Below are 223,684 nucleotides of genomic sequence, written 5' to 3' on the forward strand. Positions count from 1 at the left end.
ATCGATCAAGGTAGGGCTGCTCGGAGCTGCGGTCTTAGTTCACAAAGGTGCCGCCATCATGATGAGTGACACAGGGCTAAGCAGTGCCTAGGGGTAAAGTGGGTAATAAGGATGGTGGTGACAATGGCGTAGACATTGAATGCAACCAAATGCTAACATTTACGACACAAGATGTACTTCTGTTGTTCAGTTGTTTCAGTTGTATCTGACTCTTCATGGCCCCATTTAGGGTTCTTTTGGCAGATACTGGAGCCATTTGCCATCTTCTCCAGCTCATTTTGCAGATGAGGAAACTGAGGCAAAGACTGACTTGGCCAGGGTCACACAGCTGAATTTGAACTCAGGAAGTCTTTCTGACTTCAGGCCTGGAGTTCTATGCACTATGGCGCCACCTAGCTGCCCCTAGGATATATACATTTTATAACTTTTTTAAAAAGCAAGAACAATGGTGGTATGTTGTAGAGTGTAGGTGATGAAGGCAGCTAAGTGCTAAAACATGACACAAGTCATATACTGGAGAACTTAACAAATGCTAGTGCTGAAAAGAATCTTCAAGGTCACCTCATAACTTACAGAGAAAAAGGGGGCATAGAAGGGCCAATGAATGACATGGGTGGTAAGGAAAATGAACTCAGAAACCCTGACGTACAGAAACAAATTCAATATTCTGAAATGTGGTGGGATAGGACTAAATTATAGTATCTTTTGCTGAAAAGACACAAAGCAGATTTAAAAGGGGACTGGATGGGGCTGGAGTAACATCACTAATCAAAAGGGTATGTTAGGGGCAGTTAGGTGGCACAGTAGATAGAGCACCAAACTTAAGAGCGAGTTCAAATCCAGCTTTAGACATCTACCAGCTTTGTGACCCTGGGCAAGTCACTTAACCCCAACTGCAGAAAGAAAGGGGAAGGAGAGGAAAAAGTAAAGAAAAATAGATGTTTCTGTGAATAAATCTAGGAGCCCAAGATAGGAAACATGGTGGAGAACCATGGATTAACGAGGATTAACGAGAGGGGGGAAAAGGAACAATATGGTGATGATATATACTACAGACCAACTGGATCAACTGGGATAGGGGTGAGGGAAGAAATTAAATTGGAAAGAAGATACAAAAGTGCACAATATACAGAAGCAAATGAGCACAGTAACCTTGTTTTCGATAAACCCAAAGATCTCAGCTACTGGGGCATGAACTCATTATTCAACAAAAAATATGAGGAAAACTGGAAAGTAGTATGGAGGAACTACATATAGACTAACATCTCATACTGTATACTAAGGTAAACTCAAAATGATCCAGACATAAAAGGCGGAGGATGGAAAACATGACCAGTCAGATCTATGGATAGAGGAAGAGTTCATGGCCAAACAAGATAGGGGGAAAGTAGATAAATTTACAAGAACCATTCTCCAACTGATAAACTGTCAAAGGTTATGAATGGGTGGTTTTTCAAAGGAATAGATCAAAATTATCAATGGCTACATAAAAAATATTCTATTTCTCACAGAGAAATGGAGATTAAAAGAACTCTAAGATATCTCTTCACACTCATCGGATTGACTAAGATGATAAAAAAGGAAGATGACAAATGCTGCGAGGGATGCAGGAAAACAGGTGCACTAATGCACTTGCGCTGTGAGCTAGTCAGGCATTTGGAACTATGCCAGAAAAGGTTATTAAACTGAACACACTCTGACCCAGCAATTCCTCTACTAGGTCTGTGCCCCAAAGAGATAAAAGAAAATGGGAAAGGATGCACGTGTACAAGAGCATTTGTAACAGCTTTTTATGTTATCAACAACTAGAAACTGAGGGGATGCTCAACAACTGGGGATGGTTGAGTGAGCTGTGGTATATGAATGCAATCAAATACTATTGTGCTGGTAAAAAATGAAAAAGATAGTTTAAAAAAAACTTGTATGAAATGATGCAAAATGAAGTGAGCAGAGAAACAACTCCTTAGAAACAAAGGTGTAATAAACTTTGAAGACTCTTAAGATTCCGATTATTCCAATGACCAGCAATTCCCAAGGCCTCCTAATGGAATATGCTATCAGCCAGCAGACTGAGCTGATGGACTCGAGCACAGACAAGTGCATTTTCTTCTTCGGGGACATACAGTTAATTCAGGAATTTATCTTGCATGTCTATACATATTTATAATGGTTTTTTTTTCTCTTGTCTTCTCAATATGTGGGGGACTGAGGAGGAAGAAGACAGTCAGAACTGAAAATAAAATTTAATAAAAGAAAATGGATACGAATGAGGAAGGGAAGCACTGTATTATAATGACTGCAGATTTCAACTACCTGGATCTCTGTGGAGTTCTCTTCAGATGCAGAGCAGTGTGTGACACAATTGGGACCATTTCATCCTTCAGAAGGTGGCAGGCACAATTCTGGGAGATAACTGCTGTTCTGCACCTTATTCTAACAAGGCAGGGTTTGTTTCTAAAATAGAAATGACAAGAACTCTGAGGGCCAATGACCACTTGGTCACTGAACTTGTGAAAAGGGGCGAGAGGGTGCAACCTCTAAGTGCACGTCACTCTGACAGGCATTTTAGGTGGTACATCAAATTTCAAAGAGTTGAGGGAAAGGACAGGTAGGATCTGATGGTACGATTGATTGCAAGGGGGAATCAGCTCAAGAATGGAAGCTCTCAAGCATGAGATTCTTGACTACAATAAATGGTTCCAGTAAGGATGAATAATTGTTAACATTAATATAGCCCTTCCTCTGTATGAGGCATTATGCTAAGTACTTTAAAGGACTATTTAATCCTTAAAACACCGGGATGAGGTACTATTTTTCCCATTTTATAGATGAGGAAACTGAGGCAAACAAGTTAAGTGACCTGCCTTGCATCACAAAACTACTAAGTTGTCTGAAGTAAAATCTGAACTCAGGTCTTCCTCACTCTAGGCCCAGTGCTCTAGCCACTGCACACAACAACCAACCCCATAAACAAAACAAAAAGATGCTTGAAGTTACTGATAGGGACATGTGGGGAACTCAATTTGCCACCAAAACTGCCTACACATAGAATATTAAAAAAGGCAGATACGACAGCTGAGTCACTGTCAGTGATTATAAGATCCTGGGGAACAAAAAGTACTATGGCAAGACATCTTAATTTTCAAAGGGTAAAATCAGCAAACCTAATTTTTACTCCTGCTAATGTTCTGGAGCATATTAAGATGGTTTCTCAGGGAAGCACTGATTACTAAGAACCAACATGGCTTCAGAAATGGGTCATGTCCCCACTGCATGGGTTTGTTCTGCCTAACTATGCCTCTTGGTGAGCGGGTTTGGGAAGGAGGGACTAGTGAGGGTGATATAAAAAAGAAAAGAGGAAATAAAAGAGGGCCATTGCAACATTTTAAAAATGTGCAGAGAACAGGAAAAGGTCAGATAAGCAGAACAACTTTGGAACTGTTGAGTTTATTACATAACTTTGAAAAGAAATGAAACCTTATGGAAGGGAGATTTATAGCTTGATAGGCATTCTTCTTTTTCTGTGCCTGTATGTAGGTGGAAACAGTCGTGTGATGAATTTGGGCAAATGAAGACAAATAATTTTTTCAGAGCAGGCTTTAGACTGGAAGGGCAGTTAGGCAACACAGTGCAGAGAGCACCAGACCTGGAGTCAGGAAAACTCATCTTCCTGAGTTCAAATCTGGCTTCAGACACTTACGAGCTGTGTGAACCTGGGCAAGTCACTTAATCCTATTTGCTTCATTTCCTCATAGGTAAAATACTGGAGAAGAAAGTGGTGAACCACTCCAGTGTCTTTGCCAAGAAAACTCCAAACTGGATCATAGTCAGGTATAACTGAACATCAACTAGTTTAGTAGACCGGGGAACTATACAGTAGGTATAGCCTACTTAGATTTCAGCAAAGTATTTGATAAAGGCACTCATGCTGTCTTCATGGACAAGATGGAAAGGCAGAAGTTAAATGACAGTATTTATACTTAGGTAAACTTAGAATGACCTACTCAAACAATAATCGCTAATGGCTGGAAGTGAAAATATTCTAGTGGAAGGTCAGATCTTATGCTGTTCAACATTTTAGGGAACATGATGGATGAGAATCAGCAAAAAAAAGACCTTGATGGGTCAGAAGGAAGGGCCAATTTGAGTGAGATGGAATTCTGGAACAACTGAGTAAACTGAAATTTAATAGTGATGAAAGTAAATTTTTACACTTGGGTTGAAAAAAATCAATTTCACTGCTACAGACTGGGTGAAGACAGAGCAGAACTAGCAGTGTGGCAGACAGGCAGATCTCGGGTCCTCTAAAACAATCATTAGACATGTCCTAAAATGAAGTCGGCTGCTATAGGTGTCAAAGCATTTCTTATTGAAGGTCTTCAAGCAGAGCTGATACAACTACTCCTTGAGAGTCTTAGGTACTTCTTCAGAACATTATAAAAGGGATTCCTGGTCAGATACCGGCCAGCAACCTTTGAAGCTCCTTCCAACTCCTGACAAAGCTGTGACCAAACACCAGTCAGGGTCCAACGTCACTTCCTAATTGTTGTGTATGTATCTTGCTTTCCCAACTAACTTCTTTAAGAGGAGGGACTGTCTCCTCCTGTATTTCCCCATGGTACCTAATACAAGGCTGGTCATACCATATGTAGTCAATGTTCTTTGAAAGAAACTTACCACCCACATATAACTGCACAGAGAAATGGAATGGCAGAACTCTTAAGTCTAGGCTGGAGGCAGGGGAGAGATGAGGAAGTGGAATCCCTTGTTTTTCTCTGTAGAACATGAGCTTGTGGCAGTTGGATGGGGAGGGAGTTGGAGTAAGTCGCCCACATACCAGGTTACCTGGGCATAAGTTTGTGAAATGCCTGCCTGGGGTTGGGGTTGAGTACTTGGAATGACTGTATGACCTTGGTTTCATTAGTATCAAGATCAAACTGACAATGCCACAGGAATACAAAGTGACTCCTAAAAACTGGCCTTACCGGGCACTGAACGTCCGCAGTCTAAACTAGGGCCCTAATCGATATTTTCAGAGACACAAACCCACCTCCTTCCCCCAAGGTTTGAGAAATGGTCTAGAGTTGGGAACCTATGCCTATTAAATATAGGATTCAGATCTGCTGTGACAAACTCAACATTAAAGAGAAGTGTGCTCAGAGTCCAGTTCTGGGGAGATCATGGCCATGTCTGCTGAACAGAACTATTGCTAAGCCTCGGGAGGGTGTCAGAGCCCATACACTCAAACAAGTCAAAGGACAAGGGCTGAACCCCAACCCAACATGTTTCTTAGGAACATCTGTACAAGTTAGTCATCAAGCAATCAGCAATTTTCTTCCCAGATCCCATATACAGAGTAACTAGGGAAAAGGAGTAAAGAGGCTGGTTACTTCCAAGTGACTTCTTATTGGGACTTAATGAGACTATTCCACATTAATCCATTCAATGTAAACAAGGTAGAAATCTATTTAATCAACTTTGAGGACAGAGTTCAAACCTCTGTACAAAAAAAAACACTAAAACTTGTCTTTCAGGGAATGATGCAATGTAAATAAAAATCAACTTGGTAGGAGAAGAGGAAAAGCTTTTCAGTTGGTTGGTGGAGGAGGAGGAATGTTTCCAGGTCCTTCCGAGGGAAGAGGGGGTCGTAACATTGGGGGCATAGGAGTTGGGGGATGTACTCCTGGGTTTGGGGGATGTACCCCTGGGGCTTGGGGGTGAACCCCTGGAGCTTGAGGATGAACCCCTGGAGCCTGAGGATGAACCCCTGGAGCCTGGGGATGAACCCCAGGTGCTTGTGGGTGTACCCCAGGTGCTTGTGGGTGTACCCCAGGAGCTTGTGGGTGAACCCCAGGTGCTTGTGGATGAACCCCAGGTGCTTGTGGGTGTACCCCAGGAGCTTGTGGGTGAACCCCAGGAGCTTGGGGATGAACTCCAGGTGCTTGGGGGTGTACCCCTGGAGCCTGAGGATGAACCCCAGGTGCTTGAGGATGTACTCCTGGAGCCTGAGGATGAACCCCAGGTGCTTGAGGATGTACTCCTGGAGCCTGAGGATGAACCCCAGGTGCTGGAGGGTGAACCCCTGGAGCCTGAGGATGAACCCCAGGTGCTGGAGGATGTACTCCTGGAGCTGGGGGATGCACCCCAGGTGCTGGAGGGTGTACTCCTGGAGCTGGGGGATGCACCCCAGGTGCTGGGGGATGTACCCCTGGAGCTGGGGGATGTACCCCAGGAGCTGGAGGATGCACTCCAGGAGCAGGAGGGTGTACCCCAGGAGCAGGAGGGTGTACCCCAGGAGCTGGAGGATGAACTCCAGGAGCTGGGGGGTGAACCCCGGGAGCTGGAGGGTGAACCCCAGGAGCAGGAGGATGAACTCCAGGTGCAGGAGGGGGCATCTGAGGAGGCCCAGGAGGGCCTGGGGGTGCAGGCCCACTGGGAGGCATGGGTGGCAAAGGCAAGCCACCTGGTGGTGGTGGTGGCAAGGACTCTGGCAAAGGTGGTCGAGGAGGCAAACCATTCATCAGTGGGGGTGGGGGCCGCTTCACTCCAGGAGGCCCAGCCGGGAGGGCTGGAGGAGCAGGAGGCTTCTCCATCTTAAAATGGAACTGGAGAAAAAACTAAAAGAAAAGAGAGATGAAGAAGTCAATCTTCTGAGAGCCCACAGGGACCCCAAGTTGATTCTCCTCCCAGACCAGGGAACTTCAAGAAACTTGGTTTGGGGTTGCTTCCTCCCCTTACCTCCCCTTGCTCTGTGATACCAGGACAGGCTCTGACCTTAACCCACCTGTGACCCAGTCCCTCGGTCTCCTGCCTCAGCTGCACAGGCGAGAGCAGAGAGCTTCCCAACAAGGACCTTAGCTGGTGAACTTCGGGCCAAGTGAGATCTCCAGCTCAAGGTGGGTACAGACAGAGAAGGAAACTTGGGGCTGAGTCGGAATCTTAGCCAGAGAAGCCTCCACTCTCAACAAGTTAACATTTAATCACAGGATAAAAAGCAGCTCTGATTTGGTAATGCCCAGGTACCCCTGGGGTACAATCCACCTATAACCACTCCCCTAGTCTGTGAAGTTACTAGCTCACCAGTGGTTCAGGGACTCCCAAATTAGAAAAGTTCAGAGCTAGAGAAGATCTCAAATAATTATCTAGGTCAATTCCCTCATCTTAAAGGCAAGAAATTACTGATTTACCTGCTTGGTTTCTCGGTTCCAGTGGGTCCAAAACTTCCCCTCCGCCTTGTCAATCTCTCTACTTGGCACCTGAGCAGAAAGGAAGAGATCAGATAGGGATAGCTGGAGCGATAACCTCTTAGATTTCTGCTTCTACCCCTTCCAGGCATGCTGATAGTAAGATGTTAAAAATGGGGAGGAAAGGGGTGAGGCAGAGCAGGGGAAGGGGAGTGGTGATGGTACAGTTTATGAGGGTTCGGTATCTTTTGAGACCATACTAGTGCAATGCACAGATCCAGTAACATCCCCCCAAGGAGCCCAATGTCTGAAGATCTCTGGTTCAGACCATTAATAGACCAGGAGTTGCTTTTGGCTCAAAGATTTCGGATGAAAATACTTAAGAGCCAAAAGCAATCTTAGAGATCTTCTAATGTTATACTGATGGGGAAAGACAACATGTTGATTTGTCCAAAGTCACTTCTGGCCCATACTGGGAAAGAAATTCCATGTGCAGTCTGAAAGTTCTGAAGGCTAAAAATTCATCTTGTGGGTATTGTCTCCAGATCTATGTTTAGATCAGGAGGAACCCAGTTGCTTAGTGCCTGCCCAGATGGGGAAAAGCAACTGCCCCTGCTACTCAACTCCTCCACTCCCACACAAGGCCACTTTTCTTAGGACAAGAATTAGCAGGAAGTATACTAGAATGCCTGGAGAGGCAGGCATGGGGAAGCCCAGAGTGAGGATTTCAAAATTCTCTACACAGGCATGCCTGTCCTAACTGTCACAGTCTGGCCCTGCGTTAGTTTAACTACTACGTCTCCCATTACTCTCCATGGCGGGCAAGATAAGCGTACCTTCTTCTTTCTGGCTTCCACTCACTTGTTCTCCAGACTGGAGATGACCACACCACTCCCCTCTGCCCAGTCAAATCCTACCCATTCTCCAAATTCCAGATCAAGCCATTCCAAGAAGCCTCCCTTCCAGCCTGCCATTGTCTAACTCCTATTACACTTAATGTCTGTAGCACACAATCAGATCTTGGCTACAAACAAGTGTGGCATAGTGGGGAAAGTGTTCAATGTGCAATTAGAGGTGCCAGCAATGGTTCAGCTCCTGGTTCTGCCCTGACTTCCTGGGTATCCCTGTACAAATCACCTTCTGACCCTCATTTTCTTCATCTGTAAGATTAGAAGGTTCCACTAATTGATTACTTTGTGTGTTCATTCTTCGTTGCCGAAGAAGACCATGCCATCAGAGAAATAATGACATAACTTGCACTTGACTTTATTTTGCGTGAGGGAGGGCTATGCAGGTCACCAGCCTCACTTCTCCTCCGAAGCCATCTGAATCTACTGACCAGATATTCATCAGGATGACTAGAGATGACCCAGGATGAGGTAATTACGGTTAAGTGACTTGCCCAAGGTCACACAACTAGTGAGTGTCAAGTGTCTGAGGTGAGATTTGAACTCAAGTCCTCCTGGCTCCTACACTGGTGCTCTATCCACTGCATCACCTAGCTGCCCCAACTGATTATTAAGCATTTATTAAGTGCCAGGTACATGGCAGAAAATGTTCTAGATTTCAGGTTTCAGAGATGAGATCCAGCTATGCTATGTAGCCAGGGCTACAAATACCAAAATGGAATAATCCTTACTTTTAAGAAACTGTCTCAGGAGAGACAGTGTGTGTATACACAAAATGAACACAACATATAGCAGTTAAACACAAGGCAGCTTGCAAAGGAGAGCACAAGCCGCAAGGAGTTGTTATTGTTTGGACTTTTTCAGTCATATCTGACTCTCCCTGACCCCGTTTGGTTTGCCATGTCCTTTTCCAGCTCATTTTACAGATGAGGATCTGAGGCAAACAAGGTGAAGTGATTTGCCCAGGGTCACAGAGCTGGGAAGTGTCTAAATTTGGATTTGAACCCAGGTCTTCTTGACTCCAGGCCCAGTGCTCTATCCACTGCACCACTTACCCATTCAGAGAAGAGGACCAGGAAAGACTGTATGTGAGGTGAGGGACTGAGCTGAGAGAGCATCCTAGACATAAGGGATGCTTGGACCAAGACACAGAGAGGAGTGCTGTGTAAGTGCATGAGGAACAGAGAAAAGGCCATGGCGGAAAGACCACAGTGTGAAAGGGTGAATAATGTATATTGAGGCTAGAAAGATGGGCTGGGGTCAAGTGGTAAAGGGCTTTGCAAACCAAAGAGAGTTCACAGGTGACCCTAAAAGCAGTGGGAGGCACTGCAATTTACTGACCATGGGAGTGATGGAGTCAGACCTCTGCTTAAAAAGAACCATTTCAACAGCTGTATGGAGGCGTGGGAAGGGAGACCAAGCAGAATGTTTCTCTGATCCTGGTAAGAGGGAGGAAAGTCCTGAAGGGGGAGGTAAGGTGGTGGCTGCATGAGCCGAATGCATGAACGCTGCGGAGGTAGGAATGGCAAGATTTGGTAACTGACTGGCTGTGGGGTGAGGAGTTGCAGATCACAGTAAGGTGGTGCTGCTGCAGAAACCAGGAGGCTAAGAAGGGTGGGTATAGAGGAAAGATAAATTGTTCTGTTCAGACACACTAAGTTCAAGAGATGTTTTCACAATATAGTTTGAAATGTCCAGTAAGTACACAGAGATGCTGTAGGACTCTGCAAAGCTCAGCAGAGAGAGACTGGCTACAAAGATCCACATGTCACCTCACTAGAGAAGGCAACCAAACCAGCTGCTGAAGTCACCAACACAGTGCAGAGGAGAGAAGCGGCCTGTTGTGAATAGTGTGCCAGCAAAGAAGATTCAGGAAAAGATGGAGAAGGAGAATCAAGAGTGGTCACGGTGTTACTTTGGAGAGTGGTTGGTTTCAGAGATGAGATTCAACTATGCAAGTGCAACAGTGGGTTGGGTCCGGGGAGGGGCATGGAGGGAGGGCTGAGGAGAGCCTCAGGGGTGGGGGGTGGGATCTGAGGAGTGAGAGAAGAGGAGATGGAGGCAGGGAGCACAGACTGCTTTTCCTAGGGTCACATCAGCAAAAGGAAGGAGAGATAAAGGACAAGCCTGAGGGGATGATGGCTCTAGCCAAGTTTTAAGAATGAATGACAGCGACTCAGGCATGTCTGAAGATAGCAGGGAAGAAACCAGTGATTACAAATGGGTTGAGGGAGGGGACAATGTGGAGGAGAAGGGATCAAGGGCACATCTAGTGGCTGGCCTCGGCCAGAAGAAGGCCCCTCCACAGTGATCTGCCAGCCCTTGCTAAGCACCCACTATCTGAAGGGCAAGGAGTTAAACTCTAGAGATAAAAAGAAGGGCAAAAACAGTTCTTGCCTTCAAGGGACCTGCAGTATAATGCAAGTTAGAAGTGGAGAAGGGGGAAACAACACAGTATGTCAATAAACAGATACAGAGAAGATAGGTACAGAATATATGAAAGGTGATCTTAGGGGGAAAGGTCCTACCAGCAGAGGGGCCGAGGAAAGGCCTCTGGCAGGAGGTATTTGAACTAAGGCTTATGAGGGGGCCAGCGTTCTAGGGATAAGGTCAGTCAGTACAAAGGAAAGAGAGGGACACATAGGAGAGATGCGGTGAAGGTAGAAAGGACAATGCCAACAGATTGGAGGGTGAGAGGGAGACATCTAAGATAACACGGAAGTTATGAAACAGGGTGACTGTGAGGAGGGTGGATCTCTCATCAGAATGGATGAGGATAGAAACGAGGAGGATTGGAGGGAAAGATAATGGGTTCTGCTTTGGGTATGTTGAGTTAAGGATGGTTATGGGATATCTAGTTTAAGATGTATAACAGGCAGATGGGGATGGGGGACTGGAGCTCAGAAGACTTGGGCTGGATGGATAGGTCTGGAATTACCAAAGACTGGAAGAAAATACAAGTGTAAGGGATAATGTCTGGTTTTAAATCTACTGTTCTTCTGCTGTCTTACAGCATTTTCTCTTATATTGCTGGTATCCTCAAGTAGATTACGTTTTTGAGAGCAGGGATAAATACTCTCGCTTATGATCATCAGATTTATAGAGCACCTGCCCCTGCCTTCCATCTACAGCCCCATAACAGTGTTAGGGGGACAGTAGGCTCAATAAACACTGGAGAAGCCATTCTAGAGGAAGGACATAGCGACTTGGTGGGAAGCACAAGGTTGAGAGGGTGAAGGGGAAAGAAGCCCAACCTCTCAGCTCTTTCTTACATTACCTTGAAAGCAATGGTTTCATAGGGCTCAGCTGCCATCAAAAGATACTGCCAGCGTCTGTCCGGGGGCTCAATTCTCTGCTCATACGCAGACATGAACCGGTGGCGGGGCATGATGCTCTCAGCGATCTCAGGATAGTCAATCTACAGTGAAAGGCCAAAGAGCACAACTAAATACTACATGGTTAACGAAGCAGGAGGAAGAGAAGAGGTGAAGACATAAAAGGCATCAACAGCAGCTTCATTTTTCTTGGACAACTTCCTATTAAGGGGGGGTGCCTGGGAAATGAGAACATTCAGTATAACACAGAGATGTGGATCAGGAATGTTCCCTTAGCCTTTTATGAACCCTGATCACATGTGGACCAATCAGAGTTCTTTAAGAAAAGAGACCTATCTTCTGAGAACTCACAACTAGGGAACATGATCATTCACAAAGGGTGGTGGGGTGTGGAGAGGTGATCTCCTTACCTGGAAGAGGAGACTCTGCTGGCCCATCTCTGTGTCCCGCTGCTTGGTCACTGACAGAGACAAAGAAGTAGTTGTTCATTCTAATGAAGCCTAGATCTCGCCTTTTTCACAAAGCCCACCCCAACCTCCCTCTTCTCTGGGTTATACCACTCACAGCATGTTCTATACTATCTTCCTGCACAGACCATAAGAAGCCAGGGCAAGAGCAGCATCTTCTTCTATGTTCTCTACAGTGTCTAGCACTAGACTAATGAAACACACTATAGAAAGTGGAGCGGTTCCTGCTGAATAATGGGGGCATTGCTGCCAGGCAGGATGCCTCTATGTCTCACACTTGTAGAGCCAGATAGCACCAAGCTATATGCATTACTCCAGAAATTCAAACACCTGCTTCTCACAGACTTAGAGTGTCCCCTGTGGAGATTGGCACATTTATGTGCCATTTCACATGCAGGACAAAAAAGAGTAGGTAAGATTGAATACAGGCTACCTGTTTGAATGGGGATGACCATCAAGCACAGGCTGATAAAAGCAGATAAAGCAGATGCTGGATTCTCTGAAAGAAGTTGTCCTCTGATCCATGATGAAGGACCCAGGGTGCAGACTGAATCATAGATTTTTGGGGAACGATCAATGGGGGAATTAATTTTGCTTGCCTATGCATATGTTACAAGGATTTTTCACCCTTAAGTTTTTTTCCCAATGGTAGGGGAAGAAATGGAGGAAAGAAGAATTTTGTTAATTGAAAAATTTTTTAAATTATATTCTAAATACAAAAAAAGTCAAATTTAAACGTGTCCCCTATATGTTAAAAGTAGACAAAACAATAATATTTACTATAAGTATACTTCACTTTGTACTACATATAAAAGACAGCGTAGTGTAGTGGAAAGATCAAAGGCCCTCCAGTCAAGAAGATCCAAATTCAAATCCTGGCTCTGCTCTTTGCTATCTGGGGGACCTTAGACTATTTCACCTTGCTGGGCCTCAGAATCTTCTCTGTAAAATGAGAGCCTTGCACCACGTGGCCTCTGTCGTTCTTTCCAGTTCTAAGCTTATAACCCTCTGATCCTATTCCCGAAAAGCTGCTGAGAAGTGCGACCACTCTAAAAGGCCTAGTAGGGTGATTATACAAACCCTTCATTTACTCAACATTAAGGGTACGTGAAGTGCCAGTGAAGACACAAGACATATAAAACAGGGCATCAAAAGCTTGTGTTGCTACACCAGTCTTCTCCTAACACAAGTCTTTCCATGTCTTCCCTACAATCATTCCTCTTGAGGGAGGTGGAGCCAAGATGGCATAGTGAAGGCAGGGACTCACCTGAGCTCTCCCCCAAGCCCCTTCAAATACCTGTAAAAAGTGGCTCTGAACAAATTCTAGAACAGCAGAACCCACAAAAAAGATGGTGAAACAAATTTCCAGCCCAAGACAACCTGGAAGGTTTACAGGAAAGGTCTGCTGCACCAGGGTGAGAGGAGCACAGTCCAGTGAAAACCATTCTGGCAAAAACCTAGCCCCAGCAAACCTAGAGCAGACCATGGGGCCCTTGAATCACTGGCAGCAGTGGCAGTTTCCTGACCTCTCAGCCCACAGATGCCAAAGACAACTTAGAAGGTTGACAGGAAAGGGCTGTTGTACCTGGGTGAGAGTGGAGCACAGCCCTAGCCCCAGTAAGCCAGGAGCAGGCCTTGGAAGCCATTGTATCAGCACTGGCAGCAGCTGCATCCAGAGCCCTCAACCCACAACTGGTCAGAAGATTACAGGGGTCTTTTTCCTAGCACTGAGACAGGACTGTTGCTGCTTTGCCTGTACTCAGATCTGGATCATAGTCCTAGGTGGCAGTCCCATGGCAGAAAAGAGTGCTTGTGATCACTCACAGACCAGAGCACAGGCCAGGAGAGGAGTAAATACTTCTCCTTTGATTATACCACCTTAAAAAACCCAAAACCTTACAGGCCCCTGGAAGCATCTCTGAAAATAGCTGCACATAACCTCTGCAGCTTGGGATAAAGCCAAGCCCTACTTTAACAAAGAGTTAAAAGTCAAGTCATAGCCCAGGAACATAAGCAACAGAAAAAACTCCAACCATACAAAGTTACTGTGGTGACAAGGAATATCAAAACACACACTCAGAAGAAGACAACAAAGTCAAAGCTCCTACATTTGAAGTCTCTGAGAAAAATATAAACTGGTCTCAGGCCATGGAGAAGCTCAAAAAGGATTTTGAAAATCAAGTAAGAGAAGTAGAGGAAAAATTGGGAAGAGAAATGAGAGTGATACAACAGTCCTTCTTAAACATCTCTCTGGTCATGTTACTCCTCTGCTCAAACACTGTTTGTGGCTCCCTAGTGCCTAACAAGGAAAGCTAAAACTCCTTTACAAAGCATTATTTAAGACCCTCATTACAACTGGATAGTCCAGTCTCAGGTCAACTTCACAGCCCTGTATTCTGCTCCTCAAATGTTGGCACTTTTCCTGCCATTACTTGTGCCATCCTTAGTGCTTGGACTGTCCTCCTTCCCCTACCATCTTGCTGAATTTCTACCCATGATCTGAAGTCCAATTAAAATGCTACCTCTCCCATGAAACTTTCCAAGACTCCTCATAGTAAAAACTCACCACTGTGTACCTCTCTAAAGCCAATGTAATCCTGTGTATTAGAGTTATCTGTGTTTGTCTTATCCCTTCCTCACCACAGTGCTCTGCACAATGGGGGTGTTCGATAACTGTTTGCTGGTGTGAACCTATTTCTAAAAATGACAATAAAATCAATCAAAACATAAGAGCAGTCTCGTGCAAGGAGAATAAGAAATGCTGCCACAAAGTCAAGAGCCCTCAATAAATATGAGCAATTACTCCACGCTTCTTGGCTTTGTGGGCCAGGCTTTAGATCAGGCTTGTTTAAGAGAAGGTGAAAATGACTCCACTGTTAAGAGAGTTTCTGGGTTAACGAAAGAGGTTAAGGGGCTGCTTGTTTGAAGGGCTTCTGGCTTTTGGCTACTGGCTCCATAAAGCAGCCCAGATTATCTATAGGACATCCCCAGGGAACAACTTTCTGAGATAAACAACAATTTAAAAAAGAGAGGGAGAGGAGGATGCAAAAAAGAAACCCCAGATTTCTGTGCTGGATCTAGAGAAAGTTCACTACTTCTACACTGAGTGAAGTCCTTTGGGAAAATGTAGGCAGTAATATCAAATGGCATGCTATTATGGGGGCCTGGGCATCCAGTGCTAGAAGGTAAAAATCCCTGACAAGATAGGCAGAGAAGGGGGAAGCGTATTAAGGCTTGTTACTCCAGTGCCTTTCATTAGCCTGGGATGGTTGGCAAAACACTCATTTTAAAGAAAAAGGAACAGAACACTTTTCCCCTCAGAAGCATTCCTGTTGTCCAAAGGGAACCTTACAAGGCAGGATTAAACATGACCAGGTTAGACACACTGCCAACAATTCCAAACACCTCACAAAGGAGGGGGACACAGTTATCAAGTATGGCAGAAAGGTCCATAGAAACAGATAGGAGATTTTTGGGAGTTGACTGGATTCCTGGTATGAATTCCAAAGATGAACAGTCTTTCTATAGGTACAGGGAGGGTTTCAGGGTCACTGATTACAGTAGCTGAAAAGTTTATTTACAATTCCCAGAGCAGCCGTGGAGGCCACCTGCTGTACTGCTGGAGGGAGTCCCGACTAGTCCCGACTCACATACCTTTGTAGCCCGGGCGGCCAATTTTCACAAATTTCTTCACTTCCACTTTGACTTTCTCTGGGGCTGGCTGGGCTGGGGCCTCCTTGGCTTCTTTTGCTGCTCTCCTAGCCCTAAAGTCAACCACAACAAAGAATTAGTGTCTTGTTGTGTCTCTGAAGTTTTCTTAAGGGGAAATTCCTTCACTGTAGTAAAAAGGACGTTAGGCTAGGCACTAGTAGGCCTGGGTTCTAGTCTGGCTCTGTGACCCCCCCCGCAATTTATCATCCATGGGCATCTCATTTCACTTCACCTAGAAACTAGAATAATCAAATTTGTTTTGCCTCCTACAGTGGGGTATGGTGAGGATGGAATGCAAAGAAAGAACTGAATTGAGAGCTGGAAAGAAGTTCAGATGTTATCTAGCCCCAAATCCTTCACTGGATCAGAAACTGAGGCCCAAAGAGATTCAATAACGTGCTCAAGTAGTACAGCCAGGTTTTCCCATCTAGCTCTCTTCCCACCATACCACCAACACATGGGAAAGAGTCGTGAGAGTTCTGAGAAGTATAAATCTTCATCTCCATAAAGGATAGCAACAACCACTCACTCACATTTACAGAGCAGCAATCCGGACAGGTGGGCATTGTGCGAGAGGCACTGTGCCTCTCCAAGGTCACAGAGCTAATCAGTGGCAAGGTCATGAGTCTTCTTCTCAAATTGTCATGGACGCCTCTGAGACATTCCATTCTCCTTCCTCACCCTCAGAGTCCTAAGTTATGGCAATCAAAATGAAGTCTCCTGACTGTGACCACTCTGAACTCTGGGACCTTCTCCAAGGCTTTGCAAACAGAAGTGATTCAACACTGCCTGCTGCTTCGATTCCTATCAACCAGTCTGTCTGCTTGTGGAGGCATGGACAGTTTGGGTAGAGGGACAAGGACTTTAACAACCTACATGATGGACTCAGCTGGCTTCAAACATCATTTTGACACATACCTTCAAGCAATGGTTCTCAAACTTTCTGTAGTAGCAGCAGAAACATTTGAAACACCCATGGGTGTCTTCCAAGGCTCTATCCTAGGTCCTTATCTCCTCTCCCTCTCTACTATTTCACTTGGTGATCTCAGTTCCTATGAAACCGAGTTAAATTATCAACTCTATGAAGATGATTCTCATATCTATTTACCAAGTCCTAACCTCTATCCTGGCCTTTTGTCCCACATCTCAAACTGCCCCCTGGACATCTTTTCAGATACTTTAAACTCAATGTGTTCAAAACTGAACTCATTATCTTTACTCCCAAGTCCTCCCCTCTTCCTAACTTCCCTGTTACTGGTCAAGGGTCTCATAGTCCTCCATGTCACCCCAGCTCACAATCTAGGTGTCATCTTTAACTCCTACTGCCTCTTGCCCTCATATCCAATATGTTGCCAAGGCCTGTCAATTTAATGCTTATAACACATCCTTATGAAGCCTCCCTGCTCTCTACTGATACTGCTACCACTCTAGAGGCCCTCATCATCCTCTACCTGGCCACAAGCCATCTCCCACACCACATCTACTCAGCTATCAAAATGGTCTTCCTAAAGTGCAGGTGTGACCATGTCATACCCTACTCAACAAACTCCAGTGGCTCCCCAGTAACTCTAGGATAAAATATAAAATCTGTTTGGCATTCAAAGCCCTTCAAAGCCCTTCATACCCTGGCCCTCCTACCTTTCTTGTCTTCTTACACTTTGCTCCTGCCTCCTTATATGGAATTCCATCCAGTGACAACGGCCTTGTTCCTGTCTCCTGCACAAGACCCTCGTGACTCCCTGCATTTCTGCTGGCTCTCTTCCATGCCTAGAATTTTCTACCTCATCACCTGGGCCTCCAGAGCTCTCTGGCCTCCCTCACGTCTCTGTTAAAACCATACCTTTTGTCAAGGTCTTTCTGGTCCCACTGAATGCTAGGGCCTTTCCACTCAGATCACCTCCAATTTACCGAGCATGTATCTTGTTTGGACCTAGTTGTTTGCATGTTGTTCTTCAGAAGAATGTGAGCCCCTGGAAACCCGAGACTGTTTTGTCTTCCTCTGCACTCCCAGCACTTATCACAGTCCCTGGCACATACGAAGCCCTTAATAAATGCTTACTAACTAAAACCTCTTCAAATGATTTTTAAATGCTCATTACTATGACTTTGGTACTGTTGTAGTAAATAACGTAAGGACAATAACTTTAAAAACTTTAAACCCTAGTTTTTTAAAAAAACACAAACCTTTATTTTCAGCTTATTTTTTTTCCAGATTTAGACAAATCATAAGCAACTTAGTGAAAAGGATTTGACTAATATGATCACTAAGCACATGCTAATTCATCCTTTAAGATGATTCATAACAACTTTCATTTCCCTTTTGACTTATATAAATCAGCAGTCTGGCCTGGTTTAGTTTATCTTAGTTTCACTTTTTTAAAAAGCTGTTTTTGAATTTACTGCTTTATTTAGAAATTTCTTTGTAATTTGGCTAGAACCAAAGGACTTTTTAAAAAAATGTCAGCTCCATAACACATCAGGCTCAACCTGATGTAACCATTTAAAAGTAAATCTGATTCTGTTGATTTCCTTTTCCATCCATTCATCTAAGTCAGTCTATGCTTCTCTGAACTCCAGGCACAGTAAAATTTCCTCCTCCATGTCATACAGCCTGCCCAGCTAGTCCATGGGCACCTCCTTTGTTTCCATGTATGTGCCACCATGCCAAGCACTGAACAGCACAAAAAACTGGGAACAAGAGGATGATCAGTTGGGACACAGCTAACCACACTGTGCTGCATGAATGAGGGACAATCATTATGTTGTAAGGAATGATGACTATGATGAACAGAAGAGAAACTCGGGAAAACATAAACTGATGCAAAGTAAAGGAAGCAGAACCAGGAAAACAGGTCCAAGGATGAGCACAATGTAACTGGAAAGAACAAAACTGAAATGCTGTGCAAATCTAATGACCAGGCTTGACCTCAAAGAAGAAATCTAAGATGAACAACCTCTCCACTGCTGCCACCGGCTCCTTAGCACGAGGGACCAGGAAAACTAAAGCCAGCATAAAACCCCAGACAACTTTTTCCATAAGTCAGTTAAGTTTTGCTCAATTTTTTTCTTCCTCTTTTTTTCCTTTTTATTTTAAGAAACTGCTCTCTGGGATGAGGTAAAGGGGGAAGGGATACTGTGAGAACTGTAGGTGATATAAAAATAAGATGTATCAATAAGAATTTATTAAAAAATATTAACCTAAATTGCTTAATGTTGCTTTTGTATTTCTCCAGTATTTTGAAATTTGTCACTCAAGCTACATCTATGGATATTTATTTCACTGCCAATTAACATTTTTGTCTTCTTATGTCTTTATTATCCTCACTTTCTCCAATTATCTATAATGGATGTACAAATTTTTTAATAAAACAAAAAAATGATCACACAAAATTAAGAGTACAAACAGACATCTCATTGTTTATATATGTATTGATTGAGACAAACTGTTTGACATGAGACATTATTGAAGACAAATGATTGTTTTTAGAGTGGGAGTCAGCAAACTACTGCCTAAGGGCAGTTTTTGTATGAAGAATATTTTTTACATTTTTAATTACAATAAAACTTTATTTAAAAACGTAAAAATTATTCTCAGCAGTCCTATAGTTTGTGAGTCCCTGTTCTAGACCAATAAGAAGAAACCTTATTAGTTATATGACCAACTGAGTCTAATTTCCAATGAATTTTCCATTTTTTCATATTGACCACAAGAATAAGATTTTGCTGCTGTGTTTATCTGTAGCTATTTGTCTTTTTCCTAGGACCCCATGAAAGCTTTAATCCAACAAACAATGCCTTAAATAACAGCAGAGTGTGTTTCATAACAGCACGCTGAATACTAAATAACCAGGCTGAAAGAGATATTGCGAAAATCACCCAGTCAGTAAACATTATTAAGTGCTTACACCTTACTAAAGCTCTGGGGATACAAAAAGAGGCAGAAGACAGTCCCTGCCCTCGAGGAGCTAACAGTCTGACAGATGAAGCAATCAGCAAACCAATACGTACTACAAACAACTTATATCCAGTAGAAAAAGGAACTAATTAAAAGAGGGAAGGCACCAGAATTAAGAGGTACTGGGAAAGGCTTCTTGTAAGAGATGGCATTTTAGTTAGGACTAAAAGGAAGACAGGGCAGAAGTACAGTAACCAATAATCCAACATCAGTTCCCTAAGGGTTCTTACTTTAAATACTTACAAATTTGTTTGATGCTTTTTTCCTTGAGTATGAGCTAAGTAGCTTCCCTAGGGGAAAAACATACAAAAGAAATTAGGGTAAGTTAAATTATAAGAAGTTCCACAGAATGAAAACCCAAGAGAATGGGATCTCAGTAATCATGTAACGAACCTGGTATCTTATTGGAGAGCTCTTAAAATGGATTTCTTACAATAGGCTGAAACTTACTACCCTTTTAAATGCCACTCACCAGTCCTACAAAGGTCAGCCCTCCAAGGTCCAGCTGAACAAATTTAACTCCTTTTTCACTTGACAACTTTTCCAACATTGAAAGATTATGCGCACTATCACCCTCCTCCCATTCCCCCACCTCTTCTAGCTAAGGGTCTTTAGTTCCTTTAACTAATATAGTCTATCTGTGGTCTGTTATCCAGTCTTCTTCCTCCTAATCTTGGATGCCCTCCTTTGCTCCACCTGGTCCCTGCCCAGAGCAGGATACAATATCATAGACAGACTCTGGGGAGGACAGGGCTCCACATGACCATCATTCATAGGTATCAATTTGCTATAAATACAGCCTAGAACCACATCAGCTTTTTTAGGTGCCAAAACGCATTACTGAACTTTATGAAAATATCAGCTCACTAAAACTCCACATGAAACTATGAAGTCACACCTCCTATCCTTTACCTGTACAACTGATTTTCTGAAGCAAAGCACAGGACTTTACATTTAACCCTATTACATTCCATTTTATTAGCTTCAATCTATTATTCTAACCTGCTGAGTTTATTTTGGACACCAACTGTGCTGTCTACCAGATTATCTAATTCTAGTAAAGTTTTTTAAGGAAGATGCTTTGAGTTTTCCACTTAGAACTAAATGGGTCTAGCAGGAGGGAGGAACAGTTTTTATTTATGTCACCTCATGCTTTACAGGCTTCTAAGTACCATCAATTAGCTCACAAATGATGGCTAGCTAACTTCAGTAAATCCTGGAAATGTGACCCATACTCTGTGCACTTTGCAGACGAGTTGTAGGACATTTGTTCTTAATTTCTCAAGCTAGAAGGATGAGGAAGATGATGTTCTTACATGGAGCCCTTGAGAAATGTCTGGCCAGGTTTCACCAGGATTCAGAAGCTGCCTTTTCATGACCCTCCAGGAATTCTCATCTACTTCTGATCACAGGAAAAACTCACAAAGGTTAAAGGCAGCACAGGACTCCAGGTACTATTGCCCTCAATTTGTTTTGTCGTTCAGTCGTTTCGGTCGTACCTGACTCTTCATGCCCCACTTGGAGTCTTCTTGGCAAAGACACTGGAATGGTTTGCCATTTCTTTCTCCAGTTCATTTTATAGATGAGGAAACTGAGGCAAATAAGGATAAGTGACTTGCCCAGGGTCACGTGGCTAGCGTCTGAGGCCAGATTTGAACTCTGGAAGATGAATCTTTCTGATTCCAAGTCCAGCAATCTGGCCACTGCACCTCACTGACTCAGATAAGGAAACCCTTAAACTCAAAACACAAAGCAAAAATAACTCACCTCATTGTTGTGAAGTGTTAAGCAGAGTTTGCATTCATAGGAACCCAAATGGTTCTTCATAAAGTATGGATCCTAGAAAAGTAAAAATATAATTCATGTTAATGAAATGAAAACCACAGACACAATAACATGCTTGATATTATCAGAAGGGTCATTTTGGGGCAAATGAAGCAACAGCCTGTGACCAAGAGGCTAGTTTCTCTTGGTCTTACTATTGTCTTTATTCATCATCCTGCCTAAAATAACACAGACAGCCCTTACAAAATGGAATCTATAGGAAAAAGCCATCTTCGACCAGGCACTGAGAACTAAGATTCATTGTGTTATTTCTTTGGATGTGTGAGAGACTCTTAATGGAGTCACTGTACACACGCACACGCACGACACAGTGTGATCCCAAACACTTGTATAATTTGAAGGAGAAGTAGGAAGAAAGAGTTTTTCTTTTTGGCTTTAACAGGAGAATTTTTCTAATTCCTAGAGATCGCCACTTCCCTCTCTTGTCAAAGAGAAAGATGAATGTGGCCAAGGAGGATGAGAATAAGTTAAACCAAAAACTTAAGAGTCAATTCAATTTTGAAACATGGAACTTTGCTAGGTGCTGAGGACACAAAGACACCTCTCTCCAATCCAGTTCCTATTCTGAAGGATCTTACATCTGAGAGACAGGGATAAAGGAAGGGAGCTTTGGTGTACAGTGAAGAGAAGTTCATTTTATTAGGGGAAAGATATTAAACTTTAGGTTTATTAGACTGATCATGATTTTATAGATTGCTATTCTTTGAAAGAGACAGAGGTATTAGGAAACATTTTCATAAAAAAAGATATCAAATAATATAAAAACTGGATATAAAAACATAACACAGTCCCATAGCTTTTGGAACTGAAGGAGAAGTAAGAGATTATCTTGTCCCAACCATGGGAAGACAAGTTATTATTTGCTCCATTTTAAAGAACAGGTCATCAAATCTGAAACAGCAATGTGACTTGCCCACATTCACAAGGCAGGACCCAAGTATCCTGAGGTCTCATGAGAACATAACAGAACATATCAGAGGCAGACACTGAAAGACATAGTAAAATAGAATGAATATGGAGAATAAGCTGTCATGTACTATTATTTAGGTTGCCATGGACTAAAAACAAAGAAAAACCACAATTCAACTCTGATATCCTCTTCTTCAATTTTGTACTGGAATTTTGTTAGAACTTGTATTTCATTATGAAAAGGCTTAAGATGTTGTCTGTCCTCTTCCTAACCTTTACTTCAATTCTTTCATCGCAATTAATAGGGTCACAGAATTTTAGGGGTTGGAAGAAAACTTTAGTGGATAATCTTGTCCAAATCACTCATTTTATGGTTGAAGAAAACTGTAACTTGTCCAAGACAAGTGACAAAGCTGGAACCAAAACTTGAGTCTCCTGACTCCCAGTCCTATATAATATGCTGCTTCTCAAAATGCAGAGTATGGGGAGGGGATGGGGGATGGGGAGAGCCTTACTTTGCTGTTTGTCCATATGACATCAGGGAGGTGATGCTGAGACATGCAAGTGAACTGGATTTAAGTGAGGGAGGGCTGTGCAGTCACCAGCCTCACTCTCTCCTCTGGAGTCATCTGGGTCCAGTGGCAACATAAAGATCAGGACAAATGGAGATGGCCCCAGAGAGAGTTCTAACCCAACTTGAAATAATGTATTAAGCTCTAAAAACCAACACAGCCAGATGGCTTCCTTTAACTAAGAGACAAGTGAATTTTACCTTGTTGATATCGATTGTCTCAAGTGCCAGTTGTCGGAGCCGTTCCCTTCTATCTCGGTTGCTCTCAGAAGATGAAGCCACCCCTCCACTCCCAGTCTTGCCCCCAGGCCGATGCTGAAAATCCATGGTGATGGTGTTTTTATTTCAGTACGCTGAGAAAAGAAATCTGCAAAACAAGATGGGAAGAATAAGAGGAAAATTAATCCAGGGCAAAAGCTTTAAATTTCAGAAATCTTACAAATACTCCCCCATACCGGCTTTGGATTCAACATTTAACTATAACACAGTACTCCAATGGCCAAAGCTGTCAATCACCAGGGAAGAAATGTAACCCTGCTCATGAACAGCTTCTCTAAATCTAGCCTGAGTCAGACATCTTCCATTCTTGATAATATGACTACATCTTCCCCTATGCAAACTCTCTAAAGATCCCCCAACACTGTCCCCTCATTATCAGGTTCAAACTTACTAAGTGCATAGAAAATTTCACCCATATATCCTACCTCCTCTGTGAAGCCTGTCCTCACTCCTCTCTCTAAATTCCTGTAGGACATTTTGTACAAGGTTCTTACCATCTATGCTCACATCTGTACAGCTCATTAATTTTTTAAGTAGCTGAGTCTCCCTTCCCCCATATTCTCTTTATATGCTACCCACCTCACTTTAGAAAGGTCATATTTTGTTATAGTCTAGCCTCCCTCCTACCCAGCCAGCCTTTAAGTTGCTAAATTCAATGCAAATGTTTATTACATGCTTACTCTGTGCTCTGGACATAAAAACGTAACAAGTCATTCCCCAACTGATAAATGGTCAAAGGATATGAACAGGCAATTTTTGGAAGAAGAAATTAAAGATATCTATAATCATATGAAAAAATGCTCTAAATCACTATTGATTAGAGAGATGCAAATCAAAACAACTCTGAGGTACCACATCACACCTATAAGATTGGCAAACATGACAGAACAAGAAAATGATAAATGCTGGAGAGGATGTGGGAGAGTTGGAACACTAATTCACTGTTGGTGGAGCTGCGAGCACATCCAACCATTCTGGAGAGCAATTTGGAACTATGCCCAAAGGGCTACAAAAATGTGCATACCCTTTGACCCAGCAATATCGCTACTAGGACTGTATCCCCAAGAGATCATAAAAATGGGAAAGGGTCCCACATGTGCAAAAATATTTATAGCAGCACTCTTTGTAGTTGCCAAAAACTGGAAGTCAAGGGGATGTCCATCAATTGGGGAATGGCTGAATAAATTATGGTATATGAATGTAATGGAGTACTATTGTGCCATAAGAAATGATAAACAAGAAGACTTCAGAGAGGCCTGGAAGGACTTATATGACCTGATGCTGAGTGAAAGGAGCAGAACCAGGAGAACTTTGTGCACAGCAACGACCACAGTGTGTGAGAGTTTTTTCTGGTAGACTTGGAATTTCGTAATAACGCAAGAACTTCTTTAAAAAAAAAATCCCAATGGTGGTTCTCTAAGGCAAAATGCCTTCCGCACTCAGAGAAAGAAATATGGAAGTCATTCGCGGAATGTAGCAGATCATGTTTGTGTATGTGTATGTTTTTGTGTATCATGTTTTGATTTGTTATATGATTTCTTCCATTTATTTTAGTCCAACTACATAGCATGACTATAGTGAAAATGTACTCAATAGGAAAGTATATGTAGAACCTATACAGAATTGTATGCAGTCGTGGGGAGGGAGGGAGGTAGTGGGGGGTAGGTGTGGGGGGGGAATAAAATCTCAATTGTATGGCAGTGATTGTTAAACATTAAAAAACAAACAAACAAACAAACAAAAAACATAACAAGTCCCTGATCTTCAAGAAGTTGACATTTTTGGTAGGGGATAGAGAATAAATAAATATAAGTATTAAGTAAAATATTTGGTTTAAGACAGGAAAAAGCACTAAAAAGTAGAGATGAAAAAGTAGTGACAAAGGAAAGAAAAAAGGGAAAGCTCCAGAGAAATAAGACACAGTTTCTGAAGAACAGAGTTTTATAAAGTGCATAACAGGTACGGAGAACAGCTGCTGTAAAGGTGACAGAATTTATATCATGTTTTAACGTATGAAAAGAGCTTGACATATATTAATATACAACATGCTTGGGTCAATTATTATTCCTATTTTACAGATGAGGAAACAGAGGCACAGCAGTTTAAGGTGTGAAGGAGGTAGGATTTGGCCTCAGGTCTTCCTGACTCCCAAGTTCTGCAGTCTATCTATGAGCACCACCTAAAATAAATGACTTGCCTGGCTGAAACCAAATTGTGAAGGAGAATAATATGACCTGAGGCTATAAAAGGTAGATTGGAAACAGTTTATGTAGGGGTTCAAATGCCAGGCCGTTTCTAGTTTATCCTGGAGGCAACAGAAAGCCAATGAAGATTTTCTAAGCAAAGGAATGACACAGATTAGAAAGCTGATTTCAGCAGAAGGTTGATGAAAAAGGAGAGGTCTTAGAAAAGCAAGGAGACCAATGAAAAGGTTACTAATACAGTCTAAGTAAAAAGTGAACAGGACTAGCCAAAGAATTAGTTGAGTAAGAGAAAAGGACTGAGAGAAGAAACACTGTGGAGATCATATTAATAATACTTGACAACTGAATGAACAAGGGAAAGGGAATACAGGAAAAAGAAAACTCAAAGATGATTGAGATTGTAAACCTAGAAGAATGGGGGCTACCACAGCAGAAAAAAGGGCATGAAAGAGAAGAGAAACAAATTTAGGAGAAAGATAATTCTATTTTAGAGCCACTGAATTTGAATTAACAATAAGACACTTGGGTGAAAATTCAGCAGGCAGTCAGTGATGTACGCACAAACTATATACATAACTATATAGGAGGGAGGAAGCATGAATAGCTGGGGAATGAGGAAAGGCTTTATGGTGCCTGAGCTGAATCTTGAAGGAAACTAGAAATTCCAAGAATTAAGAGGTGAAGAGAAAATACATTCCAAACATGGGGAAATCCTCGGGAACTGATGAACACATAGAAAGATCTGGAGAGAGAAGTATCCCAGGATAGCATCTTGGGGAACACCCAAGTCTGGGGGGGAGGGGAGAAGAGGAGTTAGATGATGATCAACCAAAGGAAACTGAGAAAGAAGTCACAAAAGCAGGAGAAAAATCTGGATAGGATGATGCAAAAAAAGACTATCCAAGGGAAGGGGATGGTCAACAGCGTCAAAAGCAGTGGAAAGATCAAGCAGGATGAGGACTTAGAAAGGGCTACTGGATTTAGCAGTTGAGATAACTGGTAACCTTGGACAAAGCAGTCTCAGTCAAGTGGTGGAGTCAGAAGTCAGATTAGAATTGGCTGAGAAGTGGGAGGTGAGGAAGTGAAGGCAAGAAGTAGAGATGGTTTTTTTCTAGGAATTTGCTTGTGAATGGGTAAAGAGATAGAGGATGGGAACAGGGTCAAGTGAAGGGGGAGACCTGGGCATGTTTATATACACAATAGGGAAGAAGCCAGTTGATAAGGAGAGATTAAAGATGAGAGGAACATGCTAGCTGACAGACTGATCTGCCGAAGTGCAATTGTGACAACTACCACCTCACCCCCCTACCCTATTGCCACATTCAATCAATTCCAAAGGCTCCCTAATGCTTCCAGGATCAAATATGAAATCCTCTACTTGGCTTATAAACCCTCCATAACCTGGTCCTACTAGTCTTCTCACACCTTAAACTCCCCACATATTCTACAATCCAGTGAGACTGGCCTCCAATAAGACACTCCATCTCTGACTACTAGTGTTTTTCATGGGCTGTCCCTCATGCTTAGAATGCTCTCCCCCCCCCCCATCTCTATGGTTCCCTGGCTTCCTTCAAGTCTTTTTTCCCCCCTAAATTTATTAATTTGTTTTCCGTTTTCAATAATCATTTCTGTAAGTTCCAAATTTTCTCCCCCTCCCTCCCCAAGACAGCATGCAATCTTATACGGACTCTACATATACATTCCTATTAAACATATTTTCACATTAGTCATGTTGCATAGAAGAATTAAAACGAATGGGAGAAACCACGAGAAAGAAAAAAACAAAACATAACAAATGAGAAAATTGTCTGTTTAATTCTGCGTTCCGACTCCATGGTTCTTTCTCTGGATGGGGATGGCATTTTGCATCAAGAGTCCTTTGGAAATTTCCTTCAAGTCTTAACTAAAGTCCCCTTTAAGTCTTTCCCAAACTCCTTACTGCCACTCTGGTCTCCTTCCTCTGTTGATTACCTCTAATTTATCCTGCATATATCTTGTGTGTACAGAATTGTTTGCCAAGTTGTTTCCCCCATTAGACTGTGAGCTCCTCAAAGGCAGAGACTTTCTCTTGTCCTTCCTGGTACCTCCAGCACTTCACCCAGTGCCTGGCACACAGCTCACTGACTAACATTTGCCTTGTTACTTTCCCTGCCAGAATCTAAGCAGCACCGGCCTCTCCTGCCTGGACCTGAACATATGTGCTATCTCCCCCAACGAGAACCTAAGTTCCCCTTTACCACTGCATTCCAATGACTGATTTGTAAGATGCCATAAGTGCAGAGAAGATAGGAACAAGTAAAATGGCAAACCTGAGCAAGGGAAATGATCATCTCCTCCTAGAAGACTAAAGCAAAGAAGAGAGAATAGGGAATGACTTAATGAGACCTTAAAATCTGGAATAGGGAAAGGAGCAGAACCAGGAGAACTTTGTACACAGCAATAACCAGTGTCTGAGGAATTTTTCTGGTAGACTTAGTACTTCATTGCAATGCAAGTTCTTAAAAAATTCCCAATGGACTCTTGAGGCAAAACGCCTTCCACATCCACAGAAAGAACTATGGAATTGGATTGCAGAATGAAGCAGGCCATTCTCTTTTGTATTATGTTTTGCTTAATGGTTTCTCCTGTCCATTTTAATTCTTCTATGCAACATGACTAAGGTGTATTTAATAGGAATGTATGTGTAGAACCTATATAAGATTGTACACCATCTCAGGGAGGGAGCGGGGAGGGAGGGGGAGAAAAAAATCTAAGATACATGGAAGTGATTGTAGAACACTGAAAATAAATAAAATAATTTAATTTTTAAAAATGTGGAATAGGAGTGAAGGATGGTCTCAGGTTCTCAGAAAAGTAGAAAAGGTAAAATCATCCACTGAGAGAGAGATGAAGGGTAGGTGGTGTCTACAGCTAGTGGAAGAAGTTTAGAATAGTGCATGGAGAACAAGCCAGTCAGGGAATAATAAAAGAAACGCTTCAAAACAGTAAAGTCTCATTTGAGATGGTATAAATGTGCTAGCTGCAGAAAGGAAGTTATATCAAGGTAAGGAGAAGTTTGCTGGAGAGAAGAAACGCTCAATTCAATATTTATTAAGAACCTACTATATGCCAGGCACCTTGCTTGCTAAGTGCTGGGGATAAAATAAGTAAGACAATCCCTGCCCTCAAGGAGTTTACTAACAGGGAAGACAAAAACAAAGCCAAGCTAAAGGAGGAGTAGAGTGGAGGGTGGGCAGCAATGAGAACGTGGCAAAGGAGCAAGATGCTCCATAGATAGGGTCCAAAAATAACATGGGGCTAGGTCAATTTGTTTTCTCTCAAACACAGTGGGGAGGAGTTGAACCACCAGAGATAAGCCAGACTGGATATTTGAGTGTCATTAAGTATCTGGTGATCAGGTCATGTAGGGGACTAAATTCACATGCCATGCCAATTCCTCTTTATCCCAACATATCAGGGAATGACATAAACCACAAGATATAGCGCATGTGGAGCACGCATCTGGGTCCTGGACAGGCCTGGGGTCTGAGGCCCTGAAAAGAGGGATAGTGGATTGATGCCTGGGGTCTAAACTGTTTCATTTAATCAGCAAATATTTATTAAGCACTTGTAATGTGCCAAGTACTGTAAAGAGATAAAGAGACTGGACCTGGCCACTGATTTCCCTCATATTCCACTGGACTACTATGGTGACACAACACAAAAAGTTCTCAGAGCCCCACGTAAAGGTTGAACTTGATAAAAGTTTGTTGTTGTTGCCTTAAATCTTAAATGGTGTACACTTTTTCATTACCAAATACAGGGTGTCCCACAAGTCTTAGTAGTGCTGTAAACTATTAAAGCTTTCAGCTGCACTAAGACTTGTGGGACACCCTGTATCTAAGGACTAATACTCCTGTGGTGCTTTAAGGTTCACAAAGAACTTGAATCTATCAAGCAGACAATACATATGTACTAAGCACCTACTATGTGCTAAGCTAGGTGCTGGCAAAACAAAGAAAAAGTAATAGCTCTCACATTTTGACAGGGAAAACATGTACAATCCAAGTATATACAAAATATACACATACATACACACATATGTATGTATATCACTTATATTGAACCTATGATTTCACCAGAGAAAAATCTGCATTCTCTACCAATGCAAGTTGGCACACCATAGTGACAAAGAAGTTAATATGTGGCAGAGAAGTTTGAAGCCAAGTCTCCCTAGTTTTGAAGTTCTCTATTGTGCATGACACACTGCCTCTCCACATTAAAAAAAAATACAAAATGCATATATACAAGATAATTTTTTATAGGGAGGATACTAGCATCTGGGGGCGGGAACTAAAAAAGGTATCACAGAAGGTGACACTTGAACAGATCTCTGAAGGAAACCAAGGACTGGAAAAAGCAGAGATGCAGAAAGGTAAACATTCCAGGAACTAAGAGATGAAATGTTACATATGAAGTCCAAAAAAAAATTTCCAGGGTGGTTAAGACCACAGAGTATGGGAAAAGGACTAACATATTACTCTATCTGGAAAGGTATTTTGAAATCAGGTTACAAAGGCCTTTAAAGGCCAAATGGAAGAGCTTCTATTAGTTTATTGAATAGACATGGTCAGTTCATTGAGGAATGACACAATCGGATATTGGTTCCAGGAGTTCCTTCTAGCTTGATGCTTCTATGATAAAGTCACTTGCCATACTTTATTTTCTCTTCTGCTTTCTCCGAAGTTATCAATGATCAATTGCCAAATCTGGTGGAGAGAGAAGGAATCTAGGGTGGTGAAGGGCCTATAATGACTGGCTGAAGGACATGGGCACATTTAACCTGGAAAAGAGAAAATTTAGGGGGAAACAGGATGACTGCCCTGAAATATCTGAAAGTCTATTAAAAGAAAGAGGAAGCAGATTCATTGTTTGGTCCCAGAGGGCAGACCTGGGAATGGAAATCACAAGAAAGATTCTGGCTCACAATGTATCAGAGCTATCCCAAAGCAGAGTCAGGTACCTTCAAAAGTAGTTCTCTCCTTCCCCCATGTCTTCAGGCCAAAGGATAAGCCCCAAGGCCCCCTCTGACTGAAATTCAGTGTAAAAATCACTTTCCTACAATGATGGCCACGATGCCACCACTCAACGCTAAGCTAAGAGCCCAATATAGCAAATAACAGAGCGTGGTCATCTGACTTGAGCTCAGGGCTTCAAGGATCTGGGAGAATGTGCCAGAGAGAAGTATAATATGGCTGTTAGTGAGTTCTGAGAGGAAAAGATCAGCGTGGGATCCGGGAAGGTTTCATGTGGAAAGTGAGCTTAAGGAACTCAAACTACAGTCTTTAATCTTGTAGATTAAAGAATTGACAATAATTTAATATGCATCTACTATGGATGAGCCAGGCATAGAGTCACATACTGGCAAACAAAGCAAATAATTCACACTCTATAAGGGGAGACAACATGTCACACACAAATATATAAAGACTATAAATAAAATAAAAACAAAGCATCTTTGGTAGGGAGGGCACTAGGCCCAGAGGGAAATTAGGAAAGGTTTCATGGAGAAGGTGGTGGTACCTGAGCAGAATCTCCAAGGAAATAAAGAACTGTAAGAAGTGAGTCAATCAGTCAACAAAGCATTAATTAAGTGCCAAGCACTGTGCTAAATGCTCAGAACAAAAGCAAAAAACTGTCCCTGCTCTCAAGGAGCTTACAATTTAATTGGGAGACAACGTGAAAACAACAAGATATAGAAGATAAATCTCAGAAAACCAACAGAGGAAAGGTATCAAAGGGGATGAGGAAAAGCTTCTTTCAATAAGTGGCACTTTAGCTGAGACCTGAAGGAAGCCAGAAGGTAGAGGAGTAAGAACAATCAAGGAACAGAACAGAGTCAGAAAAAATGCCCAGGGTTGGGACATAGGTTAATAGCAAGACAGTCAGTGTCACTGGAACGTAGGTTACGTGAGAAGATTAAAAAGGCAGAAGGCAACCAGGTCGTGAAGGTTATGAATGCCACACACAGGCTTTTCTATATTAGATCTTGGAGTGGATAGGGAGGGGAAGGACACCTGCACTTTAGGAAAGACTACTTTGGCAGTTTAGTGGAGGATAGATTGGTTTAGGAAGAGACTTGTGATAGCCCAGGTGAGGTGATAAGGGCCTGGACCAGAATGGTAGTAGTGTCTAGGGAGAGAAAGAGACATGTTTACAAAAGTAAAACTGATAGGTCTTGGCAGCAGATTATTGGGGATGGGGGAATCAGGAATGACACCTAAGCCTGGGTGACTGGGAAAGAGCACCGTGTCCTTAAAAGTAATGTACCTGGAAAGTTTAGAAAGAATAAAGGTTTTAGGGGAAAGATAATGAGTTAAGTTTTGGACATACTGAGTTTAAGATATCTAAGGGACATCCAGTTTGAGATGTCTGTTAGGCAGTCAGAGATCCCAGTTTGGAAATTAGAAGATAACTGGCTATCTAGGAACTGATGAAATAGTACAGAGAAACAGAAGAGGGCCCAGCAGAGGCTTACAGGACATCTCAGGGGCATGAGCTAAACAAAAATTCAGTAAAGAAGACTGAGGTAGTCACACAGATAGGAGAACCAGGACAGAGCAGAGTAACAAGAAATCTGGAGAAGAGTATTAAGAAGAAAGTTTATCAAAGGCTACAGAGAAGTCAAGAAGGATGAAGATTGAGAAAAAGCCATTAGATCCTACAGTTAAGAAATAATTAGTAATATAGCTAGCTAGCATTTATATATAGCTTGAAGATTTGCAAAGGTGCTCTACAAGTACCTTATTTTGCAAGAACCTAAAACATTCCCATGGACTCTTGAGGCAAAATGCCTTCCACATGCAGAAAAAGAACTATGGAACAGGATCACAGAATGAAGCAGAATATTTTCTCTTCTGTTATGTTTTGGTTTTTCTCACGGTTTCTCCCATTCATTTTAATTCTTCTATGCAACATGACTAAGGTGAAAACGCATTTCATAAAAATGTATGTGTAAAACCCATATAAGATTGCGCACAGTCTCGGGGAGGGAGTGGAGAGAGAGGGGGAAGAAATCTAAGATTTATGGAAGTGATTGTAGAAAACTGAAACAAAGTAATTTAAAAAAACCAAGTACCTTATTTTATCTTCAAACCAACCCTGGGAGATAGGCAGTTTTATACTCCCCATTAAGGCAGGCAGAGAGATGAATTAACTTGTACACACAGCTATTAAGATTCTGAGGTTAGGTCTGAATCAGGTCTTGCTCATTTCCAGGGTCCAGCGCTCTATCCACTGCGCCTCCTGACTTTCCAGGAGCAGTTTCGGTTGAATGAGGTAGGAGGGAGTGCACTTCAGGTACGAAGATGGCTAATACAAAGGCCTTACACATGAAAAGGAGCAAGGACCACAGCGAGTGAGGCTGGAAGGACCAAGCGAGGGCTGGTGGTGAAGGAGCCGCGCCTGGGGCTGAGGCGGAAGCCCACTTCCCGGTGTTCGGGTCCCAGCCCGCTCCAATCACTTCTCTTTTGGTAAGGACGCGATCAGACTTTCCATTTGAGAAGCCATCAGAAAACCAACTAAGTGAGGGGGAACAAAGGGAAATCCTTGTTCTGTGTGCAAGGTGCTGCAAATACACCCCAGGTAAGAACTACCCTCGGGGAACTCGCTCAGTACTGGAGGACTCCAACACACCAACATGGCACACGCAAGTGGGTCTCCGACAAGGGAGGTCTACTCACACGGAGAAGTCCGTTCACAGTGGGCCTCCCACCGGCCCGGCCCAAGCTCCGGGGCTCACTTGACCCCTTCACCAGGCTGACCCTCCGCACCGCGGTCCAGTCCCGGGGCCCGCCCCGCTCCCCACCCTCCCTCCTCCGCGCGCCCCCGGCCCCGGGCGCGCCCCGCCCCCCACCGCCGGCGCGAGGCCCGACCCACACACGAAGCGACCCAGGCCTCAGGCCTCGCGGCCGCTTTCTTCTCCTCGTCCCCCTCCTCCTTCCCTCGCTCCTGGGGAGAGCTCCTCCTCCTCGTCGCGAGCCCCGTCCTCCCCCGCTTCCCCCCAAAACTCAAGGCGTCCGTTTCCGCCTCCTCACCGACCTCCTCACAGAAACAACAGGCGCCTCCCGGCGCTAGCGCCACGAGCCGCTCCGCCGTTATCTTCTTCGCCAGCTCGTCTTACCGACCCTCCGCGCATGCGCGCCACCGCGCCAGCTTCGATCTGCGCACGCGCGCGGCGGGGAAGCCCTCGCAAACTTTATTGACTTTGCCAGGGGAGACGCACCGAACTCAGCCATCAACAAAACTTTATTGCGCGCCGCGGGGGCGCGCTCTGCGGAAAAACTTTATTGGGGCCGCTGGCGGCGAACACGGACAAAACGGAGCCCTAAGGGCGGGGAGGAAGGGAGGAGCGGAGTGGGGAGCGGCGCGGCTGGGCCTGGCGGGCCGCCGGAGGCCGGAGCCGCAGCCCAAGCAGGTTCCCGACTTGGCCGCGGGGCCTCCCACCTCCCTTCGTCGTCAGGATGCGGTACAACGAGAAGGAGCTCCAGGCGCTGTCCCGGCAGCCGGCGGAGAAGGCGGCGGAGATCGGGATGCGGGTCCCCAAGAAGGGCAGCGGTGAGAGCCGAGGGGAGGCCGGCCTGCCTAACCCCCCCCGTCTATGACCCCCCCCAGGATCTCCCTCAGCCCCCCTCACTGAGCCCTCCGCACTCCCCGGGGTCACCCCTGCGTTCAGAGCCTTCCAGACTACCAGCCTTAGCACTCCCTGAATCCCTCCTGTCCGACCCCCCGCTGAGCCCCCCAGGGACACCCCGCGAGTCACCAGGCTGAGCCACCCTGACAGTCCCCTCCCCAGCTTCAGCCCCACCAATGAGCAAACCTGCCAGCCCCTCCTCCAGCCCCCCCAGTCCTGCCAGGGTCCTGTCCATGGTCACAACCTACGGCGCCCCCACTCTGCACCCCCGTGTACATTCTCCCGAGATCCCACGCCCTGTCCCCAAGCCCACTCCACCTCCATCACCTCCCAGGCTCTTCAGCGGAGTCCTGAGGTTACCTCGCAGCGTGTACACAGCCTGTCCCCTCCATCATCCTGTGTGAGGTTCCCAGGATCATACCCCACTGTGCACAGCTTCTCACACTTCCCCAAAGAACTCCTCCCGAACCCCTCCTTCTCTGCTCCAGTGCTACACCACACAGGTCCTCCCATGAATTTCTGTTCCCTAAGTCCTTGAAGTCCTGGGTTCAAATACTGACTGATGTTTGGGCCCCCGGCCCAAGAGTTACTTAACCGTTTAGTTCCCTCCTCTGTAAAACTAAGGCATCACAGGAGAGAGTCTGAGGTTCCTCCTTGCTCTAAATCATTGATCTTGTTCATCTGACTTGCTCCTCCTTTAAACTATTAGCCCCCACCCCCTTTCCCTTCTGAATCCAGAAAAGTTACCCCAGCTTGTATACAGCGTTCTAAGCTCCCAAGTTCTTGCAAAGAAAAATCCCCACCTTGATCTAACCTTTCTGGTTAAACTACTCATGAAGCTGTAAAAATGGAATATAAACATTTGTGGGGAAAAATAATGGCTCCTGAGCTGGCTTTGCAAACACTACCACCACACCTTAAACAAACAGAAATAATGTCACTACCCTCCTAGGTGGCCCTGTAGACAGAGCACTGCACTCTGAATCAGGTGGCAGGAAGACTCATCTTTATGATGATGTCCAGCCTCGGCACTTACTAGCAGTGTGACCCTGGGCAAGTCACTTACCCCTGTCTGCTTCAGTTTCCTCATCTATAAAATGAGCTGGAGAAGGAAATGGCAAACCAGTCCAGTGTCTTTGCCAGGAAAACCCCAGATGGGGTCATGGAGAGTTGGACATGACTGAAATGACTCGACAGAGGAGCAGCAAGAGCCTTCTAGAGCCACAGTCCTAAACAGGTTTCCTTCTTGGAGGTCTGAACCTCCAAGCTCAGCAATCCCCAGACAGAATCTTCCTGTGTAACCTCTCCTTAGGCTCCTCCAAGCCCTCTGCCCCAGAGCCTCCTTGTCTGGCCTCTATACAAGACTCTCCCACCTCAGCCCTTCCAGAGAGAATCCTCTCTCCCAGTCCTTCCTTGGCCCTGTCTTCCCACCGTCCATCCTACTCCACCCAAGGCGGCCTTCTCAGATGGTCCTGCTCCCAACTCTGCCTGGGAATGGGGCTTCTCTTTCTGGAGGGTATTTTTCCTTGGTCTGGATCTTGTCATTACTGATGAGGCTACAGGGGGAGCTGGGACTCAAGGAACTCCCCCGGGTGACTAAGAAGAATCAAGTCAACCCCTAAAATAGCTGTTTTTGGCCCTGCACAGATACTACAGAGTGGTGCTTCCCTCTTTGGAAAGAGAGGAGGGTGTGGTAGGACAGGAATTTGGATTTTTGGATTTTCTCCATGGCATTCCACCTTGTTTTACTTTCCTGTTCTGCCATCCAATCTCCTTAAACTAGTTCAGACTCTGCCCTCCAAGAGGCTTTGTGTTTTTCCCAAAGTTTAAAGGTTAGGGAAATTCTAGTAAAGGATACTGTCATATTTAGGAGGAACCTGAGGACAGGGTAGAAAGGCTGAGGGGAGAAGCCTGGTCTCACCTGGGCTCTGGGCAGGGGTTCTCTGGGATTTCCCTGCAAGTGCCCAACTTCCACATTGTTTTTTGATCTCTCCCCCCAGTGGTGAAACGGAGGCTCGTGAAACTGGTGGTGAATTTCCTCTTTTATTTCCGGACAGATGAAGCAGAGGTAGGAGGATCCTGGGACACAGTCTGTGATAATATAGAATCTCTTCTAAGGAATTTCCCATCCAATATAGCACCATGGAGTTTCTAAGTAGGGGAGACCTTTGTACCTAGAATATTTTGATCTGGAAGAAATCTTAGCAATACTATAGTCTGATTCACAGTGTCAAATATTCGACCCACCACACTCCCGAGTATGGCCCCCTCCAGATTAAAATATAATTGGGAAATATTGAACAAAATAAATAAAAATACAATAGAACATAGATAATGTTACTATATGGTTTTTTAAGTCAATATTTGACCCAGATAGTTTCTTAGGTATGCTATTTCTACTTGAGTTTGACACCATTGGTTAAACCCCAGGAGGTCTTTGATAGATAAGGAAACGGGCAAGAAAGAGTGACTTTCCCAGTGTCACCCATTGAGACAGAGATTGAGCTGGAACATGATCCCAGGTCAGGGCTTTTCCCACCACTGGCTCTTACCACCCACCCTGGTTATTGTATCACAACACAACCAGGGGAACAGGAAGCTTCAGTCCCCAGACGTTACATGACAGGCTTAAAATGTCACAGCCCAGCCATGGCAGAACAAGGACCATCAGCCAACAGGGATTTATCTGCTCAGTGACAGGTACTTAGGCTACAAGGACAGTGAAGGAGACAGCAGCTTGGATTCTGGTGGGGGAGACAAAAAAGTACGTTTGAAATAGAACATGAATAAATGCAAACATATGTCAGATAGTCAATGCACAGTGGTTTGGAGGGAAGTCCCTGGCAAAGGCTTCATGCAGAAGATGGTGATTGAGCTGCATTTTAAGGAAGACAGGGACTCTCCTGGGGCCAGGATGAGGGAGTACATTCCAAGCATGGGGGGGCTTCCAGTGCAAAGGCATGGAGACTGGAGATACAGAAATGTGGAGAACAGATAGTGATCCATAGTGGCTAAATCACAAGAGTGTGGAAAGGAGAGTCATGTGCAACAAAACTGAAAATATAGAATGGAACCAGGTCGGATAGGGCTTTAGAAGTTGAACAAAGGAGTTTATGTCGAACGATAAGGCCACTAGAAGTGGTGAAATAGGGGAATCACACTGGCATTTGAGGAGAATTACACTGGCAAACAGTGTAGAGGGCACACTGTACTGGGGAGTGGTTGGAGGCACAGAATCCAATTTGGAACTGTTTTAATAATTCTGGAGATAATGACAGCCTAAATGAAGGGGGTAGGTTATGAGTAGAGAGAAGGGGTCAGAAAGGAAAGATGTTGTGAAGATAGAAAGGGCAAACTCTGGTGACTGATTAAATATGTGAGATGAGGAGTGAAGAGTCCAGGAGGCTGCTGGGAGACTGGAAGGTTGATGGTACGTTCCACAGACATAGGGAAGGTTTATGACAGGGGTGGGGAACCTTTGGCCTTAAGGCCACATCTGGCTAATTCCTAAGGGGATTTGTCTGTGAAGTTTGGACTCAGTCAAAAGGTCACCCTCAAGGACCTAGAAGGCCACATGTGGCTATAGGCCAAAAGTTCCCCACCCCTGGTTTAGGGCAAGGAGTTCTTGACATTTTTTGTGTTATGGATCCCTTAGAATAATGTTTTTAAGTGCATAATGTAAAATAACAAGATTGCAAAAGAAATCAGCTATAATAGTAAGTTATCAAAATATTAAAAAAAAAGTTCACAGACTCCAGGTTAAGAATCCCTTGTGTGGGGAAAAGATGATGCGTTCAGTTTTAGACCTGCTGGGGTGAAGCTATCCTGGGCATTAGGCAATTGGTAATATGTGAAGCTTGGGAGACATTGGGGCTGATGTATATAGGTGGGAGCCATCTTCAGAATGATGGTAATTAAACCATCTGATAAAGGAGCTAAACACCCACACACTTGGGGGTGTGATATGGATGACAAGCCAACTAAGGAAACTGAGAAGGAGGGGTCAGACAGGTAGGAGGCAAGTCGGGAGTGTTGGGAATATCCAGGAAGAAGGGGTGGTGAGCAGTGTCACATGCAGTAGACGGGTCAAGAAGGATGAGGACAAAGAAAAGAAAATGAAGGGGTCACGGTCCCAGAGTGAGCATCTATGAACAGATAAACAAGTACATAGTTCTTTCTGACTCCACTGTGCTTCGGATATATATTATTTGCCATAGGCAGCCCCTCGTGGAAAGAGCCCTGGAACAGGCTCATAGCACATATGGGAGCCAGAAGAGATCTGAGAAGTCACCTGTTCCAGACCCCTAATTCTTCTGATGAAGAGAGTGAGCCAGAGAGGTTAAGCCACCAGAGAGTAAAGGTCTGAGGCAGGATCGGGCCAAGGCTACACCTTGGAGGCCAACCCAGCCCTTTTCACTGCCTTGGGACTTGCTCTGAGCCCCCATCCCACACAGGCTTCTTTTCTCAGAAGAAATGAGCTTGCAATGAAGTGTGCCATATTCTTCAGGCCTGTGATTATCTGTGCATCCCTGCATCCAGGGATCCTAATTTCCCCGGTTTAGAGCAGGAAGGGGCCTCAAGAGGGCCCAGCACAGTCAGGTGACTTCCCACAGAGGCTATCTCAGGTGACAGAATCAGGATTTGAACCTGGGGCCTCTCCCTCCAGATGGAGTGTGGCATTGTAGCAGCACTGGTTTGGAGGAAAATGAATCTCCCTTCAGGGATTGTGTCCTGGTCTTGTAGGGAGCCACTAGTGACGTGAGACTCACTCTGCTCAAGCCCTCTTTCCTGTTACCCCAGGCTGCCTCATGACAGGGTCTGAAGGGGGCAGAAAGGAGTCACTGGCAGGTGGGGATGATGAACTCAATTCTATTTATACCATCATGATGGGGGGGCATTTCCTGGAGGTTCTACCCAGAAAATTTCAAACCTGGGGGGACTTTTAAGGATGGGTAAATAGGTGAAGCAAAAGGAAATGATTGGCCCAAGGCCCCAGAGCAAGATGAGGGCAGTTCTGGAGCTTTCTCCCTGATCCGTGGCTTCCTTTGAATTTGCTGCATCCCAGCATTCTTGATGAGTCACAGGGTCCATCCAGCTTCACCTCTCGACTTCCATCCTCCCTTCCTTAGGGAAGTGGCCCCTGGAGGATAGACCTGGTACAGAGAGGCCCAAGTCAGTTAGTAATCTACAAGCCTGCTATGTTCTGGGTGCCAGTTGTCAATGGTGTGGCAAAAAGCACACTGATTTTAGACCTGCAAGTCCTAAGTTTCAATCCTAAGTCTGTTACCTGCCAGCTGATTAACCCTTTACAAAGCTCTGGAGAGTTTCCTCTTCTGAAAAATGAGCAGTTTGGGCTAGATGACCTCCAAGGTCCCCTAGACTTCTGAGAAGCTCCAGGAGGCTGCTGAGTACTGGACCTAAGGCTCTGTTTGCTGGCACCATCCACAGAGCTCAAAATCCAGCCCCTCCCCCTTCTCCTCATGCCTGGCCTGGATGATCCTGAGGGTGCAAGCCATTCTACAGTTAATAACCTCAGGTCTGAAGCTTTTCATTGGCACAGGGTGGGGCAGAGCCAATGCTTGCCCTGGGGGCCCAGGTTGTACTGGGTGACATAAACTGGGCTGGTGGCTGCTTCTGCGGAGGAGCAATTGGTAGTGCTGACAGTAATAAGGTTCATAGAGCAGCCTTTGGCAGACTGCTGTCTCTCCCAGCCTCCATGTCTTCATCTGTCAAATATGGAAACTGTTATGATAAAGTAAAAACCTGGGTTTGCTTCCTGCCTCGGCTTCCCCATCTCTGACCTTCCAGGGTTGTGGAGAACCCTGAAGCACCCAGCAGATGGAAGGCTTCCTTGTTTTCTTTCTGGGTGGCTGGGTCCTAAGCCAAAGGTGCTTAGTTTAGCTTCTTCCTCTTTCCATTGTTCTGTCTTGCCAGCCCATCGGAGCCCTGCTTCTTGAACACTGCCGGATTGCCAAGGAAGAACCAAGTGGCTTCTCTATCAGTGAGTCTGGAAGGAGGGGTGTGGTTAGACCCCAGGGGGAGGGAAAGAGGGGGTCCTGGAACCCCTGATAACTGGAGCCAGGGCCTGAGGGTGTGAGGGCGAGAATAGGGCCAAGGAATGCTCTCTAACCCTGGGGAAGGGCGGTGCAGGGCCCTCTGTTTCCTGTTGGCCATTCTGGGGTCCCCCAGCTGCCTGGCAGGGGAAGAGGAACTGACTTGAGCCCAACCCCTCCCCCAACATTGTCCCAACCTCAGAAACCTCTGCTCAGGCCTTTGTGAAGGGGGATGCGCTGGGGACCCTGGCCCCAGCCCAGCACTTTCTTTTCCAGCCCCTCCTCACATCTAACCCAGGCTGCTTTGCCTGGGTGGCTTGACCTTGTGATAGCAGAGGCTCCAGCCTGGCTCCTCCCAGTCCTCCTGAGAAACAAGTGCCCTTTGTATAAGTGCTCCACTGTACCCAGGGCCCTCCCTCTTCTCAAGGTCAGCCTGAGCTCTCAGCCTTGGCCTGCTGCAACTGGTGCACCCACCTGGGGATCTCCTCTTGCCCCTGTGGCTTAAATCTTCATAGGGACTCTCCTTATCCCTCAGTTCCCATCATCAGGGGGGGCAAGTAGCCTTTCCCTCCACTTAACACCTGTGATAATGCATTTTCTCTGCCACAAGATCTTATCCCTTTCTCAGAAGTGCCCAGTTTGGCCACTCACCATACAATAAAGCTGGCCTGACACAGCAGGCTGGAAGGCCACTGTGGTGTGAAAAGATCAGGTGTGAGGGGCTGGAGGGCAACCACAGAGAGCCAGGGTTCAAAATGGTGACCGAATATATAGCCTTGGGCAAATCATTTCCCCTTCCCTGGTGTCCCCAGATGAGGGGATTGGACCACCTTTGAATCCTCTGATCTGAAGACCATTCCCACAGACAGCTGACATTGTACCTTTGGAACCTTTCCTTTGGGATAAGCATTGCCTTTCTCTAGATCCCCTTCTTACAGTAAAGCTACATTAGAAGGGGAATTTGTGGCATCATTAATCCTGTAAAGTAAGTTTAGGCTTAGAATGTCAGAGTTGGAAGGGCCCTCAGAAGTCTTCTATCTCAACATCTACACAGCTTCTGAATTCTAATCTATAACCTCTCTGGGATACAACCAGCAATGGGGAGCCCATGGCCCTCACCCCCCAGCCAGCCCAATCCACGTGAATCGTTTTGTGCTTAGTCTGAGCCGCCTGTTGTTCTCTGTCCGCTCTCTGATGCCAAATAGCAGGTCTTTTCCCAGGGACAGCCTAGCTGCCCTGCTTGCCCTAAGTCTTCCCTTCCTCACGTAAAACATTCTCAGTTCCTTTCACAGCACTTAAGTCATCCCAGGGCCTTTCTGAACAACTCTGTCCTAGACTGAACACAGTGCCCCTGCCAAGGGCAGAAGCCAGAGTACAAAGAAGACTGCTGGTCCCTCAGTGTGGACATGGGATTGCTGCTTGTGCAGCTTTCTGATCAGTTTTTGAGCAAATCACACTACTGACTCCCAGATCAGATGGTTCACTAACGTACTGGTCTAGTTACTTCTCCACCACCCTTTACTTTGGAAGTTGATTTTTTTAAACTCACAAGGCCCGCAGTCTTTTCTCCCTGTTAAATTTCATCTAGTTGACAATGTCTGTAGCATTACTCTGATCTACTAGTCTAGTAATCCTTTCTCCTCCCCTCCCGTAACTTTATTAATCTTTTATTTTTAACACTTTTTTCTTTCTCAATTTTAATTTTTTTTAAATTTTGAATTCCAAATTCTCTCTTTCTCTCCCACCCTTCCCTGACCCACTGAGAAGGTAAGCAACATGCCATCAGTTGTACATAGGAAATCATAGGAAACGTTTCCATGTTAGCCAAATCATTAAAAAAAGGAAAGCAAGAAAATTATACTTCAGTTTGCACTCAGGTGCTTTGGACTTGTCTTGGATTATTGTATTGATCAGAGTAGCCATATCTTTTATAGCTGATCATTAAAACTTTGCTGTTACTGTGCACAATGATCTCCTTGTTCTTTTTGTAGTAAAACTTTCAAAGATGTTAATGAGGTTGGAGTAGAATGGTTTGTCTTTGATGACCCCTCCATGGTGTCCCCTAGGGATGACCATTTCCCTGTCCCACAAATTATTCTTGTAATAAAGAATTCTGGAATTTTGTCAGAGATCAAAGTCTAGCTCACCATGATGTTTTTTAATTGTTATTTTTTTTAAAGTATCTGCCTCTTCTTTTTTTTTTGAAAATTGGGCTATTTGCCTATCTCCTGGCCTAGAGCACTCCTCCCCTTGTCCATGACTTCTAAGATCAGCAGTAGTTCAGTAAGAAAATGTTCTCGTTCATCTGTGCTGATGACCTGAATTCATTAAGAACATCATCTCCTCATTCATCCCAAGCTTCAGTTCTGTTCATTTTTGTTCTGCTCTTTCCAGTACAAAGAGTCTACTGGGCAGCGGAAATAGGGCAAAAATGGGAGTCAAGTAGCTCTGTCTTATTGCTCTCAAATCTTCCCAGCTATGACAGTCAGGGTGGGGGGATAATAGGCAAGGTCAGGTTTCCTTTAAGGATCCTATTCCTTCTGTAGTCTTGTCTCTATCATAATTTTAAAAGGCTATTTTTGTTTTCCTCTGCATATGTTTACAGGATTGTTTCCTCTTTGTTCCCCTGATGAATACAAGTTCCTTGTTTGATAACATTTGTTGTTAAGCCCTCTTCCCTTCTCTTTTTTTTGACCAGTTGCCATCGGTTCACCAGATTGTGGTATGGGGGGCCCCTTTCGTGCTGAATTCCTTCTGAGAGTCTCAGGCACATCCTCACTTTGAAAACTAGTGTCATCAAGTCAAGGGCATGAATTAGAATGCCCAGCCTGCCACGGTTATCTCCACTTCATGAATCAGTGCTTGAAAGTTAAGAATCAGGTCTAGAATGTTCCTTGCATGGTTTCCTCTCCTCCCTGAAATAGGGGATTGCCACTGAGGCCTCCAAGAGAGAGGCCTTTCCCTATCTCAATGGGTGAAGGCCCCCATCATCACACCTGCCTCTTGGATCTACTCCAGTCTAGCACTCAGGCTGGCCTGGCAGCCCACAGAATCCAGACTTCCTTGTTCAGACACTGGAAAGGGGGCAGGAAGATGAAAGTGGGATGGGACATGTTCTAGAGGTGACTTCCCCTGGCCACCGGCTTCTGCTGGTAGGGCTAGGGGTTACCTCTTGGCTGTCCCTAGCTCAGAGGGCCCTCTCTCTTTTGCCATATAGGTTTCATTGAGGAACCAGACAGGAAGTACTACTTTGAGTGCAGCAGTGAAGAACAATGTCAGGAGTGGATTGATGCCCTGAGGAGAGCGAGGTAGGTTTTGGGAATGGGTAAAGAGGTGTCTGGTGTAGAGTTCCTGGTAGACCTCTAGGCTTTGACTAACTCGGTGGTATAGAATGGGTGCTTCCTGTGATTTCAACAAAATCCAAATTAACCAAGGCCTAGATATTCTGAAGGAGGGGAGCTAGGGGGAGGAAGAAGGCAGAAAAGGAGGGGAGGAGTGTCTCCAGTCTGAGGGGGGCAGACAGGCAGACATAGGCTAAAGACAAACAGACCTGAATTTGTGTCCTCTGGGCACCTTTCCTTTTGAGATTGCCTGAAATTGGCTGATTGAGGATGCCTTGCCTTGCCATTTCCCTTTCTGGTATTAGGGAATCTTTTTCCATTAAGACTATAGGCATACGCAGCCTTCCTGACTTGCCTTCTTTGTGCTTCTCACTTTCTAGCTATGAGTTCATGCGGAGGAGTCTCATCTTTTATAGGAACGAGATCCAGAAGATGACAGGAAAGGTGAATATTCCAGGAAAGGCCCTTGCCCTCTTGAGAGCCAGGTTTCTGATCCTAGTTGTGAGGTCAGGGGTTTAAGGCCTTCTCCAAACAACCCCATTGGTGGAGATAGGGTAACATGAGGGATGAAGGCTTTGGCTCCTCAGGCCCAAAGGAAGGGCTCTGCTCCTGAACACAATTGCGGATCACCTTTGCCTAGGTTCTGGCAAGCCTACCTGGCCTGTGTTCTCCCACCCACCTACTCCAGGAGCCCATGACCACCTTGACAATTCCAGCAACCTCAGTGCCCTTCATAGACTATTCTGAAAGTTTATTTTGGCCTTCTAACTCCAACCCCCATCCCTGCCCCCAGGCCATGTGGAAACAAGAATTGTACTGATGACCTGGTTGGTGAAAAATGAGTCCCTTCTCCCCCTTCACACCTGGGTCTATATAATGGAACTCTAGGGATGCTCCTTCAAGACTCTTCTCCCGGACCCTCTCCCCCTACAGGATCCCCTGGAGCAGTACGGCATCTCTGAGGAAGCCAGGTTCCAGTTGAACACCCATCAGGCATGAGCACCTCTCCTAAGAAGGCTGCCTTGCTCCGCTCCCTGCCAGTGTCCACCCCAGTGACTAGTGGTGGGTTGGGGAGGGAGAGGGAAAAGGATAAGAGGAAAGGATTTACAGACCTCAGGCCTTCTCCAGCAGATGACTTCACCCTGGGACTGGCAATAGGCTGCCTGGATTATTTCAACAAAATTGAAAGTAACTAAGGCCTAGAGTTAGGGCACCTCCAAGCACCCTTCACTGGAGCTGGGCAGGGCAGAGTGCACCCCACGCTTTCAGGCTGGACAGAGGTTTCCATTGCCATTTCCCCTGGAAGTGAATGCAGTCTGTGGAAGGGGGAAGGAAGCTTGGTGTGCTGGGGAAGTTGTCTTTCAACTGTCTGGTTTTTGTAAAGGCCCCTGCCATCCCTTCCCAGGAAAAGTCTTCTTTTCCTCTTATCCCTTGGCTCTAGAGACTATGTGCCTCAGTAGTGTGGCCTTGGATAAATCATTTCCCTATCTGTAAAAGGAAGGTAGACTAGCTGGTTTCTTCAGAGGTACCATGACAGTTGAGTCAGGGGTGTGAGAAGAAAACGTAGGACAGGCCTGGATGCTGGGGGCCACCCTCTACCCTGGAAGCTCACTTCTATAAGGTCTCCGTCAAGCCTCCACTAACCCTATTGGGGCAGCCAAATTTCTCATTTCTGACATAGCCAGAAACTTCGAATGGGATGCTACGGTTTGAGCAAAGTAAACGAGTCTTGTGTTGGCCTCTGTCCTCCACAGGCCTCATGAGCCAAAGGGGTGCTAGAGGGAGCTAGTGTGAGAACACACCCATGGGATTTCATTGCCTGGCCCTGAAGATGGCCTCGAGCTAGAGGATGCTGGCCCCTGCCCAGGCTTTTTTGGCAACAGAAGCTCTGGACTTGTCTCCCCCTCTACTTGAATGTATGATACTCAATGATGCTGTGAATGGCTTTGGGGTGGGGGGTGGGGGGCAAACGCCATGTGATTGTTGATTCAACTTTTGGGTACTATCCAGTGGCAAGAAGCTCTCCTTTTAATTTCTGCTTCTGTTCCATTAGGGAAGTGGCTCTCCAGGTACTGTCTTAGGGAGGGTTTTGTTGTGGATTTGAAATATATGTCTTTTTCAAGATACCTTTGTGAGACTCCTCTTTGTTAGGACAAAAGACCCTAGGGTCTGAGGGAGGAGACCAGCTTGGGCCTCCTCCCTTTCCCAGAGCTCCATGAGCAACCACAGATATCCAGTTGGCCTCTTCACACCTCTCTGGAGAGAGGCAGACAATGCATGCGGAATGAGAGCAGACTTCCAAAAATGAGACTCTAGCAAACCTCCTTCCTCCACCCGACAAAAAGAGCGGTTTTTAAGAAACCCACCTGCCTGCGTAGGGCCTTGGTCAGGCCAGTGCCTGGAGGACTTAAAGGTGGAAAATAAAATGTGGCGGCCACACCCAACCGAAGGTCAGTGTCCCTAGTGAAGGAAATTCCTGACTCATTAGCTTGACCCACCCCCAGCCCCCAAGTCTCAGATAGGTCTCTGCAGTGACTACCCAGCCACATTAGGTACCCCAATTATCTGTCTGAGGTGGTGAGAGCTTCAGGGGGTCTCCATGCTCTTGGAGAACTAACAGAAATACTAAAATATGAATCTGTGATAAGAAAAGGAGCCATCACATTCCTATCATCCAACTTTACTACTGAATAAAAGTTCCCATTAAAAACAGGTACAAGTGAAAATAAATATTTTTATTTCAATCTAGAGGTGAAAATGGAGAATGTTATGGATTTCCCATAGGAAGGGATGCTTAAACCAACAGCCTGAAGAGGGAAGCAACACAGCGATACACACATTGAAAATACAGATTTTAATATAAAGGCAAACTGAAAAGCATCTTCTCAATTACAAATTAAGATAGACATGAGGAACTGAAACAGAAGGGAAAACTTTTTCAATTCTGAACTGTGAAGAATTAATTACAAGCTTGAGAGGGGAAAAGGATTAGGATTAACTATCTCCTAAAAATGAACGGAATGACAATGTATTGACATAAATTAAGGGAAACAATTTGAATTTTAAATAAGTCACAAATTCATAAGCTAAAACATATAAACTAATTCCTATTGACTAGGAGACATCCCGTAGCACAAGTCCTAAGCAAGACGTGGGTGTGTGGGTGTGTTTTTTAATCTGCTCTGGGGAAGGGATTGTTTTAGTTGTTAACTTAAAAGTTTAACCAATCAATTCCCGAGCAACGTAAGTAATTTCATGACCTGCTTTATTTCCCTGAACAACCCTCTGCTCTCCCAACAGCTCTAAATCTCATGCCTAAAAGCCATCTGGAAAGAACGAAGACCCAAGTGTTTTCATTAAAGCCAAAGATGACCACTTAGCTAAAGGGATTACAAACCCTGAATTCTCTCATAAACTAAAGATCTATTTCTCCCTTCCCCCACTGTCTCTTAAAAAGCACCTTTATGAAAGGCTAATCTCAGTGAAGCATACTTGTGTACCTTAGAGTCACAGGGCAACCTGAAGGGTTAATCATGTTCAATACATTATAATTATTTGTCAGCATTTGAAGTGACACAAGTTTTTCTTTCAAGGAGTGAAAAAAAATCTTTTTTCAATCCCTCAAGCGTTACACAAATGCCATATATGGAGAGTATAGTTCAGTTTAATCTTAGGCATTATACTCTGGTAGCCACAGTAATATCTTGTACTGCAATACTCAATATGTGTGTGTATGTGCGTGTGTACACACGGTTTTTTTAATGTAGGAAGTATAAACAAAAATGGCACAAAACAGTCGTTCGTTCACCATGTCTGTGAAACCCAGCCAGCCACCATTTCAAAGACCGTGCAGTGTGCGAAGACAGAAGGACTCTCACTACTAACTCAAGGTGTCCCTTTCCCCTGTTTTAGTGCTGCATGGACAAGTCACAAAGACAGTGACTTCTTTCCTCTGGGCCTCCTGCTGGGGAGCGCAGAGATACCACCTAACAGCTTCCAGCCAGCAAGAGGTGAGGAAGGACCTGGAAGAGAAAGAAAGGCGCCTCAAAACTTGAATATGCTCCTAGACTTAGGGGGCCTACTTTGTGCACAAAGGGATCTGATGATTCTGAAATCATCTATCCACAGCATAGCACCTGGGAGCAAGGAGAGCACCAACTTTATAGGAAGGAGAGCAGGGACAATTTCCCTCTTGAATATTGTTTGTTTTTTAAAAGCTGATAAATAGCACCATCTTAAAACTGGTCTTTTGCTCTAAAGTCCAAATCAAGTGTGTAAGTTCCCTAAAAGGTCAAACCAATCCTATTCCCCAGCCCCAAAGTGAAGGGGAGGGCCCCTCCAACTGTGCCAGAGCACAGCTGTCCAGGATCACCCTGGGCACACACCATACTGCCTCTTGCTAAGCTAACATGCCAGGACATTCACTGGGAGCAGTCACCCTCTGACAACTCCCTGGAAGTTAGGAGGCCAGGAGGTAAGCAGAAAAGGGAAAAAAAGAAGTCACTGCTAGCAACTTATCATGCTCTCCCGCTCCAGCAGACTGCAGGCAGTCAGAGCTATTGAAAAGTCCATACTAAAATCCTTTGGGGCAGTCTGCTGGCTCTTTGAGGGAGCACTCTCAATCTGCTTGCCCTCCCCACACCCAACTGAATCCAACCAGATTCTGAATCCACAGGCCCTCATTCAAGGCCTGCTGAAGTTTTAAATTTCCAATCGCTACCAACTTAAGGAAATTATTTGGGGAGAGAGACCAAAGAGAATGAAATGTATCAGAATCTTAGGCTTTTCGGGCCTTTCTTGTCCAACTGCATATACCGTCACTCTTAACCTATCCACTCAATGTTCATGGGTTTACAGCTGCCCCTCATTTCCCCTTGAAGAGCACTGGGAAGCACAGTCTGTGGCTCCAGAGCTGTTGAAAGCATCTGACATCTGAGCTAGCTCAGCAGCTCATCCCTCAAAAAGCCTCTCAGCATCTTTAAGCTCTTAGAGTTCTCATCAAATAGATGCCCCCTCCATTAACTGGGGGGTGCAGTGGGGGTGGGGTGGAAGGGTGGGAGAGTTGGGGAGGAAGGAGGGAAAAGACAACGCTACTGCTAGTCACATTCTTTTAGACCAATGCCACTGTGGGGAACCAGCCAAACTGGACTTGGGTAGATTCCTTCTGCCTGTTCAGCTGGGAGATTTACAAGGTTGCTTTCTAAAGAGCACTTATTAATTTAGATTTGAATTAACTGCCATTCTGAGGATCTGAAAGGTATGGGAACACAAGGTAGAATTTTAATTGTTTTATGTCCTATTTTAAACTAGTTCCTGAGAAAAGAAAGTCAAAACTCGGGTTTTGTCCAGACACCTGCATGAGGTTCAGAAGCTTCTAGCTGACAAGAGACTCGGTCTAGACTTGACACATGGGAGCTGTCCTGGAGGGGTCTGTCAAAGGCTAGAATCACTGCAGAAAACAGCCTTTCTAGCCCCAACGTTTCACCTCTGCTGCTGCCTCTGGGAAATCCCAGCAGGAGAGTTGGCTTCCTTTTTTCCTCCCAGCTTCATTCAATTCACCTATAGGCCAAGAAGCTTAAATCAAAGCTGTCTAGAGGTAAAGCATCCCCCTCCTCCCCAGGAGCTTCCCAACATCCACACCTGGGCATCAAGTCTCGGTAAAAACAAAGGCTAAGAGCAAAGATTGCCCAGAGTGATGGGCACTCAGAGATCAAGTGCCAGAGTCAGTGCTTTAGGTGCTCGGATGTCTGAGTTCCAAAGGCTTTCTGTACTAGCCTTTAACAAACACACCACCTTCAAGGCCCATCAACATGTAGGCTGATCTTCCAACCAGAACTGCTCTTGGGATTCTGTATGCAAAGGCTGCCATGGGAAGAGTGAACTAGGGGTGCTAAACCTCCTGGCAGAGACTAGACAATCAGGTAAACCAACCAACTTCAAGGGCCTCACCTTTCATCCAGAAACACTGATAAATTTACTAAAAATTAGGTTTGTCAAACAGTCTCATTCTAGTCACTAGTCAGACTCCAATGCGGAACGTCTTTGATTTGCCCTCAGATCCCGACTACTTTCAGTCTTGAGCATGATGAAGTATTTTTCCTTATCTTGAATCCCAATGTATACAAACCACAAGGAATGGCAATGGCCTTCTCATTTTACACTGCCCTCCCTTCTCCAAACCCACATCCACGGCCTTCACAAGACACCGATCAGTTTCATCTATAATGTCAAGAGAGGGCACAGAGCACCTGCCCTTAACTCTACTTGAGGACGTTCCTTTTTCGGTTCCCCCAAGCCTCAGGGCTCCAAAGACATGCATCCAGGTTTGGGCCGCCACAGGTTTGCGCCAGGGGCTTCGCCTCTCTGACTGACGGTCGTGAGTGACTAGGCTTTGTTTCATGGCTTCTTGGACTCCAGGGAGTATCCCCAGCTCCAACTAGAAGCTGCCATGTCTGCTGCCCTCCTGAGTATCCCCTGTTTACATCTTCCTAACAGTCCAACTAAACCTACTCATTTTTGCTGAATACCAACAATGAAACCCTGTGGCTCAGTGCAGGAATGGGGATGGGGAGAGGAAAGAAGAGGGTTGAAGAATAGGGAGAATCACCAGCTGGGGAAATTCTGTAGCAGAGGATGAAGCTTGGAACACCTAATCCAACAACTGGATTCTAAACACAATTCTACACTGAAAACATTCCCAGACAGAGCATGCTGGGGTGTAGGCAATAACCTGATTCAGAGAGACACAAATAATCAGAAATATTATCAAGCTTAGTCATTTAATTCATTACCAATTAACTGATGAAGCCTAACAAGAGGTGGCCAAGCAGAAGAAATCAATCAAGGTAGGTTAAGAACAGCTGAGGAGGAAACTTGTTTCTCCATCCCAGGTATGTGTATGAAAACAGGATGCTTTGATAAGTTTTATAGGAATGGATCTAAGGAGGCCAAAAAGCTTCAAAAACCTCTGATGACTGAACACTTGCTTAGGCAGGGATACGATGGGTCTAGTCCATATACTACTGCAATTCATGGTTATTGCCGTTTCCTATCCGAGTACTTGGTCCAGTCCATGATACCTAGTCTCAAAATGAGAAGCTTAAAAATGGAACCTATACCCTTTTTTGTGCACTTGAATAAATAAAAATGTTTTGTAATTTTTTCCTCTCTTTTTTAAAAGTTTACTGTGCATTATACAATCTAAAAATAAATGAAATCAAGTATATGAAATTTATAAATTTTCATCATATCTCTATAAAATACTGTCACTTCCATAGCGTGACATTTTTCTGTACACAGAACACCAGGTCACAAGACAACTAATTTGTCGCCACATCATCAGATCGGTGCATAATAACATATTTGTGGGTGTATGTGTGTGTGTTGTTGTGTGTATGTGAGAAAACTACCATTTATACCTACTGAAAAGCAAAGAAATACAAAAGCAAATGCACTTAGTACAAAGGCCAAGCCATCTAGGGGTCAAGTATCAAAAAGTTACTAACAAAATACAGAGTACTTTGAACAAAAACAACAAAAGCGGAGAAATCAAAACTTGCCCCAGCTGAGGAATTAATGTCCAATGTTGCCATGAAGAATTAAAATGGGCCTGACCAACACCAGTAATTACGCACCCTGTTCATATGCCAATGACATCCCCAAAATCAAGGGCTAAAAGCATTAACAGTATAGCAGGTAAAATTCACAGTGACAGGGGAACTCAGTGATGAGGGCATGTGAGGGGAAAAGGAAAACATTTCATGAAACTAGCTTAAGGGATTCTCAGTTCAAGATACAACTGTTTGGTTGGATGGGAACAAGAACTAAAGACCAGGCAGCCTAGCAGCTGGTCAAGAAAGTGGAGAACAGTGGTCAAACAGAATAGGTGCTTAAAGAAGCTGTTTTTAAAAACAAAAACAAACGAAAACCACCAAGGCCCCAAACCCACACATCAACTTTTTTGCCCTCACTTTTTCAGGACAGGTAAAGCCTTTGGTAAATGAACAGAGTGATTTGAATAAATAAAGCAGACTTTCTCAAGAACTGTATTTGGCATTGGTCAACCCTCGAAAGTCAGCACCAAGGAGAACTACAGAGGCACAGTTCTGATGGATGAAATAGCACCGAGAACAGGCTGTTGACATCTCTGCTGGTGTGCCAGTCCTTTATATATATCTTATTTATTTATATATATTCTTATATATAGTTATTTATATTTTCTTAATAAGTTGCCTTTTACGACTTAGATGGAATAAAATAAGTCAAAATTGTTTTTACTTTTTAAAAAATGATAAATACTTTATCTAAAACTATCAACAATACAAACTGGAGCCTTTAAGTCATTTCTTCTGCAGTTTTTTTTTAAACTCCGATTCACAGTAGAATATTCTTTACTCTGTCGTACTTAGAAAAAATTTTGTTTAGGTTGTCATCCAGTAGTTTGTGAGCTGAAACCCTTGCAGGCCAGGTGAGCACCTTTCAGTGGAAGCTGAGTGAGTTGGTCCACGATGTCCTTGCATAGGTCACACGGGGTTGAGGTAGAAATTCTAATTACCTAGAAGGAGACATCAGGGGAGAGAAAAAAAAGCAAAAAATCAAAAATTTATCCCATAAATTTCTAACATTAGGTTCGCCAGGAAAGTCAAAACACTCCTATAAAAAAGTGTATCACAATAAACTTTTGGGAGATGTGCATGGTAAAATAAACAAAAACTTCATCTTTTGGAATCATGATGGAAGCAAATGAAAAGGAAGCTGAGGCCACAGAAGATTGAGTGATTTATCCCTTTTTACTTTATGGAACAAGGTACTGAATCTGGGAGAGAGGATGCTCACATAAGCCTTAAGCCTTCAGAGAATGCATAACCGAGCTGACAGGTGCCCTTCCTTGGCCAACAGCCATTGCTGGAATAGTCCTTGGACATCGGAGAGTGAAGAGGTAGGCACAGGGCTACAAAGTTACACCTGTTGTCCCTTCCCTAGGGAAACATCAACTTCTGTGAAAAGGCTCCATTAGAAAAAGGCAGGGGCTGCCTTTCTAGTACTGGACAATTTCTGGGAAGCCCCCCTCTCCGTGTGTGTGCCCCAGCCTCCTCATCTGGGAAATAGCCAGAATGTCAGGATCGCCTGAGGACACAAGAAGAAACAAGCAACAGGAAGAGGACGCTGTCTTCTCCCTTTGGAGACTCTCTGCCAAGCAAATCTCCTGCCCCTGTTTGGGGCAGGTCTCCACCAAGCTCCTATTTTTTAAGATGGTGTTTGTCTTCTGGATGATTTCAGGGAGTGCGAGCCGTGAATACAGCATTTGTTGCAGCAGCAATAGCAGCTAGCTCAAGAAAACAGGCAAATCCTCTGCCCCAGGCTAACAAGGTTTCCTCAGATCCTACACTAGTTTGCTTCCAGGTGACTCCCTCCCTATAGGACTGTGACAACAGTCACAGCAAGATCTTGCAGTTAACGAGTAGTTGTTTTCAAAATACCTACAACACTAACAGTACTAAAGCCACAAATAAGAATAATATCGCACTTCATTTAACAAGCACTGGGAAGTGAGGGGATATGAGGGAATGACACCAGAAGGGTTAAGTTAGGCTGAAAAACTTTACAGTGAACAATGTCTCAACACAGACTGTACAGTGTCCAAAGGACAGTTTATTCTTGAAGAGTCAGCAATTTCTTGAAGAGCTTCCCCCACCACTGAATGATTTCAATTTTGGTGAGTTGCTAAAGCTGAAAAATTCATAGCCCTGAAGTCAAGAAGGCAGGGAGATTTTCTATACAACATATACAGGCTGTTTCCAAGATCTTGGTGCAATTTTAAGCTACTGAAACTTTAAAGACTTTTCAAACACCCAGTATCACGCTGCCTGACCAAACTCAGAAGGGCCTGGCAGCACTGAACGCTGCGGGAAGTTTGGGAGGGTACAGAAACCAGGCACTGGGAACATGGTGGTATGCGTATATAGAACACAAATAATGGTCATGCCTGTATTTATTTGTTTGTTTTTTCTTACACGCGGGACATGTCTCTTTAGAAATTGAACAGAAGCTTTATTAAACAAGCACTGATCTATATGCTCACAACTAAGGAAAAAAAGAAATAGGTTCAAACAAACTGCCCCAGGTCCTAATCAACAGTAAAAGTGAGGCCAGACATCTCTGCTCAACTTCAGAGGAGTTCTCTGCAGACTGTGCCCTCAAGATAATGTCTGACTAGGTGCTGAGCTAGGGCCCACATCATGGATACTTTACCTCACACTAAAGTCTGGTAAGAAGTATTGTTTTCAAGGCAAAGTACAAACTATTGAGCTGTCAGGGAATCAAACCTGGTTGGATTTTCATGACAAGTCACCAGAAATTTCCTTTGTTGTTCTTTTATGTATGAAATGAAATTATGCCCATAAGAACAGAAGCCAGCTGGGAAGTCCATATTTTACACTAATAGCCAACTAGTGACTTATTTAAAAATGAACTTCCAACAACACACAACTTTTTTGTAAAAATGACAGTCATTTCCCTAGTGTCATCGCTACCTGATTTATGTTCTGTCTGTTCACTGTGGGGCAGGAGGGCTACAGGGGAAAAGAGAAAACCAGCAGAGCTAGGCCTGTGCTCATCCTGTGAACCTCAGCTATCCGAACAACCTGGACTTCAGGACTCTGAAGAAAAGAGCGAGAGAAAAACAAACCTTGATGGGATCAATGTTAATGTCAACTGAACCTAAATTCTTTGAGTAACACTAAAACATCCATCTCCTATGTCTCGCATGTAACAAGCATTCACAATCTGTTGAATAAATAACTTAGTCCATCCTATTCTCTTTCCCAAAAACACATACTTGACCTGCATGTAAATCATCTCAAAATACACGCTATGACCGCAGCAATGTAAAGATGTCTGAAAAGAACACAGCAATTATCAATGGGACGAGTGGATTGAGCCATTCACTGCAAGATTTTAAATGAGCTGTTGAAGCACAAATACTACTTGTATGCTGAAAAAGTATGATTTATCCCATGATCTTTTTCAGATACAAAGTGGTAAGAGAGGCCAAGAAAAGCACACCTTAAACAGGGCCTTTCTTACTTGGAATACCTGAAATATGCCAAGGAAGAAAGATGGACTGAGGAGTGACTTCAGAGAGAAGTGACAGTGTGATGGCTGATGTGGCATTGCCCACAAAGGGGCAGTAGCCATACCACTTAGGGCTGAGTCTAGAAAGGTCATGAGACAAAACTCAGTCAGATTTCCAGCTCATTAGGATAGAAGAGGTAAGTAAGGGCTGCTATCTGAGTCATGGACTGCTTTGAATTAAATAAACAATAGGGTCTAAATTCAATTTGATCAGCTGAAAGGGACAGCCAAAGCCAACACTTCCCCCAACCACTGCCCTGGTACTCAGAGCCTGTCAGCTGCAGCCTGAGTATAGAAATGCAAGGTCTGGGTGCCATGCTTAAATAAACAGGTTTCTGGGCAGCACTATCTGCCGAGCCAGATTAACTAACATCAAAGATTTTCTTCTTCCTCCTTCATCAGCACTGTGGCCCTCAAGCTGTAGTCACCCCCAGTGCCCTTATGTAGGGGTAGCAGCCCCATGAGGAACAAGCACTCTTTCTTCTGGATGTGTCTGCAGCACAATCATGACGCATGCCAAAGTGGCAAACAAAATAGCCTCCCATCCTCTAGGGGAGGTCAGGATGACAGCTCTATTACCTCAACAGGGTTTTGACAGGAGGCAGGTCTTTTCACCTACTTGACCAGTTTGACCAGTCCCATGTATTTCCAGCTGCTAAGTACATTTTTGGTTTTTTTTTGTCTGTCTGTTTTTTTGCCTTCTCAGCATTTGGTTTGGAGAATTCCTGATGAGGACAAGGAAGGGATGCTGATCCCCAAACCCTGGTAAAGCCTGCACTGGCACACCCAAGACTCCTCCCAAGACGCCTACCCTGACCTCAACTGGCCCCTGGCCTCTGTGAAAGAAAGGGAATTCATTTTTGTGCATAAATCACCTAGTTCGGCTCTAGCCTTACCTTACATAATATGAACTGCTAGCTAAGCAAGCTCTTTATCGCGGCTTAACCCCAGAAAGGTGCGAAGCGTAAGGAGACTGCATGCCAAGGGTAACCCACATAGCGGGTGGGCCAGCGGCGTTGGACTGCGGGACCACGGGTGTAGCCTGGGCCAGGGCCAAACGGGGCAGAGGCTGGTGGTGGACTGTGAAGGAGGGGCGGGAGGCAAGCTTGAGAGACAGAGAAGCGTTAGCCGGGGAGGGTGCAATCAAAGCTTTGTTAGCAGGGATGGACATCCGGGCCTGGAGAAGCCCCGGTTCCGGGTTAGAAGCAGCAAGTAACGGAGGGGGTGGAGGTAATGAGCCGTTAGTGGGAGGAGGATGCAGGACAGGCTGCACTCGGGTGAGGTGCTGGGGGGCTCTAGCCTCGCTACATGTTCCTATGCTAGAGGAGGAGGCCTGGAAGGAAGAGGAAGTGGGGGTGACCACAGCCTGCATTGGGTTTAAGCTTAGCATGGTGCTGCTACAGAAACTGGCTCCAAACTGATGAGAAGAGGCAGAAGGCACCGCATGGTTAAAAACACCTGCAAACAGGAGAGAAAAACTGAGCTTCAACAGAGAGGCATTGTCCAGGAATGGTGAAGAGACACACGTGCCAGCACCCACATGTGTGCCAGCACCCATACACGCACTCAAGCAGGTAGGCCAACATACAACACGTGTGCCAACACACGCGCGTACACATGTGCGCGCACAAACAGAGCAAAAAGCAAAACTGCCCAGGTGAGGGCCCTATGTCAGTTAGGCAGTGCATCACGGAAGCCACGGTGCCAGGTGAGGGCTCCCAAGCACAACTTATCTTCAGATGCCCAGGGCCCAGCCCAAGAGGAGGGAGGAAGATTGGTCCTAGACCTTGGAGGTTCCACTCAAGGCCAGAGAGCTGCATTATGGGCAGCGACTGAGGGGACAGGAAGGATTTCAACCCGGGGCTGCCATTCTTGCAGAAAAGGAAGACAATTAAGGCATCTGGGGCCTGCTTCCTCCCGGTGTGATATTTACCTCCAGAAAGGATGAACAGGACTCGTGCAGGGGTGTACCTAGGGAAGCACACATTCTGCCAACTACCAGCTGAAGACCTTGAAATCAATGCCACGCAAACATCCAACCAGCAGCATCCCCACACAAAGGGCTTTATGGTTTGGGGCCAGGAAAGGGAGGCAAAGGACATGCTATCATGACAAGGTGCACATATTTATGACTGGTCGGATGGAGGTCATTGGCCACATTATGTACAAAGCAGCTGGGTTACAGAATTGGGAAATTCTGACGGACAGAAAAATCAAATCATTTTATGAAAAGCTTGCAAGCTATCTTAACTGCGTGTTTGTTGTAGGTTTGGGGCAAGGAGGGGAAAGGACAGAGCACTGTAATGAGGGGAAGAGGGGCAGAGAGACAAACCACAATATTCCCTCAACCTGCAACATGTTATTTAAGGCTCCTTGTGGAGAGTGTCCTAACTGTGAGCTCAGAGGTCTAGAGACAAAAGCCTGGGCTCTGTTATTGCACAGTGAACCTAGGGGAATCACTTCTGTCTGCGCCTCAGTTTCTTTTGTTTTTTGGGGGGGGGCCTCATTTTCTTAATGTGGAAAATGAGGGGGAATTAGAATAAAGATGACCTTAAAGGTCCCTCCGACTCTGAAATGATCTTAGCACCTTCCCTGCACAACCTGATTCTCAAAAGCAACCTCTAACTGGTTCCTTGTAAAGGAGAAGCAAAGCTTTGCCTACCTACCTCCAACTGTTCCACCTGTAACCCCAGAAGAGAAGTTTCCCATAGCATGAGAATTTGTCAATCTGGTCGCAGCCGACGACACGTGGACCAAACTGGCAGCAGCGGGCATGGAATTAAATAAAGACTGCAATACTGAAGAGCCTGCCACCGAGCTGAGGTTGGCCTGCAGGGACATAGGGCCCAGGGGAAACTGGGATCCAGTGGTGAAAGTGTTTAGGAAAGGGTGGTGCGTTGAAACAGAAGAAGCAGGGTGGCCAGCCACAGAAGCTGAGCTGGAAAGGGCTTTGCCATTGAGGAGGCCTCCAGGAGGTACGGCGGCAGCAGCAGCAGCGGAAATGAAAAGATTGTGGCCATTTTTAAACTCTAAATCTCGGTCCCGTCCTTTGCCAGCCTTGCCATTGTGTTGCATGGAGCCCTTGTCGGAAGGACCCCCTAGCTGCAGGCCCATGTCAAGCACCTCTTTGCTTCTGCCTCCAGCCCTCTGTAGCTCTTCCCCCTTCATACTTCCCAGGCCATCCAGCTGCCTCTTATTCAGAAAAGGGTTGGCGTCTGAGTTGTCTTTGCTCCGCTGTGCCTGAAAACCCAGAGGGGAGCTTAAGCTGGCCACCTCAGTGGTCTTGTGAGAAAGAGAAGCACCATCGTGAAAGCTGTGTAAACTCATGTCAGCAGCTGACAAGCCTCCAGCATATGAGAAGCCATTGGAGGAATTTGTGTTGGGGCTGAGACCATCAGTCCCTGACAACGAACTGGGGAAGCTTTTCCTTGTGTGCACAGAGATCTTGGCATCAATAGCCACTGTATCCTCTGAGGATGGCCGGAAGGCAAACAGGGAATTCTGGCTCAGGGACGAAGCTGCCTGTAAGGGGCTGTCAGATGTTTTGGTAAGGTTGATGTCTGATATTGGTGAAAAGGTAGACTTCCATTTACTACTGTTCATGCCTTCAGGCAGTTGGGTTTGCTTCCTTCCTGTAAGGCCACCACCTGGTTTGGAAAAAGAACAAAACAACAAACCCCAGTTTTATCATCTGACTGGGGGAGAGGAAAAGAACGGAAAAGGACAGATTTATTTGAAGGCAGTATGGCACATTCAAAGCTGTGGGAATGAACCCCTAAACTGCCTCCTCTAGGTCTGCTAATATGAAGTCCTAGGGTTATACAAGCCAGCAGAGTAAAAGAGAAAAAATGGCAAAGAGCTTTAGGACTGTTGACACTGGGGAGCTAAATACTAGGAGAGGGTTCCTGGGAAAAGAGGGAAACTCCACAGCCAGAATTGTAGGTCACCAACAAATATGAAAAGTACCCTAAGTGAAAAAAAACAAAAAGGGGGCAAAAGGAAAGAACAAAGCCACTAGATGCCATGTTTTCCCCTCCCAGGCTAAACAGTTGAAAAGAATAATTGACTTCTTCCACTCCACTAACTGCAAACATATCTGTGTCCATAAATGGCAACATAAAATATGCATATGCAGAATGACTTGTCAACATCTCATCGATGAAAGCTTAGTCACAGTTGGAAAGGTGGAAGGTTGATAGCTTATACAAAACTGAACTAAGATAGAAAGAACAAGGAGACTAAATGGAAAGAAGCAAAGAGGAGAGAAAGGGAATACCATGCCTACCTTGGGCAAGCATCAATTCAGGAAGGGCTAGGGCCTATTACCGATCACCCAGAGCTAGCAGAAGATGTCAAACACTGAGACACTGGATACTTCATTTACTTACCATTTTCTGTTTTCTGGGGAGATTTGCTCTCTAAAGAGATTGTTGCAATTTTCCTTTCAATCCTATAAAGGGAAAAAGAAATGGTTATTTATATAACTATCTGGAATTTCCCACATTTTAGGTTCTCACCCAAGCAAAGGCACTTTATGACTACAGGAAACTGGAATATTATATGTATTACTAAAGGGAGGGGCAACAAGGGTGGTCAAAGCAGTATGGTTCTGAAAAATGAATATCTAAAAGCACCGAGTTCAGATATCAGCTCCATTGCTTACATATAATAATTCAGACAATCCATATCACTTACATTCTCTCTTTTCCTAAAATGAGCTTAACAATTACCACTGCATAACCTGAAATGTTGTTGGAAATAGAAGAGTTTGAACAGCCCAAAACGGCACAGGAAGACTTAAAATATGATTACAATTTAAATTCACAGGTTGAATATAAACAACATATCAGAATAGTTCCATTCTCTGTTAAAGAAGACAACTGTCAAGTTTAAATACGACAAACCAACAAATGGCTTTCAATTCAGAAAGAAGCAGTACAGAGCAAAGTTCTTAACTACTATAAAATTAAATTGTAACTCCCCAGTTTGCTTTTTGTGTTACAAACACGTACAGCAATTTTCAAAAGGAAAAAACTTCAAATTCTTTTGTAAGACATGTTAGTAGGGGAAAGGATTACTAGTCAAAACAAAAAGATATACACTCATATCAATAACTTCTTTGGCACATGAACCTTGTAGTAGAAGCTCAGGGCCAGCAATTCTCAAAGTATAATCCTCAGATCCCTGGCTATTTCCAAAGTTCGTTCAAGGGTCAAAACTATTTTCATAACAAAACTAAAATGTTATTTGTCTATTAAAATGTTTCCCTTTTCCAATACATATAACCGTGTGACAACAGTCTTCATATACTGCAAACAAAACAACACTGCACCAGATTGAATGGAGAAGCAGGTTAAGAGAACCAAGTTGCCACCTATTAAGCTAGACATTTAAAAAATGTGCAAAAACGCAAAATAATGCCATTCTTCTCATTTAAAAAAAAAAAACAACTTATTTTTTGTTTAAAATTTTATTTATGTTAAAAGGGACTGTGTTTAAAATGAGCTAATATTTTACAGTTTTATCGGTTTTAATTCCTAATATGGTAAATATGGCTAAATATAACTCACATAAAGGAAAGCATTTTAGAGTCCTCAACAATTTTTTAAGAACGAAAAGAGGTCCTGAGACCAGAAAGTTTGAAAACAACTGCTTAAAGTCAAAGGATATGGACATTTTCGTCATCAGCATATTTATAAGCATTAATTCAAAACTACTTCCAGAAATGATTCTCACTCACAAACACTGCACTTAGTGTGCCTATCTTCCCATAACTCCTGCCAATACTGGTTTCTCATACTTTGTCATCTTTGCAAATTTCCCGAGTGGTGAGCTGAAACCTTGGGAATTTAAAGAAGATTTTTCACTGATATTTTCTGGGGTTTTTTTACACCAGCAGAATTTCTCCCAGGATCACCTATCCCATCCCAGAGAGCCATCTCTAACAATGTTTAAGGAAAAAAGAAAGAAAAATCATTAAAAAAGTCTTAAAATATGTAGAACACCCATAGAACCCCAACTTCCCAAAAGGAGTTGAGGATGAGGGGAGAATCTGCTTGTTTTTTAAAGTAACTTGGCAACATTCATCTTGACTTCTTGACTGTAATCTCTGGTGACTGCTCTTCATATATTCGCAATTTTGAGCTAATTACACTTTAATGAATGACTCACTGCTTTCCACTTAATCAGATCATAGAAACGGTATGCTACCTGTCTTCAACAAATTCTATTACATCCAATTCCATTTGTACCAAAACTTGTAACTGAAAAGCGAATTGATGGGCACTGCCACGGTTTTAATTCTTTGCTCCCACTCAAAGTGCTGCTAAAGTTAGTGCTAGTCGCAATGACTGGCACACAGTACTCATTTCAATATCTGACTAACTGACCATATTGTGGTCTAAATGAGATCCCTGGGATATACGCCAGGTAGGGCTACCTCAAGTCTAGGGCACATCCAGTTCAGTTACTTATTTATAATTCAAAAGTACTTTCCATAATGGCCACACCTATTCAAAACTGAACTAATAAGACCAATACTGACTATTTTCATCTTTTGCCATGTTTGCCCATTTGCTGGTGGTAAGGAAATACTTCAAGGTTATTTTGATTTGCATTTCTCTTATACTGTAGAGAACTGTTCATATCCTTTAATACCTAATGGAGAATGGTTTTTAGAAATTACATGGGTATATTATGCAAGTATGTCTATCTATCCACATATACATACATGGATGTATAAGTACATATAGTTGTATTTATCTCAGTTACAAAGACAGTGTTTTCCCCCATTCCGCTGCTTTCCTTCTTCAGGATAAGACACCTGAATTTTGTTTGTGTAGGAGCTTCTCAGTTTCTTGTAATCACAGTGGCCTGTTTTATCTTTTGCAACCATCTCTATCCCTTGATAAGAATATGATTCCTACCAATAGTGAAAGGTATGTGATCTGATTATCTATCAATTTTTTAATGGTGTGATCTTTAATATTAAGGTCCCATATCCATTTTGAACCTATTGTGGAATATAGTGTAAAATGCTAATTCGAGGACTATGTTCTGCCACACTGCTTCGTGGTTTTCCCTGTAGCTTTCATCAAATAGGGAGGTTTTCCCTAAGGAGATCAGAACTGAATTCCACCATTTCTCAATCCTTTCTTGACTGCTCTGTTCCACTGACCTATTTTTAAATAACACAATACGGTTTGACGGCTGATTTATAATCTAGGTTGCCTTTTCCCATTAGGTATTCCAGATCTTTTGTTTCTCAAAACAAATTTTGCCGTTATTTTATCACATATTCATTGAAGAGTTTGACCTAACAATAAAAGCACCAATTTTCTTGGCTAGGATTGCCATTTTTAATAGTGGCCTAGCCCAGCCGTGTGCACTGTATATTCTTTCAGCAATTTAAGTTACTCCTCGTTGTTTTAAGGAGCATTTTGTAATTGATTTTGTATGCTTTTTCTTTTGATTATCTGAGTTATTTTAAATAAGACTTCCATTTACATAACTGACTGAAATTTTATTATTACACAGAAATGCTGCTGCTGTTTTTTCTGAGGTTATTTCTGTAGCCTGTAATGGGGCTGAAGCTGAGGTCTAGAGTTACATCTGTGCTAATTTCCTAGTTTTCCATATAAACCATTATCTGAACAGTAAATGGGGATCATCTTAGATTCAGCTGTCTAGCTTTTATGCCTTAATTTCTTTCTCTTGCATTACTACTGGAACATTCTAGAACTATATCAAATAGCTTTTAGATAATTTTTTTGATTTTTTTAAAGGTTCCTTCATTATGCATATGATTCATAGAGTTTTTGCATCAATCAAGTGTAGTTTACAAATGACTTTTTGTGCATTAATTTGAGATGATCATGTGGCATTGGACCTTTTGTTTTCAATATAATAAATGATGTTGAATAAGATGCTGCATACTCTGATCAAATTTTTTGTCAATTTTTTGAATAAATATTCATGATAATTTTCTAAAATAGTGGATTCAAGCTCAAATCCAACAGGTGCCATTAGCAGTAGCATTTATAAATCATCAGGCACTGGAACAGTGTGGCAAGCCTTGTGCTAAGTGCAAAGAAACAAAATACATGCTAATGGATTGGGAAATAGTTAAACAAGTATGATTATCTGCAACAATCAAAAATGAATGCTGCAAAATTACAAAGAACTAGAATCGCTTGAAAGAAGAAATATGAGAAGACTCCCGCTCCTTTGCAGAGATAACTGGACCACAGATATGGTATATTGTATATGTTTCCAAAATTTTTCAACATAACTGACTTTGCAGATTGCTAATCTCAATGAATCCTCATAACATCACTGTGAGGAAGGTGGACTTATTCCCATTTTTCAGCTGAGGAAATCAAGGCAGACAGAAAGGTAAAGGGATTTTGATCAGGGTCTTCTAGCTAGTAGTGAGTGTCTGAGGCTGGGAACTTGGGTCTTCCAGACTCCTGGCCCAGAACTCTGTGCACTATGGTGCTACTTAGCCACTAAAACGTACATAAGGATCTCTGTGGGCCAAATACTGAAAACCACACACAGAAACCTGGTTCCAGGTTTTAACAACTCTAAAGGACTGGGAAATAGCTAAACAAGTAGGATTATTTGCAGTTATCAAAAATTAATGCTGCAAATTACAAAGAACTAGAATCGCTTGAAAGAAGAGCTAGGAGAAGACTCCTGGCTCCTCTGCAGACATAACTGGCCCACAGGTATGGCAGGTTTTCAGAATTTTTCAATGTAACTGATTTTGCAGATGACTCATTCTTTATTTGTTATATTGAAATGGCTCTCTGGAAAGGGGAAATGATAGTAAAATTCTGGTGATATTAATAAATTTATCAAAATTTATTTTAAAAAAAAGTTAGGCAAGAAATAAAGGATTCTTACATTAACTGTTACAATCAGGTGAGTTTTAGACAAAGTTTAATGGGACACTTACTACATGCATGTGAAAATTCAATTTTAAGGATGAAAATGAGTAGCCAGAGGCTACTAGCCTTCCTAGAAATTACTTCTCTCCTACCTCTACATGGAGTTTATTACAAGTGCTAATTAAAAACAAAATTATAAATCTCTGATGTTACTTTATAGCTTGTGAGTAAATCCTCTCAGTTTTATTGACAGCAAGCTCAAAGAAGTGAGATAGGGGCTTATCTTCCTAAAAACAAAACATTTCAGGATATAGTGGATAAAGTAAAATGTACACTAAACGTGGAACCAAGAGATCTAAATTGCAATCTTGGTTTAGGTCTTGTACTTAATACGGTGGTGCTGAAAATAAATGGAACAAAGTAAAACTTTTTAAATTTATTAACTTAAAAGAATTAACCATATAACATTTCATATAAAAAACTTAACAGGCAATGCTGTCCTCTTTGTTATAATCTTATTTTATACAAAATGGAAATAAGTTCACAAGAAGTTTTTAAAATGTCACTTTTATTTTTCATTCAATTAATAAGCATTTATGTTCTTCTCTCCCTCCACCATGAAGCTAGGGGAGTTGTAGGGAGAAAAAAATCTTCTAACATGCATAGTTACTTGGCCATGTTCAAAAATGCATGTCTTGCACACACACACACGTGTATACATGTGCATATACATATACACATATGTGTTTTTAAATGAAGAAAAAATAAGTCTCTCCATCCCACTCCATCAAACTACTTGGGAAAAATTCAAAAACAACTATGCGCAGTAAAGCAAAACAAATTTGCACACTGGCATGTCCAAAAGTAAGACTCGTTCTGCACCGAGTCTGTGGCCTCTCAGTCAGGAGGTGAGGAGCACATGTCATCAGTGGAGTAATGGACAGGGTTCCTAAGTCTTTCAAAGTTGTTTGTCATTTGATGCTACTGCTGTTACTATGTAATTTGTTCTTCTGTTTCTGCTGATTTGAGTTTGCATCAATTCATACAAGTCTTCCCAGCTTTCTCTGATACCATGTACTGTCATTTTTTTATATTGCAATAATATTCCATTATGTTAGTTTATCATAATTTATTCAGCCACTTTCAAATAAACAGCACTTCTCTAGTTTAGCTCCTTGTAACTACAAAACTACTATAAAAATTTTTACGCATGAGTCCCTTTCCTCTTTCTTTGGTCTCTCTGGGAGGTACAGGCCTATATAGCAGACAGGTATCACTAGTTCCAGATTAGCCATCAATTTTGGATGTGGTTGTTGTATCAGGCTGGTTTCTAGGAAACAGTCACATTTACCTCTATTTCTTGGCAAATCTCCTTAGAGAGTCATGACATGCACATAGCATGCTCCTAACAAGGTGTTAGTGAATTCTTTCTCTATTCAGGAATTATAGTCCTTCTATCAGTGTTTATCAGAGATTTCCATTCTTTCAAAGGGAACAAGACTTTCAGGCCCACTGGAAGCAAAAAAAAAAATCCCCAAAACGCTGCTTTGGGGGATGGATGTTTTACAATATTACTGATGCACCCAGATTTGAATGGCTGACGGGGACTTCTGACAATGATTTTGATATAACCTTGAATGAAAAATAGAGCTTCATTCATCAAGAAAAACTACTTTTCCAGTCTTTAAAACTCTAGCCTTTGTATTGTTTTGGCCATGACAACGTTTCTTGTTTGTAAGAATGGTAAGTAACTAGCGGTTTTCTCGTCTTCTCACTAGTCTTCTAGCTTCAAGAAATTTTGCTCACTCTGCAGAAGAACTGCTATCAGCCCATTTTGCTACTTGATGCCTCTGCTGGTCCATGCCTATTTTCTGTGGTTTAATTAGGCTGTCTTGCAAGAAGTTCTTGGCGCCATGTTTCGTTTATGTCCCTGCTTTCCTTTGTGCTTCAGTGTGACTGATGCTGTTTCACTGTGCACTTGAATGATCCTTGATGTCCACCCATCAAAAGCCGATGAAATATCTCTAACAGTCACTGAAGCGTGCTCTTTGAGAGCTACAAATTTTGCACGTTTCCTTGGAGTAACATCGATTCTTAAAAACAACAGAATTAAAAACACAACAAAAGAGAGCAATGAAACATGTGCATATGGGATGAAATCTAGCACTCCACTGCCAGAAAACTAATTAACAATGGTGAAACCAAATCCATCTACTTTCATCTGGTAAAGGTCAGACATCATGGGTCAACTTGGTGTCAATAGAAGCACATAACTGACCACTGCTGTTATGGCTTATTTTAAGTAAATTTACATGTCACTGTTCCCCTATAACCTCTCAGAACTTCAGTCAAATCAGGTTGACCCACATATGACATTCTATAATTCCCAATTTCAAATTGGGTTACTGATTAGATAAAGTGTATATAATTTTAGTCCTCTAAATCAATGGTTCCAAAAGTTTCCTTCACAAGGGTCTCAAAGATATTATACGCAGTATTATATGGAATATTATAGCTCAGTATTACTAAGACAGGTTACTAAAGCAATGGTCCTCCCAAGCAGCCCACTTAGGAGAAAGGTTCATCCCAAAGGATTAGCCAACAGACTATGTTTTAGTTGTTGTTGTTCATAGTAACTCAAAAGCTGTCTACCTAAGGCAATGAAGAGATTGGAGGGAGTAGCCACAACCAGTATTAATAACTCACATTTATCTAAAACCTTAAGGTTTAAAGAACTTTTATAAAAAGCCCCTAAACAACACTATTTTAGGTGGTGCCAGCATTTTGATCACCATCATCTAATTTCAAAAATTAGGAAACAAAGGTACCTTTGTTCATAGTAAGTATCAGCATTAATTATTAAAGCGCACGCAAAAGGGCCTTAAAAATGCTTGTTTGATTATATATACTTTTACCTCTCAAAAGATGTACCACGTCTCTCCATAATTCCTGGCCACTGTGCTTTTCTTATAGCATCAAATGAAAATAAATCTCTAGAGAAAAAGAAACTCAAGCAGAACTTGTGAGCAGTCTGTCCCAGGTGTCTGATATGATCCCCTCGTGGGTAAAAAGTCAAGCTTCACATACAAACTACCTTGAAAAAGAAGCCCCAGGCAACCAGTGTCCAAGGAGAAGGCCAAAGTGAAGCTGGCACCATGTTCTTGGCTCACCTGATGCTGTTGTGCTCGTCTTCAGATCCCTGCTCTTCATCTGAGGTCAGGGGCGAGTAATGAGCCCCATTCGTCTGGATCAAGGGCTTCTCCTTTTTCAGCACAGGAGGCTGGTCGTTGTCCTGGTAAGGAATAGGAGAGTTCTTCAGGGAGTTTTCAGGGGAGGAAATGGCTGTTATTTCTAAAGGCTGATTAATGTTATTGACCTAGGGATCAAAAACAAAACACACACCACAAAAACCCAATTAAATGTATTCTTCAAGCAGATCATGTCACCAAAACATGATTTTCAAATTACAGTCTAATGTCACCTTCGAACTCCTCTCAGTACAAACCTACAGGCCTAGAGTAGATAATTTCAGCAAAGTGCTAAGCTCAAAGGTGGTTAAAGAAAAAAGAGTAATATGACACAGCGGAAAGAGTGCTATATTTTAGAACTGGAGAAGAGGATGAAATCCCAGCACTGACACGAACAATTTGACCCTCAGTAAATCACTTAATCTCTCAAGGTCTCAAATGACACACCTGAAAAATGAAAGGATAAGATAAAATGACCTCTAAGACAAGTTCCTTCTCAAACCATTTTATTAATAGGCATGCATAAACGATAGACTTTTAGGTGCTAAATAATGTTACAATACAATCAAGGCTGTCAATCCCTTGTGGCATGAGAGGTCCCTATCAGTTCTAAAGTTACTATTCTGAATGAGAGTCAAGGACACTGGTACCACAACGGACATGACTAATTTCTCATTTCCTGACACGATCCATAGCCTGGAGTTTTGTCCACTTGGCCTGTCCAGGGTTCAGTGTACGTATTGATCTCTTTTTCCTACAACACACCCATCAGTGACCAACAAATAAACAAACTACGTCTCTGGTTGCAGAAACGTTCTCAAGCTTATGGGTTTCTTGCTACCATTCCCACCACCATTTACTATCAGTGTCAAGCTGCTCTAGCAAGTTTTTCAACAATGATTGTATCCACAGCAGCAGTTGAGGATGATGAGACTCATGGTTACCCCCAAAGTTATCTTTCTGATGACAGAAATGACAGAGGTACTGTGAAAGGTCAGAACTGTCCTAAATAACACCAAGATCAAAAAAGCCTCGGGAAACAGCTTTGCAACTCTACAGGTACCAGACTAGGGTAAAGTCAGCTCCTTGTTTCAAAGGGTTAGTGTCTCTGGCTATAAAATAGATGGTATAGAAGAGGATTTGAGGTAGCCCTTGGCCCTTAAATTCCATGTGTCTAGGTTCATATCCCTTCCTATAACACAGGAATCCACAAACAAAGCCTCTTTTTCTTACCATAGAGTTGATGTTGAGGGGTGAGCCTGAAGACTGGGTGAAGAGGCCTGCCACAGATGGCAAGGGCTTGCGCTTAGGAGATACTGCAGAATTCGCACCAGGGTTCCCTGTGGAAGACCGCTTCCTTCTGCCCCTCTTCTTGCCTTCCTGTACACAAGCCTGTCCACAGTCAGTGCGAATGCTAGCTGTCAGAGGGCTGTGTTTGTTGGAAGGAGACTGCTTCAGGTTCCCTGTATTGGTCGAGATTGTAAAGAGGATTCTTCTCTTGACTTCATTTTCAGGATCTGAAAAGCCTGAATCTAGTGGAAGATCCCCCTTGTTACCTTCAGAGAACAACTTTGTAGTATCCGAGTACTGCAAAATCCCCATCATGCTTTGAGAAGCTCCATTGAGGCGTGGGCTGGCAGCAAGCGGGTGGGCAGGAGAGTTCTGGCCAGAATTCCGGGACTGCATCATGAGTAAAGAAGGGTGCTGTGGCGTAGAACTCCGTGAACCCACCGAATTAAAGAGGCTCCCTGAACTGGAGGAATCATCTAGGGCTGCCTGCTCAGCACCATGGTTAAGATGGGCTGGGCTACTGGAAAGCGTGCCATTGACTGCCAACGAGCCACTATAAGAAAAACCTGTTGGAGACAGGGGTTATCGTGGCAACATCCCACAAAATTCTGCACACCATTGTGAAATACATATATTATCCCCAGAGTTACAGGCAGAAAATACAAAACCTCACTTTGACCATTTCATCCACCTGTTCAAGATATCATCATAGGCCTTTGATACAGATTTGAAGAAGGGTTCTTAGCATGGTATCCGAAACATATATCAGAAACAAAAAGATTCTGATAACTATTTCAATCTAATTAGTCTCCTTTACATCCCTACATCTTTTATGTATTTAGAAACATTCAGATGTCCACAGGTTTAACCAGATGGCCAAAGAGGCCAACGTCACAAAAAACACAAAGATACTTTAGAGAGACAACATGGTCTAAAGTCCACCTTCTACACAAAGGCCCAGAATTTAAGTCACTAGCATGAATTCAGAAACAAATATAGATGAGAAAACTGAGGCCTAGGAAGTTCAGGTGACTTACCCAAAGTCAAACAGGTAGTTAGCACCAGAAGTAGGATTTGAACCCACACCCTCTTATTCAAGGTCCATGACTCTCTCCACAGTATCATCTGGCCTCAAGGGCCTTCTGAGGTCCTACCCATCTCTGGGACTATGATCCTGTGATCCAGGTGTGTCAAGTGACCACTAAGAAGGTAGGATCAAGCTGGTATCCTTGTAAATCAACAGCCTCTGACATATAACAGCTAAGTGACCTTGGGTTAGTAATTCTCTGTCTAGCAAACTCTATTAAGATTAAGTTGTAGAAGAGTTGGCCTGCATTGAAAGAGGGCAATTCTTCACTAGGTAGTCCCTAATGAAATCAGAGATCTATTTCTTATAGGAGGCATGGGGAGACTGCAGCCTTAAGACTCTCTAGTGACTCTCTAGTGACTGAATCCAAACTCACAGAAAAAAAATCCCCTTACTAAGGGGATTTGCTCTGTAAAACTTGGATTCTGTCAAAAGGTCACAGCCAAGGACCCCAAGTCCACAGGTAGCCCACCCCTGCCCTATACCCATGATCAAAAAGCTCCTGTAACAATATGTGGCCTAATGTCACATTTCTGTGGAATCAGTGACCATTTCTATCCTGGTTATTTTTAAGGAGTCGACACATTGTTACTCTGGAAAAGGAATCTCTGAGACAATTGTGGGAGGTTTTAAAGAACCAGAGAGTGAAGAGATAGCTGAGGGTCAGGGCAGAGAAGAGGCACATAAGAAAGACGGCCTGTAAAATTTTAGCAAAAACAAGTCAGTGACCCTGCTTAAACAGAGCTATCCTTTCAGCCATGTCATTCAGGTTTACCACAACACACCAACATCCCAGGTTCTCAGACACATTTCAATGCCTCCAATAGAAGCAGGATTCTAACTCAGCTAAGAAGGGTTTTCCAAGTGATTAAGGTCCAGACAGAAGCCAGGTAAAAGCAAGGAAAAGGAAATAGGGAATGAATAGTCCACGTCACATAATTTCAAAGCCTATTCTCCTTCCTTTTGGGGTGATGAAAACGTGCTTGGAGTCAGAGCTCTTGAGCAGAAGGGGTCTTCCCCTGCCCCCAACACTGTGGTTCTGCCATGGGCCTTCCATAGTGACATGAAGGCCATCAACTCCTGAAGCCATAAGACTTCATAAGAGCTGAGGCCCAGAGGAGACTCCAGGTAGGAGAATGGGCATAAGGAGCTGAAAAGACCGATCCATGGCCAGACAGACAGGCACCTACTTTTGGTGTTCTTTCCTCATTTTGGTTTTATCAGGCACAAAATGAGAGGGCTTTCCAGGTTTAAATCTTATTAAGACCTGCCCTTATGACAAAAACTTAATAATGAATGATAAAATGCTGTCAGTGGGGTTGGCATTTTTCTCTATTAACAATATGAAGGACCTACTGTGTGCCAGGGACTATTCTCAGTGCTGAGCATACAAGGACAAACAAGCCTAACTCACAAGAAAACGATATTCAAATGTGGGAAACTACGAGTACAAGTAAGATAAAAACAACATAAATACAAATCAAACAATTCAATATAAATCATGCTAGAGAGGAGTGAGCAGTGGGGGAAGAAGCCGGTGCTGGAGAGCCATGAGGCAGCAAGGACAGTCAGGGCGAGCAGAGACAGACAGGGAGCTTCATGCCTGCAGGAAGCAGCAAGGGGTCAGCCAAAGGCAAGGAACGAGCTTGGGAAGCTAGAAGGGAGGCGGCACCTCTCATAGAAACAGCCCTGTCCAGATGAATGGTGGGTTAGGGACTGAGGCCAGCGTAGTTCTAGAACTGGTGAGGACCACTGGAAGGGTCCAACAGGCACTGACTGAGTGACATGGGAAGGGAGCTCAAAGAAGAGACGAAAATGACCTACAGAAATCTGGATTTGTCCCAACAGGCAAGAGGTTTGGAATAGCTTCAATGGGGAACAAGACAGGGAACTGAGCAGGGAAGAATAAAAGGGCCACCCTGCTACTAAGGCTGAATGACATGAATCTGTCAGCAAGGCTGTGAGACTTCCTCCAAGGGCAGGTAAGCAGGAATAGGGAACCATTTAGAGGGTGGGAGTTACGGAGGGTGGGGTTTAGCAAGAGTGTAGATAGGACCAGGGAGCAAGGGAGTCCACAGCGCAGGAAAGTACAAGAGTGCTATGGCTAACTGGTGGGCTGAGCTCGGAAAGAGAGGGAACAAAGCAAGAGCAGCAGTCATGGAAACCTCAATGATGATCAACAATAGATTCAGAGAGTGGGGCAAAGGAAGAAACAGAAGGAAAAAAAATTATAGTCAAAGAGGATGGGAGCAAAGTTTCTAATTAGGGAAGCTGAACATTTGTAAGTAATGGCAAGATCTAATGTGTGGCTGCCTCTAAGCATGGTTAGAGTGGAACGAAGATCTTGGCATTTGAGGGTAAGAAACTAGGAAGTAAAAGAGCAGTAGATCATGAAGCAGAAGCTGAATGCCATGAGACAGGAGGTAGATGATGATGAGGACAGGCAGGGATAGATATACAACAATTGCTAGAATCTGGATTGGGTAGTCGTCAAAAGAAAGACCACTGAATGAAAAGTCAGACCCCACAAGGAAAACTGAAACTGAAGTCCAGGACTAATGCAGAGTGGGAAGGGGATGGGAGTATAAGGATTGAGGAAAGAGTGAAAAGGAGGGGGAGGGGGAAGAGGGAAGGAGTAGGGAGTGAAGTGAAAGGGGAAATGGAAGGAGAAAGGGAGACAGACAGAGAGAGTAAACAAATGTGACAGACAGATGGACAGGTGGGAACACACACACATGCACGCACGTACACACATACTCTACAGCCAGTACTGGAGAAAACAGTCATGGATACAGGAGCCAGGCCTAGGTAATAATAGATGGAGAAAAGGAGATTGAGAATGGGTTTTTTTGACTATGAAACAGAAATTCCGGCAGATGGAGTGTAAAGAGTATGCAAAAGAAACACTGATGACTAATACACTGACAGAAATATTTCCCCCATTTAGAAAACAAGATACTAACATAGCCTCCTAGCACAAAATACACAAGACCCGAATGCAGAGGTGACAGACAACGCCAATTCTACCCCAGACCCAAATCCTCAGATTTACGAATACCATAGGAGAGCAATTCAGAAGGAAAGCCCTAGATTAGGCTCGGGCTCAGTGACAATAGTGAAGCCGAGGTGTCACCGGGTAGAATGACCGTACCTGAGGTAGCCAAAGCAAGGGACTTGTTTCCTACAGCACTGTTCATACCATTATGGGAATTAGCACCAAACTGTTTTTCAAGTGTTGCTGAAGTAGACTCTCGATTCTGATGAACTGGACTAGGTGTGTTCCTCTGCAGAGGAAATGAATACACCTTGTAATTGAAGCCAAATAACACATACTATCAAACATCCACTTGCATTTACCAAAAGTAGTTTAAAATAACATGTCCTAAAGAATAAGAGTGTGACAACAACACAGAGCTTAGCAGTACGCACGAGTCAAGCCCGACACAAAGCTGGAATAACTGCTATGTGGAAATCAAGGATCTAAAATAAAACTTGCCTAAAAGAACATTTCAGTCCAGTTTTCCCTCCCAACAGCCCCCCTCCCCCCAAAGAGGAAATTGTCGGTTCAACAATATTTCTAAAATATGGAAACCCAACTTTCCCCTGAAGTAAAGCTCTCTATGTAATAATTTGCTGAAAGGCTGAGTCATCAATACCATGGTCTCTCAGTGAGCTAGAGAGGGACAAGGCAGAATTGGGTAGACTGAAGCAATGAGGAGTTGAAAGAGAAAGAAAAAAGTCAGTGTAAGGACAAGGAAGTTAGAAGGATGGTCTGCCCTTGTAGAGAGACCCCTCGGAGGATCCCACAGGAGGAAAAAGCAGGGACTGGTTGACAGGAGAGCCTGAGTCTGGGTCCGGCCCCCACAGCCTCTACTCACCACTTTCTCTGCACGGCTTGGCAACACTACACTGGCCAATGGGATACTGACAGGAAGTTTGTTGGGCTGCACTGTGCTGAGAGGAATACTGATAGGGAGGCTGGTGATCGTTTCTCCATTGCTGGCATAGGCTCTCTCTTTTAAAACCTGTAACACAGAATGATTTTTTAAAATATGGTTAAAAAAAACTTTAAAAAAATAAAACTGAATCCTAATATACTAAAACTCAGGCCAATACGTTATTTCACCTTCATTGCTACTTTTTTCATTCTTTCCTTTCACATTTTTGTTCCTTCAAAAGAGTTTTGCTTAGATCTGTAAAATATTCTCTAGGCCAGCAGTTCTGAAACTTGGGGGTGGGGGGAGAGAATGTCAATGAGGTTAAAACTATTGTCATAATAAGATGTTTTCACTTCTAATATGGTAAATATTGAAAGATGTGATCCACAGAAATACAAGTTGCCTGAGATCCTCAACTGACTTCAAAGAGAGCATACACAGGGCTCATGAGACCCAAACTTTGAGAACCACTGCCCTAGGCACTCTGAACTTCAGTTAATCTAGTTGGTACTGTTACTTTTATTTCACTGGCACTGGACAGCCATGAGTAATGAATGAACACTCCTCCAATTTACTTACTTTGATATTTATTTCTTTAACATGTTGTAATTGTATTTATAAAGAATGAGTGTGCTTTGCAAATTTTACTCCAAGTTATTTTATGCATTTTGTAGCTATTCTGAACTGAATTTCCCTTTTTATTTTTCTCTCTTGAATTTTCTTATCGCTAAATAGAACTACTGTCAATGCTTGCAAGTTTATTTTATATCCTAGCACTTTGCTGAAGCTACTAATTCCCTCAATATTTTTCTTTCTGAATTTCCCCATTCAGAACTAATTTTAAAATAAAGAAAAATATAGTAAAACAGACCACATAAGGAAGAATCCAAAAGCTGAATAACCCAGGGAACAACAAACCTGAAAACACTAATTGCCTAGGAAAGAACTATTTGACAAGAAATGCTAAAAAACTAAAAACGATCTGGAATAACTTAGGTTTAGACCAACATCTCTCACGTACCACAATTAATTCAGAATTTGTCTCTCTGAGAAGGATCTACAAATCTATGAAACATCAGTAACACAAATACAAAACAAAATGCCATTCCCCAATAAATGGTAAAAAGCTATGAACAAAACATTTTCAAAAGAATCCCAACTATGAAAGAAAGCTCACTACCAAGAGAAATGCAAATCAAAACAGGTCTGAGGTTTCACTTCATTCCCATCAAGTTAGCAAAGAGGACAAAAGGCAAGGATAATCAATGTTAAAGGGGCTGTGAAAAGGTGGGCACACCAACATGCTTAGGGTGACAGAGTTGTCAATAGGTTCAACTATTCTAGAAAAAATGTTGGGATAATGCTCTTTGATCCTAGAAATTAAACTGCTAGACACATATCCCTGCACGGAAGCAAAGAAATGGAAACAAAGCAGATGCCATTGACTAGGGAAAGGCTAAACAAACTGTGGAATGTATCACTGCACTATAACAAATGAACATGAAGAATACACAAGATGCATAGTTAGACTAACGTGGACTGATGCAAAGAAGTAAACAAAATCAGGAAAACACTATACACAATGATTAGAACAATGTAAAGGGGAAAAAACAAGAACAAAATTAGCACAACTGAAAGATGCAAAATTATAAATGACAAAGCTGGGCCCTAAAAATGAGATTTGAGCAGGGCTTGGGGTCTATGAGTGTGGAACAAAGCACAGATCATGAGATGTGCTGATTGTGTGGGTTAGCTTATTTCACCTTCTTGTTTGATTTTTTATAAGGGATGAAAATGTAGGTGATATAAAAACAAATGATAAACAAAAATTTTATTGAAAAAAAAAAAAACAAATCAGACAGACAGGCACTCAGCAGCAAAGGGCATTAATTCCTCCAACAAAATGGAACCCTAGCCTCAGCAATGGAGAACGTTCTGTTAGAAGCCTATGCTAAGCTGACATCCGTTCACCCTTTCAAAAATCCTCACCTTGTCACTGCTCTTCTCTCCTGCAATCTGTAAGGCCGAGGGGGAGGAAGGCCGAGTTTCCTGAGGGCTCAGCTTTAGGCCATTTGACATACCAGGACTCTGATATGTCAGGCCATTCTCTTTTGCATGTTCAGCTCTGGAATGAAGAGGCACCAAGTTCAGCCGATCCTGAGCCCCCTCCCTCCCTAGATACTATTTTGTTGTACTTATCAGTTGATACTGCTTGTCAATTTCCCCCTGCAAATTAGGTTATACTTCACCCCAATAGAATATAAACACCATGAGGTCAGGGGCTGTTTCATCTTGGCATCCCCGACAAGCACAGAGTAGGTATGCAAGGGAAGCAGGGCAATATCTACCAAATGACTGACAGGATCCAAAGTTCTTTGGAAGAACAATAACCTGAACTCTTGAATTCTCTAGGCACAAATGCACTGAGGGAAGCCTACATGACCATGTGCTGTTTCCCCTCTTCCATTCTCTCCCTGACAACCCAAAACACACATTTTTGCTCACCTGTGGTGTATTTCATTAGCTGTAGTTTTTCCATGGACTACATGATCCTGATTCAAGTGTCTCCTTAGGGCTAACTTAGCAGGGGAATATCTGGTGTAATCAGGTAAGGACAAGCTGGACAGTTTGTCTGCCTTCTGTCTGTTGTTATGAATGGGGGTGCAAGGAACTATTTCTTGGTCCAGGTGGGAGGTCAGATACTGTGGAGTGTTTTGTTTGGAAGAAGGTCGGCTAAGCATGCTATGAATCTCATAGGTGGTTGCATGGCCATTCATAGAGAGTTCAGGGCTCATGCTATTGATGTGGGGCAAGGACAACTTGGAGCATTCGAGCTCCAGCTGGAACCTGGTAGGGTCAGTCTCCAGCTCACGGCTGAAGCTGCTTTTACTTCGCAGGTGGACGGACAGGGCCTCATCAGGCGGCGCGTAGGATTTCAGCTGCAGTAGTTCCTGTTGCCTTTGGCTTTTCTCAAGCTCCACAATGCTGATCTTTACAACAAAGAGGATCAAGGGAGACACAATGAAAGGCAGCGCCCAGAAGACCAGGCTCCCAACCACACCTCCCCAAGACATTTCTATGTAGCAGTTTTTAGGGCAAAGCTATCTTGTTGAGGGCCTGAAATAAAAGATTTCATGTGCTGCACAGAAAGCATAGGGCTAAATACAGATCGTATCCCAACATGACACAAAAGGCACATGGACACTAAAAAAATGACATTACAGTTTGAAAAACGTTTGATATGAAAATATTCCATTGCTTTTAAGTCAAGTAAGTTTCTTTCATTATTATCAATGTGTGCTTATCTCAATCCTGAAATGATCAATAATAAAAACGAATACAATGAAAAGCAAAATAATGAACCCATTCAAAATTTCAGGTGTGTAAAAAGTTTTATAAAGTGCTTTCCTGATAATGCCTTTGAGGTGAGCTGTACTAGTCTTGCCCCCTGACAAATGAGAAGGCTGAAGCTAAGAAGGTGTGACCTGCCCATCATACGGCTACTAACAGTTTGTTTTTCTGTAGCATTTTAAAGTTTGAAGTGTTCCTTCTGTAGACATCATCTCATCTGATCTTCTCAACAGCCCAATGAGCTATTAGAATACTAGAATTAGAATTACCGCTATTAGAATTAGAATAATCATCCTTTTTTTACAGAGGAGGAACTCTGAGGATAAGAAAGCTTGTTTATTTGCCCAAGGTTGGACAAGCTAGCTAAGTGTCTGACATGGGATTCAGAACTTGGATGGGTCTTACTATCAGCAAGTACAGTGCTCCCTCTATCTACTACACTCCAGCCACCTTTAGAGTAGAAGTATAGGAAGGACAATTCTTCCAGATTCATAATTAAACAGAATTCACATGTCACAAAAGTATGTTTTATAACATGATCATTAAAAAAGGTCTAAATTTATAACCACGTTAAAACCAATTAAAGCCAAACCAAAGAACGCATACTGCATTCAATGCACAACCATTTATTGAGCCATACATTCAAATGCCCTGGGAGCTTTAACAGTATTCCAATAATAGAAAATACTAGGAAGGCAGTCCATGTCAGGAAGCCAAGCTAACCAATATAGTGGATCCCCTCCTCCCCTCCCACCTGCTTTCCAAAGGCAGAACAACAAGCCAGTGAGTCAGATTAAATAAGTGACTTTCAGGTTGCAAAGGTAACTAAAGATACAGTAACTAAAGATAAAGTTTCCTGCTTTTCTTGCCAAAAAGAAAATGTGAGTTTGAAAACAAGGCCAAGCAGCTAGGTATGATCCCATAATAAATGAGACACTTATCAACACTAGTGATATTTCAGAATCTGAACGTGTGGTATATGCTTCAGACCTGGGATAGCTGCTTGGAGAGAAGGAATCTTATTATAGTCATAGAATGCACACAATGCCAGGCTAACCATAAATCAAGAGATCAATTCATTTTGACACCATACACACTCCCAATATTACTTATGTTCAGGGAATTAATTAATTATCCAGCCTCTTAACTGTTCCACAGTCAAACCATACTCAAGGACAGGACTCTATCAATACGACACTGAGCCACCCAATACTCACGATTCAAGGAAAAACACTTGCATTTGAAGGTTAGTGGCCCTGACCACTCCATGCTGCTTGCACTTGCGCGCGTGCACACACACACACACACACACACACACACACACACACACACACACACACACACACACACACACACACACACACACACACACACACACACAGAGTCACTTTGTCCTGTGTTACATGTCTTTCTGAAATTTGAAACTTCTGTTGGGTTAAAATCACTCCATGCAGCCACAAGTCTTGTTTCTGGAGATCACACTACTTGTGGGGTCAGACTTCCATTTCCTCACCAAGGTGGCTGGACTGACTAGACAATGGGGAGGGTCCCTGCCAGTTTGAAGCGTGCCGGACAGGTCACGCTCCCACCCTCGCTACAATGCCTACCTGAAGTTCCAGACAGTGCTTTTGCTTCTCAGAAATTTGATTCTTCAGTGCCTGCTTCTCCTTCAGCAGATTTTCCAGTGAGAGAGTGGACCAGTCCAGCTTTAGCTCTTCACACCGAGCCTTAAGCTAGAGGGATAAGTTGGGAAGGACTCGTAAGAACAAAAAGGCTACAAAATTTTCTTGTATTTTTCTTCTCTCTAAAATGCGAATATATACCATAATAAAGTGGAATAAGCCAATACATTTCAAGTTTTTTCCAAAGAAATAAAAATTCATCTTGCTGATGACTAACAATACTTTTCCCCTACATCACAGAAAAAAACTATCAAGTACAGAAGCACCTGTAGCTAAAATTAAACTAAAATAGGCACTGAAAGTCTTTAGGAAGAAAACATAGACACTCCTAATGATTTCAAGTCACTACTATTAGATATGACTTATGAAGTGTGGTTAATGAGATACAATTAGGATATAAGAAAGATGTGGAGAACCAAAAGATGCATACTTCCCGAGACCTGAGTACATAGTCAAGTGTCCTAATTTTAAGTCATTATGAAATGCATTATTACAGGAATGGTTTGCAAGTACTTGGAGAAAGGGGAAGGAAGATCATCAGGCAGCACAGGTTCATTAAGAAAAAAAATCATGCAGGAATAGCTTCATTATAGAATTAACAGACTGGTAGAACAGTTCCAACAATCCTGGAACAGGGGACTTGTCTTTCTACAGCCCCACCCATACTGATGACTCCCATCTTTTGTCACTTTTACATTTGTTGGGGGTGAGGGAAAACCTCTGGCCTATTTTGCTTTTCTCTTTCCTAGTTGTTTCTTGTGTAGGTACTAATATAGTCAAAGGGGTAAACAATATTTCAGCAATTTGATAAAAGACAGCTCTAATAGTGGGATGGACACAGAGAAAAGATTTTTTTAAAAGAACTCTGAGGACACACATCCTCACAAGTCTTGCGTAATTGTTGCACAGATGGCACACCAATGAGCAAAGAAAGTTATAGATACCAAAGCTGGAAGTGTTGTGTGAAAAGAGGAACTTCACACTGTTGATGTTAATGTGAATGCTAAAGTCACTATGTCATAGAAAACAGCGGCTAATGACAAAAGACGTTTAACCGTAACTTCTGACCCATCAATACCATTACTGGGTTTACATCCTAATCCCAAGAAGAAAAATGAAAAAGAAAAAAGAACACACCATCATCTGGAAAATGTCTGTTTCGAAAAAATTAATGAAATGTTTACTTTATGGTAAAAAACTGTGAGCTCCAAAGTCTTTCCGTGTTGCTCTACATAGAAGCAGGGTCTGGAGAAAGTAGAACCAGGAGAATATACAAAATGACTTATGATTATGCAAATGAATAAACAAATTCAGATCAAATACAGGTGGCAAATGATGGGTCCACATAACTAGAAAAAGAAATTTTCACTTATTGTGAAAAAACTGCATACTATAACTGAAATGTTACATGTATCTGTCACATAGCTTTAACTTTCAAAATTTTAATGAAAAATACTGAACATGCGTGGTTACCAAGAAATAAAAGGCATGTCAAAATAATTCATCACTAAAACATGCTTTACTTTTAAAAATCATTACAGTAACCAGTTTTCTAACTTGGAGGAATACTGAACTCAAACAGGATCAATTTTTTTAAAAGAAAAGAGATTTTCATTTAATTTTTGGTTTCACTCAAATACACAAAATTAGAATTATGGTATCCTTCAATTCTTGGTTGGTTGGTAGGCACCTGAGTTACAGAAATGTCCTTACCAGATGCAAGCTTTGGTTCCTGAGTTCACTGTTATCACTTTCTAGCTGCTTTGTCTGTTCTTTTAGTTGTTGGTTGTGAGCAGAAATCTCTTTTTGAGCTTGTATCAGATCATTGTAGGTCAGAGCCTTAACTCCCAACTGGAAGAAAGTACATAATAATAGATACATAATGAAGAAGGCAAGGTAGCCCTTTCGAACTTACCAAAGAATCAAGAAATCTGAGGGCTGAAAGGCCTCATCAGTCGTTGAGGCCAACACATGCCCACTCCTGAGAATGAGTCAAGCAGTATATGAGGCTCTCCCTGAAGGATTCCAAAGATTGGAGTCTACTACCTACAGAGGCTGAAAATTCTGCTGCTTCTGGACGGTGTCAGCCTTAATTTGCCTCTCAACTTCTGCCCATCTGGCTACTTCCTGGGGTAGCAGGCAAAGCCAATTTGTACAAGTTTACTCTGGCACACAGTGACTACACAAGGTGATGGTTTCACTTTCCCACAAACAGCTTCATTAGCTGAAGGGTCTATATACAAAGAAAATAATTTCACAGCCAAGCCAGTGGCAGTCTAACACCAAACCTGCCAGGCTACCAGCAGGCCCTACTCAAGAACTGAGAGGGGTAGGGAATGGAAGAGACTCCTTAAAGATAGTGCATCACAGAGATGCAGAGAAAAGTCTATGCTTTTATGGAAACAGGATATAGTCCCCAACACACATCCTTTAAGAAGTCACAGTCCTGTAACAAGAATATGAAAACACAACGACCCCCAGGGGGTCCACTCCAACCCGACTGTACTCATACCTCATCAAGCTTCTGTTGAAACAGTCTCTTGATCTCCTCTTTCTGAGCCTGGCAGTGGCTGAACAACTGCTGGGCTGTACCTAACAACTGAGTGTTCTTTTCCTGCAAGGAAAGAGAATACAAAGAAAGAGGAAGGGGCCAAAACCCACGTGTCAAGCCAAGTCCATGGCATCAAAAAAGATGAGACAGCTGAGGTTAAGAAAACATAAGAGACAAAACAAGACAGAAAGCAAATTGCAAGACAGCCTGGAACAGGAGAAGTGGGGTTTCTATCTGATGCCAGCCCTGCCACTGTGTGACCAAATTAAGTGACACTGGAGCAGCCTCAATTTCTTCTCAAATACAAGATGAAGAAAGAAGGCTGGGCTAAGGGCCCTTTAAGGTACTCACCTCCACTATGGCCCTAGGGCTTCCTCTATTAACTAGTTTTAATCTCCAAGTCCAGATCTGGTACATATTCTGCTGTCTCCTGATTTCATGGCTAAATTCATAGGCAATAGATGATAAATATCATCCTCCTACTGACCCATGAAAAGCCTGAAAGCACAATAAGTGGCTCTTCTGATAAAAAGGAGTGTTACTTTGCTCTCTTTAAGGAGAATAGATGTTTATTACCACAATGCCTTGCAAGCCCATAAATGTTTGAATTGAATTAAGGGAATCTTCTACTGTGGCCAGGCAATTTATGTTCAATTCTGAATAAAAATTAAATTTGAACTAAGATAAATCAAAAAACACTTCAGGAATTTAGATTAAAATTGTAATTGAAAAAAAAAAACATGAATCATGTGAGGGTACTATGGTAAGAACTGGTGACATAAAAAGAACAAACCAAGGCACCAGGATGAGCCAGAATTAGGAAGGAAGGGCAATAAAGGGAAGGGCTCCAGAAACGGTCTCCCAACTCAACTTTGCGCTTCCAGTATGGAAATGATGGACATTTTCTGTCTCAAGGAAAAGACTGACAAGAGGAAAGTTAAAGAGGCACTCTAGTTAATTTTGAAAAGGTGGAGAAGGGGAGGGCAGTATTCTTGACTTCCTCCCACTGTCTAAATGGCATACATGGACATAGTTTAAACCAGGTTTGATGGCACCTGGTGAGCAAAGTGGGATATGACAAAAAATTAACACTATTTAAGCTGATACTTAAAATGGATTGTGTGTTGTCTGGTTAAATACCTTTTAGGCTGTACGTGACAGTGACCACTACATACCAAGATATCCTGAACTGGAGGGTCAAGTCTCTTACTCCCAATTCTATTCTATTTGGACATCTTCTACTTCACCATTTTTCTGGTCTATGTTAGAGGCTGGTTGTGTAAAGGACAAAATGGTGATTTGGGCCTCAGTTCTGCCCCACTCACCTTCTCCTGCTCCACCAACTGCTGCAGGTTTGCCTTGTACTGAGGGGTTTTCATGTAAGCAAGGAACTGCAGATACTGAACCTTAAACGATTCTGCAAAGGAAGACAGAAAGTACATTTAATTAAAGCAACTAATGAAACAGTAAACACTCATTAACACACAAAGCCCTACTATTTTAGTGTAAATCTTTTCAAATGGGAGAAAATTGGTATATACAGGTCAAATGACTTGACCAGTCACCCTGGGAGTCAGTGGCAAAGCCCTGATTCTAAATTCACTGGGCTACAACTGAATGTTGTCTTTAGGTTAGGTGCTTCCTAATCTTGGCAGGTTCTAATTTGGATCAAAATGGAAGTGAGACACCAATAGTTTTTCCAAGTCCTTGAATTGTACTCACCTAACTTTAAATTCCCCTTGTTAGTTCTAAGAAGAAGCCAAATTGAACAAGTATCACCATTAACCATTCCTCACCAAGTAAAAGAATCGTGATATTATATACATCAAGTGGTTTCAGGTTTGGGTAATCTGTCCAACAAAGTGGCTCTGGCTCCAGAAGATGACATTCTCAGCTCTGATACCATGCCAAACAGAACAGCACTAAAGCATGGGAGACTTGGTAAGGAAAAAAGGGACAAAAGGAAGAAAGTAAAAGGGTGAAGATACCTCACTTCATTTTGTATTCAATAAAGTTGGGAAAAGGAAAAATTTTCCTTTCTCTGCACTAAAAGGTTAGCATAGCCATAAAGTTTCCCCTCTGTGTTTGAGTCATCAAGCTGCAGTAATTGTTGCCAGATGATAAGAATCTCCCAACCTTTGTAGGAAAGATACCACACATGAGATCTGAGCATTCCTAGAATTTACCTTTAGTTTCAAGAGCAAAATCAAGGGGGAAATAAAAAAGATTTCCTCTCTTATATTTGGGATTTGTTTGTTGGATAATTCCATGCAGCTTGATTCAGTCAAAGGATCCCTCTTTCCTACTCCAATACTCACTCCCATTAACTGAAGCTTTCAAAAGAATTCTAAGGTTTTATTTAGTTATCTTTTCCACTCCTGTTCAAATAAGTGGCTAACTTAAAATCTCTACTCTGATTTAATCTCCACTATTTTAAAATCTACCCCCTCTAAATTCTAAGTGGGAGTTTTCGAGTGACTTCATTTTTTTCTAGGATAATTTCTCTGCTTTTCTATTCCTGTGTATTCTGACACTATATTCTCTGATTAATGGTCTAAATTCTTCTTTATTCCTTCTTTTTCCTGTTCCTCATGGAGCTAAATTTCTATAATACACAATTTAAACATTGTCTTCAAACCAATGCTACAGAAATTATCTTTACAAAATTCATACCACTATCCCCCCTCCTTTTCCCCTTTTATGCCTCATTCGTAAAATATTTATGAGACAAGTAAAGTAAACAATAGTAGTATCCCATGGTAGAAAATACCATGTCTCAAATACTGTGGTAAAGTTCTACTCCAACATTACCAGGACATTCTCATTCTCACTGGTACTATCATTTTATCTGAGGCCATACCACTCATCCACAACCCAACTTTCTGGGTGGCAGTTGCTCCTAAGAGCTCAGGTTTCCACTCCTGCAGTAGGATGTTGTTCATGGAGGCACAACACTCTCAGTGAATGGAGTCTCCCAAAATACCAACTAATTTCAGAATGAACCCATTTACCATCACAGGCATATACCTCTTCTGCCAGGAGAGGGTCCCCCACTGGATTCCCTCCCCTTTCACTTACCCACTTTTAGTATCACCTGCCTCTTCCACTTTTCTGCAGTTCCTCTTCTTGCTGAGAGGACCCCAGAGCAGAATGGACCTTGTGTCACAAATCACGTGGTAGAGTTCGACTTCCAGGCCTAATATCAGTATTTGCCACTGGCTATACCACCTGTCTCCTCTCTGGGTCCATCTATCATCCACCATTCTGGTTAGTTTGCTTAAATTAATCCTCCCTTTTTTATTCTTTATTATAAGGAATCAAGAGTTACAGAGGTCAACTCTCACGAGTTACAAGAGCTAACCAAGATAGCAATACAGACTTTTTTTTTTTAAAAACAGAGATTCTGTTTAGCTAGCTCCACCCTAATCATAAATCAAATGAAGAATAAGCATACTAAAATTACTGAAACATTTTTTGGGACCTATGACACTTTCAGTTGTGATCTATGCAGAAACATTTTGGAAAAGAGTCAAGAGACTGAGGTAGCAATTAGAAAATTTCTCATAACGCTACTTAGTGGAATGGAATGATATCTTGGAAACCATGAGACTAGCACTGGTATGCTACCTTTCCCAAAAGAGGTCCTTGGTAATTTCCATGTAGATGAAAGGAAATGAGAACCGAGGAAGCCCTGAAGAAGAGAGTACCAAGAGACTAGATTCCAAGGTATAAGGAGAGGGACACTTAGGGTACAGGCTGAGGAACGGGCAGAGCAAAAAGCCAGATTTTAACTTCTTTGGGCCAATATTTCCTCTAATCCTTGGCCTCTGAGAGACTTTCCAAAAGATGGGAACTAGTGTATTACTTAAAGAAAAATAATTAAGAATGGATGACTATCAAATTACTTTAGCAGACAATCTCAATAAGACTGCTCTGAGAACACTGGAGACCTGAAAGTAGAAGGCTCTGGGCTCTGGTTACTTATCCTTTAAACCACTCAGGACTCTAACTCAAAGTAGCCTGATTCACACCAACACTGGAAAGCACAGGCCAGGTGACAGAAGAAAAGCATTTTCATTGTTGCATCTGTAGACAAAAGGGACATTACCTAACAGCTTCTGGAGTGCAGGTGGGGTTGGTGTTGCCAATAGCTGGTTGGAGGAATGCCGTTGTACTTTAGGAGGTAGTTGATAATATGGACTACGAGGTGACTTGTATGCATCTAAGTAGAGAAAACAAAACAACATATTCCATGACAAAAAAAACCGGAGAGGTCAGAATCCTTGTTGAATTTTATCCTGTGGGGATTTTTGGATGGATGGACCAATTCCCTATCTTGTAAATGTGAAGGTGAACTCTACTCATAGCATCCATGTACGTAACCCTGAACTGCCACTTCTCAACTTGGTTATACTACAACGTTATACTGAAACATTATACAATTAGGGAAGCAGGGAAGAGGAAAAGTGACTGCAAACGTATCAGAGTGAGAATCACGATGGAGGAGACGGTGACAACACCAGATTCTGATTTACAGAGTAAGTAGCAACGAAGGAAGGACCAGATGATTCTCTTTACCTACCAGAAACACTGGTTTGTGACTACTATTCTCTTTTCCCAACTTCTTTAAAGAAAATTAATGAGAAGAACTAGTGTTAACTGGGGAAAAGAGGGAAAAGACATCTTTTAAACAAGCTAGTTTGCACCCATAATTCTTACAAGGGCTTCTAGGAGTTGCCATAACTGATAAACACCATATTCAACATTTCCATGATTATGACGTCAACTTCACATGTGGTAGAAGCACAGAACATTTTACAGATGAGGAAACTGTGGCAGTGAAGTAAAGTGGTCCTAGGATTTTCAGGTTCAGATTTCCTTTGGTGTACAATATACTGAGAAAACTAAAAAGACAAAATGAACATCTCTACTTTCCCTGTTCCTCTTACTCCTCTCTCCTCTTCTCCCTGTCTCCCACCTTATCTAGGAGGAGAAGCAAAATTTCATCAGTTCAGGGAGCTGATAAAAAAAAAACTATCCAAGCAAATAAGCAAAAGCTAGCATCTATCAATAGATAAACAAATACACAGTTCTTTCTGACTACACTATGTTTCAGATACATGTTATTTACTAGAAAATGTTTCTAGTAGAAAATGGAAACAAGAAAGCAGAAATAAGGATGTCCTTCAAAAAGGACAAGATCTTTCTCTTCCTGGACTACTTCAAATAAAAGCTTTCCATGGTTCTGTGGTTGAATATGGGGTCAATGTATTGGTCTATATTATCAGTTTTCTAAGACAAGTTCCACAATCCTGGGTAGTGCTGATGATCCCAAGGCTCTTACCCTGAGGAGAGGATGCAGCTGCCTGGGACACAGTCTGAGCATGCAGAAGCTCCAGTGCAGTTGGAGTCTTCTTGGGTTTCCGTTCAGGGTTTGCAGCACTCATTTTCTTGGGACGTCCACGTTTTCTTCCTGCCATCTTCCTTCCTTTCTTGTTTAACTTCTTTTTGCGAGGCTTAGAAGGAGATGGCTTTTTAAGAGCAGCCGTCCCATTTTTATCTTCTTCAGCACCAGAATCCTAAAGAAAGGGAAGATGTGGAGGCGGTAGATCAAATAGAAAGAAAAGTTCAAGAAATAAGGCTCCCAAAAAAAAAAAAAAAGAAATAAGGCTCCCACAAAGCAGACTGGGTTGGGTCAGAATTAACTCTCTCAGGGGGTGGAGCATAGAAGCAGGGACCTGTTTGAGCTCTCCCCCAAACCCCTCAAAAAACCTGTAAAAAAAAAATGACTCTAAACAAATTCTAGAGCAGAAGTCACAAAATGACAGATTGAAGCAAATTTCCAGTCCAAGACCATCTGGAAAGTCAACAGGAAGAGTCTATCGCACTAGGCTGGGAGCAGAGTGCAGTTCAGCATGGGCCGCGCTGACACTGCCACAGATGAAGCTGGAGCAAGCCTTAGAGGACTGAATCACTGGCAACTGCAGTGGTTTTCAAACTTCTCAAACCACAAAAGCCAAAGACAGTTTTGAAGGCCAGTGGGAAGGGTCTCTCACCTGGCTGGTCTGGCCAGGGCCCCAGCCCCAGGGCAGCGGCAGTCACTGCCAAAGCAGGAGCTGAGTCTGGAGCCCTCCGCTTAAAATGAACTCAAGAGTCAAGTAACTGGCTGGAAAAATGAGCAAATGGAGGAAAAGGAAACAGATTATATAGATTCTTACTTTCTTGGTGAAAAAGGTTTTCTCATGTCATTGGTGATGAGAAAGATCAAAGCATACAACCAGAAGAAGACAACGAAGCCAAAGCTCCTGAATCCAAAGCCTCCAAGAAAATCATGTACTGGTCTCAGGCCATGGAAAAGTTCAAAAAGGATTTTGAAAATCTTCAAGTAAGAGAAGTAGAAGAAAAATTGGGAAGAGAAATGAGAGCGACGCAAGAAAAATCATGAAAAACGAGTCAACAGCTTGATAAAGGAGCCCCCAAAAAATTCTGAAGTAAAATAACACCTTTAAAATTATACTAACCTAAATGGCACAAGAAGTCCAAAAAGCCAATGAGGAGAAGAATACCTTAAAAACAGTATGGGCCAAACAGAAAAAGAGGCCCAAATGTTCACCAAAGAAAATAATTAAAAATTAAAAATTAGAATGGAGTAAATGGAAGGAAGATAATGACATTTATGAGAAATCAAGAAATTATAAAACAAAACCAAAAGAATGAAAAAATAGGAGGCAATGTCAAGTATCTCAGTGGAAAAACAACTGACCTGGAAAATGGAGAGATATTTTTAAAATTACTGGACTACCTGAAAGCCATGATCAAAAAAAGAGCCTAGACATCACCTTTCAAGAAATTATCAAGGAAAACTGCATTGATAATAGAACCAGAGAGTAAAACAGAAATGGAAAGAATCCATCGATCACCTCCTGAAAGAGAGCTCAAAAGGAAAACTCCTAGCAATACTGTATCCAAATTCCAGAGTTCCCAGGTCAAGGAGAAAATATTACAAGTAGCCAGAAAGAAACAATTCAAGTACTGTGTAAACACAACCAGGATAGCACAAGATTTAGCAGCTTCTACACTAAGGGATCAGAAGGCTTGCAATATGATGTTCTGGAGGTCAAAGGAGCTAGGATTAAAACCAAGAATCACCTACCCAGCAAAACCGAGCTATTCTTCAGGGGAAAAAAAATGGGACTTCAATGAAACAGAGGACTTCCAAGAATTCTTGTTGAAAAGACCAGAGCTGAAAAGAAAATCTGACTTTCAAATACAAGACTCAAGAGAAGCATGATTAGGTAAACAGGAAAGAGAAACCATAAGGGACTTATTAAACTGTTCCTACATGGAAAAATGATATTTGCAATTCATGAGACCTTTCTCGGTATTAGGATGTTTGGAGGGAATGAAATATACATATACATACAAACACACACATGAGAGAGAAAGAGAGTGAGAGACAGAGTGCACAGGGTGAGCTGAATATGAGAGAATGACATCTAAAAAAACTAAAGTGTTAAGAGGAATGTATACTGGGAGAAAGAAAAAGGAAGAGGTAGAATGTAGTCAATCAACTCACTCACATAAAAGAGGCAAGAAAGAGCTTCTATAATGGAGGGGAAGAGGGGGAAGGTAAGAAGGAATAAGTGAGCCTTACTTTCATTGGATTTGGCTTCAGGAAAAAATAACATGCACATTCAATCGGGTATGGAAGTTTATCTTACCTAACAGAAAAGCAGGGAGGAAGAAGATAAGAGTGGGGGGATAATAAAAGGGAAGGCAGATTAGGGGAAGGGGGCAGATTGGGGGAAGCAAACATTTGGTAGAGGAACAGGTCAAAGGAGAGAATAGAATGGAAGGTGGGACAGAATAGAGGAAAATATAGTTAGTCTTTCACAACATGACTGTTATGGAAGTGTTTTTTATTGACTACACATGTATAACCTATATTGAATTGCTTGCCTTCTCAAAAAGGGTGGGTGGAGAAGGAGGGAAGGAAGAGAATGTGCAACTCAAAGCTTTAAAAATGAATGATAAAAATTGTTTTTACATGCAACTAGGAAAATAAGATATATAGGCAATGGAGTATAGAAATCTATCTTGCCCTACAGGAAAACAGAAGGGAAGGGGATGTGGGAGAAGGTGATAGAAGAGAGGGCAGATTGGAGGAAAGGGTAATCAGAACGATCCTCGAGTGGGGTGAGGGGGAAGATAGGGAGAAAAGCTGAAATTCAAAATTTTGTGGAAATAAATGTGCAAAACTGAAAATAAATTTAATAAAAAATTAAAAAAGAAAAAGAAATAACTGTTAAGTATTGTCTGCCTAATAACACACAATTGTAACTGTTTGGAATGGGAAATAAAATTTTATAGAAAGAGTTAATTCTCTCAGTTCAAAGATTTTAAAATCAATAATATATAACACCAAAGGTAAAGAGTCGCTTTAACCACCAATTTCAATTCTTGCTTTCTTGTTTAACTGTCATTTTTCTTCTCCAAGTTCAAAAAAGGGATTCCTCAAGCAGCATGATTTATTGACTATCCAGATGATTATTGACGTGAGGCCTCCTCCTCTGCATGTGAGTGTGTTCTCTTCAGTCACATGAAAGGAATGGGTGAGGTGGTGGTGGTGATGAACTCATATTTCTAGAATGCCTTTTAAGGTTTGAAAATCAATTTAAAGCTATTATTTGATTACCAAAATAATGCAGTGGAGAGTAAAAGTTATGAATATTCTTATTTTCTAGAGAGTAAACTAAGGCTGAGAGAATTTCAGTCATAACATTCCTAGCGCACATAGCTAGCCTGAGGTAGTATGCAGAGCCAAGTCGAAGTGCAACCCCCTAACAACTAGGTCAGGCTGCCCCTCTTCTTGGAGACACTACCCACTTTAATACACCATGGCTACAATTAGCCTGGAGACATCATGAAATCAGACTTTTTCTCAAGGACACCTGAAAACAAACAAGGTAGGATGAAACTTGGCAGTCTGTGCCCGCAAAAATATTTTCCTTAAACAAGGTCCGGCACAGTGTTAAGAGGGTTCAAAAACAGACAGACAGATATTTACCGCTCGAGGCTCCAAGGTGACGGCTCCCTTGTTTTCTTGGACCTTTGTTGGAGTCGTCGTGTTGCTCTTGTTTTCTCTTTGCTGCCGGCGGCGAGCTGCCTCCTGCTCCTCCTAGGAGGGGATGTCACAGTGATCACTGCCAAAGGTCAGTTCTCATGTATACAAAGAGTCATAACCTAAATGCACAACTGCTCAACACTGTGTCTCAAACCTCAGCCACAGAAACAGCCAAGCACATCCACACAAGCACATTCTCTCAGAATATAAATCATCTGATTGTTAGGTATTTTTTGACTTGAATTCCCAGGAACCTGAACTTTTCCAATACCAAATTTGTGTCTGATGTATTTCTGGCATCAGAACTTGTGATTTCATTTGTGTAGAAAATTCCCAGTGAAAATTCTCTCAAAGATCAACAACTTCTCTGTAACTGAGGGTTCGAGGGGTATGGTGACTTGGTCATACAATCACCAATATTGTTTTAAATGAAGTTTCTGAAGTTGACAAAGTGTTACTCAACAATGCAGGGCAGAAGATGGCAACAAGTAGAGAGGATGGAGGGAGGTAAAAACAATGGAATCCACTACTTGGAAGCCAATAGCAGACAACTGTTTCTAAACAGCTGTTATCTTGAATGAATGAATAATGAAGACTTCAGCAAACAGAAGACACCCTTTGTGACAACAAAGTCACCCTTAACTCTGTGCTTCACCATCTCTTAAAGGAAATAATTTCAAACTATGGATATTTGCATAACCATACATACATAAACTAGTATTACTGTTTACTGATATATAGAAGAAAACGACCATTGGGGGAAACAACTTACCCTGAGTTTTGGATTTTTGAGACTAGAAAAATAGTTTTCAAGCTGAAAGGGAGAGAAAGAAGTTAATTATTTTTAAGTATTCATTTCTGGTAACCCCTCAAATTAAGATTTGCCTGCTATTAAGTAGTTTTTTTCTGTGGTAAGGAGTCATAATTAGCTTTTTGGATCAAGAGGCCAATCCCAACTGGAATAAAGCCTTATCTGATTACAAACCCCGACCCCAACCAGAATTAATTCCTTTCTCCTCCACTATCTCACAGTCCTACAATGTGACCAACACTAGGTGAGTTCCCATTTGTTTTCTCTAAAATTGGCATACATATCTCATTCCACATCCTGGCCTACAAGGTGCTTGAGGGTAAGGATTATAGTTCTTCACCACTGGACGTACAAAATACTTCTAAGAATGTGCTTTAAATTTAACTAAAGTCTCACCTCTCCAATAGAAAAAGAGCTGGGACACAAAGCAGGTCAGTCAAAGGAAATCACTAAGAGTAGGGTAAAAATGAAGAACAGGGCAAAAGCACAGACTGCACTGAAGACTGAATTTGTCATTTAACACCGATAAACAGTGAATATATGGGAACAAATGAGAAAAGCAAGCAGGCAATCTGATAGTATTTAAGAGAGAATGGCTGCTGATAAGCAATTCCAGTGCATTTCTGACAGGAGAGAGGCCTATCTGTTCTGTTACAGTTGAGCTCATTTTCTTCTCATGGGTAGGAACAGGCTGAGTGGGAATGAAACAGGCCATCCAGAACTCCAGAACGCACAGGGGAAAGAGAAGAGACCAAGGGAGCCAATGACAAGTCTCAGTGGTGATACTTACTATGGTTCGATCAATAGTATGCAGGTAGTAAGAAACTGGCTTGCCAGTCCATGAAACCGACCCTTTCAGTGGTGATAGTTCCACAACTCTCATTATAGTGCCAATATCTAAAGACAAAAATGCTGGTTAGTTGTGATCAATTCAGGAGTCAGAGGTAAGCTCCCAGTCCTCTGGGCACACACTCCAAAAAAGAGAGAGGGAGAGAAAAATTATACCAGGTAAAGACAGAAAGAAGGGAAACAGCCCAATCAAGTTTTCAGAAACTCAGCAGCCATTTTCCTATTACTTCCCTATCCCCAGTTCAAAAGTATAAAAAAAGACAAGGATGAAGGGCATGCTGTGATAAAAGTCCAACCTTGTCTAAGTTTCCTGAGGTTTCTGAGAGAAGAGCTGGTCTGCTCTGCAGAGTTCTGTCAGGTCATGAATAACTGCCCACCTTGACAATCAGGGTGGTTGATTTCTCTGGCTGGTGGTTTAGTTTTATTCTATATAGTCTGCAGTGCTTACATTTGTCTATCTTGACTTACAAAACAGGTGAAGAAAATCTTGAAACAAGGCCTGTGATTCTTTATTATATAGTACCCAGAATTATTCGACGAACAATGGGCTTGTTCTTTATAGGGAAGGGGCATGGGGATTAAATGTAGGCAAGAAAATCTGAAAACTTAAGCTACCTGTTATTTACTTAATCTTTATGTGCTTGAACTATAAGTTTCAATTCAGTAAAAGAGTTTATAGAAGTTACAGTTTTTAATTTCTCCTATGAAAAGTAGTGTAATAGATTTATTTCAAATCACATTTTAACTTTTGCTGATGGTATTTTTGTTAGATTTTTTTCGCCTCAGAAGTATGTAATTAGAATACAAAAAAGACTAAGTCTGTATGTTGTCAATATTCATCAAAATGAGATAGACCAAAAAGTACCTGTAAATTGAGAAAAATAGCTAGCATTTAAATAATGCTTTAAGATTTACAAAATACCTTACATTTTGTCCTCTCAGAACCTAATTATAGATATTATTATTATCATCCCTATTTTATAGATGAGGAAACTGAGAGATTAAGTGACTTGCCCAGGGTCACACAGCTAGGAGGTACCTGAGATCATATTTGAATTCAGGTCTTCCAGACTCGAGGTCCAGTTCCTGTCAACTGTGCTGTGTTAGCTTTTCCAACCAGCTCCCTTTAATGGATTATAATGGTCTCAAATTACATATAATAATAGCTTAATAATGTAGTAGAGACTCTTACCACTCAAGTTTCTACTGTTTATTCTAAAATTTAGAGGTGCAAAAGGTTTGGAGGACACGATTCTGCCACCTGAAACACAAAGATAAGTCATTACCACATCAAGTCACAAGATACAATGAGAATAACATAGTTGGGAGACAAGAAAAAAGGAACTGTTGACAAGAAACACTCAGGTACGGCAAACAGGATGGCAAAATTCTAAAAATCTACTTCTACTGCATTGAGCAACACCACTTCTAAAGCCACACCTACACTACCACATTCCCCTTTTCACAATGTGCAGGGTGGGATTCAGAGGGATCAAGATGAGGGCTGATTGGCTAGCATCCACCCTGTCCAACACCCTGGTACTCAAGCCATATAATACGGGGTTTGGAAAAGCCTCAAAAATTCATGCTCAGGATACAAGCATGACTTCTGGTGAGGGCCATGAGAAGTTGCAGATACACAGGATAAAAGGCAGCTAACTTACAGAGGGGATGGCTGCCAAAGTAATTTGGCAGAGTCATCTTCTGATGCCACATGACCTCTTACTGAAGTCTGTAACAAGTGTGTCTAGGGACTTCAGGATCCATGCTAACCCTGTTGGCCATCACACAAATGTGGAGTCAAAGCTGCAGTAGAGACAAGCGATCCCAAGTCTAGTCATGTGATGGGCCAACATGGTCATGTGCCATCAACCATGAAGAAGGCAGACCATTTTCTCCCAAAGGAAAGAAGTACATATCCAAAGATTTTACTGGTAAGTTGTACATCTTTAATTTGCATGTCAAGGATGACATCAGTATCCTTTCCTTGCTTCCCCCAGGGATAGAATACTGAACAAGAGACTGAGATGGTCACATGGAGAAAGGACCATAATAGCTTTTATAGTTTTAAAAGCCATGTAATTTTTGCTACAAAGCAAATACTGGAAAAGTCTGGTACTGGGAACTGGATGGAAAAGGAGATTTGGGGCATCTAATGTACTGGGCGGGCTTAAGTTTATATTAGGTTATTAGAGCAACTCTTAAATGAGCAGCAAACTAAGATCTCATGCTCTTGAAAATTCAACTCATCATGGCCAAGGTGTAAGAAACTAGCTTGAGTAAAGGGTATAGAACAGGAAGAAAAGAAGCTTCTCTACCAATTTCATGTACTGTACTATTTTCCCTCTTAACTAAGGAGAAGGGAGAAAAAAAGCAGAATCTGATCTATACTTTACAAAAAGTAAAACATAGGTCAAGTGTCGACTGAGACTCTCAAACACACCTATCTCCCAAGGAAATTTATACGTCAGATCTGTAAACTCACATGAATACAAAGAAAAATAAATGAACCAGCATATAAATGGGCCCAATCAATTCTCATTTGTGGGCAAAGGGCCACAGGTAGTGAAGAGTTGATGGCCACTGCTCTGCAGACAGAAGAGCTCAAATAAAAGTCAATAAAACAGACCCTGTGTGAACTGTGACCATGGAGGGAAAGGCAAAGGGGGTGGCCATGTGATCTCATTGGTGCCAATCTACCCAGCTCAGGGTTGCCAGGGATACAAGGCCAGCATATTTAAGAGGCAGAAATTGAATGTGGGCCTTCCATACCCTCACCACAATAACAGAGAATAGACATGTTATCCTCTGTTATTCACCTCTGGAACCACCTGAGGAGTAGAAGATGAGAAAGGGAATGGGGAACAAACTGCACATATTTAATCCAACAGCGTTCTCTCCCCTACAGTCCACTGAGCTTACACATTCCACAGGAGATCAAGTGTAGCACATAAAGAGTCCAGGGACCCAGTGACCTGTCTTGTGTGATTTTATGACCTATCCTTGAACCCTAGGGACCCAGGCCTTCTAACTGAGTTTTGACTGGTCCAGGTGGATGATGAGTTCATCTGCAGGCACAGACAGCATCTCAAGTACCCTCTAATTCTGATTCTGTTACCAGATGGATTTCTTGTGTCCCCTTTTACATGGAGCCTAATATAAATATTTGGCCCATGGATACAGAGCAAGAAGGGATTTTGGCAATCCTCTGGTTCCAAGGGCCTCATTTTCTAGCTAGGACATGCTGAATGTTCAAAAGCAAAACCAGGGTTCATACCAAGGTCTATGGACTCTAACTATATCACCATTGCCACGAATGCATATAAATACTAGGTTCAGTTCCACAAGATTACTCTGGACTTGTTCAGGACCCAGTGCTCTCTTCCAAATGAGATGAAGTCAGGAAAACTCCACTGAGTAAAGCAAGAAACTGGTTGTTGATTTCAGAAGGGCCAGGGAATGACATTGCTTTGGTCAAAAGAATACTCCATTTAAGTTACCAGTGATTGCCATAATGGTGGTCAAAAATAACAGATTACACAGAAGGGAATCTTTCTTGGGTGACAGAAGATTGGTAGTAAAGCCTCTAATTTTCATGGTAAGCCCCAATCATCTTAAGCATTCTAAAGGGTCCATAATATTTCCACAATGGTCCGAAGATCCTTCAAATATGAGGGGTGAGTTTCCTATCATTTTAAGAGTTTGCAATAAATATTTTGGAAGATATATACAGGTAATTTTTATCATTAAAAAAATATTGTTTTCTTATAATGCTACATGTTAAGAACTCCATACTGACCACCGAAAAGGAAGTATGCCAGATTCAGTAACAAGGTTACAAGACCCTTGGAAAACTAAATGTTTTTAAACTACATTCTAAACTTTTAGGCATAACCCAATATTTATGATATTTAATGACAGAATGACATTTAGCCGTGCTACCTACTTATAGAAGATGCACCAGCTATTAAGGAAGCACCTTCATAAAGTATTTTTAGTGATTATAATAGGCATAAGATGATATTCAATGTCCCAAAGACAAAGGCTTTGAAAAATTCAAAGAGACTCTCTATTCCTTACCACACAAGAAGCAGCCACCCCTTCCCAGGCCTAGGACCTTGTTTGGTTTTAAGAAAAAGAGGGGTGGGGATGGGAAGAGAGTGCATCAAGAGGGAGAACAGGAAGAGAAGCAGGATGAAAGAAAAGACCTTACCTTCCTTCATGTTAGCAAATCGCTCCTTCAGTTGGTGATCCACCTCAGGACCAAAGGCAAAATTATTCACAAAAATAACACTGCAAGACAATACTCCAGTTAGAAGAATAAAAAGTAAAATTCTTCCTTAAAGCCTCTCAAATGTTCACCTCTCATTCCTATAAAACAATACTTGCATATTTAACACCTTTTGAAAAACAAACCACTGCAAAATGTTTGAGATTAGAATTTAGGAAGCAGACCGCTCCCCAGATGCAGGCATCTTCAAGGAGCCAGGCCAGTCTCTTCTTAAACACTGGCCAAGCAGAAGTTCCTGCAGGAATGGGGAGCAGCATCAAAACCTAACTCCTGCAAATACAGACAACTACCGTATGGCAGCATTATCTATTCAGAACCCAGGAATATTACCAAGGGTCACTCCCACTAAGGCTCCTTGAATACCTCACGAGATTCTTCCAAAAGGGCCTTTCAATCTAATCTATATACTAAACTGTCACCAACTTTAACAGGCAGTATTTTCAGATTACAAACAAGCCAACTTCTCTACCAGTAAACCAGAAGGAAAAAAATAAAATATGATTAGTAAGATTAATTCAATCTATCAGTAATTGCTCTAGAATAATTTCAACCATATATACTGATCAATGAAAAGGTTGCAGGGGAGAAATGACACCAGCCCTGCTCACAAGTAAAAAGGTGGCACACTCTCTCATCTAACAAACCCCTTAAAAGCCTCAGATGGCTGGGAGTCTGAAAAGGAAGTGTTTTTTGAAGGTTGCAAAAGGGAAAAATGACATTTTTACAAGTGTACAGCCTTTTCCAAATCCTTATAATTTTGCATTTAGAGCTTAAAACACTTCAATATAAGGTATATTTTCAGTCCTGGAAGTACTATACCAAAACGATGCACTCCCACTGGTATCACTACTTCCCTGCCCTCGCCTCCCCCAGCCGTGGTCTCCCTCATCTTGTATGCACCCAACAAACTATAATTTCTAGAGTCATTTCTTTCAAATCATGATTTTATGTTAATCAAAAGAAAGTCTGACAAGGCAGACCAGTCTCCCTAACAAACCCAAAGTATCAATAACCAGGATCATGAGCTGTGATGAGCAAACAGAACAATAATAAAGAACAAGAGAAAGGGAAGGAAAGAAAATCAAGTCAGCAAAGAACAAAGAGGACTGTTCTGAAGATCGGGCATAGTTAACGACAGAGCCAAAAAAAACCATCCCCACCCTCACCCTCACCTCCACCCCCTTCCCCTTCATGTGACAAATGCAAAGAAGAGGCAGGACAAGAAATGGTCATATTTTAACACAGGAATGAAGGCCAGCAATGACATCAGGGTGATGGATGATTTGAAAAGGACACACAATATCTAATAGCATTTCCAAAGGGGCATTTTATCCTATGGGAATACTGTGAATTGCAAACTTTAGAAATTCAGCCCATCCAGTGGTCTCCTTGGTTAATTACCAAATGGCTTTTCCCAGAGCACACCTTCTCACTTAACTCGATCCTGCAGGACTCTCAGGGCCAGATTCTGCCCTCTGCCAACTACTCAGCGTCCATTCTGTGGCTTGGTCTTATCACAGGATTATGGCATGGCTGGCATGGTAGAGGAGGAGCTTGAGAAGTTCAAGGTATTAAAGGTGCTGGGAACCTGAAAGCCAGGAGATATCTTCAGGAACAAGTATTTACGGGGGGCTGCTGTATACAGGCAGACTCTAAAAACCCCACATTTCCTCATCTGTGAGTGGTAGATTAAAAATATGCTCATCCTTTGAATAAAACAGGATAGTACTCACAGAATTAAGCTGATGACCACTGTCAAAAGTCATCTTAAACCAAGTCCCTGTACAGGACCACTAGGTTTTGACTGGTTAGCTTTTATTCTGGTTTTGTCACGGTTTGGGGGAGGAGGGAGATCACTGGGTGCACAACGCAGAGGAAGATCTGGCCCAGGACTCCAGAGCTGATGAAACAAGTCGTTGTCATGGAAAGCATTGGCCATGTGCAAAACAGAGGACTACTCCCCAATGCAGAATAACAAGCAAAAGAGAGAGAGCTAAAGCAAGACTGAATACAACCAGATGGTGACGGGATCACAGAGCAACCTGCCAATGTCAGCAGCTTCTGTACACCCAATTCCAGTTGCCCTGACAGTTTTCCCCTAGGCTTTTTCAGCCATTTGATGACAATGAGGTACAGAAACTAAAGGGGTCCAAAACATAAAGTTCCCAATAATCCAAGGACTGGCAAGTCACTCTCTACCAATGGAAAAAAAAAATATTCAAACCCCCAAACTGTTAACAGGAGTGTACAACAGCTAACAGTAATGACAGCTACTGGTGTAAAGTAGCAAAAGCACCACTGATTTAAGAAACTAAGAGCGATTAGACACCTAGGGCACAATTTCAAGAAGCTCAGATTCAGATTACGTTCAGTAGCCACAGAATTGTCTGTGCTCCCTGAGTTCTGACTGGAGCGCCATTGCTTCATTCAGCAGTAAACAGGTTAAAAGCATTTGGCCAAAGCGGGGGAGCTGGCCACCGTGTGTACGGAGAGGTGCACAGGAGGGACAGGAGACACTTAAAAGGCCTGAAAATGAAAAGCATCTTCACTGAGAAGAACCAGTGGCCTGCAGCAAGAATCAGCTGACCCATCCCACTCTTAGTCTTTTGTCTAGTTAGGAAATATGTGTTTGGAAGGACACCTTGCAGAGGTGGACAACCCCAGTTTAATAGGATAAGTACTTTAAAAACAAAACTTAAAATAGCTACTTTATTGTAATAGGGACTCCCTGCCAATGACAGCAGCAGACAGGAGGAAAGGTATAGCCAATGAGCAGTTGTTCACATTCCAGAAAAAAGGGTATTTAAAAAAAAGTCAGGAGACAAGGGACTCTTCCCCCAAATGCACTTGTTTGTCCAGCGCTTTAAAGACTTATCAGGCACTTCCTTCACTCTGTCCAAAGGAGGCAAGACAATAATTATGCCATTTTTCTAGATGAACCAAGTGGGATCCCTGAGAAGTGACTGGTCCATGATTCTTAAGAGTCACAAGTGTCAGGGCCAGGGTGGAAACAGAGGCATCCAGATCCCAGTAAGAATCTAGTCATTACATAGGGATAAATTTTTTTTTTTAATGTTTGCTTACACCACAAAACAAATTAAGGGAAAGAAATAACATACAACATGATTTGTCCAAATAAGAAAAAAATTCCACATCAAGAAACAACACTTTAAATGCAGCTGATATTTTTCCTTGGGAAATGTTCTTAGAGTTGAGACCTAGGATCAAAACGAGCCTGTAGAGTTTCAAATAACTTCCATTTCCTCAATTAAGAAAATGAATACTTCTATGTATTGGGAATTTGTTTTACTAAAATTTCTTTTCCCAAATAAACCTAATTCCCATATATAATGCCCACCTTCAGAGAGTTCCCAAATTTGCTGATGCCAAAGACTAAGTCCTTAAGTATTTTGGAAGATACCAAAATAAAATGTGAGTCAAAACCCCAGTGATGCCACCATATGGATTAATCAATCACCAAAGCACAGAGAGCAAGTACGATGCTCACACCCATAGTCCCCTGCCTTCTGGCTGTCTCTTTCAAAGTTTTCTTACACCTTGTCATATACGCCTTTATAACCCTGGGTTTTGATAGCTAGCTTGCTAATTCCAACAGAAACAGAATCTAGTTCTTAGTTTAGTGAAAATGTGAACAATGTTGCAATGTCAAGCAGGTAGGAATCTTTTTAGACCTGGTACTGAGATTATTTCATTTTATATAAATAACTTGGAAGACAGGCACATACATGCCAAATACATCGTAATGTAAACTGGTAAGTATCATGACTGATATCAGTAAGACTTTTTTAAAAACATGGCAAATGAATAAACTTATTTTCCTTCATTATACATATTTGTTATAGGAATTTGTTTTTATTTTCTACTGGAGGAGATGAAATGGAGAAAGGTAAATTTTTCTTTCATTTTTTAAAAGGGTAAAATTTAATTTAACAATACAGGATAATGTGCTCACATGGCAGAATGCATAGGATTTAGAAGTGAAAATGACCTTAGATCATCTCATACAATGATTCTCAGTGTGAGTCAGGGGGTATGTGGTGGAACCATATTACACAAATATGTTTCAGTTTCCAATTCTGTAACTATCATTTACAATAAATTAGAAACATCAAGATTATATCATAAACAAGAGCTCTCTGAAGTGCTCTGTAATTCTGCAGAGTGCTAGGAGGCCCTGAGACCTCAAAATCTGAGAATACTAATAGAGTCAATGCTTAACCCTCTCACTTCATAAGGAGGCCACTGAGATCCCAAAATATAAAACTGGCAAGGCAAACATGAGATTGCAGTTCCAATTCTATGCCTTGAGACACAGTGTTTTCAGTTATATCACACTGACTTCAAAATGAACGTCCATGAAAAGATCCAATTCAACGTAAAGTGCAAAACACACTTAAGGCCACAAGCTACAAGCACAGGAAACCAAAGCCCAGGGTCCAGGACATGTTCCCCCAAAAGAATACGAATCAGAAGGTAGTGTTACTTCAAAGCCACTACAACGTTGGAAGATTAAGACGTGCGAGTTAGTTGCTTAAAGTATAGCTAAAGAAAACCCATCGTCCTAAGAAGGGGTACCTCTGGCACTGACCACATGGACCTACATCCTAATTCTCTTATCCTTTAATCCCTGGGGATCTTAGGGTCTATTCTGGTTTTTAAAGGGGTAGGAAAAAAGGCAGTGGAGGTGGGGAGAAACACCACACAAATTCCACAAAAAGGAAACAGTAAAAATGATTAAGGGAATGGAAAAAATGGCCAAGTTACTTAAAAGCAGCTTAAGCTAAAGGTAAAAGCTAAAGCAGATTCTGATTTGTTGCTCTCTTTGGCACAAATTTACACAAAATGGATTTGAATGGCAAAGTAAAACTGAGGTAAAATTGGAGAAATAAGTTCCCTGCTGTGAGTGTGATTGAAAAATGGACCATAAATGCTAAACAGGCCCCCCTTGAAGAGCTCTTAACTGTATAACCCAGGAAAGCCGTCTCTTCTGGTTCCGCATGGGCACACAGGGAATAACTGTGTGGTTCAATGCAATGAGCATTTATCAACACACAGGAGGTTACAAGGACAGTCTCTGCCCTCTAGGAGACTTCATTCCAGTTTTCAAAAATAAGAAATGCTAACTCATTCCCAAGAATGAATCAGCTAGCTTCAAGAGAAAAAGCCTAACTCACTCCCAGTACTGGAACTCTCACCACTGCCCGCCCCATTACCCACTCACCCACACACAGGAACCCTCAGCCACATGAGTGAAAGGACTGACTCATTCCAAGTGAGAGACTCCTCAAAAGCCCTCCCTCTCCATCCTCCTACCCCAAAAAGAATGTGATCTTCTAATTCTCCTCTGAAATGGCCATGACAAAAAGCTATGAAAGAATCTAGTCTTCCTACCAGTGTGGAAGGAATCCACTGAGAAGAAGGCCAAAGCACAATTATCCGTCATAACAACCTTCAAACTAAAAAGCAGGCCTCCAAAGAGGATAGAGACCCACAAGGTTTCCTAAGTAACTAAGAGATTGAAACTATTTTTAGAACTAGTCATACCTTGTGTTTGCAATTCTTTCCCGCCATTCTTCTGAAAGGAAGTCACCTCTTTCCAGCTAAAGGAAAAGGAAAGGGAGAAAAAGATTATTCTTTTTCACGTCCTCATTCCCAACAAAAAATAATTAACACCTAATCAAGCCATTTAAGTGACAACTATCATATGCCCAATGTGTGGCAGATGCCTCCGCTGAGGAACTTAAAAATCTTGTTGTATAAAAGAAAAACAAAGTCAAAAAATTGAGGACTATAATAAAAGCATAAAAGCAAATAATTTATCCAAATAGTCACTGATCTTGATGGCCCATACACAAAGATCATGTAGTAACAGATTTAAAATTCCATTTACAGTAAAAACTGAAAATGTTAGGAAATTATATTTTCCTACAAAGTCCTTTCCAGACTGTTTGAAAAAGCCCAATGGAAAGCTGGATTACAGAGGTGGCAACCAAATCTTTCTTCACATCACAATTTTGTCTCTAATCACACTAGTAATAAATGGCTGGGACCCTCTCCACTCCATAAGAAATTAAGTTCAATCCTGAAGTTAATGGGGGATTCCAGGAAGAAGGGCATATTGAGTTGGTGCCTTAATTCTAGCATGTTAAAATATACCTTTTCTTGCTTAAGACCCTTCCAAAGATTTCCTTAAATTGTCATGGAGCAGTCACGTCTTTGGGGGACATGAGTGACAATCAGCTCTGAACATCACTCTCAAGCTATGGCTCTGACATGGATTAATGATAAATTAAATATAACTGTCTCTGGCAGCCTTGAGCCTAAATACCAGAGTACAGGCATTAGTATCGACATTAGGCTTACGCTGTGTTTTAAGGATAAGATGACTCCCATTAATGCTTTATAAGTAACTGAGTCACTAACATCACAAAAAGTCTTCCAAGGAAAAATTAAGCTTAGTAAATAAGTGTGAATCTCAAATCGATGTTGAAGGATGTCAGTCACAGATCAAAAATTCTTCAGTAATTCAGCTACAGAGCTACACTGCAACAAAATCCTCAGACTCACTCAGTCTGGACTCCAGACTGCTTTTCTTATCTACCTCTTCAGAGGCTATCACTACCCTGCTCAATAACAGTCACTGGATCCCCTTGGCCTCCCTAATGATGCACATAAACCTTGGCACTGAAACCTGTTCACAATCTCATACTGGACAAAATTCATTACCCATTACACCACTGCATCAGAACATTCCAATTAAAGCTTAGCTAATACACCATTTTCTATTAAAAAAAAAAAATCTTTTTTGATTCCATCCAATAGTTAGGTCTCCATCCTAACTCAAGTCTGATGTCTAACTTGACGTATATAGACACAGGACATGTGCTCTTTTTTTTTTCCTGAAGCTCTTGCAAAGCTCTTATTTCTTTCAAAATCCTACCATCTTCTATATGAAGCTTTTCCTTGTATATTTTTATTTATACAGATGTGATCTCCCCAATATCACATAAGCCCCACAAGGGCAGGCACTGCTGACTCAATGAGTTAACAAACATGTACTTAGTGCCTACTAAGCCTCAGGCTTAGTATCCAGTCCTTCCTCTCAATGAACTCACAGGCTACTACCAGGGCCTAACAAAGACACTGGCACGTAGCACATGCTGGTGAATCATATACCTACTAGATGGATGGCATGGTGGGGGCTAAAGTTAGAACCAAGAAAACCTGAAGTGGAATCCTGTTGCTCACTGGCAGTTACTCCCAGTGAATCAATTAACCTCTCTGAGCCTTGGTTCCTTGACAAATGAAATAGGGACAAAAAGAGCTATCTCATAGGAATATCATGAAGCTCAATGAAATTTCCCAAAAGACTTTGCAAACCAAAGAGCATTCTATAAATTTCAGTTATTACTACTGTTGCTATAATTGTGGATACAAAGAGGAAAAATAGCTTAGTAGAGAAAAGTACTAGAACTGGAGTTGGGAGGACCCGAGTTTAAATCCTGACTCAGGATTTACTCTCTGTGGTACTCTTCTGAACTTCAGTTTCCTCGTTTGCAAAATGAGGCCAAAGTACAAAAACTAGGCACAGAGAAGATATTTAATAAATGCTTTTGTATTGGGATTTTTTTGGAGAGGAGGGGTAAATGTGACAAATACCTAACTCTACTAATGTGCAGAAAAGGTGACAGAACAAATTCAAGAATTTAAACCAAGAGATCATGTTACCAATGAGGAAACCAAGATGTAGCAACGTGAAGGGCCCTATCAAAGAGCACACAGATCTCAGAAAGCCAAGCGTTGAGCTTAGACCTCTTCCATCTAAAATCTAAATATGTTTTCAATTGCTCCTCTGAATACTGAGAGCTGGCAGTCTACAACAAAAATAAATGAGGCAACTTTTAGGTATCATACTTCTCCATTAATTCATCCATATCTGGATTCAAGTTCCAATCTTATTTCTTCCAGTTCAGTACTATGAAATGTTCTTCTCATATCAGAACAACTAAGTCAGTTTCTATCTAGAACATCTCTAAAGTCGTTTATATGCCCAACTGATAATGGTCAAAGGATATGAACAGGCAGTTTTTAGAGGAAGAAATTAAAGTCACATGAAAAAATGCTCTAAATCATTATTGATTAGAGAGATGCAAATCAAAACAACTCTGAGGTACCACATCATACCTATCAGATTGGCTAACATGACAAAACAGGAAGATGATAAATGTTGGAGAAGATGTGGGAGAGTTGGAACACTAATTCATTGTTAGTGGAGCTGTGAGCTCATCCAACCATTCTGGAGAGCAATTTGGAACTATGCCCAAAGGGCTACAAAAATGTGCATACCCTTTGACACAGCAATATTGCTTCTAGGACTGTATCCCAAAGAGATCATAAGAATGGGAAAAGGTCCCACATGTACATAAATATTTATAGCAGTTCTCTTTGTGATGGCCAAGAACTGGAAATAGAGGGGATGCCCATCAACTGGGGAATGGCTGAACAAGTTGTGGTATATGAATGTAATGGAATACTATTGTGCTATGAGAAAGGATGAACAGGAGGACTTCAGAGAGGCCTAGAAGGACTTATATGAACTGATGCTGAGTGAAAGGGGCAGAATCAGGAGAACATTGTACACAGTAACAGCCACAGTGTGCAAGGACTGTATCTGTACACCTAGCCCTTCACAGCAATGCAAGGATCTAAAAGACTCTCAATGGACTCCTCAGGCAAAATGTCTTCCACATCCAGAGAAAGAACTATGGAACTGGATTGCAGAATGAAGCAGAATGTTTTCTCTTGTGTTATGTTTTGTTACGATTTTTCCTCATGGTTTCTCCCATTCATTTTAATTCTTCTATGCAACATGACTAATGTGAAAATATGTTTAATAAGAATGTATGTGTAGAACCTATATAAGATTGCATGCCATCTCAGGAAGAGAGAGAGAAGGGAGGGCAAGAAAACCTAAGACTTATGGAAGTGACTGTAGAAAAATGAAAACAAATAAATTAATTTCCAAAAAATAAAGCCATTTATAACCATGCTGCTACAAATGGTTAATTTTTTGTCACAAACACAAGCTCTTCTCCAGCAAAATCACTGTCATACCCAAAATGGCACCCACAACAAAAGTTAAATCAAAATATTATTCTTTTCCTGCCACGAATAAAGATAGAGCTTCTACCTTGAACTGTAATAGAATCTACTTCACTACACTGAAATGTTCTAAGAGACTGCCACTATCAGTATATTGTGTTCCTGTTATTTTCAATTTCCTATTAAGTTTCCTAACACCAAAACAGCAATAAGCCTGGGCACGATGAAATTAATTTTAATGGAGAAAATTAGAAATCATGAGGTTTTACCTCACACTCTGCAAACTGGAACAGGTGATTTTTTTTTAAATGGTAATATTCAATGTTGGACAGGTTGTAGAATGATAGACAAACTAATAAATTATTGGTAGTGCTATAAAATGGTAAAACAAACAAACAATTTTGGGAGGCAAATTGGAATTGTACAAATAAAATCATTAAAATATCCATACCCTCTGGACCGAACACTCCATTACTGGGCTTATACCCAAGGGAGCTATTGATAAGAAAACCCTTAAATATACTAAAATATTTATAGTGGTGCTTTTTGTGACAGTAAAGAATTAGAAACAGAAACAAGTGGATGCCTATCTATAGGGGAACAGCAAAAGAAATTGTGGCACATGAATGCAATGGAATATTACTGGGCAGTAAGAAATGGTATGTGTGATGAATACAGAAATGTGGAAGGGTCTACATGAATTGAGAAGAATAAAGTAAACAGAGCCAAGAAAACAATATAGATCATGAATAGAACAAAGTAAATGGAAAGAACAAAAACATTCTTTAAAAAGGATGAGTTTAACAAAAGCATAAAAATCAAGCATGACTGAAATGAAAAAATATGAAGAGACTTCCCTCTGCCCAGCTCTCCCCTTTAGGGAGGTGGAAGGGGGTCACAAAGCACACATATTTTTGGATATTTTCAAAGTGCTGATAAATTGTACTGACTTCTTTTCTCTGTAAAAAAAATATATATACTACTTACTATATAGGATAGCTCTCATGAAGAAAGAGGAAGAAGGATACTGGGGAAAACTATGAAGACGTTAGAAACAGAAAACATCAATAAAAATTTATTTTAAAAATCAGCAAGATATTATCATGACTTTCTGGGAGCAAAAACACAGATGACATTCTCACCTTTGCATAATTATACAAGAAACAACTTGAAAAAAACAAGGTCAAGAATTTTAAATGGAAATGATTTTTCAGGGGGAAAAGGTATAAAACTATAAGGCAATGTACTCAATAAATGTAAAACCAAATATAAAGCACGTGTGTATATTTATACATATATACATACATGAATACATAGAAAAAAATAGATGCCACTGTGACCTAGGTAAAAAGTGCCATCTGTTTCAAAACATACACTGCACCATGATTAAGTTCTTAGAAAAGAGTAAAGAAATGAACCAATTCTACTAAATATCTTTGAAATGGATCTGAAAAAGGCCTTCCTGACACTTCCTCCCTAGAACAACCATGAGCACCCAGAATTTTCTAAATCCAAGCAGCTGGATGGCACAGAAGTAGCAGCAGACACGGAGTCAAGAAGTCTGAATCCAGCTTTAAGACATAGCAAGCTTTGTGATCCTTGGTCAAGTCTCTAACTCTCTCGTCTACCAAATGGGAATCACGGCACCTACCTTCCTGGGACTATTGTGAAGATCAAATAAATATTTGTAAAGTACTTAGCAAACCTTAAAGAGTTATAAAAATGCTATTATCATCTAAATTTAGCATGTTTTAAGGAAGACAATCTTTCTTTGCATAACTCCAAATGCTTTCCACAATGGTTAAAGCCATTCACAATTTCACCAAGCCCATGTCTGCATGCCTATCTTTCCACAGATTCTACAGTATTAATTTCTACCTTCTGTAACCTCTGCAAATCTGCACGGTTTGAGTAACTCATTATTTATTAGTGACCTACTCAATCTTTCTTCTTTTAAAAACTGTTTCTTCGTATCTACCTACAACCAATTATTGAAGGGCAGCCGGTAAACATAAAGAAAAAAGAAGTGATCAACACCAGCTAGACTTATCCACAATAAGCCACACCATAATGCTAATTGGGAGAACTGAAATGGGAGAGCTGGAATGGTTCAAACATCCTGCCATTTGGATTAATAAAAAAAAAAAACTTGACAAAAATGCCCATTTCCTTTGAGGCAGATATCCATAGCTAGGCATGATTCTGAGGGGGAAAGATTAAAGACTTTTCCTCCACATCAATATATTTATTTGTAGGGGGAAAAGGTGTATTGCGGCATACAGAGAGAAACTTCAAAAATCTGATACAGAACACAGTAACAAGCGCACAAGATGCTCAATGGCTGCTGTGGGAAATTCTGGTAAAAAGGAACTTAGATGCAGCGTAAAGAGACCCAGAGTGAGGAACAGAGTGGAGGACAATACACACAATGATAATGCAAAGAATAAAATCTAAAAATAAGTATACTATGAACATCTGTAATGAACAGTTTTGATTTCAGAGAACTAATAAGTTAATATTAAGTGTTCCCCCTGAACAAAGAAGGTGAAACTAGAGACTTGGAAAGCAGTCTGTACTAGCAGATGTGGGAGCTGTGTAGGTTTTTTGCAGCTGGGATTATAAAGTACTCAAGGGGAAATAACTATAGGGTGAAAATTAAAAGCAACAAAAATCCCAAGACAGCTTTGCCCTGGATCTCTCCTATTAACAGTACATGAGCAGTCCTTTTGCTATATGACAGTATGTGATTGCCCTAACACACATACACATACACACACACACACACATACACACACACACATATACACACACACGCCCAAAGCCAAAATACTTGGTTCAAAAAACAAGTCAATTCTGCCTGGAAAAGTACAGTTATTTTTGGAGCCCTGTTTAATTTAAAAATAACTAGGGGCAAGAATCCAAGTCTCCAAAATGTGGCATCTTGTCCAAGCCACAGGGGAAGTTTGGAGGGTTTTTCAAATACCAAAACACATGACATTTCCCGCCAAAACTGTGAATTTAAAAAAAGCTGAAAGAAGAAACACACATCTTATGTATTTCCAACTGGGAAATGCTTAACCATTAAGGAGAAAGTATTCTAGCAATGGATACAAGGTCTAAAGGCAAATGGTACATGGTCATTTTAATAAAAGAAATGGATGTCCTCCCCATTAATAGCACTTCACTGAAATACTAATTGTTATAAACAATTGTGGGGATAATTGTGAGATTACCAGCAGATTCCTCGTAGCAATGCTCAGATCTCAAGAGATGACACCAGAAACACTGGGAGGCCAATATAAGCTTAATTATAATTATAATTTGTGTGTGTGTGTATACATATATATACACACGCATATGTACACATATTATATATTATATAATTACACATATGTGTATATAACATATAATGTATGTGTAATACACATTATAATTGTGTGTGTGTGTATATACAAGTATAATTAATTATAAATGCTAATTAACTGATTATAAATGCCAATTCACAGACTTAAAAATCCAACTGTACTCTCTTCTACAATATGATATATATTTACTCCAGCTACCTATGAAGTCACCCAATCGAGGATTTCAATGCTGTGACCAAATACAACATTTTACCTGATCAGCAAAACTCCTTAATCCATTTTTTACAGCAAGCAAAGGATCACCCTGGTCTCCCTGGAAAGCAGTCACTAGTGCTAGATGTTTTGGAAAACAAACTCAGAAGGTTAGGACTGAAGCCCTCCAAATTACAGCTACGAACACCACGACTTGCTACCATCCTGCATTCAATGCTCCCCAGGAGGAGGCATGGCACATTTCCCACCAAACCACTGTGTCCCAATAATAGCAGCCAACATTTATACAAAACTTACAGGCTTGCAAAGCATTTTTAAAATATTATCACTTTGTAACCTCCTAAAAACCTATTATTATCTTTTTAAATACAGGTAAAGAAACTTAGAAGGCAGAGGTGAAATTGATTTGTCCAAGGCCACACAGCCAATAATTAATTGTCTGAGGTTGAATCTGAACTCGAGTCTTCCTGACTCCTAACCTGGTACTCTATCCACTATGCCACCTAACTTTGTTAAAAGCAAAAACTGTTTAATTTTGTTTTTATAAACCCAGTGCCTAAGAGTTTGTGGTACATGATAAACCTCTCTTTAAGGAAATACTTCATACGTGTTGTAATGTTTCATACGTGTTTTTAAATTAACCAAGCTCATAGCATTTAAACCCAGATCTTTCCAATTCCAAATCTGGTATCCTGATCACCACGTCACAGCACCTCTGAAGGAGAGGTCAATGAACAGAAGCCATTCTCCAATGACCCTCAGATAACAGAAAATAAACGCAAGAGGATGAACCAGAGCCAGCAGACAAGAAGCACCTTTATTCATCCCATGGGTTATAAATAATAGTTTACATTTGTCTAGTGCTTACTAGGTGCGAGGGACGGTGCGAGGGACGGTGTTCAGTGCTTCAAGTGCTCGTTTGATCCTGACAAAAACAATAGGGTACGTGTGTCTCTTATTATTATATGCATTTTACAGATAAGGAAACTGAAGTCAACAGAGGCTAAGTGACTTCCCCAGAACCACACTGCTACTAAGTCTCTGAGTCCAATCTGAACTCAGGTCTTCTCAGAGGCCTAGTGCACTATCCATTTCGCCACCTAGTTGCCCTACTGAAGGATTCTGTGTTTTACCTGCTGGGAAGACAGGAGAATGGGTTTGGGTGAATATACTGCTCCTATGTTCACTAGGTCAGAATGGAGCCACAAAGATAGATGTCCCTGCTACGTAGAAAATCTCAACGCTCAAGAACACAGAAACAAATGAGATTAGACTGATTCAGTGTCGTAATCTTCTCTCACTCTTTTTAAAGGCAGAGGAAAACCCTTTGCAGATAACCAGTCACTCCCTACATTACTGGACCCCGCAAAAGGCGGGGTGGGGAATGGAAGAGAAGGGGAAACTCTATAAAGGGAGGGAGGGGACCAGAGGGTTTCCCTGAGGAGTCCAAAGAGCCTGCACTTTTCTTCCTTGAAGACCAAAAAAAAAAACAAACCCCAAACCACAAGTCTGGGAGGTGATACTGAAACACATGGTAGGCGACAAAGTCAGGGAGAGGTCATCTGCCCTGTTAATTCTCTCCCAGGCCATCTCTAGCAGGTGGGTCATTCTTGCCTTTTCTCCCCACATCTTGACTCCTGGCTGAAGCATTTCAGTTCTACACTGTCCTCTCTGGAATCCCCAGGCCCCTTACATCACCCATCACACCCAGTCAGGCCTCAGCCTTGAATCACTCCCACTATTTCTTGCCTTGATGCCTACACAAGCGCTTCTGAACAAAGGTAAGAGAAAGAGACATGACTCCTCTGCCTGGATCCACTCCATGACCTCACCAGGGTCCTCACAACTGCCAAGCAATCCTCGGGTACCTCTCTTATTAACTCACTCTCCACAGTGGCTCTCCTAAGCCTTGTCATCCCCCTCCTCAAGTGCTCCTTCCTCTCTCAGCTGAGAATCTTGCCTCATAATTTAGAGAAAAAACTGTGGCCATTCCCCAAGAGATCTCTCTTCTTCACCACCTCTTACTCAAGTGTTTTCAGTAATGCTCTCCCCCTTCATCCCCATCCCACAGGCTAGCTGTCCCCTCCACTTGTTCAAGTAATCCATCCCATCTCCACCAACAAATTGCCCCTTCTGTCACCTCCATTCTTTCACCTATTTTGAATAACTCCCTGTCTACTGGCTAATTTCCTGCTGCCTACACACAAGCCCAAGTCTCCCCCAGCCTCAGAAAAACTTTCATTCGATCCTTCTACCTCCCTAGAAAGATAGCTGACTATTGTCCAGACAGTCTACAACACATGCTGCAGTTAGGTGGGGCAGTGGACAGGATATAGGGCTTGCAGTCAGGAAGACTCATCTTCCTGAGCTCAAATCTGGCCTCAGACACTAAGTAGCCGTGTGGCCCTGGGGAAGTTCCTTAACTTTGTTTCCCTCAGTTTCTTCATCTGTAAAATGAGCAGCTAGAGAAGGAAAATGGCATAACACCCAAGTATCTCTGCTGAGAAAACCTCAAATGGGGTCACACAATAAATAGGTTCATACTTTCTCTCCTCTCACTCTTCTTAACCACTTATTTGCCTTCCAACCCCATCATTCCAATGAAACTGCTCCCTCCAAAGTTACCAGTTATCTTAGTTACTAGTTCCAATAGCTTTGTCTCAGTCTTCATTTTCCTTGACCTCTCTGCAGTCTGTGACACTGTGAATCAACTCTCCTCAACACTTTCTCTAGGTTTTCAGGACAACACTCTCTCCTGGTTCTCCTCCAGCTCATCTGACTGCTCCTTTGTCTCCTTTGCCGGATCCTCCTCCAGATCATCCTTCTAATCAGAGGTGTCCATCAGGGCTCTGTCCTGGGTCCTCTTCTCTTCTCCCTCTAAACTATTTCACTTGGTGATCGCATCAGCTCCTATGGATTTAATTAATCTGACAATCTTCAAATCTAGCTATCCTGCTCCAAATTTTCCGCTCAGGTCCAATATTGAATATCCAATTGTCTTTCGGACATCTCAAATTGGATGTCTAGAAGACATCTCAAACTGAACTCGTGGTGTTTCCTGCTTAAACCCTCTTCCTGCTCCTCTGCCCCCATTACTGTAGAGGGAAGCACTATCCTCGCAGTCCCTCAGGCTCCCAACTTAGGAGTCATCCTGGACTCCTCAGGATCTTTCAGCCCTCATATCCAGTCTGATGCCAAGGCCTGTTGATTTCACTGCTGCAGCACCTCAAGTATGATCCCTCTCCTTTTTTCCTCTGACATTGTCATGATTCTACTGCAGAGTCTCATCACCTCATGCCTGGATTATGGTAACAGCCTGTGGATGGGTCTACCTGCCTTGAATTTGTCACTATACCAAACCATCCTCCATTCAGTTGTCAAGGTGATTTTCCTAAAGTGCAGATCACTCAATAAGCTCCATTGGCTCCCTAGTGCCTGCAGGATCCAATTCAAAATGCTCTCTTCAGCATTTAATGCCTTTCATAAACTAGCCTAGCCCCCTCTCATACCTCTTCAGTCCAGTTACAATGGCCTCCTGGCTCTGGTTTTCCATGCCTGTCCAATATTCTCCCCTCCTCTACTCCCACTATTGACTTCTCTGGCTTCCTTTATATTAAATTTCAGCAGCTAGATGGCACAGCGGATAGAGAGAGAGCCAGCCCTGGAGTCAAGAGTTCCGGAGTTGACGCCTCAGACATCTGCTAGCTGGGTGACTATGGACAAGTCATTTCACCCTTTTTGCCTCATTTCTTCATCTGTAAAATGAGCTGAAGGAGGAATAGGCAAACCATTCCAGAATCTTTGCCAAGAAAACCCTAAACAAGGTCACAAGAGTCAGACTCAACTGAAAAAACAAAAATCTAACAGGAATTTCACAGGAAGCTTTCCCCAACCTGACTCATCCTAAATTCTACTGTCTTCTTCTGTTAATTATTTCCTATTTATCTTGCACAGCTTGTTTTGTTATCTGTTTCTTTACATGTTGTCTCCCTATTGGACTGTAAGCTACTTTTCCCACTTTTTGTATCCCCAACACCGTGCCTACCACATAGAAAATACTTAATAAATGTTCACTGATTAATTGATCTGGGCTACGTGTACCATCGATGTAATGCTGCAAAAAGCTCTACTGCTGGCAGGCTAAAAGGTTACTAGGTTACTATGTAGACAGGCAGTAAACATGGGATCTAGTCTGAACTACCAATAAACACCCTAAATAAAGACACACTAAGTGGCTTACCAAAGAGTTGCCCTAGAAACGTTGAGGGTAGGGCCAAAGAGGATGTTTACAGCTGAGAGACTATGAAATACCATCTGTCTGTGTTAATTGCAATGCTCAGATTTTAAGCTGGATCTGGTAGCCGAACATGTGCATAAATCCCCAAAGACAGGCTGTAATTACTTACACTCCAACAGTCCCCCTAACTCAGACTGCTTTGAGAACACTGTGATCCACCCCCTTCTTTTTCCTCCTATGTATAAGTAGCTCCAAAAAGGTACTCAACCATTGAAAAAAAAAAGAAGCAGAACATGTAAAATCTCAATAATCACTGGATTTGCATACAGAGAATGCACATTAGATCATCAAATCCTTCAGGTGGAAACAGCATCACAGCTCCAGCATTTAGCACAATGCTACGAACACATGGGGACTTCAAACACAATGAAAAAAGGTGTCCCTCAACGATTCAAAAACTATTGCTGTAATATTCCAAAGTTAAATAATGGATACAGTTAAAAAGCTTACAGGTAATCTAGTCCATTGGAGGCAGCTAGGTGGCTCAGTCCTAGAGTCAGGAAGATCTGAGCTCAAATCCCACCTAAGACATTCATTAGCTGTGTGATCCTGGGCAAGTCACTTAACCTCCGTTTGCCTTAATTCACTGGAGAAGAAAATGGCAAACCACTCTTTGTCAAGAAAATTCCATGTGTGGGTTTAACAACAATCTTCTCTACTACCTTCCTTTAAAAATAAGGAAACTGAGGATTAAAGAAAGCAAATAAACTTTCCAGGTCACATAGGTAGCATGGTGGCTGAACCTGAGTCCACAGATACTGCAAACTTGTATATCCTGATTTTGAGGAACTGGGAATATTGGCTGGGTCAGTCAGGGGTTAGACAAGAACACTAGAAAGAACCCTAAATTTGAAATGCTTGTTACCAAGCAGTTTTAAATTACTACTCCTACCACAGGAGCTCCTCCCCTACTGCCTCAAGACACACAAAGATACTTTCAGATGGACAATACAGCATCTTTGCAATAAATATTGGAGCTTTGTTTTGCTTTCAATCAATCAATTGGACCACAATTTAAAACATCTTCAATGATATGAAACACTTACTGGAGAACCAGTAGGACCACGTGGAAAAACTCCCTAGATAGAACACATCATGGATACTAGGATACCCTTTGGTCTTTATGTTTCTCCTTCCTCAAGGTTAGCTCAGGAAAGATAGAGAACCCACAAGCATTCTTAACAGGTGTGTCAAGAGTAGGTGATACTGGAGCAAGCCAGCAGGTGGTGCACTCATCAAAGAAATTGCTGTTGAGTCAATTCATCCGAATTATTCTCCATGACTTCATTTGGGGTTTTCTTGGCAGAGAAACTGGAGTGGTCTGACATTTCCTTTTCTATCTCATTCTATAGATGGGGAAATCAGGACCAACAGGGTTAAAATGACTTGCCCAGGGCCACACAGCTAGTAGATGTCTACAGCCAGATCTGAACTCAGGTCCTCTGATGCCAGGGCCAGTGCTCTCTCCCTGTGCCATCCAGCTGCACCCCCCTCAAATGAAAAGCAAGCAGTAAGCATATGACAGACCTTTCAAGTCCAGTTGTTTCTATGTCCAAAGCACTGCCTCAGGAAGGACAGGCTAACGCTGGGTGATATTGACAAAGCACAAGGACTTGGCAGTTACGCTGTCCAGCAGGAGACCAGCCACTGTTCAGATGCCTGAATTCTCCATGGCAGCTGGCAGTCCCGCCTGCTTATCTATCTATGGCTTTTGTAAAACTAATCCCCTGTCCAAACCCATAGAACACTACTGGAAATGAATATGGAAAGCATCTATGTAGTCATCATGGTTTTCACTGGGGGAACCAATAAGAAAATATTTCAATGACAAGTTATTTCAGGGGGTTTTCCTTCCCTTTACAATTTATTATAAGGGTTGGCTCTTAGAGAACAGCTAGAGTGAAAAGCAGTGGTAAATCACTAAGACCAGGCTCTTTTGATGACACAGCCCTCCTGTCTAATATTGGCTGCACCTTCACTTTTATTCCCTTTACTTCACTGAAATATTCCTTGCTCTCCACTTCAAAATTTTCTCCCCACTTCCACCACTCAGTAAACTCTCCTGGGAGGTCCATACAATCCACATCTTCCACATATCAAAATCTCCATTAACTATCATCTGTAGACCTTTAGAACACTCCCCCACACCCTCACTTCCTCAAAGTTTTCAGTGGTTGGCTCACAATTTTCTCTCCTCCCCTAACATACTGCCTCTCCCTCAAAACACCCAAACCACACTCAGCTCTTTAACCTGCTCATTGCCTATGACTCCACAATGTAGAGTTGAACTGGTTCACCAGAGAGTAGAAAAGGATGAAAGGAGAGGAGAGCAAAGGTAATGGGATGGCTGGAGAGAGGACTGAAGGGCAGGTGTGAATGAAGAGTCAATTTGATTCTAGAAGCAGAGAGGTGGAAAGAGTGTACAAAATTCCCCTGACTCATTCTTGGGATAATTGTCATTAAGAGCTCATTGTGGCTGTGGTTAATGTCAACAGAATTTGTACTCCCCCTAAGTAGCAGTCTTCTCTCTGAGTGAGAGAAAGCACCTTCTGGTGTTGATCTGTACTTATATGTGTTCGTCCTTTGTTGCCGAAGAAGACCATGCATCAGAGAAATGATGACAAGACTTGCATTTGACTTTGTTTTGAGTGAGGGAGGGCTGTGCAGGTCACCAGCCTCCCTTCTCAGAGTCACCTGAATCCACTGACCAGATATTTATCAGAATGACTGGAGATGACCCAGGATGAAGCAATTCGGATTAAGTGACTTGCCCAAGGTCACACAGCTAGTGAGTGTCAAGTGTCTGAGGTGAGATTTGAACTCAGGTCCTCCTGACTCTTGCACTGGTGCTCTATCCACTGCACCACCTAGCTGCCCCAATGATCTGTACTTATTGATTTGCTCAGTAGATCTCCAAAGGGCAGAACTAAGACTAGAGGGCAAGGGGAGGAGTTATTGGGAGATCAGTTTTGCTCCTGCGCAATACTACTACACCTCCTTATCAATTCACTCTCCCACTCTCCACAGAGGCTCTTCCACATCTTGTCAGTCCTCCTCCTTTTTATACCCCCACCTTCTCAGCTGAAAATTCTAGGGGCTCCCTCTTATTCATCCCATTTTCTATCACTGACATGCCTTCTGCTACTATCTCCTCCTTCATGCTTGTCTCATATGAAGAGGTGGTTTAAAGCTAAGCCCTCTGCCTGCACACACAGTCCCACTCCATCTAATCTCCTCCAACACACTGACCTTTCTGGCATCCATCCCTACTCTGTCACTTATTTTCAATCTCTTTGGTTACTGGCTTGGTCCCTAGAATCTCCAAAAATGCTCATCTAGCCAATCCTCAAAAATCCCCCAACAATCTGACTTCACCATTTCACTGAACTGGCTCTCTCCAAAGTTACTGGTACTAGCCTGACTGCCAGATTCAATGGCCTTTTGTCAACCTTCGTTTTTCTTGATGTCTCCAAAGCCTTAGAGAATCACCCTTCAGCTCCTTAATACTCTTCTCTCCTAGTTCTTCTCTGAACTGTCTGACTGCTCCTTCTCAGGCTACTTTACCTCTTTCTACCTTCCCCTCATGTGTTCTCAGATCCAATGACACTGGGCTCCTGGCTATTCTATGAATCCATCAGCTCTGGACATTTTCTCTGGCTATCTCCCATGACTGGAATACTCTCCTTATCTTTGCTTCCTTCACGTCCCAATTCTATAGGAAGACTTTCTCAATGCCTTTTAATTCTCGGGCCTTCTCTCCACTAATTATTTCTCATTTATTTTGTACAGAGCTTGTTTGTACCTATTTCTTTGTAGTTTCCTCAGCTGGTCTCGGAGCTCTTTGAGGGCAGAGACTGTCTTTTGTCATTCTTTTCAGCCCCAATGCTTAGTATGCTGCCTGGCAAATAATAGGTACTTAATAAAGGCTTACTGATCAAGTGACTAAAAATGTAAGTAAAAAAAAGGATATCAACAAAAGTTGTATTTTAAAAAAATCAAACTTTGCTAAAATTTTCATTTATACCTCTTAGAAAAAATGCAAATAAAGAGATAAAGAGTTTAAGTCCCCTGCCATCAAAAAAACTCACAAAAAACATAAATCTTCCAAATCAGTGCAGTAACTTACTGTGTATTCTGCATGCTTCTTCCCATACCATTTCATCCATTTTCTGAATTCTCTGTCCATTGTCTAAAACAGAAAAAGGAAACTGTTCAGCATAAAATACCGCATTCCCAAGAAAATTAGGCAAAGAAGCAATCCTGATGAGCATTTTACAAAATTTGCCTTTTTTCGCCCAAAAACATTTTAACTTCCCAGTCCCCATAAGAAAGGATTAGACTAAGATTGATTCTTTATACTTTTAAAGGCTTAGCCATAGCAAAGGATTGTTGATCAAAATGACATACAGGTTAAAAAAAAAAATACTCAGTAGCAAGTCTCTATTATGAACAATTCCTAAAGGGGGACCAGAAGGAAACACACACACACACACACACACACACACACACACACACACACAAACAACTCAAGCCTTCAATCAGAAGCTCTATCTTCACAGTTTGAGGCTATGACAACAAACATGGTATCCTAAGATATCTCTTCCTCCCACACCATGCCATTTCATCTATCCGTGCCCAAGACTAAGACCCCTCAAGGCCTTAATTGCTTTGTTTCCAGATCTGTATCCCCAGCACCTAGCACAGACTTTGCCTCCACGTTTCTTTCTGACTTCTCAACTTGTTCTGTGTGGTGTCACCAACAATGTCTTTATTGACATATCCCCAGTATCTTCTTGTACCTCGCTGTTTTAACTCCTTGAAGTGTGACACTTGCAGAAAACCCCTTCTTCCTTCCAGATACTTTCTCTTCCCTGATTTATTCAAGAAACTGTTCTATCATGACTCTTCTCTTGGGTTCATAACCTAGAAATCATCCTTGACTCTCACTCTTGTTCATGCCATTCAATCCCATCCAATCAGCTGGCACTTACAGCTGGCTCAAGCCTATCTTTCCAAATTTATCATTTCCCTTCATACACTATAACAGAACCAAACAAAATGCTTCCTTGCTCTTCCTTCTCAGGTACCTCAAGTACCACTCCTGACTCCTCTCTCCAGGAGTTTACACTAACCGTGTTCACTCTCCTCACAACTCTCTCTCTCCTGCTTCTTGGAACCCCTGCTCTTTCCCCTCAAGCTTCAGTCCAAGTGCCACCACCAATGTAACACTTTTATATCTGGATCTCCATCACCTACCACAATGACTGGCACTTAACAAACACTTGTTAATGGAATGTTAATAGACTGCTACTCCATTTCTTTGTTTTTAGGTCCAGACCCATGGTTTTATTACCATAGGGTACTAGAAGCAAGCAATCTCCCTCTACTGTATCTGAAAGTTAGTTAGCAAGGGCACTAAGAGGTTCAGGGACTTGTCCAATGTCACCCAGCAGATCATGTCAGACTTTACAGGGCAACTCAGGCAAACTATGAACCCAGATCTCTTCTCTATCCACTATGTCTCACTGTCAATCAACTATTTGTAAACACTGACTGAACCTGGAAACCATCCTTTATCCCAGAATTTTTGATCTGCTTTCTCAACAAACCTTTTAGGAAGGCTCTATACCAAAGTAATCTGAATCTTTCTTTTTTTTAATAGCCCCAAGGATGTCACAACTCAGTGCTTAGAGTACAGTCAAGTACTCTACAATAAACCTATGATTAAAATTGATAAATGTACTATTGACAAGGTTAAAAAAATTCAAGTGAAGTTCCTCAAGACAAAAGCAGATCAGAAAGGAGAAAGAAAAGCAGTTTTTAAAGGGCATACCCTAGAATCTGAACTTTGCTGTTGTTCAGCTGTGTCTGACAGACTGTGATCCCAAAGATCTTACCATCCAAGGAGTTTTCTTGGCAAAGGTCCCAGAGTGATTTGCCATTTCCTTGTCCAGCAGACTAAGGCAAACACAGGTTAAGTGACTTGCCCAGAGTCACACAGTTGTAGAACTGGATTTGCACTCAGGTATTCTGACTCTCAGCTGAGAGCTCTATCCACTGAGCCATCTAGCTGCCGTATAATCAGAACTAACGGAGCTAGTCCAACCATCTCAGCTTGCCTTGCCCACTTATGCTGGTCACCAGGAGAACAATGAGAATGAGAATCAAGGCAATTCTCTAACTGGATCATCACAAGCAGATATCACTTGTGAAGAACAAATTATTCTATAAGCCACAAAACAAAGATGATAAGGCCATCATAGATTTACAGAACGGGATGCTCCTCACCTCAGCATACTTCGCTGGGATGTCTGCTTTCTCCACACCATAGTGATGTTTGCAGTTTGTGGCTGCGGCCACTTGCAAAACCACCTGCCCCACTCCTTTGAAGAGAGAAAAATCAATAATACATAGTTAAGCTTGTAAAAGTGAGAAAAATCCACTTGGGGAATTCAGGAGATCCTCCACAATTACTTTAGCTTATCAGAGAGGGAAGAACAGTGGGATAAACATTATGATCAAGCTGAAAAGACATTTAGCAGAGGCTAGGACACTGGTAAAGGAGTGTGATGAATCCTAAGGCTCAATTTTCACTGATGTGTACTACTAAAGTACACACCATAACAGGGATAGGTACAATTCAAAACACTTCTTAAATAAAGAATAACTGAACTGGAAGAATGTTCAGTGCTCAGGAGTAGGCTGGAACAGTATAATAAAAGCAACCATGAGACCGAAGCTATCACAGATTTTGTGCTACACCAAATGCTAAATTTATATTTCAAAGAGCTAGACCCAAAAAAACTTCATTTGGAGGAAAAATAGATCTAGATTTCAAAAGAAATAATGGAAAAGGCAGGAATAGCACTTCCAAACTTCAAGATATATTATTAAACAGAAATCATTGAAACCATTTGTTCAGTGGAATAAAGTGGACAAGAAGGGATCAGAAGCAGCTGCAGCCAAGTACCTCAGTGCCAGATAAACCTGAAAACATCAATTTCCTGTGAAAACAATTCCCTACTGGACAACAGCTTCCTTTCAAGAAAGGTGCAAACAAGCAGGGCAAAGCTGGGGACGGGCAGAGACCAGGCCTGGACCCAGAGCTTAGGCCATGTTCCACAATACAATCAAAATAAATATGCGACTGAATCATGAAAGATCATACCACTAAAAAAAATACAGGCATGTGCTTGTATTGTGGATTATTTAACAAGAAAGGCAATTACCCAAAAAAAAATAGGCAACTTTTATTTCATGACATTGAAAAGCTTTTGCACAAACATAAATAATGCAAATAGGATAAATAAGAGAAGTCATCAACTGAGGGGAAAAAATTCTTTGTCTCAAACATCTCTGTAAATGGTCTGAAATTAATTCAGGAAGCACAGCATGAAGACATAAAAATACATACAGGTGTTTCACTCTAAACAAATCATGTAACCTCAGAAAGCCCCAGACAACTCCCTAAGACTATAAATTGCAAAGAACATGCTAAACTGCTTTGGAAGAAGGAGATTATGACTCCGGAAGTTCCATATGGCAATAATAGAATGAGTAAAGTCTCTTATCATTTGGCTAAAGGTAGAGATGCTATGCTTATTATAACTGAAGAGGAAACAAAGCTGGGAAGACTTGCTAACAGATTGAAATCCCAGTCCTCTAAAAGACAGAGGGACAAATGATAGAAATACATAAGAAAGAAGTCAATTAACATGAAACAATGAAAGAAACCTCCAAATTACTTGTAAGGAGAATATAAATCAAACTAACCCTAAGTGTTCGCCTCACATCCAGAAAAATGAATTGGTAAAGATGACAAAAGATTGGTCAGAAGTGTTGAAGAAACCATGCAAAGACAGGCAAACTAACACATAGTCTATGAAACTGAGTTGGTCCAAACAACTGGGAAGCAATTTGTTAATATGCCACAAAGGATGACTGAAGTGTCCATCCCCAGAGACTCCCATTGCTAGGCATATATCTCAAGGGGACTGCGTACAAGAAAGGCTCAAGATGCACTAAAACAGCAGCACTTGCCAAGGCAGCAAAGAACTGGAAACCAAGTACGTGATTGGGGACAGAGGAGCAATTCAATAAGGAATGGTACATAAAATAATGTACTATCTCTTTGTGTTTAACTGGGTGAAGTTTGACAAGGGATGATTCTCGGGATGGGGGAGACGTCAGGTGAAAGGCTAAGCAATACAAAAACAAAAAATAAAAGCTAGAGTCTTAAAAAAAATAACCCTATACTTTTTGTGGTAGCAAAGGTAAAAAACTAAAGTAAATGCTGATGGATTGGGGAGACAGCTAAACAAATTATGGCACAAAAGAGTAATGGAAAATCACTATGCTGTAAAGAAACAGTGAATGATGAGCACAAAAAAGCAGGAGCAGTCTTCCATAAACTGATGCACAATTAAGGAAGCAGAGCCAAAATAACATTCTATATAAGGATTACATAGAACAACAGCATAACCAAAGGTGAGAAGGGCCAGGGTGACTGGGGATCACAGCTTTCAGACACTGTAACGTAACTTCTCTGATCTACAACAAGCTTTTTCCAGTACTGACTTGGCTGGGTATTTTCTTTCTCTCTTGAAGTTATTATAAGGAAATGGCATAACAGAAGGAAGCTGAAGTGAAGGAACACAGTGAAAAATGCAGGTGATGAAAATCCAAATCTAATTCTATATGCTTTTTAAAAGTCTAGACTCCTATATAGTAGCAACTGCCACACAGACCTGACTGAAGGAGGACTGGGAAAGAGAGGAAAGAAAGACATCAACAGGCTGAAAGACATTGTTAAATTTCAGTTCCTAAAACTGGACCTCCCCAAAAGCTTAAACGCTATGGAAAGATTTCCTTTTGTGGCACAAGTGTCAGCACACCTGCTGATCGTTCTTCTTCTGGCACATTGCTGCAGCCCTCATTCAGAGCTGCTGAGGCTAGGTTAGACGTCACTGAGACTCACTTGATAGATGGGAGAACTGAAATCCTGATTTAGGGGGTCTTCTCCAAAGTCCCAGAGGTAGTTTGTGGCAGAGTTGGGACTAGACTGGGTTAAAGGCTCTGCCTTTGCAACAGCGTCACACAATAATTTTAGACAATTCCTTCTGTATGTGTCCTCTATGGAGAGTAGAATCGCTCCCATTTTATTAGTGTTATTCCAATGCATTAGTGCATTTGCAAGAAACAAATCTTAAGAGAAAATACTAAAATAGTTCAATCTGCCATCACACTCTGGCACATAGTGTCCAAGGGGAAAATAATTATAGTGATACGCAGAGGCTTATTTCAAAAAAGAATCTGACTTGTGAGCATAAGGAGAAACTTGGCATGAATTCTTTTAGAATATTCTTGAGATATAATTCAGAGAAGATGTGTGAGGAGCAGCCAACTTTTGCCTTTGACCCAATAACTTTTTTTAAATGAACTAATAACATATGGGTTGTAAAACCTCAGTAAACCTGCATATTGAAGCCATTAACAAATATTTCTGCTTTCTGATATGTTTTGATATGATGCATGACAGTCGTGTCCCCTCAAGCCCCTCATCCATTCATCCCTTTGAAAACCCCACAATCTAAATCTGAATGGGTTTCAGACCCAATTCTAATTCATGCTAAATAGTGACCTTGAAGGTACTTCTACAAAAACACAACAGGCTCAGAGATCAACTGAGAAACAGATGTTAAAGTGAAAAGACTAGGTGATTTCTGGGGTCCCTTAGACATCTATGATTCTCTGACACCTTTAGAGCGTCCAAAGTTTTCTATCCTGATGTAAACTACATTCTGCCTACCTAGAACTGCTCTCTTAATTATTCAATGGGTTTGAGATGCCCTTTCACCCCAGAAATGACCACATTATGGATGGAAGAACCATTCTTGTACATGTATGTGAAATCTCTCAGCCTCAGTTTCCTCATTTGTAAAATGAAGGAGGCTGGACTGCATGGTCCAGCTGTAAGGCAAGAAGAGAGGAGGTCACTGGGAAATAAGTATCAAGAAGACTTTTTTAAAGCAATAGAATGAAACACTATAATGAGGCAGCAAAGAGCAAGAAACAGACACTACAAGTGAAGTCAGAACCTGAGCTTAGGCAAGTGAACTCCGGGCCTCAGTGTCTTCATTTGTAATTGCAGGGTCAGGATGGAGAAGTAGATTTGTGGAGTTCTTTGGAACTCTAAACCCTATAATCCTCATCATTATCATCCTTATTTATTAGTTCACATCCCCAAACAAAGGCATGTGCCAGCAATTACCCAAATAAGGGCTTCTCACTCAAACACTCAGACATTTCAATTTACATTTTTACCCCCCCCAAGAAAAAGAACATTAGAGCAAAAAGTCAGCAGACTGAGTGTGAGTGACCTGTGCTGCCGCGGTAGAAATGTGTGTCTGTGACCCAGCCGGGAGATTCGCATTTAAAATACATCGCAAGAAAGGAAAGGAACTGGGAACGCATTAGCCATTTCACTGTCCAAAAAATGCGAACAGCTGGGAGGTTGTGACTTTAAAAATTATTACTCTGAGAATGGTAAAATGATAAAAGTATCTTCATGGCTAGTATTTTAAGCGTTTCACTGGATTATATCACACCCCAGATTACATGTGTAATGGGGTACCAGACATTTGAAAAAAGACTTAACAGGAAGGGTCCAGGGAAAAATAAAACTAATCCCTCCTACTGCATAAATTCCATTAAAATGAATTTCCAAGCACTGCCTTTATTTAGAGTAAAGATTATATCCATCTACACTAGCTCTTTCCTAACTTGCATATCAAGGAAAAGCAAACCTCTAGGTTGAGATCCATCTGCCTTTTGTTCAGGGACCATTACTGGAGGGGAGATGCATGCCCCACCCTAGTCCCAGGCACTTGTCCCAAGTCAAAGTTGTTGTTTCAGAACAAGGAAAGGAAATCCTAGATAAAAATCTAGGAGTTAAGACGATTAGGGAAGAAGTAACAGAACATCCAATAACACCAAGAAGACTCTGGATCCATCCCCAACACCTGGCACAATGTGCGGGACACGTTTGCTGAGGAACCTGGGCAAAACCAACGCTTTCTCAAGCAGAACTTCCTTTTGACCTGTCAGCTCCTGCCCTTGGCTTTTCTGGCCAGTGGGGTGGCTGGTTGGGTAATGGCATTAACATTGGGGGCAAAATCAGTGCTATGGTCAGCTTAGTCTGCTCATCGTACTGGCATCTTAGGGCTCCCGCTATGCTTTACTAGCCCATGACGCTTCTCCTCTTGCCATAATTAGTTAACCATAACACATCTTGGTTAACATGAAATCACCAAACATTTGCTGACATACTCACCACTGCCCAAATCAACAAACAAATCATCCTCTGTCATTTTAATCTCATCAATCATTTGGGCAACTAAGTCGAATGAAGTTTCTCCATACACCTCTGGGGAAAAAGGCTCATAATTGTTGAGTTTCTCTGGATCTGTGACTGAGTGGTTATATACTTGCTGCAAGATATGTCGAAGAAGCCCATTGGATGGCCGAGTGTTCAATTTCATAGGCTGGGTGGTTCCTTTCCACTAAAAGGAATTAGAGGGAAGGAATAGTAGAAAAAACAATAACAAAAAATTGGGTCAAGTCTAAGTAATAATTCACATTCAAATCCTTATTTCCTAAAGGCATTAATTAGACATTTTAATATCCCTAGAATGGGATTTGGGGAAGCTGTTCTCTCAACTGAAAACCAGTCCAAGCACCTAAAAACACTACAGCAGAGCCAGTCAGAAAGGATTGTAAATCTTTCACAAAGCCCCATTCACTCAATGGCTTGTGGGCCACAAAAATCTATCTATGCATACCCCAATAGCCAAGGAAGGGACCTTAGAGGCCCTGAAGTTCAACCCACACTTATTTTAAAGACAACAAACTGAGGCCCAGGGGGATTAAGAAATGTGTCTAAGGTCCTCCAGGGCAGTGGCAAGCAGTGAGACCACCCACACAAGGACTTCTGACTTCTAATCTAGCATACTGTCCAATGTGCCATATCATTTTCCATTCCAAACAAAATAAGATGATAGGACAGAACTCAGAGACTATGTAGTCTAATTCCTCCTATGTAGTCTTACAAAAAAGGAAAATGAGGGCCTAAAAAGGAGAAAGAACTACTAAACTACTGCCCACATAGGTAGTAAGAATCTGAATTCACAGCAAGGTTGAAATTTAAAGTCACTATTTTTTCCACTGTACCACAATAACTCTAATCACATCAGTTAATTTATCCATGTTTCCAATTTCTCAATTCATGAGGAATGGCAATAACCCTGGATTTTTCACTAGCATGCTACCAAAGCATGCTTTGGCAAGTCTTTCAAAGCTATTATTTAAGGAGACAAGCTAAAAGAAGAACATGTAAAAGATTGGTTATCAGGTTATGAATTCATCAATAGCTGCAATTTCTGACAATTTCTTAAGTTACTTCTATTCTTTACCTCTCTCCCTATTTGCCCCCTCCCCATTTCAGATCTATTTTCCCAATTGATCCTCCATACATCGACTTAAAAATTCACCTAATCTAGTACCACCAGTAATGTCAAGTGTTTTATGACAATTAATATTGGCACAATCAAGGACAAGAGATTCCTGTGCATCTTTCCAGGCTCCATTCTGGGACCCTCTTCATCTGGTAATTTCATCAGCTCCCTGGGAATCAATTATCACCTCTAGGCATTTGATTCACAGATCTGTATATCAAGCCCTACTCTCTCATCACACAAATAAGTCTATTGGATATTTCAAAACAGATGTCCTAGGGTCATCAAATTACACTAATTATCTTTCACCCCATCTCTTCCCTACAACTTATTGTTCATAAGTGCCTCCATCCCAAAATCAGTCAAGCTCCAACTGTTCAATTGACCCTACAAATTCAGCATCTCTCATCTTTACAGTATCTCTTCCATGCCCCCTTCTCTCCTCTCACACAGCCACACCACCATTTCAGATCCCTGCTATTTCTCACTGTCTAACTGTTCTTTCTGTCTCCTCCAATCCAATCTCCAACCAGCTGTCACAGGGATTTCTCATTTCACCTCTTCACTCAATCCACTGCAGAAGCCCCCATCATCCCGAAGTTCAAAGCCCTCCACAGCCCAGCCCTTCCTAGTCTTCCAGTTTTCTTACATTTTTACTCCTCACTCCATTCTAATTACCTGCTGGCCTTCCACACAACAAACAGCTTGCAATCTTTTTGGTATCTCCAGCTCTTAGAAAGGCCTATCTTTTTGCAATGACTGCACTTTCATTGTCTGTTTCAAAAGCTTAAATTTTTATTTACAGTAATCTGCACAAAATTACAACAGTTTTGAAGTTTTCAAAAGGCTGGAAAGATACAACAGTAGTAAAAAAAAAATTCTCATCTAGAGAAGCTTTCCTCTCAACAACAATATTTGCATTAAAAAGCCTTATTCCTATTTACAGATGAGGAAACTGAGGCCCAGAGAATGAAGTAACTTGCTCATGGGATTCCAGTTTCCAAAATCAAAATCTCTAGACTCTTAAGTCTAATGTTCTTCCTATTCCATGAACTTAAATACTTTATTATGTATCACTTACGCAAATAAGCAAATTCTTAGTTCAGAAAGATGGCTCCAATTCAAGCTGTCCCAAACAGATAGAGTACATAAATTACAAGGACTCAAGTAAACAAACTAGCTTTCTTCAGCATTTTCAAGAAGGCAGAGATTTAGGAGTGTGTGCAAAGTCCAGTTCTTACATTAATTAGTGGGAGAATACATGCACACTGATTTCACCTCTATGAGTCTCAGTTTCATCAGATGCAAAATAGGGACTACTTATGATACCTACCTAAGAGTGAGAAAGGTCCTTTGAAAACATTAAAGGTGAAGTCAATTCTAAAGATCCTCCACAACTGGCTATATATCCAAATAATAACACTAGTGATTCCTAAATTAAAGGTACTGGCTTCCCCTAAGCATTGAAGGGATCGGTAACCTATACCCATGAAGAAGTGGTTTGGAAGCTGGATGTTTTAATAAAATTTGTCACAAAAAATCTCACAGAAGCAAATTAGCTAACTTAGGCATTACAGATGCAAAGATTAAAGACCTGGTGGATAAATTTTACTTCAATTAGGGGAGAGCAATTTAATTGTCCCCAAGATTAGATGTTTAAGAGATAGTACAGTCAGTATCACCATCATCTATCCCAGAATGAATAAAAATGAGGAACTGGTGCTACAAGCATATTAGGAAGGCATCTGAAACTCCCAACTAGCACAAAACCAAGAACATAATAAAAATCAATACTTACCAGTTGATGAATGCTATCAATGGCTCGGTTGTACTTGTCACAGAGTCTCTGCATGCTTTCAAAGCTGAAAAAAAAAAAGTGCAGCTTCATCATCACTTAACAATTCAAAAGCAACCATGAACAGGGCCAGTACCACCCAGGAAAGACTCATAATTAAGGTTACTAGATACTAAGAAAGATCCAGGCTTTTAGGCCAAAAAAGCAAGAATAGCTTTAAAAAGTTCATCCATTTTCAAAGGCAAATCTTTTGCCCTCTCCCCAACTTCTAGGAAGTAATGGTATAGATCCACTGAAATAACATAATGAAGTAAAACAATAAGAAAAACACACGAATTTTGTTGGCTAATAAGTTTGACTACTCCTAAGAAAAGAAAAATGACATCATCCTGGGTTTCTTCAACAACAATTCTCTGATTACAGAGCATCTTAAATTTGATCTCTCATTATCTCTTCTAAGGTAAAACCAGGACTCAGAGGGGCTGTGTGAGTGGGGCTGGTAAAGTTCAATTCAGTTCCACATTCTGTCAAACACTTCCACAGGGCAAGCCATCTTGTCAAGCCCCTGAAGATAGAAAGGCAAAAGGAAATAGGTCCTACACAAGGAAAATGGATTCTACCAGAAAATACACCACGGATATATCTAGTTAAATAAATAACTGGGTGACTGGCCTGGAATTCCAGCCCTCTCCCTATCACCCCACTGTGCAGACTTCTTTATCTTCAGACCCATGATGATTCTGGCAAGGTGAGCTCAGGTTCTCTGACAGGAACTTTGGTCCTAACAAGAGTCACTTTTGGTCTTTTGGTTATGAAGAATCTAATCTCTTCCTCCCCTGGCAGCTAACAGGCAAGGTTTGGTTTCCAGTAAATTGGTAAAAGATGCAATATGGCAAAGAACCAACCCTGCTGATGAACAACAGCTGCCACAAAGAAGCCCTCACCAAAGTGGACAGGTTACTCTATTTGGCTCAACAGAACCTTGGCTCCAGTTGCAGCACTAAGACATTGATTGAGATATCCCTACGTGAGGTGAATCAGGCTCAAATACAGGCCTTCTAATCATGGGGAGGCATCACCATTCCATCTGGGCTCCCAGAGAGAAACTCATTTTTCCAAATTCCATTAAAGGAATCTTTATTAAGTGCTTACTGTGTGTCAAGAACTAAACTTTGGGCTGGGGATACAGCCCAAAAAAACAAAACCAAGAAAATTACATGTCCCTACCTATAAGGAGTTTACACTGTGCAGAGAGAGACAAAAATATAAAATCGTTTCTTCACACTGGGCATTGTCCCCATTTTACAGGCAAGAAAATAGAGTAGGGCAAGCACCCAAGTCTATTCAGACCACCATTCCTCTCAAAAGTAAACTATCTTCCCCAGGGCTCATAGAAACAAAAACCTCCTAGGTTCTGCACTTCTAATGCACATATGATGCAAGTTAATCCTACTACCTTATGTCCCTACTATTAGACTGAGCTCTATGAGTACATATCCCACTTCCTCTTCTAACCTCCAACCTTTCCTGGCTCCTCATCATACTGTGTTCTATACAGTTCAAGGTAAAGTTTGTTGAATGAATTAATGAATGGTTGTCCTGGAAGGATTGGGAGAGTGGATAACTGGAATGCAGAACTGGGGGGAGAAGGGGAAAGAGAAGGAAGAGAATGGATTTGCCTCAGCAAATTAGTTGTAGGACCATGGACAAGTCACTTCACATCTCAGGGGCCCAGGCAACGCTCCAACTACAAGGTACAGAAGAGGCCTAAAAAATACAAGCTAAGTTCAAGAGAGGGATTTGCCCACACAAGAAAGCACAGGTCCCAGGCCCATCTAAAAAGCAAAATCCAACATATAAGCAAATTTGCCTCCAGCCTAGTTCCACACAGATCACTGTCTGCCACCTCCTTCCCCCTCCCCAACAGCCTCTCTCACATGGCAGGAGGCAAGCTGCTTCAAGAGTAACTGATTATCAATGACCTAGACCATTACTCCACATGATTAAGAGTCTACAACTTGGCCAATGTTTCTATCCTTTGAGCACTTCTGCACTGGAGAATGGCTTTGGATCTTATGTGTATCTGTTAGCTGTCTACTTTGGATACCAAACCTTAGCTAAGAAATCTGATAGGAAGATTTTTTTAAAAAATAATTCGACTGCTTCCCCTCTTGTCATGGGTGTAGATGCTTTTCGATTTCATGTCATCAAAAGTATCTTTTTAATAAAGGCAGCTGAGGAGTGGAGAGAGTGGAGAGCGCAAAGCTGGCCGTGCCCATCAGCCTCCATCCTCTCCATCTATAAAAGGTGATAATAACAGGACCTCCCTCCCAGAGTGAGGATCCAATGAGATAAGGTACATACATGCTAGCTGCTGTTGGCATTATGATTATTACTCTTTCTGTGGGGTTTCTTCCTAAGACTAAATCTTAGTGGCTTTTCCCTTTCCACTTGACATGTTCTATGGCTTCAAATAGCAGATTTACGCAGGTGGTTGTTATTGCTGAGTTCCCTCTAAAGTTGGCAAAGCATTTTAAGGGCTGGTAATTATTATTTGGGATAGCTAGATAGTGCGGTAGATAGAACGTTGGGCCTAAGTGCAAATACACCCTCAGATACTATCTGTGTGACCCAGTCAAGTCACTTAACCCTGTTTGCCTCAGTTTCCTCATCTGTCAAATGAAATGGTTAACAACTCAAACCCCAAATAGGGTCACAAAGAATCAGCCATGGCAGAACAACAACAATTATTATTTTATTTACATCATTAGGAGTAGCTTCTACACCTACCTCGTTTAGTTAAGAATTAATCCATCACTAGCTTTAAAAGGTAAATGATCTGCTTCTAATTTAAAAAAATTTGATCTCAAATATTCAGGTCACAGTTATTTTTTGAATTTATCGTACAATATGGTATAAGATGTTGGCCTAAGCCTAATTTCTGTCAGACTGCTTCCCAATTTTTCCAAAGGTTCTTATCAAATAGACACAGGTATAGTAAACAATTTGAAATTATGCAAATAATAGCTAAAATGCTCAAGGCCTTTTATTCACAGATTCCATGGTTAGGTAAATACTAGGAAGCACTCCACACATACCAGAATGTATCTAGCAGCATTTTATTTTTGCAATATCAAGGAAGTGAAAACCAAGTAAACACTCATACATTTGGAAATAATTCCTCTCTGTTGACCTCCTGTCTTGCATCTCCAACTGCCTTTTAGACATCTTAAGCTAGAAGTCCAGTTGACATCTCAAACTCAACAGGTCCAAAATGGAACTCATTATCTTTCCCCCTAAACTCTCTTTTATTCCAAATTTCCCTCTACCCTCCCTGCCAGGGTCTCAGGCTCACAACCTAGGATTCATCCTGGCTATTGCTTCATCTTCACCACATCCCTTTTCTCTGCCACTGCTGCTCCTCTAGGGCAGGTTCTTATTGCTTAGAGTTGCTGCCTTCAGCTGCCAAAGTGATTTTCCTAAAGCGCAGTTCTGACCATGTTCTAGTGACTTCCTACCACCTCCAAGATCAAATGCATGGGTGGATAGGTGGTGCAGTGGAATTCAGGAATACCTGAATTCAAATCCAGCCTAAGATACTTAATAGATATGTAACCCTGGGAAAGTCATTTAACCCTGTTTGCCTCAGTTTCCACATCTATAAAATGAACTGGAGAAGGAAATGGCAAACACCAGGCCAGTCTCTGTCAAGAAAACTCCAAATGATGTAAGGAAGAAGATTTGGCTGTGACAACAATAACAACAAATAAATGCTTACAGACTAAATGGCTGCAAGAGAAACTATGATTATGACGAGAGAAGCAAGGAATAAATTAAAGCCAGCCAAGCCAAGAAAACTAAAACAAAGAAAATGGAAAAAGTTATCACAAAACATGAGTGAACTCATGGCCTTAAAGAAGAGCCATGAGAAGGCCCCCCTCATGCCTCCCCAGCTCCCACCTCTGCTTTGCTTTTACTTCTAAATGACAACAAAAAAAGCACCTTCTTTTGTGGGTTTTTGTAAGCTTCCAAAAAAAATTTCTTGAAAGTGCCAAATAAACAATAAAAATCTAGAATTCAATCCAAAGTCAGCTGGTCTAGTCAGTACTTGTTGAAGATGTAAACCACCTAGTTCAGTACCAGGATTTCTAAACACTAGGTAGGTCAAGAGAGATCTAGAAAGGCAAAAATCTGAATTTCCGAAATGTTTAAATTCTTCAAGGCAGAAATCAAGTCATTTTCTTTAAGGTTACCCAGGCTTGAGGTAAAGACAAAAGAGACAATTTCCAAAACTGATTTGTCATGGGGAAATATATAGAATTCCAAATTAGTCATTTTAATATGAAGGGGAAGGAGAAAGGAAGTGTAGAAGAAAAGGTTCCCGTGTCTGAAGAGAAACTGATATGACAATAAAATGAAGAGCCCTGCAAACTTATCAAGTGGTTTGATGTAGCCATAAATAGGAAGATAAAAGGGAGCGCAAAGTACAGTCAGATGAAACCCGGATGTGGAATCAGACTGGCCTCTTCCAGGGTGATCTGGGGTGTCATGAGAGCACCTCACTTTGCCAATGGAGCACTCCTGGTTTCGTTTAGCTAACCCCCATATCAATTTCACACATGCTAAGAGCTACCACAGAAGCAAGTGAAACAAATATCTGTTGCTCTACTTCACAACAAGAAACAAAAAGTTCCAGAAAGACATTCCAGAGACAGTTCCCTCCTATTTCCATTCTCTCTTAAAATTTTCCCTCCACTATAATATTACAGGAGACATCCAATCCTTCACTCTGTCCTTTTCTACAGCAGCCGTAATAAATGGATAAGAATCAAGAGCTTCACACTTGACACAGCATTTTGTCCCAATTCTCAATATGCACACCTTAAGCAAACCCCCAACTATGGACTACTCCCACCATGCCCCTCCAATTCTGTTTATCTGACGCTAAAGGAGACTAAAGGAGGAAAAAACAGTCTCACAAAAACCGAGGCCCTCACTTTAACATGGTTGTCCTCTTTAAGCTTCTCTAAACAATCCACTGTCCCACTACTCACCACAGAAGCTCCTCTTCACACCTCCCCGATACCCACCCCCACCTGCTCAGCTGATGAAGTTACTTCCAAACACCAGAGTTCTCTTCTCTCCTCCTCCTGCATGCCTACCACATAGCAAGCACTCTTAATAAATATTTAGTGATCAATATAATATTGTGTGTTACAGTAAAGTGTTTGTCTCTGAACTCAATAAGGCCATTTCTTCTATAAACTTTGAAACTCCCTTAGCACAAAATTTCCTGGAGGTAGTGGCAGACTCAAGTTGTTTGCCAAGTATATCTTCACAAATAAAGTACCTTTCTGCTAGTTCAAGGAATAGACATGACTGTTGTACACAATCATTTATCGTATATGATATTGTTCAGAAAACTGTTTTAAATCTGTTTATACTGTTTAAATCTAATTATAGATTGTATGAATCAAGAATGTCTCCTTGACCTCAGTAAGTCTCTAGAAATATCAAGAGACGGCTAAGATGAATTTTGGATTCCCCCAGGTCCTGGATTCGCCCACAGCGTTCTTGTTTTGAGTTTCCTCAACCAGGTCTTCTTTCGGGCCCGTCCAAACTTGTATTTTCTGTTCCCTATGTATTTTGGCTTCACCTAAAGTTTATTAAATATTCACATTTACTCATATCCACCTCCATCTATCTTGCTTTACAAACTGGCCTGTAGGCAGAACCGCTTAACTGGGTATGGTTCCTACGCAGCTACCTTTACTTAAATCCTATGATAATGCAGACATTCCAGAGTCTACAAGAAACAAATCATACCTCCTTTCTGGACCAAATAAATCTTTTTAAAACTTACAGGTTTGGGGGTTTGTTCTCACAAATAACAATGTGGAGTCAGTGCAACCCAGTGCAAAGAAGACTCCTGGCTCTACACACTTAAGAGCTGTCACCAAACTCCAGAGGCCTTACTCATAGCAGGTACATTCAAAGATGACCTGAGGCCACTACTGCTTGCTCTGATGGACTTCAGGCCTTAGGACCTAGATTCAAAGAAAACATGGCTCTTATGCTTCTTGGTGCATTCAGTTGTGTCCAACTATTCATGACCCCATAAGCCTCCCAATACTGCCCAAGGGGTTTTCTTGGCAAAGATACTGGAATGACTTGCCATTTCATTCTCCAGTGGATTAAGGCAAACAGGTTAAGTGACTTGTCCAGGGTCACACAGCTAATAAGTGCCTGAGGCCAAACTGAAGCTCAGGTCTTCCTGACTTTGATCCTTACATTGTCTGTGTGTGACTCCTTCTATGAGAGTTAGCTTCCTAACCTTTCACCCATCAGAGAAGGCTGAACTCTCAAAGGTTCCTTCCAGTTCTAATTAATTTTAACTAGCAGCAAGGAAGACAGCACGTGGAAAAAGGAGTCAGGAAACCCTGACAATGACACTTACTGACCACAGGATCATGGGGACTTCCCTTCTTAAGATCTGAGCCCCTGTTTCCTCATTTGTAACATGTGTATAATAAAATCTGGAGGCCCCTCCCCACAGGGTTGTTGTATTTGAGGCTCAGGGGGTAATGAATGTAAGGTACTTGATAAGCTCATGGGCACTATATAGATGCCTCCTCCAAGGCTGGTGGTGAGCAGAGTCCTCTGGAAATCATTAAGTACTTAGATATATGAAAAGTCAGTGGTCTCCCAGTTCTTGCACCTGGTGGCAACAGCAGCAGCACAACAAAACTAGCTGCTTACCCAATGCAGGTGGAATTTACTCCTAAGAAGGGGCTTCTGGTCTGATGCTTTCAAGTAAGAGCTCTTAATTTCTACAGAAAAACAAGACTCAAAGCCAGATCAAACCCCACCTCTGGCCACCACCCATGTGGAGATGCTGATCATTGCTGCTGGATGAGTAATTCCAACATATAACAGCTCACTCACTAGGTCATTTCCAGTATGTCCTTAATCTCTGCCAATCTTTCTTTTACCCATCTCCTACCCAAAGAATGTTGGAAACCCAAAATCCATTTTAAAAAGTAAGGAGAACTGTCCCTACCCCGGAAGCATCCACAGATAACTCATCACAGGCTGCAGTGTCACAAAACACTCAGCCTGTTCTCAGTGCATAGTGAAAAACAGAACGTGCAGCTTACCTTTTGGTATCATAGTCAATTAAAACATAATTTTCCATGGCAAGCTTGAGATCCGGTATTTCTTCGCAGACCCATCTGAAGCATAAAAGAAGCCAGAGTGAGCAGAGTACACACCACACATCATGCCTTGTGGAGGGAAGCTGTGATTATTTCAGGAAAGAACAGCAAGCCAAATGCCTAACAACGCAGCTCAAGCTTGCCTGGCTTTGTTTCCCACTTCTTTCTATTTTTGAAAAACAAACTATCTGACAGAGGGTTCTCTCTGGAAGTGGAAGAGGGAGACAGAGAGAAATCTAGGTAATGTAAAGCAAGACAGTAATAAAAATCTATTATTAAGAAAACATGAGCCTGAGGGAGAGGTGGAGAATTTGGAATGCAAAATTTTTTAATGTTAAAAATATAATAAAATTTTAAGACAAAGAAAAAACATGAGGATGACAGCTATTTAAAATATATAGCTACAGAATCACTGGCATGGACCAAATAATTGTGTTCATGTTACTTTAATATAACACTATTTGTAGCTTGGCTACCTAAAAGCTAAATTTCTGATAATGAGACTCTACTTAGCCAGGCTGGTTATTGGGAACCAGCAGAGCTCAAGGCCAGTCAATGGAAAGATGAGGACAAGCATTCCATAAAATAAATAAGAACCTGAACGGGTCATAATTTGGAAGCAGAGAATACTGCGTAGAATATACTGATTTCCCAGGAGATCATAAAGGCACTTAAATAGAAGTAACAAGTCTGTCAATGCAACCTTTAAGGGGTTACTATGTGTCCAGGCACTGGGGTAGACAGGAAGACAGTGAGGGGAAAAAACTTTTCCAAAGGGCTAAAAATAATTAGTAGGACTTGAAAATTATTATCTAAGATACATACCAATCTCCTACTCTAATCCCTGACTGGGACAAGGGCAAGCAAAAGGAACTGCAGGATAAAAAATGGAGGGGGCTTAAGAAAGCTGTAATTAGTGAAATGGAGAAGACTCCCAGAGCTACACCTGGAAGGATAAGAGTAAGGAGTACATGGTAGAAATTAATTCACTGTAAGAGATTTGCTCCATTTCTTTTCTATCTGCAAAAAATGAAAGGTATTGTTTCTTTGAGGCAAGGGCTGAACTGAGCAATATCTACTAAGAAGCATTTGTAATCTTTTAACCTCCGAGTCAGGAAAAACCATAGAGAAAATCCAATGTGTTCAACACTATCTTAGGCACCATGTCTACTGACATCAATTATTAGTGCAAATATGAGTTACGAATAATTCATGATAAACTGAACACACTCAAAGAATCCATCAGAAGGTGTCTGGAAGTTGCCAAATCAATATTTGCTCTTAGGAAAGGTTAGCACGAGATTCAAGGACTGTGTCTATATCCTAAGGAGGTTACTGAAAGCCAGAACAGGCATGTATAATTATGTTCCCAGGAGCATTATTTGTGATAAAAGACAGGAAACAATGTGTCCAACGATTACAAAACTGACAGATAAATTATAAAAACAATGAGAATAGCAAATATATATAAAGAATTCCAAAAAATAGGGAGACTTACGAAGTGACAGATTGAGCAAAACGAAGTGAGATATGACTACAAAAATGTAAATTCTAAGACACCATGGAGCAGTAACACAGCTCTAGTTAGTTACAGCACTCAATTTTAGTATCTTATCCTGAAAAGTTAGACACCGTCCTCCATTCTGTCAACAGAAAGTAACTGTTACCAGATAATATATTTTTCTAGGACAGTGTGGGTGTTAGTTGGAAAGAAGTGCTTATTTGAGATAAGAAATAGTAAATATATGTGCCTAAAGAAAAAATCAGTCAATGAAAGGAGTTAACCTTTTTAAAACATCAAACCAAGATTCTGAAAATTTTGAAAAAGTATGCATTTTGTTGACAGGGCACATGTCAATTTTTTAAACTGTGAGAATCCTGATTTGCTAGAACATAACTAATTTTTTCTCTCAAGCAAGTTTCAGTTTACTATAATTATCTCAAAACAGCAATTAGCCCTAATGATTTTTAGGCAAGCCCCCAGATATTGTTAGGATAACAAAATGCAATGCCAAAAGAATTTAAATATCATAGCAATTTACAAAATGTTAATAGTATCTATACAATGAACACTTCTAAACCTTTTAATTTTCTTTTACATGAACCTGACAAACATGAACATTTCCATATACAGAGAAGAGAAAATATGTATATAGTTTAAATATGTAGTAAATGTAGCACAGTATTTCCAATACTGATCTATTTGCAGGTATCAACTTCTGACCTTCCTCCACCATTCTGTGTAATTTTCAAAGTTTCATTGACACTTTTCTTCCTTTGAGGCAGCATCACTATTTCCTAAGAAGGTTTCTTGTGTAAGAAATATAGTCAAGCAAAACATTTTAAACACTGACCAAGTTTGAAAATACATATACGTATTTGTATTTCTCATCCTTCTCACCTGAAGTAGTAACTGGTAATTTCACCGATTAAACCCTTTGTCTTTCACAGTTATTTTTCTTTACAACCTTTGCAGTCATTGTATGTATAACTGTTCTTATTGTTCATACAAATGCTGGCAGGTTTCAACTCTGTTCAAAGTACTTTACAAGGGTAGGGGACCTGCAGCCTAGAAGGTGTGATCTTCTAGGTCCTAGGGTGCTGCCTTTTGACTAAATCCAAGTTTTTTATAGGACAAATCCTTTTATTAAAGGGATTTGCTCTGTGAAGTTTGAATTCAATAAAAGGGCCACACTTGAGGACCTTGAGGCCAAACCATTTACATTTTGCACCCATCTCATTCAGTATGAGGAAAAGAAAAATATGTTTCACTTATTAAAATTTCTGACCTAGGCAGTTCTTAGAATTGTCCTCGGGAACAGAAAATCAAAAACAGAAGATTATTTGAGTTATTCAGCCTTGTACTTTTCACGATACTGAAAAGGGTAAAAAGATTAGCAGTGAAAGATACATAAACCACATGTATCTTTCACTGCTAAAGTTAAACAAATCAAAACCACTGTGGAGTTCTTAAAAATTACACTTTGGAAATAAAATTTTAAAACTATCTACTAAAAGTCAAAATTATCTTGAAAGCATTAAAAATTAACCAGAAGGGGAGCCAAGATGGCAGTGAAAACCCAGGAAGTTGCCTAAGCTCTTCCCAGTTTTCCTCAGCCTCTAAACCAGAGCTTCTTAAAACTGAGGGTTAAGACCCCATATGCAAAGCACTTAATGGATCATGAGTGGAAAGTTTTAAGAAGCCCTGCTCTGAACAGATTGCAGAGTGAAAGAACCTACAAAAAGTCAGAGCAAAACAGTTTTCCATCTTAAGATGACATAGAAGAACTTCAAGAAAGGTCTGTCTCACTTGGGTAAATGGGTGTCTGGGCAAGTCAGGGAGAGGCTCTTGGCCACAGCATAGATCAGCAACAAGGACCTATAGTCCTGGCTCAGCGGGCCAGCTGTGAGACTTCTAGTCTCCTCATAGAAGGTAAACTGCCAGCCTGGGAACCTCCCAGCACAATAAGCACTACTAGGCCAGGTCACCCCAGTGCAGTGGTTAAGCCACCAGCACCCAAGGCCCCAGCACAGAAAGCTAGTAACCAGGTTCTGGTCCTCAGCACGAGAAGCTTGGGATAATGAGCAGAACTCAACTTTGAAAGTCACACAGTAGGCTAAAAAATGAGTGATTTAAAACAGGAAAGAACCCTGATCTCAGGAGGCTAATATGGGGACAAAGAAGATCAAAATACAAACTCAGAAGATGTCAAAATGCCTACATATGTAGTCTCAAAGGGGCAGATGAATTGGTCTTAAAACCAAAAAGCCTTCTTTGAAGAGCTCAAAAAAGGTTTTAAAAGTCAAGTAAGAGACAGAAGAAGAATTGGGAGAAGAAATGAGAGTGATGCAAGAGAAAGTCAACAGTGTGTAAAAGGAAGGACAAAAACTGACTGAAGAAAACAATTCCTTAAAAAGCAGAATTGGCCAAATAGAAAAGGAAGTACAAAAAGTAACTAAAGAAAGTAATTCCTTAAAAATTAGAATAGGGCAGATGGAAACTAATGATAATGAAACATCAAGAATCAAGCAAACAAAACCAAAAGAATGAAAAAGTAGAAAAAATGTAAATTACCACACTGGAAAAACACTTGACCTGGAAAGTAGAACCAGAAGAGATAGAATTGTTGGACTACCTGAAAATCATGATAAAAAAAAAAAAAGAGCCTAGACAGCATCTTTCAAGAAAGGGAAACTGCCCTGATAAGCAAAGGAGTTGTACCAAATTCCTTTTATGACACAAATACCCCAAACCAGGAAGAGTCAAAACAGAGCCAGAAAATTATAGACAAATTTCCCTAATGAATATTAAAAAAAAATTTTAAATAAAATATTAGCAAAGAGATTACAGAAATTTTATCATCAGAATAATACAATACGATCAGGTGGGATTTATACCAGGAATGCAGGCCTGGTTCAATAATATGAAAACTATCAGCACAACTGACCATATCAATAAACAAAACTAACATAAATCATGATTATCTCAATAGATGTAGAAAAAGCTTTTGATAAAAGACAGCACCCATTACTGTTAAAAACACTAGAAGAGCACAGGAATAAATGGAGTCTTCCTTAAAATAATAAGTAGTATCTACCTAAAACCATCAGCAAGTATTTGTTTGTTTGTTTTGTGTTCATCCTTCCTTGCCAAAGAAGACCATGCCATCAGAGAAATGATGACATGACTTGTACCTGACTGTTTTGAGTGAGGGAGGGCTGTGCAGGTCACCAGCCTCACTTCTCCTCCAGAGCCATCTGAATCCAGTGACCAGATATTCACTTAGGGTGAGGGAAACAGTTACTACTGATAATCACTCTAAAGCTAGGAAGGTCCAGAGGAAGCCTTAGGCAGGGACCCATTGGCATCCCAGCTTCAGAGCGCAGGAGGTTTAAGGTTTTGCAAGCATTATATGTAATGGAGATAAGCTAAAAGTTTTCCCAATAAGATCAGGGTGAAACAAGGATGCCCATTATCACCACTATTGTTTAATATTGTGCTAGGAATGTTAGCTTTAGTAATAAAAGAAAAAGAAATGGAAGGAACTGAAATAGGCACTGAAGAAATAAAACTTACTCTTTGTAGAAAAGACATGATGGTATACTTAGAAAATTCTAGAGAATCAACTAAAAAACTATTTGAAATAATTAACTTTAGCAAAGTTATAGGATATAAAGTAAGCCCACATAAATTATCAGCATTTTTATATATTACCAACAAAGCTGAGCAGCAATAAATAAAAGAGAAATTTCATTCATAATAACTGTAGACAATATAAAATATTTGGAAGTCTACCTGCCAAAATTAACCCAGGAACTATATAAACAGGATGACAAAACACACACAAAAAAAATCAGATCTAAACAACTGGTAAAATATCAGTTGCTCATGGGTAAGCCAAACTAATACAAAAAAAAATGACAATTCTACATGTCAGTGCCATACCAAACTACCAAAAAATTATTTTATAGAGCTAAAATTCATCAAAATTCAACAAAAAGTCAAGAATACCAAGGGAATTAATGAAAAAAAATGTAAAAGAAGATGGTCTAGCCATACTAGATCTAAAACTGTATTATAAAGCAGTAATCATCAAAAGTACTTGGTACTGGCTAAGAAATAGAGGTGGATCAGTGGAATAGGTTAGGTACACAAGACACAGTAGTAAAGGCTTTTGATAAGCTCAAAGACTCTAGCTTCTGGGATAAGAACTCACGATTTGACAAAAACCTACCTTTCCCACTGAATTAGGCAACTCTCTAGGCCTAAAAATTGCTGGTCCACAATAACAGAAAGTTTCCTCACCTGGGAGTTATCTGTACCACTGAAATCACCAATCCTGTCCACATTTAACAAAAGATGCTGGAACTCATCTAACACCTTTGTTTTACATGAGGAAAAATAGGGGAAATGACTTGAAAAACAAAAACCACCCACTATTAAGTCCAAAGATATGCTTCAACCTAGCTGCATAAAGAGTTAATTAACTTGTTCAATCAAATTTAATGGGCCTCAGTTTACTACAAAAGGGAAATCGTAAAACCCTCTCAGTGTTAGAGAAAATAAAATAAGGTGACATATTAAGGTGCCCTGCAACCTTAACACACAATACAACTCAAGGCTTCCGGTGATGCACTGAGGCAGACTGCAAGGGTTCTTCATGAGTTATCATTTCTTTTCATCCCTATCTATATCCCTTCTCCTATTATTTACACAAACAGAAATCTGTATGTAGATTAACTTTATGGGCCAAATAAAGGATAGGAATCATGACCACAGAATGTCTGCAGTTTCTGGTAGGCCAAAAGACAACAGTAGTGCATGGCATTTAGCAACATTAAGAAAAACAGCATGTAAGAGCCGGTGGGAAAGCTGGAGAGATGAATGAACAAACTCCATGATTCCCAAGTGTAAATTCATTTCTTCTCTCCACAGCATTACAGTTCCAAGAAACCAGGACACGAAGCAGTAAACAAGCCACTCCCTCCATAAATGTTCAGCACAGTGGTCATCCTGAAGCCCACATCCCCTCTTCAGGCAGGCCACCTCGCTACTATGCTCCACCTTGATACATTGTAGTTAACTGTTACCTTTACTTTATCAGCATGAAAAACCACTGAGAGGCCAAAAAAGGAGCAGAGAATACACAAAGCAGTAACCAAAACTATTTAGTAGTGGTTAAAAAATAAAAAGTTGCTTAATCAAATAGATTAGGTAAACAAGGTCAAGAAGTAATCATAGCGGCATAGTAAGAAAGAAATTAGGCTTAGATCAACTTCTGAAAACCAAATATCACAAAAAATTCCAAAGATGTATGCCCTAAATAGAAATGGTCATGTCATTTTTTTTTATTTTTTAACAGGTACTTTTCATAATAACTAAGGCAAAAGGGAGAACCGTGAACAATGAACAAAGATTATCAGAAAGCTTTTACAAATAAGCCATATCACTGCAAAGAATTAGAAGAGTAATGAACTGGGGAGGAGGCTGGGTGCTCCAGAGGATAGAGCATCAGCTCTGAAGTCAGAAGGATCTGAGTTCCACATGACACTTAGTAACTGAGTGACCCTGGGCAAGTCACTTAACCCAGATTGCCTCACCAAAAAAAAAATAAAAAACCTCCTTATATCAAGAACTATTCTTCCATAATAAACAAGTGCTCAAAAGATATAAACAAGCAGTTTTCAAAGAAATGCAATCAACAACCATATGAAAGAATACACCAAATCGCTAATCAGAGAAACACAAATTTAAATAACTGAGGTTACACCTCATATCAAATAAGTGAGGATGACAAACAAGGAAGATGGCACTTGTTGAACAAGGCAACAGGACAGGCAAACTAACAGGCAGCTCCCAGCGAGGGAGATGTGACTTGATTTAGAACCACACTCAAAAATAACTCTACTGACCCAGGAATACCAGTAGTAGGCATCTACCTCAACATGGTAAAAGACAACCATCTCTCCAACAGTGTCTGCTGTGGTAGTGAGTAAATGGAAATAAAGCGGGTGCCCATTAATTAGGAAATGACCCAACAAAATGGTACATGAACGTAAAAGGATACTGTTACCAAGACTGAGGAAGTGATACAAAAGACAATGAGCACAACATACAGAACAATGATCAAAGGTAATCAATGCTGACTTTGGAATTTGGATGACAAAGCTTGTCTCTCACCTGGAAGAAGACACTCTTATGGTCAAAGTGGGCATTTGTTTGGTTCCATTGTATTTATTATAGAAGTCTCTCTTGTAACGAATGTGTATAAGAGAGGCCTTTTATTGGGGGCGGGAAACGTTAGTACGGAAATAGAAAAAAAAAATACATTTTAAAATACCCAGAAAGAAACTGAAAGGGACAAACAGGGCAATTCTTTGTCTCCCCATAGAACATAATCTCCTTCAGAATGGCTATAGTTTCATACTCTATATATGTATCCCCAGTGTATACAGCACCAGGCCTGAAAGAGCAAGTGCTTTAACAAAAGCTTGTTGATTGATACTACCTTGTTAAATTTAATATGTACTTTTAAAAAGCCAAGCTGTATACAACAGAAGTGCACAATGTCATACACAATCTTTTTGTACCGAATTGCTTTTGCTGAACAAAGACACAATGCAAACTTTACAGAGTAAGGCAATGGTGAGGTATGATAAACACTGCCTGTCATCCTTGCTACTAGGGAGGCTAGAGATGGTGGACCACCTGAGTTATAAGCTGTAGTAGGGCTTTAGTTGATTAGATGCCTACACCAATATGGTAAGCCCAAGGAAGCAAGAGGCCCACGAAGCAGGCTGCCTAAGAACAGATGAAAAGACTCAAGTCAGAAATGGAGCAGCATGCCAATCAGAAATGGAGTTGGGGCCACAAAAGGCCACTGCACTTTCAGATTAAGTGAGATAGGTAAACAGTCACCACTGTTAGAAACACACTTGACGCTAATAGAGTATCAAGGAAAACTTATTACAGCAGAGTGCAGAGGCACTGAACACTTTGGCCAAAGCAGACCCCCACCCTCTTTTCAGGAGGAGGGAGCACTGAATACAGAAGTGAGATGAGTTATATACTGTTAGTTTAGCACAGATCCTCCCACCAGGAGATGGACTGGTCCGTTCTCCATTAGGTCACCATCTTCTCCACATGCCCATTACGTAACCACCCCGGTATGATCACCCCTCCCAAACATGCATTAACATAGGACCCATGATCAGAAAATGGAGGGATAATTTTATGCGGGATATGTCTGCTTATGTGCATGAGGTCCATTAAGCAAGTGCACTGAAGAAAAACCTTCTCCAATTAACTCTAGGTCATTTTTTCTTGGCTAGTTCCATATAGTTGTAGATTTGGTTCCTTTATTAAAACCTTTGTAATTTTCTGAAGGCCACTGTCTGTCTTTTGATTGGTTGAGTCCACATGCAATCTGCTGGCCCTCTTATTATCTGACTTATTCTCCATGACTTCATCAATTAACAATAACTTAATGTGGAAACTTAACTTTTGCTGTCTCTCACACCACCACCACCACCACCACCACCCAAAACAAGGTAAAGAAATGCATAGCAGAAACAATATTGACCTATTTCAGGTGGCAATTATTTGTGGTGCCCCCTCTAAAATCTAGTGGGTACAACATAAGAAGCAAGAAAAAACTACAGCTCCAAGAGGAATATAATCATGCAGTCACAGTATTGTCTCGAGGGATGACTGTTTTTTCTGTTGAGTTGATTTAGAATGTAAAGACTGGAACCCATGACTTTTGATAGAAAGTGCTAATGTGGAAACTAACATGACTGTTTAAAAGAAATACTCTTCTCCCCACATCTTTTCTTTATTCTTACTATTTTCCCTCCTCTCCCCCAACTTTCTGTAATAAATTATCAGCTAAGGTATATTCCAGCTGACTGACAACCCTAACAGTCCACGATGACTTAACTGTGATCATATCCATGTCAAAGGTGGCACTGGACCCATGTCTAGTAAAATAACATCCAACATACCTTTCAACTATACCAAAGCCACTGCTATAGTCCTGAACAAGCTCAAGAGAAAGTTCAACAAATAGAAGGGCCTAAAGGTTTTCTAATAATAAACAGGGAGGGGAAAAGCTTTAAAAGCAAGACCACGGAAAGACAGGGAAAGGATGTGGGAAGAGTAGAATCCATAAGGAGCTAAGATGTTTAAACAGAAGTACCTACAAATTTAGATTAGATTAATATTAGAATTAGGTTAGCTAGTAAATCTAGCTTTTTTTTTTTTTTTACATCTCTGTGCCAGTAGGAAATGAAGCCAAATGTATTGCGCAATAATCTGAATCAGCTATTTGTAAGTTCGGGGAGAGTCAGCAGAGCTTGGGGTTATAAAAATATGATTAACTCATCATTTTGTAAATAGAGTCCTCTTCCAAAGTATCCTGACATGAGAGAAAAACACACAAGACATTCCAACAGACAGGATACTAAATGCTTACCGAATGGTCTCAATGATTTCATGAGCAGCATCATGGTGTTTGTCCTATGAGGGGAGAAAAAAAAAAGATTCATTTTATTCACCCGCATTATACCATGAGATGGACAGTCTTTAAACAGAAGAAAGTGTACTAGGGAAAACTACTGATCACCCCCCTAGCAGGGACTGTTGTTATCAGCCAAGTGCTCCTGCTGTCCAGCACCTCCCCAAAAGCAAACGGCTTTTTGGTTCTTCACTCTCCTTCCTTACTCTAGCAGAAGTGAATATCTCTAAAAACCTTCCCTTTTTAGCTTTTTTTCTCGCTACTGTATCACGCCCCTGATCTTGATCCTTCTTCCTATCTTTTCTAATGGCCACTTGTAATTCTCCTTCTCTAGTTCTTTCTCTTCCCAAGGCATAAATCCCAGGATTCACTGAGGTTCCATGTCCTTGGCCTCTGCTCCATTTCTTTACATTCACTTCCTATTCGCTTTATCACCCAAATCTAAATCTCAAGTTCTGACTACACCTCCAAGTTTAAGCTCCACACGTAATTTGCCTTGCTATTTCCACACGGTTGCTTTATGTCTATATCTATGTCCATGTGTACAGGAGTTCATTCATCCCTCTCCTCCTAATATCAAACAAACTAATATTTCTAGAAATTCATCAACGATTCCAACATTCTCTCAAGTACAAAATACATTCTCTTAAGAGAAATCTTAAGATTCCACCTCAGTTTCTCCTTATTCCTCCAGATCCAAATCAATGACCAAGGACTAGTGGTGCTTGTTCGATTTGCCAAATTCTCACTGCCACCACCTCAGTCCAGAACCTCACCTTATGCCTAGGTAAGGCAGTGTGAGATAGTAAAAAGAACGGTGGATTTAGAGTCAGTAAACCTAGGTTCAAATCCTGATTCTGTCACTTATTACTTGAGCAAGTGACTTTTCTCATCAGTTTCAACACCTACGGAACGGTCTGCAATAGAAATGCAGGATCAAATCCTGCCTCATACGTTTACTCACTGTGTGACCCTGAGTAAGTCACTTAATCTATTTGCCTCAGTTTCCTCATCAGTAAAATGGGGATAACAAAAGCACCTATCTCCAAAGGTTGATGTAAGGATCAAATAACTGTAAAAGGCTTAGCACGGTGTCTGGCATATAGTAAGCACTATATGAATGTCCACTATTATTATCTATGAACAAAGAATCTCATGTGAAACAAAGGTATTTTTGTTAGTATGATGCACCAATGATAATAGCTAGCCAGTAACAGCGTTTAAAGTCTGCAAAGCACTTTATATATGTTGTCTCGTTTGAACAGATGCTATTATCTCCATTTTACAAATGAGAAAAGCAAAACGAAGAGATTAAATGTCTTGTCCAGTCACTCAGTAAGTGGCAGAGGCAGAATTCAAATTCAGGTCTTCCAATCCAAATCTAACATTCTATTCACCACACTACCTAGCTGCCTCATGTCACAGGTAAACAAAGCAAAATTTTCCTATTGATGGTGAAACTCAGTCACAGATGACATTGAATTACCTGCAAAGACCAAAAGTTTCCACAATTAAATTCACAACAATCACTAAAAATCAATCTAATAAAAGAACAAAGGAGATAAAAATATCTTACCCAGATGACAAACACCCTGTCAAATTAGTCTTATCAATAAAGTATTTAGAATCGACATTGCAGATGAACAATGATCTTAGGTGCCCAGGACAGGTTAAAATGCATTTAGAAAATTGATGCTTTCAACAATTTCAAACTATTCATTGTTGCAAAGCTCCCCCAATATTCTCTTGATGATACAATTAATATGGTTACAAAGACTAGCAAACTATGATCTCAGAAGAATTAAAACTACAGAAAAACCAAAGGGCAATGAAAAGTTACCAAAGGTGAGAAAAGCTGGTCATATCAAATAAAACATGCACAATGGATAGAGATATACCATGATTATATGTGTGTGTGTACACACATATATATGTACATATACATATACAGCAGACATGATAGACAATAATGACAGCTGAGAGATGAAGAGATAGAGATGTTCAGACTGAGAGATACACAAGGACATGAAAGTAAACCCCAAAACGCAGCAACACCCCAACACTCCAAACATACGGAAAAAACTATAGTTGTGCTAAAAAAAGTTGCTTTTACATGTAACTGGGGGAAGATGAAATACTACAGGAAAAAATACAATTAAAATAAGCAAAGATGGATAGAATCTTAGAAAAGTTAGATTTGATACATCTCAGTAGAAAACCGAATGGGAACAGAAAGGAATAAACTTTTTTCTTAGCCATACATGACACCTTCACCAAAACCGACCATGTTTTAGAACATAAAAGCCTCACCCCCAAATGCAGAAAAATATAAATATTAAATGCATCCTTTTCAGACCATAATGGAATAAAAAAACTACACCTAATAAAGGAAGGGCTGTAGGGGAAAAAAGAGAACTGTAGCTGTTTTGCCTCAACATTCCAAATTTCCTTCTATTTAGTTCAAAATTAAATAGAACAAGACACAGTAGAAGCCTAGAATCAAACTCAGAGGACCTAGGGTTTGAATCCTGAGTTTGCTATGGCTTACCTACATGACCCTGCTCACTTCCCTTTTCTCTGGGCCTCAGTTTTTATTGCTCATTTGTACCAGTTGTGTCTGACTCTCCATGATCCCATTTGGGGTTTGTGGGACACAGATACTGGCATAGTTTGCCATTTCCTTCTACAGTTCATTTTACAGAGGAGGAAACTGAGGCAAATGGGTTAAGCAACTTGCCCGGGGGGATCACACAGCTAATATCTGATGATGGATTTGAACTGAGGTTCAAATCTGAACTTTGAACTTCTAGCAAATAACTCCAGTATCTTTACCAACAGAACCCCAAAAGGGGTCACAAAGAATTGGGCCTCAGTTTACTAATATGTAAAACTACAGAATCACTAAAATCCTTCCTTATTCTAAATAGATTAAATTCCTTAACTTAAAAACCAAAAAGAATTCTACAAGAAGATAAGACAGTATTACAATCTATACCTGAAAAATCCTACAAAGAAGTCAGGGATCCATCCAAGTTCAAAACAAATTCAAAATAATTTTACCATGACAATTTCCATGACAACTGAATAAATCTCAAAATTATATCAGCCATCAACTGATCTGTATACGCATCACCTATGCATACAATTTTAAATCACATGAACTAAGAAAGAGTGGAATAGATTAGATATGCAATACCAGTAGTTAATGACCATAATAATCTAAATCTTTGATAAATCCAAAAAGCCAAGCTTTGGAGGCAAGAACTCACCATTTGATAAAGATTAGAGAGAAAACTAGAAAGCAATTTGGCAGAAACTAGACACAGACCAACATCTAACACCACACACCAAAATAAGTCCAAAATGATAAACTGTTATCAAAGTAATTTAGGGGAGCATAGAAAAATACCTGTCTGATCTACACATAAGGAAAGAGTTTATGACCAAAGAGATAGAAAGGATCACAAGGGGTAAAATAGATAAATTAAGCCAAAGGATTCTGCACAAACAAAACCAATGTAGCTAAAAGGGAAAGCAGGATATGAGTAGAGGGAGAATTTTATAAAAAGTTTCTCTGATGAACCAAATTAATAAAAAGAGCCATCCCCCCAACTGGCAAACGGTCAAAGAAAATGAACAGGCAGTTTCAGAAGAACAAATCAAAACTATCAAGAGTCATACGATTTAAATCATTGCTGATTAGAGAATTGCAAATTAAAACAACTCTGAGGTACCACCTCACACCTATAAGATTGGCTAATATGACAGAAAAGGAAAATGACAAATGGTGGAGGGGATGTGGAAAAACTGAGACATTAATGCATTGCTGGTGGAGTTGTGAACTGATCCAACTATTCTGTAGAGCAATGTGGAATTATGCCCAAAGGGCTATCAAACCCTTTTGACCCAGAAATACTACTACTAGATCTTTATCCCACAGAGAAAAAGGGAAAAGACCTATCTGTACAAAAATATTTATAATAGTTCTTTAGTGATGGCAAAGAATTGGAAATTGAGGAGATGCCCATCAATTGGATAATGGCTTAAAAAGTTGTGATGGAATACTCTGGTGCTATTAGAAATGACAAGCAGGATGCTTTCAGAAAAACCTGGGAAGACATAACAACTGATGCAAGTATAGACAGAGAGGGAATTTTTTTTAATGACAACAACTATCTCTCTAAAACCAAAAGGCAGCATTATGCCATAAGCAAATGTTTTTTCACCAATGAATACAGAAGTCAAGCATGCCCCTTCCTTACTATTATTTGGCACAATTCTAGAAATGCTAAAAACAGCAAAATTTAGACAAAGGAGACAAAAATATCCTTATCTGCTGATAAGATGATGGTTTACTTAGAAAATCAAAGGCAATCAGAAACTAAAAATTAATAGCTTCAGCTAAGTTGCAGTCTACAAAATAAAATTATAAATAGCACTTTTATATAATACCAAAATCCAGAATGCAATAATATTCAAAATAAAAACGAAATGCATAAAATATGGAAGTTAATCTACCACCACATCCTAGCAAAGCACCCTCAATCTCTATGAAGAACTTAAATAGCTACAGGAATATTCAATGCTCAGAGCTAGGCTATGCAAATATGAAAAAACACTACCGAGATAAATTCATAGATATAGTGATATGCCAATCAAAATTCTAAAAGGATATCATACAGAGCTGGACAGATTTCATTTAAAAGAACAAGAGACCTAGAATATAAAGGAAAATAATGAAAAAAAGTAGGAGTGACGAAGATAGTACTTCCAAACCTCAAATGATAAGAGAGAAATTATCAGAACCATTTGGTTCTGGTATAAAATTTATTGTGAAAAAACACTATATATTTAAAAATAAAAACTAGACAGCAAAGAACCAAAAATAGCTGGGCTCAATAAGCCAGCATTTGAAAAACTTGAAACAAATTACCTTGGAAACAATTCCCCTTTTGACAGGACTTCTGGGAACACTAGAGTACTCTGGCAAAAATTAGGTTTAGATCAACATCTTATACCATATTAACAAATTCAAATGAATATTTACCTAGTAAAGTCAACCACTCAATGAGTGTTTACTAAGCTCTGAGAACTGATAAAAAAAAAAGTAAGCCAGTCTCTCCCCTCCAAGAGCTCACACAAGGCAGACAGCATACCAAAGAGGATGCCCAAACAAGAAGAAGACAGGACAAAATAAAGACAGTCTCAAAGGGAGGGAGGACCATAAATGCTTCTTTCAAAAGGTGAGACTTTAGCTGAGGCCTGAAGGAAGTCAACAGACACAGGGCAAGATTCTAGACACAAGAGGCAGTCAATGAATGCGCAGCTTTGGGAAACGGTGTCTTATGTGAAGGTCACATGAGGAGGATCCCAGATCCTGGCTATGCCATCCCTGAATACATGGAGGAAGTAAGGCATAAGAACATTGGAAAAGTAGGCAAGAATTAAGTGAGAAAAGGGTTCTAAACACCCAAGGACAGCATATTTGTTTCTGGAGGTGATAGGAAGCTATGGGGGAATTTGCTGAGTTGGGCCCCAGCAAATTTACTGAGTTGTTTGCATGATCACTTTGGTGGCTGAATGGAGAACAGGCTGGAGTAGGGTGAGCCCTGAAGCAGGGAGATTAATCAGAAGGCTACTGCGGTTGTACTCCAGGTGTGAAATGATAAGAACTTGCATCTGGAGGTTGCAGCATCAGGAGTGAAGGTAACTGACAGTTCATGAAAACACTGGATTACAGGGGATAAGGTTGAAGACTTGAGAATGACACCCAAGTTGCAAGCCTGGGTGACCAGAAGGATAGTAATAGCTATAGTAGTAGCCAGGACAACTACAAAGAAATTCCACAGAAACCACAGATCAAGATGTCCAATAGCAGCTGGAGACACAATACTAGAGGTCAATTGAGAAGTTAGATAAAGTAAAAGTTAAATAAGTAGAATGAGAATAATCCGCAAAGAAATGATAACTAAGTCCATGGGAACTGATTGAGATCACCACGGGTAACAGTAAAGAGGATCCAAAACAGTGCCATGGAGACCCTCAAGTTTAGTATAAACTCAACCTGGATGTAAATCCAGCAAAGATGACTGAGCAGATGTCATTTAACGCCAATTAACTCACGAAAAAAAATCACTACAACTTGCATACTGGAGGTTTACATGAAAGATCAATTCAGTTCAACTAAAATGTATTCAATACCTGCTAGAGTACAAGATGCCATGCTAAACACCAGAAAGCCAAAATGGAACATCACAAGTCCTTTGCCTTCAAGGAGCCTAAGAGATTTTGGGGTGGGCTGTGGAGTGAAGCAGTACACCAGAGTGGAGAGGTGCAGGGTTTGCAGCAACATGACCTGTGTTCAAACCTAGGGTTCTCCCACATAATACCTATATGATGGGCCTTAGAGAAATGACTTATCTACCATCCTCTCTGTGTCTCAGGTTCTTCATGTTAAGTGAGAATGACTTTTAAAAATTACCGCCCTTTAACACTACTATATCTATGATCCCGTGAACACTAAATTATATTATGCAGATGAAACATTCCTGGAAAGGTTTTGGTTTTTTGGGGGTTTTTTTGCTTTTTTTACCAAAGTTGTGACATCTAAAATTAACCATAAAGAATGAGACTTCTGCAAAAGTCATTTTCCTAAAGTATAAGTCTATCCATGTCACTTCAACATTCAGACTCCAATGGTTCCCTATTAACTCTACAATCAGACTCCTGTTTTTGGCATTTAAAGCCCTTCAAAATACAGGCTTCAACCTACATCTGCAGTGCGGTGACACACACTACTCTCCTTTCCTTCATCTCTTGGTTCTGGCAACTCCCAGACCTCCTCACCTCATAGAATCAATCCCGAGCTTCCCACCAGACTCAGCTCAAGTTCTACCTTCCACATATTTTTATATTGTACATACTTATATAGATGGATGTGTTTCTCTCTTCTAATAAAATGCTGGCTCCTTGAGGGCGAGGACTACTTAAGTTTTTTTTCTTTTTAGCCCCAGCTGTCTGGACATACAGACTCTTAGTAAATAATTTCTGGAGCGGGAACATGGCATGGGGATAGTCATGAAAACCTCTGTTTAAGTTTCTCTGACAACATACCCATTATGTGACATTGGGCAAGTTATTTAACTTCGAGGTCCCAGGCAACTCTTCAAGACTCTAAGTGGCAGAGCAGGTATTGATCTGCACTGGCACAGGGAGCTCTTCACTCAGTCAAACAATGGTGAATAAGCATTTATTATCAGGCAATTAGTAGTATGTACCAGGCATTATGCTTAGGTCTGGAAATGCAAAGATAAAGATGCAGTCCCTGCCCTCAAGTTCACGTTATAATGGGACAAAATGAAATGTACCTAGTGAGGTGCAAAATATTTAGTGTAAATGGGAGGTAAATTAGGAAACCACAAGTGTGGTCCAAAAAAAATTATAAAACACACTTTCCTTAATCATCCCTTGTAAGGTATTACAAATTTTATTATCCCCACTTAACTTCCAAGTTAAATGGCTGGTCCAAAAACAGACTAGTGAATGATTCCATCCCAAAGCCAACTAACTCTCTTTCCACTAAACCGTATTTCCTCTCTACAGGGGAAAAAGAACTCATGAGGAATTTTGTAAAGCCTTTCTTTTTGGGACAGACACTAACAGACTGAAGGATATCTAGGAGGACAATGAGGATGGCAAAAAAACATGCCCTAAGAGATTAAGGGATGGAGCCCAGAGAAAAATAAGAGGGGCACATGATTTCAACAGAACAAGCATTGAAGTCATCCTGCTTGGCACCAGAAGGCAGAACTAGGAGTAGCTGAGGGGGCGGGGGAGAAGGGGAGGCCTTGCTAAGTTGCTATAACAGATTTCTACTAGATGTAAAGGGAAAGATGGGAAGAGTTCTTAACAATTAAGATAATCCACAAATATACTGGTGCATCCTCAATAATATCCTTCAAGGAGAAGCTGGATGACAACTTTGTGGGGGGATGTTGTAAGGAGGACTGCCAGAGAGATGTTGAATCAAATGGCCTCAGAGGTCACTAGGATAATAATGTATGGAACCCAAATTTCCACATCCTTTATGCCCATGAATGGTCATTGCAAAATACCTCTAACCTACTCAGAAATGATCAAGAGACAGACATAAAAGAATTTTAAGCCACCTTATACAAACTAGTCCAAAGTTCAAAAACCTACATTTTACAAATGGAAGAAACTAAGGCACAGAGGTTAAGCAACCAAAGTCGGATGGGTCACACATTCACCATTTTGGTCTTGGTAAGGCAGGAAAGTAGATCATGACATTTTACAAAGATTTTCAATAAGCAATTTAAAAATAGGATGTTCCCAATGTTTCAGTGCTGTTTTAAACTTTAACAGCTTAAAACTGCACAGAGGCTTTTAGAACAGCCTGAACATAATTCAATTAACCCAAACATCCTATTCTCTGAGTATTTTAATTAACCATACACCTACATTTCCCAGATACAGGCTATGCCAAAGTATACACTATGAATTCAAAAAGAAAGGCAAGACATTTTAATGGGAAACACAATAGAGTAAGAGGTCTTGGGAATCTGGGACTCTAATTCTGTGCCCGGAGAAATACATGCTTTATTGATTTCATCTACTTGTATTGAATAAGTTAGTGTGGAAAAATCTAGGGACTGGAGATATGTTTCTTTCTTCCTAGAGTTTTAGCTTTCAGTACAAAAATCTCAAATAACAAGTGCATGTGCTTGCGTGCGTGTGTGTGTGTATAAAGATGTGTGTATATTATATAAAGATCTCTCATGCTTCAATGCTTTCTTCCTAATTCATACGTGGAATATGTATCTTTTGGAGAAGTAGATATATTTCACTGGAGAAGTAAATTATGCTACTGTCTCTGAAATACCCAACTTACCAGGAAGCAGTTATTTGAGTTATACGAAGTATGAATCATATGAACATGAAGGAGTTTCAAACAGATCCAAAGAACAAGGAAAGATGCATAAGAGATCTCTGAAGATCCCCAGCTCTAAGAAATGTTGCTTTGAAGGTAAATGACATTGCAGTGACTGACCCCAGCACCCTATTTCAGGGTATAAGTGTGTAGAAGTATTGTACCTGCCCAGGTCACAGGACTGGATTATCCACCATTCAGAATATAAGTATCAATACATCTCTCACTAAAGATACTTGGCCCCATCAATTTAGTTCCTGGCTATTGTGAAGATTGTTTAAATCAGGATTTAAATATGTCTTCTGTATAACTTTAATCTGCGCACGGATTGCTATATAGTTTTATGTGCTAGGCTTCTATGGTAAAATAAATATCTTTATAAAAGTAAGAGGACCTCTAAGCAGGCAAGAAACTTGAACTCCACTTGTAGGAATAAGTCCCTCAGAAACACTGATTGCTACTTGACTTAGCCCATAAATAAGACAGACACCATAAGAAAATATTAAAAGAAAGACACATTGACATCAGGTTAAGGAGGGACCATAAAAACAAACTTCTCAAATTCAGAACGTCAAATAACCTCATGCACCTTGAAACCACTGATGTTATCACTCATCTCAACATAATACGGTTAACATTTCTAACAATGGTTTTCAGTTTTAAAAACCAAGAGTATATATTTCTATAGCCTTTGGGGCTTTCCCCAATAACCAACTATGTGGATCCCTAAGTAGTCTCTCCATTTGTAGATGAGAAAGGTTAAATGATCTGCTCTATAACAGCAGTTACTCCCTCATACCCCTCCACATGATAGAACTAGAAATTCAAACTAGAGTTCCTTGAGTTCAGTGTCCATTACAACACCTTAGGTAGGTTCAGAATCCTCCTTAGGAAAGCAGTAAAGTATATAATACACACTTCATCCCCCATGGCGAGGAAGCCCTCCCTCCTCTTGAATTCCTACCTACTCTTTAAAGTCTGTTTCAAATCCAAGGTGGTTGGTAACCACCTTGAGTTCCCCTCAAGTTTCAGAGAATTTTGTTTTGTGCCCTTCTGTAACTTCAGGAATGCCAGCTATGTCAGTTATCTTACTCCCCATAAGTTCTTGACTGAAGGGTCAATATCTTATCTACGCTTTGTACAAATATCAGGTGTATAAAATTAAAACTCAGAAACCATCTAGTTTAACACCTAATGTTATAATTCCAGTGAAGTTAAGTGACTCACCCAAAGTCACCAAATAACTCAGCAGAGTCAGAATTTCATGCTGCCCTTGGTCTCCAAACTGAGAACTCTCTACATCCATGATCTCCTACCTCCCCCTAGGCTAACAACACTCCTCAGGTAGTGGGCAGTTATCAGTTAATTGAAAAACAGAAAGGGGAGAGGGGAATTGTTCTCATCTTGTCCCCCTCTGGGAAAACCAATTGGGTTGAATACATTTCACTCTCCAATTATGCCAAATAACTGAGTGACTGCCCATTAGTTGTAGAGTACTGCAATGGCATGTTATGACTTCTCTCCTAGGTATTAGCAGTGTTTACCAAAGGCATGCAGCCATATGCTCCCAAGTCCTTCCTTGAATTCAACAGGCACCAATAATAAGGTTGGCAAAACTACAGCTTAAATCTGGGACCTGAAACTATTCCAAATGGCCAAGAATTGTAAAGAACCTATAGGTCACTGCAACAGTAGTCACATCAAAGGCTCACATTCCAGGTTTGATGTTGTTCATCCCTAGCTTCTAAACTAAACTAGCTTCTAAACTTTTCAAACATGAAGCCAATGACATAGAGTTAAAAATCACAACTTAAATATGGCCACTACCTAGCTGACCTCAAGTTGGGGGAGATGCATAACCACATTAAGAGGATCATAAGGTGATTCCCATTCAGGCTTCACTACACCCTTGGCTCCTCAACTAAACTGTAGGCTTGGGCATGTGACCAGTGAGAACAACTCCCCAGCAGAATCTGGGTTATGGCCAACGTCTGTCAACACATCTCTACTGTGGCACTAGCTGCCCCCAGTTTGGCAGGGTGACCCCATGACCAGAGAAAGAGGTAAGACATGCCAATGCAGCAGTCATATCTAGATTCATCACATCCTTGACCCTCCATTTAAACTTTCTTTTCAGGAATAGCATCTGGGACATGGCCAAACTATTATACCTTCATACTAAGGATGCCACCTTCATCATGATGATACTTCATCAAACCATTCAACTCCAGGGTAACCCAGAAGCCAGTAAGTGGGTAGGGTGGAGGGATATAATATACCCCCTAGGCTCAGCCCTTTGAAAAAAATTAACCCTGTTTAAGCAACATCCCTTAGCTTTAATGGGACATCACCCTATTAAATCTCAGCAGATAACTACAGTATCTTGTCTTAAGATATGAAAAGGCATGGGTGGGGAGGGAGAAAGGGAAAGAAGTTGGAACTCATAGTTTAAGGAATGAATGTTGAGAATTGTTTTTGCATGCAACGGGAAATAAGAAATACAGGTAATGGGGTATAGAAATCTATCTTGCCCTACAAGACAGAAGATGGGGATAAGGGAAGGGAGGAGTATGATAGAAGGGAGGGCAGATTGGGGGAAAGGGGTAATCAGAATGCATGGTGTTTTGGGTGGGGGAGGGGAGAGATGGGAAGAAAATTTGAAACTCAAAATCTTGTGGAAATGAATGTTGAAAACTAAAAATAAATTAAAAAAGAAAAAATGAATGTCATACTGGACAACCCTGTAAAAAAAAATCAAAAAGCACAATATTCTGAGAAAAACACAATATTCTAAAGAGAACCATGCTCAAGGTGTCTATAAAACACTACTAAAATTTAAGTGAATTTCAACAAGTACACCAGTTTCTCTCACAAAAACAAGAGATTTAAACATAGTATTCCCATTTTTAAATGAGGAAAAGATGAAAGTCTTGTCTAAAAGTCTCAGTTTCCCAATCTGTAAAATGAACAAATTGGACAGGTTAATGAAGATTCCTATCCTGCCCTAAATTTTAGGTCCAAGTTTGAAATTTCCCAAAAAAATCAAAATAATCCCCACTTCCAAGTTTCTATCACAAGACCCCAACTCAATCCTGGCTGATTGAGTTGCCTTTTCACTGCCTTCACATGCTCCAATGAAAAAATGAGGGCTGAGGTTTTTTTTCTGAAGGGAACACTAGTGTCCCTACAATACCCCTGGCTTCTCTTCCATTCACCTGATCACTGTGGTTACACTAATCAAAGTGGCTCCATCAGCACTGAGGACTTGCAAGGCACCATAGGTCTTTGGTCTATAAATAGCTTTCAGGGAATCATAAAAGCCCTTTGGATTGTTACTATCAGCATAAAACTGAATTTCAACTGCTTTCTTACTGAGCCAGGAATCGTGCATCTCTCTAAGCTTTGCTTGTACTTTGCTTTTGATGGAATTAAATGCTGCCTTCTTAGAGGTGGATGAACTATCCGGCTGGTAAACCCTGTGGAGTTTTCATTTTTCATTTAGTAGCTTCTGAATTTCCCCATCATTTTCATCAAACCAGTCTTGGAGTTTGCGAGTGTTCTGACCCAGATGAGCAAATGCAGTGCTGTACACCAAATCCCTGAAAGCTGCCCACTCCTTTTCTGCTCCACTGCTGCCAACTATGTGTTGGCTCAACTTTCCCTCCAAGTCAGCAGCAAACTGTTCACGCTCAGAGAAGAGCTCTAACTTGTTGACATTAATTCTTCTGGTAGTTATTTTGCCTTTGGGGTGGCACTTTTGATGAATGAGAATATGTAGCTTGGAAAGGATAAGTCTAGGATCAGTCCAGCACTCTGCATCACACACTGCCTTTGTCACTCTCCCATCTTGTCTGTCTGTTCTCCTTACAATCGTATAGTCTATTAGGTGCCAATGTTCGCTGCGAGGGTGCATCCATGAAGTTTTATTGCTTCTCTTCCATTCACCTGATCACTGTGGTCACACACAAAGTTTAAGTAAACACATAAATTCCCTCCTGTGTAATAATTCCTAGGCATAAACTACATGTTTTTTAAAGACTAACTATGTGCCAGGCACTGTGCTAAGCACTGGTAACACAAAAAGAGGCAAAAGACAGTTCCTCACCTCAAAGAACTTTACAATCTAACGGGGAGAAGAAAGGGAGGAAGGAACAACAAGCAAATATATACAAAGCAAGCTATACACAGGATAAATAGGAAATAATCAACAGAGGGAAAGCACTGGAATTAGGAGAAGTTGGAGAAGGCTTCCTGCAGAAAGTGAGATTTTAGTTGGGGCTTAAAGGAAGCCAGCGAGGTCAGCAGTCAAGGTGAAAGAGGGAGAACTTCCAGGTATGGGGATGGCTGATAAAGTGTCTTTTTCATTCCTCGATAAATTCCTCTTACAGAAGCAGGGGGAGAGGGGAAGAGAAGCTTTGAATGCCAAACAGAAAACTTGGAATTTGATCTTGGAAGCAACAGAAGCCAATGGAGTTTTCTGAGTAGGGGGAGGTAACATAATTAGAAAAAAATCACTTTAGTGACTGAATACTGCATAGATCGGAAGGAGAGACTTGAGGCAGGCAGACACCCCCCCAACACACACACACTCTCTCTCTCTCTCTCTCTCTCTCTCTCTCTCTCTCTGTCTCTCTGTCTCTCTCTCGGTACAGCAGGAGATAAGGTGAGTGATAGTAGGTTACTAGAGGGGTGGCACTGTCAGAAGAGAGAAGGGAGCATACTAAAGAGATAAAACCAACAGGCCCTGGCATTAGCTTGGATATAGGGATGGGGGATTAGAGACAGTGAAATATTCAGGAAATCTGATGGACTGGGAGGAAGGCGTTGCCCCAGTACAACAGCAGCAAAACAGAGGTGGGGGCTGTCTATTGGACACCCAGAGATGTATGAAGGGCAACTGGAGACAGGAGGTCATCAGAGAGACTGGGTCAGGAAAGGCAGGTTTGAGAATCATCAGCACACAGCTGAGAAATAACTCAAGTTTCTAATGCTGGGGTTTTAAAAAACTACCCAATACTTCAATACTTCTTTTCAAGCACACCTCAATTCCAACCAATATAGGCTAAAAAACTGGTCTCTCAAAGAGATTCTTTTGCCTCCTGACAAACTTGGCTACCCTAAAATCGTATTCTTTTCTCTCCTCTAACCAGTGAAATGAAGGTCCTATTCCAAGTCTTTGATTCCACATATAGCTCTCACCATCTGGCTGTTCTTTCTGCCTTTGTAGGTCCTCTCATTATCTAGCTTACTATCCTCCATCCACTTACAGCTCAGCAGTCTTGATGCATACTCCTAGACTAAGGGCCCTACAGCCTCAGTCAGGACCTCAGCTCAATTCTTCCACCCTCAGTTTCCTTAACAATATCTCCATCTATGGATTCACAATATACATTTACCTGTTAAAAAAAAAAGCCATTCACTTTCTTTAGACATTTAACAATATTTAAGACCTCTATTTTGAATAGGCCACCAGTTTAAGCAGTTGCTTTAATGACACACTCATAAAGGTATCCATTGATTTACTGAACTGGGAATTTTTTCAATTGTAGTTACTGAGAAAAAAAAGAATTCCAATGATGGAATTTAACATATTGTGTTTGTGAGTGTGCAGAAATGGGAGTCACGCCAATTCAAAAAATAGTTCAACAGTTTAATCATCAAGTGGGCTAAAGACAGAAATACAACAGGAGGATAAAAAAAGTTGATGATGCTTCAATTAATTCTTCTCAGACAGGGAGATGAGTCAATGATCTACCAAGTGCTTCCTATCATTGATATATATGACTCACTCTGCCTCCCATGGAATGCTTTTTGCTCAGGAAAGAGGCCTCAGTGAGAAAAACAACTCAGCAGTGAATCATCTACACAGCTCAAGGCACCCAAAGGCTGCTGACAGACACTAAGTACTCACTCCCTGCTGCAACAGGACACTCTCCTTTGGTCATTCCAACCAAACTCTCCCCTGCGTAGGCACCTGAAGCAAATGATAAAAGGAGGAAAAAACTCTAAAAATCACACTCTGAAGAAAACTGTGCATGAGAAAATGTTTGCAAAACCATACTTGAAACCTTTCCAATAGCTGACAAATATGAAATCTCTAAGATTGAAACAAAGGACTAATTTCTCTCAATTACACAAATTATAAAGAAAATCCTAACAAGGAAAAACCTGAGAACTGGGATGCATTAAACTAATTAAGTCGCAGTAGCAACGTATGGTCATTTTGAGCCAAATGACCATAAGCTAGGCTAAAAAAAAACAAACCTCACCCTAAAATTAGGCTGAATTCACGGAAGCATATTATTCAAAACTAAGTAAAACCACTTCACTATACTGTGCAGGTCAGTCGGGCTTATGTATGCCGAGAGAAGAGCACACCTGACCTGAGTCCTTAAGGATCTTGATAAGCAGGATGGAGAGCTATCATCCTCTACTAGGCCATATATGCCAAAGGGATCAAAGATAAGAGAAAAGGGCCCATGTGTACAAAAAAATTTACAGAAGCTTTTTATTCTATTAAGGACTTAGATCTAAGGGGTGGGCACCCACAAACTGGAGACTTGCAGAACAAAGAATATAGTGTTAGTCTTATTACCCACAACCACAAAATGAAACCTGGAAGTTTCACATGAACTGATGCCAAGTGAAATGAACAGAACACCTTAGATAATGACTCCAGTAATATAAAGAATATCTTTACAAGACTTTCCAAATGCTGACCGATGCAACGGACCAATGACAACTTTGGCACTAAGTCATTACTTGTCTCTGGTCTTCTCTCCTTTTTTTCCAAAATTGTCCCAAATAGGTCTGGTCATATCTCTCCTTCAGAAACATTGTGTGGCTCTATACAACACCTCAGGGCCCTGCGCAACCTTGCTCCAGTCTACCTCTGCAGCCTCATGTCATGACTCTGCATTCCTGCCCAACTGGGCTCCCAGCTGTCACCTGACCCCTGCACATTCTGGCTGACTGTCCAAACCTCAGAAACTTTTCCCATCTCTATCAAAATTCTCTTACTTCCAAGTTCTGTGCAGGTGCCACCTATCCCAGAATAACCCTTCCTTAATCCCTCGCCTGAAAGCATCCTCAGCTTCACTTTTTTCCTCAGAGCCTTCTGTCTAGATGTCTTCTTTGCCTCCATTGCCTTCTACCTCCAATTATACCTCTTCTGTATACATATACAGAAATGCAGTAAGCCTCCTAGGAGCCAATTCCTTGAGGGAAGGCACTGTCCATACTGATTCACATATTCGTCGTGTTCAGCACACAACTCTGTACTTGTTCAAATGAAAGAGTCAAAACAAAACACTTCTTTCTTCCCAACTTTCATGGAATCACCAGACTGACCCCACAATTTCTATTTTCAACACATGTCTGATCTGTCCCCTCCTCTCCACTCAAAAGCCTCCTCACGTGTGGTCAGCCTTCTAACTGGTCTCCCTGTCCTCAAATTGGTCATCCTCTTCAATCACCTATATGCAGCTGTCAAAGTGTTACAGCATGTCTGACCATGTCATCCCTCTGATCAGTAAACTACAGTGTCTCCCTATTTTCAGATAAAACATGAATTCTCTCTGGCACTGAAAGATGGAAGGGAATAAGCACTGATTAAGCACTTACTATATATTCAAGGCAGTGTGCTAAGCATTTTACAAAAAACACCCCAGCAGAACTTTAAGGTGACCTGACCCCTTCCTACCTATTCAGTCCCCTTCCACTTCACTCTCCTCCATGCACTTCCCTCTAATATTACCTTCCACCCTCTGATTATATGGGAAGGTATTAAATGGAGAGCACTTTCTGAAGCTTTTGTCTCATGGACTCTCTGTCAACCTGGTGAAGGTTATGAACCCTCCCACAGAACGTTTTTAAATGTATAAGATAAAATACAAAGGATTACAAAAAAAAAATCATTCAATTATACTGCATTATCAAATTCTTTTTTTTTGTTTTTAAACTTCATGAATCCCAGGAAAATAACCTCTGGCACAGTAGCCTTGGTGAGGAAAAGGGTGACCTCCTCTGAAAGCAGAGTAAGAAGAGGAAGGAATGAGGTAAGTTGTCAGGGTGTTTGGAGATTGTAGAAAAGTGATATGGTGAGGAGAGCTCATGGCAATAGTATTCCAGTTGCTTCAAACAAAAGTCATGTCTAAGTCATCACCAAATACCGCCAATTAGCCTCCTGGTGCAATTAAGAAGGGGTTTTTAGCCTTGATTTGATAGGTCCATGAGAGCATTTGAACATCCTGGTCAGATAGGATGAGGGATTCCTAATGAGAAGACTACTTAAAAAGGTTGGTCACAAGAAGGGTGAGTACAATCAGCCATTCATGAGGTAGGTCAGTTATTGAGAGTTGGCAAAAGGCAAACTACATGGGGAATCCAGGACAAGCAAATGAGTTCATTTTTAGGCAGGTCTATTTTAAGGAGTTGATACAATGCACTAGAAACAAAGGCTAGAGATGAAAATCTGGGTTTCATTCACTTAGTGATAACATTCTATGTGTACCATAAAAGCAGACAGGACAACTTCAGAGATAACAGGAAAAGACAATAGAACCAAAAATTGAGCATGGTAAAGGGGGAAGGCAAGAAGGGCTTCTCGGAGGAACAATTGAAGTAAGTGTCACAAAAGAGGTCCAAAGGGGCATCTATTTTTAAAAACCCAGACACCTTTAGTGACAAAGGCAGCAAAGAGATGCAGAAAAATTTAGAGAGATATCACTACTGTATTTATCTAACAGGAAGCCACTGGTCACTCTAGCATGAGCAGTTTCCGAGTGAGGCTGGGTTAGACAGCACTTTGTCCAACAGTTCTGGGGCTTTAGCAGACTGCAAAACCCATGTGCTGGGGCAGAACAAGTAAATGCGATTTACAAAAAGGGCTCTGCTGCCAGCCATGAGGAAGTGACAGTCTCTCTAACTGGACCCCTACCACAGTGTAAAAGAGATAAGGATAACCTGGAGAGGCAACTGGGAAGAGAAAGGCCCAGAGACCATCACGAGAGTAATGTGGACCACTGGAGAGGAAGCAGGGCTCATGTCTTTCCCACGGAAGGATCTGACTTGCCCTACAGGAAGTAGAAACAAAAAGAATGGGTTTAAGTTGAAGAAGGTCAATTTAGGCTCCATACAACCTAAGCATTTCCAAGAGTGGAATGGGCAGACCAGGGTGGAAAGTCAGTTCCTGCTCACTGGAGGCATTCAAGCACAAGCTGGATATCCATTTCTTGATACCCAGTGAGGATTCTTTTTCCAGGTATACGCTAGATGAGATGACCATTAAAGTCCTTTCCAACTCAAAAATCCTAATGGGGAGGGGAAGTATAGATTACACCTTTCAGGCAGCTTAGCTATGAATGAGAAAAGAAAAAAAGTACATCAGATAAAGCAGGGGTGGAGACAAGTAGTGGTTTGTCTGGCTTTCAAAACTAGAGAGCTAGACATACCTTAAAAGGAGAAGAACTGGATAATTATGTCTTAAGAAAAAGGATAAAGGCAGGAACCTGTTCAGTAGGTAGACAGACTGAAAGTGAATGCTGACCTAGTCCAATGCCCATTTGTTCTTAAAATGAGGAAACTAAAGTTAGAGAGACAAATTACTTACCTAAAGGTCACATTACAACATAGGGGCAGGAAAGGGACTAAAACCCAGGGCCAGTACTCTCTTCCCACTACACTTGCCTTACTGCATTCAACTGAGTTATTATTCTCAACATATCAGCTCCCAAGGATTTAATTCCATCTCCATGTTAACGATTCTCAAACTTAGTTACCCTGTCCCAAAACTCTCTTGCTGACCTCCCATCTCCAACTGTTCAGTGCATGTTTACTGGCTGGTTAACACAAAATTGTATCCTCGTTCCTGGAAAGTGCTACATTTGGGGCATGTGATATTTAAATGATATAAGTATCAAGAACAGCTTCAATCCTGTTTGTCACATGAACTTCTAAACCCCAATTTTCATGATTTAGTTTCCTCCTTTAAATTTATTATTGTTCACCCAAGGAAGTCAAAGAGTTAATTTGTACTTCAGTAAGAGTAAGCCCATTTGAGCTCTGATGAAGAAGGGCACTCATAAAAATGGAGGTCAGCATCAGAAAATATTTTCTGAGTCACAGGGAGAGATTACTCACCATGCTCTGTTCAACACAGCACGGTGAGGACACAACTGCTCACCATGTATTCATTAGAAATCATGGCCTTTCCCTTTGAAGGAAGCAGAAGGCGGGGGAAAAAGTCAGACTTTCAGTTTTGTATATAAGCCAGTGGGAGGCTATATCTGAAACACCCTTGCATCCCCTCCCACTGCCTTAATTAGTCTAGAAGGGAAATCTATGTTTCACATCATCTTCTTAGGTTCTTTCCAAGTCCTGACAAGCATACCTATGTCAGCTAAACAGAAAGAGTTGTTTTTCAATCCATTTAAATAGGTTAGGGCTCCTACCTTGCATTCCACCCTAACACTGCTTCCTTTAAAAAAAGAAAAAAAAAAGCGATGAAATTTGACTATCCACTTACTGTGAGAAAAGCTTTTTTGTATTTACTTCCCATTAACTGAAACTTCCATTTTGGAGAAATCTGTTCAGAGTTTAGAAAGAGAAATGAAAGAAGCTTGGAAGTTCATCATATCTAGCCCTGACTTTACAGACATGAAGAAACTGAGGCCCAGAAGTGATTTGCCTGAAGTTACTAATTTGCTACACAAATTAGTAGCAAAGCTATGTCTAAATCCAAATGTAGAGAAACATCTTTTGTTTACTCTTAAAAATTAAAATATGCTAAATCACTTCAACTTTCATTCAAATGAGTAATTCCATAACATTTCAAAAATCACTCACTGTCTTCAACTTTGGGTACTCACAAAATAAGAATTTCATGAGATTAGCATTCACAAAATACATTTTTCTGTAAGAGAAAAATCATCCATTTTCTTTTCAAAATGTTTCAGTCCTCAAAAGCAGCTACCCAAATAGAATAGGCAAGCCTAAAAAAATGTAAAAGGTGCCACTCTGGATTAAGGCTTGTTAAAATACTATCTCCCTGAACCACTGTGTCCTCCTACCACCCAGGAACCCAAAGTGAAATGTGCAGTGAAACTAAGAAATGTTCTGCTGACGTCAAACAGCTCTGGAAGGACCGCAACACACACGTACACCAGTCCTGCCAAATGAAGCCCGGGCCAGCGAGGGAAAAAGTCTGTAGTTCAGGACAGCCCAACACTAGAAAGCCAAGGGACTGCAATGTTCAAACAGGAGATCTTCCTAACCCAGAAAGCCAAAAAAACCCATCGAATGCACCACAGTTAAGATGCAAATACCCTTTTCCCCTCATAACATAAAAAAAGGCATATGGTCTCTTCAACCAAGCTACTGGAAAGAAAATATGCCACTGTTTCCAGATAACATTTCATTTCTATAAAAATACAACCCTGCAAAGCAAATTCATCCAAATAACAGGATGTTTCTTCAATTCATAAATAGATGCCCCCCCAAAAAAACTCTCAAAGACAAATGCAAACAAAGAATGATATGAAAATCTCTTAAGATGTTTAAAAATATCACTATTTTGTCTTTTTTAAAGGGCAATTAATCACAACTAGTATGCACCTGAATGTAACTAGTACTATTTCCCAGGAAACATTTGTCTATAATGTAGTAAAACTAGGCAACAAGGTTAAAAAAGGATTTTCTTATTACACTGTCAACTGAAAGATTTCCCCTCCCCCTCTGTCTACACTGTATACAGACCCAAACACACCCAGAGCTGCCCTACAGGAAAAGCTGCATTAACTGTTTGAGTGCTGGAAGGCTCAACATCTCTCTGGAAACAGGATGACCAAAAATAGAAAGTCTTGGTACATGCAGAGCTTTGGGAAACCAGAGCTGCACAGAATTAGGTACTTGAGTCAAAGCCAAGTGTTAGCCATTTCTACATGATGCCAAAGCAAGATGTTTCCAATAATTCATACACATACATAAATTCAAATTCAATTCCAAAAGAGGAATGGCCTATCAGGGCTTTTCTTACATCAAGCTTCAGCATGTTTGATTCTAGCAGTCATCTCCACCCTCCCACCCCCAACAAAATGTCACCAAAATAGATAAACATTTGTTGCTATTTTACTTTCCTTCTACAATACACTCAATTCAACCTGTAGAGTAAGAAACATAATGAAGTATCTCCATCCTGAGGGGCAGAGGAGTGTGGTACCAACAGTTGTAGTGGGTTTTTTCAAGTGTGTGAGCCCTTTGTAAATTTCCATTTGGTGAGAGCCTTTCCTAGTTTAGACACAGATGCTGTCATGGGGGGTGTGAGAGGTCATTAAACAGGTCCTGCAATTCATAAGGAGACAGCACAAATCCATTCCAAAATGAAAAAAAAACAAAATGAGGGGAGAAAAGCTGTTTACCCTACAGAACAATCTGAAGTGCTTATAATCTACATAATACAACAGATTAAAAGCAAGAATCATCTTAAATCCACTCAAATGGAAGATAAAATTGAGACTCTATATAATGAATATTAAACAGAAATACAGGTAGGTAGAAAAGACATTGGGGGAAAAAAAGTCTTAATGCATAAACACTGTTCTGTTTCCCCAGAGAATGGGGACAGGAAAAAAACACTAAGAGGTGTTCACAGATGGACTGACTGCCCCCATGAACCAACTTCTCTGAAGACTGATCTCCACTAACACAAATGCATCATCTTAGAAAGCTTCAGAAACCAACATTTCATCTGTGGAAAATTGTGAGCTCTTCGAGGGAAAAAAAAAAATTTTTTTAAACTTTTCCCCCTCTCATTAGTCAGCCTTCTTTCCCTCCGCCTCCCCAACCCTTCGCTTAACTGTCAAGACTGATGAGCCATTTTAGAAACCAAATTCCCCTATTGCTTCTGCATTTTTCTTTTTTAAAAAGGAATCATGCCCACATGACTGAAGGGGAGGGGGAAGAGAGGAGGAGCAGAAAACCAGGGGGGAAAATTATAAAAATAACTCCAACTGCCCGATTTCACTGGCTGCCTAGGTTCCCGTGTACTTCGTGCGATTAATGAGAGTGTGGTGCCCTCAGTCACTTGCCACCCACCTCCACCCTCATTATATGCCGCGGAGAGACAAGTAGCCAAATAGCCAAGTAACCCCACCAACAAAAACGGGGCGGGGGCAGGGGGGAAGCCTGACACAGACCTGCCTAGATTAGACTGGAGCGTGGTGGAAGGGGAGTTTGGAATGAGTGTGGGTTATTTTGGACTGGGAAGGGAAGGGGTGGGTGGCTGGTAAATGTTCTGGGCGTGGAAGACGTGCGAGGGGAGAATGGGGGGGGGGGCTTGCCTGGGACAAGGCAGAACCCTCTGAGTGTCTGGGGAATTGGGGGGGGGGGGGGCCCGAAGCAGGTAAACGAGCAAAAGAGGGCTTGGGAAGCAGAGGGGTGCTGAGATACAGCCAAGGATGGGGAGGAACACGTATGGCATGAAGGAAAAATCCAAAGGGGCGCAAGGGTGGTAACCCCATCAAGGGCTCACCAGCAGCCTGAGCGTTTGGGAGAGAGTTCAGGAGGGGAAGGCACAGAATTCAAAGGGGCTTGACCGGGCAATGCCAGCGTGAGCTAAAAGAGGTCAACCAAGAAGGCTGACTTGGCACCCGGTGCCGGACATACAGTAGGCACTCAATAAATGTTTACGGATTGACTGAGTCAATGGGGTTTAGGGAGCCCCCTGAGAGTGGCACTGGGAGCCCAGCGGTACGGCCAGAAGTTCTGCCGCGGGAGGAGGTTCAAGTGGGGACCTGGAGAGAGGGTGCCCAAGGGCACCGGGGGCTTGGCAGAAGCCGGGAAACTGGAGGGGGGCTCGCCGCGGGCACGGGCAGGGTGACCCACGGCTGGGGCTCGGCGGGAGCCTCTAAGTTTGGGAGGCGACGGCTGTCCGGAGCCAGCGTGGGGGGCAGCCACGAGTGGGTGCCCGGGGACAGAGCGACGGGCTGGGCCGGGGGCACAGGTCCCCACGCGGGCACCCTCCCGGCCCGCGGGGTCGGCCGAGGGACACGCTCGCACACGCACACGCACACGCACACGCAGGGCACCGCGGGGCCGGGGCGCGGATACTCACATAGACCGGCAGGGGCCACGGGTACACGGCGGGCTCGGCTCCCACGGGCGACTTGAGCCTCAGTTCCAGCTTCTCACCCATGATCGCGAGCGCGGCCGCCGCTGCACCATACTAGTGGGCGCGGGCGCGGGGCGGGCGCAGCGGGGCCGGCGGGCGGGCAGGCGGGCGGGCGACCGCGGGGACGGTTGGCCGAGGGAGGGCGGCTGGGGGCGGGCGGGCAGCGAGGGAGGAGGGGCGCGAGCGGCGGCGGCGGGGCAGGGCGGGCGGAGGGCCGGGAGTCCCGACCGGCGGCGGCGGCGGCGGCGGGGCCGCGGGCTCTGCGTCTCCCAGCCTCCCTCGCTCCCTCCCTAGCTGGCTCGCTGGCTCTTTTGTAGTTACAGCCCCCGGGTCTCCAGCGCCGCCGCCATCTTGGGCCGGCGTGAGGCGAGCACAATGAGCCAGGGGCTGGGCGAAGCCACGCCTCCGACGCGAGGGGGCGGGGCCGAGCGGCACGCACGGCCCGGAGGGCCCGCCCTCCCCCGCCCCCTCAGGCTCTCCCTTCCTGTCCTCAGCTGCCCTCCCCCCTCCCTCCCTCGGCCGGCCTCGGGGATGCCTGCACGAGTAGCCGAGCCGCTGCTGCGCCTGGGCCGCTGCAGAAGGTGGGGGCGGGGATGAAAGCTGACACGCGCTCGCCCCTGCCGGGACCTGCCGAAGGCTTTACAAATGGGGACACTGAGGCCGGCAGCGGGGAAGTGAGTGACCCAAGGTCTCCAACCCCAACACGGGGCGGGCGGCTTTAGCAAGGGGTTCGGAGCCCAGTGGGTCTGCCCACGCGGGGGGAGGGAGAAAAGGAGTAGCCCGGATTGAGGATGCAGATGGCACCCCCCTGCCATGTGCTTCCTGCATCCCTGCGGGGGGCACGCGTGGTAGAGCAGGCTGCAGTCTTGGGGTATCCATCAGAAACTTTCTTCCTTTCTGACTGCTCCCCACCCCCTGCACCCACACCATCCGAGCTGTTGGGGGTGGAGGAAACTCAGTCTGCGTGCCCACCTTCCCCCTTGGTGGAGGGGCAGCAGAGCCACCTTGGGAGGGTTTTGTCAGATTTTATGTCTGGAGCCTGATAAGGTCAGAGTGACTCACGCTGGAGGCCCTGTAGCGTAATGGGGAAAAATACCGGCTGGGCAGGCCAGAAACTTGGTTTCTAATCTCTGTGCAGATCGATAACTGGCTGAGTGAGTGGGAATGAGATCGTGACTCCCTAGAACTCAGTTTCCCCACAGGTCTAATGGGGGGAAGTACTGTGTTTCTGTTCTCATTCCCCTACCTGATAACTTCAGAAATATTTATTAAATTTAATTCAATTGATGGAGTGAAGCTAGATCTTATGATTTCTTATTCCTTCACTTTTGCATTTACATTTTACATTGCTTTCACATTTAGGGGTCTTTTATGTGCCAAATGCTGAATATTTTAATCTGGTTTGTATATTTCAGGGAAGGGGATTTGGAAAGGTCGGAAAAGGGAAACTGGAAAAATTCACTTCATAATTTTAAATAGGGCAGGCCCTGATGCAGGATATTTTTTATTATTTGCCTTTCTAAGCCTCCAGCCTCTCACTCAGCAAATCCTGCTGTGGGAATCTTAAGAGATAGAAAGGGATCATAGGATTTACAGTTGGGAGAAGACCATAGAGATCATCTAGTCCAACCCCATCATTTTACTGTTGAGAAAAATGAGACCCTGAAATGAGATGTGTCCTACCTAAGGTCAGAGAAAGGGGATTAAGCCCCAAGTGCTCTTCAGATCTAGTATACCCCATGATGCCATCTCTTCATGACCTTAAAAGACCATCTAGTCTACTGTACTACCCCATGGAAGAGTCCCCAGTAAACATCCCTGACAGGGGCATCAAACCTCTACTTAAACACATTTATGGGGAGCTCACTGCCTAATGAGGCAACTAGTTCCATGACTAAATATCAATGATTGTTTGGACCCTCCTCTTAGTCAAGTTTTCCATCACATTCAATTCTTTCCAGAGCCATACTTAAGGCAGTGTGATCAGGGCTTTGGCTTATGCTGCCATCATTGAAAGATGCTGATCATGATGATAAACAGTCCTTCAATAGTGTGGAAATAATCAAACAGCACCTAGTAGCAAGAATCATTAGTTGTAGGAAAATTATCAAATGAGAGACTGGGAAAACTCCATCCCTAATCCACTTGACTCATCAGCCCTGACTCACCAATAGCAACCTTAACCTAAATATTTCAGAAACTCTGCCTATCTCCCTACCCTACTGTCCTCCTAGCCCCCATACTCTGTCTTTATGGAGGTTTTTGGAATTTGTCTCTAGCACAAAAATTCCTACCTAGAGCTCTGTTTCCTCCCATTGGTCCTAATTCTGCTGCATAGAGGGCCAAAGCCTTTGATACCTACACTACACAGGCTGAGTGCCCAGCATCTGTTCGGCCAGTCTGGCTGAGCCCAAGGAATTTCCAGAAGGCCTTAAGGCAACAGCTCTATGGTAGTGTCCATTAGCCAGCAGAGTGAAGCAGGATTACATAACAGGGCCAGTCTAAGGCCATCTATTTTAAGCAGCCATCCTCAAGAATGCAACGGTAGACCAGGAAGCTAGTATCAGGCTCTGTGTCCCAGGAAAACCTTTTGATGAGCCAGGCTCTGAACATCTATCCCTAAAGTCCTCCTCAAGGCTGTTTATGCCACAGTGGTCCTATTAAGATACATCTGCACTGAAATCTACACCTAGCAGAGGCAGGAAGGGAGAGATTATAAAAATCCTAGAAACTGCAACAATTGCTGTTGATCTTAGTAGCAATTAGATCTCAATATACCCTTCTATCTCTGTCTAGGGAATTTAAACTGATTCATGGTATGATCTAAGCATTTTGAAATTTTGGTGTTCATGAGAGGCAAGCTTACAGCAATCAATAGCTACTGTTCTGGGTTTGCAGTCAGGAATATCTGAGTTCAAGTCCCATCGCTAACCTATGGATTCACTTAACATCTCTATGCCAACGATTTTCAAATCTCTTTACACAGGCCTAAACTCTCTGCTGACCTGCATCCTCGAATCCACAACTGCCTATTAGACCCATAGACATCTTAAACTCAATATGTTCAGAACTGAACACTATCTTTCCCCAGAACATCCCTGTCTCAGCCAAGAGTACCAACGGTTTCCCAGTTCTTCAAGACTCCCAACCTAAGTGTCATTTTCAACTCTTCACTGGAGCTCACTGCCCCCTCTCCCCAAGCCTGTCAGTTTCACCTTTGAACATCCCTGGAATATGCTCACTTCTGTCTGCCCTGGCTACCGCTCTGGTGCAGGCTCTCATCACCCTTTACTTGTTGCAATAGCTTGCTGATGGGTTGACCTGGGGCAAGTCCCACCCACTCCTGTCCATCCTCTACTTAGCTGTCAAAGTGATCTTCCTAAAGTGCAGGTCTGACCATGTCACTCCCTACTCTACAAATTCAAGTGATTCCCTTGAAACTGAGGTCTAGGATGAAAAGGTAAAATCCTATTGTGAGAGACAGCAAAAGTTAAGTTTCCACATTAAATTATTGCTAATTGATGAAGTCATTGAGAATAAGTTATATAATAAGAAGGCCAGCAAACTGCAGGTGGACTCAACCAATCAAAAGACAGACAGTGGCCTTCAGAAAATTACAAAAGTTTTGATAAAGGAACCAAATCTACAGCTAGCTGGAACTAGCCAAGAAAAATGACCTAGAGTTACCTGGAGGAGGCTTTTCTTCACCGCTTAATGAACCTCATTCATATAAGCAGACACACCCCGCATAAAATTATCCCTCCATTTTCTGATCATAGGTCCTATGTTAAAGCATATTTGGGAGGGGGAATCACACTAAGAGGGAGTTACATAAGGAGCATGTAGAGTAGATGGTGACCTAATGGAGAATGGACCCATTCATGTCCTGATGGGAGGATCTGTCTTGAACTAAGAGTACATAGCTCATCTCACTTCTGTATTCAGTGCTCCCTCCTCCTTGAAAGAGGGTGGGGGTCTGCTTTGGCCAAAGTGTTCAATTCCTCCGAATTCTGCTGTAATAAATTTTCCTTGATACCTTATTAGTGTCAAGGGTGTTTCTAACAATCTGGTTTTCCAAGCCCTTCATAACACTTGCCAGTTCTTGTTACACTCATCCCCCCATGTACTCCTCCATTCAATGAACTTGACCTTTTTGTCATTTCTCAAATAAGACACTCCATCTTTCTACTCCCTGGCTGCCCCTCCTGGCTGGAATTCTCCCCCTCCTCATCTCTACCTCCTGGCTTCCCTGCTTCCTGAGACATGAGTCTCAGCTAAAGTCCTGCCTTCTACAAAAAGCCTGTCCTAGATCTCCTTAATCTTACTGCCTTCCTGCTATAACCACTTCCAATTTATCCTTTATGTGCTTTATTTGTACACAGTTGTTTGCATATGGACTTCCATATTAGATTATGAACTCCTCGAGAACTGAGGCTACCTTTTACCTTTCTTTGTATCCTCAGAGCTTAGCACAATACTTGGCACATAGTAGGTGCTTAATAAATGTTTACTGAGTGACCAACTATGAAGCTGGGCAAGAGATTGTATGCCTCAGAGTGTTCCTCAGGACTGAACTAGGAACTAAATCATGAAGTGAATGAATGTCAATATGTAGAATTTACTTATGAAATCATATATTATAAAAAAAATGTGTTGTTGCTGTTCCGTCATGTCCTATTCTTCATGACCCAATTTGGGGTTTTTTGGGCAAAGATACTGGAGTGGTTTGCCCTTTCCTTCTCCTGCTCATTTGATAGATGCAGAAACTGAGGCAAACAGGGTTAAGTGACTTGCCCAGAGTCACACAGCTAGTGAGTATCTGAAGCCAGATTTGAACTCAGGAAAATGGATTTTCCTAATGCCAAGTCCAGTGTCGTATATTTGCTTAAAAAGACAATGTTGACCAACATGTTTCATAGAGTCATAGATTTAAAACTGGAAGAATTTCCTCCTTTAAGAAGTGAAAACTCTCCAGAAAAGTTAGTGACTTACCTAGGATCACGCAGCAAATATCTAAGGAAAGGTTAAAACACAGGGCTTCCTGACTCCAGGTCCAGTTTTCTAAAATTCCTAAAAGTTAAGCCAGGAAGATTTTAACAACCGTTTCGGGCGGGGAGGGGAAAATGAACCCCACCATACGTTTTTTGTGTTTAATCTGCATTTTTAACGCATTCTCCATCACTATCTTAAGTCTAGACCAGGACTACATAATCTGCAACTTACAGTCCTTTGTGAGGGCAACCCAAAATCCTTGAGTGGAAAAATGCCTGAGAGCCCTAAACCACCCTTGGGCCTCAGGTTGTGCAGGCCTGGTCTACACAATGAACAGAACAATAGTTATTTCCCTGGTTTATAGGATTTGCCAATTTCTGAGGTCTAAAAGCTCACACTGAACATTTAATAATCAGCTCCTAGGACCTGGTTAGAGCTAGCTTCATTGTACCCCTGCCTGAAAGGGACCTACCTTAAAGATCCACTTGTCCAGTGGTTTCCAAATTTTATGTAATTACACTCCTCTCTTAATAAAAAATCATGTCCCTCCATACTTTTCATAAAACAATGTACATGAATAATTTACTTAAGCTTATATTTTATTCAAACATTATTGCAATTTTTACAACACAAAAATCATAAAATAGGGAAACATTTCTTGATTAAAAATACTTTGCAAATCACACATTTATAACAAAATGATAATCATAATTATATTGCTAATTTGATTAATTGAAAAATTAGTGATGATTTAATTAGCAATTAATTTTATTAAAGAAATATGTGAGTTTGGTGGGGTTTTTGTAGTTTCTCAGAACATGGTTTTAGTGATACTGCTACTTGTAACCTCTTTTTCAACTAAGATATTTTGTTTTTATGATAACTACAGCAAAAAAAATCTTTTTTACACAATTAAGATGTTAGTGGTATAGTGGTTAGAGTGCTGACCTTGGAATCAGGAAGACCTAAGTCCTTCTGCCTCGGACCCTCATTATCAGTGTGACCCCGGGCAGGTCTTCTTCTAGTCTCAGTTTCCTCAACTATCAAATGGGAATAATACCCACTTCACATGGTTGTGAAGATCAAATCAGCTAAAACCTTCCTTTTCCAGTACCTCTCCCATTTTGGATTTCTTTGACTTCTCACCAGCTCCCTCTCACTTTTTCCACTCTGTTTTTGTGTTGTCTTTCCCCATTAGTTTGAAAGCTCCTTCAGGGCAAGAACTGCCTTTCTATTTTATATTTGTTTCACCGCCAGCACTTAGCATAGTACCTGGATCGTAGTAAGTGCTTATTTAATAAATGTTTATCAACTATTGACTAAATCAAATGAGAAAATACATGTAAATGTATGTACATACATATAAATATAAAATATGTGTATAGCAAACCTTACAGGACTATATACATGTTAGCTATGATAAATATCCAGTACTCTTTCCACTGGACTGCATTACAACTAATCCCACCTATTTATTTTGCAGCAGAGAGCCCAAGGGGATTTATGGTGATATAGATATGGTCCTGAACTTGATCAAAAAGACCTGGGTTTGAATCCCCCCATTTCACTTACTAGCTGTGTGACCCTGGGTAAGTCACTGAGCCTCAGCTTTTCCATCTGTAGGTTTATAATAACTCCTCTCTCTTAAGTTGTTGTAGGGATCAACGAGATAATGTACTCAAAATGTTCTATACATCTTAAAGCAAATACAAGGTGTCTCAAAAGTCTCAGTGAAGTTGTAAGCTAATAAAGCCCATAACCACGTTGATAACAAGTGGCAAGGGTATGGATTCAAACCCTAGTCTTCTCTTTCCAAACCCAGGTCCCCAGGAAGATTTGGTGAATAGATCACTGAACCAGGAGTCAGGAAGACCTGGGATTGAATCTGAAGTCTGGCAGTTATTAGCTGCAGGTGGGATCCTGAGCAAGTAACTTATTCCCTATGAGCTTCAATTTTCCCATCTAAACAACAGTAATAATAACAGCACCTACTTCACAAGGTTGTTATTAGTATCCAATGAGATGATGTACATCGTAGTAATTTGGAAACTTGAAAGCATTTTATGAATGTAATACCCTCTCTAAGCTATTTCTCCAATTTGTACTAATACTCCTGGATTGAGCCTCATAGAGAAGGCAAAGAGATGACAGTCTTCTAGATTTCAGCAGGGACACACTTTTGTCACAATAGCTTATAAGGTCTCATTAGTGTGTTTCCCATTAACAGTCAACCTGTCTTAATGTGGAAATGTGTTAATATGATTGTACATCTGTAGCCTATATTGGATTGCATGCTGTCTTGGGGAGAGGGGAGGGGAGGGAGAGGAAAAAAATCTAGAACTGGAAAGCTTATAAAAATGAATGTTGAAAACTAAAAACAAATCACATCCGTCTCTTTGTGGCCCTCTTTGGGAATTTGGGGCTTTCTTGGCAAAGGTACTAGAGTGGTTGGCCATTTCCTTCTCTAACTCATTTTACAGATGAGAAAACTGAGACAAAACTTGCCCAGGGACACACAGCTAGTAAGTGTCTGAAGCCAGATTTGAACTCCAAACCTGGCACTTGATCCACCACATCACCAAGATTCCCCTAGTAGACACGATTAGCTGTTAGCAAAGGATTTACCAAAATGACATAGAAACAGTAGCTATAAACCTTGTGTCTTATGATTACAGGCATACCTGATTTTATTGTGCTAAGCAGATGTGTTTTTTACAAATTGAAGGTTTGTTGCAACCTTGCGTTGAGCAAGTCTATGGGCACCATTTTTCCAATATCATGTGTTCAAATCATGTCTCTTTGTCACATTTTGGTAATTCTCACAATATTTCAAACTTTTACATTGTTATTACATCTACAGTCATCTTTGATGTTATTACTGTAATAGGGAAGGGGAACCACATATCCACCCACAAAAGACAGCAGAAATTAATTGATAAATGTGTGTGTTCTGACTGTTCCATTCACTGGGCATTCTGTTCTCCATCTCTCTCCACCTCTCCTGAGGCCTTCATGTACCCTGAGACATAGTAATATTGAAATTGGACTAATTAATAACCCTACAATGGCCTCTAATTGTTCAAATGGAAGGAAGAGACAATTGATGTGGCAAACTTCATTGTTGTCTTATTTTAAGAAATTGCCATAGCTGCCCTAACCTTCAGCAACCACCACCCTGATTAGACAGCAGCCATCAATATTGGTGTAAGACTCTCCATAACCAAAAAGATTATGACTTACTGAAGGTTCAGATGATGGTTAGCATTTTTTTTTAGCAATAAAGTATTTTTTAATTGAGGCATGACTTGATAGACTACAGTATAGTGTAAACATAACTATTATTTGCACTGGGAAACCAAAAATTCACATACCTGACTTTACTGTGATATTTGCTTTGCCACAGTGGTCTAGAACCAAACCCACAATACCTCCAAGGTATGCATGGATGTTGACTAGGGTTGAGGGGAATCAACTGGCCAAGAACCAAACACCCCTTCCATAAATATGAGCTATTATTATTTGCAATACATTGTCCTCTGGCCCTGACTTTGAACTCTAGAAGTCACTTTAGATTGATGAATCTCTACAAAAGGAGGAAGAACCATCTAGTCCAGCTTCTTATCCATGAGAATTTTGACTGACCATCATCCAACCTCAAAAGGAATCCGACTGGGGAGCCCACTGTGTTTGAAGAAAGTCCCATTGTTGGACAGTGCTAGAAGTTTTTCCTTTGTTCTGAAATAAAATCTGCCTCCTTTGGGAGTAGTTAGACCTGCTTGGCTTAGCCTAGCTTGACCTGTACAAACCGGGGAGAGGGTGGATCATTTGGCCAGCTTTGGAGCCAAAGGGAAGGACTGAAAATAGTAAATAGCTCTATAAAGCCACAGATAAAAACACAAAGCTTCTGCTGGGCTAGGCCTAGTGTTAGAACACTGGCTTCTTCAGCCACACCCACATAGGTGGGTAGCAATTCTATTCCAACAGGTATTTATTTATTAAACAACCCTTACTTATCCAGTCCTGAAACTGGAGGCTGAACTGGTTTTCCAGCCTCCAGTCAATTCATAAAATTATAGAATGTCAGAATTGGAAGGGACTCAAAGTTGGAAGATGGTCAGTAGGGAAAAGAACTACACTTAGAACACAGAATGTCAGAAATGGAAGGGAAATTAGAACACAGGGTGTCAGAGCTGGGAGGGCCCTTGGAACAAGGAAGGTCAGAGCTGGGAGGGTCCTTGGAATACTGGATATCAGAACAGGACAAGACCTTAGGACACAGAATGTCAGAACTAGAAGGACCCTTACAACACACAATTTCCGAGACAGGAAGCCCTTAGAACCCAGAATGTCAGAACTGGGAAGGACTTTACAACACAGGATGTCAGAGACCGGAAGGACCTTAAGAAATAGAATATCAAACTCTCCTCATCCAGAGAAAGAACTCTGGAGTCTGAATGCTGATGGAAGCATGCTATTTGCTCTCCTTTTCTTTTTTTGTTTTGTTTTGTTTCTTCTTTCTCATGGTTCCTCCCTTTAGTTTAAATTCTAATTTTAAATCATGACTAATGTGAAAATATGTTTAAAACGAATGTATAAGTAGAGCCTATATCAGATTTCACGCTATCTTGGGGAAAGGAAAAGAGAGGGTAGGAAAGAAAATTTAAAACTCAAAATCTTATGGAAGTGAAGGTTGAAAACTAAAAATAAATAAATTAATGAATTTTTAAAAAGAAAGAAAAAAGAAATAGTATTAGAGCTGGAAGAGATCTAATCCAAACTAATTTTACAGATGAGAAAATTAGCTTAAGAGAAATGAAATGACTTACCCAAGGCAAAGCATATAAGAGCTGATTATATTCAAAGAGCTTTGAAAACTTTATATATCTAATATAAATGCTATGCGGGGAGGAGGAGAAAATTACACATCCAGAAAGAGGCATAGTCAGGATTTAAACCCAATTTTTCTGACTGTCAGTGAAATGCCCTTTCCCCTCTGCCAAGCTTCCCCCTTCTTGCAGTTCAGCTCAATGCACACTTATTAATCATTTACTTTGTGTAGAACACTGTACTGTTGGACTCTGGAGGAGGGTCACACTCTGAAGGGCCTCTGCCTGCCCCATGAAGTTTACAGTCTAGCTGAATGACATAGAAAAAGAACTACTATGCCCACGGTACAAGTAACTACGTTGAAAAAAGTGCAAACAAAATTTATTCAAGGTCCAAGCAGCAGAGATCACTGGGATATGGCAGTGGTGAGGAGAGATTTCAGGCAGAAAGTAAAATTTTCATTTGGCCTTAAAGTACCTCTGGGATCTTAAAAGGTTTGGGAGGAGGTGGGGAAAAGGAGAGCCAATGAGAACATTGTTCTAGGCATAGGGAACTGCACGTGCAAAGGCACAAAGACTGGATAACACAGGATATGTTCAGGGGCTGGCGAGTAGACCAGTTTAATGGGGCTATAAAATGCATGCAGAATTAACGTGAGATAAACCTGGAAAGGGAGGGTGGTGCCAGATTGTGGAAGGCCTTGAATATCGAATCAAAGAGATTTCCATGGCATTCTAGAAGGAATAGGGAAACCATTGAAGCATTGGAGTAGAAATGACCAGAAGGAAACAATTTGATATCCTCAGCCAAGTCTCTCAACCAATACAGATAGTTACTCTTCTAGGAAGCAGTGGGGCCCAGTGAAAGAGTCAATTGGTTGACAGGCGGTTAAGCATTTATTAAGGTTCTGTGATAAGCACTGAGAAAGCAAAATCAAATAGAGAAATGGTCCTAGTTCTGAAGGATTTTATATCCTAATGGAGGAAGACTACCCAGAAAGGAAAGGGGGAAAGGAGTGGGGAGGGAACACTCAGACAAAGGTACAAGGCCTCTAAGCATGGGAGAGAAAGTCTGAAGTATATTCTGGAAAGGAATGAGACCTGGCTGACCTGGGTGTCCTCCTTAAATAGAGGTTCTGGAAAGAGCCATCTAATCAGAGGAAGAAGTAGAAGGTGACGGGTGTTTCTCAAATGTGAATTCCAGGACTGGAGTGAAGCTTCAGTAGGTTGGCTGCCATATGCCCACAACTGCACGAAGCACTGGAGACATAGAGAAAAGCAAAAGATCGTTCATGCCGTCAAAGAGCTCATAATCTAATGGGGGAGACAACATGTACACTACTATGTATGAACAATCATATAATAAATAAAAGAGAGCTGCATTCAGAATGAGAGGTTTCATTATTGTTCAGTCATTTCAATTGGGTCCAACTCTTCATGACCCTGTCTGGAGTTTTCTTGGCAAAGACACTAGAGTGGTTTGCCGTTTCCTTGCCCAACTCATTTTACAGATGAGGAAACTGAGGCAAACTGGGTAAAGTGACTTGCCCAGGGTCACACAGCTAGTAAGTGTCTGAGGCTAGATTTGAAGTTAGGAAGATGAGTCTTTCCTGATTCCAGGCCTGGCACTCTATGTACTACACCACCTAGCTGCTCTAACAATGTTGCTTAAACAATAATATAATAAATATGAGTACTAGATACGGAATGAGACAACCAGGAGTCAAATTCCACCTCTTCCATAACTATCTATGTGATCCTGCAGAATCTCTGCTCATTTCATACCCAGCCTTAAATCCCTAAATGGGTGTTATCTCAGACAAACCTGAGAAAGACCTTAGCTCAAAAGGCCTAGGTCACCTACTGCCTCTGGGGTCATCTCCAGACCTATGTCTTGCCATTGGACTCAGGTGACCCTAGAGGAGATAGTGAGACTGGTGACTTTGCACAGCTCTGCCTCACTGAAATCCAATTCACTTGCAAGTCACAACATCACCCTCCTGATGTCATTGATCCTCTTTGAAAAGAAAGGACAAACAACAGCCAGAATCTCAAGGACTTGGTTTCCTCATGTGTAAAACAACAAGGTAAGGGGTTAAAATCCAAATCAAAACTGGACTCACAGCATGTCCCCAGTTAGAGTTGGGATGAGATCCAGGAAAGTCCACAGGAAAGACATGTTCCTCTCAAACACTGGGTGGAACCCAGTTTCCAAAAATAGCTCCATGGGTACATCCCAGCTCCAGGCTTTACATGCTATGGACATTTATAGCAGGTTGAAAACCACATCTGAGGAGGACATAGGATCACAGGATGAGTCTGGGGGTTGGTGCCATGTCATTGAAAATATTTGGATGGTGTGACTTGACCTCAGAAGGCGAACTAGGAATAAACAGTAGAAGTTATAGAAAGATAGATGTAAGAGGGAAAAAAAAACCCTAAAAAAGAGAGCTCTCTTCCATAATTCAGGAATATTGAGGATAAAATCAGTGCATGCTTGGAAAATCTGAATTATACTATATTTTAAAGTTAAATCTCTTTTATTTCAAGTTCATGAAGTTTGCATAAAGTGTTGACAAGTACTACCTCCTGAATTCCTACTTAATTCCATTCAGTTCAACTTGACAATCCTATTAAGAAACTTTTATATAGAAGACCTTATATTGGAACTGGGCATTCATGCTAGTGACTTTCCTCTGTTGCTCATTACCAATTTCTTCTGTGTGTAGCTTGTTTGTACATAATTAATTACATATTGTCTCTCAAATTAGACTGGGACCTTTTTGACAACAGGGATTGATTTTTTCCTTTCTCTGTTTCTCCAGTGCTTAGCCTAGTATCTGGCATACAGTAGGAGCATAATAAATGTTTGTTGACTGATTGACTGGGGAAGACCAATAATTATCATATTTCATGTTAACATGGCACATTAAGGCTTTACAATGTGCTTTCATAACCACTTTATGAAATAGACAAGGAAAGTATTATTATTCCTTTTTTAGGGATGAGGAAAAGGCATTTCTTCCATGGGTTCAGAGAGCAACCCAGCCATGGTCTTTTCCTGCACAATTCTTGTCCATGTTCTTCCTATAGATCCTCCACAGAAAGTTGACCCAACCTTCTAGAAAGTTTTTTTAGGCATATTTACATTTCTTGGTATTTTTAGGGTATTAGGTATTAGGTGTACTTATATTTCTTCCATAGAGCTCTCATGTTATCCATTGGTCATCCTTCTCTCCAGCCGCGAGATCTGCACAACTCCTTTTTCAATCTGTATATTTCTCCTGGGCACCTCTTGTCCATGGGGTTGTTGTGGGAAAGATGATGCAGCTGACTTGGGCCCATTTTGTTTCTCTCCATTGTCCTTTCAGATCATCTGCAACTTTGATCCTTTGGTTTGAAGTAACAGAGGAAATGGCAAAAGCAAGACTTGAAGCCCAGTTCCATGTCTCCAAAGCCAAAGTTCTCTCCACTAGGACACTGACATGACCCAAACCTTGATGTCAAGGGGCAGTCTAGAGCACTAGATTCAGATCTAGGCTCTAGATTTTAGGGAAGACATTAATAAGCTGGAGAATGTCTAGAAAATGGCCACTAGAAAGGTGAAGATGCTTGAGTCTAGGGCTATGAGAGGATTAGTTAAAGGAAATGGAGATGTTTAGCATGGAGAAGAGAAAACTTAGTGGGGATATAATTGTGAGTGTGTGTGTCTGAAGATCTATCACATGGCAAAGGAAGTAGGTCTATTCTGTTTGGTCCTGGGGGGAAGAAATAGGAAAATTGATACAAGTTGCAAAGATGACACATTTGGATTTGATGTAAGAGAAAAACAAACAAACCAAAAAACAGTCCAGGCATGATAATACACACATCTGTAATCCCTGTTCCTGAGGAGGCTGAAGCTAATGGATCACATGAGCTCAGGAGTTCTGAGCTACAGTAAGACTCTAGCTGGTCTGGTATCTGCAGCAATATGGCAAGCCCAGATTGGAAGTGGAGTAGCTCAAAGCTTTCATGTTGATCAGCAATGGGACCAAGCCACTGCTTGGGGGAGCAAGATCATGAATGGCTACTGTACTTCTCTAACTTGATCAAGATAGGGACACCCAGTCAAGAAGGGAAGGAAGCAAGCAGGGAAGGAAGGATGACATAGCATAATGTAGCTGAGAAATCACTGGACTTGATGAATTGTGCTTAGATACTTATTAGGTCTACATGAACTTGAACCTCCTCATCTGTGAAATGGGGATAACAATAGCTAGCACCTATCACACAAGTTTTTTGTGAGGATCGAAGTGAGATAATATAAAGTGTTTTCCAAACCCTAAGGTGCCATATAAATGCTAGCTTATTATTTTTAATAATAATGGTAATGATAACAATTAGAAATGCTCTAAAATGGAATGGGTTTTATTAGACAGGTAGTGAGTGTCTCCTCAATGGAAGTCTTCAAGCAATAGCTAAATGAAGATGTATTGAGTATGATAAATGGGAATTCTGCTTAAGTATCCATCAGACTAGATGGCTTCTCCCAACCGGGAGATTCCATGATCCTGGGCTCTGATAGAGGGAAGAGAAACATATGCACCAATAAATATGGTGCAAAGAAGGGAGAGTGAGATAAAAAAAAAGGAAGCAGTTCAATCTCAATGCTGAGAAACTTGAAGGTGACTCAGTCACAGGATAGAAAGCAACCAGACTTCACATATAAAGGAAGGCACATGTGTGTGTATAACATGTGTGTGATAGAACAAGACATTTGCTAATTGCTCTATTTGTTTGTGTCCCCTTCTGCAACTCAGTTTTCTCCTGACACCAAACCGCTTTTACCTGAGGAAATAGTGGAGAGGTAAGGGAAGCCTTCCAGGAGGAAACCAACCCCATGACCTTGGATTTGGTAAGAGTTTGAATAGACAGAAAGGTCAGAGTGGGGCAATAGATTGCAGGTATTGGAAGGGACCCTGGAGATTATTAGCTCCAAAGATTAGAATGATATGTAATGAGAACCTCAAATATTTCCATGGAAATAGATGCTTCTGGGAAACTGCAGCTCAGAGAAAGGAGATGATTTCCCAAAGTCACACATCAAATTAGTGGTACAGCTAAGACTATAACCCAGGTTTCCTCACTGCAGCCATTAGGCTATTCCTACCACATCCCTGTAAATATCAAATTAGATAATGTATGGCAAGCTCTATTTAATGTTAGTCATTTACTACTACCACATTACTACTACTACTACTACTACCACCACCACCACCACTATTACTACTACTGCTGTTACTACTACTACACATGTTTGGGGTATCATTGCTGACATTAGTTCAATTAATAAGACAATCAGGAATAATGAGATAATGAGCCTCACTCCAACCTAAGTAAAGTACTTAGGCTAGGTAGAGCCTAGAGGTGTCTCCATAACCTGAGAGATTAGAGAAGTGACTAGGAAGTTGGAGTAAGAAGGGAGTAGAAGATGACCTTTTATCCTTCAGAGTTTAAACATGGGTTTATGGTTAACTAGCTCTCCTAACTCCTGTCCTCATCAGAACACAATTTGCATCAGGCAGCATCAAGTTCAAGTTCACTTTTGAAGTTCCAAAGCACTAACTGAACTTAAAAATGTCCTAAACTCATTCTTTCTCCCCAAACCCAAGGCTTTCCCACCCACCATCTCTTGAAATCACCCCCTTTTTTCCATACAAGTGGCCACCACTCTTGTTCAATCCTTCATCAACTTTTTGTCTGAATTGTTTTAGTAACCTCTTAATGAGCCTTCTGGCTTCCAGTCTCCCCTGTACACAGCTGCCAAAGTAATTCCTAAACAGCAGATTCCAATACGTCACCACCCTCCTCAGTAAACCCCAGTAGCACCTAGTACCATGAGGTTACAAATACAAACTGCGTTCTTTGGTTTTTAAAACCCTTCCCAATATGGTTCCAACCTACCCGTCTCTGCGCCTTTGCCTAGGCTGTCTCCTAAGGCACTCCCTCCTCATAGTTCCCTCTTAGAAGCTCTACTTGCCTTCAAAGCTGAGCACACACACTCTCCAACATTAAACCCTCCCTGATCCTCTCTACTGCCAGGGTGTCCTCAAATTATTACCTTGTATTTATTTTCGCATACATTTTGCCTATGCTTAATGTAGGTACATGTTATCTCTTCCTATAAGAGAGAAGCTCCCTAAGGACAGGGATTGTATCTAGCTTAGCGCCTATCCCATTAGAGGCATTTAATAAATGCCTGTTGATTGATTGATTGATTAGCAACATTTATAATACAGATTTAATTAGAAAAACATACATCATCACAGAACGTAGAGAGCCAGGAGGAACTTAGGAACACAGAATGTTAGACTTGCAAAAGACCTTAGAGCAGGATTAGGCAACCTGCAGCCTGAAGACCACATGTAGCCCTCTAGGTCCTCAAGTGCAAACATTTTGTTCTGTGAAGTTTGGATTCAGCCAAAGGTCTGTACTTGAGGACCTAGAGGGCCACATGTGAGCTCAAGGCCAAAGGTTCCTCAACCCTGCCTTAGAGCATAGAAAATAGAATGTCAATTAGAGCTAGGAGGGTGCAAATCCAGTATTTTCCACAGCAACAGATTGTTTTAATTTCGTTAGTGTTCCCTTCCCTCCAGATTACTTTGTACATATTGTGTATATTTTGCTTCCCTACATGAAAATGAAATTTTGAGGGCTGGAATGATTTCATTTTTGTCTTTGTATCTTGGTCACATAACACAGTACATGGGCATACAATGGGTGCTTAATAAATGCTTCTGGAATGAACTAGAATGAGTGAATGAATGAATGAACACTTCAGTGACTCTCTCTAGCCTGGGGAATAACAACTTAAATCCCTTAGTTGTCATTCAAGGCCATCCACAAAGTGAGTCAGCTTCCTTTTTTTCCAGTCTCATGTGCCGGACTCCTCCTTTCTCTACTCTACATACTATTTATGGTCTAGCTAACTTGATTGCTTAGCCTAATGAAAACACGGAACCCTATGACATCAAGTGTGTTACTGAAAGTTTAGGTAAGAGTGTCCTGCTCCAAAGTTCTCAGTATTCTTAGAGGATCTAATCAATCTCCCTGGAATAGAAGATATGATCTAATTAGGGAGTGGATTTAATTCCTGAAGTCTAAAACTAGCTGAATCATTCAAGGGAGTTTATGGAGGCCAAACTAACCGTGGGAGTTCCTGTGTGTCATTGACTAAACTGAGAGTGGGCAGGTCTTTTTAAAGCAAGATAGGAGGCCCTTTTGTTTACCACTGACCATATTAAAGAGGGAGGAGTAGGCCGGTTCTTTCCTGTAGTTTGTTTCTAGGTGAAGTCATTTCAAAGAGTGTTGTGTGAGCCCACACTTACATGAATGTTTTATTTAGTAACATGAAAAACTGCAACGGAAACTTCATTCTGTCCTTTAGTTTTAGGCTGGCTCTAGAGTTCCCATCTTCTATGTTACAATTACTATAAAATATCAGTTGGGGACCATTTGAGATGGGAGCAGCCTTTCTGACTAACTCAGTTCCAGTTGGCCCTCCAGAAACTCCCTCCAGGAAGATTATTGAATAAAAAAAATGTGTCTTTGACAGATTGTACTAAAATACAAGAGTAGACTGTTTTTTTCTTTCCACACCACATAATAGCCTCCATCCTTTGCCTTCCCCTCTGCCTGAAGTGCCTCCCCTGTCTCTGCCTCTTGAAATGCTACATCCTTCAAGGACCAACCTTCCTGGATATCAGTGAAAAGGGGGCAGCTAGGTGGTACAGAGGATAGAGCACTGGCCCTGGGGTCAAGAGGATTTGAGTTCAAATGTGACCTCAGACACCTATTAGCTGTGTGACCCTAGGCAAGTCACTTAACCCTGTTTAACTGAGGTTCCTCATCTGTAAAATGTACTGGAGAAGGAAATGGCAAACCACTCCAGCATCCTTGCTAAGGAAACCCTAAAATGGGGTCATGAAGAATTGGACACAACTGAAACAGCTCAACAACATACCAGCTAAAATCTCACCTTCTACAAGAAGCTTTTCTCAATGCTCCTTAAGCTCCCTCCATTTATTATTTCCATTTTATTCTGTCTATATCTTATTGTACAGAGTAGTTTGCATAGTGTCTCCTGTGTTACACTGTAAGCTCTTTGAGAAAAGGAAGTATCTTTTTTTTTTTTAAGAGCGAGTGGGGTTAAGTGACTTGCCCAAGATCACATAGCTAGTAAGTACCTGAGGTCAAATTTGAACTTAAGTTCTCCTGATTCTAGGGCAGATGCTCTATCCACTGTGCCATCTAGCTGTCTCAGGAATTGTCTTTTGACTTTCTTTGTATCCCCAGCACTTTAACATAGTGTTTGGCACATAATGGGCACTTAATAAATGAGTATTGACTGACTGATCTTAGTTGAAAATGACCTGTCCTTCCCTCTTCTAATAATAATAATGATTATATATCTCTGTACATATACATGTATATGTTTTAGAATAATAACAATATAGGTTTACAAAGCACTGTACATGTTACCTCATTGCATCCTTACAACAACCCTATAGGGTAGCTGTATCCCCATTTTACAGATGAAGAAACGGAAATGGAGAGGCATTAGGTAACTTGCCCAGGGTGACACAGTTACAAAGCATCTGAGGTAAGATTTGAACTCAGGTACTTGATCCACTGTGGCACTTACCTGTCCTGCCTTATGCTTTATATCTCCAGTGTATCACTAGGACATTGATCTCCCTGATGTGGGTAGCCCTTTCACTGGTACTGATCACAGCCCATAATATAGAGTTTTTGTCTAAGTCTTTCTTTAAGGGTCTCCAAAGGGAATCTGCCCAATGCACCCAGAGCATTCCTATGCTGGTCCCTCTCCCTTTCCAGTCATGCAAGTATTTATGAGAGACTTCCTATGTGCCAGGTACTATGTTAAGTACTGAGGATGCAGATACTAGTAGAAACAATGACAAATCCAAGCCCTCAAAGAGTTTACATTCAAATGGGGGAAGATAGCACATAGGAGAGCTGAAAGAGGGGTAGAAAGAAGGCAGCATAAGCCTGGAAGAATGGTGACATAAAGTCTGGAGAGTCAGAAGCAGAAGCTGGTGAGGAAGTAAAGGGTGACTGGCGGATGGCTGGGATGTATTTCTTCTTCAAATGGAGATTCTAGAGGGGAACTCACCAACAAGGGTGGAAGGAATATGCACGGTGAGCAAGTCAAAATGATCCTCTCTGATATCTGTGGATACCTTCATACTTCTCCTGTTTTCTTAATAGACCGCTAGTTTCTTGAGAGTAGGAATTGTTTTTCCCTTTTTCTTTGTTTCTCTGGCAATTCCTTGTACAACTCCTTGTTCTTATTAAGCCCGTCTGACTGAATCCTTGACTCTACTTGTTGTATAGTATTAGAGAATTAGGATGTTTAAAAAGTTTGAGAGACATAATTTCTGGGTAATTAATCATTTTATTCATAATGCTAGCATTTTATTAATAAAATCTCAGACCAAAGATAACTTATAGCAGTGGGCTCACAGTGTATATGCCCTTGAAAGAGTGGATGTTCCTGAGGGTGGCAATCAATGCTGATTGGTTGATGATTAACAAGAAGAATGAATATTACAATGAAAGGTGGACCTATTCTAATGAAGGATTGAGGATGTAACTTGATTATGTCATTTCCTTCTAAATTGCCCACCTTAGAGCCAAAGGATTTATCCCCACCCAAACCTGTGCAGAGTACCGTGGACTTCCCCACCTGGATGGGGGCTGAACAAGATTGAGGAGAAAGTTAATTCTATCTATTCTCCTCAGTCTTGTCCTTCAGAGGGCTGAGTCTTGAAATGAGGACTTCAGAAAAAAGGGGAACTCTGTATCTCCTCAAATCATTGGTCACTAATAATCATGTCTCTCAGAATTGTGTATATACGATATAGCCCTTGTGAGAATCTCAGTTCTTTGAGGATGGTTTCTGTTTGCTGACTCACTGTGTTGGGAAGGTAACCTCGACTCGAGTGTCGAAGGAGTGCAGATGTAGGTAGGTCTTACCAAGCTGGAAGAACCTTGAAAGAAGGGATAGTCCCTGAAACAGGCTGGATGGTTCATTACTTATCTGGTCAATGTACATACCTACAACGTTGCATAAGATTAAGAAGATGAGCCTCAAGAAATAATCTGTTGTTGTTCAGTCATATCTGACACATATACCTAAATGTATAACTCCATTTGGGGTTTTCTTGGCAAAGATACTGGAGTGGTTTGCCCTTTCCTTCTTCAACTCATTTTACAGATGAAGAAACTGAGGCAGAGTTAAAGGAGTTGTCCAAAGTCCAAGAACAAGTGTCTGAAGCCAGATTTGAATTTAGGAAGATGAGTCTGCCTGACACCAGGCCCAGCACTTTATCCTCCACTGTTCCACCTAGCTGCCCCTAATAGACAGGATTAGCTCTTAGCAAAGACATTTAAAAGATGCCATAATAAAAACAGTAGCTACAAAACACCTAGCTGCCCCAAGTAACCTATGACCTATACCATCCCTTAACAAAGTTGCAAATAGTCATCATAGGGGATAGAACCTTGAGCTTGAAGTCAGGAAAACCTGGGTTTACATCCTGCCTCAGAGACTTTCCACCTGTGTGACCCTCAGCTTCTATTTGCCTCAGTTTCCTGAAGGAGCAAACATAATAGCGTATACCTCCCCATGGTTGCTATAAGAATCAAGTGGCAAAATATTTATAAAGTGCCTAAAGTAGTGCCTGGCACACAGTAGGTACTTAATAAATGCTTATTTCCTTCCTTCATAGGTCACATGCAGAAACATATTACATGGATGTAAAGGATTTGCCCATATAGAGCACAACATATTAGTATATATAGCAGTTCCTAAGATTATAGATTTATATGATCATATAACATAGGTCATAGATTTATAGTCACATCATAGAATCTAGACGCTGTTAGAGTTTAGGTATCATCTAGTCTCATCCCCTCATTTGATAAATGAGCAAATTGAGACCCAGACTGGTTAAGATAGCACATACTAATTGAACTCCTGTCCTAGGATTTTAAATACCAAGCTCCTGGAGAGCAGGGACTGTATTTTTGCCTTTCCTTGTATTCCTAGCTCTTAGAACAATGCCTGACACACAGTAGGTGCTTAATAAATGCTTGTTGACTGACACTGTCCTGATAGTAGGTTATGAGCAGCATCAGCAGGAAGAACACAATGGTGAAATCACCCCTCCCTCTTACAGGATTTATTCAGTCAATTATCCTTGATAGTGCCAGCTACTGCCCTCCCTTTTGTACTCAGCTTCTCTAATACTCTTTAAGCTCACCAATCTTCCCATCCAGCCAAGCCTACACTCAGCCTTGGACTCTGTGGCCAACCAGGCCAGGCCAAGGGAGATGCCAAATGAGTTAACATATAGAAAGCACTTTTCAAATCTTAGAAGGGGTATCTAAATGCTAGTTAATTATTATACCAACTCTTCATGACAACATTTTGGGGGATTTTCTTGGCAAAGATATTGGAGTGATTTTCTATTTCCTTTTCTAGATGAGGAAACTGAGGTAAACAGGGTGAAGTGACTTGCTCAGGGTCACACAGCTAATAAGTGTCAGAGATCAGATTTGAGCTCAGAATGATAAATCTTCCTGACTCCAGGTCCAGTGCTTTATTCAACACTTAGCTGTCCAGTATCTTAGGGGGAGGTTATGACATAAGAAGGGTAGCAGGAGGAGATAATGCAGGACTTCGAATGCCACGCAGAAGATTTTACATGAAGGGTTTTGAATGGCAAACAGATGATTTGATCCTGAAGGTAACAGAGAGACCCTGGAGTTTATTGAATGGGGCTAGAGGCAGGGCAATAGGAGGGGAGAAACGGTGATCCCATTTCAGAAAAATAACTTTGACAACAGAGTGGTGGATGGACTGGAGCAGAGAGAGACTTGAGGCAAGCAGACCCACCAGCAGGCTACTGCAGTAGCCCAGTTGTGAGGTGAGGAGGATAATGGTATCTGGTAAATGCGCTCTGGGTCAGAAGAGAGAAGGGAATGAACATGAGAGATGTGGTTGCAAAGGTAAAATCAACAGGCACCTATGAGTTGACTACATGTATTGTACAACATGGTATATGTTTATACGAACTTACATAATGTGGAATTAAAGCACATATGCAAGCCTTATAAGGCATTGAACAAAGTAGAATTTATCAAATGGAGTACGAGAGGACAAACAAAAGACACTTTTGTTCTCTGTCCCTTTCTAATGCTGGCTGAAGTTCAATTAAAATAAATTCAGCTCAACAACCATTTATTGAGCACATGCAACAAGCAAGGCACAGTGCCCAGGACCAGAACAGTGAAGGCAAGGGAAAGACAGTTCCTACCCTCAAGGCTTACATTTTGCTAGGCTAATATGAGAAGTTTTACTACCTTTGACTATATACAGATACATGTGTGTATTTGTCCAGACCTGCGATTAAATCAGGGTAGGGGACTCTTGGGAGGAAAACTCCCTTTACTAATAGACATCTACAATAGCTCTGTACCTTGCAGATTAGAGAGTTGCTGGGATATGGAGAATTTAAGGAACTTGCCATGGGAGAGGTAGGGATGGGGAGTGGGGAATCACCCAGTCGGTCTATGACAGTCAGCTCTTTGAGACCCCCAGGTTAACTCCCTATCCACTATGCTGCTCTGTCTCTCATGTATTACCCCAGAAATTCCCAACACCAGAGACCACAGATCTAGGCAATCATGAAATATGTAGGCGCATAATAGATATATGTATTCATACCTATTTATTTATTGATTCATACAAAAATATAAAATACAAAGTCAAAGGTAGCAGGACTTTGAATTTGGCCCAGGAGCATGCAAGATCCCTGAGGGTAGGGACCTTTTTTCATTTGCCTTTTAGCTCTGTCCCCTAGTACACACACACACACACACACACACACACACACACACACACACACACACATGCACACACGCACACACACACACACGCACACACGCACACACACATGCACACACGCACACACACACACACCTGTAATAGGCTTGCTCATGTCCACCTTGTCTCCATAGTACTTTGGGGGATGTTCAACCTAAATTCTTCATAGACTGCAGCATCTTATGACCCATAATTCCTAGTCATATAGTTTAGTCATACTAAGTACAGATCTGTTTCTGCTGACCTTGATTTGCATGACCTCATCTGGGTCTTCCCAGATTTCCTTGTAAATTTCATATTTATTAAAAGAATATAAGTGACTTGAGGTCAGGAATTGTTTCTTTTTTGTCTTTGTCTTTCCCAGTACCTAGCAAGGTGCTTAATATGTTGTTGCTGATCCATGATATCAGGAAGATGATGCCACAATTTTCAAGTGAATTGGATTTAAGTGAAGCAGGGCTCACCTGTGCAAAGTCACCAGCCTCACTTTCTTCCCCAGAGCCACCTGGATCCCATGGCCAGATTTAGATCAGGATGACTGGGTATGACCCCCGCCTTACGTGTAAAAGATGTAGATGGATGCATGGATGGAAAGAATCTCTTCCTATGTACCCTGTGTTAAGTGATAGGGAAGCAAACACAGAAGCTCAAGGATTTCCATCTTAATAGCTGGAGGAATATCCTAATATCTTGTATTAGAATATTTCACCCTAACATAATAAATATGTCTATATATGTGCATATATATATATATAACGTGTGTATCTATAATATAATATATATATTCTCCACTACTAGGGTAGAAACTTAGAATAAATATGATAAATATATACATGTATATACATATATACAAACATAAACATATGTGTATTCACAAAACTATGTGACATAGATACAGTATGCAATATAGATTCTTTGTCTATACAGAGTCAATTCTACTCTATACAGAGTCAATAACACTGGTTCTGAAAACTCAAATTTGTGCCAATGTGATTGCTGACTGATATATTAAGGAACAATCTGACCATACTGCAAATATGGATTTTGCTTAGGCACAGTTTTGAGAAGACAGAAAACTGTAACATAATAGTGGTACAGGACTCCTGCCCTTGTCAGGGCATTCACTTTGATGGATGTTGAGCCTATAAGTAAAGAAGATCCCTGACTCCAACTTCTCTCCTTATCTGGTTCCCCCCTTCCACTCATGATGGGGAGCCCACTTGTCCTCCAGGTAGAGGAAAGTTCATCCCTGGTCATCCTCTACTGGGATGTGGAGGAATGAGGGGCAGGGACAGAGGGACAGACTGAGACAGAGAGAGAGAAAGAGATAGAAACAGAGAGAGATGGAGAGAGAGAGGAAGAGAGACAGAGATAGAGACAGAGAGACAGGCAGAGACAGAGAAACAGACAGAGACAGACACAGAGAGACACAGAGGGGCCACCACGGTTCTCTACCCTCAACCCTTCCCCCCACACTCCCACACTCGATGATTTATCCTACAATGACTCAAGCCCTTTGAACCTTTCACCCTTTAGCCATGTCCCTTGAGAAAAGCCTGGCCTTCCCAGCTATCCCCCATGTACTGAGGGCAAACCACTGACCTGCGTTAGGTTAGGTCTGTTGAATAATTGCGGTTTGCTGGGAAGCTATATCAGTGACCAGATCTCAATGGGAGTTTGCAACTTGAGGTCAAGGATCCCACTAATATTTATGGCAATATTTATGTATTTCTTAATCATTTGACTTGCATAATACTGTGCTACCATTCTTATTAGGTTCCTATCTTTTATTACTACATCACTGATAAAGTTTTTGAATGCAGTGCCCCAAACCCATCTTCCCCATAAGCCCTGGAGTCTTTATTCCAATATTTTGTTTAATGTCATGATATTTAGAAATGTATGTGTCATGTTGTAGCAGAACTGATTGTGTGTGTGTGTATGCATACATACAAACGTGTGTATGTCGAAGTGTGTAGAAGTAACTGCTGCTGAAGGATATTTCAGTCTAGGAAGTCACGAGGGATGTGGAGTGGAGACAGAGAGAATAGATTACTACCCTCCTTCCAGAAGCAATGGGAATATTGATTTTATTATAGTTTCCAGAACAAGCAGAGGAAATGGGAGGAGGGTATGGGCACAGGAGCAGGTCAGACAACAAGATGACTGGGGTGGATTGCTGGAATTCTGGAATGTCCTGAAACTGACTGAATGGGCTCAGGAGACCTGACTGTTACATTTTCAGTGGAGCATTTTCACCTCGGAAATCTGCAAGCCCTCCCCCCTCCTCCCAACAACCCCCCCCCCCAACCCACTACAAATCAGGGTTTGATTTCTTTTGTGGATTGCTTACACTTAAGAAAGTGATGGAGAAAGTGTTAATATGCACATTAAACTAAAAAATGTGTTAGGTACAGGTTCTGTTTTGGGGGATCCAGTTGTCAAACATCTACAGGCACACCCGTGGTTGGATGAGACATGAAGTATGTTCTCATTGGATCTAAACCTGAAGATTTCAGTCCCCCAGGGCACAGTCTCTTGATGTCTGGTATGTTTCCAAGGGTTCTGGGGCAGGGCACGTGGTGGCAAGAAAATCAAAATTTATTTTCTTGAGACATGAGGGGTTGGAGGAAAACAAGTAATTTGCCATATTTTCTGATCATGTGACGTAATTGACGGCCTTTCAGAACTGTGGTGCCCAGAAATGAACACAATACTTTGAATGTGGTCTGACCCGGGGAAGAGTGCAGAGGGATTATCACTTAGTTATTCCTGGAAGCTCTGCTTCTCTAAATGCAGCCCCAAATCACATGAGCTCTTTCAGTGACCACATCATACTCCTGACTCATCTCGAAATTGCCAAGCACTAAAACACCAGATACTTTGCAGACAAACTGCTTTCTAGCTATGCCACCCCATCCTATACTTGTAAATTTGGTTTGTGATCCAGAAAGCAAGACTTTACATTCACCTTTTCTTCTCTAAGAAATCACTGAGGGATAAACTAAGTATCATCTGAGGAGCAAGGGAAAGTGAGCTCCCTGAAGGCAGGGACTCGGGGACTTCTGTATCCTCAGGGCCTGACACATAATAGGTGCTTAATCAATTCTTGTTGACTGAGTCTTTGAAAGTTCTGTGGAAGGGAAGTAGCAGGGTCAGATCAACATTTTAGGAAATTTAGTTTACAATTTTTTTAATCCTGCTGACTGAGCATGATTTCAGAGTGGCTAGAGAAAGCATGTTTGTGTGTGTGTGTGTGTGTGTGTGTGTGTGTGTTGTGTGTGTGTGTTTGTGAGAGACAGACAGAGAGACAAAGAGAGACAGAAAGAGACAGGGAGACAAGAGAAAGAGAAAGGGTTGGGGGGGGGAGAGAAAGTATTTTTCCCTCTCTCAGGTTTGGGACGCAGCCATCTGGATCCCAGCCAATCTCCTGTTGGATTGCTGGAAGGACGGGCTTTGTGGAGATGTTCTCTGGCATGGCAGCATCTGTATCCAAGAGACTTTGAAGTTGGCAGCATCTTAGGAGTGCAGGGTCAGATCACCATGGGATGCAGCCTTTCAGGTTGCTTGACTGGGCAGGGTAGCATAGATTGGACCTCTATTTAAATCTAGCCTTCCGGCTCTGCAGGAGTCTGCTACTATCAGCTGTAGACACAGTCCATAATACTAGCATAATCTCATCTTTGCAAAGGTTCTGATAGGAACAGCTTTCAGTCAATTTAATTCAATTCAACAAATATTTGCTCAGAGCCCACCATGTGCATGGAAGATTTGAATGAACAGCAGTCACTTTGAAATCCTCCTCCCATTTCGAGAGTATTATGAAATAGAATCTTAGAGCATGAGGGCCTTTAGGACAAAATTGGAAGGATTCTGGGGACAGAGAATGACAGAGGTAAGAAGACCCTTAAAACCCAGAATATGAAAGCAAGAAGGAACCTTAGAATATAGAATGTCAGAGACAGAAGGGAGATTGGAGATGTTCTAGTCCAATAAGTCCCAAGATGACTTTCACTGAACTGTGTTTTCAGAAGTCCCTATGAAAATAGAAATTCCTCTGGGACTGGAAGTACGTAATGGTGCATTTGGTAACTCATTAGAATGAGGTTAGCACAGTGTGATGGTTTGGGGAGAGCTGCTTTGATAAAGAGAAAGAAGATTCAAAATATAAGTTATTTCCCAGGGAAGGCAGGCCACTGGGAAGTTATGGGTGTGGGGGTGTCTTGGTATGCGGCGGGGGCCAGGGGGAGGAGGAGAGTTGTTGCCAAAGATGAACATTGCCAATTCTCCTGGGTTGGGGAGGACCTGCATTTCCAGCTTCTGCCTTCCAGTTCCTGGGCACAGGATGTTCAGAGGTCAGGACACTGTGTGGCTGCCAAGTAGGGACCCAGGAGGAGGGCCAGGGCACTGCTGAGTCAGATATCTGGCTAGGGAACTGGGCAGCTCTTCCTTCCAAACTGAGTCCTGCAGGAAACTGATCCTGAGTTGTGGTTCCCTTTTAGAATCTCATTATGCTTTGGGAGAGGAGGAAAGGTACACAGAGATGGTGAAGCAGGGATATGAACTGAGCCCCTTGCTGTTCTGCTGAGGGGGCCTGGAAACCAGATGGGAAAGGCTTTATTTAAATCCCAGCTGAGGATTTAAAGTTGTATTTTATCCTAAGAGTAAACAGGAAATCCCTGATGTATCTTGATCGAGAGATGAAAAGATGGATGCTCTAGGAATATTCTCTCAATAGCTGCATAAACTTTGATTTTGGGGAAAGAGAGACTAGCGGTAGAAAGAATAATTGGGAGGTTATTTCAATAAACCTGGGGAGAATTAATAAGGACCTGAACTAGAGGTGTCCACGTGAGTAGACAGAGGGAGCTGAGACATGTAGAAGGAGAAATGACATCACTTGGCAGCTGATTGGATGTGGAGGATGAAGCAGAATTATAAAGTGTACAAGTAAGAAGAAAATGTATTCCAGCTCAGGAGAATTTATCACACACACCCCCAAAATAATCCCAATGGGTGACACATTTTTTTCCTCCCATACCTCATTCCAGTGAAGGCTCTGGAGAGTTAGTATCAAGAAATAAAACCAGAATTAAACTCGAAATCAGGAGATCTGAGTTCAGATTATAACTCTATCAATGATTACATGTTGTAAACATGGGCAAAATATTTTTCTGCCACAGGCCTATTTTTCTATCTGTAAAATAGAGCAAATAATAACTTGTAGTTCAGTCAATCAACCAATAAACTTTTATTAAGCACCTACTGTGCTAAGCACTGGAGATACAAAGAAAGGCAAAAGATAATCCTTGGCTGTCAGGGAGTGAACAGGCTAATGGGAGAGACAAGATACAAATAACTCCGTACAAATAAACAGTGTTGTTTTTCAGGCCTGTCTGACTCTTTGTGACCTTATTTGGGTTTGTTTGTTTGTTTTGATAAAGATACTGGAGTGGTTTTCCATTTCTTTCTCTAACTCATTTTACAGATGAGGAAACTGAGGCAGACAGGATTAAGTGACTTGCCCAGGGTCATACAGCTAGTGTCTGAGGACAGATTTGAACTCAGGTTCTCCTGACTCTAGAGCCCGCTCGCTATCTAGCTACTCCCAACAACCTCATTTTTACAGATGAGGTCCGGGAAGCATGAAGACTTTGCCCAAAATTGACACAGATAATGAATTTGAACTCAGATCCTCTGATTGAAAAACTAATAGTCTTTCCATTCTCCCATGTATCATCAGGGACATTAATGACTAAAACTGCATAGCTATGCAGTTACCATTCCTGTCCACTTCTTGAATGAGTGATGGATTCAAGGTGCAGAATGAGAAATTCGTGTTTTGGGGAAATGCAAATGTGGGCATTTGTTTTTCTTCCTTGTGTTTTTTCTTTCTTTCTTTTTTTTATTGGGGTGAGGGAGGAGAGGAGAGGTAGCAGTTACAGAAGGAGAAGGAAGAGGAGAAGAATTCATTGAACTATCTTTAAAAAACTCAAGGAAAAAGAGGCAAGGTAAGAAGCATTTATTAAATGCTTACTAAGTGCTGGGACACTGTGTTAAGCCCTGGGGATACACTTAAAAAGAGAAAGAGAATTCTGGGCCTCAGGGAGTTTATAATCTAATAGGGCAAGGCAACTCAAAAAAGGGAGCTGAAAAGTGGGCTGAGAGGGAAGGGGAGGTAGCCTGCATAGGAAGGTGGTGTCGAAACCTGCCAGCCGGGACGAAAGGCCAGGAGAACCTCGGCCCTGGCCACCTCTCCCCAAAATGGAAGTCACAGGAGGAATTCACCAATGAGAGAAGGGGGCTGGCCCTGCTGAGGGATGTTCCAGGGCCAGAAGGTCCCCTGGGTGATGAGGTGTTTGCAGGGGTGGAAGCCCCAGCCCCTGAGGGAGATTCCAGGCTTCGAAGGCAGCCAAGGCTCTGTGTCAAAGTACAGAAAATCTGAACAGAAAGAATTTCAGAAGTAACAAAGTGCAGCAGGATATCTTTGAAAGTAACATGTTGAATTTATTGTATACTTCTGAAAAAAAAGTTGTACAGAGTAGAGATTTGTGGTTTCTTGTATAATTCTAATTTTTCCTGTTCTAATTTGCGTACAAAAATGTTTTCTTTCCTTTTCTTTTTTTCACTCTATGAATTCAGAGTAAATTTTTAAAAATATATATACATAGATTAGGAAGGAGAAAACATTACCAACAGCTGCAGCTATTTCGATAGCACTTTCAGGCTTTTAACATGCTATGCAATATATTATTAACTCATCTGAGTTTTGGGATAATGCTGTAAGGGAGTCCATGTATTTATATGCCCATTTTACAAATAAGAAAATTGAGACAGCAAAGTGACTCAAACCCAGGCCTTCCTGACTCTCAGGCCAGCACTCCATGCACCACACTGAGAGGGAGGAGAGAATGGAATAAGCATTTTGTTATCTCTTAGTGTTTCAGTCTTGTCTGACTGCTTGTGACCCCATTTGGGGTTTTCTTGGCAGAGATATTGGACTGGTTTGCCATTTCCTTGTTCAGCTCATTTTACAGTTGAGGAAACTGAGGCAGACAGGATTGAATGACTTGCCCAGGGTCACACAGCTAGTAAGTGCCTGGGACCAGATTTGAACCCAGGAAGATGAGTCTTTCCGATGGCATGTTGAACATTGTACCCACTGTGCCTCATAGCTTTTCTCAGGCAGCACTTACAAAGTCCCTATAATGGGAGAGGCACTATGCTATGCACGTTACAACCCACACAACTCTCACACTGGGAAATAGGTTCTATTTTTATCCTCATTTTAAACAACTGGATCTCAGGATACCTTTATACTCAAAATTATTGAGGATCATATGGGTTACATCTATAGACATTTACTGTATTAGAACTTAAAACATCTTTGTATTATTATGAAAATATTTTGACCCCATTTTTAAAAAGATAAGGTAAAAGGGAGTGGGGAAGCATACAGCAGCATGGTGACTTCAGCTGTGTTATGGAAATGAAGAATTAATTTTAGAACTGAATCCCGGTATGAAGTACTTTTTCTAAAAAGAAGACCTAATCTGTTTCTCTTGAATAAGAACATTACTTAATCAAAATAGGTACAGTGGTAAATTTCCTAAAGAAGGCCCCTAACTGAGGGAACCTGAGGGAATGCATCCTGGCCAATCTGAGTAAGAATTTTTTTTGTTAACCAAACGAAGAGAGGTGTTTCTTTTGTCTTAGACTACTTTGAAAGAAGGTGGGGGTATGTGCCCACATTAACTTTGATCTCTACTTAGTCATTCTAAAAATTCTAACTGAAAGTTTGTACTTTTACTTTTATGTAGCAATAGAATATGTTTTCTTTACAATTGCTGTAAAATGGGAACTTGGAACTGCTTTAGGGTGACATCTTTTCTGATTTAGCAGGATAAGCTCAGGGGCTACTAGGCTATTGGACATGCACATGGAGAAAACCAAGATATATGTTGTTATGGGGATGGAATTGACCAGAATTGACATTTAAATAGATGTCAATACAGTAGATAAGGGAGAGAGAACCTAGGTGACTAGGTGGAGAGTTCCTAAAAAGAAATACGAAAACTCAGCAAGTTTAGCAGTGCAGGTGATGAGTTCTGTTTTGTAAATGTATGTTTGATTTGAGATTCTGATGAGTCATGCAGGAGTATGGCTGCCAACAGGTGGTTAGTCAAGTAGGACTAGAAGTTAAAAGAGGGGTATTAGGGATATTCGTTGTTCTTCAGTTGTACCCGACTCTTTGCGACCCCTTTGGGGTTTTTTTGGCAAAGATACTGAAGTGGTTTACCATTTCCTTCTCCAGTTTATTTTACAGATGAGAAAACTGAGGCAAATAGGGTTAAATAACCTGCCTAGGGTCACACAGCTTGTAGAGTCTGAGGTCAAATTTCAACTCAGGAAGATGTCTTCCTGATTCCTGGCCTCTTTGCCACATAGCTGCCCACTGTAGTAAAGAATGTGCTGTATTGTTTTATATATGTGTGTGTACATATATGTATATATATATATATATTAATAATAACATAGACTATCAGAGCTGGAGGGTTCCTTAGAACATGGAATGATGTAACTGGAACAAGACTGTGAGAAGCGGAGTTGTAGGAATCACAGAATTTCCCAGACAGAGACAGGGAGTTAACCCAGACTAATTTCCACTGTCCGTGCTTCCCTGGTAGCATGCCCTTAGAAAGATCCATGTGATATGCCCTTTAACTAGGCTGTGGGATCACAGGACATCCCAGGCAAGGTCAGGGAGTTAGCCCAGGACAGCTACTGCTGCCCATTGCCCCCCTTCCCAGAGTGCCCTCTGGAAGACCCATGTGATAGATCCATTCTCTCCAATTCAGAGACAGTGAGCAGAGGAAGACATTTATTTTTTCACTTCTCTGGAGGAAACTAGGTGTGGTACTCCGTAGGAACACCCACATTGAGACAGAAGCAGGACTGAGGTTACACAGCTAGAGTTAGGATTAGTTCCAATTCCTCCAATTCCTCACTTTATTTGGATACATTCCCTCGTTATGCAGATTAGGTAGGTGTGGTGGTGAGGATACTTGTGAAATGCATGACCTCTAAGGTCCTAGATGTTTTGGCATGTACCCATCCTTCTAGTTTCCCCCTGAGGCCTAGATGAGCTTGACCATCATCCTTGAAAAAATAGGCTATGCATGTTTATCTTATCACAAGTTCCCATCAGCCTAGAAGTTTTACTATTTTTCAAGAACATTTGTGGAAGCAAAACAAGTGCAAAAACAACATTCCTTCTTACAGTTCTTAAAATAATAATGATTATTTTCATTTAACTAGTGCTTTTCCTAAACAAGGCTGTGAGTTAGCTAGAGTATGTATTATCACCACTTCAAAAACAAGGAAATTTCAACTCAGAAACACTTAAAGATTTGTGCAGAGTCCCTAAGGTGGCAAATAGCAAGAGTGGGACATGAATCCAGGTGCAAAACCAGTGTTTTTTCAACTATATTATGTTCTTTTAGAACACAGACTGTCCTGGTTGATGTGTCACTTTGTTCTGATGAATATTTTTTTAGTATTTGTTACAGGTTAATATTTACTAGGGTGAAGAAGAAATTATCTAGAAATGATGATGATATTTTAAAAAAGATACCAATAAAACTTTTTGAAAAATGAACACACACTGAAAGATCTAGAAGGGATCTTAGAGATCATGTGCCAGGGTTTCCTGACCTTGGGGCCCTGGCTTTAAAAAATTTTTTGATAATCATTTCAATATAATTGATGTCCTTTATCATTCTATGGATTTTATTTTATTTTAATAATATTTAATTTTATTAAAATTTATTATTAAATTTTGTTTAAACAATATTTTAAAATATTAATCTGAGAAGGAATCCACAGGCTTAATAAGAATGCTAGTGGGATCTTTGGCATAAAAAAACCCTGAACAGCTGATTCAAATCTAATCCTTTTTTTCTGAATGGTCAAACTGTTTCAGTTTGGGTAAGGGTATGGGGGGGGGGGAGGGTCTGCCTGGAAAGAATTCAATCACTCAAGCCTTCTTTCAGTCAAAGTCGTGAGGTTTATTGTAATACCAATATGATGGTCAAGATTCCTAGTAAATTTGCAGCTTAAAGAGGATGAGAATGATACTTTTATATAGAAAGAGAGAAAAAGGTCAGTAAAAAGATCTAGATGGGATGAAGGAGTGGTAGGTAGTTTGGGGCAGTCTAAGGATAAACAATAAAAGGAATTAAGTGGTTGGAGAGCCACAGTAAAAGGTCTGTTAAAATGATAATTGAATATCTAGGTAGGCTGGGATGGGCCAGATATCTCAGGTGAAACACCTGGGACTGGGTTGTGTGGGAAAGTTCAGGGACCTAGCTGCTTTTAACACATGGTCTTTTCCTCTTAGGGGTCCAGGTCCCATCATCCCATTGAGTGAAATCAGATTAAGTGAAGACCCCTTAGGTATGAATTCCCCAAAAGCCCCACCCTTCCTGCCAAAGCTAAAATAACTAAGTATTCTCCTTAGGCAAATAAAATGCTCCAGGATGGAGGAGAACCACGAAAGTTCAGGTCACCTGGTGTACCCTTCCTCTTCACCACCCCCTTAATGCCACATCAGCATTCTTCCTTTAAATTCCATATTTGGTAACAAAAACCCTCATGGGTGAGCAACGATCCTTTCTCTGTTCTTTGTCTCTAGGGTAGATTCCTATGCTTAGACTGTATGCCTGGATTCCCAGCCAATGGGAAGTGATGCTAGGGGGCTTCCACGTTAGGAACTATATAATGTTGTGCTCAGGTGCACTCCCTTGCTGACACTGCCTATGGTCTCGAGGGAAGTGCCTCTTCTCATGAGATTGTAATAAATTCCCTTTTGCCTTCTACCTTGAGAAGCTTCTGAGTTTAATTTGAGTAAGGGTCACTGTATCCCACACACCATCAAAACTGAAGCCCAAGGAAGGACAAAATTACTCAAAACCACAAAATAAATTTCAGAACCAGGATTAACCTGGCTCTCTTGACTCCAATGCATTAAAACATGATTTTGCCCCTATTTGGGTAAATTTTTCCATTACTACCTCCTAGGGATTAAAGATTTCTGTTACAAAGAAGACATGTGAAATTGCCAGGAATTTTAAAGCTATAGAGAAAAAAAAAGATTTCCCTTTCCCTCTGTCTCCCAAACTTGCTAGGTATTTGAGGGTGAGGAAGTTGAAAATTTAGAGTAAGATCAAATTATCCAGTAAGTACTGCTTTCTTTAAATAATCTTTACTGACCTCAAGTTCTTTTGCAAGATTAAAAACATTTTTAAAAGGCACTAAAATCTTTTACATTTTTTTCCCTCATAAATAGTTCTGGATTTTACTATCAGTATTCTAGAAAGCCTTTCTCAAAAGATTCTTGATGTTGTGAGAAAAAGAGTTGGATCTGGAATCAGAGGACCTGATTTCCAAACATAACTTTGCCATTTATTATCTCTGTGATCTAGGGCAGGTCACTTGGCTTTGCATCTTTGCAATTCTAGCTCACTTCACTTTGCATCTGTTGCCTTGCCTAGTTTCAGCTCCATGGAACAAAACACTCCTGCCGAGACAAGCTTATCACTTCTGAATTCACCATTGTGTTGCTAACTTAAACCCTGATTGTCACTACCTCCCTCAGTTTTCTCTCCCCTCTGATTGGAGGGTAAAGTACCAAATTCCTCCCAATGCCTTGCTTTATAGAGGCAGAAACTCTTAGCTCATGCCACTTTGCACCTGCTCTCCTACCTTCTTTGGATTCTATGTAACAAGATGTCTCTGCTCTGTCTACACCCTGGTGTCCCATTCCATAACCTCATCCCATTCCCTCCCCACCTTCCCACCTCCTTTTGTTTGTTGTCAGCTCTTTGAGGGAAGAAACTGTCTTTCTTTTTATTAATTTTATCTCCAGTTTTTAGCACAGTGCCTGACACATATTAGGCACTTAATAAATGCTTATGTTTACTGGATTGGATTTGACTTTTCTGGGATTTTGTTTTCTTACATGTATAATGACAACTTTGGACTGGTTGGCCCTTAGACGTACCTTTCAGCCTAAATCTGTGACTCATTGATGATCCTGCAAAGAGCTCTAGACTGGGAGTCAGGAGTCCTGGGTTCTAATCCTGCCCCTACTACTGATTTACTATTCAGTTTCTTTTCCCTCTTGAGTCCTAAGTTCTCCATTAAGCAGGTTGGACAAAGTTGATACGAAAGGTCATCGATCTCTCTCAGCTCTGACAGTCTTCTAAGCTTCATTTCATCTCTTTAATTCCAGTGCTCATTCTAGGAAAGCAACTAGGATTGTAGTCTTGACTGTCAATGGGAGAAATATCAGTCTGATGACCGTATTTTCTTTTTCTTATTCTTTTCTTTAATATTATATTTCTCAATTACATGTAAAAATTTTTAATAGTTGGATTTTTTTAAATTTTGAGTTCCAAATTCTCTCTCTCCCCTCTTATTGAGAAAGCAAATGATTTGAAATAGGTTATACATGCAAAACATATTCCATATTCATCATGTTTTTAAAGAAAACACAGGCCAAAAAAAAACAAGAACAAGTTTTAAAAGTTTTTGAAAAGTATACTATGATCTGCATTTAGATTCCATCAGTTCTTTCTCTGGTTGTCTTTAATTTTTCTTACTGAGTCCTTCAGAATTGTCTTGGGTCATCGCATTGCTGAGGATAGCTAAGTCATTCGCAGTCAATCATCAGACAATATTGCTGTTATTGTGTATGGTGTTCTCCTGATTCTGCTCACTTCACATAAGTCTTTACAGGTTTTTCTGAAAGCATCCTGTTTGTCATTTCTTACAACACAGGAGTATTCCATTACAATAACATTGCCTCAGTTTGTTCAGACATTCCCCAACTGATGGGCATCTCTGCAATTTCCAATTCTTTGTCACCACAAAATAAAGAGTTGGTATAAATATGTTTGTATATATAGGTACTTTTCCTTTTTAAAAAAAATTTTAATTAATTAAGTTATTTACAGTTTTCAACAATCATTTCCATATGTCTTAAATTTTCTCCCCCTCCCTCTCCCCTCGCTCCCTGAGACAGTTTACAATCTTATATGGGTTCTGCAATACGTTCTTATTAAACAAATTTTCACATTAGTCATGTTGCATAGAAGAATCAAAATGAACGGGAGAAACCTGAGAAAAACAAAGCCAAAACACAACACAACACAAGGGAAAATAGTCTTCTTTATTCTGCGTTCTGATTCCACAGTTCTTTCTCTGGATGTGGATGACATTTTGCCTCAAGAGTCCTTTGGGAATGTTTTAGGTCCCTGTATTGCTGTGAAGGGCTTAGTCTATCAGAAACAGTCTTTGCACACTGTGGCTATTACTGTGTATAATATTCTCCTGGTTCTGCTCATTTCACTCAGCATCAGTTCATGTAAGTCCAGGTTTTTCTGAAGTCCGACTGTCCGTTATTTCTTATATCACAATAGTATTCCATTATATTCATATACTACAACTTATTCAGCCATTCCCCAATTGATAGGCATCTCTGCAATTTCCAATTCTTTGCCACCACAAAAAAAGAGTTAATATAAATATGTTTGTGTATATAGGTACTTTTCCTTTTTTTTTTAATCTTTTTTTGGGATACAGAGCTAGTAGTGCTATTGCAGAAGACCGCATATTCTAATGTTGGGAAGAGGACCCATATGTTCAATAATAATTATAATAACTGATACATTGATGAGACTTTAAAATTTACAATGCTCTTTACATACATTATTTTATCTGAAACCTACGCTCTATGAGATAGAAATTATTATCCCTTTTTTATACATTGAGGAAACTGAGGCTCAGATGTGTGCATGGTCACAAAGTTAATGTCAGTGGCAGGATTTGAACAAAAGTCTCCCTCACTCCAATTCCTGCACTTTGGTAACTGAAGTTTAGCCTATGAGTCAGAGTCAACAGGTCAGATGAAAAGGCCAAGGTCCAGAAAAACTGGGCAGGAGAGCACATTCAGGACCTTGGAGAGCTCTAAGTGGACCAAAGAACTGAGAGTCAGAGAGCAACTGCAGTAACAACTATGTCCAGTCCCAGGACCAGAACTCATTATGCTATGAGCCAATTTCACATAGTATGATCACCTTCAGGTCTCCAGGTCAGCCTTACCTGAACTGGCTATCATCCCAGTGAGAAAAGAATAAAAAGCATCTGAAGGCAGGCTGCTCTGATGTCAGGGCTCTCTCTTTTCTTGCTCCAGGAGATAGGGGTAAATTTGTCCTCTTGTCCTTCCTGACTTCGTTGCTATGATTCCCTAACTTCTCAGGTCTTCTACCTTTTGTGGATTAAGGAAGGAGATAAGGAGAAACAGAAGGAAATAAACATTTATCAAATGCTTTCTATGTGCCAGGCATTGTGCTAAGGGCTTTACAAATCTCTCATTTGATCTTCACAACAACCCTGAGAGGCAAATGCTATAATGATCCCCATTTTACGGTTGGAAACTGAGGCAAACAGAGGTTAAGTGACTTTCCCAGAGTTCCCTAGATAGGAAGTGTAAGAGGCAGAATTTAAACTTAGGTCTTCCTGACTCCAGGCCTAGAGCTCTATCCACTACACTACCTAGCATTTTGTGAAATGATGATACAATCAAATAGAATATCATGTTGAATTGATCATTAAATTATGAAATTATGAATTTGGGCAGGCACCCCTAGTTCTTTGAATACTCACTGGGAAAGACCATGACTGGCAGTGGGCAAAAGGACTAATCACATTTTAATAACCACAGAAGGTGTGGTGGCAAAAAAGAGAAAGTACAGAGACAAGTGGCAAAAGGGGTACAGAGAGGCAGTCAGTGTGGGCACAGAGGATGGGGTGGTGAAGGCAGTCAGTGTAAGGAAGAAGAGAGGGGCAGTCACGTGGCACAGTGGATAGAGCATCAGCCCTAGAGTCAGGAGGACCTGAGTTCAAATGTGACTTCTCAGATACTTACTAGCTGTGTGACCCTAGACAAGACATTTAACCCTGATTATCTCCCCCCAAACAAAAAATGTTTAAAGGAAGAGGATGAGGAGGGGGAGAGGCACAGACAATCACTCACATCACCCTGGATTAGAGTAGTGACCTGATGGAGGTATAAAAGGGCTGGGCTGGAGGGGAGGGCAGTAAACAGGAGTTTGAGATCTCATTTTTATAGTCTTTGGGTGGGGAGACAGACTAACTTTTATCCATGTCCCCTTGAGATTAATTCATTGACACATTCAAGTCATTTCAGAGTTGTTAGTAAACCTTTAAAGATAATATATCCACACCATCTCAAAATTATCAGCACCTTTTGGCATTTATGGGATTGAAAACTTTGGCAGCAGAGTCTAAATATCTTCCCCTGATTCCACACAGGATGGGATTTTTGATTAATATATAATAAATTATGCTCTTTTGAGCTTTGGGATGATTTGTATTAGACTTCCAGATTTCCCTGTGCTTTCTTATTTCCTTATTACACTGGTTACTTATAAACTTATTTATTATAGCGACTGGAAGGGGGAGGAAGAGGTATGATCAGGAGGACCAGGACAAAATACAGTTTTAACACATATATCCTATCCAACTCTTGATCTATAATTCTGTGAGCTTGGAGTCCAGAATCTAACACTGCTTGTGTGACCCCGAGTAAGTCACTGGCTTTAGTTTTTCATTTGTAAAATGAAAGAGCAAAGTAGACCTGAAACGTGAACTTTAAAAAAAAAAAATTGATCATTCTATTTCAATATAATTGACTCTTTGTAAGTATTTCTTTTTTTTTTTCATTTAAAAACATGCTGATGTTAAAAATTGTCTTTACATGTAATTGGGGGAAAATAAAATATTATTTTAAAAAAACATTCTGAGAAGGGATCCACAGGCTTCCCCAGACTTCCAGAGGGGTCCAAGACAGAAAAAAAAAAAGATTAAAACTCCTAAACTGGACAAATTGTTCCAACAACAAATTCCCATGATCCCAACTGCCTTTGGAGTCAGAGAACCTACTTTCAAATTTTGCCTCTCACTGCCCATTTGAGCTTTTGGCAAGTTGCTAAAATTTTCTGGGCCTCATCTGTTAAATGAGTGGATTGAACTAGATGGCTTCTAAGGTCCCTTCCAACCTTAAATTTATATTTCTGGCACTACCTCCCTCACAGAATTATTATCAAGTCAAGTCAGCAAGCATTTGTTAGTTACCTAGGATAAGCCAATTAAATTCAATAAACATTTATTAAGTACCTACTATGTTCCAGGTACTATTCTAAGCACTGGAGATACAAATAAGAAAAAGAAAGACTGTTTCCTGCCCTTAAAGAGCTTACAATCTAATGAGGGAAGATAAAGCATAAAGACACCCAAAAGGAAGCTGAAAAATAGTAGGGTGGGACACCAGTGGGTACCAGACCCAGGAACATGATGTTCTCTTGGAGTGGAAACCTAGCAGACAGGCAGAACAGTTGATGGGGAATGGAGAATTAGCTGGAAACCTCTGATCTGAGCCCTGTACAAAGGAAGACTTTGAGAAGCATTTATTATTTCTCCTTCCAGCCCTTCAATCTGAGGAGAGGCAAGTAAGAAAGTTGATGACATGCTGAGCATCAAAGATTAAGTCAATCAACAAGGTGAAGAGATTTCAGGTGATCAGCTTAACCTGAGAAAGGCATGATGTTCCATGGAGTCCAAGCCAAACAGAGGTGCTGATGGAAAAGGGACAGTGCCAGACGTGTTAAGGGATGGGTTATTTCAAGGAAAATGCTTTGCAAATTGTAAAGCATTAAGGAAATAGGAGACATTATTATAAGATACAAATAAAGCATCTTCTTTTAATATTAGCTGCCATTTATACAATATTTTTAGATTATCTCATTTAACATTCCCCAATTGATAAATGATCAAAGGATATGAACAGGCAGTTTTCAGAGGAAAAAATTAAAGATATCTATACTCATATGAAGAAATGCTCTAAATCACTTTTGATTAGAGAGATGCAAATTAAAACGACTCTGAGGTACCACATCACACCTATCAGATTGGTAAACATGACAAAACAGGAAGATGATAAATGTTGGAGAGGATGTGGGAGAGTTGGAACACTAATTCGTTGTTGGTGGAGCTGTGAGCTGATCCAACCATTCTGGAGAGCAATTTGGAACTATGCCCAAAGAGCTACAAAAATGTGCATACCCTTTGACCCAGCAATATCCCTTCTAGGACTGAATCCCCAAGAGATCATAAAAATGGGAAAGGGTCCCACATGTACAAAAATATTTATAGTAACACTCTTTGGAAACACTGGAAATCAAGGGGATGCCCATCAATTGGGGAATGGTTGAATAAATTATGGTATATGAATGTAATGGAACACTATTGTGCTATAAGAAATGATGAACAGAAAGACTTCAGAGAGGCCTGGAAAGACTTATATGAACTGATGCTGAGTGAAAGGAGCAGAACCAGGAGAACTTTGTGCACAGCAACAACCACAATGTGTGAGAGTTTTTTCTGGTAGACTTGGATCTTCATGGCAATGCAAGGACATAAAAAAAAAAAAAAATTCCCAGTGGTCTTTTAAGGTAAAATGACTTCCACATCCGGAGAAAGAACTATGGAATTCAATCGCAGAATGTAGCAGATCATTTTTTTTGTACCTTTTGGTTTGTTATATGATTTCTCCCATTAATTTTAATTCTCCTACACAGCATGACTATATTGAAAATGTATTTAATAGGAATGTATGTGTAGAGCCTATGTAAAATTGTATGCCATCTTGGGGAGGGAAGTGGGATGTAGGGGGGAGGGAGGGAGAAAAATTCTAAGTTATATGGTAGTGGTTGTAGAATACTGAAAATAAATAACATTAATTTAAAAAAAGAAAAAAGATTATCTCATTTAAGCTCAAAGAGAGGTATTAATATTTCCATTTAGCAGAGGAGGAAACTTTCTCAAATGGTTTAAATGATTTGCCCATGAAGATGCTGCAAACGGCTAGGTGGTGCTACTGAGCCTGGAGTTAGGAAACTGAGTTCAAATCCAACCTCAGGTATTTACCTCAATTTCCCCAACTGGAAAAAGGGAATAATAATAGCATCTTCTTTCCAGGATTATTGTTGTTGTGTTCGTCCTTTGTTGCCAAAGAAGACTGCACCATCAGAGAAATGATGACATGACTTCCACTTGACTTTGTTTTAAGTGAGGGAGGGCTATGCAGGTCACCAGCCTCACTGCTCCTCCAGAGCCATCTGACTCCAGTGACCAGATACTCATCAGGATGGTTGGAGATGGCCCAGGATGCAGAGGGAGACCTTGGCCCACACAAAGGGGCACAATCTTGAGCAATGCCAACCACTCCCTATTCAGCTCCTGGTCACAGATGTAGACCAAGGAAGGGATCTATACTTAGGTCATGGCATTGTGGCGTGAGCAACTGTGGTGGGCTCCAGGACCAAATGACATCATATATGTAAAACACTTAGTACAGTGCCTAGCATAAAGTAGATGCTTAAGAAATGCTTGTTTCCTTCCTTTCTAATGAATTCATAAAATAACATTTGTTGGTGGATTGAGTCATTCGGACAGTCGCTCTAAGGAAGGTATGGCCACCTTCTATTCTAAGGCTGCTCCTGTCTCCTAAACTGATTGCCTTGGCAGGAAGGTAAGGGAAGGAGTCAGCTGAGACGCTGGGGAGGAGTGGTGCCGCTCTGGGGAATCTGGTTACCAGGGTGGTTTTTCCTAAATCGATGCTTACATTCCATTGTGTTGTGTGTTTCATGCATCAGAAGCTGTCTTTCACTGCTGCTGTGGGAGCTGTTCTCCTCCACTGCCTTGCCTTTCCCACCCAAGTTCCTCGGAATCTCCCAGATGTTGACTCTGGCTGATCCTGAGCAGATCCTTCTCCTCCAGAAGACCAAACTCCTTGATAGTATTAACAATAACAATATAATGTATATAGCATTTTAAGGTTTGCGAAGCACTTTACAAATATTTCATTTGATCCTTCCAGAACCCTGGGATGCAGGTGTTATTATCCCATTGCACAGATGAAGAAACAGACTGAGAGGTTAAATTTATGCAGAATCACACAGATAGTAATTGTCTTTCTAGCCTTAACGCTCTCTGAAAAGGCACAAGACTGTGGGGGAGAGGACACAAAACCTGGAATCAGAAAACTCTAGATTTTAATTCAGACCCAACATTTACTAGTGACATGACAGGGGACCAGTCACTTCACCCCCATTGAGCCCACTTTTGCCATATGGAAAATGGGAATGATACTATCTGCCAATCATTCAACTAACATTTGTTAAGTGCTTATATTCTAGTCATATAGTAAGTGCCGGGGATATAGAGAAAGTCCAAAAAAACCTGTTCCTGCCCTCAAGAAGTTCATAATCTAAAGGGGAGAAACAGCATGCAAATAACTCCATACAAATAAGAATAAGAACAACTAGGTGCCTGAGTGGATGGAGCACTGATTGATCCAAGAGTCAGGAGGACCTGAGTTCAAATCTAGCCTCATACATTTACCCTGGGCAAGTCATTTAACCCCGATTTCCTCAAAAAAAAAAAGAAAAAGAAAGAATAAACTGGAGAAAGTCTCAGTGGGAAGTCACTGAGTGAGAAGAGGAAAAGGCTTCTTGTAAAAGGTAAGATTTTATTTGGGACTTGAAGCCAGGAAACTGAGATGACGAGGTTACCTGGGACCACATGGTTGTGAAAAAAAAGTTCTTTATAAAATGTAAAGCACTAAAGGAAAGTGACGTGATGTACTCAGGACAAAGAAAAATTTGAAGGAGAGATGGAAGCAAATGCGAGGTTGCTGGTTTTATCATAAATATACATAAATAAATTATAAACACATTAAAATCCTCTCCCGACATTTTCGCTGGTATCCCCCATGATCAGAATTTGACCCCGCCTCAATTCCGCCTCTTGGCTTCCTTCAAATCCCAGCTAAAATTCTACCTTCTACAAGGAGCCTTTCCCAGTCCTCCTTAAAGGTCTGTTGATTTTCTCCAATTTGTCTTGTATGTCTCATAAATATATAGATGTTTGCATGATCTCTGCTTCATTAGATTGTGAGCCCCTTGAGGGCAGGGATTGTCTTTTGCTTTCCTTTGTAACCATAATACTTAGCATAGTGCATAGTAGGAGCTTAAAAAATGTTGCTGACTTGACTAAATATATATATATGTATATATATATATATTTGTGCAGGTAACTGGGGACTTGTCCAAGGTCACACAGTTACTATCTTAGGCAGTTTTTGAATTCAGGTCTTCCTGGTCCCAAAGCTAGTGCTCTATCCTTTGTGTCACCTAGCTGCCCCTAAATATACATGTTTTTAAATGCACTATAAATAATTTCAAATTTATGGCTTGATAGATGACCAAATTTATTTCAACTAACTTATTTATTTTAACATTTGTGTTTAAGAAAGCTACAGGGATGTAGTGGAAAGAGCCTTAGACACTGAATCATGAGTGAGCTGGATTAGAATTCCCAGCTGTGTGATCTTGGCCAAGGGACTTTTCCTCTCTGGGTCTCGGTTTCTTCATCTGTACAAGAGGAGAAGAATATTCATTCTGTTCTGCACGCCTTCAAATATAAAAATATTATACTGTTCACCTTCTAAATAAGTAGAGGAGGGACTGGAGGGAGAGAATTTGGATTTAATTTTTTTAAAAGGAACATTAAAAACAAATAAAGAAAAACATTTTTTAAAAAGTATTTATCTTGTATATCTTAAAAGACTGTTGTGAGAGAAGTGATTTTAAAACTTAAAGTGCTGGAGAAATGTGAACTGTTGAATTTATATTGCAACTTAAAAAGTTCTAAACAGGAGAGTAGTTTTTGTAATCTTTATTATTAAACTTATAAGAACTAAAGACATTGATATACGCTTCTCTCTAAACAAACTAAATTGCTTGGGGTGAAACCTTTATAAATTATTCTTTGTTTTATTTCATTATGTATTTGGGGCAGCTAGGTGGTGCAGTGGATAGAGCACCAGTGCAGGAGTCAGGAGGACCTGAGTTCAAATCTCACCTCAGACACTTGAAACTCACTAGCTGTGTGAGCTTGGGCAAGTCACTTAACCCCAACTGCCTCATCCTGGGTCATCTCCAGTCATCCTGATGAATATCTGGTCACTGGATTCAGATGGTTCTGGAGGAGAAGTGAGGCTGGTGACCTGCACAGCCCTCCCTCACTCAAAACAAAGTCAAGTGCAAGTCATGTCATTATTTCTGTGATGGCATGGTCTTCAGCAATAAAGGACAAACACATATTATGTATTTGATTAATGATTGTTTTGATAGGTAGATGGATAAATGATAGATAAACAATAGGATAGATAGATAACATGATAGTTGGAATAATAGGTAGATAGATAATAGAAAGAAAAAGGATTTATTAAAAACTTATTGTGTGCCAGTCACTATGGCAGGAGATAGGGATACAAAAACAGGAAAATAAAACTGTCCCTACTCTCAAGAAAGGCAGCTGGGTTGAGAAGTGGATAGAATGTTGGACCTGGAATCAGGAAGACTCATCTTCCTGAGTTCAAATCCAGCCTCAGATGCTTACTAGCTATGTGACCTTGGGCAAGTCAGCTAACCCTGTTTACCTCAGTCTCCTCATCTATAAAGTGAGATGGAGAAGTAAGAAAACCCCAAATGGAGTCAAACAGAGTCAGACATAACTGAAAGGATCAAATATCTCTCAAGAAGTTCACATTCTCTGTATGTGTGGAGTCCATATAAGATTGCACGCCATCTTGGGGAGGGAGGAAAGAGGGAGGGAGAGAAAATTTAAAACTTATGGAAGTGATTGTTGAAAATTGAAAACAAATAAATACCTTTTTAAATTAAAAAGAATTTTAAAAGATGCTCACATTCTCAGAAGAGAAGCTAAAATATAAAAGAAAAGGGCTGGGAATGATGATAAGGCATCTGGTGTGGCATGGAGAAGACCTGAGAGTGACCCAGAAAGAAAGTGGGCACATGACTAAGAGACAAGGAGTTCCCAGGCAGCAATTCAGTAATCATGGAGCAGGCCTCAGGGGAGAGTCATCCATAGGTGGGCAAGGTAGCTGGAGTGAAGGTGGAGCAGACTGGAGAATGAGCTGGAAGCTAAATCTTTATAATTCAAAATTATTTAGAATCCATGCCCAGAACCATCTGGATAGATGGCATTAATGTGTAGCAGGTGGTTGTGATGCTGCAGAAAGTATAATGATCTTCACCTGGCCTTGTTCCTCTGTTTTTCTGCAACTTACAGAAAAGCAGTCTATCACCTATGTAATTAATTAACTAATTGATTAATTAACCAGCTTGGGAGTGTAGTGTGTTCAGGCCACTAGCTCAGAAGCCTTTCCCAATGGCTGGAGTCTGTACTGATAACAAGAAGGCACTCATCTACAAACTCCCCACTCTCCTGGAACTCTCTCAAACTAATAAGAGGCATAGCTGGATCCAGTATCTGTAGAGATCTGGGAATATGACGGGGAGCATACTTATAATAAAATTAAAATAGAAACATTTCTCATCTCTCCTCTGAGTCCATACCATGATGTAGGAAACTGCTTTTGACAGATTGACTTCATTCATATGTCAGATTATTTACTTTTTAATGGTCATATGATTTAAAACTTAGTAAAGCTCTAGACTCCCCTTTTGTTGTTCATCTTTCATTTTTGAAGAGGACCAATGACATCACAGAGTTATGTTTTAATTTTTGAGTGAATTGGATTTAAGCTAGGCAGAGTTGCACAGTCACCAGCTTCACTCTCTTCCAGTCGTTGAAGTCCAATGGTAGGACAAAAGTCAGGATAACAAGCAATGGTTTGGGATGCATTAGATGACCTTGGCATCGTCAATGTCTGACCAAACTCTATGTGCTCCACAGCACCTGCTTCAGATGCCTCCACGACTGTTGGAACAAATTGTGGTCATCTGGAGAAGTCTTCATATGCTTGGGGTAGACACCCTCCTAACTCACCAACAGTTTTGTATCCCATTCGTATAGTCCTGGTATAGCCCATCTGCCCTAAAAAGGGCAAAAACCCATAAGCCCTCACACCAGAGATACTAGTCCTCTTTGAACACCCCATAAAGTCCCCTTTTGGCTTCTCATTGACTATCTCACTGCCCAGGACACATGGAGAGGGATTAAGGGAGTGCCAGGGTTTGGAACTGTTCTCATTGATCAAATTTTAGCAGAGATTTTACTGCAGCACCCAGTCTCATTGGTGTATTTCAGTCTAGTGTCCAGTCCAGTTGTGGTCCCATCATGCTTTTCCCATACTGCTTCAGATCCCTATGTAATCACCACAGTTTTCTAGGACCTATCTTAGTTTGCCCATCTCACTGACATCATGGAAGGCATGGAATGGAATGGCAGATGAGGAATCTGGGAAATGCCTGAGAAAATAGTCCAGGGAATGCGGTCAAGTTCACATATCCATGTACAAAACCTTGTCCTGCCTTCCTACTTCTCCCTTGAATCTCAAACATATCCTATCTCAATCTCAAATTCATGTATAGGTCTGAGTTTACAGAGATCAGGTCACATCCTGGGTGTTTTATGTATCACCCTTTCTTTCACTTCTGTGCCCATTGAAAGATTCCCCCGGGAAGGAAGACAAACAATAACTTGTGTTTTGGTCTCTGCAGACAAGGAAAAGGGTCCTTAGCTCCTGTGCAAACACTTGGGCAGATGAAGTATCAAATACAGGATAAACTTTATTTAATGTGACAAGACACTCAAAACAGAAGGGACTCACAGCAGAGTCTGTGACCAGTTAAAACAACTCACCTTCCCTCTCCTGGAAACTCTACCTCTCCCAGGGACTTAGCTTTAGCAATAATCTTCACAACTCCCAGTACTAGTTGGTGGAAAAGGGTATAAGTTTTGAATTAACTTCTTTACATCATTCCTGTATCCCTTGCTATTTCCCATTTCTGGCTCCTGGAATATGACCCTGGAATGTCTACTCTTTGTTTTATTTCTAATTTTTTATTGTCCCTTTTTTTAAAGTATCAACGTTATTCCTTTACTGATAGCATATGTCATATTCTATAGTCATAGTCCTCTACCTCTCTGTCAACAGGAAGGATGTGTGCTTCCTTTATTGTTTTCTGGAATCTAGATGGTTCAGTGCAAATAATTTGAGTTCAGCTGTCGTTTGATGCTGTGTTCAGTTATACTACTGTAGCCACCAGCTAAGTGGTACAGTCAATAGAGTTCCAGGTCTGGAGGCAGGAAGACTCGCCTTCTTGAGTTCAAATCTAGCCTCAGACACTTACTAGTCATGTTACTCTAGACAAGTCTCTTAAACCAGTTTGTCTCAGTTTCCTTGTCTGTAAAAAGAGCTGATTCCAATTATCTTTACCAAGATAGCAGCAAATGGGGTCACAAAGAGTTGGGCATGACTGAACAATAAGTATACATAAATATATGTATACGTATATGTTTATGTTTATATACTTACATATAAACACATACATACACACTCATGTAAATATGTATGTATGTATGTATATATAAAATCTCCTCGGTCCAGTTTTTTTTCTTCTCTCCAGGAAGCCTAATTCAGGAACTCAGAATTGTCTAAGAACTCTTCCTCAGTGTCTGGGAACCTCGGTCCTAGAGTTCCTCTGATTGTTCAACTACTGTACTCCTCCCAGTTCCACCACTGGCTCAATCAACCACTACCTCTTTCCACAGTCGGGTCATGTGGTTTTTGAGGGAAGCTGCACAACTTGTCTCTAGGGAACCAAGCCCAAGTCTATGTGCATCGCTCTTTACCTATCTCCATCTTTCAACCCTGGTTCTTTCCATCTTTCTTGCTTTTATCTGCTCTCCCTCTTATAGGCCAAGTTCAAGCGCATGACTCGCCCAACTCAATCAATCATCCTCTAATGGAATATTTCTACTTCCTGTGGAGATAAATTACCAATGCCAGAACAAAATAGTCATCAGAAGGGTGGCAATAAGGACCCCAAATAATTTCTTGTTGCCAACCCCTACATATAAATGTATGGCCCCTCTCTCTGGGGCCGTTCCCCCCTTCTCCCTCTTGCATGGAGAAGACCAGGTCCTCAGAGGACTGCTAACTACTAATACCTAAAAATTCTGGGAATAACCCTGAGGGGTTGGAAAATTTTCTAGTACTATTGCTCATAAGCCTCAACTTGTGGGATACCCATAAATTTTCAGCCAGTGGCTTCAATTTGCTTTTAACAAATGCATTTATTTTTCTTTGTTTCATTCTGATTTTATTTCTTTTCATTCCATGGTAAAATATCTTCTATTATGTGCATGCCTTTCTGTTTGATTCTTGCATTCATGTTTTTTTTTTTAAAAATACTTTTCTTTTACCTGTTATTTATTTAAACATTTTTTTAATTCTAAGTTCCAAACTCTCTCCCTCTCTCCAGCACTATCCACTGAGAATGCAAAAAAAAAATGACACCTATGATACATGTGAACTCATGTAAAACATATTTCCATGAAAAAATTTTAAAAAGCAAGAACAGGAAAGGACATGGAGGGGAAGGATAATGAGATTGGTTTTGTGCTATTGAGTAAAAGATGTCTACAGGAAATCTGGTTCAAGACATGTAATAGGCACTTGGAAATGGGAGACTGAAGATCATCAGAAAAGTTAGGGCTGGATAAGTCAATATGAGAACCCTCAGCGTGGAAATAATCATTAAAACTATAGGAGCAGATGAGATCACCAAGTGAAATAATATAAAGGGAGAAGACAAGAAAAAGGGCCCCAGAAAGAGCCCTGTAGGACACCCAGGGTAATGGGTATGACCTGAATTGAGATCCAGCACAGGAGACCAAAGATGCAGCAATCAGATAGGTAGGAGGGGAGCCAGGAGAGAGTAGGTTCACTAAAACCTAGAGAGGAGAGGGATTGACAGTGACAAATGTGGCAGAGCGAGTGGTCAAAAAGCACAAGAATTGAGGAAGGATCATTAGATTTAGCTGTTAAGAGATAATGGAAAATTTGGAAAGGTTTTAATTGAATGATGAGATCAGAAGCCACACTGCAGAGACTTAAGAAAGTTAAGATGATTGGAGGTGGATGTATTGATTGTAGAAGACCCACTCAAGGAGCATAGCTACAAAAGACAGGAGAGATATGGGACATAACAGGGATGGATGTATCAAAGTGAATGTTTTTAGAGGATGAGGGAAGAATGGCCATATTTATAGGCAGTAGGGAAGCAGTCATTTGCCAGGAAGAGACTGAAGATAAATGAAAGAGTGGAGATGATAGAGGGGGCAGTCTACTTGTGAAAACAGAATGAAATGAGATCACTTGTACGTGTAGAGGCATTAGCCTTAGCACAGAGCTACCTCTCATCATGTGAGTCAGGGGTGAAGGACAGGATGGGGGAAGGCATCTGAGTGAGGTGAGATTAAGAGGAGGAAGCTCTTAGCAAGTAACTTCAATTTTTTTAGTAAAATATGAGGTAAGATTCTCAGTTGGGAGGGTGGGGGTAGGGAAAGCCATAGTAGGTCTGAGGAGAAATGGAAAGGTTTGGAAGAGCTGGTTTGGTGAGTGGGATAGCAAATTAAGTAGGGAGGTATAAAAGGATAACCTAGCAGCAGTGACGGCCCTGCTGAGGTAGTTGTGTAACAAATTTGAAATAGACTCACTCAGAAGAGTCCAGAATAAAAAGTAGGAAGTGTTTGGGCGACTTGGGAGGATAGTGGTATTCTTGATAGTAATAGGATTGTTAGAAAGTTAATTAAAGTTAGAAAGAAGGGAGAGATTTGTTTTGGGTTTTTTTTGGGGGAGGGGGGGGATAATGAGTTCAATTTTGAACCTGTATAAGATGTCCAGTTTGAGATTTCCAGAAGGCAGTTGGAGATGAGAGATTGGAGGTCAGGAGAGAAATAGATAAATAAATTTGAGAACGGGTAGATTTTTCCAATTCTCAGACATGCAGTGTGACTGGAAGAATATTAGTGTCACAAAGAGAGGGTCTTTTGTTCTTTTTAAGTCATAGGCACAGGTTTCAGGCATTTGGACCCTGTGTGTGAGTGAGTTGGAAAAAATTTCCAGTATCCTAGAGTCACCAAGATTCGGAAACTTGGAAGACCAGCAACACTGTCTGCGAGGCTCTTCTGGGGAGGGAACACAGATATAGCTCACTCTGCTGCTATGAGGGGGGTGGGCAGGCAGCAGGGAAGTGGGAAATGTTAAGGAGCAGCTTCCAGAGGAGAGAGGAATTTGATAGAGAAGAATAATGAATCAGGGGATTAAGGAGAGGAATGGAGCAAGACAAAGAGATGGAGGAAAATCTGGTGAAGGAGCAATACAGCTGTGGAGTCCCAACGTAGAAGAGCAATCCCAAGAGCTTTTCCTTAGCTGGGGTGCCCTCCTCCCTCTCCAGGGTAATGCATTGTGAGGACTGTCCAGGTTCCTGGGCAGAAGATAGTGACATCCAAGAGGGGAAGGGGAGGTAGCCTGTCTCAGTCCCAACTGGACTCAGATACAAGTCTTTTCTATGTCCCTTATTTTGTAAATATATCTTTGTGATTAAGATTTGGGATTCTGTGTGAAAGGGGAGCTGATAACTAGACTTATGTGGAGGGAGATATACCTACTTGGCTGAATGAAAATGAGCCAAACAAGTTTATTGATAGGGACAGGGCTTGTGATTTCATTGGCATGGAGAACTCCCAAATGAGGAAACTCCCTTTACTAAAGCAGGCCAGGGTCTTCCTTGTAGCTTATAGTCTAGGAGACTATAGAGGACTTAGAGGGCTAACAGATTAAGTGACTTGTCCAAAGTAACACATCTAGTTTGTGTCAGAGGCAGATCTTGAAACCAGGATTTTTAGCTCTGAGACAACTGCCTCAACACATAGAGAGAGAAAAAGAGAGAGAGAGAAGAAGAAGAAGTAAAAGGAGAAGGAAGAAGGAGAAGAAGGAAGAGGAGGAGGAGAGAGGGAAAAGGGAGAAGGAGAAAGCAAAGGGGGAGAAAGAGAGAGAGAAGAAGTAAAAGGAGAAGAAGGAAGAAGTAAAAGGAGAAGGAAGAAGGAGAAGAAGGAAGAGGAGGAGGAGAGAGGGAAAAGGGAGGAGAAAGAAAAGGGGGAGAGAGAGTGAGAGAGAGAGAGAGAGAGAGAGAGAGAGAGAGAGAGAGAAGCTTTTGTACCAGTGAGAAGTTTAGAGGAAGGAAATATTTGCCAATATTCAACTAGGGGAGGTGAAGGAATGATTACATCTGTGGTCATAACGTTTATTATTGTTGGAGACAGGTTGAGAGAGTTGGCAGGAGAATAGGTTCCTGGTGCAAACAGTGATGCCTTGAAATTGGACAGGAGAGATACAGGTCCTAGAACAGAATGAAAGATTGTTGGACCTAGAAGGTCCCTTAGCTCAACCCTTTCATGGAAGGTGAAACCAAGACCAAAAAAGGGGAAATGATTTGCTTGAGATCACTGAGACAGTTTAGGGAAGAGTTTACTAGACCTTATCTAAACTTTTCCAGCCCAGTATACATTCCACTTTTTCACCTTGCCTGGGGTGGGGAGGGGAGCAGGTGTTGGCCAGAATGTTGTTGGATTTGCTAGGGAAGTAATCATAAATACTTCAGCCTTACAGATTCAGCATTATGGGAAATGAATGAAAGGGACAGAATGGGGTTGAGCAGACTCAATTGACAAAGGAGTGCTTTTTAAAGTTTGGAAAGCACTTTGTGTCTGTTCTCTCATTTGAATCTTACAGGAGCCCTGAGCTAAGTAATACAGGCATTCTTATGCATGTTTTACAGATTAAAAAACTGAGGCAGTAACTCTTCCATATTCCTATGGCTTTGTTCTACTAGGGAATTCCACACAACCGCTACATTTTTTAGAGATAAGGCATTAAGTTACAGAGAGATTAAGCAATTTACAAGGGATCCACATCTGCTTGTCAGAGATAGGATTTGAACTCAGGTCCAGTTAACTCAAGGTCTACTGCTCTACCCATTATGTGGAGAAACTATTCCACTGTATCAATGCATTAAAAGCATTTTTGATTTGGATTCTAATGTTCTAATATCTAATTTGGGTTCTTCCCAACTCTGACAGCCTATATTTTGAATTCTTTATTCCATTAAGTCAATGCTCCAAGGTTAGTAGAATCATGGACTTTCTCACTTCGTTCAAACAGGGTGAGATTTCAGTTTCACAGGATCCATTTTCCTTTCCTGGAAAAATGTGCTGACTGCTGATCAAAGTTCCATCATCCCTTTCATTTAATGGATGATTCAGTAGATAGAATGCTGGACCTGGAGTCAGAAAGACTCATCTTCCTCAGTTCAAATCTGGCTTCAGACTGGGCAAGTCACTTAACCCCAATAGCCCCTAAACCAAGAAAAAAAAAAGAAAGAAAGAAATCAGAGGACTTGGATTCAAATCCTTGTTCTTCCATTTTTACTATGTGATCTTTGGTCCATATTGGTCCTATTCTATAAAATTGATCAGGCTGGCCTAGTTGACCTTTATGGTTCCTTCAAGGTCCAAATCCAATGAAGATGAGATCTGGATAATAGTCAGAGAACAGAAACATCCTGGGTTGGGTGGATTAGGATGATCAAAGAGGAGAAGAGAGTACATTCACCCTTGAGGGTGATGGAAGAAACCAATCTCTACCCTGCATTTTAGCCAAAATCTGTCAGAGCTAATTTATTACCTCCCAAGTGGTTTTGCTTGGAGGGAGGCTCATGTAGTCAGGACTTCATTTTGCTAATCAAAATTCCCTCTCTCCCTCAAGCAACTTCCAGTGTCCATTTTATTGCCATTTTGAAACAAAAGAGAAAATTCCTTGACAAAGTAAAACCCAAGATATGTAGTTTAACTTTAGGGTTTCTGATTTACCAAACAGAATAAAAGTCATTTAAATGCAGGAGATGATATCTTCGAGAAATCAGTTAGTCTTCTTTGTTATCTATTGGATCTAACTATATCTCTCTTAATTGTATTAAACAGATGTTCCTACCTTTAGTTTGGTTGTCATGAACAAGATAAACTCTAAGTTTCCTGAAACTTTGACTAGGTCGCTTTGATTAATGATACCAAAAACTTCAAGTCACGTCTGCAAGTTTTTATTGAGATATTTGTGTACAAATGTACGTATTTATTTATTCATTGTCAGATGCATGCTAAGTAGTGGGAGGTTAGATTGGGGACTATCCTACTATTCTTTAAAATATTTTTATAATACAGCTGACTACTTAGAGTTCCATAGGCTTCCACAGGATGAAAAGTTTAGTATGGGGTTTCAGAGCTAGAAGGACTTTATATAATGTTTTCCAACTTCCTAATTTTTCAGTTAAGGAAACTGAGGTTCAACAAAGTGAAGAAACAGAAGGTCTCACAGGTGATAAGCACCTAAGCAAAAAAAAAAAAAAAAAAAAAAAAGAAAGGTAAGCTAATGTTATCTAAGCCTGCATCTAGAGAGGACTGTTATCTAGTCTTAGGGAGGTGATAATGTCTCCTCTGGAGTATCATGTTCAATTCTGGACAGTATATTTCAGAAAAGACATTAATAACCTGGAGAGTATCCAGAGGGAAGTGGGAAGGATGGTAAATGAGCTCAATTAAGTTCATGCTATGGGAGGATTGATAGAAAACTCTAGAGAAGAGAAAACATGGGAGTCAGAAGGGTATATGGCAGTGGTTTCCAGGTATTTGAAGGATGGTCATGAATGGACAGAAAAGTGTATATTAAGTACTTATGTGCCAGCATGGTGCTCATAATTGAGAATACAAATAAAAAAGAAGTTAATCCTTGATTCTTAAGACATTCACATTCTAATTAGGAAGAAGACTGTATAAGCAGCTAGGTAGAATGTTAGGTAGAGTCTGAACCTGATCTCGGGAAGACTTGAGTTCAAATCCAGCCTCAGATACTTCAATTCAATAAATACTTATTAAGCATCTACTATGTTCCAGGCACTGAGCTAAACACTAGGAATGCAAAGAGAGACAAAAGAATTCCTGCCCTCAGAGTTTACAATTTAATGGAGGTGACAACTTGCAATATATATGTAAATGCGTGTGTGTGTGTGTGTGTGTATGTATGTGTGTATGTGTGTGTGTATACACACATGCTTACTAGCTATGTGAGCCTGGGCGAGTCACTTAACCTCTGTCTGTCTCAGTTTCCTCAACTGTAAAATGGGAACCATTATAGCACCTATATCTCAGGGATGTTAAGAGAGTCAAATGAGGTGATATTTGTAACGTGCTTCTCATAGTGACTGGCACATAGTAGGTGCTTAATAAGTATTTGTATTCTTTCTTTCTAGGAAGGTTCACCTTCAGAAAAGATCAGAAAGTTAGATAGTCCTTGGGTATAGTGGCAGATCAGATGACAAGGCTCAGGAGTCCTTTGGGTACAGCAGCAGGTCAGATGGATCTGTCTAGAAGTTTGGGGGGCAAAGTCACAGGGAAGGTGTAAGGACTGGTGGATCTTGAGGAGCAAGATCAGGTGGTCTCCAAGAAATTGACTATTGGGAAGGGGACAATGGGACAAAGGTTTGAAGTAAGGCAGAGTTCTCTGGGTTACCTTGGGCAGGAGTGGGGATGAGGGGGAGAGGTTTGTATCCATCCAAGAATGGTGAGAACTGGTGGGACTGGAGTATGAAAGGATGAAAACTCCCTAAGTCAGTTGTTCTTGCCAGGTCTTTAAGTTGCTGATTGCATTCAGAATGTGGAAGAGGGATTAAATTTACTTTGCTTGTCCCAAGAACAAATTGGGAGCAATAGTAAGGACTTGCAAAGAATTATATTTAGGTTCAAATTAAAGAAAAAACTTCCTAATAATTAGATCTATCAAAAAGTGCAATGGGTAAGTTTCTCATCATCAGAACTCTTCATTTATAGGCAGGCAACTAGCATTTATTAAGCATTTCCTGTATCTTGGGCACGGTGTTAAGTGCTAGAAAAATAAATAGGAGAGAAAAAGGCCCTGCTCTCAAGGAGTTTTTATTCTAATGGTGAAGAAAACATAAAAGGGAGCTGAAAAGGTTTGGGGGAAGTATCCACATGGGGCCATGGTGGTGAAGTCCAGGGAATCAGAGCCCAAAGGGGAAAGAAGCATGCCTGGCCTGGGCCCAACCCCAAAATGGAGGCCCCAGGAGGAATTCACCAATGGGACAAGGGGAGACACAGAAGTGGACAAAAGTTTTAAGGTGAGAAGGCCCCAGGTGCTGAGGGAAGATCCAGAGTGAGAAGTCAACTGACCCATGAAGGTAAAATCAGGAGAGTCACAGCAGAACTGGAAGGGAAATAAAGCATGGCAGCCTGGGCCCCTCCCCAAAATGGAGGCCAAATGACTGGGTTGGTTGTGTTGTATGTTCAGATACAGGTTGTACTAGAAGAGCTCTGAGATTTTGTTATTTCCTGATCCCTTTTTAGTCTTATTTTGTGTTATTCTATAAATTGGAATCTTAGTTCCAAATCAGACAAATCCCTGCCTTCCAGAACACTCCATGGACCATCTTGCCTGAATTTTTGGCATCTCTGTTCTCTTTACCTAGACTGGCCTCCTTCCCCTCCTTCACCTGTGGAATCTCTGTTCCTCCTTTAAATATCAATTAACCCATCACCTCTTCTAGAAAACTCTCCTAGATCCCACTTCCCCCTCTCCCTACCCAGTCCCACCAGGCAATAAACAAACAACCTTTGGTGATGTTAAAATATGTTTTGTTCCAACCTTGCCAATAGATTTCTCGTGCATTGCATATTTTAGTTTTCTATGTTTTAGTGTTCTCCCCCATACTCCAAAAATGAATCAGATTATATTTAATCTAAATCCTGAATATCTCCCAGAGCTTAGTGAAGTTTTTTGCATATTTTTTCATTCAGTCATTTTTTTTCAGTCAGGTTCAATTCTTTGTGATTCCGTTTGGGGTTTTCTTGGCAGAGATACTAAAGTGCTTTACCATTTCCTTCTCCAGATGAGGAAACTGAAAGAAACAGTGATAAGTAACTTGTCCAGGGTCACACAACTACTAAATGTCAGAGGCTGGAAGATGAGTCTTTCTGACTCCATGCGAGACAATCTATCCATTGTGCCACCTAGCTACCTTCTTTGCATATAGTAAGCACTTAATAAATGTTTGTTGAAAGAATGAATGAAGGCCATGAGTAGCAAAAGAAAGAGCTATAGAAATCCTTGGCTCCTAGAGAAGTGGGGACATGAACCATGTTTTATATTTATTTATACCATATAATCCACAGCATATAATAAATGTCAGCATTTTTAAAAAATTGTCATCAATTTGTCTTCAGTAAAACCTTGGGAGTCCAACTCCAATACTTGAATACATTTGTGATCTCATCCGTTCAATTAATTAAAAAATATTTATTAAAATCCAGGGGCAGTTACGTGGTACAGTGGATAAAGCACCAGAGGCCCAGAGTCAGGAGGACTTGAGTTCAAATTTGGCATCGGACACACTAGCTGTGTGACCCTAGACAAGTCACTTAACCCCGATTGCCTCCAAAAAAAAATTCTACTATGTACCAGGCACTGTTGGGA

The 223,684-nt window shown here is 41.4% G+C and overlaps 3 protein-coding genes across 12 annotated transcripts; 1 reads left to right on the forward strand and 2 right to left on the reverse strand.

Moving 5' to 3' along the window:
* Positions 1–5,441: 5,441 nt before the first annotated feature.
* On the reverse strand, positions 5,442–34,654 carry SF3A2 (splicing factor 3a subunit 2). 4 transcript variants are annotated; one of them, XM_072601480.1, is made up of 9 exons: positions 34,400–34,654; positions 23,087–23,252; positions 21,328–21,399; positions 19,804–19,850; positions 15,549–15,658; positions 11,838–11,887; positions 11,370–11,510; positions 7,188–7,256; positions 5,442–6,617 (listed from the first exon to the last, which is right to left on the reverse strand). In XM_072601480.1, the coding sequence occupies exons 2-9, from the start codon at positions 23,210–23,212 to the stop codon at positions 5,589–5,591; spliced, it is 1,644 nt and encodes a 547-aa protein (XP_072457581.1). In that variant the 5' UTR covers positions 23,213–23,252; positions 34,400–34,654; the 3' UTR covers positions 5,442–5,588. The 4 variants fall into 4 exon arrangements, with proteins under 4 accessions (XP_072457581.1, XP_072457578.1, XP_072457579.1 ...); XM_072601477.1 differs by lacking the exon at positions 34,400–34,654 and adding an exon at positions 33,448–33,668; XM_072601478.1 differs by lacking the exon at positions 34,400–34,654 and adding an exon at positions 32,486–33,216.
* PLEKHJ1 (pleckstrin homology domain containing J1) lies at positions 33,702–45,557 on the forward strand. Its single transcript, XM_072601489.1, has 6 exons — positions 33,702–33,963; positions 36,040–36,107; positions 39,974–40,040; positions 43,310–43,400; positions 43,814–43,877; positions 44,367–45,557. Exons 1-6 carry the CDS (start codon positions 33,870–33,872, stop codon positions 44,430–44,432), a joined length of 450 nt encoding a protein of 149 aa, XP_072457590.1. The 5' UTR covers positions 33,702–33,869; the 3' UTR covers positions 44,433–45,557.
* Positions 45,558–46,147: 590 nt separating this feature from the next.
* DOT1L (DOT1 like histone lysine methyltransferase) lies at positions 46,148–167,439 on the reverse strand. 7 transcript variants are annotated; one of them, XM_072601470.1, is made up of 30 exons: positions 167,275–167,438; positions 144,173–144,216; positions 134,142–134,216; positions 126,988–127,051; positions 124,010–124,238; positions 118,966–119,060; positions 116,804–116,866; positions 101,245–101,300; positions 95,602–95,681; positions 92,581–92,649; positions 91,330–91,436; positions 90,501–90,542; positions 89,672–89,782; positions 85,949–86,183; positions 84,713–84,826; positions 81,930–82,021; positions 80,566–80,667; positions 79,767–79,904; positions 77,979–78,104; positions 75,526–76,010; positions 75,010–75,145; positions 72,961–73,107; positions 72,234–72,366; positions 68,262–68,561; positions 67,939–68,168; positions 66,628–66,833; positions 58,955–59,016; positions 57,233–58,213; positions 55,463–56,024; positions 46,148–51,987 (listed from the first exon to the last, which is right to left on the reverse strand). In XM_072601470.1, exons 1-29 carry the CDS (start codon positions 167,353–167,355, stop codon positions 55,498–55,500), a joined length of 5,130 nt encoding a protein of 1,709 aa, XP_072457571.1. In that variant the 5' UTR covers positions 167,356–167,438; the 3' UTR covers positions 46,148–51,987; positions 55,463–55,497. The 7 variants fall into 7 exon arrangements, with proteins under 7 accessions (XP_072457571.1, XP_072457570.1, XP_072457569.1 ...); XM_072601469.1 differs by having other exon boundaries at positions 66,628–66,749; positions 67,939–68,561; XM_072601468.1 differs by having other exon boundaries at positions 67,939–68,561.
* Positions 167,440–223,684: the final 56,245 nt, after the last annotated feature.

The sequence above is a fragment of the Notamacropus eugenii genome, chromosome 4 (assembly GCF_028372415.1).
Source record: "Notamacropus eugenii isolate mMacEug1 chromosome 4, mMacEug1.pri_v2, whole genome shotgun sequence".
In the NCBI taxonomy this organism is placed as follows: domain Eukaryota; kingdom Metazoa; phylum Chordata; class Mammalia; order Diprotodontia; family Macropodidae; genus Notamacropus; species Notamacropus eugenii.

Bases quoted from the DNA above. Each gene is read 5' to 3' on its own strand.
- SF3A2 (XM_072601480.1), bottom strand. From the start codon at position 23,212: ATGGATTTTCAGCATCGGCCTGGGGGCAAGACTGGGAGTGGAGGGGTG. The intron at 21,400-23,086 runs GTAAAATTCACT...TTACTTTTCTAG, and splicing joins AGACAATCGATATCAACAAG to GATCCATACTTTATGAAGAA. The intron at 11,511-11,837 runs GTAAGGAGATCA...CTTTCACTGTAG, and splicing joins AGCAGAGTCTCCTCTTCCAG to ATTGACTATCCTGAGATCGC.
- PLEKHJ1 (XM_072601489.1), top strand. From the start codon at position 33,870: ATGCGGTACAACGAGAAGGAGCTCCAGGCGCTGTCCCGGCAGCCGGCG. The intron at 33,964-36,039 runs GTGAGAGCCGAG...CTCTCCCCCCAG, and splicing joins GGTCCCCAAGAAGGGCAGCG to TGGTGAAACGGAGGCTCGTG. The intron at 40,041-43,309 runs GTGAGTCTGGAA...TTTGCCATATAG, and splicing joins ACCAAGTGGCTTCTCTATCA to GTTTCATTGAGGAACCAGAC.
- DOT1L (XM_072601468.1), bottom strand. From the start codon at position 167,355: ATGGGTGAGAAGCTGGAACTGAGGCTCAAGTCGCCCGTGGGAGCCGAG. The intron at 75,146-75,525 runs GTGAGCAAAAAT...TCTTCATTCCAG, and splicing joins GCTAATGAAATACACCACAG to AGCTGAACATGCAAAAGAGA. The intron at 59,017-66,627 runs GTGAGCCAAGAA...TTCCCTTTATAG, and splicing joins GACGAGCACAACAGCATCAG to GATTGAAAGGAAAATTGCAA.